Raw genomic sequence first — 288,358 nt, 5'->3', positions numbered from 1 at the left:
TATTCCATGTCACAGAGGTTTGTAATGCTAATTACATACCTTTCAGAGGTCATCAGAACCAAGATAAACAACAAGAAAACCTTGGTGATCTGGTTTCTAGCTCCTCCAGCATCTTCTGCTATGGAATCTTTCTTGTGTGCATGTTAATCCTCACCCGAGGATATTTTTTCCATTGATTTTTAGAGAGAGTAGGAGAGGGAAAGACAGAGAGAAACACTGATGTGAGAGAAACACATCGGTTGGTTGCCTCCTGCATGAGCCCTGACCAGACTTGGGGCCGGGCAGGAGCCTGCAACCAGGGTAAGTACCCTTGACCGGAATCGAACCTGGGACCCTTTTGTCTGTAGGCCAGCGTTCTAATCCACTGAGCCAAACCAGCTAGGGCCTGCTATGGAATCCTAACTGGAGCAACTTAAGAAGATATAACAACTTCTGCTATCAGTTGGTGCTCCTCACTCCCAGAAGCAATTTCAGTGCTTACTCTAAATTTGCCTCCTTTTCTCATATCACTGTTTCCTGCTTACTCTTCCAAATGCAAACCATGTACGTGATGGGATCTTGGATCAACTACAAGCATGGATTACACATCTGACTCTTGGCAACGCTTATTCTGACTTCCTATCTGATTCAAGCTCTGTGTGTCATAATCAATCCAGTTCCATCACTGTTCTGAAACTCAAATAAAGATTGGAGAGCTACCCAACACAGAAAATTGAAAGAATGCAAGGCTGACTTGAATTGACTCAAGGAACAAGTGCCTCAAATATTGAGTACGAATTCATTTTTCAAAAGGCTACGAAGGAGCTCCTAAGTGGCACATAAAACCCTGTCTGGAATTGGAGTCCTTAGGACTGTATTTAGCCCAGAACATTATCTCCTCCCATTTTACAGCTAGTTTCTGTCTGTTCTCTCTGGAATCGGGTTTTATCAGCTATCCAAGAAAATTATGGAAATGTCTCAAAGATGCTGCTAATATTTACCCTCACCATTGCTTCTACATTCCTAAAGATTCCAAGTGCCTCCGTCAGAGTTGGGTGATAGCAGATATGGGCCTTCTAGACACCCTGTGCCACAGCTGCTGACTGGTGGCGGCCCAGCCACGGTTTTCCAGATAAAAAGGAAAACCACTGTAAAGAGGAAGAAGTGCTCCCTTGGCAGAACAGGGCCTTGGAAACCCATGTGCTGCTCGCTGAGCTCTCAAGCTGTGGTTTCTGTAACAGCACAGACAAAACACTGATAGATCCAACTTGTTTGTAAAGGCTCTTAGAATATATAAACTTTTAAATAAATGTCACTGTGATATGATCTTCATTTTTGAAGTGCCTTTGTGAACACTGGCTTATTTTTCCTTTTTTTCTTGCTATACCAAAAGGGAGTTGTCCTGCCTGAACTCACGGCATGATTTGAGTCAGAACCACCCAAGGAGCAATACTTACAAGTGCCTTATTGTATGTCCCCCCCATAACTTTAAACAAAGAAATTCCAATATTTCTAGCTTTTTTTCTGATTTGAATTAGTCTCTTTCAACAAATTTCTTAAAAGTTTAATTTTTTAATTATTTCAAGTCAGTAACAAAAGAAATCTAAGTGTACTTAAGTGAACAAGATATTAATTTTTATGTTGTGTACCTCTTCAATTAAAGTAAATGCTTTCTTCCTCTTCATGTGGCTCATTTTCCTAAGTTGTCAGTGTGATATAACATTAAGTAATCAAAAAAAACAACAACAATCTCTTGAGTGTACTTTGAATAGGATGAAGTAGCCATTATTATTGTGTTTAAAATCACCTCACAATCGAGAATCAAAACTGGCATATGATTGAGCTAAAGGATGTTTAACAAGATGAATTTTTATCAGTGATGAGTTTAAACTGTATGCAACTCCTCTAAATTTAGATGAAACCTAATGGAAACGGATATTCCTGAATATTTCCATTATAATTTGAATCTGGTTTGGCCAAAAATGGGTATAAAACTTTTTCTTAATTCCTCTCTGTTTAGTTCAGAAAACATTAAAAATTAAATATTGTATAGTTCTGACTCAATAAACAAAAATTGATTACATGTACAAGACTTACATGTCCTATTCCTGCTAATATCTTGTAATGTTACATTGATATTTTTACATAATAAACATTATATTGTTGAATGGAATGTTGTGTCCTTAGTTATTTTTAATTAGTGGGGAAGGAGTTTGAAATAATCTTTATCCTCCCAACCACTCCTGTAATTGTATGTTTACAATTATAGGAAAATATTCTTAGAAATCAACATGAGTAAATGTTGGGGAGTTCTAATAACCTTTCACAACTTTTAAAAATGGAAATAATAATTAATTTACAGTAAATTATTTCTCTGAGAACAGAGCTATAGAAAAAAAAACAGGTTTGGAAAGTTTAAATAGCTCATGGAGGTTACTGTACAACCTTTGAAAAATATTACCTGTAGCTAGAATTTAGTGTTGTTTAATTTTTATCTAGGATATAAGCTACCAGTGGTGACTATGTGAGGCAACATGGTATATCAGAAAGAGCAACAGAATATGAGTGAGGGACATGGGAACATGACACGGGATCCTGCCATGAACAAGTTATAAAAGTTGGCTAGGTTACTTAACTACTCTGGGCCTTGTTTTCCCATGATTACCAAGATCTTCCCTGCTCCCACATTCTACAATTCCCTGTTTATTTGACATACCTTACTGAGAGTCTATTAAATGCAAATTTGCTTTGTAGAGATAATTTGTTACATTGCCCTCGTTTAAGATGGTGCCAATGCCAAATACTAGGTGCTGATGTAACACTTCATTGTTTACATCATCTCCTTTAATATAGCTGTGTTCGGCTATTCAGGTCAAGCATCGCCAAGCCCATTTTTGAATGAGTAAACTGAGCCACAGAACAACTAAGTGACTCACCCAGCACCAGCACAGCTGGTAACAGAATTAATTCAAGAATTCAAGTTTCCAGAGCCCAATGGAATAACCTCTCCACTTGAGCACTCTCTGCACAAATAAAAGAACCTGGTCATATTATTACCCTCTTGTTTCTTTCCAACAAGAATACCTTGCATCCGCTGCCCACAAAATTTAGGAGAGCAGCTGACAGTTATTTGCACAGGACTTGAGATCAAGGCTGTGGCTTGGTCCCAGCCTCTCTTCCAACATCCCAGGTGACTCTGAGCTAGTGATCCACCCATGGAATAAAGATCTACAGCCCAAGGACACTCTTGACATTAGGCTGTGTAACTGCATGGGTATGTTGTGAGGGAAAACGCCCGTGAAGTCCTTGAACCCATGAGGGAAGGGGCTGATAAAAGCAATAAACTTTATAAATAGGCTCCTACCAAAGTTTTTTCAAAAGAAAAAGTGAGGTTTCCAACCCTTGCTTTCTCAAAGCCATTTTTGACTAACATCTCTAAGTTGTCAAGGATACAATAAGGTCATTAAGACCGTCATCATGCTTATTTCCATATTATATTTCCCAAATGGCAGAGCTGGTGTCAGATTCCTGGAGATGTGGCGAGGAGGAGAATAACAGGAGACTTGCAAATGCGCACAGTGGCACTAAAATATTCTGTGTGCTTTTCATATATTGAAAATTTCAAACAAAAAAGAAATCTAACTTTTTCTTTAGCAAAACATTTCAACAGGGAAATTCTCTAGAATTTAAATTCAAGCTAAGGTTTATTAACCAGAACTCAACTCATACTTTCAGCTTATTTTGATCATGTTCTTTTTATGTCCCCTTCTTCGAGCCCAAGTGGGGAAACTGATCAAACGCATTCTGCACATACCACTGAGCCCACAGACTTAGCCTCCCAGCTGCAGCACTAACCTCACAAATTCACAGACCCTCTCCAGTTTCCAGAAGTAGAGCAGCCTTCTGGTCCAGAGGAACACCCCAGACACATCCACCATCCTCAGTTTGCTTAACTTTTGCATTTCTGATCATCACTGACACTATTTTCCTGTTGAATCAAACTCTTGGATAAAAGGGATTTCTCTTTAATACTAATAGAAAGAACTTCCCCCTTCAGCACTCTTTCATCTCCCTCCCTACATCACAATTTTTTCTCCATACTCATTACTGCATTACAACAGTTGCCTGATTTCTCTGTCAAGGTCCTGATAGTGATGAGACACCAGGACATCATCAGGCTTATGGTTGGGGGAAAAAAGAAAACTGGCCTTATGTCGTCTGTATGTGAGGAGTTTGGCAGATAAAGTTCAGAAATGCTGCCAATGAGTCAAGTGTTTAATCTTGGAGAAAGCCCTTCACACGAATGCAGTTGACGTAGAGGAAAGGAAACCACAAAAACAACAGGGGAATAACATTAAAGACTGGTTTACACACACCAAAAGAAAAGGAAATTCAGAGCTGGCTTCCACATCCCTTCTTATAATTCATCACAACAGAATGAAATATGCAAATGGCACTTCCTCTATGAGACTGGAAAAAGAGCAAAAATGTCGAAAGCAGATGAACATGAATGTAGTAAAATTTCTGGTAGTTCTTTGCACTTCAATAGTTATCTTCCATTTGAAGTTCTTATAATACTTTGCAACAATTAGTCTCCCCATTTGATAGTTGTGGAAAGTGAGATCCAGGCCAATAAAACAATTCCTTCAAACACACAGACATCAGAGCCACAAATTGAGTTGCAACTTTTTTTTTTTTACAACCTCCTATAAATGTTACTTACTTGGTAGCGTGCTTTTCTGAAAAAATAGTTGGTTTTCATTTAAAAGTATTCAATCTGTCAAAAAAAAATCTAGTATAAGATAGATTGTTGTACAGTATTCTGAAAAATATGTTTTAAACTAAATGTTATTTCATTTGTAGTAATTTGAAAATTATTTGATGATACTTCTTTCCCTTTCCCAACTCACCTTCTAGTTCCAATATTCAATGAATTTGCAAGGCATAATCATATCTAATTATTCTAAGAATAATTGTTTTATTTCTTTTTAGTGAGACAAAAAATCATAAAACATTGCCCTAAACCCCTAATACAGGAAACTAGCCTAAATATTTCAGAAAAAATTTGTATCTATTTAAGTAAGTTTTTGTATGTATGCATTGGAAGTTTCATTTGGTTGGTTCTAAGTAGTGTTTCAATTTCTACCTTGATAAATCCACCTCAAGATTCTTTCTGTCCCTTTTTCTATTAAATACATCATCACCAGAATCTAAATTTTCTGAATCAACCCACCAAAGTTATACTCATAAAAATTGTACTGAAGTCAGAGCTTCTAGGATCCAAGTCTAACTTGGAAGAGGTTTATCCAGAGTGGCTAGATGCATCATAACTAAAAGAGAACTTGGGTAATAATCAAGGAGGGAATCAAGAGCCTAGCCAAGAAACTGCCCAGGCTGACCTAAAGGGGCAAAGCAAAAGGAAAATGTGAAGTGAGGACAAAGGCAAGAGGAAGAGAAGGACAAGAAATTCTAGAAGAGCAGGAGGTAAACCCTCCACATGGGACAGGGCAAACCAGTGAAGAAGGGAGAATGAGGATGGGAATGATGAAAAGATGCTCCATTTCAGTGGAGCCAGATGGCTAAATGTGGCACAAAAGAACCAGTCATGCAGGGCCAAATAGGTCCAAACAAATAACACTGAAAGAAAGAAAGTCAGGTGGAGGTTAATAAAGGTTCACAAGAAACTTTAGAAATAAAATATTGCTGCTGATTCTCAATGCAGAATAAAGGTAAGATAAGGACGTTTTTAAAATAATAAGAAGAGTTTACCACCCACAGACATTCTTCAAAGGAATTCTGAAGGCAAAAGGAATTGATTCCAGATGAAAAGATACAGGAAGGAATAAAAAAATAGAGCATAAAAATGATATGTTGGTTAACCTAAATGATTATTGACTATATAAGAGAATAATGACAATGGTAGGGTTAAGCTCAAAAACTCAAAAAGCACAGGATGCAGGGAACAGGATAGAACCTAAGGAACTCTCAAGAAGGATGGCAAAGGGAGATCTCAAGATAATAGCTATCCTGGAAGGAGAAAGCAATTAGATTTGGACAATGTGACTCAAGTACAGGCCCATGATGAGGACTTTGCAATCATCTCTCTTTTATTATGAGTTGAGAATGCATAGGTGAGTCAACCCAGACTTTTATGTGTACTTGGCCTGTCTTGACTACCTGCTGATTAAATTACTGCTCTCCACTCCATGCCCTGAAGCCTAAATCAGCTGAGAATATTCAGTTCACCCCACAGAAGGGTTCTGCTTTGACCTACTTCTGAGAGTTGGAGGTAAGCCTAGAAGGTTATAACAGCATTCAGCTTAGAGCAAAAATTAAAGAGCAACTCATTCCCATATCATTTTTCTGCTAGACATCTAGACCCAGTCCACAGCACAGTCCACTTGCTGGCCCAACTCCAGTATGTCAGCCCAAAGTTCTCCCAAGATTCACTCATGATTTTGCCCCAAGACTTCTCCAGGTGAGGGGTCTTATAAACTTTCGGGGAAGCTGAAGCTGAATTGTGAGCATACATTTCTGTTCATTATCTTCTAGAAGCTTCTATCACACTGTGGCAGTATTACCTTTCTCTAGCTAGGTTTGTGCTTATACAGAGTTTTCCAAAACGAAGCAATGTATTGTGTTGGGATATCACTGGTATATGTATAAAGAAAAATAAGAGAATGTTCAAAGCTATGCAGGATTAATGGTTACCTTTGGGAGGCAGAAAAAAATGTATTGGTGCGGGGATCACAAAGGTGTTTACAGTACTAGGAATATTTTTATTTCTTAACCTGTGTGATGAATAGTCAAGTGTTCATCTTAGCATAAATCTTTAAATTCTATACATAATGAAAAATAAAAGAAGGAAAGTGACTTAGCTGTTGTGCACCTCCATTTCCCTCTCAGTAATCCAAACTAACAATATTCAGTATTTCCTTGTCCTTTTCTAGAACTCTGCTACCGCCATGGTCCTAAACAGCACCACCTCTTGCCTGGAATATTAAATAGTTGCCTGATTTGTCTCTCTGCTAGTACTCCTGTCTCCCTATGTTGTGTTTTCCACACAAAAGCCAGACTGATCCTTTTAAAGCCTAAGTTGGATCTTGTCACTGCTCTGTTCAAAACCTCCAAGGTTCCCACCAAACTCATAAGAAAATTGGGAGTTCTTGCCATGGGCTGCAAGGCCTTAACCTTTTGCACTCGGATGTCGAGATTAAAATTACTCTTTGAATGTATCAATAATTTGAAATATAAAAAAATCCAAATAAATAAGTTTGTATGAAAAGAAACTCCAGTTTTTTATTCTACTGCCGTGCTTTGTAAAATCTGGGGTATTTAAAAAATTAAATCCCAAGTAGAATAAAGGAATCGAGAAAAAAGCAAGCGAGTGCCTGGCCTCTTACCTCTGCTTTCACCTGCTGGTTCACCTCTTCCATCTCTAGCCAACTGGCCTCCCTGTTGCTCCTTGACTCCACCTAGCACACTCCTACCTCAAAGGCTTGCTTTTTCATCTCAAGATATCCATCGAGCTCACTTTTCACTTTATTCAGGTTTCAGATCAATGGCTTCTTATCAGAAAAGCCTTCCCTAATCATATATTCTGTTTAAATATTCTCCCCTTGAACTGCTTTATTTTTCTTCTTAGAACTTAAAAGACAGACGAATTTATTTGCTTACTTCTTTATTACCTTTCCCCTTTAACTAAAACATAAACTTTATATACCAGAAACCTTGTCAGTTTTGTTCATTGTTGAATGATCCCTGGCAACACAGTAGGCATCCTTTTAATATTTGTTGGACAAATGAAGGGTAATCCTTTATTAATCTATCTTTAATCTCAGCCAAATTCCCCAACAAGTCCTAAGTTTACTGGGCTTTTTTGTCCACTAAGGCTCTTACAAATGAACCCTGGAGGTATAATGATAGCATGTCAAATAAGTTACTTGGGCAAAAGTTGTGAGTTCATAAAAGCAAGGGAATAGAAAGACACTGGTGAACTTTGAAAATCCCAATTCTGGATTATGTGCTTAAGAATAAAAATAAGCAGAGCATAAAAAATATAATTGGAGAAAATAAATACAATTATGGGCCATGCATGAAATGTGTGACTTACTGTAGTTTAAATCCACACCTCTAAAGAAAGAGGACATTTAAATTACAGAATAGGAAAAGACACACTGTCAGCTGTACCAAACCAATAACTATATTTAAGTGATTATAAAAATAAACAGAGAGAAGGGTAGGGAAAGGTATTTGAGATCTAAATAATTACAAATTTTAATAGAAATCATGGACTACTGGAAACAAATAAAGTGAATTTTAAGAAAAGGATTCACAGTCACACTGGGAAAGAAAATCAAAGTTAATGCTACTTCAAAATGTACTGCTACATCAGAGTTCAACAAGGTTGCAGGATACAAGATCAATATAAAATAACTAGAGGCCTGGTGCACGAAATTCACACACTTGGGGGAGGAGGGGGCTTCAGCCGGGCCTGTGCCCTCTCACAGTCCGGAAGCCTTAGGGAGATGTCCAACTGTTGCAGAGGCAGGAGAGGCTCCCGCCACTGCCGCTGCGCTCACCAGCCGTGAGCCTGGATCAGGGCTTCTGGCTGAGTGGCGCTCCCCCTGTGGGAGTGCACTGACCACCAGAGGGCAGCTCCTGCATTGAGCGCCTGCCCCCTAGTGGTCAGTGTGCAACATAGCAACCAGTCGTTCTGCTGTTCGGTTCACTTGCAAATTAGCCTTTTATTATATAGGATTGTATTTCTATATACTTATAATAACCAATCCAAAAATAAAAGTAAGAAAATCATCTCATTTACAAAGGCATTGGAAAGAGTAAAATACTTAGGAGTAAATTTAACAAAAGAAGTACAAGACCTACACGTTGAAAAATACAAATATTATTGAAAAATTAAAGAATAGCTATGTAAATGGAAATACATCACATGTTCATGGATTGGAAGATTTAATATTGTTAAGATAACAATGCTCCTCAAGTTAATCTATAGATTCAACACATTCTTTAAATCCTAGTTGCCTTTTTTGCAGAAACTAACAGGCTAATCCCAGAATTCATGTGAAAATTCAAGAAACTCATAATAGTCAAAACAACCTTGAAAAAGTATAAGTTAGAGAACTTTCATTTCCCAATTTCAAAGTTACAGTACTCGCCATAAAGTTAGAGTAATGAAGACAGTGTGGAACTGGCATCGGATAGATATTCAGATCAATGGAACAGAATTAGAGAGTCCAGAAATAAACCTATACATTTATGATCAATTGATTTTGACAAGGGTGCCAGATTGTTCAATGGGAGAAACAATAGGCTTTTCAACAAATGGTGCTGGGAAAACTGGATATCCACATTCAAAAAATGAAGTTTGACCCTATCTCACACCATACATAAAAATTAACTCAAAGTGGATCAAAGACCAACACATATGAAAGGATTTAGGGGTAAAAGGGCATGAGGCCTCCAAGTTACTAAGTAATGGTCAAAAAATAATCAATAATGTGTGTGTGTGTGTGAGAGAGAGAGAGAGAGAGAGAGAGAGAGAGAGAGAGAGAGAGAGAAAGAGATAGAGAATAATAAACAAATGGGATAAAATGTTTAAAAATCAGTGAATTTGGTTAACGATTACATGGGAGTTCCTTGTACCTTGTCTGCAACCAACCCTTAAATAACCTTGAAGTTATGTAAATATAAATATAAAGCTTTGAGCCCTAGCTGGCTTGCTCAGTGGCTAGAGCATTGGTCCATAGACTGAAGGGTCCTGGGTTTGATTCTGATCAGGGGCACCTGGGTTGCAGATTTGATCCCCAGCCCAGATTGGGGCCCGTGTGGGAGGCAACCAATCGATGTGTCTCTCTCACATGGATGTTTGTCTCTGTCTATCCCCCTCCCTTCCACTCTCTAAAAAAAAATGGAAAAAAATATCCTCGAGTGAGGATTAACAACAACAATAAAAAAGCTTTGATAGAAACCTTTTTAAAAAATGAATCAAAGATTTAAATGTAAGAGCTAAAACTATCAAATTCTTTGAAGAAAATATGGGACTAAATCTTCATGATTTTGCAGTAAGTAATAATTTCCTAGATATGACACCAAAAGCATAAACAACCAAAGAAAATAATAGGCAAACTGGACTTCATAAAAATTAAAATATTTTTACATCAAAGAACACTATTAAAAAGTAAAAAGATAAATCACAAGATGGGAGAAAATATTTAGAAATCATATATCTGAAATATAGCTTCCAAAATATATAAAAAATTATAACTCAGCAATAAAAGATAATTAACCCAATTAATAAATAAGCAAAGGATTTGAATAGACATTTCTACAAAGAATTTATATAAATGACTAATAGGCAAAAGATGCCCAATATCTTTAGCTATTAAGAAAATGCAAATCAAAACCACAATGAGATACTACTTTATAACCACTAGAACAAGCATGTCAAACTCAAAGGCTAACATGGGCCAAATAAATGAGGCATGTGGCCCATGGGCCGTGAGTTTGACATGCTTGCACTATATGGTTATAATAAAAAAGATATATAATAAGGCGTGTTGAGAATGTGGGAAAATTGGACATTCATACACTACTGGTGGGAATGAATAATGGTGCAGCTACTTTAGAAAACAATTTGGCAGTCCCTCAAAAAGTTAAACATAGAGTTATCATATGACCTAGGCATATATACACAAGAGAACTGAAAACATATGTTCACACATAAACTTATACGTGAATGTTTATAACAGCATTATTTATCATAGCCAAAAAGTGTAAACAACACAAATGTCCATCAACTGATGAAAGGTTAAGCCAAATACGATATATCTATACAGTCATAAAAAGGAATGACATACTGATGTATTCTACAACATGGACGAACCTTTAAAGAAGCCAGTCACAAAAGGCCACAGATCATATAACTCCATTTATATAAAATGTCCATAACAGGCAAATCCTTGGTGACAGAAAGTAGATTAGTGGTTGTTTGGGCTGGGAAGGAAGAGATGTAGGAAATAACTACTAATGGTTATGGGATTTCTTTTCAGGATAATGAAAATGTCGTATAATTAGATAGTGATGATGGTTGTACAACCTTCTGAATATACTACAAATCACTGAATTGTACACCTTAAGAGGATGAATTTCATGATAGGCAATTTAAATCTCAATTTTAAAATTTCCCTGAATCTGGGAAGTAACAAGTTGTATAAAATGAACTATATTCTGGAGTTATATGCAGAGTGAGGGTAAAAGGAAAGATGAAAGGCAGAGGTACAGTGCTAGGAAAATGAACAAAATAAAAAATTTATTTTCCTTCAGGCAGAAATATCTAAGCACTGGCACCCTTGACAAGAAGGTTAGTGACTATTTCCAGAACTGATGCAGACTGTGAAAAATGAAGTGCCTAGTACTTAGGTATGTCATTCGTGCTTTTAAGACAAGAACTAGTGCAAGGTGTTTCAAATCCTAAATCACACTTTTTTATTAAGCAAACAAAAGTCACGGGAGAGTTATATTTAATTTAAAATCTATGCTCCTCTGCAATCAGCCCCTCTGGCCAAAGATGTGCTCTAACATTTTCCCCTGTTCCAGTTAGCGTGGTCTTTTGGGCAGAGAGAAAAGAGCATGCCACCAAAAAAGAAAAAGTTAAAAATGACTTTATATTTGAAAAATCTCTACTTTGACTTAAAAAAATAAACTTCTAATAGTTTTATACTTTTACAATAGAGAAAATACAAGTACATTTCATGATAGTAGTTATTTCTAGAGAACAAGGGAGAGAGAAGTAATGGGGGAGAGGAGGAAGGAGGAAGGGGGCTCTAACATTATGTTTTTATAAAGACAAAGAGCTAAAGCAAAGTATTTACATTTGTTTAATTTTAGTGACAGATATAGCATCTATTATTTTAGTTTGGGAACTATTCAATATGTTTGAAATGTTTCAAAATTTTAAAGCTATTTTTAAATTATTTGATAATTAAAATACGATATATTTGTCACTGTAATAATATTTTCTCAACATGAACACATTTTATGCTTTATTTTATTTTTTAAAAATTTCTGGTTGTAGTTAAAAAGCGTTGCTGTCAGCTGGTCGAAAGTTCTTAAAAATACATCCAATTAGTTATGAAGTGTTTATCCAGGACCTACCATGGCACCATGTGCCAAGAGCTAGGAAAGATGCTCATGAGACAAAGATATGAGACACAGTCTCTGTCCTGAAAGAGCTCTGTTGTCGTGAGTAATTCAGGCCACTGAATGGATAATCTCAATACAATTCAGTAAGTGCTATGAGAGGTACATACAGAGCATGGACTCAAAAAAGGGAGTGGGGGTGGGAAATCAGTCACACACACTCCCCAATTCTCCCTGAGGAGTTAGCAAACAGTGGCTACATTAACCCTGGGAGGAAGGGAAGGAGAAGACAGCAAGACCGTGTTTCTTTTATCTAGCCTAGTGACACCATCAAGAGTAGGACACAAAACTACGATTTTTTCCCTCTGTAGTTTTTAAAACTTTAATTTTATACAGTTATTTTAATCAAATGTACCTAGCTGATGATGACATCTCTGCATACTTGTACTAGGGAAAGCTTTATCACTAACATGTATTGTTTACTGCATGGAAGTCATTGGGCATGGATTACTTTATTTAATCTTCATGTCTCTGAGAGATAGGTGCTGTTACTATCCCCATTTTACAGGTGAGAAGACTGAGCCGTAGAGTAACTAGAAAATTTGTCCAAGTTTTCATTTTCAGCTAAACAGGCGCTTAACCATCTGTTCATGTATATCAATGTCAGTTATGTAAGGGGAACATAAAACACGCATTGAACCCTCATTAGCACAGAGAAGATTTTTATCATGATATTTGAAATTCCATCCAATTTTTAAGATTAAAAAAGCCCTTGAAATTATTTGGTTTATTATATCTTAATAACAGAATACTGGTGTGTTTAATCTTTAACTCTGCAATGTGTTTGAAGGGAAACCGGTCTAATAGCATCTGTCTTCCATGATCGAACAATTGGATTGGGTTCTGGTCAGTTACGATGGTCTGCCCAAGACTCAGCAGGATGGTGACTGATGTTAAGAAAGAGCCCTTATGAAGACCTACTGGCTGCTTTACAAAGAGAACTCACCACATCCTATTCCTCAGTGGTGTTTGGGCTCGAAGGACATAGTGCCATTGTCAATCGGCAGAGTGTTAGAAGGAAAAAAAGAAAGAAAAGGCATGTATCATTTAATAGAGATCAGCTGCTGAAGAGACACTTATCAGAATGCCTTTGTTCCCCAGGCAGGGAGACTTTGCCACAGACTCACCAAACAAGAGCACAAGCAGCGCTGCACAGATGAAAAACTCATCAGAAACTGCCCCGGAGTCCTGGAGGCGGGGGAGATAGAGCAGAGGATGATTGTCCCAACGGCCCTCCAACGTTGTGCCATGCCTGACTCCTGGGACAGCAGGGGCTTAAGCGTTAGTGCTGCCAAGAGACACAGAACTGTTGCCATGTAAACGAAGCCTGCAAAACAGGGCCGCCGTGCTGCGTTTTCATTCTTTTAATGGGTTTTAGCTCAGGTCTGGGCTAAGTGGGCTCCTGTGTCTCACAGTGACCCAGCCACCTGACGGGCCGCACGCCCACGGGGACCTTCTCCATCCCATTCAGTGTGAGAACAAATTTGGTTGATTCTCCTTCAGAGAGATCTTGGCAATCACACAGCGGGTTGTGCCTCCCACACAAAAGCGGTTCCTTGTATTCCAGTGACCTTTGCTTTGACCCCTGGCTCCCACCTCTACTTGCCTTCCTCAGACACGGTGTTACATGTGACATTGCTTTGTGGGCTCACGAGACTTCTTCCATTCTTTGTTATTTGACCAAGGCTATGGGTCACAATAATAACAGTGACGGCCCTTAAAGAGATCAGGCCGATGCTGAGGGGCCATCCAAGGCCCGTGCATGACGCAGGAATTCTCATTGGGTGTCCTGGCTTTGAAGCTTACTTAATGTCTTCTTTTCCCATTCTTATGAACACCAATTAAACAGATGGCTAATTTTGCTAGAGTTTCAGAAAACAACACTCAAATGGTAAATTTCCTAAACAAACTGACCTATTCATTCATAGAGAGAACTCTGGAATGATCAAAAGCCTAACAGCACGTTACATGAAAAGGCATACAACATTATAAGTTAAAAATTGAACTAAGTATTTAGTTTGAATTCTCTACTTAAAATTCTGAAACTTACCAGGGATAACTAAAGTCAGAATTTTTGGTTCTTTGTTTGTATGGTAAGGCCACAATTCAGAAAATGATGCTTTGTGTGTACCACAATCTCAGAGAAAATGGGGCCCCCAAATTTGAGGGTTTTTTAAAGACGGCTCTTCTGTATGGCTTAGGATTCCATGTGGTTGTGATATACCCAGAATGAAGGACTAAATCAATCCTGATGAAACTTTGAAAGATGCCACCAAGTCTAAATGTTTCAAAGCCAACACTTTGACTGCTAAATCATTCCCTCTGTTTTAAAGGAGTGATTATTTGACTGGCAACGGGATGGAGAGAATGCTTCACCAGTCATGCATGTGGGCACATCACCTCCATGATTGCATATGAAAAAGGATGGAATCCAGGGAAAACCTCCTGATTCATTCAGACACACAAATCATCCAAAGAAGGAGGTTGCCCCATTTTCTCTTGAACTCTAGTAGGAAATTTCCCATGCCATAATTGTATTTGTTATAGTGCAATGATCAAAGTCAATAAATTCTTCCATCCATTCCCATTCAGGGAAACCATATGGCCTTACTAGGAGTCACATAGCTTGTCATATACATGATCAAATACCCATGGGGGAAAGGAACACTGGGGAGAGCAAAAGCATTTAAAAGAAGAGACTAAAAATATGAACTCCAAGAGACACGTGGATATATTTCTACTTCTGTAAGATCTAAAGTGGTAGGTCTACATGGAAAACATACTGGGATATGATCTTGAAAGGAAAAGAAGACTGATTCCCAAGAACAATAGGTGATTTCGCTCGGCAGCTGTGCACATAGAACCAGCTAGGTCGTCATCACAAGTTAGGGGTTCTGGGAAGCAGATAAGTAGCTTTTTCACCTCATGGCACACATAAACTAATTACTAAAATTCTGCTGCACACCAAAAAATATGTTTTTTCCCAGTCTGACAAACAAATAGGCATCATTTTGATTCATTCACACCAGACAGCTATTGTGTTGGCTGCTGTCATTTTTTAAATTTGACAATCTAAGGGAAAAGAGGTCAGTGCCCCTGACTAAATAGTCCGGTATTCCAGGGTTTTTGTTTGTTTTTAATCCTCAGCCGAGGATATTTTTCCATTGATTTTTTTTTTTTTTTTTTTTTTAGAGAGTGAAAGTCAGAGGGAAAGACAGAGAAAAATACCAATGTGAGAGAAACATCAATGGGTTGCCTCCTGCAGGCGCCCTGATCAGCGGAGGAGCCTGTAACCAAGGCAGGTGCTTTTCACCGGAATCAAACCCAGGACCCTTGGGTATGCAGGCTGATGTCCTATCCACTGAGCCAAGCCAGATAGGACAGGTATTGCATGTTTTAAAATGTTTTGTGACACACCAATTGAAAACTGCTGAATTAGAGTAATTCATTCAATAGAAGAATATGCATCCAGTAAGAAAAAAAAAATAAGATAAATCTACCTATTTTCAATGTCTACGGTTTTGTTTTGTTTTTAAGTCATAGAATGAGTCCCCTATGTAGAAGGAAAGAAGGAGGGAAGGAATGAGAAAGGGAAGAGAGGGAAGGAAGGGAAAAAAAAGAAAAACTTTAAATGTTTATTTATAACTAACAATAGAAATAACATAGAAAAGTTCTGGAAATTTGCATGAGAAACTGTTCTTAGTAATATGCCCCAAGAATCAGGAATTTGAAGAAGAAATTATACTTTTCATTTTATACTCTTGTCTTGTTTATTTCTTTTAAATAAGCATGTAAAATAAAATTTTTAAAAGCTAACATAAAACATCATGTACAGCTCAAAGTTATTCCTTTTTTCTAATCAACCTTTAAGAGCAATACAATTCACTGACTTTATGTGAACAATTCAATGAGTTATGACAAATGTATATAAATGGTCATGTAACCATCATCATAATCATGGTAGAATACTTCCATCACCTTTAAAATTTGCTCCTACCCCTATCCTGACCCAAGCATGTCAAACTCAAAGGCTAACACAGGCCAAATAAACAAGTCATGTGGCCCACAGGCCATGAGTTTGACATGCTTGTTGTAACCCTATCCCCGGATCCCGGAAACCACTGATCTGCTCTGTATCACTAGTTTGCTTTTCCTAGAATGTCATATCATGTAATCATATAAAGTGAAATTTTGTGTATGGATTTTTTCACTTCGCATAATGCTTTTATGATTCATCTATGTTGTTGTATGTATCAGTAGCTTGTTCCTTTATACAGCTGAGTAATATTCTAATGTGAGGGTATACGACCATTTGTTAATCCATTCACCAAATGATAGACATTTGGGTTCATTCCAATTGACTATTATAAATAAAGCTGCTCTGAGAATGCAAATATAAGTCTTTCTGTGGGCATGTTTTAATTTTTCTTCAATAAGTACCTAGGAAAGAAATTATTATAAAATGTATTAATTTTCATTGGTTTTTTTCTCTATTTTTTCTTTTTCATTAATTTCTGCTCTAAACTTTATTAGTTCCTTCCTCTGTTTACTTAATATTTATTTTTATCTTCTTTTTCTAGTTTCTTAAGGAAGAGAATTAAATAATGGATTTCAGAACTTCCTGTGTCTCTAGTAGCAATTGATGCTTTAAATTTCCATCTAAGCATTGATTTCACTACACTGAGTGGCCAGATTATTATGATCTCTGAATGCATAATAATCTGGCCACTCAGTGTATATCCTATATAATAAGAGGCTAATATGCAAATTGTCCCCTCGACCAGGAGTTTGACCAGCAGGCAGGCCAGCCAACTGCCCATGTCCCCTCCCCTTGGCCAGGCTGGCCAGCCCCCACCCATGCACAAATTCATGCACCAGGCCTCTAATATTCCATCTAATAAAAGAGTAATATGCAAATTAACCATCACTCCGCTACACCCACAAGCCACGCCCACCAGCAAATCAGGAGCGAGTATACAAATTAACCCAACCAAGATGGCTGCGGCCATGGAGCAAGCAGGAGGCTTGGGTTTCCCAGGCAATGGAGGAAGCCAAGCTTTCTGCACACTCTGGCTCGCCCAGGCCTCCACTCAAGGCTACAAAGTTTCAATTATAGAAGATAAATAAATCCAAACAGAAATGGCGGCAGCCACGGAGCTGGAGAGAGCAGGAGGCTTGAGTTGCCCCCAGTGATGGAGGAAGCCAAGCTCCCTGCAGCCCTGGCCTGCCTTGGCCTCTGCTCAAGGCTACAAAGTTTCAATTATAGAAGATAAATAAATCCCAACAAAAATGGCTGCAGCCAAGGAGCAAGCAGGAGGCTTGGCTCTGCTCAAGGCTACAAAGTTTCAATTATAGAAGATAAATAAACCCCAAATACCAAGGCCTCCACTTGGGTCATCGGGGGGCATGGCCGGCCTGCAAACCACCACAGGCCCCTTGCCCAGGCCGCCCCACACCTCAAGGGAACCCTCACCCTGATCTAGGACACCCTTCAGGGCAAACCAGCTGGCCCCCACCCATGCACCAAGCCTCTATTCTATCTAATAAAAGAGTAATATGCAAATTGACCATCACTCAACACACAAGATGGCTGCCCCATGTGGTCAAAGATGGCCAGCAGGGGAGAGCTGTTGGGAGGGACCAGGACTGCAAAGGAGGGCAGTTGTGTGCGATCAAGCCTGCAGGGGAGAGCAGTTAGGGGTGACCAGGCTGGCAAAGGAGGGAAGTTGGGGGTGACTGGGCCTGCAGGGGAGGACAGTTAGAGGTGACCAGGCCTTCAGGGGAGGGCAGTTAGGGGCAAACAGGCTGGCAGGGGAGCAGTTAGGCATTAATCAAGCTGGCAGGGGAGTGGTTAGGGGGTGATCAGGCTGGCAAACAGAAGCAGTTAGGGGCAATCAGGAAGACAGGCAGGCAAGCAGTTGGGAGCCAGCAGTCCTGGATTGTGAGAGGGATGTCCAACTGCCCATTTAGGCCCGATACCGGGATCAGGCCTAAACAGGCAGCCGGATCCCTTGAGGGGTCCCAGATTGGAGAGGGTGCAGGCTAGGCTGAGGGAGACCCCCCCCCATGCACGAATTTCGTGCACTGGGCCTCTAGTATATATATATATATTATATATGAGGGTATTTTATATATATATATATATGAGGGTATTTTCCGGCGTATAAGATGACTTTTTAACCCAGGAAAATCTTCTATATACCCAGTCGTCTTATACGCCAGAAAATACGGTATATATATATATACATATATATATATATATATATATATATTGTATATATAGTGTGTGTGTGTGTGTGTGTATACACACACACACACATACACACACACACACTGAGTAGCCAGATTATTATGCGTTCAGAGATAATAATAATCTGGCCACTCAGTGTATATCCCAATATTTTGATGTGCTGTTTTTATTTTTAAATAAAAACAGCACATCAAAATATTCAGTTCAAAATAATTTCTAATTTTCTTTGGCCTATTTTTTTTAAATTTTGCTTATTTACTTTCAAATATTTGATGATTTTTCAAGCAGATATCTCTGCATTACTAATTTCTCATTTAAACTCCAGTGTCATTAGAGAATATGCTGTTTATAATTTCAAACAATTTCATTTTATTGGGATCTGGCCCAAAATTTGGTCAACTTTGGTGAATATTCCATGTGTATATGGAAGGAATATTTATTCTGCTGTTGTTGAGTGAATTGTTCTGTAAATGTGAATTAGGTCACTTTGGCTGATAGTATTGTTTAGTCTCCTTTCCTCACTGATTTTTCTGTCTACTGATACCATCAATGAGGAGTACTATTAAAACCCCCAACTATAATTGTGGGCTTGTCTAGTTCTTTCATTTCTATCAGATTCATTTCATATATATGTTAAAGTTCTCTAATTACATGGATTAATATTTAGGCTTGATAAGTCCTCTTAATGCATTTACTACTTCATCATTATATAATGTCCCTTTTTATTCTCGGTATATTCCTTATTCTGTAATTTACTTTGATATTAATGTAGCAATTCCAACTTTCCTTTGATAAGTGTTTGCATAAGATATCTTTTTACATCCTTTTATTGTTATATTATCTGTGTATTTATGTTTAAGGTGGCTTTCTTATAGATGACATATAAGTTGTCATACTTTTTAAATCCAATATGATTATGTTTGACTTGTAATTGAAATAGTTACACCTACACTGTATAATATGGTAGCCACAAGACACATGTGGCTATTGAGCACTTGAAATATGGCTACTATAAATGGAGATTGTTTTAAGTGCAAAATACAACAATATTTTGAAGACTTAGTTTTATATAAAAACAAAATAAAAATATCTCAATAATATTAACTGATTACATATTGAAGTGATGTTAGTTTAGATATTTGGGATTAAATAAAACCCCTTAGTGAGTCATTTGTTTTTTGCTGGGGGGGCCTCCATAACTTCAGCCACCCTATTAATGCCATACCTCTGAAATCATGAACTCAACATCCCAGTCTCTGACCACAACTCTCTGTTCCTTTTCTAATCTTGTGCTTGATCCTTCCCTCCGATGCTCCTCCCAATCTGTTAGCCTCTTTCTGGTTTTATTTTCTTTCCAATCCAGCCTAGATTCAATAATCATTCATGTCTTCATTAGGTTCCTCCTTTTTAATGATGCTTTCCATTTCCAAGAGTTCTGACTCCTCATCTTGGAGGTCAAATTTTTAAAATGTAGTAAGTCCTCATTTAATGTCATCAATAAGTTTTGCAACTTTAGGCAAAACAACGTAGTATAACAACATCAATTTTACCATAGGCTAATTGATATAAAGAAGAGTTAAGTTTCTACAGCATCTTAGCAACATAATAATAAAACAACATTATTCAAGGATGTGCTGTATTTCTTTGTCTATAAAATGAAGAGTTGGATAATATAATCTAAGTAGGATAATCATTGCCCAACCACATTGCTTTTGAGGGTAAATGGGGGAGCTATTCATCACTGCACCAGGTCACCAGGACAGTCCCAGTGAAATCGAGCATGTGACCATCTCTCTCTACAGCTTCTTCCAGCTCTAGAATGTAATGATTATATTATACATATTAAAACCAGAAAATAAATCTCAAGGTTTTTTTCTAGTCATCAGCTTACAGCTTACAATATATTCTGTTTAGTGAACACAGCAAAATATTTGGAAAATATAGAGATAAGAAATCAAAGACATAGAGGCGAGGGCTGTGGAGTGTGGAGATGTCTAAGAAAAGATCCACAAGAAAGCATTTCCTTCCAAATCTCAGGCTCATCAGACAGTTGCTCTCAAGGAAAGGCCCTGCTTTTTCTAATAAGCGTGTGGAACTGAACCCACAGAATAATCTACCCATTGGGTATGAATGAAAAATCTAATGCCCTCTTGCCTACTTGTCTCTTCTCTTCCATTTTCAGTTTTCAGTTTCAAACTCTACAGAAGCTGATGCTCTTCCCTGTGTGCTGCCTGCTATCCCACAACAAAAAGACTCTTCCGACTGAATAGGCATGGTCGCCATGGTAGCTGAGGGTCATAAACTCCTGAGCGGTGGGTCTTGGCACAATTCCATGCATTATCTGCATCCTGGTGCAAATCAGTCCCTTTATCTAATTAGTAGCCTTACAAATAGCCACCTGCCCCAGAGCTTAACCATTAAAGATGCAATATTACTGAATAGCTTGAGACAAGGGATGAGGATAACAGAAAGCTGAAAGCTGATCTTAGTGAGGCCCCTCTCCGCTGACTACAGACACCTGCAAGCCCTGGCCACCCACATAGCAGGAGTTCAAAAGGAGACTGAGAACAAATCATTTCTGTATTCCTTTCATGGCTCACCTTGACAGTCTCCTTATCCACTGGCCTCCCAGAGGCTGGGCCTGCTGACCTCTGCCTACCGGATTTGGTCCACCATTCCTGCTCAGGTGCCCAGCTGTTTCCTGCCTCAGAGCTCCCTAACTGAAACACCCAACCCTGTCCCCATCTCTAGAACTTGATCACTTGTCCTGGCCTGCTGTAACCCTGCTCTGGATACTTCTAAACTATCTCCTGGTTCACTTGAAAGACTGAATCCTTTCTAACTTGTTTAAATGCTAAAACTTTCTTGTGCTAATATATATTCCAGACTCCAAATATTCGGATGTTTGTCAGATTCATCTCTTTTCTTCCAATAAATAATTCTAAGAACAACAACAGAAACTATTTTTATTCAATAGTCACTATCCTGAGGCAAATATGTCCCTATATTCATTTTATAGATAATGATGAATCTAAACCTTTAAGAAGTTAAAACAATGCATTCCCAAAGTGTACAATATAGCGAATCTGCCTTTTGCATCCTACGCTGAATTTCAGAAATGATATCAAGTGCTGGGGATGGACGGGGATAGGTGGATAGCAGAGGAGTCCAGCTACAATATTACAGTTGATGCTGTGGTGCCACTTTTGAGTGTTTCTATCTGTTATTAAAGCCAAAGAGGACTCTAATGCATTATGTCCCCCATGAGCTTCTAGAATTGAAACAGACTGAAAACCCACCCAGTATTCTCCTTCATTCTGTGAAATATAGTTTTCCATGTGGCTGGGCAAGTACATACCTTACTGTAATTTTATTGTGATGTGATGATTTCAATTTTTTTTGTTTTTATTATTGTACTATGTGTTTATGAAACTAGATATCCAATAGAAACCCATTACACTAGGAAATGATTATCCTTCCTATGCTGAAAATGGTCAAGATGAAAACTACATTTAAAAACTAAGAGGTAGAAAATCCTGACTAAGTCTTTTCATCTATGCTTTTGTGATTTCTTTTGTGTTACTATCAGATCAGTCACTCCAGTTTGAAAAGGTATCAAGCAACAGGGCTTCCCATACTTCCTTGGGCATGCTATTCCAGAGGCTAGCAGATTTGACTGATACAAGCTTATTGATATTCAGATATAGTCCCTTTTCTTGAAGTGTCCATTGTTCTTATTTATTAATTTACATTTTAAATAAAATATCTTCATGGTTTCTGAAAAGAAGTCAGTGTTTTGAATCTGTGCAAGCAAAAATGAAGCCAGGCTGACATTCCCTGCCTGCTCAGGCCAGGAACAACCTGATTAAATGCTGTGCTCTGAACCAAAGCTGAAAGGCTATTTTTTAGGTTTCTTTTGAAAATAAAAATAAAACTACAGACTCACAAGCAAGAGCTATCTTTATAAAAATTCCCACTTTTCTTCTCCAACCTTCTTAGGTAAGGGTGGCCAACCAATTACCACTGTATTCAACACAGATTGAAATATTCAGTGTGCATTTATCTCTCTGGCCATTTTTAACAATTCTTACCGGATGTTCAATCGTAATCTTATTAAACAAAAGTGTTGGGTACTTAAGGAGGTAATGTCTTCCTGGTACATAACTTCCTATTTAATCTCTGATATCTGTGAATGGGTGTTTATAACAAGGAGAAAGTATGAGATGACCTCTTTGTTGTTTAGGAAGTATGAAGAAGAGTAAGTTAAAATCCTACGGCTTTAAAGACTTACAAGGTAGTATTTATATTCCCAGTAATCTCTTAATAATATAAATCATGTTATCATCAATTAACGAGGGAAAACTGTGTTTGGGCTTTTTTTAAAAATGGGAAAGATATGTTTGCTGAACCTGTGACTCTAAAAATTAAAAAAAAAAAAAATTCCCAAACAACCATTACATTGAAAGGATACCCAATTTGAAACTTGTTGAGTTATTCAAAGGAAGTTGCGTAAGCCTAAAATTCATTGTTCAGAAACACCTGAGATAATCTGCAATTTCTCACTTACATGGTCTTTAGGATATAGCCTTTGACTTAAAGATAACCTCCCCAACTTGGCAAATTTATTATTATAATTAATAAATAATCATTTTTCCCTCATCCTCCTCTGCAAATCCCACAGAGGACACAGTAGAGAGGGCAGGAATCCAAGGGAGGTCTGTGGTTTGGAAATGGCCCAAGACAAACCGAATTTTTCTGAATATATATTAAACTGTCAGAAAAGAGCACCCTGTCCCAGAGTTTGAACAAAGGGAAAAATCCCATAGCCCCCTGAAGTCACTGGTTCTGTGAGTTGTTTTAGGGAGAGGGCAGACAACCAGAGATTATTCACATGATTAAAATGTGTCCATCCAAGCCCTGATAAAACTGCCTCATGAGCAGACTGGAATTATTCCCTCTTCTCCACCCCTGATTAAGTGTGCACTCCCCTGAGCAGCTCATCTTTGAGAACACTGGCTGGACCTGTAAATACCCACATCTCCTCTAAGACTTGCAATATAAGGTCCTGCCCTCATCCCAAAGGAAGGTCCCAGGAAACTAACATTGAAGATCTGGGATTGCAAGATGGTTGGAACCTGAAGGTAAGCAATTGGCCCCAATTCTTCCTGAAGCACCTCATTACAGAGACATCCTAAGTAGTGGTGGGAGAATCCCTGGCAGAAGCATGGGAACAGGGAAGATACAGACAAAAACAGCTTTGTGCTAAAGACCGTCCCATTTCCTGTTATTCTGAGGTGAATAATGGGGAAAATAGAAGGTAAATGAAAAACATCTACCCTCACATATTTATTAAGCTCTTAAAGAATAATTCCATGGTGACTATATTGATTCGTGTACTTATACCCCTAGGAACATGAATGTCAAGATGGTATTATTGACACATAAAATAAAGAACAGACAAGAGCATAGAGTTAAACAACTTCAATCACCAGGGTTCTCGTGTCTGCTTAACTAGCTGTGTGAATATGAGCAATTTAATTAACTTCTGTAGGAACAATTCCTCCCTCTTCTAAATGAGGCAGATGCCAATGTTTCTAAGATTACTTCTGGCTTTACAATTAAATGGCTATCTGTCCCTCATAATGAATTTCTATGTATGCTATATGTAAGCCAAATAGGAAACATATGCTGTAGGATATTCAATAATAATAAAAAGAGAGTCATGAGGGATGGGAGTCAGCAAGAATTTGCTGCTCTTTTCCAGTCATCCTGGAGAAATTTATGAAAGAATGGGATATTTTAATGTGTAAGACTGTCTGCTGAGTTAAAGGGTACATGTTTCCTAGACATGTGTTATAGCCAAGGAAATAAAACTTAAGGATTGAGTATAAGCATTAAGAAATAAACAAATATGGGCAACAGGAGTGGTGAAAATGGACAGAAATAAACTCATTAGAAGCAAAGAGCAAAAGAGCTTTGAATAGAATGTGAGGATCCAGGCATGTTTCAGAAAATATGTCACGGCCAAAACAAAGGACGGAACAGATGATTCAAAACCACCATGATGGATATACAGAGATATATATATTGATGGTCAATGGTGGTAGCCAGGAATCCATTAGGATAAGGAGAGTAGTAATAATAGCTGCTATTTATTGAGCACTTACTAAGTGTTAGAACTCTTTGCTAGGAAATTTATAAATACCTGTCTAATTTCTAGAACTCTCTCCAAGGATTTTTTTTATATATATCCATCATACAGATAAGTAAAAAGTGACTTGCCAAGGGCACACCCAGGTCTACCTGTGCTATTTTGAATTCACCATAACTGTTTGTCCATGAACAGGAAAGCCCCTAATCTAGGGATTTCAGCAATCAAAATTATTAAGAAAAGTGACCAGAAGAAACCATTTATAGATCAAAAGCAACTATATCTCCTTGAGCAAAGGGAATGTGTCTTCTTTATCTACTTGTTCCCTGCACTTAGCCCAGGGTCTGGTACCATCCTATCTAATAAAAGAGTAATATACAGATTGACCATCACTCCAACACACAAGATGGCTGCCCCCATGTGGACACAAGATGGCCACCACAAGATGGCCGGCAGGGGAGGGCAGTTGTGGGCAATCAGGCCAGCAGGGGAGGGCAGTTGGGAGGGACTAAGCCTGCAAGGGAGGGCAGTTGGGGGCGATCAGGCCTTCAGGGGAGGACAGTTAGGGGTGACCAGGCCAGCAGGGGAGGGCAGTTGGGGGGACCAGGCCTGAAGGGGAGGAGAGTTGGGGGGGACCAGGACTGCAGGGGAGGCCAATTGGGGGTGACCAGGCCAGCAGGGGAGGGCAGTTGGGGGGGACCAGGACTGCAGGGGAGGCCAGTTGGGGAGAACCAGGCCTGCAGGGGAGGGCAGATGGAGGGAACCAGGCCTTCAGGGGAGAGCAGTTGGGGGGAACCAGGCCTGCAGGGGAGGGCATTTGGGGGCAACCAGGCCTGCAGAGGAGGGCAGTTTGGGGGAACCAGGCCTGCAGGGGAGAGCATTAGGGGTGACCAGGCCGGCAGGGGAGAGCAGTTAGGGGTGACCAGGCCAGAAGGGGAAGGCAGTTGGAGGCAACCAGGCCAGCGGGGGGGGGGGGGGGGCAGTTAGGGGTGACCAGGCCAGCAGGGGAGCAGTTAGACATCAATCAGGCTGGCAGGGGAGTGGTTAGGGGGTGATCAGGCTGGCAGGCTGAAGTGGTTAGGGGCAATCAGGAAGGCGGGCAGGCAAGCGGTTGGGAGCCAGCAGTCCTGGATTATGAGAGGGATACCAGATTGGAGAGGGTGCAGGCTGGGCTGAGGGACACCCCACCCCCCAATGCCCGAATTTCGTGCACTGAGCCTCTAGTCCTATCTATAATAATATAAGTGTAATATGCTAATTAGACCAAATGATGAATTAAAGACATCTTTATTATTCTTTCTGCTAAACTCAGGATGGAAGAGCTATGTCGGACACAGATGGATGGAATAGGGACTACTTAGTTTATCTTTTACAGCTCAACCATTCAGATGTTGAGCAAAGGGAAACCAACACAGAAGCACAAGGAACCATGGAGATCATTTAAAAGGAAACATGATTTCCTTATTTATGCTATGTTGGTGTTGCTTGCACATGAATTTTCAGTCTCAGATTTTTTTCACTCCTGTGTTGACAGAAAGATTCTATCATACTAGCAAAAAAGCTCAAGTTTTCCAGGGGGTCTATTTATCATCATCATCATCATCATCATCATCATCATCATCACCATCATCACTGCAACACACAAACATTATATACCCATTTTAAGTCTTTATGGTGTCAGGATCACCACTGTCACTCTCCAGGCTTACTCTTCCTTTGTATATCATTGTTTTGAATATGTCTTTAAGATGAAATGAAAACAGCACATCTACTTTCATATACAGTGATTCACCTTTCCTTGGTCAACTGAAGGATAATATCTTCTACAACCAAATAGCTAAATAACATTAAGTTGCTTCAAGATACTTTCAGTCTCTTTTTATAAATACCATGATCTATAGAAGCTTCTTATCTTTCCCTGAATGTCTCTCTTTTTAAGTGTGGCCTTCTAATCTGAAGATAGTTTTTCAAAATATAGTGCAATCTAATATAAAACCTATACAATTTATCTTATTAGAAAAGAGGTTGGTTATATTTTACTATTTTATGGGCCATTTTAATATCTTTGTTTGAAAAATTATTTATTCAGAAAATTGTATAGGCTTTATATTACACTGTCTTATCTAATGTAATTTTTTATATCTATACTATTGACCCAGTTCATGTATTTGTGCACATTGAAAGGAAATTAATTAGAAGGTGGCTGACAGGGTGGGACTGGGCAGGACTGGGAGAGACAGCTGGACATGCCCTGAAGCCAAGGCCTGCAGGGGAGAGCAGTTGGAGGGAACCAGGCCTGCAGGGGAGGGCATTTGGGGGCAACCAGGCCTCCCGCGGTCCCTCCCCAGCCTGCCGCACCTGGGGTGGCGCTGTGGCTCAAAGGGCATCTGTGGAGTAAGTGGGGTCCCTCCGGCAGGTGGGGTCCCTCGGCCTGCAGGAATCAGGCCGAAACCAGCTCTCTAACATCCCCCAAGGGGTCCCAGAACACGAGAGGGCACTCTGCAAAGTTGCTGTCCTACAGGGTGTGGAACAAAAACACAAGTGTGCAGTAAACCAGATTCGGGGCCCAACAGTGCCCCAGCAACAACATAACCCACGACTGAAGGTGAAATGGTACAGCCCCATGAGGAATTGGGCTCCCTCCTCTCTGGTTTTGGGGTGCGTCACCCGAGAACCGCCGCTGCCAAGCTGCCAAGTCACTGCAGCTTAGCAGCTCCTGCATTGAGCGTCTGCCCCCTGGTGGTCAGTGCATGTCATAGCAACTGGTTGGACAGTCGGACACTTAAGATATTAGCCTTTTATATATATAGATACAAATTGGAAAAAGAAAAAAATCATGGTAAAGTTTTGTGCACCCCTATAACAGCTCTCTGTTAGAACACTGGCTGGTGAGGCTGTCATCTTATTCATCCTTAAACTCTTGTTCAATTTCCTGAATGTATCCTCTACCATGACCATACTGTCACCAACCTCTGCCATTTCCTATCCAACCAATACTCCTTTTCACTAATGTACATTTTTGCTTCCCCCTCTGATACCAAGTTTTGAAAGATGGAAAAATTATTTCTTTCCTAACTCTGTACTCTTAATTAAAATGTCTTCCCTTTTCCCCTTGTTCTCATCCACTTACCACATCTCCAGCTCACCTCTGACCCCCACACCTCCCCAGTCATTTCATCACTAACTTGGCCTGAGTTAGAGGAATGATTCATGGAATCATAAAACCCAGGGTGGAAGAGACCTTAAAGGTCAGTTAATTCAACCACCCAACTAAGTGGAAAAACCAGCTCTTATTTTTATTCTTTCTTCCATGACTTCCCAAACTTGATTGCAAACATAAAAACACTGTCTCTAGTTGTTGTGAAAGTTTCTGTTTTGAGTATCTTTTTAACCATAGTTGATTCCTCTCTTTAAGATAGCTTAACACATTGCGGACGGACCACAAGAATTCTCGCTTCACATTATACAGTGTTTTACAAAGTATTATACTTTAAAAAGATATTAGCTTGTAAGAACATGTAATAAATAACTTCAAAATGCAATGAGTATTTAACTTTAAAGCGTGCCTTTAACATTTATGTAAAACGTTTTTTGTACTCGTTCCATAGAAACTTATCTGGCCACTGGGTAAAGCTAGCAAAAAAACTACTGGTCTGCAATGTGTTAAGTAGGTAGAGTCCTGTCAATGGTAGACAATGGATAACAGATGAAAAAAAATTATAATCCTCTGAGTATAGAGTTGGTTACTCTATCAAAAAGTGTTTAAAGGTGAGCATATTTATTTTACTTAATCCATTTATTTCATGGGACAACTAAGTATTGCTTCCAAGAATAAACAATTCTTCAAAAAAAGATATTAAAATGGTCCATAAAAATAGTAAAATATAACCAACCTCATTTCTAATAGGATAAATAAATGTTTATTAAAATTAAAGTAAGATAATATTTCTCATTTATCGCCTGGCAAATATTTAAAACAGGCCTTCTCATACATTACTGGTTGGTGTACACAAAACCTTTATGAACAGGGTTTTGCAATAGCTAACAAAACTACATATGCGTCTACCTTATGACTCATCCCACTTCTAGGAAATTACCCTAAAAATATACTTCCAAAAATATGAAAATATATCTATACAATATTACTCAGATTATTTATTATAGTATTGTTTATAATTTTTAAATATTGTAAACAACCTAAATGCCCATGTATAGGAGAGCAGTTGAGTAAACTATGGTGTAGCCACACAATGGAGTACCAGGCAGCTGTAAGAAAGAATAAGATAATGAACCAATAAGTGCTTTTGAGAATATATTGCTAAATTTTAAAAGAAAGGCATATCTATAGTAAGTTATTTTTGTGTAAGAAAGAAGAGAAATTTAGAAAATATACATGTATCTACTCATTTGTGCATAAAGAAACACGGGCAGGATAAAATAGAAACTAATGAGACTGGTGAAGAGAATAAAAGGAATAGTGGGAAATTACACCACTTTTTATACAATTCTGACTTGTGGAACCATGTGAATGCTTCATGTGCTCAAGATAACAAGAGTGGCTGGGCAGGCTGGACTAGAAATTGGAATAAAAACAGAAATAAACAAATGAACCTGAGGATATGGTCATTGATTTTAGAGAGAGAGGGAGGGAGAGAGGAACATCGTACACACCCAGACCAGGAATCAAACCCACAACCATTTGGTGTATGGGATGACACTCCAACCAACTGAGCCACCTGGCCAGGGCTCAAATAACTTTTAAGTGAAATAGTTGGACTATGTACTTTCAGGGTAAAAACAAATAGAAGTGTTAATTATTGAAGTCCACTCAGTAGGGTTTTTTTTCTCATAGACGTATAGGTTCACGATTCTGAAACTACTTTCTGTATGTTCTGAGATTAAGTAAATAAGTAAATATACTCTGGTTAGTGAAAGCCAGATTTCTCACTGACAAAGAAGAGTTCCAACTGTGGAAAGGAGGAAGGTCTATGATCCCTGTGGCTTTTCCCAGCTCTGTCTGCTGAAAGGCCTAGAAGCAATGACACCATTGTCCACTTACAAAACAAAACAATCTGTGGCAGGGACAGTACAACTTGAGTTTGAAATACCTTTTTGGTGCAGAAAAGAAGGAAGTTCTCAAAGCATGATGGGGAGATACAGATGTAGGACAAAGAAGCCAGCTTGAAGGCCTTCCCAGTAGACAAATCTTGGAAATTTGATTATCAAAATAATATGATAATAACTTATTATAACCCTTAGAAAAAATATAAGAATTTATGAGTCCGTAGTGTACATATATACAAAGATATGTACATACAACATACATGTATAGATACATACATATGAAGAGAAAGCTCTTCCTTACAGCACTAAGCCAATTAATAAATATAAAAGAAATGATGAACTTAGAAAGTCATCATTCAGCAACCGTCATTGAAATAATTGATTCAGGCAAGAATCATTAAGGAATGCTAAATTAGTAAGTATGAATTTGATGAGTAACAGGATATCTACACAGTCTCAAAGTTTCTCCCATAAGATATTGATTACAGTGGAAAAAAAATAGCGGAGAAATCTGGCAGATACCAAATGATCAAACATCACCAGTAATGGTATATATCCACACCCATGCCTCCTGGTATGATGGACTGAGAAGGACACAGCATCCCTCCTGTGGAATTTCTGACAAAAATGTGAAATTCCAAATCTAATCATAAGGAAACATCAGACAAATTTAAATTGAGGAACATTCTATAACTAGCAATACATTTCAAAAATGCCAGTGTCAGAAAATACAAAGTAAGATTAAAAAGAATGTTTCAAGTTAAAGGAGACTAAACTGAAAGTAATGTGAGAGATTGGGAGGTTTTACTTGTTGCTGTTGTTTTTGTTTATTTTCTATACAGAGAATTACCTATACAATTTGAAAAATCCATCTGTGTATTTGAAGAGTTATGTCTCAATGTCAATTATCTGATTTTAATGATTACACTTGATTATATTAAAGAATGTCCCTGATTTTAGTATATGCACTCAAAATATTTAGGAGTAAGTGGCATCACATCTGCAACTTTCAACTTTTATTTTTTTGAGAATCTAGGTGAAGGGTATATGGGAATCCTTTGAAATTCTGCAACTTCCCTGTCAGTCTATCTGTCAAAATAAAAACACATAAGAAAAAAATTATTATCTTCATGTGGTTGATCCCTCCATTACTTACTGGGCATGTATAATGTGCTATGTACTCTACTATATTTTGTGTTCCATTCTGTGGGGTCTTCCACCCACTCATCCTGGTTTAAAAAAAATGGAAAGTTCGGGTGGAGTAGGCAGCCTTTTGATTCTTCTAACTCTCAGATGTAAAAAGCAGACATATTTCCATTTTTGCTAAACATTTACCAAATCCATCCTTCACACACAACAGCAGTTGTTATAGGTACATATGCTGCTCTCATTATGTCATCCAGCAAAGGTGGCTGCAAGAATATGATGTGGGACATTTGGGCCAATTCCAACCCTTTCCTATAAATCTGTTCTAAAGCAGAAACACTTAGACACCTATACAGTTAGTTGGTCCAAAGAAGACTGGGAAATACTAAAATAGGTACATTTGTACTTTGTTAAAGTATCTATGTATTTGAAGGTGAGCTTGTGCGCACTATAATTGAGTGGTTGTTCAAATGTGTGTGATTCATTCATTCATTTATTCAGAAGGCCTTTTGGAAAAACTAGTAGTACTCTCCAAGTTTTATGGAAAATTTTATAGATTTCAAAGCTAAAGGAAATGTTTCTCTTTGGAATAGTATTTTCAAGAAAGAACAATATGGAAGTCCTGGGGGATAAGGGGTGGGAGCAGGGCAGAGGGTGTCAATGGGGAAAAGGGGGACCTCTGTAATACTTTCTACAATAAAGATAAATTTTAAAAATATAAAAGAAAAGAAAAAGAAAGAACAATATGGTAAGTGCTGTAATTGAATTATAGTCTAAATATTATAGAAACACAAAGGAGAGCACGACTAACTCCACACCCGTTGATGTTAAATCACAGAAGCAAGAGTCAGAAAGCCATAAGGACACCTCCACTACTTGCTATTGCCAGACTGACATCCTAAATCTGTGGTATTCCTAACCAGTGAGCACGAGGAGGGAGGAGGGACGTAATGTCAGCCCTATACCTTGGCACTGACACAGAGGTAGGGTGGGGAAAGGCAGGGCCCTGAGGAGGGGAGAGGGTTGACCAGAGCAGCCGAACTCCTAGCCTTTTCCCTCCAGCCATTCAGAGTGCCTGCACTTTATTTCTTTAAAATACAGACTTGCTAGATAACAATATTTCATTTGATAAAAAGATATTAGTGCTAAAAAAATGGAAATGATCATGAATTTTAGCACATGATTTCTCATATTGATATGAGGGCAGGGGATGGGGGGAAGAACTGAGGGGGGAGGTTCCAACTGGGATATAATTCTCTCAATACGTGACATCTAGGTACAGGAAAAGATTGTTCAAAGAGGCTGTGCTAACAATGGTTGGTTTATGTAAAAGGATAATTATTGCTGAGTATTCATAACAGTGAAACACTGATACAACTTCAACCTCCAGGGATTGATTAGACAAGTGCTACACTGAGCCAGCAATATTATAAAGGGATTTTTTTAAAGGAGGTAGATTTATATGTGCTCATATATAAGACTATTCCAGATATATTGCCAAGTATACATATAATTTTACTAGCGGACTGGTGCATAAATTCGTGCACCAATGGGGTCACTCAGCCTGGCCAAAACCAGCTCTCCAACTTCCCCCAAGGGGTCCCGAATTGCAAGAGGGCACAGGCCAGGCCGAGAAACCCCACCGGTGCATGATTGGGGCCAGGGAGGGACGCAGGAGGTTGGCCAGCCAGAGAGGGACCAGGGGAGGGCTGCAGGGCGTGTCCGCTGACTAGCCAACCGGATACTTAGCATATTAGGCTTTTATTATATAGGATTAGCATTACAATGTTAATGAAGAATGAATCTTTCTCTCTCTCTCTCTCTCTCTCTCTCTCTCTCTCTCTCTCTTTTTTTTTTTTTTTTTGGTTAATCCTCATCTGAGGGTATTTTTCCATTGATTTTTAGGGAGAGTGGAGGAGAGAGGGAAAGACAGAGAGAAATATCGATGTGAGAGAAATACATAGATTGGTTGCTTCCTATATGAGCCCCAACCTGAACCAAGGCCCAGGCCAGGAGGAGCCCGCAACCAAGGTACTTGCCCTTGACCAGAATCGAACCTGGGACCCTTTGGTCTCCAGACCAATGCTCTATCCACTGAGCTAAACTGGCTAAGGCTGAAGCATGAATCTTGATTTACAAACTCAAATATGCAAGAAATGTAACCTTTTTTAAAAAAAAAATTATTTTCTGTTTTAAGCTTATTTTTTTGTGGTAATAAAAATCCAATTCCTGATGTTGCGTTTGAGTTCCAGGAAGGCCTATCTAGGGTCAGGATGTGGATGAAAAGACCTCTCATCCTTGGTTTTATCCTCTATCGGCACTTGTGTCCTAGGATCCACTCTCACCGTCTTGTCACCCATCTTAGGATCATGCAAGTCATTTCTGCATCCTCCCCTTCCTGAGTCTGGCTCTCCCAGCTACTTCCATGCCCTTCCCAAGAGGCATTCCATTCTTGCTAGGCTATAGGAAATTCTGAGATATTAACATCCAGTTGGGCTAGACACACCCCATTGGCATTCCTTCTGTTCCAGGGGCCTCGCCACCACCCGCCTGATGGTCTACCAGGAAAGCAGGCACAACCCCTCTACCTTCCAATTCCCTAACCCCTTCTTGAGTCCCATCTCTCCACTGCCAAGTTCACCTGAACTGGAGAGACAGGACAGAGGACCTTCTTTCTTGGGAACCACCAGTGAACTTGAAATATCTATACAATATTACTCAGGGCAGTTGGGAGGGACTAGGCCTGCAAGGGAGGGCAGTTGGGGGCCATCAGGAGGTTGGCCAGCCAAAGAGGGACCGGGGGAGGGCTGCAGGGCGTGTCCGCTGACTAGCCAACCGGACACTTAGCATATTAGGCTTTTATTATATAGGATTAGCATTACAATGTTATGAGTCCCTTCTTGAGTCCCATCTCTCCACTGCCAAGTTCACCTGAACTGGAGAGACAGGACAGAGGACCTTCTTTCTTGGGAACCACCAGTGAAGGATGCCTCAGTGGTGTGGTTTGAACACTACCTAGAGATACTTATTTGGACATGAGAAGGGCTGAAATCTAAAAAGCTGAGACTTCTGCCCTGTGACGGATAAAGGAGGAGCCTTTGTCTTTGCCGAAGGTGTTGTCAGCTCTCTAAACCAGAGTCCCTAGAAAGGATCCACTCATCAAGGCACCTTACTGTAAATCATTCACCAAAACGTGGCCTTTTTCTAAATTTCAGAGAGAAGCAGCATAAGCTGTCCAAGGTCCTTTCTTCCTCTCTGAGCCTCTCTTTTCTCCCAAGAATTGAAATCTTTTTTTATCTAGTCCTCCAAGCTCTAAGGCATCTTCTGGCCTATCATATATTCTTCCAAATCTCTTTATTCCCACAAGGGCTAGAAACTCTAAAATTTGACACTCAACCGCTGTTGACTTCCTTTTTTAATGCATTCAGCTGGGTCATCTTTTCCCTGAGGCAATGAAGGCAGAATGTGCTAGCTGATGGGATGGGTGAAAGGCCAGGACCACCAGGAAATACAGTGGGGACCAAAAATACCTCAGTTAATATTTCAAAATGTCATCCTGCCGTTGTGTGTGCATAGAAGAGCTCTGGAAGGCCACGCACTTGTCTAAACTGTTAGCAGTAACCCCCGAAGGAGTGGAATTTGCAGATGAGACTTCTATTTTTTGCTATATAAAACTCCACATAGAAAACGTTTTTACACAGAGCTTGCATGACTTTGGCAAATTTTTTGAAAGACTAACTTTTTTTAAAACTGGGAGAAATTGCTCCAGTGAACTTTCAGCAGTGCTATTCGGAATAACTTGCTCGTTCTCCCTTCTCGTGAGTACTTTGGGGGAAACCTCTCTATGGTAGAGTTCAACTGTTTTTTAAGGTTTTGCTCATTGTTTAAATGACAGGAGTTGTGAAAATGGCAGCACTAACTAGTGGAAATAATAGGGATTTAATTGTACATAACTTGCATTAATGTGTTTACCCTTCCACAGATGTTCCCATACTGGAATGCTGATTCCCCACTTCCTTTTGCAGATGAAGAAGGACCAACATTTAACAGATAATAACAGTAAATCCCAGAGGGTGGCCCAAAGGAGCAGAGAGCCTACGAAAGCTCCAATTCTCTGGATCCCAGTCCAGTGTTCTTTCTAATACAGAACACACTGTCTCAGTTTGGTTTACTTCTCTGCCTTAGTGAATGTGGACAGAATGGTGAACACAGGTGGATTTGAGTGAATGAATTTAAGCTACAGGGGCCTCATTTGCACGGGCCTTCTCCAAGGCCCTCAGAGGGCTGCAGCATGGGGTGCACATGGGCACATGTAATACTTTTTTTACAGGAATTGAGTAAGGCCTCTGTCTCTTTCACTCCAGCTTTCCCTCATTCTAAGAAGCATTGGGTGGCCATGTGCCTTTTGAGGATATGAGTAAGGAGTGGTCGACAAAGTTGGGAATACATATAGTATCCATATGTTTTCACATACGGTAGTCCCCCCTTATCCACAGAGCATATGTTCCAAGACCCCCAGTGAGTACCTGAAGCTACAGGTAATACCAAGGCTTATATAAACTATGCTTTTTCCTGTACATACACAACTATGATAAAGTTTAATTTACACACCAGGCACAGTATGATGAACAATAACTAATAACAAAATAGAACAATTACAATAATCTATCTAATAATAGACAAATATGCAAATTGACCATACCTCCGACACACCCACAAGCCACGCCCACCATCCAATCAGAGCAAATATGCAAATTAACCCAAACCAAGATGGCTACAGCCACAGAGAGCAAGGTTTCCTAGGTAACAGAGGAAGCCAAGCTTTCCACCTGCCCTTGCCAGGCCTAAGCCTCCACTCAAGCTACAAAGTTTCAATTATAGAAGGTAAACAAATTCAAACAAATGGCAGCAGAATGGAGCTTGAGAGAGCAGGCCAGGGTTGCCAGCGGCAACAGAGGAAGCAAAGCTTTCTGCACACCCTGGCCGGGCCTACCCGCTTAAGGAAACAAAGTTTCAATTATAACCCCAACACAAATGGCTGCCGGCCTCGGAGGGAGACCCAGGCTTGGCTCCGCTCCAGGCTACAAAGTTTCAATTGTAGAAAGAAAATAAATGCCAGATACCAGGGCCTCTGCTTGGGTTGCCAGGGGGCGTGGCCGGCCTGCAAACCACCACAGGCCCCTCACTCAGGCAGCCCCACACCCCAAGGGAACCCCCACCTGATCTGGGACACCCTTCAGGACAAACCAGCTGGCCCCCACCCCTGTACCAGGCCTCTATCCTATCTAATAAAAGAGTAATATGCAGATTGATCATCACTGCAACACACAATATAGCTGCCCCCATGTGGTCAAAGATCTTGCCCCCATGTGGACACAAGATGGCCAGCAGGAGAGTGCAGTTGGGAGGCACCCTGCCTGCAAGGGAGGGCAGTTGAGAGGGACCAAGCCTGCAAAGGAGGGCAGTTGGAGGTGATCAACCCTGCAGGAGAGGGCAGTTAGGGGTGACCAGGCCGGCAGAGGAGGGAAGTTGGGGGCAAACAGGCTGGCAGCAGAGTGGTTAGGGGGTGATCAGGCTGGCAGGCAGAAGCAGTTAGGGGCAATCAGGAAGGCAGGCAGGCAAGCAGTTGGGAGCCAGCGGTCCTGGATTGTGAGAGGGATGTCCGACTTGCCCGTTTAGGCCCGATCCTGATGGGATCGGGCCTAATTGGGCAGTCGGACATCCCTCAAGGGGTCCCATATTGGAGAGGGTACAGGCTGGGCTGAGGGACAACCCCCCTCCGTGCACGAATTTCGTGCACCGGGCCTCTAGTATACTATAATAAAAATTATGTGAATGTATTCTCTTAAAATACCTTGTACTGTACTCACCTTTCTTCTTATGATGATATCTATAATAATAAAAGGGTAATATGCTAATTAGACCGGACGTCTTCCAGATGTCATTCCAGATGTCCTTCCTGACGAAGCCAGGGTGGGAGGGAAGCCGGCCCGGGTCCTAGGTGCCTGCGGGCGGCCGGAGGAGGGAAGCCCGGGTCCCAGTAGCCCGAGTCCCGGGTGCCAGAGGGAAGCCGGTGCTGGCAGCCGGGGGAAAGAAGGCCTACTCTTGCATGAATTTTCAGGCATCAGGCCTCTAGTGAGATGATAAAAGCCTTATTCAGTAGAGAATTCAGCTTTTCACTTAAATGAAGCACTTTACAGCTTCTCTTTGGCATATCTGAATTGCCAGCATCACTACTCTTGTGCTTTGGGGCCATTATTAAGTGCTATTTGAACACATGCACTGCGACACCAAGACAGTTGGTTCGGATAATCAAGGTGACTGCTACGTGACTAGTGAGCAGAAGCAGGAGTGTGTACAGTGTGCAGATTCCTGTCTCAGTTGGGCTAGAGCAAATGTTGTGAGATTTCATCACACGACTCAGATTGGCACACAATTTACAACTTAAGAATTGCTTGTTGGCCCGGATCTGTCTCTTGCTTCAACAGTGTTTGGACGGAACAGACCCAGGGACGCCCCTTCTTTCAGCCTCCGGCCACTCTCCTGCGTCTTATCCAGTCACCACCTTCAGAACCACCTCTGAGACCAGCCAACACAACGTGTTTGTTTTTGTTTTTCTACCTTAACTACTTATTGCCAAACAACCATGAGCTCCCAAATGTGTCAGAATTATTCCACCGAGGGGGAGGCTGCGGTCAACCGCCTGGCCAACCTGCCTCTGTGGGCCTCCCACACCCACCTCTCTCTGGGCTTCTATTTTGACCTTGACGATGTTGCTCTTGAGGGTGTGGGCCACTTCTTCCAAGCGTTGGTGGAGAAGAAGCTGAGGGCGCCGAGCATCTTAAAGATGCAAAACCAGCGCAGCAGCCGCATTCTCTTCCAGGACGAGCTGAAGCCTCCCCAAGAGGAGTGGGCAAAACTCAGGGCACCATGGGAGCCGCCCTGGCCTTGGAGAGGACCCTGAACCAGGCCCTTGTGGAGCTACAGGCTCTGGGTTCCACCTCAGCTCTAGGACTTCCTGGAGAACCACTTCCGGGGTGAGGAGGTGAAACTCATCAAGAAGATGGGTGACACCTGACTCACCTCCGCAGGCTGCCGGCCCCCAGGCTGGGCTGGGCGAGTATCTCTTCGAAAGGCTCACCCTGAAGCACAACTAGCAGCCTTTGGAGCCCGGAAGCCTTTGAGGAGCCCCTCTGCATCCCCCTGGTGTCTGGGCTTTACCTGAGCCTCTTCCCGGAACTACTAGCCATTCTTTTAACCACCCTGAAGCCCTCTCCCATGCATGTGCATTAGACCAAATGAAACAATAAAGTTTTTTGCAGCAAAAAAAAAAAAAAAAATTATTTGTTGCTGAAATCTTCCATATAATATTTTCAGACAGCAACTGCCCTTTGGGTAACTGAAACCATGGAAGGCAGAACTGTGGGTAAGAGGGACTACCACATTTATATGGTTCACATTTACTTCCGTGAAAATTATTGCTGCTATCCCAGTGTAGTGTAGATTGCAAAAATCCAATTACTGCCTACTGTCTCAGTTCCCTTAGTCTGCACAAAAGTGCAGGGCCAGAGGTTGGTTCCCCTGTGACTTGGTTCTGACAGCATGTGGGGATGCAGAGAGGAGGTTGAAATGTATGGAGCCAGGAGCTAATCTGTAGAAAATTCTTTCAATCATCAAGTGCGTAAAATTTTAACAGAGGATTTGGTTCTCATCAAGATCTAATCAAAACAGATGTTTTCTCCTGTCAGGAATATATTAGAGAATGCAGTACCACATACAATTATAAAAGCTCCAGACTTTTCAGTTTATAAGTCATTGTGTGAAACAGAATTCATCAGGATTGTTAGGTTTGAAGGCAACAAACCCATAACTACTAGACATTGAGAGCAGGTCTATATCAGTTCAACACCATAGTAAGAGGTTTTCCCAATTTGACAACCGCTGTAAAAATTTACATGACATCACTAATAATGATGGTGCTAAACTTTTCTAAACTATCAATACTTTTTTAAAAATATTTAATCAATGCTAGAGTAATTATCTTTCTATTCTCTTTACAGAACATAAAATTTATTTGTGGAAAGAAGCAAAGAGTATACAGCCAAAATAGTGTTAATTTTAAGTATTATAAAGATGTAGCAGACAATTAATTTAAAAATTACTCCTTCTAGATCTTCTTGGTATTTGAGGCTTTGTGAGCTTTTATAAATGTGTACTTTGTGTGATCTTTTTGTACCTTATTTTGTATTCTTATCTTAAAAGAGGGCCTCTCAAATTGCATAAGCTTCAGGAAGCCATTAAACCCAGATTCACCCCTGACAATGAGTATAGTTTTAGATTTTCATGTGATGCTCGCTTCTAGAAGATTAATCCCTGAATTTAACCAAATCCCCTTCCCACTGTCCCCTACTTCTTTGCTCCCTTATCCTTGAAGGTAACATACACAGAAGCCTTCGCAAGATCCCTAGTCAGAATTAATAATTCTTCCCCACACCCACCCCAATTTCCACAGTTGCATACTTATCAGAGTCTGCCCTGGATTGATTTACTTATCAAGTATGTATTGAGCACTAGTTATATGCAGGTTCTCAGTACCTTCTATGTTCCTGTGCTTTTGAAGGCCCTTCAGCCATGCCCTTCCAAAGGGACTGAGGGTCTTTGAGGCCAAGGGGGCATGTTCATCCAGAGCCCTGGTCTTCTTCCCTGGGGAACATTCTAGATACCTGGGACTCCAGAATTCCTTGCTTAAATCCATACTGAGTCTGCTTCTTTGTGGACCTCTTCCTCTCTCCTTCCTCCAGAGGGCTGATTTGCCTCTGGTGTGCTCCCTCCTAGGGAGAAGAAGAAGCTGTTACTGCAGTGGGAGAGAGAGGGTACAGGGTTTGGGTATAAAGGTTGGAGTGTCCACATACATGCATGTGACCCCACAAAGGTAGGAGCTGGAGTGGGGAAAGAAAGGAGCAGACTAGTGGCTCCATGTATATTCAGGTCTGAACCCTACAAGTGTCAATTATGGGCCTGCTAAGACTGTAGTTGGATATCTATGTCTTGTTTTTATTCCAGATAGTTCCAAAAATTTCTCTTTGTAATTTTTTTTTCATGACATTGCCAAGACAAAAGAAATGCCTAACAGTTACTCTTATTACATAACTAGTGGCCCGGTGCACAAAATTCGTGCATGGGGGGGGGAGGGGGGGGCGGCGTGTTCCTCAGCCTGGCCTGCACCCTTTCCAATCTGGGACCCCTTGAAGGATGTCCTACTGCTGGTTTACAGGGATCGGGCCTAAACCACAATCAGACATCCCTCTCACAATCCGGGACTGCTGGCTCCTAACCATTCACCTACCTGCCTGCCTGCTTGATTGCCTCTAACCACTCTGCCTGCCAGCCTACTCGCCCCCAATTGCCCCCTGCTGCCGGCCTGCTCGCCCCCAAATGCCCCCCCTGCCAGCCTGATCACCCCCAACTGCCCCCCTGCTGGCCTGCTCACTATAAACTGCCCCACCACTGTCCTGATCACCTCCAACTGACCCCCACTGATGGCCTGCTTGCCCCCAACTGGACCCCTGCTGGTCTGCTTACCCCCAACGGCCCCGCCCCCCACCAGCCTGATTACCCACAACTGCCCTCCTCTCTTGGCCTCTAACTGCCTCTACCTCTGCCCCGCCACCATGGCTTTGTCCAGAAGAACATCCGGAAGATCTCCTGGAAGGTCTCCCAGTCTAATTAGCATATTACCCTTTCATTAGTATAGATAGAGGCCTGGTGCACGGGTGGGGGCCAACTGGTTTGCCCTGAAGGGTGTCCCGGATCAGGGTGGGGGTTCCCTTGGGGTGTGGGGCGGCCTGGGTGAGGAGCCTGTGGTGGTTTGCAGGCCGGCCATGCCCCCATGGGGTGAGGGTCCCTGCTGGAGGGGCATGACCAGCCTGGGTGAGGGGCTGATGGCTGTTTGCAGGCTGGCCAAGACCCCCAGTGGGGACCCTCACCCCATGGGGGTGTGGCCAGCCTGGGTGAGAGGCTGAGGGCTGTTTTCAGGCTGGCCACACCCCCTTCAGGGTGGAGGTTCCTGCTGGGGTGCCTGGCCAGCCTGGGTGAGGGGCTGATGGCTGTTTGCAGGCTGGCCACGCCCCCCAGAGACCCAAGCTCCCAGCCCCTCCTTTTTTTCCTTTTTTTTTTTTCAGCGCCTCCTTGAGCGGAGGCCAGGGCCAGCTGGAAGCAAGTATCTGGGATTTATTTATCTTCTATAATTAAAACTTTGTAGCCTTGAGCAGAGGCCAGGGCCAGCCAGGGTGGGCGGAAAGCTTGGCTTCCCCATCGCCAGGGGTAACCCAAGCCTCCTGCTCACTCCAGCTCCATGGCCACCGCCATCTAGGTTGGGTTAATTTGCATACTTGCTCTGATTGGCTGGTGGGTGTAGTGGAGGTACAGTCAATTTGCATGTTTCTCTAGAAATTCACATGGTGTGTGACAGATGTCACACTGTTTCCCTTAAAAATGCAAAATATCCTGCAGCTACACTGTGAGTTTGCCACAAGGACCTGGTTTTATCCATTAGATTCTGAAAAAGATCATAGCAAACTGCATTTTCAAAAGATGGCCACATTTCTAGTCTCATGTGCTTTTCTAAAAACTTACCACTCCCTCAATGAGACATGAAATCTAATTCTCCTCCCCTTAAATTTGGAGGGACTGTTGACTCACTTGTAATCAATAGAATGCAGCATCAATGACACTGCATGACTTTCCAGGCTATGTCATAAAAGGTGCTATAGCTTCCACCTTGTTAGCCGGAACACTTACTTTGAGCTGCCACATAAGACTTCCAACTGCCCTGAGGCCACCATATTATAAGGAAGCCCAAACCAACCCACTTAAGGAGATCACAGGGATAGGCCCTGATGCTACCTGGAGGATGATAGCGTCTTTAGTTCCTTGAGCTCCATGCTTTCCCAGCTCCAACCACTATCTGAGTGCAACCATAGGGAACACTCCATGTTGTAACCACCCAATCCGAGCCCATTCTGAATTCCTGTTCACAGAACCTGTGATTATAATAAAATGACTACTGTTATTTTAAGCCAATAGTTTTAAAAGTGATTTCTTGGGCAGCAATAGTAACTGGAAAACTTTTTCTTTTAGCTCCTTGACAGTATTTCGAATATTTTGGAAGGTCCAATGACACTCATCAAATTGAATGGAAAATCTCAAAGTACTGGTTAGTAATCTAAACTTTAATAATGACTAAAAAACAGCATGACAACTGTATCACTTGAAAATATGTGAACTTAGATGTATAACGATGGCATAGCAAACCTTGGATACTAGAGTTTGAATTTTTTCAGAGTTTTAATAAATCGCTTAGATGAGTCTGTTTCCTTGCCTTTTGTTTTTGTCTCCTCATGACACAGGGCAGGAAAGGACTTCTGAATATTTATTCATTTGCAAGCTCCCTATATCATGAGGTCACCATAAGAGTCATATATGCTGAATTATCAATCCCAGCTAATTGAGGATTTTAATTAGTTTAGATTAAGCAAGGTACTATTATAATTGGTGGGTTCCAAGGCAGCCATCTGTTCCCTTTGTGCGTAGTAGTGTTATGTCACGTAGAGTTGAGCAAGGAGAAGAATTTGTCAAGTAGAACTTTTCTCAACGTTAGCAAAAGGTGGATGCTTAGGAAATAAAAGGGAACAGCTAGGGGAGCAAACAAACTAAAGGTAGGAGAAACGAAAAAGCCTAGGAAGAAAGGAAACAGTCCAATTATCTGCTGTGTTAAGAGAGTCAAGCTGAATATAACCTTAGACATCTGTTTGTGCCTGGTGTTGTTTTTCATTGGAGTGGAGGGAGGTAATTAAAATGCCATGTAGCGGCTTGCCTTGTATGCATTTCCAAGCACAATTCAAACTCTTATGAATCTGCCCTCTGAAAGAAATAGCTGATTATAGAAACAGAACAAAACCTCTTTGATCCCTCTTGTGATACAACTAGGTCATGAGAAGTAGAAATCCAAATGTATTCTCAGTCTTGGATGATTCTTCATGGAAAATCTGACTTAGGGAGATTTTGAAATGAACAATGATGGAAACCAAGGCAGAATATAAAGCAAAACATGAAAAAAAAACACCAACTCTGCAAAGGTTACCTAAATGGGACTTTTGTTAACATGATTTTTTTTTTTTTGTAACTTCCTTCATAATAGGATTTTTCCTAATGAAAAATGCCAAAAAGTGTTTGTAAAGATGGATGTACTAATTGTGCCATAATACCTTGGATACTCATGAAAATTTCTTAAAAGGGGAGTATTTGTGAGTTTATCATAAACTTCTGTTTCACTAGTGGCTTTGTTATCTAAAATACATAAATGTATCTTTGTCTTCTAGCCAGAGGAAAATGTTTGTGCTTTTGGAATTAGTTATACCTCTCTCTAAAAGCAACAACAAAATATTTTGTGGAGAAGCTAGCACTTTTTATTGTTTACATGTAAAGTAATAATATGATTAGAATAAGACTACATATCAAGTAAGATTTTTTTTTTTCATTATAAAAAGAGAGACAACCACATACAAACTAGTTTTGAAAACAAAAGCGTCCTGATGGCTCATAACAGTAAAGTTCAGAGTTAGGACTGGCTTCAGATGTAGCTCAGTTAGGGACCTGACTCTGTTTTTCTACAGTTTTCTTGGTTTTGTCCTTCTCCATAATGTCATCTTCAGGCTTTCTTCATGATTCCAAAGCAAGATTCTTGGGAAGATGGGTTTCATGTGTTCTCACTCACATCTCTCAGTCTGCTCACTGACTGAACTTCCCCTGCGCCAATCCCAGTGGCTTGGACTGACACACATGCATATGTGAGCCTATAGCAAGCAGAAGGGGAATGTCTCATTGGTTGATTTATATCAATTCAGGATCCGCCCTTCAACAGTAGTCAGTTCAATCCCACCCCAACTAATGGCTACTACACAGTGAGGAGGGTAGCTCTTCAAAGGAAAATCTCAGTACTGCAAGGAAGGAGAGAAACAGGCTCATGGATACTGAGAAGATAAGGTTCACTACAGGTCAGTCCCATTAACTGTCACAGCAGCTGCTATGTGTTCTCAGCAAGTGTAACTCTAAGATTTTTGCTAAAAAAAAAAAAATCCTTCCATTCTAAATTATGTTTTTAAAATGCAGAAATAATCAATGGGATTATGAGGAACAAATCAAGTAATCAGAGTAGCAAGGATCTCAACCAAGGGAGATGGTTTATGGCACTGGTTCTGATTCAATTAGCAAATATTAACTGAGTAACTTACATGTACCAGGTGCTGGGCTAGGTTTGGACACCAACGATCTCTTTTTTGTTTTTCTACATTAATTCTACATTGCAAAAAATTTTACCTATCAAAGAAACTATAAAAATATTAACTTGTTTTCCTATTTTATAGAGTAATCAAAGATATAAATTATAAACAATTCCACTGGTAAAAATGGCCAATGCTGAAACTTTGAAAACAGTTGACATGTTTATTAGTCTATTCTGTATCATTGTGCTATAAGTAAATAGATATATTATTTCTGGTAGCCTAACAAGCATTATCAAAGATTTAAATAAATAATATGATTTCTTTTAAGATTTCATAAATAATGTTTTTTTCCTCTCAAAATTAGTCATTACTACTGTTGTGAATCACCAGTGATGCAAGGACCCCAGATTAGGATCAATGACAAAAAGTGTGGACACTAAATATATTTATAAATCATATAAATCCTATATACTCTTGCTATTAACTTTAAAGCTGAATTCTCCACTAAATCATTATCTAGCAATAAGATATACTCTGTTCAGGGACTCGCAAATGTCTTCTTATTCACCATATAATTACCTATAGGAGGAGTCAGATGGAGCCACACAACTCAATCTGAGCTCAGCCTGGGGTTGTTTCTACATCATATGACACAGAGCAACTAAACCCCAAATTTCAGGGTGCCATTGGGTAAGCAGTATGCAGAGTTAACCTTGAGACTCAATAACTTTAGTATTCAAGTAGCTCATACCACTCACAAATTTCTTTCTAACAAAGAATAGCCTGTATCATATACAAAAACCTAGCAGAAATGTACACAGGGCCAGCCAAGCACACAGCTGACTTCGTATCAGCAATGAATGCAGGCTACGCACCCACTTCCCACTTTTCATATTTCCATCCTGCCCCCACACAGCCAACCTCTGTTTAGATTATCATTTTTTACTAAACACTTCACCTCCCACAAAGCAATAGTGTGTAAGATTTATGTAATTAATGTTTGCAAGGGACCGTTAGAGCCTTGTCTGAAAGATGTCTTTTGAAGAGGAAAGAATTGTTGATGCTATGATGTCCTGGATTTCTTATACTCATCAAGACTGCTTCTATGAGGAAAAGCTACCGAAATGATAGATGGGACCACTTTTATTCAGCACCGTTACAGGTGGCAAAACACTGCTGCAGGACTCAGGCAAGAATACGTCCCTGGCGACATCAACTGTATAAACATGTATCCTGTCAATCACTAAGAATGCAGGTACAATACTTTATAGGCCAAGGATAATGTTAATTCCATCCTGCTTACAGTATGCTTTGTACTGAAAAAGTTCAAGGCACTTTGCAAGAACCATAATTTAGCAAATCATGAAATGAAAGCTACACAGAGGAAAATTGAGGCATTTAAAAAAAATTAAGACATTAATTTTATTCAGCCATTAGCCAAGAGGGTCCAACATTCAGTGCTACAGTCGCTTTCCCCCACACAGACTACTTTTGCTTTTAGGAAAGGAAGGGAAAGGAAATTGACCTTTTAATTGAGAATATACAATGGATTATATATTGCTAGAAGGTTCATATTATTTATCTCATTTACTCTTTAAAACAACTCAGTGAGGTATATTTTACAGTTGATAAAACTAAGGCTTAGAGGAACAGTTAATATGACTGAGAGAACATAGGCTATTAAGTGACTGAACCAGGAACTTAAGCCAGGTCTGCATGATTCCAAAGCCATTGCTCTTTCCACTGCACATGTAACAATAAAGGAATAAACAGCACTAGTCTAGAAGTTTCTTTCTTCTAGGAGCCTGTCCTTACCTTTGCAAAAAAAGAAAAGAAATAACTTTTTCAAATAAATTATTCTTGGAATACCCATGAAGCTGTCTTATACCATGCCAGCCCTTGTTTCTCTTTTCCATCCCTAAACTCTGGACTAGAATACACAGTTTAGCATTTGATTGTCTACAGGAAGTCTCTATTTTAAAACAGTACCTGATTTACAACTACCCACTGCCAATCAGACACATGAACCATCTCCAACACTTCCACCCTCACTGGAGATAGCAATGCCATCACTGGGGTAGGAATTCCAAAAGGAAAGAAAATTAATGGGTTCATCAGTGCAAACAGAAAATACATGACAAAACAAGAATGCCTTAAGGTAGCTTGTATGGGCAAGCAGACTCAAGAAACTGGCCCTCAACTAAAAAAAAAAAAAAAAAAAAAAAAAAAAAAAATGCTACCATCCTATCAGGTGGGCAACTATCAATCTAGTATTGTTGATTCTACAGGGAAATGAGTATTCTCACATACTGCTGACACAGATATAACTTAGTCCAATTTATAGAAGGTAATTTTGCAGGAAACATCAAAAGTGTTTATAATGTGAATATCATTTAGTCACCTGATTCCATTTCTAATACTTTAGACTGGAAATAAATAAAAACATGCACACATTTTTTTGCCTACAAGGTTGTTTATTTCAGCATTGTTCATAATAGAAAAAAAATTGTAAAGATTTAAATGCTCAAAGTAAGGTATAGTTAAGTAAATTTTTTACTAATTTTCCTGCAATGAACATATATTGCTACTATAATATAAGAGCAATAAAAGATAGTTTTCATTTTAATAAAGAAATAAAAATATAACAAGGAAGTTGATCCCCTGTTCTCAGGACCCATGATTAGTTCATCAGCCATAATATCTGTCTCTTTCCATCTGTCAAAAATGTTACTCAGCATTTAACAGCATTATTCTATTTTATACTTACCCTTTTATCAGGTATCATTAACCCCATGGATAAGGCCCTGGTTTCAGAAAAAGGAGTGTACGCAAAACCATGCACCAAGTGACAGAGCTGGGATTCACACACACTATGGCTGAAGCGAAAATATATGTTCTTTACCACAAACTTTTTGGGGGCTTCTTGTGGAGTAATTAGGCGTTTCGAGGGTAAACCAAAAAAACTAACCACCACATATAATAACACAGTTTTGGCAACACACTCACAAATGGTCTTTAGGAAACATTTTCTTTTTTAAACTTGTGGACTCTGAGAAAAGAGATACCTACTAAGAAGGGCTCCTAGGAGCTAACTGGGATAAAATTTAAAAAACAAAACCTAGCAGTCATTTCTACACAGGGGCCTCTCAGGCAAACTGCACCTCATAGAGAAGCCTGCACTGAACTACCTTTCGCTGCACTGAACTGCCTGCCTGCACTGTGTTCCTGCCACTGGAGCCCTTCTAACGGAGTTCCTGGAACCCTCTTTCAACCAAGAGGACTAAGGCTTTCCCCATCGATTTGGAGCTGTGCAGTTATATCTCCATCAACATCTTCACCAACCAATCAGAGCAGCTCCCTTTTAATCAATCAGGAAAGTGCCTTTTGGACCAATCAAGCTTGGAGGATTTGGAGTCCTCATTTGCATGAGGACAGACCAATCAGGGCCTAGGGGTAGGGACTTTTCTCTATATAAGCCAGCTCCCCTCTGGCTCTGGGAGTGGACTTTCCCTTTTCACAAAAGACTGAAGATTGCAGTCCCACTGAGAAAACATCTAGAGCAGCTCAGGCTAGAGCAGAGCAGACCCGTGAGAACAGAGTCCAGCTGTCTCTAGGCCAAGAGGGGCCTGGACCCAGGACTGCCTCACAGCTAAGCTGTTTTGCACTGAATAAAGTTTCCTTCTTCGCTGCACATCAAATCTGGGATTCCTGTTGGCATTTAATTGACACCAATGACCACTGGCTTACAAACTGTCCATTGCTTCTATCTGTTTACACTGTCTGTGTCTGTCACATGCATCCTTCTTGGAGGTAATATCCAGTAATGGGTCAGAGCACCGTCCCAGAATTACATTTCCTGGGTCAAATCTGACTACCCCTTAAAAACCAGGGGCACCAATAAAATTAAGATTTGTCCTACCTCAAGAAGTCCCAGTGAGGATTACATGAACTAATCCGCACAGTGCTTTGTTAGCTAAATGCCTGACACGTAGCAAGCATTTGATAAATCATGAAAGTGTTCCCATCATTTAAGTATTTTCTGGACAGTAAATTTCCCAAGGGCAAAAATCACCTGTTACATAGCTTTTGCATTCCCTAAAGAACTCACGTGATGATGGATCGATGGATTGAAGCTGGACGGAAAGTAGTATCTGATGGAAGTCTCAGCAGTGCATGTCTTCCGCTCTGATTCAACAAGAGCCCTAACCCTGTTAACCTTGTTCCCTGATAGGAACCTTGTTTTATTCTTACCAGCCATGCAGTGACGAAAAGAAAATCACTGCTTTAAGGCTGTCTTGCATTTCTTTATTAATCATTACTGTTCTTTACTGATCCCACATTCGATATTTAAATGCAAGTTACTTCAGGGAAGCATATAACTTTACCAGTCTAGAAAGAGTTAAATAACACCTGAATTGAAACATCCTTGAGTGTTTATTTATGGCACCCTGTAAGAAAGTAACCATAACCTATTTCTCCCTTTTAGCAAGAAAGTCGCAGGAAAGACTCACGGCTCAATCTTTCACTGCAAGCATTTCATCTGGATAAATCTGAGATGGCTAGCAGTGTTCATATACTATGTGTCACTTTGAAGTCAATGAAGCCGAAAATCTCGCTTTAGAAAATTCTTCTAATCCTTGAGAGTATAGCAGTGTGATTTTAATTATGGCAGGTTTTAAAACAGATCTATAAATATTGATGTGCAAGTCCTGGCATAATTCTGCGAATATGCAGCAAGACAGGCAGTGAGCATGTACTTTTGTCTAAACCAGGCCACACTAAATTAACCCAAGGAACCCAATTAAAAGCTGTGAGTTTCCTAAGGGCTGAGTCATCAGTCCTACCCGACAATGCTCTTCTGGTGGTTACATGACTTACACTGAGAAACAAAAGAATATCCAAAATTGGATTTATAAAATAAATTTGTCCTGGGATTTTTCTTCTCCTACAATGTTTTCAATGCAAAGTAGTGATGACAACTAAAACAAGGAAAACACTTGACTGTATCAATCTAATGAATTACAGCTCTGAACATGTCCCTTCTCTTAGAAACATCCAGTGACTCCCAAACGACTTCAGGAAGACTCCAGCTGGGCACACACGCTCCACCATGATTTGGCTACAGCCTAATTCATTTTCCCAGGACAGGTCTCTCCCTTGCACCCCACTTCCTTCCCTCCACATCCTTCACTCCAGCTAAGGATCACCCATCTTTCCCTCAAAATCACCTGCACGCTCTAGCTTCCCAGTGGCTTTACAAATGCTGATCTCTCTCCAAGAGAGCATTTTTAAGATTGTAGCCACTAGGGATATTCCCTCAAGACTTTGCTCAAAGGCCACTTCCCCCTTAATACCGAGATTGCACCAGGGGGATTCGCCACCTCCCCCTTCTCGCACTGTTTATCAGCAATACAAAGACATCACAGTAAACATAACATCTACATTAAAATGGTGTGCTTGTCACAGAAACAGAAATAGAAAAGAAAAATCCTTGGGCCACCCCCACCCTTCCAACGGGATTGCTGCCAGCGATGAGATCGCCCTTTTTAAATGGATCTTCTTTCCCTCTGTGCCCATAGCATGCAGTTTTTCTTTTACTTTGGCCTTGAATGCATCCCATCTTGTGTAACAGTTGTTTATGCTCGGACTCCTATAATATTTCCCCAGCTGTTTCCTGAGAGCAGGAATTGAGGTGTACTCGCCAGGTACCACCCACACTGCTTAACAGAGAGCGTTACCCAAAATAGGTGTTCCATACTTCGGTGGCCTGGCAATGAGAACAGACAAATTGAAAGAGGCACGGTCTGGAAAATCGGGCCATGATTACTTTCAAGTGCACACGCTAACCGTTCTGTCAGCGGTGATCTCTGTCTATCATCTCCTTGGTTTCATTTTTAGATCATTTCCCCCCAGAGTTCTGTTTATTCAGTTCCCACTGTGATTTTCTTAACATATCAGTTCTCAAACTACATTTTTGAATGAGAACAAAGTGTTTCGTGGTTAAAATTATACTATGGCCATTCTTCTCTCAATTCACACTCAAAACAAAACTATGACTAGAATTTTTCAATTGTAAATTTTGCTCAAATCTTTGTTATCTCAATTAGAATTTATACACACAAGCATATAATTAATGTATCAATATTTCATGGGGTCATGTAAAAAGAACATGATTTTTTAGGTGTTCACCTGAACACCAGAATCACTCTTCCAACCCCTTAATATTCCCATTGCATCAAGAGGTTCAAAATAGTCAAGTCTGTTTTTCTAAGGGGTGACATTTTAAAAATTGTATTAAAAAACTGATTTTAAAATATAGATATACAGAAGCCAGGTGCACGTATTCACGCACAGGTGGGGTCCCCCGGCCTGGCCTGTGCCCTCTCGCAATCCGGAACCCCTCGGGGGATGTTGGACTGCTGGTTTCGGCCCGATCCCCGCAGGCCAGTCCAAGGCACCCCACCGGTACACGAATCCGTGGACCACCGGGCCTCTAGTATGCATATAAGATCTTTGGTTAATCTCTTCCTGCCCTCCCCCTTCCCTCTGAGATTCATCAGTCTGTTCCATGTTTCCATGCCTGTACATTGAGCATCTGCCCTCTGGTGGTCAGTGTGCATCATAGCTACTGGTCAAATGGTCAAATGGTCGCTTAGGCTTTTAGATAGATAGATAGATGATGATAGATAGATAGATAGATAGATAGATAGATAGATAGATAGATAATAGAAAAAAGATAAGGTATTTTAGTATCTAAAATAAAATAAATTGACATACAGTAACTCCAATTTTCACAATAATAGAGAAAACACACAAAAAATATAAATTTTGTTAATTCCATTTTACAAATGGTTTAATACAAAATGCAGCATTTTCCTCTCTGACTTGAGCTACTGCTCTGTGCCAGATATTACTATAGACTTTTATATACTAACAATCAAGTCAGGTCAATTAAAAATACTTTTTATTTTGCCATGGCCAGTGTGACTCAGTTGGGTTTGATTCCGGTCAGGGCACATGCCTGCATTGTGGGCTCGATCCCTAGTAGGGGGCATGCAGGAGGCAGCCAACTGATGTTTCTCTCCCTTCCTCTCTCTCTAAAATCAATAAAAACATATTTTTAAAAAAAGCACACCTTTACTTTGTGTTTCTTAATATCTATCCACATATAGATACATCTATATGTAAAAAAAAAGCACACCTTTACTTTGTGTTTCTTAATATCTATCCACATATAGATACATCTATTTGTCGATAGATAGGTATACACATATATACCCATATACATCATTATTAATATTGTTTGTGCTTTTCCATTTGCTGTGAGTTTGGATTCGTGATTCAATCATGCCCCAGGCAAAAGTGCTAAGGAAACACACAGTGCACCTTTCTTACATATTCAAAGTACAATGCATAGCCTTTCTCCACCCTGCAACTGCTAAGCACCATGACATTTTGTTTTCAAAGAGATTGCATTGATGAATATTACAATTCCAAAAAGAATTATTCTTTTCTTTAAAGTATTTATTTCCCAGAAATTGAATGGACTATTTCTTAAGACCCAATTTATCTCTAAAGACTTTTAGTTCAATGTTCCCAATACATTATTATATTATGAAATTATTATGAAGACTAATGCCAGAAAAAACAAATTTCTGGGCTGTGCCTTTCAACCAATAGATACCAAGAATGTTCAACTCTTATCTGCTAGAAACAAAACAGCCCTGTCTAGGAAAAAGAAACTTGCTATTTTTCTGTTTCTCCTAAAGTACGTACTTCAATAGGGTTTGCAAAGCATGATGGTCCAATAATAGTCTGTATTTTTTTCCAGAGAAAGTCTAAAATTGGAAACTTCTTATTTACAATCTGTGAGGGGTCTTTAGAAAATCATCTATCAATTTAAAAACAAAGGCCTAAGTGTGCACATATCCAAAAAGAAGTTCTAATAAAAGTGATAAGAAAATTGAGATGTTCATTTCCATTCCTTTCTTTTAGTCTTAAAATCTTCCATAGCACATGATATTTCAGAAACCTTTCACTTTCATCAAGTACTGCCAACCAACCAGATCCAGGAATCGTTGATTTAAATTTTTTTCAACTCAAAGCAAAATATTTCTTAGTGAAAATCCACATTTTTGTAGCTCTGTGAGGCCCTGTTCTATTAATCTCAAGTAATCTTGAGACTTCAACTGTTAGAAGATAAACTATTGTCTTCATTTCTGCATAATATAAATGTTATTATTTATGTTATAATTACTATGCATACATGGGAAATAATTTTAGACAAAGAAAATAAATGTTTAAATATAATAAAAATTGTAAGGTCTATGAATAAGGCAGTTCTTTTAGAATTCAGCAACTGGATAAAGTTTCTCTTTTGAAAAGCAATGTGCTGGATGAGGACACATATGTGATACCTTAATCAATAAAGAATTTTTAAAAAAAGAAAAGCAATGTGCTTCATCTTTTCTGAATACAAGAATTAGAAAATGCACTAATAGTGTTTCTCTTTCTCACTTGGCTCCCAGGAAGCTCAGGGCTGAACTAAGAGTTCATTCATAATAAATGCTTTCCTGCTCATACTTAAGCATATTCTCTTCATTTTTACATGATTTTTTTTAGTTCATGGTTATTTATTTCGATTTTAAATATTCCAATATATCTAAATTTACATATATATATATATATATATATATATATATATATATGGAAAGATACAGTGAGCTCATTAATTTCAACAAGAAATTCATTCCAAACCATTTATTGTGCATCCACTATATGTCATTCCCTTCTAGAAGATGGGGATGTAGTTCATTTTATTTATTTTTAAAATATATTTTTATTGATTTCAGAGAGAAGGGAGAGGGAGAGAGAGATAGAAACATCAATTATGAGAGGGAATCATTGATCGGCTTCCTCCTTCAAGCCCCCTACTGGGGACGGAACCCACAACCTGGGCATGTGCCCTTGACCAGAATTGAACCCGGAACCCTTGAGTCCACAGGCCGACACTCTATCCACTGAGCAAAACTGGCCAGGGCTGTAGTTCATTTTTAAAGATGATTTTCATGAGAGAAGTGGATAGATCTAACTGTATCCTTGTGGGAGGGGGATTGTCAATCAAACCAACGTGAAGAAAATGGAAGTTTTTGTTTTTTTTTAATTCCTTAAAAGAAAAGCCTGCAAACATCAATTTAACCCTCACAAGGAGGAAGTTAAAATAGTGAGTGTTTTGACTGCTGCTTATAGGGAAACTGGTTACTTAAGTATGCAATCTTCTTCTCAAGTTCCTGCAATAAAAGCAGCTTCATCCTTGGGCCTGCGCTGAGCACTAAGAACACCACTCGTGAAATAAAAGCTCTTACATAAATTGCCCCCTAATAACAGAGATCGATTTAAACATTCTAACCTTCCAGAAAGGGGGCTTTGGGTCTTAGATTTCCTACCTTGCAACTTCTGATGGAACAAAGAAGTAGCACCTATTGGAGCAAGCCAGGAAATATGCTGCACTTTGTGTGGCTGACCAGGCAAGAATAATTGTTATCTGGTAACGCAGTTCCCTTTCATAGATGACTTCAAGGTTGGAGGGCCTAAATGTGCCCTTGTCTTCAGCTCTGTTTTTGCTCTACTGGCTTGAAAATATGTGTCACACAGTGACCTTAGGTTGGCCTGCCTGATGCCAGCCTGATGCTGAGGAAGGTATTGAAATTTACAAGGATTTTGCCCTGGGCCTCCACTCTCAGGGTGCAGTATGCTCATACACACTTGAATGTGTTGCCAGCTCACAACAGCCTCGTGGTTAGGGAAGCGGCCCAACAAGGCTGCCTACAGATGCATGGTGCGTGCCCTCTGCCCCAGCAATTGAAAATAGACTAGTACATCTCAGGGCAACCTTCTTGTCTTCCCTTTGCACCAGAAACTGTGTAGCAATTATAATATTTCAGATAGGGCAAACTATGGGACTGCATAGGAAGTATGTGCATTTAGGCTTCTTAGACTAACCAATTTCTTAAAATAACAGAGCTGCCTGTGTTTCACTGAGGAACTAACCTAAGACTTTTTTAAAGTGGTGTCATGCCTTGGTGACTTCCTAAGAGAACCCAAACACTGGAGTGACCAGAAACTTTTTAAGTAATTGGAAGCTGCGCCTCAAAGGATTCAGAGAAGCCACAAATGAAATGTGACCATTGATCTTGAAAAATCAGAGTGCTCTAATGAAGAAAAAAGCAGATCAGGGAGAATGTTAAAAAGACCCCACGTTTGTTCCCAAAATGCTGCAAGGGGAATTTTAGGACTGCAGTAATCACATCGTTAATTTGTGCAACAGAACTCAGATTTGTGGGACAAGATCGCTGAACGTAAGAATACAGGTGCAAAAACCGTAACTTTATTGTATTAAACGGTAGGGGGAAGAGCCATTGAGAGTCAGATGTTTCCAGATCTTGGCACTCGACACCTCACTCTCACGCCCTTGAGTTAAATCGCATTAAACACAAAACACCCGCGCGATGACCAATTTCGGGAAGGCGCCCAAGCCTCCCCTCCTCCATTCCCTTTTGGGTCCCTAATCCTGGGCTTTCTTTTAATGGCATTTCGTTTCTAGAAAAGTCCCTCGTATCTTTCGGTCTAACGATCTCACTGTACAAATCTTTGAAGAGGAAAGAAGTGGGTTTGCTCTCGGCGCGGACGTCTTTTCTCCTGCCCGGGCTCTTAGGAAGCCTCGTCCACCTTTCGCTGAAAAGGATGTCGCTCAGGGGCGCTGAGGCTGGAAACCCCTCGGCTCTCCCGTCTTCCTTGTTCTTTCTGTCCGCTTACACCAGCCCTGCACGCCCTCTCTCAGCCCCCTTCCACCCACGGCCGTTCTCACCACTCGTCTGCCGGGCGCTTTCACGTTTCCTCCCTCTGCTTCTCCCTCTGACCCGGGAGGCACTTGCAGTGGGAGGCAGAGCAGACAGGGAGTCTTACCCGGGGACAGGCGGATGGAACGCTTCAGGGGAATAAAAAACCTGATTGATAAATTTCGCGCTGCCTAGTCGCGGTTAAGTATTTTGTGGATAAGCGAGCATATTCATCATTTCGTGGTGTTCGAAGCACCGATGTCTTTTGCCCTATGCGTTCGTCTATGTAACAGACTTACATTTCGCTTACCATGTACCAACCAAGAACGGTCCTAAACGCTTGTAGAATATGACCCGCTTTGCTTATAAAACATTTTAAGCGACATCAAATCCACGTGTACTTTTCGAACGTCCCTGATATATATATTAACACGGTTAAAGCAGTTAAGACTACCAAGAAAAATATGGGAAAACTATACCCAGTTGATACTTTATTGCAAGTAAACCTTTTTCCTATTTGCCATTTTTCTCAGTTGTTGCAATTAAATACACCAGTATGGTGGTGGTGGTTGGGGAGGGGGAGGGGGAAAAACCTCTTTTTCTTTTCTTTTTCTTTCTTTCTTTTTTTTTTTTTTTTTTTTTCAGCGACGGTCTCAAGTTTTGACCCTGACGTGGGGAAGCGGCCGCTAATTTGCTCCCGCGGAGAGCGTTCACTGCACCTGTAGGCATTCGCTTTCAGGAAAAGAAGCGGCTGGAAGCTGTGAAGGTCGAGTGCGCGCGTTCCGCGGTGGCCCGTGCGAAGTGGCCACGGGCCCATCCTCCCGCGAGGTGGGGCGGCGGACCCGCGAGCGGGGGCCCCGCTCTGCGCCCGGGGGGCTGCGAGGGCCGGGAACCGGGTGGCGTCGTGGGAGGTCGCAGCGGGCGGGGTGCGGCCGGCTCAGCTCGGCGCCGCGCGCTCGGGACTTGGGTGCTGAGCCGAGCAGAGGCCCGGAGGCCCGCGCCGGCCGGAACCCGCCCTGAAACCCACAGCCCAGCTGGGGGGGCGGGGTGGAGGGGGTGTCGCCGCCCCTGGCGGCCCCGCAGTCCTGAGCTGACCCGGTCCGGCCCCGCCAGGCCTCGCCGGGTCCCCGCCGACTGTGCGCTTGGCCCGGGGTTCAGTTTCAGAAGTCAGGATGGAACGTTTCGGGTTTCTGTTCACACGGTGGCTGCAGGCACCGCGGTGGGGATGCAGAGAAGGAGGGGGGGGGGCGGGGGGTGTGGGGAAGGGGTTTTGTGTTTTAATGAGAGCTTAACACGCCGGCTGCAAGTCCTCCCCGCGCTCTCCCTGCCCAGCTCTCCCCCACCCCCGCCGGGCCCGGTCCCTCCATCGCGTCCTTTCCTCCTCTCCTCCCCGCCCGGCGCGGGTCTGTGGAGGGAGGGGATGGACGGTCCAAGGGACGCCCCGAGCAGATCCCCAGGAAAAAAATGACTCGGTCCGCGGCGAGAGGTGGTGGGGGCTGATAGATGCCCCTTTCTCGGAGGCTTTTATCCACCGAGCACGGAGCTGTCCCGGCGCAACGAGTGGAGTCTCCCGGCTGGACCCCCACCAACCCGCGCCCGCCTCCCGGTCCCGCGGCTCCCGGGCGAGCAAACCGACCCCGGCTGCCCTCGCGGAGGCGCATCCGCGGAGACGCACCGGGTTCAAAAATCAGAGCATGGAAAGAGACGCTTGAAAACATGTTTTGAAAGCACATCCTCAGAGATTTTACCACCCGCGGTGTCCAATGCACTGAAAAACTGGACACGAATGCGAACTTTAGAAAACAAATCCCGTTTCCAGATCGATTTTTTCATGTCCGGGAACCTAATTAAATCTACCGCTGCGACCGCACCTTAGCAGGGAGAGTGGAGAATGACAGTTTATCTGAATAATCCAAGCCCGAAAAACTCGAACTTGGAAAAACGACTCAAATTGTGTCCTGAAACACCCGCATTTTTTTGCCCTGCTCCTTCCGGCCACCAAAGTAAACACAACTGCAGGCACGGTTTACTCAGCGGGATCAACTACCCACAGTCCCAGCGGCGGGGGAAATGGAAATAACTGATTTACAGCAAATCGGAAATCGTGTGGGGGCCAACCTCGGACCCTCCGACCGTCAGGGGTCCGGTACCTCGTGGGGGAAACTCACGTCCTTATCTGTCCACAGCCCCAGAGGCCGCAGAAGTAGCCTCGGGAGTTGCCGGGGAGAAAAAAAATAACTTTAAGGTTTTCAAAAACCCCCAGAGGGCAAATGTGACCGCCAGGGTCAGCCCGTCGGCAGTTTGGGTCCTGACCGGGGACAGCCGAGTGGGGCGGCGGCTGGGTGCAGCCGCGGCGCCTCCCGACGGCACCCGCGCTCGCTCACACTCGGCCACGCGCTGGGGTTCCTCTTTCAACCCAGGACCGAAACTTCACCGGCGGACGGCGGGGGCGAGGAGGAGGGCCGAGGCCCGCGCTCCGCGAGCCCGCCCCGCCCCGGCCCGCCCTGGCGGCGCCCGCGGCGTCCGGGCCCGCGCGCTTCCCCAGCGAGCGACTGCAACCTGGCGCTCCCGCCCGGCGCGGCCCGCGCCCTGCCGCGCGCAGCTCCCGGGCCCCAGGTGTGAAGTCGGGTTCCCACGCTTCGGCCCCAGCCTGGCGGCGGGCGGGGGCTCGGGCGGCCCCACCTCTCCACCCCAGCCAATCGCGGGCCACGCCGAGCCCGAGGAGGCGGTGCCCGCCGGGGCGCCGGGGGGGGGCCTGCGGGAGGGAGGTGTGCGCGTTGGCCCCGCCCGCCGGGGGGGCGTGTCCGGCGCCGGTCTTGCCGCGGAGCTGGGCTGCGGCGTGGGAAACAGCCCGGAGGAGCCGACAGCGCCGCCGCGGGAGTCGCGCCTGCCGGGCCCAGGGAGGGGGTGCGGAGGCCGGCAGGCAGGGAGGTCGCTGGGCCGCGCTTGGCATCCGTGTCTCCGGCCGGGCTGCGCCCCGCGCCGTTTCCGCCGCGATGAAGCGCCCTTGCGAGGAGACGACCTCGGAGAGCGACCTGGACGAGACCATCGACGTGGGAAGCGAGAACAATTACTCGGGGTGAGCGCGCGCTCGGCGGGAGCCGCCCGGAGCCCCGAGGCGTCGGGGAGCTTTGTGTAGGACGGCTCCTGGGAAACCTCGAGGCTCCTTTCCGTGGCGTCCTAACGAAGAGGGGGAAGTTTGGCCGGAGAGAAACTTGGAGTGGTGGGCGCTCGGGAACGTGCGTGGAGTGGGGCGAGGGATGTCGGTTTTCACTCTGGGGGTGGAGCGCAGCGGACGGGGACGCCGCTGGAAGTGCGGGAGTTGGCCAGGGATGTTGCCCGGCTGTCAGCACCGGGCCGGCCGACAAACAGGTCCCGGCCACGGGCGACGCCCCCGCCACTGAAACTGTCGAAATGGGCCAAGAGCAAAGAAAAAAAAATGATGTTTTTTAAAGAGACTAAAAAGATAAGTTGCTTTATGGAGAAATGAAAGCAACTTGCCATGTCCCGGCTAAGTAGGTTGCGCTCTCCAGGTTGACCATGTGTGTCTTGGCTGACAGGAGAGTGAGTGACAGATGTCAGGATCGGTTCGGGCGTTATTTCTTTGACTACTGGTTCTTAAGTCTGGAAAAGATCGGGGTCGTGATCACAGAAGCCAGACCTCCACTTTCCAGTGACAGGGGGAGATTACCGAGGCATTTTAGTGCCAGGCGGGTCAAATGATAATTGCTTCTAATTGGCATCCCCAGAAGCACCTTAATTATTTATCTGCAACTGTCACTCAAAGAGCAAAATTCTTCCTATCTTTTGGAAAACTTTCAATACTGTTTTTTTTTTCTTTCAATGCTGTTCTTCTAATACATACAAACCAAAGCCTGATTATCAGCAAGAGCAAAGATATTTACATGAAACATTGTTTACAAAGTATTTTCCAATGATTAAAGTGTTGGTCATCTTTAAAAAAATAAGAACAGAAAAACAGAAGATGTCATGTGAAAGGCGAAGCCAGTTGAGAATGGGTGGGAATGAGGAAGACAGTTAATTCAGAAATAAGATCCAGACGTGAGAAGATGAAGTAATAACAACCTGATCTGTGCAACATTTCTAAAATGGAAGAACAAATAACAGGAACCCTGGAAAATCTGAGAACATAAGGAATTATAGAATCCATGAATTATGAAGATTAACAGATACAAACTAGAAAGGATGGCAAAAATTCTAAGTGGCAAAATAATGATTTGATTGAACTCTCAGTATAAAATATCTTTTCATTAGGAAACTCAAGACGAGTTGCAGCTCCTAGAGGTTTAAGCTTAGGTTGAAGGCACAAAGGTACAAGTTTCATTTTCAAAGTAAAACCTTTACCTGGTAGTTGATCTGATTTTAATTTTCCTATCAGTGGCATTTTTACTTTGGAGCGTTCTTTTGGAAGATTAGTATACAAAACATTAAATTTGTCATTTTTTCCCCCGTTGTGAGATATGACTAATTGAAATAGTAAGATAACTTGTGTTAATTTTAAAGATTGCATCTAGAGACAACAGTGTGACATGTGATGATTGTATATCTGTTTGGTAATGGTGCTAAACATGTCCTTTATTTTAAAATAGCTTTGCTTTGTTCAGTATGTCTGACCGGAAAGAGGAGGAGGATGCTGCTAGAGATGAGTTGAGTTTTAAGAAACATTTATGAGTGGCACTAGGAAGTACTAATATTTAATTTCTCACCCTGACTGCCCATAATTATTTTACTAGGAGACTTAATAGAAGTTTAGGGATGTTTTTGCCAATGGATTTGGCATCTAAATTACTCATTAAAACTTTTCTTTTTTAAGCCACCATTCATTCCTGCCTGAAAAGAGATATAGGCTGAAAGCAAAGTATGTTAAGAGTAAAGCAAGAATTAAGAATAAAGTAGCACAGACCTCAACTGCGAAATCACTCTCAATATTTAATGGGTGGCATCAAGTACTCTGAAGAAACTATTGTTATGTTAATGAAGCACCTGACACACTCTTCCTATTTCATAGGCAAAGTTCTAGCTCTGTGATTAGATCGAATTCTCCAACAACAACATCTCAGATTATGGCAAGAAAGAAAAGGAGAGGGGTATGTGATTTTTTTTTTAATTTTTATTTCATGTTATGCAGCCTAATGTGTAACAGTTGTGTTTTTTCATTCTGAGTCATTTTATCATTTGTGTATTCATAAACGTTTGTTTTGCTTTCTTTGGGATAGATAATAGAGAAAAGGCGTCGAGATCGGATAAATAACAGCTTATCCGAGTTGAGGCGACTGGTGCCAACTGCTTTTGAAAAACAAGTAAGCTATCCTCACCCCTGACCACCCCAACCAAAAAGCTCAAAAAATCCGATTCTCTCCTCTGGGAATGTGGGTTCCTGTTAAAGCTTATTAAAATAATGGTGTATGTGCCCTGATCTGGCACAGAGCAGTGATTTCAATAAAATGCTTTGTTGTGGCAAAACTATTAAAAACATAATCCATCGTGAAGTTGAAAAACATTTCCATTCTTGAGCTTATTTTCCCCTTAAGGGTAACAGTGTTCATGCTTCCTCTGTTCTTTCTATGAGGACCAGTGGTGGTTTTGTTTAAAACCAAGATGTATGTGGTATTCTTTAAAAAAAAAAAAGAAGAAGAAGAAGAAGAAGAAGAAGAAGAAGGATATCATGTGTGAAATTTCATTTTTGTTTCAAACAGTTTAAGAAAAATAAGCTTTTTAATTTAAAAATTACCAAAGCCCAGGAAGTAACATCTCCAGCTCTATTTTCTAAATAATTTATACTAATGTAATTCATTTACCAACCCACATGGTTTCATTTTTAATCCCTGGGTTAACAGAAAAATGCTCGATTTGGAGCATCTTTTGGGAAGTTTGGTAAAAATCAAACTAGCCATATGCCCTTTTCAGAATTCAAGTATTCCTTTACCAAAAAAAAAAAAAAAAAAAAATAGATTTTTCACACTTAATCGAGTAGGAAGGCAAATATGTAAATCTTTCTTTGTCGTTTTAGAAAAGTTTCTCCTCCTGCCACCATGGCTAATGGCACAGATTTCTAAGAGCATCTTTCAAAGAATGTGGCATCATAACCTTGTTGAAAATACTTTCAATTTAATTTAAATAAGAGTATAAGACAGCAGCTGTTTGTTTACTTCATTTTGTTGTTTATTTCATGAACCAGACAAACATTACAAAGCCCTCGGAAATTATCCAGAAACTGCAATTTTGTTATTAGTCACGTTCACTGAGACTACTGTATATCTTCATGGAAAAATTGAGCACTGACAGAAGTCCAAGATGTAATATGCTATTGATTATACAATTTTAAGAGAAACACAGGCACCCATTCTATATGCTGAAACTGCCTTTGATTAGGTAAATGTAATGTGAAAACTGTAGTTTTGATTAGTAGCAGTAGGCTGAAAATGAAAATATTATTTAGAGAGATTTTTACTTTGAGTACTGAAATATCTAGCTATGAGGAGCCATCAGTTTGGTGTGGTTTTTGTTGTTCTTTTTCTTTCTTTCTTTTCTTAAATATCAACTGAAAACAATCTTAAAAGCAAACCTCAATTGTTTGGCAACTAGTTACCATAAACACAGACTTTCCCATTTGCAGAGCTTGGCTATCAACCCGTAGTGAGCTGGCCCTGTCACAATATGATTAGAAGGGTATTTATTCAAGCAGTTTAAATAACTGGCATTGAGCTGGTAATTTTCACGAAACAAGTAATGCATAGGAACCTGAAATAAACTTCTATTTCCTTTTCTGAAAAAGACATATTGATTTAATTATTTAGCTCTTCCAGGAAATTAGAAGCCACCCACAGCACTCTGAGACAGTTTGAGGTGGCACTTTTTTCAATTCGTTTCCAGAAGTTGCCTTATTTTAAAAAGTGGGGACATAGAAATACATTTCAAAGACAATTTTATTAAGAACTATTTTAAAGGGTTTAAATATCCTTACACGTTGCTGATGCTTACTAGATAAGTAGTAAATTATGCTTTCTTATTTATGATCTTGGAATTCACAGTGACACCTGCTGGTAATGATTGGAAAACATATTAAAAGTCTTCCTTTTTTTATTTTTGGTTCTGCTTACCCATGGTCTAGTATGAATTAAAGACTTATTAGAATTTTTATTTTATTTTTCTAGCTGAAAAGTCAAAATATTTTATTTTAAAATGTTAGAAGAGCATTAAAAGAGATATGTCCATTATATAACCAAGAATATTAAATATTTGGAAACTGTTAATCTTCTAAAATGTGGCAGGCACTTTCAGAGAGTTAAATATTGCAAATTATCCTACCATATGTCTTCTTTAATACCAATAATATTTGGTATGATGAAAAATACCAAGACCAACTAATTATTCAATCAAAGCCACCATGTCAGGGTTCAACAATAATTTGAGATTTTATTTCCTTATCCTCCAGAGTTGTATTCAACTGATCTAGACCTTAGCATTATATAGGACTATTGGATGTTTTATATAATTAGGTAATGAAATTAAACATACTTTCATTAACCAAGCAAAGTAAAAATATCAAGTATATATTAATCAAGGAACTGATTGGATGCAAAGTTTGAGATTTTCACAATTGTAATTTTGGTGGAGTAATATTGGGGAGTATAGTTACTCTTATGATAAAAATATTTATTATGCCTTTTAACCTTTAAAAGTTGAAATGGCAACTATCTGTCATTGGGTGTGACATAGTAATTAGAGTTTTCATTTAAAGTTTGGAAGGGATTCAGATTTTTCTGTGAAAAAAAATTAAATTTAGAATTTTCTAGTGAGAAGGAAAATTGAAAATCCAGTATAAAATGTCCCAAATTTGTTTCCATAGAACTTATAAGACTTTATGACTTGTTTATGCAGGGATCTGCAAAGTTAGAAAAAGCTGAAATATTACAAATGACAGTGGATCATTTGAAGATGCTTCAGGCAACAGGGGGTAAAGGTAAGTAGGTGACTTCATTTTCCCCACCCCTTTCCACCTTCCTTTTTCCACCCCTTCTCCCCTCCCCTCCCCAAGATTGTAAGGAAGTCATAGTTGAACGGTTCTTTAACAAGCTGAGGTAGGAGGTCCCAGATTAAAGCCGTGGAAATCAATGCTAATGGCAGGATTGAACTCGTGGGAAAGAACTTTGGGAACAAAAGAAGCACTTGACCCCGGGCTTGTGTTTGCTTTCATAATACTGTGGGAGTAAAGCTTCATTCACAGCAGCCTGGTCAGAGATTTGTTTGGGACTTCAGAAGCACATGCTGGAATCGGTACAGAAAGACAAAACAAACACACAAACATAAACAGGGGGTTAAAGGCAATCTTTTCTCTTTTTCTTCTTTCTCTTTCCCCAAAGCCCCCATTAAATCAGAGCTAGAACTCAGTATAATGCAGCTATTCCAAAGGAAGTGACTCTAGAATTACTCTCATTGTTGTTTTCAGATTTTGGTTGGTTTTGGATTCAGACCAGACAGAGCATTTGAAGTGCAGGTAGTGAATCTCTACTGGAAACCGTTAATGGAACAGTCATTCCTAACCAGAGCAAACAGGAGGAGGTTCCCTGGAGAGATGTCCTCTGTATTCCATAGTGATTTGGGGAATAACTGTTTAGTGGGTCAGGGACAGACCCTTACTTCATGCTAAAAGTACACTTGAGATGGGAAAGCTGTAATGTTCATTCAGATTTCATCATCCCAGTTCTCACTTAGACTGGATCTCACCCTTTTGTATCTTTTTCACCCTTCAAACAAACCTTTGGTATTCATCTTAGCCAAGGGTGATATCTATATATATATAAAAGGCTAATATGCTAAGTGTCCGACCGTCCGACCAGTTGCTATGATGCACACTGACCACCAGGGGGCAGACGCTCAACACAGGAGCTGCTGAGCTGCAGTGACTGGGCAGCAGCGGTTCTCAGATGATGCACCCCGAAACCAGAGAGGAGGGAGCCCGATTCCTCATAGGGCCACACGATTCCACCTTCGGCCATGGGTTATGTTGTTGCTGGGGCACTGTTGGGCCCTGAATCTGGTTTACTGCACACTTGCTTTTGCATTCCACACTCTGTAGGACAGCAACTCTGCAGAGTGCCCTCTTGCACTCCGGGACCCCTCGAGGGATGTCAGAGAGCTGGTTTCGGCCTGATCCCCACAGGCCAGGCTGCGGGACCCCACCTGCTAGAGGGACCCGCTCACTCTGAAGACGCCGGGGAGGGACCGCGTGGGTTGGCTCCAGGGCGTGTCCGGCCCATCTCGCCCAGGTCCCACCCTGCCGGCCACCTTCTAATTAATTTCCTTTCAATGTGCACGAATTCGTGCACCGGGTCACTAGTTTAATATATTTGACAACTGGATAAGTACAAGACACCACAAGGGGCTAAGTGCTGCTGCACCTTTACTCTGGAAGCTTCTCGGTGCTTTTTATCAGCCTTTTACTATGTAGTGTCATAGTTTGCCCTAGATGAAGGCAGGAAAAGGGCATTGGAGACAAGTAACTGTTTACCAGTTGGTATGGAAGTAGTTCAGTATTTAACTCCACTATGGCCATACTGATGAGGACCTGTGGAACACAGCCCTGGCCATCACCTCTAAATCTAAGACCAACCAAAATCTGAAAACAACATGAGAGTAATTCTAGAGCCACTTCCTTTGGATTAGCTACATTATACTGAGTTCTAGCTCTTATTTAATGGAGGTTTGGGGGAAGGGAAAGAAGAACAAAAGGAAAAGATTGCCTCTAACCTCCTGGTTTTGTTTCAATATTTGTGTGTCAGGGAGGTGGATCATTGTACAGGGAAGCCCATGTGGTGTGACTTACCCTTGGTTGCACCTTCTCAAGGAACCATCCTGAATGAATGGGCATGGGTTTTTAAGTTTCTGTTCATTAAAATGTAACCCTAAGTATGGGATGCAAACATTCTTACCTAATGGAGAAGAGAATGGATGAAATCTTAAGAGCCAAGGATCCAGCCCAGGTTGGCCACTGCCTCACCTGTGACCAGACACAGAACAGTGCACTGTTGCACTATGAGGCCTGCACTAGTGCTCTGAGCTCAAGGCCCCTCCAGCCCCCGTTTCCATCTGCACCGATTGAGTTGGTGGTGGTGCAAGAAAAGTTGTTTGTTTGCTCTGCCTCCCCGGGCATCGTTAACCACAAGACTGAGAATTCTTATCAACATTTCCAATATTTGGCCTGAGCTACATACTTGTAAAGAATAATATTGTTCTTATGCCTTACTATCAAAACTAAGTTCTGTCTTGGTTGCTATTCTTGGCTACCTGAACAGTCCTAAAATTCAAACCAGAATAGTGTATGAACACACATTTCCAAGCAAGCGCATACAAGTGGCCTGACTGCCAGGTCATTAACCCTTTGCACTCGCTTGCTTTTTTCTTGATTCCTTTATTCTACTTGGGATTTAATTTTTTTAATACCCCAGATTTTACAAAGCGCGGCAGTAGAATAAAAAACTGGAGTTTCTTTTCATACGAACTTATTTATTTGGATTTTCTTATATTTCAAATTATTGATACATTCAAAGAGTAATTTTAATCTCGACATCCGAGTGCAAAAGGTTAAACAGGTCACCAAGCTGGAGAATATGTGGGCCTTGAAGAAGGCGGGGCTGGCTGTGTGGGCTTACATCGCCCAAGGCTCACAACCGTGTCAGGGCCTCATAGTGTGCTGATGTCTTAGAGCATGGACTCTGTAGTTGGGCTGTTTTCAAATCCTGGCACTGTCGTGTAGTTGCTCTGTGATGCTTGGTAAATTACTAACCCTCTCTGAGCCCCATTTTCCTCATCTGTAAAGTGAGAACAGTGCTAGTGTCCACTTCACAAGGTTGTGAGTCTGTTCACTTAAAGCTGTAGAGCAGTGGTGGCACAGGTGATGTGGTTATAGACCTATGTACTGTGCTGTAATTTTTGGCCCAAGATTCATTCATAGGAGACAGCTGCTCATCGTCATTTCCCTCTGTATTCACCAACAGAATAGGAATTAGCATAATTTCCATTCCTTAAGATGCAACAGAGAACTCCGTGATATACAGCAACATGTAGCTGGCAAACCACAAATTTCAAATTTTTTCATGCCTGTTCATGAAAATTCTTGGAAGCTCTGAGGGTTACAATCCTGTTGGTTCATTTTTTTTACAGTCTACCTTGATCTTGCCACAGTTTCTAGAGAGGATTTAGTGGAGTAACCTAAATTTCTAAATCCCTCTGGATTTCTGAACTCGGTCTACACTGATGATCATCTCCCTCCTCTTCTCTCATGGGAGACAGAATTTGCAAAGGCCCACAGAGAACCCTGAGGACGCTCCCGTGAAATCTTTTCCAGGGAGGTGGCTTCTTTAGCGAGAGCTTTTCCTTCTAATCCCAGGGACTTTGTTGCTAACTCTGCCTAAGTCCTCATCTTCCACATTTCATGATGCAGTCTTATATCAGCTTTGTGCTGTTGTTACTGTTTCAATAGGGTATATTTTTGTTCCAGATGGTTTTTTGGGACTTCCAAATTTCAGTTCGAATTCTAGCTTTAGGACTTTTGAATATTATGACTACTATTTTCCAAAGTGCTTGAGATACAGAATAAGATAGTCTAATAATGAATAGATGATAAATGAAACATTTTGTTTTTATTGGATTTTTTCCTACCGAGTAATGACAACATGATTTAAAAAAAAGCCACTGAGAGTCAAGAAGCATTTTTTTTTTTTTAATTTAAGATACAGGAAGTGATGGTGCAAGAAAAGTCCTTTATTCGAAAGTCCCCAAGCCGCTAAAATGCATTCTACCTCTCTGTTTACCGCCAAGAGAGAGTACAGATGTTTCAGAAAAGCCCTTTACTCTACAGCTCATGTGACAGAGACAGAGCCTGGAACTCTGTATCACCGTGAAAAATTCGACTAGGGAATTTCACTAGTCCACAATACAGAAGGAGAAACACCACTTTTTTCCCCTGCAAGTATTTGAAACATGCATGTTCTTAATCTCGTCCCCCACTTCCCCATACACACACACTGTGAAGTTTCATTGCAAGAACAACTGTAGCACCTAGCAATGCCAGAGTTGTCACACCTGTGAACTGCAGACTGTACTTTCTGCGCTCTCTTGACTTCTGCACAAATTGCAGCTATAACTAGCTGGCACCGTTGTCAGAAAGGATCGTGGTTCCGCTTCAATCTTCTGCAGGACAGAGTGGAACCTGGTTGGTAGGCCTCTTTAGTAACTGGATCCTTTTCTCCTCTCTCTCTCTCTCCTGGCCCCCACTTTGCTCAAACCTCCTCTTAGGCTACTTCGATGCCCATGCGCTGGCCATGGACTTCATGAGCATTGGATTCCGAGAGTGCCTGACGGAGGTGGCCAGGTACCTGAGCTCCGTGGAAGGCCTGGACTCCGCGGACCCGCTGCGGGTGCGGCTGGTCTCCCACCTCAGCACGTGCGCCTCGCAGCGCGAGGCGGCGGCCATGACCTCCTCCCTGGCCCACCACCACCACCACCACCCCCACCACCCGCTGCACCCGCACCACTGGGCGGCCGCCTTCCACCACCTGCCCGCCGCCCTGCTCCAACCCAACGGACTCCACGCGCCGGAGTCCACGCCCTGCCGCCTCTCCGCGGCCTCAGACGCGCCTCCGGCCCACGGCTCCGCGCTCCTCACCGCCACGTTTGCCCACGCGGATTCTGCCCTTCGGATGCCATCGACGGGCAGCGTGGCCCCCTGCGTGCCGCCCCTCTCCACTTCGCTCCTGTCCCTCTCCGCCACCGTCCACGCGGCCGCCGCGGCCGCCACCGCCGCGGCGCACAGCTTCCCCCTGTCCTTCGCGGGGGCCTTCCCCGTGCTCCCCCCGAACGCCGCCGCCGCCGCCGCCGCCGTGGCGGCCGCCACCGCCATCAGCCCGCCCCTGTCGGTGTCCGCCACGTCCAGTCCGCAGCAGACGGGCAGCGGGACAAACAGTAAACCTTACCGGCCCTGGGGGACAGAAGTGGGCGCCTTTTAGGTTGTCTCGGGACTTCCTGCGATGGGAACGGAACGCCCTGCATCTCAGCGGCTGCGCCCCGACGGTGGCCCCCACACAGCTGTCCACAGATGCACCCAGGAACAATGAAGCTGTTGGAGACGCACACACCTCCCAGGGGGCAATGCGACATCCTCCGTTTGCTTTCTTTCTTGTGGTCGTCTAAGGCAGCTTTTGAGAACTTCACACTTGCCTTCCACGTAGAATGTTCCCGGAAAGGGAAAAGACTGTACCCTCCAGCCTTGCATCGGTGTCTCTAAGTTGGAGAAGAAAGAGGCCCTGACTGAATTCTCTTGAAACTAGATGGGGAGGAAAAAAAAAAAATAGCCGTGTTTCACAAGTGCCTGAGCTAGTGAAGTTTTGTTCTGAGCGCGGAACGTTGCACGAGGGACGGGGGTGGAAGTGAGGTTAAGAAGGGAAAGGACAGCAGCCTTGCCTTAGGCTGCAGACGTACAACGCCAGAGAAGAGTACCCTGTTGAAAGCAACAGGTTTTTATCGGCCAAAAGGACTGCTGGAAATGATTTTCAAGTTGAAAGACCTAGTTTTATCTTTAGTTTGCTTTCTCTGTACAGACTTGCCAAGTGGTGACGTTCGGCAATACACTGGTATGAGCAGTTACTCCATCAGTGCTCAGGTTAGCAAGCATTCTGCCTTGTCTGCAAACCCCCAGGCACCTGTTTCTTTCATGGCTCAGAATATGGTGCTTCTTGTAGAAACCATGCGTTTATGGAGTACACCCAGGAGCAGTTACCTACTGTGTGCCCGCCAGAGGCTGAGTTGATTCATGCCAACTTGAAAACTCCAAGTTTGTAAAAGTTTTAGCATAATTTATTCCGTTTCATTTGGACTATTTTCTCATATGTATCCTCTTCATTTTGTCCTGATGACGTGTACTGTCCTTGTCATCCTTTTGGGAGAAGTAGCATTTCTGGAGGGGATGAGACAGGGAGATAGATAGATAGCATTTGGAACAGAAAAGCCACGATTTTTAAATGCTCGTTGTCAAGCTCAAGATGGCGTTTGACCCCAAATCAAGATGAATGTATGCAGTGGGATGTACATAAATTAGTTTGTCCATGCCTAGACTAGTGCTGCATAATGGTGTTTTGGTTTCGTTTTGTTTAATGACAAAATAATCTTTTACTACATTGAAATTGAGCACATGAGATTTTATGTTTGAAAGATAAAGACACAGCATGTATTATTATGCACTTCATTTCTCTGCTGTGTGGAGAAAGCAATAAAGAAGAATGTTAAACATTATGCAAAATTATACTTTTAAATATTTGTTTTAAAATTACTGTACCTAGTCTTTTTTGCATTACTTTGTAACCTTTTTCTATGCAAAAGTCTACATATCACTAATTAAATGAAGTCCTTTTTGACTGTTTTCATGTGGATGAGTTGCTTTGCAGAATGTAAAGTTGATATGAATTTCAAGCAAGGCCTTCCTTCACTAACAAATTAAGCCAGGGCTTTTCTTTTGCTCTTTCACAGCTTTCTTGAAATTAGTTTTCACCTGAGCTTGTAAATCAATTAAGCATAGGTGGGTAAGACATTATTTGGAGGCAGGAAGTAATCAGTTCCCTCTGCCTTTTATTCTTAACCATGGTTCTTGGAAAAGTGCAAATACAAGAACTCTAAATCAGGGGTCCTCAAACTTTTTAAACAGGGCGCCAGTTCACTGTCCCTCAGACCGTTGGAGGGCCGGACTATAGTTTAAAAAAAACTATGAACAAATTCCTATGCACACTGCACATATCTTATTTTGAAGTAAAAAAACAAAATGGCAAAAACACCCGCATGTGGCCCGCGGGCCGTGGTTTGAGGACGCCTGCTCTAAATAATACTAGTAGTATACCGGACATAGGGTAATACGCTAGCATGTGTCATACATTTTATCACTCAAAAACATTTGTAGTGTTTTTTAAAACCACATGCATACATGAAGGGCGTATATATGCCTCCTGATGATGAATTCTCTCTATCTACCTCAATGCCAATTTCTTTTGATGCTGTAGGGATTATGCAGATATCCCCCCTTCAATGAAGCCTGAAAGAGACCATTTCAGAGTTCCCAAAGCTACTGGGCCAAACATATGGAAAATTAAGAAAGAATGGTCTTATTATGCATTTCACTTATGCTCAAAGCTAAAGGAACAAGTGGGAGGCTTTTAGTTTTAAAAAATCAAGCGTATAGTTTATCTAATTTCTTCTGTCTGGAAGTGGGTAAAAAAATGAGCAAAAACAGATCACCATGTTCCTCCTCTGTGAGGCTCTCTGGTTATTAAATTTTCTGTTAGCTCTGATGGAATTAGGTAGCAAATAAGAAAATGGATTTAGTAGTATTTGAAGTTTGCTTTTTAATCACGATTTGTGGGCCGCTGGCATAGAAATGATTTTTATTATCTAATAGTTGATTCTGTGCCTATTGTAATTCAGCATTTAAAGAATTCTTTTCCTATTTTGGAATGTAAAGTGTTTTAGAGAGCAGGATTTTTTTTTTCTAAAAAAATTTTGGATTAAATATTTTAAGATAAATCCCCTTCCTTCCTCCTTTCTTCTCTTTCTTTTCCTCTTTTTTTTTTCTTACATTTTTTTTCTTCCCCGTTTCATAAGGGTTATTATTTTTCAATTTAATTGATTGAAATATTTGCAAACCAACTTGCCACCTAGTTGCTAAGGGTTATCAGTGTTCCTAAAGAAAATCATTATCAGTAATTTTAGTAATTTATTAATTGGTTCTTGATCAGTGTTTCACATCGTCAGCTTTTAACATTACATTTCACTCATTTCTATTAACTTTACCATTGAGTTTTCCATCTCTGATCAAATGTGTTTTTTTTAAGTATGTTGTTATTGATTTTTAGAGAGAGAGGAACAGAGAGATAAAATATCGACGAGAAAGGAACATCATTGACCGGCATGAACATCATGGCCCTTACTGGGCATAGAGCCGCAACCAGGGCCTGTACCCTGACCTGGAATCAAACTGGAGACCTATTGGTTCCTCGGTCAGCCACTGAGCCACACCGACTGGGTAGATCAAATGTTTTTTGAAAGTGGTGTGCTACCTTTAGGTGTGGTGATTTTCGTGTTTGCTACCAAAATGGAAAAAAACCAACAAACAGAAAACAAAAAAAAACACCACTTTTTATATTTCAAGGGGAAAAGAACGTTTAAGGATTTGATTTATTGGTGGCTTTTATTTGTGTAAAAGTTAGTCCCAAAATTAACTCACAGGATTTTTGGTAGGAAAAAGGGGGGGAAAGGAGAGAAAAGGAAAAGGGAACATTTTTAGAAAATTGAGTTTTCCCAATGTTAAAAGCTGTGTGTATGCCTAACTAGAACAGTTTTGTATTTCACATCAGTGCGCCAGAAGAGGTTTATTGAATAACTGCTGTGTACCCAGCACTGTGCTGTATGTATGTCAGGTTTTGAATGGTGTGTTGTACCACATGATAATGACAGGTATGGCTGCCACCCTAGCTTTTACAGGGACCCTCAAAAGAAAGAGGTGCCCTAAGAGTGAGGAAAGGGGTTTCTGGAAACTGGCTGGGGAGGCTTTTTCTCTCCTTGGAATCTTGTTATTACAAATATGGTATTTCCTATCATATTTGAGGAAATCTGTGGTACTTTTAAAGCAATGTTGAAACATTAAAAAGACCAGCTATTAACTAGATTGATGGCTGTTTGACCTACAAATACATGTGTTCCAAAAATCTTAATGAAGCCTTTGGATTATCTTCCGTATATATTAAACTTGTTTCTTTTATCAATAATTGAGTTACCACAAAGTAAGAGCAATGCCACCTTAGGTAATATCAACACAAAGCAAGATGATTTTTGAACTCCATATTTTCCTAGGTCGAAGATTCCATCACTCTAAAGATCTTCTGTTGGTTTAGGGTCAGTTTTTATGGAAAAGAACCACCACAACATAACTTTACACATTAATCATAAGGTATCCCAATTTCCAGAGTGGAAAAATGAAAAAAAAAACAACACAAAAACAAAAAATACAAGCATTTTGGATTTGAGGCAATACTCTCACTTAATATTGTATTTGAATGCAAATTGAAAAATCTGTGGCTAAGATATGAAGAGATTAAAATGCTGCTGATTTAGCTTACTTTAAATATATCAGGATAGGGTCCTAGTCAAATCAAAGAATCTGGATTGACTTTGTAAATTTAATCATCTAAAGATAGATGTGGTTTTCAAACTTTTCATGTTTTTATTGCACAATGGGACTAATCCTAGTTCTGCATTTTACTGGAGAATGGAATTTGACTTCCCTTGTAATTGTTTTAAGATCTAAGCAATAACAGAGGCTGTGAACATTTCAGCAACTACAACAAAGCATTACAGCAAATATGACATCATAAACGGTGACTATTGCTCATATTCTTTGGAAGGAGAAGCCTTTGAACTCAGTGGGAGATCCTAAAAAAAAAGAAAAGAGAAAAGTCCCTTAGCTGCCACAGACACTTGTATGAGGCGTCAGAGGCATATGAGAAATGGTTCCCTAGGGATGAGGTGGCACTTTCTCCCTCATTTCTAACTTCAAAGGAATAGACAGGAGTGGGGTTGGTCAGAGAATCGGGCCTTCTGCTGTAACTGACAGGACCCACTGCAAGTCGCAGGTCCAAAAAAAAGAAAAGAAAATGTCATACTGTTAATACTGTTTGGTTGTTCTCTGTGCGAAGCTCCATGCTAAGTGCCTGAAATCTGTTATTTAAAACCATAACTGTCCTATGGCATAGATAGCATTATTATCTTTGCATTACATATTAACTATTGGAGAATAAGAGGTTAACTGTCCACGATTATACCTATCAGTTTGAGCAATGACCCAAACCAAACCTGTCCGATTCTTAAGTCCATCCCTTTTACCTTAGACAGTGCTTTTTTTGGACTCCGATTCATTCAGACTAACCAAAAATATTTCAGCTTGCCTGGGATCACTTTGAACTAATGACAGGAGTAAATCTGTCTATGGTTTTAGCATAAAAATTTCCACCATATCACCCTTTTATGAAAGGATAAGAAAAGAATAACTCCATTCTATCACATAACATAAAAGAAAAATTAGTTTGTCAGTTCCTTAATTTTAACTTTCAACTTTGAAGCCAGTCACACCTACCTTAATTTGTGAACTTACTGTAAATATGAGGCAAAATGGTGAAGTGTTAAGACTAGATCTCTGAGTAACTTGAGGTTCAAAAAAACCCTATCTTTCACTGGGTGTAAAAGATAAGAGAATGCTGAATTACACTGAATGTTTATACATTCCCAGTCCATCATATCATAAAATAACATTATTCCTTTGGCCTATGAAGACCTGCCCAGTAACCCATTCACTTTAATAATTCCCATTATCAGGAAGGGCTTTTCAACTAACTAAAACTCCAGTCTACAGTTAAGCATATTTTCTATAGCAGTTAACAGCTTACTATGTGTATTATTTTTCAAAAACCTTATAATCAGACGCATTTGTATGTGCCTCTAACTTCTTAGTCTTCTGAGAACTGAATTTTCTGTTTCCTTAACCTCTGTTGTCATTCTACTAGTCTGTGGGACTCAAGAAATTTATGCGTATAAAATGGTATATGCATGTAATAGAATGTCTTATAAACTTTTCTTTAAGGGAGAGAAAGAGGTTGAATATCTTTGGCAAGTTAACCTAAAGTTTCTTGCACTTAAGTTGGCTTTGTAATAGTTTTGAGTTTTCATTGCAGCAAAAACAAAGTCACATTTTCTCATGTGTGTGAATATTTTGCAAAGAATGGCTATTTTCATAACGTTCTACTTGTACAAGTCAGGTGATAAATTTAAAATTGCTCATAAACTCCTAAAACAACTGAGTAATGGAGTTAACCCATCTTCCCTAATTACAAACTATCAAACTGAAGATTATTTATCATAGTATAAAACTCTGCTTCCTAGATCTTTCACCACTTCTTTTCAAACCGTTTTCCTTAATTACAGAGAACCTAAAGACCTTTTTTTTTTTTTTTTTTTTTTTCACGAAAACAATACGACTGGAGCTGTGTGTAGCTAAGCTTGTGTAGATTTTCCTGTGGGCCAGCAGTGGCTGGCCTCTGCCCTGTCCGGGCCAGTCAGTCCCAGTCCAGCTGCTGTAAATAGGCTTCCCTGGGGATCTGGCAAGATGATGGAGATGTGTTTGCAGTCAGGAGGGCAAAGCACACAGGCACACAGACCATATTTCACTTTCGTTATATCTGTCACAGTCACAAGCCACCCCCTAAACAGGAACTAAACCAGTCCCCCCCCCCCCCTTTTTTTCTTTTTCTTTTTTTGTCTCAAAGCAGCCACTTAGATTTATTTTATTATTATTTTATTATTTCTAAGAGCAGAAGTATATGTGTAGAATACTACAAATGATCAGGTGTGGTATCATCATCAAAACCTTTTTACAGCCTGGTGACTACCAGAGGAGGGTACTGCCACGCTCAGGGGCAAGTGTTGCCTTGGCAACAAACATCCTTGACTGCCACAGTAAAGGAGACCTGAGGCCATCGTGCCCTCTTTCAAGGTTCAGTAAGCCACCTCCCCTCCAAGGAAGATATTCATGAGTCCATCACTGCTGAGTCTTTAACAAGCTTGAGGCATATGTGTTGCACCAAGAGAACAGACTTAAACACCAAGGGTCTCCTGACCATAATTATCATGGGAATGGATCTCAGTAATACCCATGATTTATCTGACCCTTGCTGACCAATTCTTACAACAGAGCTACTCCTTTGATGTGACCATCAAGCCCCAAGCACAGGAACCACAGACAAAACAACACAGGAGCAGTAACTCAATATAAATCCATTTAGCCGCTTCTGCAAACACCAAGTCTGGAGGCAGCTTCCTTGCTCTGGGTATCAGGAGCTTGAGGCAAAAGGAGAAACAGTTCACCATTGCTTGTCTTCAGGATATGACATAGTGAGAGAAGCAGTGAGCGTCATTTGTCTGATTGTTCTTTTAAATGTATTAGCCTAGGAGTTAGAATTCTGTAAGTGTATGGAAGGGGACCAAATGTCTGCCATTGCAAAACTGTGACTTTTGGGATATTGATTTTAAGCTGGTTATTAAGAAACAAAGAACTCAGAAAGAAACCTTTGCCCTAACCAATTTGGCTCAATGGATAGAGCGTTGGCCTGCAGACTGAAGGATCCCAGGTTCGATTCCGGTCAAGGGCATGTACCTTGGTTGCGGGCACATCCCCAGTAGGGGGTGTGTAGGAGGCAGCTGATGGATGTTTCTCTCTCATCGATGTTTCTAACTCTCTATCCCTCTCCCTTCCTCTCTGTAAAAAACATCAATAAAATATATTTTTTTAAAAAGAAAAAGAAACCTTTGACCCTCATCCTTTCCTTTCTAACTGAATCAGATGGAAAGACCTGCTCCGGGAAGAGAATCCTATATAATAAAGAGGTAATATGCAAATTGACCATCACGCCCTCCCACAAGACGGCCAGCAGGGGAGGGCAGTTGTGAGCGATCAGGCTGGCAGGGAAGGGCAATTGGGGGGGGACCGGGCCTGCAGGGGAGGGCAGTTGGGGACAACCAGGCCGGCAGGGGAGGGCAGTTGGGGGCAATCAGGCTGGCAGGGGAGCAGTTAGGCATTGATCAGGTTGGCAGGGGAATGGTTAGGGGGTGATTAGGCTGGCAGGCAGAAGTGGTTAGGGGCAATCAGAAAGGCAGGCAGGCGAGCAGTTGGTAACCAGCAGTCCAGGATTGTGAGAGGGATGTCCAACTGCTGGTCCCAGATTGGAGAGGGTGCAGGCTGGGCTGAGGGACACCCCCCCCCCACACCCCAGTGCATGAATTTCGTGCACTGGGCCTCTAGTCTTAACATATTCACCTTAGCATTAGAGAGAAAGGTTCTAGGCCCACCCCAGACCCCTGTTCATTTCTCCTTTGTCCATAATGGCATATAAACCTCAACTACCCAATGTGTTCCATCATATCTTATGACACCCCAGCATGTACATCCATAGTAAACTTTGTAGAATTTTTCCCACAAATTTGATAATTAGCCCAGGTAGAAGAATTTAGAAGGTGAGAGGAAAATTATCTATTTTAGCCCCCACATTATTCTCTCTCTCTCTCTCTCTCTCTCTCTCTCTCTCTCTCTCTCTCCATTCCTCTCCCTCTCTCTTTTATTTTTATTTTTTTCTCTCTCTTTTAAAGATACCATGCTTTATGTTTCTTGTTTTCAAAAGCAATGATTTTTAGTCTGATTCAAAATATATACAATGGAGTCATGTTTCTTTAAAAGAAAATCATAAATCTAATTAATATGGCTGAGATTGAAATTATATTATTGAATTTAAATAATGTCCTTCACCATAAAAAAAAAAAAAACAAAACACTAATCACACATAGGTGAGCAGAGCTGTGTCACTACCGAGCACTTAGGGCAGAATCTTTCGTGTATACTAATGAAGCTATTGACTCATCAGTGACCCGGCATGGGCTTTGAGATGCTGCTGTACCCACCCTCCTTTCTGGGGCTCCCTCATGCTCTCCATATGAAGACAAATCCTTCACCTCAAGCTACAAGGCTATATAAGATCAGTCCCTGGGCCACTTCTTAGGCTCCTCTTCACCTTTCTTTGCTATCTCTGACTTCCCATCCAACCATCCTGGCTTTCTTTCAGTCCCTGGTAGTCTTTCCTGCTACAAAGTATTGCACATGTTTCTTCTATTTAGAATGCTCGTTTCTCTCCTTTATACCTAGGTAACTCATCTTCATTTTTCAGATCTCTACAGATCTGACAACACCAACTAGTTCAAAATCTTATTGTGGAATTACCCGAACCACATACATCTCCTTCACAGAAGAATTTTTCAATTGCAACTTAAATGTGTTATTATATGACTACCATCTGAGTCTCCATCACTACACTGAAGCAAATGATAATGATTAGGTTTTGCTCACCATTAATGTCCAGGGCCTCTTTGCCTTTGTCTCAACTAATTTTAGTGGATATTGCTTAAGTGAACGAATACCTGAATGCATGACTGACTGATGAGGAATGAATGAATAAATGTCATTTGCTGGACCTGTGTACTAGTTGCATTGAATTGATTTGAATTTTTTTCCCCCAAATTTAATCTGATAGCACAGTATATACACAAGTCAAATCAAGCATGATTGATGAAGTGAGAAGAAAGAGGCTTAGAGAGAAAAAAAATCTGCTGCTGCTATTTATGACTACAATAAACTGGATTTTAACTCTACCCAACATTTACAAAGTAAGTATGGGTGATTTGGATTAAGTGTGTTTGAATGAGACACATGAGGCTACAATGCCACCTTGTGGTTTATTTTTACATTTATTATTTCTAACCTGACAAGCACCATTATAAATTATTCAATAGACAAGAGTAGAATTTTGCTCAACTAAATATTGCTTGCATGCCATTATCCCAGACAGTTTATTCAAACATTATCATTCATTTCTTTTTGTTTTTATTTTAATTAAATAATGAATTGGTAGAGAAAATAGTGTAACCCATATATAAATTATGACTAATCAAAGAGAATTAACACTTATGTACCCACCACCCAGATTAGTACTACTGGTACTTTAAAAGACACCTTTATGCTTCTTGCAAATTCTTTCTCCATGTTCTCCATTAACCAGGAATAACTACTATCTTGTTTTCATTTATAGTTTAATATCTGTGATATGTCAAGAAATAATCATTTTAATTTAGCATTTTAAAACTTCATATAAAATGGGATTATCCTGTTCCGATTTTCTTTTTATTTTTTAGATATATTTTTATTGTGGATAGTATTACAGATATCTCATATTCCCCGCCCCCATTTATTCCCCTCCTCCCAGCCCATGATGCAAAATAGGTATAATCCTTCCTAAAATAATTTTCCTCCTGTTATTAGTGAAACATAGCTCAAGATTAAACAAAAACTTTAAAAAATTAATCCAGATTGTCTTCAAAAGCTGGAAAATGCAGTTTTAGAAGTGGTTTAACATGTTTTTGGACAAATGTATTTAGAGTACTTTAGAATCCCGGAAAAGAGCAGGAAGTATGATACAGTGGGCAAGAGCCTGGACTCCAGAGTAGAATCAGGGATCTTCATGGTATTTATTCTAATGTAAATAGTGCCTGTACATAGGTGTGATATATTTTAAACCTTAGAGTAAATAACGCTTAAAAATTAATTGAACTTTTGTGATTAATAAAAATAGCAACGAGTATAGAAAAAAGAGGATCTTCCCTGACCGGGAATCGAACCCGGGCCGCGGCGGTGAGAGCGCCGAATCCTAACCACTAGACCACCAGGGAACCTGCTAGCCTGGTTTCCAAAATCACACTTGGTGCTTTAACATGTAAACCTGCCCAATAGAAAACAAGAGTGTTGTCTTCAGGCTCCGCCCCACTTCCGTCCTGTTCTAGGTTTCAGTCGCCTAAACTGGGGCATATTCTCCGCCCCAGCGGAGCTCCGCAGAGGCTCCTAAATAATAATAATAATTATTATTATAATAAACGGACCTTCCAAATCTCTTCCGAGGCTGGAAAAGACGTGCTGAAATTGCTTTCCAATTACGTAACATGTAAATATCTGCATCTACACGAATGTTCAAGTAGGGCTCAGAACCTTGTTTTCTTAAATCATCTTCTTGCTCTTTCTAAATGTAACCTCTATGTGTCTTTCTCTCTACAGCAGATATTAAGTCCCACTAATCAGTTTACTAAGTCTGACGATAGAAAGCCACCGGCGGAGAACATTGCACGCTGTAGAGCTGGGTGCGGTACCGCACACATCCTTGGCACAATGCATAGGCTCTGCTCTGTAAATGTGGCTGATAAAGGGCCATGTGGCCTTATAGACACGTGATTATATATATATATATTTGGGAGTCAGCTAAGAGACCTGTGGATGTTGCCTGGTGCAGAACCAGGGTATCTGCAACCGAATTCAAATAAACCCTCCAAACCCATTGTTTCCATTACCCTCCTATTTTGCAAACAGTGTTATTATTTGGGCCACTGCGTCGCCTCTCCGCGTTTTGTACCAAACTCGGCCAGGAAATGATGTAATTGCCAAATGAGTCAAGAAATCTTACATCCCACCCTAGATTCAGAAACGCTCCTGAAATACGAGCAGAAGGCAATAGGATGTAACTCAGCTTTGAAAGTGCCAACCGTTACAGTCAAATGTAACCCAAGAGACCCTGCTGCTCTGCAAGATGCAAGGAGGCTTAAGTAAAACAGACATAAATTTGTAATGAACTTGCTCACAACATCCGGCGCCAGTGTAAATAGCTGCCATCCATCACCATAGAAGTTAGGTGAGGCTGTGCTTGCCTATTGTCTCCTGTTTTCAGCAACTCAGAGATGCTTGATAAAATTTATTTAAAATTATTTAATAGCATGGAAACAGGAAGATTAACAGGACTTATTAGTACTAATAAATAAAGATGGTAAAATTGGGAGAAATTTCTAAACTTTATTATATTTTATATGAGACACACATCCTCTATCCCACAAGGAAGTTTTAGGAAATCGAGTTCAGTAGATGGAGCCCTTACCTCTCAGTTAAGAGTCACCAGAATTTAACATCAGTTTCTGTGTTTAAAACAAAACAAAACAAAAAATGATGGGGTGGGGGGGGGAAACCCCTGAGGTAACATTTATTTGAAAGGGTGGGGTCTCTTGGCCCTGCGGCAATTGAGGCCTGTGTGTGTGTGTGTGTGTGTGTGTGTGTGTGGTGGTGTGGTGGGGGGAGGGACTCTGGGAGGTTGGCTGTGGGAGTGCACTGACCACCAGGGGAGCTCCTACATTGAGCGTCTGTCCCCTGGTGGTCAGTGCAAGTCATAGCAACTGGTGGATCAGTCTTTCCAGTCATTCAGTCATAATGGTTGCTTAGGCTTTTATATATATAGATTACATTAAGTTTCAGGTGTAAAACATTATAATTCAATATCTGTATACACTATAGTATATCTAGTCTTGAATAAAAAGATAAAATAGATATTACATTTAGATTAGTTTTTAATAGGTTTAGTTACAATATTGTACAAAAGGCATAAAAGGCTACAGTGAAAACTACCATCCCTCTCTTATCCCCAATCATTCCTCAGTTTTCCTTCCCAGAGGTAACCAGTGTTAACACTTTCTTCTGTATCCTCCTAGACATAGTCCATGCCTATACAATATCTATTTCCCTTTTGCTCTTTTTATCTTAAAACATTTCATACCTATAGAAAATTATAAGTATAGGACAATGAACACACATATACCCTTCATCTAGACCTGTACTATCCAATTTAGTAGCACCAGAGACACTGCATTGAAATGTGACTAGGACAAATTTATATTCTATAAGTGTTGAATGCATAGTGGCCTTATTTTGGAAAAAGGGTAAAATATCTTAATATTTTTACCTTGATTACATTTTAAAATAATGTAATATATTGAGTTAAAATATTATTACAATTAATTTAATTATTTTTACTTTTTAAAATGTAGCTACTAGAATACAATATTTAAAATTACATATGTGGCTTGCATTATATTTCTATTTTACAGTACTGATATAGTCGCCAATTGTTACTATTTTGCCATATTTGTTTTCTCTGTATCTTTTTTTCTGAAGCAATTGAGGTTAGTTGCAGATATCATGATATTTTACCTCTAAATACTTTATTATATATTTTCTAAAAACAATATGTTTATAACTTAGGAAATTTAAACTTGGTATACTATTATTATACAGTTAATCAAATTTTCCCCTTGTCCTGATAACACTTTTTATGCTTTTTCTTTTTATTCAGGATCCACTCAAGGATCATATATTGCATTTTTAAAATTTATATCTTTATTGATTTCAGAGAGGAAGGGAGAAGGAAAGAGAGATAGAAATATCAATGATGAGAGAGAATCATTAACCGGCTGCCTTCTGCACGCCCCATACTGGGGATCAAGCCTGCAACCCAGGCATGTGCCCTAACTGGGAATGGAATAGTGATCTCCTGGTTCATAGGTCAGCACTCAGCCACTGAGCCACACCAGCCGGGCATATATTGCATTTGGTTGTCATGTTTCTGTAGTCTCCTTCCTTTAACCTGAAATAACTCGCCAATCTTCTTCCTTTTTAAAACAACAACAACAACATTGACCTTTTTGAATAGTGAAGGACAGTTGTTTCAGAAATTACATCAGTGCATTCCATCAAAATGCACATAATGCTGGTGGATGGTATTATCTGTGATGTAAACGTGGTAGGGAGAAAAATGGTGCCCATGGAGGTGTCCCTGTCCTCCCAAATGCAAGTGTGTTACTTCACCTGGCAGTACAAATTTCACAGATGTGATTAAATTAAGGATTTTGAGACAGAGGAGATTATCCTGCATTATCTGGATGGGCCCCAAGTCATCACATGAGTCCTTCTCAGTGAAGGAGGGAGGCAGAAGAGTCAGAGTCCCAGTGATGGGATCTGAGGAAGACTCAGCCTGCCTTCACTGGCTTTGAGGATGGAGGGAAGGGACCACGAGCCAAGGACTGTATGTAGGTGCTCTCTAGAAGCTGGAAAATGCAAGGAAAGCAGAGTCTCGCCTGGAGTTTCCAGAAAGAAACCAGCCCTGCCAACACCTACTAGTAGATTTTAGCCTGGTGAGATGTGTCAGATTTCTGGACTACGGAACTGTAAGATAATAAATTTGTTGTTTTAAGTCTCTAAGTTTGTGGTAATTTTTCACAACAGCAATAGGAAACTAATACAGGAAGTTTGATCATTTGATTAAGGTGTCTATCATAGTTCTCCACTGTAAAGTTACCATTTATACCTATAATTAATAAACATTTTAAAAAGCAAATGCCACCCAGGGAAGTAATACTTTTGAAAATGTATGAATCTTTTCTGTTCCTAAGCAAACTTTCACGCAATGGTTTTCACATCCACTGATGATCTTGGCCTGAATCAATTATTACTATGGTGATTACAAAATGGTGATATTTTAATTTCATCATTCCATGTAAAGAACTTTCTTTTCTCTCCTTCCTTTTTTATTCTCTACTTAAGTTTTAAATATCAGTTTGGACTCATATTCTTTTTCTGTTTTGTGTCAGAGAGGAAGAGAGAGGGAGAGAGATGGAAACATTAATGATGGGAGAGAATCATTGAACGGCTGCCTCCTGCATGCCCTACACTGGGGATGGAGCCCCACAATCTGGCATGTGCCCTGACCTCCTGACTCATGAGTCAATGCTCAACCACTGAGTCACTCCAGCTGGGCTTTGTGGGTTTTTTTATTCATTGTATTATAATCTATTGCTATCATTACTCATAATACTTAAATTATCCCCAATTTGGCCAGGATTCCCTTTAAGCTGTCTCCTGTATTTTTTTGACACGTCCCTATAAATTTTGAGTACTTCTTTAATTTGTGGCATAAGATGGTCCAGGCACACCCTGTACTTTACTGATTGAATTAGGGAAAATTAAAATCTTTATACATATACCTTTTATTTTTAAATTTCCTTTATTTTCCCACAAAGAATGGTATACTCTACATACTCTTCTATAACCTTTTATTATTATCTTTGGAAGCATGTCCATTCTTTTCATAGTTTTCTCATTATTTTTTATAACTGTGTGCTATTTCATTGTATAAATATTTTATTAAAGCAGTTTTTTTTAAATCATTGGTCATTTAGATTATTTCCAATCTTTTGCTATTATCAAAGTAGTACAATGAATAACCTTGAACTGACATAATTTAACAATTAGTCTTTATTAATTTGTCCACAAGTGACTCACATTATAGAGTGCCAATACCTGATTTGAAAATGTCATTATATACTGGAGGAAAAACCATGACATCCAATTCAATTTTAGTTATAATTTATTGACAATTTTATTTTCAGTATGATTTCAACCTGACTTACCTATTCTTCTGTTCATTAATTTGTTCATTCACTGAATAAATATTTATTGACTATCTAATATGTATTAGGTACTATGTTAGGCACCAAAGACATCGAGATGAACAAAATAAGATCCCTGACCTTGAAGTTTCGTCTGGTGGGGTTCAATTAAACAAGCAATTACAGTAGAGTAGTGGGTAGTAAAAGAAATGTGTGTATGGTAAAAGGCTATACTCTAATAAGTTTGTTTACTAGATTAAAAACTCATCACTCATCACGCATACTTTGCTGACGGGAATGTAAAAGGGTTCAGCCACTCTGGAAAGTAGTTTGGCAGTTTCTTATAAAACTAAACATGCTGGGACCATATGACCCAGCAATCCTATTCTTGGGCATTTATCCCAGAGAAATGAAAACTTATGTTCACACAAAAATCTGCACTTGAATGTGTATAGCAGCTTTATCCATAATATCCCCAAACTGGAAACAATCAAAATGTCCTTCAGTGGGTGCATAAATTGTGGGACATCCATACCATAAATATTTATCCAAAACAGGAACAAACTATTAATATACATAACAACTTGGATGCATTCCATGGGAATTATGCTGAGTGGGGGAAAATAGCCAATCTAAGAGGTTACATACTGGATGATTCCATTTATACAGCATTTTTGAAATTATAGAGATGGGAATAGATAGGTGATTGACAGGAATTAGATGTATTGGGCGGCGGATGGATGTGACTGTAAAGGGTTAGGTTGTGGGTGCTTTGCAGTGACAGACAGTGCTGCATCTTTTTATTTTTATTTTTAATTTTTTTAAAATATATATTTTATTGATTTTTTACATAGAGGAAGGGAGAGGATAGAGAGTTAGAAACATCGATCAACTGCCTCCTGCATACCTCCCACTGGGGATGTGCCTGCAACCAAGGTACATGCCCTTGACCGGAATCGAACCTGGGACCTTTCAGTCCGCAGGCTGACGCTCTATCCACTGAGCCAAACCAGCCAGGGCCAGTGCTGCATCTTATTGTGGTGGTGGGAGAAGACTATACGAATGAGAAGATTACATAGAAAACATATGCGTGCGCACACACACACAATATATGTGCAGAACTGGTGACATCTGAATATGCTCTAAAGATTGTACAGGTGTCACTTTTCTGGTTTTGACATTGTACTGTAGTGATGCAAGATTTTACCGTTGGGAGACAACCAGAGCAGTGGGGGTGGGGAAAAAACTCAGGACTTCCCTATATATTTTTTGCAACTTTTTGTGAATTTCTAATTATTTCCTTCAAAAAACTTCCTTTTCAGTTTATTGCACTATAAATTTCTTTCACCCAATCCAAACCATCACTTCCTAATGTCACTTGGAGTTTAGGATTCGTTTCAGAATTTTAAATTATATTTTAGCACCAATGTCTTAGCACCAGCTTATTTGAATAAGTTTTTCAGAAAACGTAAAAAATATGTGATGAATTCTCAAGCTACTGAACAAACTATTCTCAGCAGAAAAAAGACAGCAGAAACTGTCCAAGAACACACATTTTAAATTTATTGTAAATAAGAGAAAAGGGCCAATTTATTGGGCTTAATCCAAATAATCTGCCATAAATTCTGTGTGCTGACAGGCCATTTCTATGTACATCAGTATTTCTTTCTCAATACACTCTGGTAGGCTCCTCCTTTCCAGTGATAAGGAATTTTCTATTTCTTCTTTGGACTTTATAACAAGCCAAGAGAAGCACCAAACCTTGGCCCATTCACCAAAGAACCTATTTACATTATACTGAAAACTATGATGTGCTGGATCTGTAGTGTACTAAGACTTCCCAAATTATTTTATGCATTATATCTTATCTCCCAATTAAAATTTCACCTCTATTTAGAACAGTACTATCGGAAGAATTGTCTGCAATAATATGTTCTATTTTGTTCTGTCCAAAAGAACAGTCATGAGCCATGTGTGGTTCTTCAGCACTTGAAATATGGCTACTGGCATAAAAAACATATTTAATTTAAATTTAAATAGCCACATGTGACTAGTAAGCACCATATTGAGCGGCACAGATCTAGAAGGAAATGAAATGGCTTTATTTCTTCTGATTTCTGTATAAAGGCAAGGCATAGACAAATCAATAAGTGTTGAGTCAATGAAATAGAATGAGTGAAGAATCTTTAAGAAGGACTTCCCCCACTATCTAAGCTAGGGAGCAGAAATCTTTATTTCACTGGCACTTTCACTGTAATAAAATCCTATATAATAAAAGACTGATATGCAAATTGACCAAACAGTGGAACGACCTGCAGAACAACCTGCGGAACGACTGGTCACTATGATGCGCACTGACTACCAGGGGGCAGATGTTCAATGCAGGCGCTGCCCCCCTGGTGGTCAGTGTGCTCCCACAGGGGGAGCACTGCTCAGCCAGAAGCCAGGCTCAAGGCTGGAGAGTGCAGCGGCGGTGGCGGGAGCCTCTCCTGCCTCCGTGGCAGCGCTAAGGAGCAGTGAGACGGCTGGTGGTAAGGAGCGAGGGGTCCCGGACTGTGAGAAGGATGTCCGACTGCCCGCTTAGGGGTCCCAAACTGCTAGAGGATGCATGTTGGAGACTGGGTGTAAGCTGACAGAGTCCTTGCACCTGAAGGGACTGATAAGATTCAGTCCCCTGCCCACACAGTGTCCCCTGACTTGTTTTGATGGCACTTCGCAGTCAGTGTTTGTGTATGAAAGGCATTGCGCAGTTAATAAAGCTGCTGCAGTCTGTCGATGGCTTGCAGTCCTCCCGATCCCGCTTTCCTGTCTTTCTTTTTTTCTCAATTCCCACCTCCCTACCTCAGTCCGGTTCACCTGTCAGGCTGGCCCTGACAGACGCAGGCCGGGCTGAGGGACCATCCCCCCTCCAGTGCACGAATTTCATGCACTGGGCCTCTAGTGTTATAATAAACATATGATACAGCATGCAGTCCTAGAGGTGTTCATGAAGATAGTAAAGAGGATCCTTAACTTACATGCAATGTTTTGGAAAGGCTGACAAACATTTTATAACTGATGGTTACTTCTACTAAAATACAGGGGTGGGCAAAAGTAGTTGCACTGTGACATTCTTTTGAGTTAATAAAACTATTGTAATAATCATAACTTGTATGTCTTTTCCATACAAACCACTGTAAACCTACTTTTGCCCAACTCTGTGGATACTCAGTTATATCTTTGGCTAATAAAAAATCACTACTTGACTTGTTTCTTGACAGAACATTGGGTCCATAGGGAGAAAAACAAAAGGGAACTCTTGGTGGGGAAAGGATGGAGTCTAGAATTGCAACTCCATGAACATTTCCTGCAGAAACTATGTTCTAAGGCAGATGTCTTTACAAATATTGTTAAACAACTGCCAAATTCTCACTAAGTGACTTTAGTATATACACACACATCCCTATTACCCAGTTATTCTGATTTGAGGGCAAAACATAATTAATAATAGGTATCTCTTAAAAAATAAACGGGGCTCTAGATCAATTGGAGTCCCTGGAAGTGGCCCAGTCATGGGCTCATGTTTCCTGAACCCAGAGGGGTGGCCTCCCCTGCTCAGCCCAGGCCCACCACTTTGCTTAAAGGAACGCACCTCAAAAAGTCTTAGGGATTTTATCACCATTTGTACTGCTATGGAACATGTCTTTTCTTTTGCCTTTTAACATTTTTTATTTAAAACCACTGGGCACAGCCCTGGCCGGTTTGGCTCAGTGGATAGAGCGTCGGCCTGCGGACTGAAGGGTTCCAGGTTCGATTCCGGTCAAGGGCATGTACCTTGGTTGCGGGCACATCCCCAGTGGGAGGTGTGCAGGAGGCAGCTGATCGATGTTTCTCTCTCATTGATGTTTCTAACTCTCTATGCTTCTCCCTTCCTCTCTGTAAAAAATCAATAAATTTAAAAAAAATAAAAAAAAATAAAAAATAAAACCACAAGCCACAGTAAATTCAGCCTTCTGTCCTTCCCAGCCTTTGCATTTCACAAAGCGGCCCATCAGCTCTTCCCCCTCCTGCTCCTGTCCCCGGCACAGCATCCTGGATGCTGCCAACTTATAATCATTACAGCAATTGGGCCCGCCAGGCTGACTCTAGGCAGAGCCGGGAGAGAGCCTGGGCTGGGAAGATTTGCATCCGCAGCTGTGAGCTTCCCATCCCCACTTGGGTGCTGTTCCCTCTGTGGTCCCACGACCAGCGCTGCAAGTTGATTTTAGATTTTAAAATCATAAAAGCACTCATCAAAGAACTGTGAGAGCAGGTCAGTTTCTCTGGACATCTCAAACCATGATCTTTTGATTCCAAAAAAAATCAGCTCTTTTTTTAGGAGCTTAATTTCCCCTTGAAAATAATTTGCAAATAACACGTTACCTACAGTAAAAAGAGGGGAAAAAACACTTAATTTTTCATATCGAAACCGTGAAGATGTAAACGTGAGGTCCACTTTTATACGAGCTGAGTGCAGAATTGGGCCATTGTTCCATAGTTTGCAAGATAGTATAACGACCATTTGTAACTGAAATTCCAAAGCCACCACTGTTCATTGCTTTGCATCAACAGCGTCAGCAACCCCAAGGAGGCCACTATCTGGTGTGTCTGCTGTGCGGCCTCTGACACCCCAGTATTATCAGACCGGCCGCAGGCTGTGCTCTGAGGGTTTTTCCTTTGAGTAAGGGTAAACCCCGCGGCCAAACCCTCCTAGTCATCTGGCAGCGCTGGTCATGGGACCACAGAGGGAACAGCAAGCGGGGATGCGAGGCTCCCAGGTACTGCCCAGCTGCTGATGCAAATCTTCCCGGCCCGGGCTCTCTCCCGGCGCTCTCGGGTCTCTGCCAAGAGTCGGCCTGGAGGGTCCAATTGCTGTAATGATTGCAACTTGGCAGCATCCGGGATGCTGGACCGGGGACGGGAGCAGGCGGGGGAGGAGATGGTGGGCCCCTTTGCAAAACGCAACGCCGGAAAGGACTGAAGGCTGAATCGACTGGTTCCCGAGCTGGAAGGAAACCCTAGGCTTTCGAGCTTGAGGGGACTCTCTCACTGCAGCTCTGCTCTCCAAGCCTGGTGGCCACGGCAGCCCCGCCGGAGGGGACGCAGCCCGCGGCGAGGTAAGAAGATCCTCCCAGGCTCCGCCGCTAAGCGTCGGGCCACGGGGCGGCGCCGAGCTCGCTCTCGAGAGGCGTCACAATGGGCCGAGGCCCGCGGAGGCCGCGCGCGCAGCTCTGCGAGGCGGAGCCGCGGGGCCCGAGCTGGGGCCGTGCGTGGGCAGCGGGGGCGGCCGCGGCCGCGGGGGGCGGGGGTCCCCAGGCTCCTCGCTCGGAGGTCGCCGGGCGAGGAGGATGCTGCAGCTGCAGCCGGAGCCGCCGAGCTCGGTGTCGGAGCTCCCGGGCCCCCGCCGCTGCGGAGGGGCGCAGAGCGTGGCGCGGGCCGGGCGGAGCTAGAGGCGCGCGTCTCCCGCGTCGCGCCGCCCGCAGCTCCCCGCCCCCGGCCAGGCCCGCGAGCCCGTGGCGGCGGATGCCCTGACCGCGGGCTCAGCTGCAGGGTTGGCCGGGCGCCGCCGCTCGGGGCAAGAGGCCCGCGTTGTCCCGGGGACGGCCGCGTCCACCGGCTCCTGACGCCGGTCCCCGGGGTCGTGCGCCTCGGCGCTCCGCCCTCCTGGCCCAGCTCCTCCTCGGCGCACGTCCCCCCCCCCCCCCACGACCCCTCCTCCCATCCACCCTGGAGGATGCGCTCCCCCGCGCGGAGCAGCGGAGGCCACGGTTCCCAGAAATGCGTGCGCCTGATCCCCTGCGCCCGGACCCGACGTGCCGGCGCCCCCGCCCTGTAGGTAGGTGCGCCCGATCCCCTTCCTTCTCCGGGACCGAGGAGTCCTCGCCGCCTTCGGCTGCTGATGCTGCCGCTGGGGAGAGGTGGGGGTGGGGGCCAGGGCCCGGGACCCGCCAAACTTGCCTCCCGCCTGGCTCGGTGGGGCGCTCCGAGGTGTGCTGATGACCCTGGCGCAGCCCCTGGGGAACTTGACCACCTCGGCTGGAGCCCGGGTGGCCGAGAGGAGTTCGACCCTTCCCCGCCCACCCCTCGGCCCAGCGCGCTGCGGGCGGGGGCGGGGAGGACACACTGGCGTGCGGCTGTTTTGGGGGGCAGGAGCGGGGGTGGGGGGAGGGAGACGGTTGGATTTTCAGCAGCTCAGGTAAAAATATGTCATCGTATTTTTTTTCGGCTGCAGGAGCAGATGCGGTTTTTCTGTTCCAGCCGAACGTGTAGACAGGGAAAGCGTTGTCATTGGCATAGAGAAGTCGCTGTGGATTTTTGTGGATTTCAGAGCTGGCTGGCTGTTACATAAAACAGGTGGCTCAAACCCTTACAGCCAACATGTTAGGGCTAGCCAGAAAAGGTGCTTCTAGAAGTCAGATTTATTCCGGGGACACAGGAGGCTGGGGGTTCCCGTGCCGCTTCCCGGGGAGCCCCCTGCTCGGGTGCAGGGATGTGTGTTAAGTGGCAAGTTTGTTACAGGTGTCGGGACGCGTGCACCGAGTCGCCAGCAGAGGCAGCCTCGGGAGCAGCCTGGCTTCCAACGAGGTGTTACGGTTTGTGTTTCTGAGGAACTGGTTATGCATTCTAACAGGTTATTATTGTTTTTATTTTAAATAATAAGGTTTACAGTTTTGGAAAGTGAGTCATGGTAAGGTCCAGTTGTATATGAACGTATTGAGGTTTAGAAGCTTTGCAAAACGAACCGGTGTAAACTCCAGGAGGGCTAAGCCTTGTTCAACCCCGTAATCCCTTGCATCTAATCTTAGGGTGCGCTTATTAGTTATTTGTAAGAACTGTTTCAAGCTTCATCTAAAGACAATTTAGTGTCAGAATGTACTAGTATTTGTCGATCCTGTGGCCGTTGAAGTTTAACTGGATTTTTCAAACTCCTTCTTTGTGTGAATCGTCAAACTCGGTTAACACCTAAGTTTGAATTTTGCCATTTTTAAGACCCTATGGGTAATTCTCCCCAACTCTTAATATAAACTTATTTCATGTCCAAGCGTGCAAATTTTCCAGTCCCACTGGTAATCACACTTATTTCAGTTAAACTCTGACACGCAATTTTTAAAAGTACGTTTCATGTTTAAAAGAAAATTCTGAGTTACTCCAGAGGTGATAGTGGCTTTGGTTAATAAGTGACATATTAACTCGCTTCAAAGTTGAGTTGTTATGGTTGATCTAATTATAATGTATTTTGTTACAGGGAAAGGTAAAAATAAAGCATGTAGGAGTGTCTAGGATTCTTAAATGATTCCAAATATATGTTATAGTTACACATTTTTAACTCTGTGGGTTTTCCTCAGTATATAACAATATCAATATGTAAGAATGTAAGTTTGACAGCCAGGGTGGTTGTGAAATCAGGGGCTTGGAAGAGGCAGTGCCTTTCTGCTTTTAAATGTAATGTTTTCTTGAAAGAAATCAAGGATAACTGCATCACATTTTATTTACTTTATTTTTTTTGCACTATGATATTGCCTGTTCTTATTTTTATTTTTTGATATGTAAGTTTTCTGAGTCAGTATTAACCTCTTTTCAATCGCTTTGTTTAACAAAATTATATGGGTGTGGTTCAGTCATTTGCTTGCTTTCTCCTTTCCTCCTTTTTTTTTTTTTTTTTGTCATTTTAATACCTCTTCACCATCCTCACTACATATTACCCAAAAGACTTATTTTCACAAAACTACAGTAAGCTGGAGTTTATTCTTAATGCTTCTCTAGCCTACTTGGATTCTTTCTAGATGGGGAGGAAATAATACTTTTAAGCAAAAGCTGCTAAGGTTGGGGGAACCTACAGTGGGAGGGCACTTAATGAAAAATAAGATTCCTTGAAATAAAGCAAAAATTTCCCTCAAGAAATACAGATAATTACGTTCTACACATCTTAAACTTGTAATCGAGGATAACGAGCAGTTAATTTACGTTGTTCTTCCTTGCACACTTTAAACTTCTCAGAAGAGCCCTCCCATATGGTTTCAGTAAACTCATTTTACTTTGTTGTAGATAATAAACACTTATTTGTTCTTTTGACACATAGAAGTTGAACCTTTAAATTGTGCTGGTACACTTGGCCTTGAGATAAATGAAGTATGAGCCGGTTCCTGATCTCAGAACGGAAGAGGCATTTTTCTGTGTGTACCCTGCATGTAAATGTGCTATGCCTCTGTGAATCCATGGCTCACTGCCTGTCTGGTGAGCCCCCAGAGCCCCTCTCCAAACGCACTACTGGAATGCAATTCTAAGACCTGGATTTACTCTTAAATCTCATTTTTCTGTATCTTTCTTAAGTTTTTATTGCAGAAACCTCTGTCCCTTCCTTGCTAAATGTTATTTGCTGTCCTTTTTATCCTGGCATAATTTTTTTATTCCAGTCCATTTCACCCAGCCCATATATTTGTTGTTGTTTACATCCAGTAGGATTCACTCAATTCATATATGTTGAAACCAAAATTGTTACGGTTGCAGAAAAAAGTATAGAAAATTTGTATAGCCTTGAATTTCAAATGTGGGGAACTGGTGATTAAAGAGTAACTGTTGTGCATTAATCTCCCCTCAACAGTGGTGTAGAATGCCTTTGTTTCTGCACAAACCAGAGAATATGAGTTCTCTGCTCATAAATTTGACCAGAAGCTTAATCGAGAGAAACAATGTTTATAGAGGGTTGGCTGAACAAAGGCCATGACATCCACCTTTTCCCCTACAATTCTGGGTATTAGACCAGGAGTTTAGCCTGACCTTCAGAAACGACATACTTTGGGACACACTTTGCTTATTTTTTTGCATCCTTTGCAGCACCCCTTCCCCCGCCACTGCCCGCCCCCCTCCCCCCCGCAGTGTTCACACGGAGGGATTCTACTAATAAAGACAGTTACAAGAAACTTACTGTTATGTTAGGAGATGAGGTTATTAAAATCATGGTCCCTTCTGTAGCTCCTGTTTGAAGACCAATGCATGAAATTCCATTTAGTTCTAAATGCCAAAGAAAAGCTTTATTTTCCCTGAACAATTAGTGTGTCTACTCTTCATCATGCAGAACTAGTATCATTTCCCTTTCTGATTTGACAATGAGGAAGCAAGGAGTCAAATTTGCAACTCAGTTTTAATAACCCTTTAAAAACCTGTGACCTTATTATTGATATTCTAACTTTCCCTTTGATCTTGAGCTTCTGTTCTACCTTGTTTTTGTTGATTCGGATTTTTATCTAATTATATTTTCCCATTTTAAGCCGATTCACATCCTTTGTGGGACAAGGCAAAATATAAAACATAAAACCAAATAAATGAAAACACTTGCAAAATTGATCTCTGGACACAGTATGTTTTTGATGAACAGTTTAATCAGTTCCATTAAATCTGCTTTGAACAAGTATTGCAAGTTTAGTATGAATGAGCTTATATAGCCAAATGGGAGACAAGGTTATATAGTTTTGCAAAACTAAATTGCACTTATTTTTTAACTTAAATTTATGTCCACTTATCACTAATTTAGAATTGGTAAAAGCATTCAATTTAAGTCAAGGGCACGTACCTGGGTTGCAGGTTCATCCCTGGCTCAGTTGGGGCATGTGTGGGAGGCTGCCAGCGATGTGTGTCTGGGTGTTCCTTCCTCTCTCTCTCTCTCTTTCCCACCCCTCCTCCTCCCTCCCTCCCACTCTCTCTAAAAATCAATGGGAAAAAATGTCCTCAAGTGAGGATTCATGAAAAAAAGAAATAGAAACTATGAAATGTTGACCCTGATTGATGATCTGACCCACCTGGAGAGAGTGGTCCTTAGCATGGAATGAGGTATTTTTAATTCCAAGTCAAGTAACCAGACAGTGTCCACAGTGCTCAGCTTTATTGCAGAGGGCCTGTCATGAGGTAATTTGCTGTTGACTGATTAACAGAGGATTCACAGACTCGGAATTTAATAGTGTTTGTTCCCGTGGAATCCTCCGGTGGATGACTCTGATCACTAACCTGCTATGTTGTGCAGAATAGGAAACACGTGAGATGACGCCATAGGTGAGAGAAACCTCAAGATCTTTCATTTTCTTTCTGTAATTCCGACCTCACTGAGCAAACCAGGCATGTTGGTACCAGGAATTGAGGGTGCCCTGAGTAGCCATAGTGGATATTCTAGCCATTGGGTGAGTACAGCCCCTGCTGTACAGTATAAAGCACAGTTTCAGGCTATTAGTCTGTTGGGACAGCCTGCTCAGTCCTTATGGTTCCAGGTGCTTACAGCTGAGCCCTCCGCCGAGGTCCTGGTGATTACCCCCAAGGTACTGCCTTGCCTATAGGGTCCCACTGAAACAGCTCCTTAGCAACCCTCTGTTATCTTGAATCGCAGCACCTTCCAAAATAGTTCCAATTTAACAAGCATTCGAGGAAGAATTTAGTCCAGTTGGGCTGCGATAGCAAAATACCGCAGACGGAGTAGCCTGTAAGCAGCAGAAATTCATTGCTGACGGTTCTGGAGTCTGGACGTCCGAGATCAGGGAGCCAGCCTGGTCGAGTGTGGTGAGGGCCCTCTTCCGGGATGCAGACTGCTGGCTTCTTTCTCTTTGTGGTCTCACATGGAGGACGGAGCCAGTTACCTCTTGGGGCCTCTTTTATGAGGGCTGTAATCGCATTCGTGAAGGGACTGCCCTCATGACCTAATCACCTCCCAAGGCCCCACCTTATAGCATCACCGTGAGCATTAGGTTTTCAAAATATGAATGGGAGAGGGAGGTGCACAAGCATTCGTCTATACCAGGAATAGAGAATTCACAAAATAGGAACTACAAATTGCCAAGACATGAAAAAAAAAACCCACAAAAAAACAACTTCATCGCATCAGAGAAATGCAAATTATAATTCGATTTTTAAAGTTCATAACAATGCTGGCAAGGTTTAGGTTGGGTCACATTCCCTTTCAGTGGGTGGTGAGAGGGTGTGTTGGTAGACTATGGATGGAGAGCAGTTTAGCTCACGGAATCCCTTGGCACCAGTGATTCTATTCTAAGAGTACATCCTAAGGAAATCAGAGATGTGGTTGAATTTCAGTGATGCGAGGCAGGTGGTATGGTAGACAATGTTAAGAGCAGGGACTCTGAGCCAGTTGCCTGGATTGGAGTCCTGTTGCACCGTTTACCAGCTTTGTGACCTTAGGCAAGTGAATTTCTCCTTGATTTTCTTGGCTGTGAAATAAAGATAATAGTATCCATCTCCCACAATGTATTGAGAATTAGATAAGTAAATATCCGTAAAGAACTTGGAACCCTGTGTGCCACAGAGTAAGCTATTTTATACGTATTAGTTATCATCAAGGTTGATATTGTGAACATTTGAGACAAGTCCAACAATGGAGACTTTTTTTTAATGATAGTATACCCAACTGTATGTACAAAAAGATCCTGATTTGATTTTAAACTGCACCTGCATGGAAGAAAGACAGGAAAGTCACAAAATGTTAAAGCTCCCCCTTCCCCCCCCCCCCCCGCCCCCCGCCGCCTCCGCCCCATGGAATCATAGAAATGAAGGGATCATTTTCATTTTTCACATTTTTATTTGTTATCCATATGTATTGCAGTGATACTCGTTAGAAATTATTAAGATGATAGGCTTCTTGCATTCTGTGCTTTTCTTTACCAAATGCATATTCATTTTGACATATTTTACTTTCTCTTCCTCCTTTCAAAGCTACTCATATTTCACTTCCCCATCGTCTTCACCCACATGCCGTCTGCTTGGTATTTTGTTGTGTTCAGCTCCATTGCTTTGTGTCTAGATCAGCCCCAGGCTAGTTCTTCAAGAATAAGTAGACCAAGAGAAATGATTCATGAGATTTTGTGGGTGGTGGCTTCCTTCCTCTTGGAAGTTTAATCCAGAGAATGCTGCTTAGGTCATCATGGAATTGTGTCCTCTTCACATTTCAGGCACTCAGCCTCGCCTTCCACTCTCCCCCTGCATGAACTCAGCACTCCAGGAGGGGCAGAATCCTCAGGACCCTTACATACTCTTCTGGTGGAGTGCAGAAACTTGCCAGGCCTCTTAGTTGAATCAGGTACACTGTTAATCCTTAGTCTGTTGGTCAAAACAAGCCACTTGGTGAAGTGAGGGAAGATATACACTCTTCGTACTAGTGCAAAGCACCACAAAGTGGCGTAGCCATTGTATTATTATCTTTCAGGGATGGAATTCACAATTGAGCAATCCAATCTAGCAAAGGGCCATTTTTCTTTTGAATTCTACAAGAACTTTAAAAATATATATATTTTATTGATTTCAGAGAGGAAGGAAAAGGGAAGAGAGATAGAAACATCAATGATGTGAGAGAATCATTGATCGGACGCCCCCCACCGAGGATTGAGCCTGCAACCCAGGCGCATGTGCCCTGACCCAGAATCGAATTGTGACCTCCTGGTCCATAGGTCAACGCTCAACCACTGAGCCATGCCGGCCGGCTACAAGAACTTTTATATCAATCAACTTAATAAACCTTTAAAAGAAAGGCACTTAAACTGGTTTCTTAACCCAGTCTCTGGGAAAATTCTAGTTGAAACTCATACGCATAATTTGTTTTCAAGAAGAGGTCATAGTATTTCACAGTGCTGACTTCATTTCCTGCTGGGCAGGGCTCCTTGCCCCCTAGACACTTCATTATGCTGGTCCTGAACCCACATTTGTGTATTTACCACATTTTAGACTATACCTGTACTAACCAAAGCACTACTTGCCTCTCTCTCCATCTTTACCTGACATGTGAGGCAGAAGCCGATAGAATTGCTGTCCTCTGGAGCATGCTCTGGGAGAACATTTGCATTAAGGATAAAGCTGTTTCTGGTGTACAGATGATTGTTGGTTGTGTAGCACTGTTGAAATGTAACCACGAGTGGTTGCTTTGGGTGCCATCCCACTTCAAACACCTTTCCTAACAACACTGGCCTATGTGACCTTGGCCCTTTTCTTTCCCTTAGTACCTCTCTGTGCGTAACACATTTTATTTGACATTAAATTTTATTATACCTTTTTTCCTGGTTGCTTTATTTATGTAAACTTTATCTCCCTTGTTAATAATGGAAGTTTCCTTGGAGAATATTGAGTTTTGGAATTACGTCCTAAAGGAAAACTGGCCAGGACTTTTGAGTGGTGGGTAGTTGAAAATTCTATGCCAGTAACGTAGCCTAGCGCTAGAGGCTGTTATTAGTGGTTCTGATGCTGGTATAGGACAAAACTGACCATTGTGGCTTTAACTCATGGCTCTTTGACCTTGAACACGTTCTTTAACCTTTCTAAACTTCACATTTTTTATCTGAAAAGGGTCAAGAATATTGACACCTTCATGCAGTCATAAAGATTCTTCTGTGTGGAACAGCACTGACCCAAACATGTGGTGCATATGGTTAATGTTCAGTAAATGTTTAATGTTGCTGCTTGTTGTCATCATTATAGTCACTAGAACTGCCCGGCTTGAGTTGGTTCACTATATGATTTTAATGTTTAGGGCAGATTTGAATCCAATGCGACAGGTGTTGTTGAAGGTAGGAATCATTTTCATAAACACTTGAACATTTGGGTTGATTGGCATCTCAGTGGGTAGAATTCTCTGTTCCATGGACACATTTAATCGCTATTACAGCCCTTTGACAGGTAAAGAAATTTTACAGAATTTCCTTATCTGTAAAAGGGCTGGAGAAATTGAGTAACTTGCCCCTGGCTACATATCTTGGAAATACTAGTCTGCCGTCCAGCCAAGCCTGCCCGGCTGTACAGGTGCTGTGCTGCCTTACCAACATGGGTCACGGGGGTCAGTCAGGTGAGGCACAGAGCATATAGAAAACAGGCAACTTCTCACGTGCAGTGTCTATAAAACATCAGCCTCAAAGGAAATAAAATGTTTCTAATTAAAAAATCATTTAAAATATTAGTTTCCCCAGAGAACTGAACTTTCTTCTGGAATAGTTCTCAGTGAGGGCAGTAGCCCCCACCAAGATGCAGTTGGGTTGGCGTGATTATTGGGGGAGCACTACTGGCAATGAGATGGGGGGAAGCAGAGCTGCCAAGCGCCCTGCAATGAAGGGGCGATAGTCTTAGACAAAGGAGAATTGTCCCTGTATTTGGAAATTTTCTATCTTCTATAGGACTTACGTGAATGTTTAGTGGGACATTCTAAAGAAAATGAAGATTACATCTAAATTGCCATGCATAGAAATATCACTCTGCTTATTATAGCTCTAGTTTTTATTCTAATGTTCCATGCACACACACACACCCCATTACCCATCCTCTCCTTCTCCTTACTTCTGCTCTTTCATTTTCCTGTACTTCTCTATATAGTGAAATAGTTCCTGATCTCATTTCTCCTATAGCTAAATGTGTCCCATGTGAATAGGTGTAGGCATCCAAGTGTTTCATTATGTCTTCTAATGAACTTGTGCTTGAAAGTTTACGAATTGAAATCCTGTTATAAATTACTTTTCTTTTTGGCATTACATAGATATTTTTTTTAACTTGAAAATTTACATTTTGAAGTACCTGTTACCAGTTGCTTTTCTTTGGGCATTATATTGATTTCATAAAATGAAGTGTATATGTATGTTATATTATCTGTGAACTTCATTTCAATATTACAAAAGGAGTATTAGACAATATTTACATATTTATTTAGATGAGGGGTGTTGATTTTGATAAGGTTGCGAACTGCTGGTCTATAGCAATCTCATGACGGGGTCATTCTGCTTGTGCTCAATCACTTTTGGTGATTCGGAAGCCACTCTGTCTGGAGGCAGCTGTCTGCATCTGTCTGTAAGACAGTTCTTCCTTACTTGAGCCAAAACCCCTCTCCCTCCATATCGAATGCCTGGTTCTAGGTATAGTCCTTGAAAGTCTATTGTACAAGCCTAAATCCTCTACCAGATAAGATCCTTAAAATATTTGAAAATAGCTGTCATTTCATCCCTGCTCTTTCTAGGGTAAACCAGACCAGCACTTTGACTAATATACAGTATATAAGTATGTTTTTTTATTGATTTTTTTTTTTAGAGAAGGAGGGGGGTCGAGAGAGAGAGAGAGAGAGAGAGAGAACGAGAGAGAAACATTGATGTGTGAGAGAAACACACCAATTGGTTGCTTCCTGTACACACCCTACCAGGGATCAAACCTGCAGCCTAGGTCTGTGCCCTGCTTGGACATTGAACCTGCAACCTTTTTGGTGTTCCAGATGATGCTCCAACTTACTGAGCCACCCGACCAGGGCCTGCCTTTGTTATTTTAAATGACAGCATGGCTTTGAGAAAGTCTGAACACCCATTCTATTTCTTTATGTGTATTTTCTAAAAGGGAATGTCTGCATAGAAAGAAACATTTTGGTCTGTTCCTTAAATGGCCAAACGCAGTGTGACCAAGCCTCAAAGTATGTGCTTGTCATTTTTTTCATTTGTATAATAAGAAACATGTTTTGGGGAAAACAGTTGATGGACATCATGAGTATACTGTTTTTTCCCCAGTCTGGACTGGTTATATCTGAATGTGTTAGCTATGAAGCCAGAGGCCACCTGGATGGTTGGGTAGAGTTAGGAAGTCCCCGATAGCTCTGTGCTTGAATTCCTTCTGCGTAGCAGCACCTGGTCTCAAACAGGGAGCACTTTGCTGGCAACCCAGACGTACTTTGTCTTCGACACGCTCTTATGCGGTAAGGATGGTGGATGTGCCATTTTTATTTGAATAATGAACTAGACTTCGGTTTAAATGGCCTATCCTGATTTAAGATCACAAAAGTAAATATTTAGATAGAAGTGCTTCCTCATAAAATTCTCTTTGGTCTGTAATACACCGTAAATGCAAGATACTCTTGTAATTCAGTGCTTGAATGAGTCGAGAGTTTATTGATGTGAGGAAAAGTCAACATTAGGTGGAAGAGGGGCTTTTAAGAAGCCCATTATAACCACTTGTAATGGAAAATGTCGTTCGCATTAGAGATGGATTTAAGGACCTCTGGTTCTTCACTGAAGCATGAGGACTGCCGTGTGGTGCTCTGTGCAAATCATGTTTATAGCATCCTTTGCTGATCTCTTTCTGGTTAATCTGTTGGTGTCTAGAGGTGAAAGGGCTGCATCTGTCTTGTTTAAGGAATATAAAAATTCCCTGAAATTGAAAAGAAATCAACGATTAGCATAGTTTAAATTTATCGAATAGAATATATTAGAGAAAAAAGAAGGCTTTGCCAGTTCTAGAGAGATACAGCAGCACCAGATGTCAGTTCTTGGATCATGTAATCATTTTTCTCTTGCGCATATTTTTGTCAATATTTTTCCACTGGAACTAAATATGCGTTTCTGGCTCGGCTTGCAATATAAAAATTTTCCAATTAGATTGTTATGACTTCATTTTTATTCATGAGGGGAAATCTAATAAAGAGAAATCATCGCATATGGCGGTGTGCAGGCGAGGAACTTTAAAATAAACCACCTGGCCCAGGCCCGGGCGGACAGCTGGCGTTCTGATGCTTTCTGGAGTCCAGGAGAGGCTGGCGTGAGCCTCCATCCCCCGGCCCCAAGTAATTCTGAGTTTGGGAGGAATCCTTGGATTTATATCAGTTTGCCATATCAGTGAGGTTGCCATATAATTGACCTTACCCCAAGTCTAGATTATTTACTTGCGTGGCTTTTATGTGGATTTTCTTCTTCATTCTCTGTTACCTAGTCCGTATAAAAGTATAAAGAAAATATGAAACACTGTGGTTTTTGACTTGAAGGAACTTTCGGTTTGTTTGCAGCTGGGGAGGAGGCTAAGTGCGGTAGCCTTGTCCGTTGTCGCCCAGTGTAATGAAGTGCCCCCCAGTAAGAGATAAGGGGCATGCGAAACAAGCTTAATGGAGAGAGAGAAGGGCACACAAGTGGTCAGGGAAGGCTTCAGAGCAGAAGCGGGCCTTGTGCTAGATCTGGTCAGAAGGAAGACGGTAGCAAAGTTGCTTCAGAGTTGGGGAAAGAGTAAAAGATGAAGGTTGCGAGCTGGGTAATTCATGCAGGCGTGGCTTTTCCCCACCGATGTGGTCCTGTCAGAGGTCTCAGTGGCCCACTCCCGCAGTGCCAGCTGCATTTGTCTTAACCTGCAGCATTTATGCTGAGAGCATGGACGCTGCTGATTCCAGATTTCTTTTCTAGCTCTATCCACATGCTTTCTGGCTCCGCGGTTACTCACAGGCATTGAAGTGTACACCAAACTGGATTTGTGCCGATTCCATTGCTGCTGTTGAACTAAGGAAACTAGTACGTCTCAGCCTCATTTTAATGGATACCGAACTCATAATGTGGTTGTAAGGATTGAAAGAGATAACGTAGATAATATGTTAAAGTAAATGACTTACAGTAGGCAGGCGTCATGACTTGTTTGCTTTTCCTACCTGGTAGCCACCCTGTTGTCCTTGCCTGAATGTGTCTTGCCCTGTTCACATCCTTACCTGTGCGCAGGTGTGTTCCCTTTTTCTGGAATGCTATCTCTTTGACCTCCTTACCTATTAAAATCGTCACTGCCCTGAAAGATTTACTTTAACATCTCAATCAAAATGGAACGTTGGGTCGTTTGGATTCCCAGTAGTAGTCTTTGGGACAGCTCCAAGTTACTAACCCTACATTTTCGTTATTTTTGCACAACTCTCATTTTCCCTACAGGTTGGTAAACTTGAGGGTGGAGCCCATGTCAGGGGCGAGGAGATAAAGAGTGCAGGCGGTGTCCCCTGATGTGTTTCCATACAGGGACTTGTGCATAGTTGTCGTGGTTGCAGGATATTCTCATCATCATGTTGGCCCCCCCTCCTTAACCACAGCCATATGCTGATAATTTCTAAATCTTTTTCTTTAGCCCGAACTGCATTCTTGTGCTGTAGATGTAATCACACATCGTGTGAAGATCTCTAGCTGACTAGCCTATGGGCCCCTCCAAAACAACATGTCCAGAACCTTCTTTCATCTGTTTATGCTCCCCTGTCTGACCCCTTCATGTAAATTGTATCATATCTGTGATACCACCGTCTACGCAGACCCTGAAGCAACAACCAGGACATTCTTCATTTCTTCCTTTCCCATGTTGTCTACATTGAATGACTCATCAAATCTCAACTAATCTGCCTCCTAAATATTTTTTGAATTTATTCCTCCTCTTTCTGTGTTAAATATTGCTACTTAAATGTGGGCCTTCTCTCTCAAGTAGTTTTACTGTAATTTCTTTCTAATAGATCTGCGTCACCCTATGCTTCATTCTTTATTTTTTAAAAAAAATTTAATTGATTTTGAGAGAGAGAGGGAAGGAGAGGGAGGGAAGGAGAAACGGAGGGACGGAGGGAGGGAGGAAGGGAGAGAGAGAGAGGGAGAGGGAGAGACATCCACATGTGAGTGAAACATTGATTGGCTGCCACCTGCACACAAGAGAGAGAGACAGAGAGACAGACATCCACATGTGAGTGAAACATTGATTGGCTGCCACCTGCACATGCCCCAATCAGGGATCAAACCTCCAACCTGGGCATGTGCCCTGACTGGGAGTTGAACCAGTGATCTTTTGGTGCATGGGACAATGCTCAACCAACTGAGCCACACCGTCCAGAGCTATGTTGTATTCTTTTCAGTCCATTTTCTACAGTCTGCATATATATATCTCCCTCATGTAAAACCCCATGGTGGCTTCCTTTCATACACATCAGAGATATTTAATCTTGTAAACCATCCCTGGTCAATTTGGTGATGTCTTCTGCAAGGGCTGCCATTGGGTTCAGTGTGACTGCTTGGTGTAGTGAAGGGGGTGGGCAGCACATAATGCATAGCTATGAAGCTCAAGCTTTTTAGTGTGGCCTAAAGGGTCTTCCATGACCTAGTGTTGGCCATGTCTTCATCCTCAGCTCCCACGGTTGCTCTGCTTCACATTGAATCCTGCCATAGGAGGGGAATATTGTCCTCTTGCTTTTGTTCAAGCTGGACCTGCTTCCCTGTACCCTTTAACTAGGACACCCCTCCTCATCCTTCGGGTCTTGGTGTGTGTGAGGAGTGCATAAGGCTGAGTGTTCTTCCTCTCGGCTCCAGTGGCACCTGTGCCTTCTCCATAGCCGCCCATTGACCGGGAATCCTAGGTGTTTCCCTTGCAAGACAGTACTTTGCATTAGGGCAGATACCATGTTATATTTATCTGTGGTCTCTGTTATATAACAAATATCATGTTATGTTTATCTGTGGTATCAGTACTTATTCCAGCACCTTTCATGTAATATGCATTGTGCATTGTTTATTGAGTTGAAATGAATTAGTAAATAATTTGATTGCTCAACACTCTGCTTTTACTTTGATGCCCCCTGAGGGTGTAAAGACAGATTTAGGGAAGGTTGGTGCTCTGCAGAAAAGTCAGGTCTGTGAATCAGGCAGTAAGTAGACACTGGGAACTTTTGAGCAGGGCTGTGGGGATGAAAGTGGTATTTAAGGAAGATTGATCTGGAGACAACCTTGCATTATAGGTTGAAAGTGCTCCTGGGAAGCGTAGGTGCAGGGAGCAGGGGTGGAGAGGCAGAGGCAGAGAGGCAAGTGGATGAAGCCACTGGGAACAGCTTCCAGAGGCTTCGCACTTTCATTTCCACGTTTGCTCAAGTGGGATGGTCTCGCTGGCGAGTTTCCGAAAACAAAATAGAACAGTGATGTGAATTTTATTTTTAAAGAAAACATTCTTGTGAAACACCTAGCTGATCCCTTTTCCATATGTATGAGACATAGTCATTATTAATTACTTGAAAAGAGTGATTGTGAGTTTAAATTAAAAAAAAAATAATAATAGCTTCTGATAGCTGCCCTAAACTCTTCCAAAGCCTGTGGTTTCCATTTCAGCACATTTTGAAATAATTGTTAATTATGAGGAAAACACTTCAGTTTCTTTTTCTAGCCGCCTTTTATTTTTTAGTTTTGTTAAAATTAGTCCCCATGGGCGTTTGTACTTCATATGACTCATGTGGTTGTGTTGACTGGTAAAGCTTATCTTCCATTTATTATGGGCCATGTAGCTCCACTCTGCCTTATTCTTTTTTTTTTAAATCCTTACCTGAGGATATGTTCCCTCTGCCTTATTCTTAATATTGGCAATTGTAAGTGTCTTAATTTATAGTTGTTTTGTTGCTTTTTTTATTACAGGGTTATGACTCATTGATTAAAAAGAAGAACTTCCCCAAATACTTTGCACTTTTAACTTCATATTATGGATACCAAGGAAGAGAAGAAAGAACGGAAACAAAGTTATTTTGCTCGGTAAGCATTTGCTCTGCAAAGTTATATCAGTACTTAAAAAAATTTTTTTTTGAGGGGACTTTGTCTGTATTCTTGGCATTTTGTGGCTTCTGATTGTTCATAAACAGATTAGATAACCTATAGAAGTTAAATATACTTTGTTTCCTGTTCTGTAGCTTAATTGGTTGAGCTATAACTAAAAATCTATGGCATATTTAAAGTCTAATACCTTGGGTGTGGGGTATCGATTACTTAAAAAGTATTTTTGCTTGGGGGCTGAGTGGAAAGGCAAAGGAATTAAGCAATGAGAACTCACAGGCACAGAAAAATAAATAGTATTTTTGTAGGAGGTTGGAATGGATGAAAATTCTATCAATAGTATCCATGTAATTTTTAAACATTTTTTATTGATTGATTTTAGAGAGGAAAGAAGAGAGAGAGATATCAATTTGTTGTTCCACTTATTTATGCATTCATTATTTGATTCTTATATGTGCCCTGACCTAGGATGGGACCCACAACTTTGGCGTATCGGGACGACTCTCTAACCAACTGAGCTACTGGGCCAGGGGCTTTGTGTCCATGTCATTTTTAAGGCTTGAACTCATCCAACATATATACATTTGTTAGTATCTGGGAGAAGTAATCTAGTATATTATCAGTTACTATTTACAGATTTAAACATCTATATGGCAGCCACTCACTAATCATAATAAAATGAATAAGCTAAAACATTTGTAAATCAGATCATTTTGCTAATTAGAAAGTTTTGAAAATCGGAGTGAGAAGATAAGCTTAAAAGGATCATTATTGTCTCCTAAACTGAAATATTACTTAAGAACTGAATTCAGGCTCACCACATTCCCAAACCCCAATTTATGCTCATTAAAAATGCACTTCCTGCCTGGCAGGTGTGGCTCAGTGGTTGAGTATTGACCCATGCACCAAAAGGTCACCAGTTCAATTCCTAGTCAGGGCACATGCCCGGGTTGTGGGCTCAATCCCCAGGAGGGGGTGTGCAGGAGCAGCCCATCGATGTTTCTCTCTCATCAATGTTTCTATCTCTCTCTTCCTCTCCCTTCCTCTCTCTAAAAAAAAAAAAAAAATCAGTAAAGACATATTAAAAAATGCATTTTTTGTTTTCTAAATATAAGCCTTGGAAACTAACAGCCAAAGTTATTTGTTGATGTTTTTATCCAGAAATTAAGCTAGGTTTTGGATTATTAATGGAAAAAGGAAGGAAATGAATATTTAAGGAGCTGCTTACTGTGTGCCAAGTACTTATACTATTTTTAAAATCTTTAAAATAAACTTATGTCTTAGGTTTTCCCCCTGTTTTACCAATAAGGTAATTAAGAAAGTAAGTATTTTGTCCATTTCATGCCAGGTAAGAGTCTGTATTCAAATATAGGGTTGTTTTCAAAGGGTGTGTTACAATTAGTAATAGTAAACCATGAACGAGAGGTTTTGGAAAGCAAGAGTTAAACTACTAATTGTAGTGAATTGAAATGTTTTTCACTATTAGGACTATAGAAAGTAACAAGATTGTTTGGGCAAGGAAGACATCAGGCATCAAATGGGTGAAACATTAGAAAGGTAGGACACTGAGAATAAATAAGAACTGTATAGTGATTTTTTTTAAATGCTTTATTTTGAGATAATTATAGATTCATATGTAGTTGTAAGAAATAATACAGGGGTATCCTATATTTTTCATCCAGTTTCCCACAATGGTAAAACCTTACGTGACTATCCTATAATATCACACCTAGAAAACTGACACTGATACAGTTCACTGACCTAATTCAGACTTCACCAGGTTTCATAAGCACTCATTTGTGTTTGTGTGTGGTTTGTTTTTTTTTTTAATATATTTTTATTGATTTCAGAGAGAGAGGGAGAGGGAAAGAGAGATAGAAACATCAATGATAAGAGACTCATTGATTGACTGCCTCCTGCACACCCCTACTGGGGATCAAGCCCACAGCCTGGCATGTGGCCTTGGCCAGAATCGAACCCAGGACCCTTCAGTCCGTAGGCTAACGCTTTATCCACTGAGCCAAACCAGCCAGGGCCTTGGGTGTGTTTTTATGTGTACTTGGTTCTGTGCAGTTTTATCACATGTGTAGATTTGTATGGCCACCATCACAATCAAGATGAGCAATTCTGTCAAAAAGATCCACCTACCATCCTTTTGTATTCACTTCCTTTCCTCTACCTTCCACCCCTCACAACCACTAATCTGTTTTGTTTTTATTACTTATTTCAGAAAGGAAGAGAAAGAGAGATAGAAACATCAATGATGAGAGAGAATCATTGATCGGCTGCCTCCTGCATGCCCCACACTGAGAGGATCGAGCCCACAACCCAGCCATGTGCTCTGACCTCCTGGTCCATAGATCGATGCTCAACCACTGAGCCATGCTGGCCAGGCCACTAATCTGTTTTCAATCCCTATAATTTGTGATCTAAAAAATATTATTAAATGGGATCGTGTAGTATAAAACCTTTTGAGATTAGATTTTTTTTTCACCCAGTGTAATTCTCTTGCTATCTCACTTTATTCACTCTGCTGTAACAAACTATCACAGACTGAGTGTGGCCTTTAAACAACAGAAATTTATTTCTCACGCTTCTAGAGGCTGTCTGTCTGAGGTCTGGGTCCCAGCATGATCAGGTTCTGTGTCTGGTAAGAGCCCACTTCTCAGTTCATATTGTTACCGTTGGGGAGACCTCCGTGTCCCCACCTGTTGCCAGTGGAAGTGGGCTTCTTGCGATGTCATGAGAATAGGGATTTTCTGAGACTCGCACAGGAGAATGAGTGATACTTATTTGTGTGGAATTGGACCCCTGAGTTTCCAAGGTCCCCTTTCCCTCCATCCCACCTTGGGAGAAGTCCAGCTGTGTCTTCAGTAGAGCTGGGGTTAAAGCCACCGCCCAGAGCCTCTGTTCCATTTTTGCACAGTCCGGTCCTACATCAGGCGAGCTTAGCTTGTGTTCCCAGCTGGAGTCCATTGTGTGGGGGTTCCATATGGCCATGGGCTATGCAGCTTCTAGGGCCGCATGGCTAGGGAGGGAACATGGGTGTGTGCAAGGAAGCAGGAGCCAGGCCAGAAGAACAAGAGAGAGAATTGCTTTGGGGATTTTATCCTAAGATTCCATGTGCTTGCAGTGCCTGTACCCCCTCAAGCCAATCCATGGCTCCCCAGGCTAGACTGACAGGCAAGTGTCTTCCCTATGTCACCCCGACTTCACTGTGCATGCGTCCATCTTCCATTTGTCCACTCCCCTCCCCGAGTGATCTGCAGGGAGTGGATCCGTGGTTCCTTGTGGGGAATGTTAAGTGGCAGCTTCCTGGCGAGGCTGCCTGGGTGACCATGAGTGTCTGGCCTTCCTGGCTTTCTTCCTGTTGTTAATGTTAGCTAGCTCATTAGAACAGGGACAGGATAAGGTGGTCCTCTTGTTCTGACCACACATGATGGAAGGGGCAAGGAGCTTTTTTACAAGTGCACCAATCCCGTTCATGAGGGGTCTACCCTCATGACCTAATAACCTCCCAGAGGCCCCCACCTCCTAATGCTACCACATTGGGCATTAAGTTTCAACGTTTATTAGTTTTTTCCTTTTATGGATTCTGCTTTCGATGTCAAGTCTAGCAACTCTCTGCCCTGCCATAGGCCTTGAAGGTTTTTTTTCTTCTTAAAGTTTAATAATACTAATTTATATTAAGTTAGTAACCAGCTTGAGTTAATTTTTATAGAAGATGTGAATTTAGGTCAGGATTTTTTTTTTTTATTTTTTTTTTGCCTGTGGGTACCCTAAATAGTGATTTCAAAAGCTATAGTGCCTGCCCTGGCCGATGGGCTCAGTGGTTAGAACCTCAGCCTGTGTACCGAAGTGTCTCAGGTTCGATTCCCAGTCAAGGGCACGTACCTGGGTTGCAGGTTCAATCTCGGCTTTGTTTGGGGCACGTGTGGGAGGCAACCAATCAATGTCTCTCTTACATTGAGGTTTCTCTCTCTCTCTTATTCTACCCCTCCCTCCCTTCCACTCTCTCTAAATATCAATGGAAAAAATATCCTTGGGTGAGGATTACCACGACAACAAAACAAACAAACAACAAACAAAAGCAAAAGTTACAGTGCCTTCTCAGTCTGAATCCAAATTGATTCCAGTAGTAAGGGTGACTGGTGGGTCATGAACAACCTACTCAAAGTTAACCACTTCTTGTTCCTAAGATGTAGAGTTAGGGAAGTCCCTTAAACTGAGAATGCAAGATGATATGAAAAACAATAGTGTTTTCAACTCAGAAATGTCAAGTTATTGTTATGTTTGCTTTGATCTCTTGTGAAAACTATTCTAACAATACTTTAAGAAAAGCATGTAAAAAAATGAAGTGTGACCTTAGAAGCATAGAGATAGAACAAGAACAAAAATCAGTGGTGCTATTAAGAGAGTATGTCAACATGATTATTTACTAGGAATTGAGAGAGAGAAAGAAAGACAGACAGACAAACCCATAGTTTAGCCATTATAATGCAAAATTGGTCAACTTATTAAAAACAAAAAGCAAACAACAACAAAAAAACCTTTCATTATCAGAAAAGAGGCAGCCAAAGTTATAAATCTTTTCAAATACCTTCTGACTAAAACTGTGGCATTTCATAAAATCAGTTACTGATAAGGCCAGTTTCTGACAACACGGGGCTGATTTCTCTGGAGCCGTGTGCATAAGGGCAGTCCAAGCAGGATCTCCAGAGAAGAATGTCAAGTCTGGCAAAGGGCAAGACCAAACTGATGCAATCACCAGTCTGTGGGAGTGTGCAGGGAAGATCAAGAGGAAGATCTCTCCTGATTTCTGCCTGCCACCACCCGCAGCATTGCTTTTAAACTCTGCTCACCCTCCCCGATCCCTTTTCCCTTAAGAGTAATTATGTAGCCTATTTTCTTTTCTTTTCTTTTTTTTTAAAATATTTTTTTATTGCCTTCAGAGAGGAAGGGAGACAAGAGAGAGAGAGAAACATCAATGATGAAAGAGAATCACGGATCTGCTGCCTCCTACATGCCCCCTACTGGGGATCGAGCCCACAACCCAGGCTTGTGCCCTGACCGGGAATTGAACCTGGGACCCTTCAGTCCGCAGGCCGATGCTCTATCCACTGAGCCAAACTGGTTAGGGCAAGAAGCCAGTTTTCTTGGTGCACTGTTTTACTATGTGTTTTCATAAACACCATGTGATTATGTTTGCTAAATAATCCTTTATTTACCTCTTTTGCTGACATTTCTCTGAATTTAGCATCAAAGAAAGAAAAGCTTTAAAAGACTCTCTTTTAAAAATTTTGGTTTGAAATTAGCAATTTGAGGATCACTCAACACTTCCTTTCTTATAATTTATCTTGAAATATACTTTTGTAACTCTAAATGCAGAGAGTGAATTAGCATCACTACTAGATAAGTTTATTCTGGATAAACCCTAAGGAGTTTGAGGCTCTCCTGGCCCTCGCCCACCTGGTTTTCAGGATTCTCAGTGTTGTTTTGTACGGGTTGTTTATTCCAGATCTAACAACTCATGAGACATTTTCCCATGCATCTCCAAAGAATTTGTATATACAAAATTACTATGTCATATATCTGTGTATCAATCCTTGCTACATGACAGGTCTTGAAACCAAATGAAAAACTGAATTATTAAAGCAAATTATACTCCCTGTCCTACCCTCTGGAGTGATCCTTATATATCACTGTTGCCCCTGTGGCCTTTTCCATCCCCTCTTCCACACTCATTTTGACATTATATGGCTTTGGTAGAACTTAGAACCCATGTAGTGATTTTTCTGTAGGTCCCTTCATGCTCTTTGTATGTGTGTTTGAAAATTCTTTAAGAACATAATTTTCAGGATGGAGGATTCATTTAGGATATCAAAAGTGTATTTTTAGTGAACCCTGTGCAGTGTTTCCCCCGCTCTGATCAGGTCTGAGAGGGCCTGTGAGTAGAAGGCGAGTGGTAGAAACCCCCCAGGAGACTGTGTTCACTTTGGTTCCTCTCCCTGCACTTGCAGGACCTCCCCCTCTTTCTTGGTTATCAGGAAAAGCAGAACTGCCCGTTTCCCATTCTCTCTGCTCACTCACCCCCTGCAGAGCCAGTGGCAAGCAGCAAAAAGGGAGATGGCTGCTCTTTTTTCCGCCTCACCCCCACCCCCAAGGATGCAGAGCATAGAGCACATCTTAGCGCCCAGCCCCGCTCCCTGGACATCTCCCACTTCTGTCTCCAGCCTTTGCCCTGCCAGTTCGTTCTTCAGCTAATGTTTGAAAATCACTTCAGTGTATAATCTTGGCCAAGTTTTCTAAACTCCTTCATGCTGTATTGTTAAATGTGGCTAATAATAACCCACTAACAAGAAGTCTTCAAAGAAGGAAGCATCCCAGCCGAACCAGGAGAAGAAGCCCAAATGGACACAGCAAAAGGGGACCGAACCAGTTCTGTCCCTTGTCCACACTGATAGAGGGTTGACCTCTTCTTCAGGGAGGAGGATCTGATATTGGACTATTTTTTATTATTCCATGTACTACATAGTAAGCTGTGTAGCTCTCTTGTTCAAACAAAAGCAAACCAAGATGGCTGTGAAGATTGGTGTAACATACAGAGTGCCTGGCACAGGGAGTTCACTCCTGTAAAAACAAATCATGACCTTAACGTCTGTGCCTACCTACACCTTCACCTTCACCCCGAAGAATCCTCATCTTAATACCCCACTCCCATCCCGTGAGCTGCTCCCATTGTTCAGATGAGGGGGGCAGGAGCAGTTACAACAATGCCAAGTGGAATCGTAGTTTCCCAAAGGCACGTTGTTATGAGCACAGCTAGGTTCTGGACTATCATGAAGTCTAATTGTAAAGTCTGAAGGGCTTTCAGAAATCTGAGTCACCCTTAACAGTTGGACCTTAAGCCCATGAGGGGAAATGGTTAATGCTGTGTTGGCCCCATACCAGGGTACTTTATATATATCAGTTTCACAACGCTTACTGATTCACATATATATATGTGAATTAGCAGTTTATATATATATGACAGATAAGCTGCTAATCAGAGCCTCACCACTGGTGTTGCTTGTCATAACCTCATGACTCAGGTAGTTGTTCCAGATACCCTGACCCCTTAGTCCTCAGATGGCCAGAGACACAGGCTGGTACCTGTAGCCAGGAGCAGCATCTTACTCCAGGGTGCAGTATAAGTATTGCCTTCTTCTGTGCATGCTTTGATGTGATAAAGTTTGGGAGAAGTGGTCCAAATTATCTTCATACCAAGGCTCGGATATATAAAAGTTTTCATCTCCAATTATGTCTTGGCATATTTGGCTCTTTTAGTCCCGGCAGCGTAACATTAATTTATACCAATGTAAATTAATTTGCAGAAATGCATCCTGTGAGACCTAACTTATAAGCAACCTTTTGTAAAATAATGTGTTTATAACATGAAGACATCCCATATGACGTGTCTTGTCAACTTTATCCACCCATGACATAGTTGATGTCAGAGTATTAACCCACCAAAGCAGTAAGAAGCCTGCAGTCTGTATACACCACCTGTGTAAGTCAGGGTTTTGATCCACTTTACTCTCTAGGCTTGTGTCTTGTCTAAAAATACTTGTTGCCTAGCCCGGCTGGCGTGGCTCAGTGATTGAGCATCGACCTTCCACCTATGAACCAGGAGGTCGGGGTTTGATTCCCAGTAAGGGCACATGCTCAGGTTTCAGGCTTGATTTCTAGTAGGGGGCATGCATGAGGCAGCCGATCAATGATTCTCTCTCATCATTGATGTTTCTATCTCTCCCTCCCTTACTCTCTGAAATCAATAAGATAAATACATAACAAGACTTGTTGCCTATAATGGAAATGATTGCACAAATACATTTGGACAGAAAATCTCAGCTTGTCCTCTTGGTCAAGTATAGAGTCTAAGATTCAATGGCAGAAGTCACCTGCATGGGTGTGGCTGGTTGATCTGCACCGAGGCTGAGGGCACACAGAGTGCTCCCCCTTTCCAGCCCCACAGAGGCAGTCTTTGAACCCTGGGAAGGAGCCATCTCTTTGTGGTATGTCTTGCTAACAATTAATACACCACATATTCAAGAAGAACCTTAGTATGTCCAAGATTTGAGGAGAAACTTTATTATTACCAGTTGTTGGATTAGATGTTCAGTCAGATTGCAGGTTTCAACTGAGTCATTGCATGAAAAGCAAATAGAACCATTTGCAGTGCTTAGCAGTTGTTAACTCTCAATATTTGATTAATACTTTATTTTCTCAGTTTCACAATGCCAACTGATTCTACTAAAACTTAGTAATAGCATTTGTTAGTACTTTATTGTGTGCTTTCACATGCTTTCTGTCCCTTTGTCCCCACAGTGATCTTATGAGTAGACATCAATGCAGATGATGAATAAATAGTTCAGGGGGTTAAATAACTTGCCTCAAATCACTTAGTCTTTAAATGGAGTGTCTGAGCCCTGAATCCCAATCCACTTTGTCAGTATCTCTGATTATTTTTTTTCATTCCATTTCATTTCAGTTTAAATTGCATTAAGCATTAATTTTTACTTAGTCAGAGAGGGGGGATTAGTACATGATGTTAGCATCATAGTGTGATAAGTAGAAAACACTGAACCTGGGTCTGGAAGTAGAATGTTTTAGTTGCCTTTATTGGAAACCATGTTTGATTTCGATTTCTGAGAAGCATCCCAGAGGTCTCCGGTTGCTACTAGGGACACACACTTCAGTGACTGCAGCACTGCCCAGCACACTTTCCTGTCTCATTGTCCTCGCTCTTGTTTGTTTACATGTTCACAGATGGGCCATCCGGAGGGCGGAGACCCTGTAATAGTTCAGTAACTCCTTCCTGTGCCTTGTTAAATGTGGTTGGCATGTAATGTGTTACATTGTTTTTTGCTAACTGACAGACTGAGAATATCTAAAACAGCTTCTTTAATGTAGAATATAGATGGTCTGTGAGCCTTCATGTTTATCACTGCAGACTTTTCAGGATTCAGCAGTATTATTAATCTTAACAAAGATTAAGAATATTTTAAAACCATTTCCTGTGAAAAAGCTGTTTGTGCCTCATTAGAAAATATTACCAATTAAACTCTTGAATGAGCTATAATGTTGTTAAGGTTGATGTTTCCTATTTTCTTGATTGAGTTCAGATTAGGCAGCTCTTCAGGAAACATTTACATATTGTTGTCATACGTTTATGGGAAAAACATCCATGAATAAGTTTGATCTGATAACGTTTTCAGGAAATCATTAACTTTTTTCTACAGATTAAAAAAAGACTTATAAACATTTACACAGTCTTAGTCGAACTCATACTTTTTGCTACACTTTTAATGAACAGGAAGAGTTACTTGATTTAATTCATGTAGAATACTACTTATCAATCTGTAGATTACAAACTCATTGGAGCATCATGAAATCAATTGAATGGGTAGGAACCAGCACTTTTTTCAGTGGAATGGAACAGAAGAGATTACTCTGGGTTAAGCTAGACAGATTAGAAAATATCAGAGTGTGTTGTAAGTAGTCACATGAAATTTCTGTTTTAAATACTTACATTTAAATATGATAAGAAAATGACTCATTGATTTAGAGCAGTCTTTGGTGGTTAGTACACTGGAAGTGAGGTGATTTCTCACTTGAAAATGAAATTCTTTGAAAATTGGCGCTCTAATACACGTTAACCAGTGGTTCAAAGATAGCTGTACTTAAAGTACCGCTTATCTACACTAATAAAAGAGAAACATGCAAATTGACCGTACTTCTGCTACACCCACAAGCCACGCCCACCAGCCAATCAGGATTGAGTAGGCAAATTAACCCAACCAAGATGGCTGTGGCCACGGAGCCAGCAGGAGGCTTGGGTTTCCCCAGCGGTGGAGGAAGCCAAGCTTCCTGGCCTGCCCTGGCCTCCACTCAAGGCTACAAAGTTTCAGTTATAGAAGATAAATAAATCCCAGATACCAGGGCCTCTGCGTGGGTCACTTGGGGGCGTGGCCGGCCTGCAAACCACCACAGGCCCCTCACCCAGGCTGCCCCACACCCCAAGGGAACCCCCTCCCTGATCCGGGACATCCTTCAGGGCAAACCAGCCGGCCCCCACCCATGCACCAGGCCTCTGTCCTATCTAAATTTCGTGCACCGGGCCTCTAGTATAAATATACTTTCCAACAGTGCAGGGTATTGGGACCTTACAAAATGAATTTCAAGTGATAAATCAATGCCAGTGATAAGCATGTCTTCATTTAACCTGAAATCCCAGGCTGATCTGGACTGTCCCGGAGACATCCAATGAGACTGACACCTAATAAATGGAACTATTGTGGTCACAAAGCGTGGGCAGCTTTTGTTTGGGTGTGTCCTGCAGGTTTCTCTTCTGTAGAACTACTTCCTAACTGTGGGGCCTGGGTTACAGTCTTCATGTCTCTAAAATGAGAATAATAACAGTGCCTACCTTATCTGGTTGTTGAGAGGACTGACAATCAAAATACATGAAGTCTTTAGAATTGGCACTAATGAAAATTAACTATAAGGAATTCCAGTGTAAAAGCATGCTGCCTAAATGAGGAACACAAGAATAAATGGGGAAAAGTAAGAATAAATAGATAGGCACAAATTTTATGTAAATTTTCAGGGAGTGTATTTTTCCCTTGAAATACGTCCATAGACATGTTCTAGTCACAAGCCTGCAGTGAAAGACCCAAGACTCCAGACTCCATACACAGAAAGGATCAGAACCCATGAAAAGTAAATGACTTAAGCTGTCCTCCTCCTTTTTAATGTTGTTGCTGACAGTGGAGGAAGGCTTCAGCTGAATTGACTCCTGAATTTGGACTTACATTTGGCATTGTCAGCTTGAGATATTTTTGTTACATGCATTTGAAACTTTTCATTATTGCTGGTACAACGGCTCTTCAGCAAGAGAAAACTGAGTTCTGAAACAGAAAATGCTTTGTGCACACAGATCTAGAAACTACAGCTCATGCTTGTAGTCCAGCTGTTGGTGCTTTTAGTAGAAATCCTCCCCCCGAAAATTCATATCTGAAAATTCCCCCTCTGCCATCATAAGTCAAATGCTAATTGCATATCCTCCCACTTATCTTCCCATATTAGTCTTCCTGAGCCTCAGTTCAAATATGTCACTTCTGCACCCCAAATTCTTCTCTCAAAGTTAAGGTCCTGCATTTCTACCTCTCTGTCTTTATCTCCTCCTTTGACTTTCTGTAACTGTCTTACGCCCCCTCAGAACTTTGCTTTCATTATACAGAGAACTGCTCTTCACGGTCCTGTCCTTATAAACCATGTCAAACCCATCACTCTGGCAAAGCCATCTTCAATTGTGACACTGTCTCCTTGAGGCCTTTCCTATTTCATTTAATCCTTCATATATACCCAGTAACAACACTCGCATCTTCTCCGCATTATTTGATGCTTGTTGTTTACTAGTATTGTTAGTTCTTTTTCATTGTTCTATTCCTCATAAGGTCTAGCTAGCTTCATGCCCTGCAATAACAGTCATTTACAATGAGTAGTAGCTTCCATTGTTTGAATGTTTACCATGCAACAGAGGCTGATTTGCATACTCAATCTCATTATTTCCTCATGAGGTAGGTAGGTCCTGTTAGCATCCTAACTACAAATAAAGATGCTAAGCCTTATGGTGGATGATAGGGCTTTGTCCAGGGTCACACAGTATGAAGTGCAAGGTCCAGGACTCAGCCGCAATATGCCTGATCTCACAGCCCATGTTCTTAATTATTGTGAACGTTGAGTTGAGTTTTATAGAACCTTATTAGTTATTTATACAAGGATAAGTGAGACTCCCTGATCTAAATGACGAAATGTTTTAAAGTACTAACCATGTTTTCTGATTTTCAGTGTAAAAGTGTCCTAAGGAACTTTAGAACAAACTAGGGAATTGCTGCTCTTTCAAGGAAACTTTGAATGTCTCTACATACCATCAAAAATGTCATTCATCTCCTGACCTTTGTCTATATTTTTTGGATGTGGCAAGAATTCCCCTAATATTTCCTTCCTAGATTCAGAGTTGGAGGTTCTAAGTGCTGAAATTTTCTTAGCTTTGACACTTCTGTCATAAAGGTGATGACCTGGTGCTTGGGCCAAAGGGCATAGTTTCATGCATTTACCCTCCCCCCCTTCTTTTCATTTACTATTCCAAATAAAGTTTGCAGGTACAAAATGGTTAATGTCCCATTTTTTCCTGTACTCATTTTATGGTATATGACATCGGGGAAAGTGTAGCAGCCCTGCCTACTTGTTTTAGCTTTTTGCTTCTTCACACATCAAAAAGGGAGTGAGAAGGATAACAGGCCAGGTTGAAGAAGACTGAGCAATACACAGGGTAGCCTGTGGTTTGCAAATGTGATTCAGTGCCAAATAAAGCCACTGATGTATCAGTACCTTAGAGCATGAATCTGAGGGGCAAGAAGTAAGATGAGTAAATTGGATTTAGGGCCCCTGGGTCTCTTTCCAAAGCATGACAGGATCTAACATCTGCTGAGGCAGAGGGTGGTGGGTAGCAAGGAGGTCTTCCCTCAAAAATTCTGTGCAAGTGAGTTCATGTGAAGAAACATCAAAGATGACTGTGAGGTGGGGATATCATGTACTGAAATGAGAAATACAACTCGATGGTTGTGAGCTAAGAATTGTTTAGGTATGAATGGAGAGTATGAAGGAAATTTAAATGTAGACAAACCAGAGAAGAAAACTTTTAAATGGTACTAGCATATTTAGGAAACAGTTAAATTAGAGGCCAATTATTCATGCTTTAAATATTAATTTCTACATTAAATAAATGAAACCTAATTGTATTTCTACATCATTCTGTGGCATTTAAAACTCCAGCTTGCGTATATATTTTTAATAACACATCTGTTGTACAAATCACTGTGTGGATGATTTGAATTAAGTTATTAATCATTTCATTTGTTTTTTTCTCTGCATGTCAGACTATGTTATTGTTGATTATGGTACATGTTCTTCACACTTTACAACTAGAAGAGCTTTTGGTTTTAGAAGTTGCATAATTTAAAGCAGATGAAGTTTGATATTTCAGATTAATTTTGTTAGCACAGCAGAAAGCTGAACAGTAATTTGGTTATTTCATTTTCAGAAGGTAATTGAAGCAGATGCTGGTGGTGAGGTCATTGGGGATGGAGTCATCCCCATTTCAATGGCTGTGTTACTATTTTTTAAGTGGGAGGCAGGTATTACCTTTTACTCTGCTAAATCAACTGCTTTTACTTGATAATGAAAGAAATTTTAAAAATTTTAACTGCAACTCTGAGCTTATACAGTCAGAATTTTGGGGTTTCTTTCTTTTTCTTTTTTCATAAACATAGATGTATTTTAAATGGAAAAAAATGAGTTATTTGCACATACACAAATATATGCAAATATGTAATAAACTAGTAGCCCATTTGCAGGAAGAATCCTGCAAGCGGCCGCTGTGGCCTCATGTGCTGCCGCTGCCACCGCCATTATGGCCACCGCGCCTGCACCCTCGCCTGCACCCTCGTGCCGCTGCCGCCCGCCCGGCTCCGCCCTGCCCCGCCCTCCCCTCTGGCAGCCACCTTGCTTTCCACTTTTCCTCCTTCTTCCTTCTAAGTTGTCTTCAGTCTTCACTCCTTCCTCCCTCAGCGTATGCAAATTAACCGCCATCTTTTTGGGTAATTTGCATACTCACCCTGATTGGCTGGTGGGCGTGGCTTGGGACCAGCCAGGGGGAGGGGCTGTGGGTGGTTGGCTGGCTGGCCCCGCCCCCGATTGGGGCCAGCCAGGGGGGCGACTGGGAGTGGGGCCTGCTGGGAGGAGGGTCTGCGGGCAGTTGTCTGGTTGGCCCTGCCCCCTGGTTGAATGCCCAGTTGAACTCCCAGTCAAACTCCCCATTGAGGGGACAATTTGCATATTAGCCTTTTATTATATAGGATAATTTTTCTTTTAAAAGAGTGTGGATTTTTAAATAATAAAAATTAGATATACACACACATATCTTTTATCTTTAAGTGCAATTTGTACTTTAACAAGTTGTTAAAAACTTAAAATTATAAAATAACTGACTTATGAACCTAATATACATAATGTTTGTCTTTTCCTGTTTATTTTTAATGCAGAGGAAAATTTACCTCTAATTTTGAATAAATGACCACTTTGGTTTTTATATTATCTGATGCAAGTAGATACTTAGGACATCTCCAGTTTTTTTACTTAACCAAATGTGAGACTATTAGAGTCCTATAATGTTTGTCCTTGGATTTGAAGTAAATTACTGTGTTATGGGAATAAACGTATACATTGCTTATATCACAGACAGACCTTCTGTGCCTGTACCTGTTAAGCCCAGATGGTAGAGTAGTAAACACTACAAATATGGGCCTTGCTCTTATGGAGATTACGTTTCACAAAGACATTAAACAAGTAAACTCATCAATGCATATGTCTTTAGAAATTGTGGTGCTTGTTATGAGGGAAAATAACAGGATGTTATGAAATAATTGCAAGGGTAGTATCCACTCTAGATAGGAGTGATGTTCAAGGAAAAGTGACACTTAAGCTGATCTTGGGTAGGAGCAGGAGTTTGCCAGATGACATATGTGTTTAAGAGAAGGGCTGGGAGAAAGGATAGGCAGGGACTGTTCTAAGCAGGGGAGACACTTAGACGGAAAGATTTTAAAGTGGGGAAAAAATCTGGGCAGGTTCCTAGAGCTGCAAGTAGGCCAGTGTGGCTGGAACAGGGTGCTTTTAGGGAGGATAGCACAGAAGGGTGGAGAGGTCGTCTGGGGTAGGGCAGTGGTCGGCAAACTCCTTAGTTAACAGAGCGGCAAACCGCGGCTCGAGAGCCGCAGTTTGCCGACCACTGCCCTAGAGGGTTAAATCCTCATGTACCCAGAACTCCAGATGCCCAGATTGCAGATTAAAGCAGCAATGCCAAGAAGGCCTGAAAAATAGAGGCAACATTTAGCCCTGGCCAGGGAAACTTTTATATGCTGCTTTCAGGAAAAATCTCCAAGAATAAGTAGCTTGTAGTCCAGAGCTTGCAGAATATAAATAGAGTTACTTCTCTCAATTGGGGTACACACACAGACACACCTTATATACATACACACATACACGCAGAAAGCAGTACAGGGTCTAATATCTCCCTTGACCTGTGATGAAGATGGTGGTATTCACACTTTTTCATTTTTGCTGAAGAACCACATATATTTCTTTGTGCAGAGAAACTCATTTGAACCAGTCCAGTGGTCGGCAAACTCATTGGTCAACAGAGCGGTAAACCGCGGGTAGGGCATGCAGGGCCTTGCTGACCATTGTTTAGGAATTTGGATTAAGCAACTAGAGGAATAGAGGTCCATTAAATGAAATAGGAAAACTAGAAATTAACAATTTTGAGAAGGAATTTCAAGAATTTCAGTTTGGATGTGTTGAATTTGAGATGCATATGAGACATCCCAGTGGATGTCTGCACAGCTGGGTATGTGAATCTGGAGTGATAACAGGGTGGTCTGGGCTGAGATAGAAATTGAAGAATTGTTGGGCCAGCCAATGGGAATGGATGAGATCATATAGGGAAAGAGTGTTAACTGAAAAGAGACCAGGACAAAGGAATGGGAGCACAATTGGGCAACTCCAACATTTAATGTTCTAGTAGGATGAAATCCAGAAGTGGTAGACTCACAGCAGCCAAGAGGAGAGAGAATTTCAAGGAGGAGAGAATGACCAGCAATTTTCATAGCAGTGAGAGGTAAGTTAAGATGAGGACAGAAAAGTATCCATGAAGTGTGACCAGTGGACATCACTGATAATTGAATAAAAGCTGTTTCAGTGCAGTGGTAGGAGCAGCCAGTTTAGTGTAAATGTGAAGTAAAGGAATGGAGACAGAGCTTTTGGTAGTTCTTCTGGGAACCTGGCTGGGAGGGGAAGCCAAAACTTAGGGCCATGATAGGAAGGAGATGTGGAGGTCAAGGAAGGGTAGGTTTTTAAAGAGGAAGGCAAAAGGGGAGGTATTAGAGCGTGTTTGTTAGCTGATGCAGATGATCCATCAGAGGTGGGTCCACAGAGAGGTCAGCTTCAAGACTGACCCTTATAAAAAGTCAAGAGGACATCAACAAGGTGATAAAGCAGAAGATAGGAGATGAAACACACTAGGTTGCCTGCACTCTGACCACCCAGGGCCTAGAACACATTATAAAATGTTACCTGTGTATATTTATGGTACCATATTATCTATTAAAAAATATATTTGTTATTGATTTCACAGAGGAAGAAAGAGGGCGAGAGAGATAGAAACATCAATGATGAGAGAGAATCATTGATTGGCTGCCTCCTGCACACCCCACACTGGGAATCAAACCTACTACCCAGGCATGTGCCCTGACTGGGAATTGAACCGTGACCTCCTGGTTCATAGGTCAGTGCTCAACCAGTGAGCCACACTGGCGGGGCTATTCTCTTTTTATGATTGCTTACTCTGTGCCAGGTGCTTTATAAATTTGACCTCATTTAATCCTCAGAACAACCCATAAGGTAGGTGGTGGTATCTTCCTCATTTTGACAGGCAAGGAAACAGGGTTGGAGTCGTTTAGTAACTTCTCAAGTTATACAACTGGCAAGTAATGGTGTCAGGATTTCTCCCTATTTGTGGCTAACCCCAAAGCCTTTATTCTAAACTACCTCCATAGTATCCTCCAAAGACATATCAAGTTAATTAGAATAAATCTGTTCCATAGTAGAATTTTCTAGTTTTACGATCTTCATTGAAAACTAGAAATTTTAAATAAATTTTATAACCATTAGTAAAAAAATTTATTATAATGTGCCCTCTCTGTAATATGTATCTAATGGTAGTTGGAGAGTTTCCAATTGTTTTTTACTGAGTAGAACTTTTGCATATTGTTTTAAGAAACAGATGTACAGTGCTAGGAATTAGAGTACCTTGTTGGTATTAACTATTTTCCTTACTGGTATGAACTTTTTAATTAAACTGTAAGTGACTGGATTTTTTTATTTTTTATTTTTTTTTACATCTAACTGGCATATAACATTATATTCAACATAATGATTTATGTATATATTATGAACTGATCCATGACTTGCTAGCTGTTTTAGCAAATTACTTGAACCCGAACGGGGTGTGGGAAACTGGCTTATAGCCAGTTGGTCAGAAGAACTGTTAGCAACCTAGACTTGCAGTTGGCATTCTGAGTTGGAGGGGGTTCGTTGGAAACTCTTGTCGATAGGCAATCAGCCAGAAGCTCAGGGCTTGCTTTTGGCTCTGAAATGTTGTTTGGAGGAGTGGGGAGAGGGGGCAGAATTGTAGGGGAAAAAAACTTCAAAGAGTAGGCATGACACTAAGAATGGACTTGGGGTTCATATATCAACTCCATCTCTCGACTCTGTTTCCCCTTCATTCTCCGGCCCCATAGCTGGCTCCTGGGGTGGCTCTAGACTCTCATTGTGTGGAGACAAGAAGATGGGTGCAGCCTCAGCCTCATATTTTCCCAGGTAGGAAAAACCAGAGTGTTATCTGGTAGCTCATTCAGTCCAACTCAGAGTCACCCTCATCGGACTACAGTGAAAACTCTGATTTGGGAAAAGGAGCTCCGAGAAGCACAACCTGGCCAGTGGTCAGCTGCACTTACCCGGATATGGCTGACCAGGACCGCAAGGTTTCCCTGCTCTGGCTATGGAGTGGTTCCCTGGCCAGCTTTGTGGCAGCCACCAGTGCTGCTCAGAGTGCCTTGCTCTCGTCCATTGTCCTGGCAACATCGAGGAGGAGCCCTTCTGGGTGCTGACTTCTCTAGCAGCCCATTTTCTGATGGCGTAGATTTGGGGACCTAGTGATGATGTTTGGAGTTGAGGGATTAAAAGTATATTTTATTTGACAAATCAGAGGGCTCTCTGGCAATACAATCCCATTTTAAAATTTTGCAGACTGTCATTCTGTTTTCATTGGCCAAACACCACGAGCTAGTAGCAAGAACATAGATTTGACTGAGTCATGGTCTTTGGATGGAGATAGAATTTTGCTTGGGAACTTTGGTCTCTCAGCAGTGGACTGGTGCTCAGCCCATCCCCTGGCCTTCTGAGTAGTACTACCCTCTGTGTCTCTGCATCAGGGCAGTAAGAACTAGTGCAGTGAGATGGGGAGACACTATTTATTTGCTTCTTAGGAGCCCTGGACTGATTTGGCATCAGTACAGTGGTGCCATTATTCTATGAGTCTGGCAGGAGGAATAACTGGAGGTGTGTTTTTTTTTTTTGGGGGGGGGGCAGGGGAGTCTGAAGAAGGTCAAGTCTTCATGCTCCTCACCTGTGTACAGTAACGTTCCATACTTTCCCTGAACTACTTTAGTTTTGGGCAAATACTTTGGCTTTTCCACCTCTGTAAGACTCCAGGTCACCAGACTCTCAGCTGTGGAAAGCCACAAACAAAGGTTCTCTTCCAGCAGAGCTTGTCTGTTTTTTGTAAGACCTTATGGAAGGCTAAACAAAAATGCTTTAGGATTTCCAGAATTCCCCCAAATTCTCTTAAGTCCCCTGATAATACAGTACTGATACACACATGATCTAGTTTTAAGATCAGCAATCATCCATTTTATTGTCACATAATAACGATGGCTAACTTTCCAGCTGCCATCCAACCCCAGTTCAGCCAGTCTGCATTTTGTGGTCATACACATACACATTTCCATAATAGGCAGGGCTCTCTTTCCCCCTTGGGAGAAGAGGGGGGCGGGTACCAAGTAACAGGAAACAGATCAAACTAGCTTAGGGGGGAAATGGAGTTTGGGATTTATTGGAACACATAAGTTAAAAGGCCCGGGTTAGATTTAGATTTCACTAGAGAAATGATTTGGGCCCGAATAATGTCATCATGACTCAGTTTTTCTGTATCTAAGCTCTTTCATTCTTTTGTATTCCTCCTTAGATTTTACTAAACTGCCAACACAGGAACGCCTTGTGCAACAGCAGGCAAAGCGAGTATGTTCACAAGCCATTAATTGATACAGTCCTGAGATTCACCCTGATTGGACCAGCTTAGAACATGTGCCAGTTCTTGGCATAATCACTGCAGTTGGGCAGCTGTCCAGAAGGGCTTCAGTGCTTTGATTGGACAGTCTGGGTCAAGGATTTCATTCCTAGAGATGGGGTGGAGTCCTTCCCAGATGTGCTATTAAAAGTTGGAGAAGGGTCCTTGATGTCAGATCAAGGAGTAAAAGATTGTAGGGAGGCCAACCAAAGCCTATTCCAGTTATCTGGAGTGTGTCAGATTTTGAACTAGGCACTGGAGTTAGCATGTTAAAAAGAAGAATGATGTATGTTGAGTTTCAGTGAGTTTCTAGAAAGATCGGCAAATATAATAGTTAATTCCATCATTGGATGACTCCATGAGATGATTTTTGTTGTTGTTGTTGTTGACTGATGCTAATTTTATTTATTTTTTTTTCCAATTTTTTTTATTAAGGTATTATATGTGTATATATCTTACCATTGCCATGAGATGATTTTTAAGGAGTTTTCCTACCTGGGATTTTATGATGTATGCTTCTTGGAAAACAAAATGGAAAAGAAATTTTTATTAGCTTAGGTAATTATTATATCATCTTAAATTATTTTATCATTTTAGAATTTTTGATATTGTAACAACTTTATGTAGAATTCTGAAAACTCAATTCAGTGCTCTCTTTAACACCACATGTCCCTCAAAACAATACCTGAAAGTAGAAAAATTAATATATTGATGAAGAGCACCTTATTTTTTGTGTGTATAGTAGTCTTACTAAGGATATAATAGTTGATAAATGCTGAATTTTAGATTTTACCTATGCAAATTATAATGTATACATAGGTTCCATATTGACTGGATCTTCTTTGTCCTAACCCATATAAACAGCAATGGAACTTTTTAAATTTGACTTTCATTTGAACTGTAGTTATTATACTCGCTGCAGAGAGTCTCAGTAATAGTTAAAAACATATTTATTTTCCCTCATCTTATGAAATATTATAATCATTACATTTTGTTTTTCTTCAGAAGCCTTCTTTAATCTCAGCCAAAATAAAGTCCAGCTGAGTTTTCCTGTGGATTAAAGTGGGGACATGGAAATCCACAGGAAATTTGGAAGACTATTATTCCAGCATTGTAAAGGTTTGAAAGAGTCTCATAATGCGTATGAAAATTGAAAAGAATTTCGGAGACCAGAACATTTAAAACTAGACAAACAAATATTTATGAGAAATTACCTTGCCTTTTATCAACAACTATTGAAACATCAGGAAGAAAGTACAGTAGGGTCCAAGTGAAAGTTTCTCGGTAAAGAGTGCTGTTGGAGAGGGTGGTCTAATCACTCTGTTTATGGCATGTAATGTACTTTGTTAACCTCAGTGTGCCAAGTGAGGTATTAGTTAGGAAGAAGAGTTAATGAACCCAAAGTCCAGTATTTTGTTTTTTTTTTCTGGGGGACATGGGCAGGTGTTCAAGTGGTAGGGGAATTGTTAGGTCTCAGGGTAATTAACTGTTCATCTAAAAAACCTTATATTATTATTTATATTAGTAGATTGGTGTTGGGTGGAGTTTGATTTCTACTATTGGAAGGGTGTAGAACAACTTTACTTGCGATATTGGTCCCTTTGAGTCTATGTGACATGGTCAGATTCAAGGTTTTTATTAATTGCAAAATTTGACATAGATAACTCAACTTATAATTAGCCTGCTTTATTATTCCAGGGCCGAAGTTTATTTGATTCTTGTTTATATGTTCATTCACTCATTCATTCATTCACACCCTACCTTATTCCACAACATTGGAGGCATTATATAAAAACTACACATTTGGCCCAGCTGGTGTGGCTCAGTGGTTGAGTGTCAATCCATGAACTGAGTTCGATTCCTAGTCAGGGCACATGCCCAGGTTGGGGACTCAATCCCTAGTGGGGGCTGTGCAGGAGGCAGCCGATCGAAATTTTTATCCCTCTACCTTCCTCTCTCTAATATCAATGAAAACACATTTTACAAAACTACACATATGTCGCCCATGTATACCCAGCCTGGTTTTGGTTCATTCCCAGCATTGAGTCAAAAATAAGTATGACAGAAAATAATCCTATCTAATAAAGACGGAATATGCAAATTGACCGTCACTTCGCAACAAAGATGGTGGCACCCACAGCCAATAAGGAGGGAATATGCAAATTGACACAACAGAGATGCCGGCGGCCGGGCTGGGACGCTTGCATTGTTGCCATGACAACGACGCAGGTGTTCCACCCCACCCCGGCCGCTCAGGGACTCTGGGCAACGTGCGAAGGCAGAAGGTGGCTCTGGGCCGGAGTGAAGGCCCAGGTCCCAGGTGCTGGCAGCCAGGGGAAGGAAGTCCTATTGCACGAATCTTCGTGCATCGGGTCTCTAGTTGAAAATAATTCAAATATTAGCTTCACCTCTCAGAAAATATCCAAGAGGAGAGCAAATGTGTTATATACATATAGTAGAACTTAAAAAAAAAAAATCCTCTTTTCCCATCTCTCTTACTGTTTACACACTGTCAGCTATTTGCCCAAACTCAGTCTCCTTCTTCTTGAAAATTATACACAAGCTGTTCCCAAATCTAGGCAGCCGTTTCCTTTACCCTTCTTTCCCCCATCTTTATAAGGTATTTTTTCTTGTATTTCCTCTCTTACTATATGTCCTTTCCCACTTCCCTCTTAATTAGTTTCTCACATTTGCGTTAATAAGCCCAGAAGAAGGGAAAAGGAAAAAAGCTGAGAATCAAACCCAGAGTTTCCCTTAGGAGGTCACACAGGAACAAGACTGCAATTATCCATTTATAAAAATACTCTCTCTTCGTTGCCCTTATGAAAAAATTATACAATGCTAATTAAAAATCGGAAGTCCAGACCGGGGAACATGTAAATTGGGATGAAAAGTAGGACACCAAGCTGCATGCTACTAGTTAGGTAGTTGACTCAGAATTACTTCATGGTCAGTGATAAATTAAAAGGACTCCTTTCCATAGTTCTCCCCCTTCATGAGAACAGCACGTGACAGTTCCCCGGGTGACAAAGCCTTTCCTGGCCCTTACCTCTAAAATTATCACGTCCTTTGTAAAAGAACACTAAAAAATGGAGTGGTAGCGAATTTAACAACATCAATGAAAGCAATTTATTGCGGTGACATAAGAGGACATGGTGCCAATGTAATACTCAGTAGAAGACATTGGGCAGTGGGCCAGCACAGTGTGGTCCAAGACTGCAGCTTTCTGATGATCTGAACTGACCCAAGAATAAAACTTTATGCTTCTGGAGCAAAAAATGCAAACAGTGACGTTAAGGGACCAAAGCAGTGATGTAAAAGAATGACTAAGGTGTACTAGTAACGGCCAGCCTCGGGCGCCGGGTCAGTGTAGGGAAAGACAAGGTGGGACTGGACCACCCATGCCCTTTGGGAGGAGGGCACTGGACCACCAATGCCCTTTGCTCATCTCCATCCTGCTCTGCCATGGGCAGTTCTAGAGCATGCTGTTCGGTCTTCTGATTCTTCAAGGTGAGCCTCAAGTCCAGTTTTATGTGGAATGTCCCCACTTAAACGTTCATCCTTCAGTCATTTGGATTTTTAAGAAGTGCTTGTGGGCCAAGCAGAACATACCTGCAGGCATTCAGTCATCCATCTCTGAGCAGAGAAAAGGTTAGCTGGCGTGTGTTTTGTAAAAGTATCAGTCTCACTTCCATCTTCTCTGCTGTACTCCAGATTGGTCCTCTGGCAAAGTCTAGAATCTGGTGTTCTCTGATTCCCCACAACCAACGGTGTGTCCAACCATTCAACTCAGTTCTGACACCAACTGGCTCAACCTCCACAGGTTTAAAGGCTCAGTCCCTTAAGACTGCCCTCACTTTCAGACGCCAGTCATAATTTCCAGGTCCCCAGTTAACCCATTTTTCTGTCTGATTTGGCTACAAATTTGGAAGCTCCCATGACTCCCTCCTCAGGTTGAAATTCACTGTGAGTCCCAGGACTCAGGAAAACACCACTTCGGTGTACCATGTTTTGTGAAGGTTATACCTGAGGACAGCCCGATGAAAGAGACGCATAGGTCCAAGTGTGGGGGTGGGAGTGTACAGAGCTTCCATGTTCTCTCTGGGCACTTCACCCGCCTGTACCTCAATGTGTTCACCAATCCAGAAGCCCTCCACACCTTGTCATGTAAGGGTTTTTATGAAGGTTTTATTATATAGGCATGATGAATTCATTGGCCATTTGTGATTGAACTAAATCTCCAGCCTCTCTCCATACCTCTTTCAAGATATGGGGGAAGGGCTGAAAGTTCTAAACTTATAATCAAGACTTGACCCCAATAAATTAAATTTTAAGAAATTGACCATTTTCACCCCTATACATCTAATTAAAAAAAAAAAAAAGACTTGAGTGCTAGCCAGCTTGGTTCAGTGGATAGAGGTTCAGTGGCTAGAGCATCGGCCTTCGGATTGAAGGGTCCTGGGTTCGATTCTGGTCAAGCACACATATATTGGTTGCAAGCTCCTGGCCCTTGTCGGAGGCCTGCGGGAGGCAACCAATCGATGTGTGTCTCTCACCTCGGGGTTTCTGTCTCTCCCTCTCCCTTCCACTCTCTCTAAAAATCAATGGGGAAAAAAAACATCCTTGGGTGAGGATTAAAAAAAAAAAAAAGACTTGGTGTTTCTGATAATCAGCCCCTATCCTGAAGTTATCTGTCTCCCTCCACACCCAAAGGTACTGGGAGTCACCTTATTAGCATACAAAAGACAATCCTATCATTTCGGAGAGGAACAGTGTTCCAGGAACTCTGCCAGGAACCAGGGAGGGACCAAGATAAAATTTATACTTTTTATTACACCACAGTCGTCCTTTTTGGTTGGTGAGGCGCAAACTAACATACTTGCGCACTGGTCACTGATGAGGCTTTTTGTAGAGCCCGACCGAGACTGCCCTGTGGTTGGGTGGTCATCACCCTAGAGATGGGCCCTCAGACATATGAAAGCAAGGCCAGGGATTTTCCTTCAAAAATCTATTTTGGTGCACCCTTACACGTGAGTGAATCCCCCCAGAATTCTACAGTGATTTAAAAGGGAAAATTTTCAAGGTAGGTATCACCAGTCTCCCATCCCCTGAATCCTGTTTTTGAGCAATGTCACTTCCCAAGGATACAGCCAGGATATATCACTTGGAAAAATACCTCTAAGAAATTGAATGGACATATTGGATGTAAACCAACTAAATTGTGGGCATCTGCCAAAATAATTTTTAAAATTTTATACCAGATGTTAGATTCTTCTTTCTGAAAGTGCCCGTAATGACAGGACAAGTTATGAAGCCACTTCTAACTTATGACATTGAAATAACATGATCATAAAAGGATAAGTATACTGTATGTCTAAAATTGTTCAAAAGCAGTTACAAATTATTAGACTATATTTTAAAAGTGGGAAGGAGGGAGATAAGTTGAGTTAGAACATACTCTAATTTTATGCCAGTCATCATTGTTTTCTGTCAAGAGGCCATTTATGCTGGTCGCCCATGTTATGTTTCACTACACTTTCAGGAGAATATTTATTTACATACTAAACTGATTATTTTCAGGATTGTTTTTGTGTGTTTTTTTTTAGCCATTATTTTTCTCCATTCTTCTATAGGTTAAGCAGTTAACAAGGAATTAGGTAAAAATCTGAGAATAGAATCCCTGACATTAGTGTATTTATGCTGGAAAAATTTTAAGGTAGCTATGCTTTAATTTGCTAAAATGGCTTCAAGAAATCAAAATCTTTCTGTTTCTCCAGAAGAATTGTGTCCCTGAAGTATATTGCTGTGGTGCTGTGATACTAATGTCATTTTGAAATAATTCCCATACTGTTTTCTCTAATGGTCATTGGGGAGTCTGAGCATATGATTCCTTTTGAGTAAAACATATGTGTGTTTTTTTTAAATTAACTGACAAAAAGATTTCTAGGCACATTAATCAGCTCCAATAAAAGAAAAAATATTTGGAAGATTTCCTTGGCTTCATAAGTGATTGCAGACAGTGAATGACAGATTTAAGGGAAGAGTGAAGTAATCAGATATAAAAACGATATATAACCTTTTAGAAATCCTATTAAAAATTCTTACACTATCCCTACTCCCAAGAGGCTGATTTGGAGTCACCCAACATAAAATGAAAGCAGAGTATCTATAATATTGCACCTTGAGATTTTAGGAGAGTCCTGATTAAATTTTGGGGGGCTTTTCCTTAGAATTATGTGCTAACTCCAGTCACTGCCAGCAGTGAACTTCTTAAAGTAACACAAAGCGTTGAGGAGACGTAGTAATGATTTGGACATGGAGGACTAAGATCCTACAGTAATAGGATGCTCAGTTTACAATTATGTATAACTCAAAAGCTAATTTTCTCAGTGTGGTAGACTGAATAATGGCCCTCTGAGATAGCCAGACCCGAATTCCTGGGCCTGCGAATGCTACCTTATATGGCAAAAGAGAACTTGGAAATATGATTAAGTTAAGGATCTTAAAATGAGATTATCTCAGATCTTCCATGTGGGCCTCTAAATGCAACGTCGGAGGCCGTTTAAGGAGGCAGAGGCAGATGTGACTACCGAGAAGACAGTGTCACATCGAAGACAGACACTGCGTTGCTGACTTTCAAGGTGGAGGAAGGGACCACAAGGAATGCAGCTCTGGGAGCTGGAAAAGGCAAGAAAAGAGCCTTTTCTGTGGGTGGTGTGGACTTGCAACTGATTTCAGACGACTGACCTCCAGACTAAGAGAATAAATGCGTGTTGTTTTAAGCGTTTTGTTTATATTAAGTTAAATAAACCACATACAGAAAAACGTTGTAAAGCAAAATAGAATTTAAAAACTCCCAAATACGTTTTCACCTCTTAACATTACTATTGGCAGATTTTTTTTTAATGAACTTCTGTGTGGCTAGCTTATCAGTTTGTTCTTGGTTGATAAAATTCCTGCTATTTAAATGCCGTATTTACCGGACTTGGCTCCTTCGTCTTAGGACAACACAATTCTGTTATCACCGGGAGCAAGTTCCCCGTTCTGGCTCCCTTCCTCAGTTTATAGGGAGGTATGTGTGATCTTTGTCTGTGCCCCAGACTTCTCTATAGCGTTTTCAGGCTGAGGCTCAGCATCCTGGTTTTTAGAAAAGGCGACCAGATTCCCTCCCACACAGGCAATCTGTATACGCAACAAAGGCCTGTCTTGTTTCATAAACACAAGGCAAATGTTCTATACACTCTGCCACTCTGCATCCTTTCGGTGACAGTGCCATCGTCATCCCGGTGCTGGGGGGGGGGGGGGGGGGGGGGAGGGGGAAGGCGGGGCGGGGGGGAGGCCTGTAAGGTTCTCTGGATGTTCTTTATGAACCCACCCAAGGCTCCCCTGAAAGGGTGACAGTTTGCACCCATTCCTGGCACCTGCCCTTTGATGAACAGAGTATCTACGATTGCTGACCCCATCACTGTCTTAATAGCGCAAAGAACTCCTTAAAAAGGGAAATTTTTGGCCCTTGCTGGGTGGCTCCATTGGTTGGAGCATCGTCCCATGCACCCGAGGGTTGTGGGTTCTATTCCAGGTCAGGGCACATTCCTGGGTTGTGGTTAGATCCGGGCAGGTGGGAGGTGGGCAGCCGATCAATGGGGCAGCCTATCAATGTTTCTCTGTCTTCCTCTCTCTCCAAAAATCATTAATAACTCTGTTTCTCTCTCTCTCTCTCTCTCTCTCTCTCTCTCTCTCTCTCTCTCACACACTCACTCTCTTTCACACACACACACACACTCACTCAAGCATGTTCCTGGGATGAGGATTTTTAAAATGGGAATTTTTGTGGTTTGTCCCTGATCATATTGTATTTAGGGGTCTTTGTTAGAAGGCATTGTTTCCTGAGGTCAGGGGAAGTTCTATTATGTGTATCTTTGTTCACCTGGATGGATATATCGCTAGTTATTGAACCTGAAGCCAAAGGATCTCTTATTCTAACTGCATTGGTTCTTTGGAACCAGGGTGTTTCCAGTTTAACTGATGAATTCTCTTGGGGGTGGGGGATCTTATCAAAGTTAGACAAAGTGGGGAAAAAGGATGCACAAAGGGTGGCCCTAGAATCAGGAGCATCTGAAGATTTTTTCAATGATTACTCCTAAACTGTTTGGTTTTATTTGGTCATACTTTCAAGAGAGAATTTTCAAGCGTGATTTACCTTTGAAAAATGATTTTTCCACCTCGGGCGTTAAGGGTGATTTTATTTGGCATATATCACACTTGGGGATTTGCACTGGAGACTGCAAGCTGACCTTCTGTTTGTGAAATCACAAAGTGAAGTGGAATACTAGAAGTGATGTTCTGTTATAAATAATCAATGACTTTGGTCTGGCCAGGGTTGCTCAGTGGTTGAGCATTGACCTATGAACCAGAAGGTCACAGGTTCGATTCCCGGTCAGGGCATGTGCCTGGGGTGCAGGTGACTCTCTCTCATCATTGATGTTCCTATCTCTCTCTGCCTCTCCCTTCCTCTCTGAAGGCAATAAAAAATAATAAATGGCTTTGTACTGGTGACTAAATTCCTAGCAGAGTTAAATAAAATTATTTATATATACTGAGAAAAATAATGTGAACACATAATTTTAACATCTAGAATTTATCAAATACCTTCTTTGTTGTGTTCTTACTGCTTTATGTGCTACTTCATTTACTTAGATGCTGAGAAATTCCCAAGTAATGACAGCAGCTGCAGGACAACAGAGTCATAACTTCTGGTTATTGGGCTGAGCTCTTTCGAGAACCAGGCACAGATTGTTGTTGGTAGTAAAAGTCAGCTTTCTGTGTGCTGTTTAGTTTAGTCATCACAAGCCATTATTTTCCTTTCAAGGATAGGAACTTGAGGCTTAGATTTAGTAACTTGCCCAAGGATGCATACCTACAAAGGAACCATGAGGTCCCTGGCTATGGCTGCGCCTCATTTCGGTGAATCCCGAAATGGCAAGAGTCACTTTTAGGCAACCAGGAAAAAACCAGCCTACACCCTGAAGGTCAGAACAGTCCGTTGACAAGGTTGCAGCGGAACAGGCATGAGCAAGAACCTAGTAAAGGTCCCCTGAGGGAGACAGACCAGCGCCGCCCGATAAGGAAGGAAGCGGGGCTGCAGTTCAGGAATTCACTGCGATAGCTGGACTGGGGAGAATAAATACAGAGATTTACAGACATGTTGCCATAGCTGCAGATATTTAACTTTTACACACGTATTGATGTTATGGTTTCAAAAGGAATTTATGCTTGCTGTGCAAAATATTCAACAATAACAAATTATATAAATTTAAATAAAATTGCCCCCTTCCCTACTGACCATTCAGCCATTTTTCCATAGCTGTACAGGGGTGGCCCAAAGTAGGTTTTATTTTCCTCCATTCATTAACATACTCTCCAGAGTTACACAGATCAGATCTCTCCTCTTCAGCTGTAATAATAAAATGAGACACCATAGTGGTTGGCATGCTTAAGGAAATTAAAAAACAAAAAACGGAGCCTGGCAGGTGTGGCTCAGTGGTTGAGCATTGACCTCTGAACCAAGAAGTCACAGATTCGATTCCCAGTCTGGGCACATGTTCAGGTTGAGGGGCTTGATCCCCGCAGGAGGCAGCTGATCAATGTTACTCTGTCATATCCCTCTCTCTTCCTCTCTCTCTAAAAAAAGTCAGTAAAAACATTTCAAAATGAAATACAAAAAACTGAAACCAACAAAATACTATATTGCCCTCAGGGTTGGTCATTTTTGACATTTTCTACTTTTATTCACGGGCCATTAGCTCCAAATCAAAGAGCAAAGCTTTTTATTTTTTTTACTAGAGGCCCAGTGCACGACATTCATGCACTGGGGGCGGGGAGGGGGGATCCCTCAGCCCGGCCTGGGCCCTCTTGCAGTCTGACATCCCCCAAGGGGTCCTTCGCGCTGCCGTGGAGGCAGGAGAGGCTCCTGTCACTGCCTCTGCACATGCAGGACCTGAAATGGAAAAAATACAGAAAGCAACAGCAAACCACAAAAAGTAAAGGAAGGAAAATTATAACGAATAGCTCAATCCCGCAAAAGCCTTCCCATTGCTTTGTCTTGGAGATGGTCTCGTTGACTTGCTGAGTGTCGTTTTCTGTCAGCTGAGAATTGTCAGAAAGGTTAAAACAACATAATCCTTTGAAGTGATCACACCGACGATTATGTCGTAGTCGTATGTAGTCACGTGCCGCTCGGTGTTTTAGGTCTGCCTCCCCAGCCTGACCTAGTTCTAGGTTTAGGGCACTTACAGCCCCGCCGGTGGTGTTAAGGGCCTTGACGATGCTGCAAGCCAGCCGACCTTTTTCTACTTGGGGAGGAGTGACCATGACCGACGTGACGAAAACGGTAAAAGAAACATACTCAGCAGGGCTCCACCCATGAAGGTTGTCACTGCAGGCTGCAGGCAGGGTCAGCGACAGGTATTGTTCATCTCGGGTGATGGGGTGTTGCTGAGGCATAGGAACAGTCAGTCGCCCTAAAGAGCACGGCCCCCCTGTGCTGTTAGCGGGGATATAGGTGTAAACAGTGAGACCACATATGAGGAACCAACTGGCGGGCAATCTGGTATGTCCACTTCCGTAAGAGATAGATGAATTATCGGAACAGCCCATGTTATAATTATGAAACAAGGAGAGACAGTACCTAGTACACCCAGTGAAATACAGACATTCACCGCTGGGGACGACTGCTGCAATCTCCAGAGAAAACATGTCCTTGTCTTTTTGTTGGACACTTGGTCCTACCGCATAAAGGTCCCAATAGGTTATCTCTTTTCTAAAATGCCTAAAATGAGTATAGTTTTTTATATTAGCAATCGGTGCCCCAACTCCGATTAGGCCGGCCGTGAAAGTCTGTTCTACAGAAATTCCACCCGGAAGGCAAAAGTCAGAGACATTAAGAACATTCCTTGCCAAATAGACCCAGAGATTCTCATCTCTCTTCACAGGGGGTCTCTCTCCTGATGCTGGGATGGTAAGATGCAAAACCAGGATTAGGACAAGGGCTGTCTTTGGAGGACAACTTTTAGGTCCTCCTTGGGTTTGACGGTCCACTCTTCCTCTGGTGCCCTTTTGACTCTCGTGTGATGGATGTAGGCTTTTTTTCCCGCCAGCTTCCAAGCAGTTGGGGTGGTGAGGAGGACATCCCCTGGCCTGGTCCATCTTTCTTCCAGTGGATCTTCTGGTGATCCAGTTTTCCATGTCTTGAGTAAGACGTTGTCTCTTCCTTCAAAGGGCTGCAGTGGGCCTGTGACAGAAAGATCTCTAGTACATGCCAAATCATCAGTTATAGTTAATGTTTGAATAAGATGTTGGGCATAATTTTTATTTTTAACCTTCATATCATGATCTATATATACACCTCCTGTTGCTATAGTGGCCTGAAAGGGTCACCCGTATATTATTTCGTAGGGACTTAAGCCAATCCCGCTTCAGGGAGCTACTCACATCCTGAGCAGGGCAGTTGGCAAACACCTGACCCCAATGCAGGTGAGATTCTTGACACAGCTGTATTTTTCTTTAAGGCATGGTTCATCTTCTCAACTATTCCTGTGGCCTGTGGCCTCCGTGCAGTATGTAATTTACAAGTTAAACCGAGGAATTTACTGACCTTCTGTGTTAACTTGAGAAACAAGGGCAGGTCCGTTATCACTTGGCAGGATGTTAGGGACTCCAAATCGAGGAATAATCTCCTTCCGAAGGGCTTTGACCCTGAAAATGTGTCAATAGAAACAAGTAAGTATCTTCAACCCCCAGACTGTGGCATCTAGGTAAAGTCTCTCTGCCAGTCCTCGAAGGGACTGCTTTGGGACTGCCCCCCCTTCCTTCCTTTGATGGGGATCTGTCTTGAGATTATTTGTCTGGCATGGGAGGCACCTGCCTGTGACTCGACAAACTGCCTGAGCAATTCCTGGACTTGTGACCCAGGGTTTGATCTAGGCAGACAAGATATCTCTTCCATAATAGGTTGCCTCCTGAATATGCTTCAGGTCATATGCTTCTCTTAACCGTTCAGGCGGAAGGATAACCCCTTGTTCATTTATTTTCCAGTCATCGTTAATTTCCTTGAACTTCTATTTCTCGGCTCTTTTCTGATCTGAAATTGAATATTCTGGCTGAAACTTGAATAAATCTAATGTGGGTATTAGTGGCAGTAAATATTCTCATTTTGCTGCTTCCTTTGCCATTTTTTACCTGGTTTCAGTCCGTTATCACTTGGCAGGCTGTTAGGGAATCCAAATTGAGGAATAATCTCCTTCCGAGATGACTAGTAAATGGGCTTCCTTTGCCAATTTCCTTTTGCTTCTCTGTTTTCTCTCTCTCTCTCTCTCTCTCTCTCTCTCTCTTTTTTATTTTTTATTGATTAAGGTATTACAAATGTGTGGTTATCCCCCCATTGACCCTCCCACCCCCCACCCCCAATCCTGCCCTCACTCTCACCCTCTGTTGTCTGTGTCCATTGGTTTTGCTTATATGCATGCACACAAGTCTCTTGGTTGATCACTCCCCCTTACCCCCTGTTGTCTCCTTTTGATGTCTAGGGCAGTGCTTTACCGCCACTTGGGTAGGGCCGAGAATGGCTTGTACCACGTCCAAAATTTCTGGCACATGTTTCATGTCCTTTCTGTTGGCCATTAACAGCCGCCTCTCTCTTCACATAGTACCATGCATATTCAGGACTACGAAGGCATATTTAGAGTCAGCGTACATGTTTACACCTTTTCCTTTAGGTAATTCTAGTGCCCTAGTAAGAGCAATGAACTCAGCTTTCTGTGCTGAAGTTCCTGGAGCCAGTGCCTTAGCCTCAATTGTTTTGTCAAGCATGATGACTGCATATCCCCACCTCCCTCCCCTTGCTCTACATAGCTCCTCCTATCTTTGAATGAAGTCCAATCAGCCCCTTCTAGTGGATAGTCCTGGAGCTCTGACCAGCTAGAATACACCTTGTCCATGGTCTCCACACAGTCATGAGACAAAGTGGTACTGTCAGGGTAGGGAGCAGTGTGGCAGGAGTAAGAGTACTCACAGTTTTGAGAGAGACATTGGGGTTGTCTAGTAGGAGTACCATCGGGTATCTTCCCATCCTTCCTGCTGTCAGCCAGCAATTTCCTGGCTGTTCAGTAGACTAAGACTTGGTGAGGCACAAAGTGTAGTAACTGGTTGACCAAGAGAGAATTTTTCTGCTTCTTGTAGGTGCTCACAGGTGGCCACTACCGCTCTTAAGCATGTTGGCCAACCTTGAACAGTATGGTCCAATTTCACAGACAAGTAAGCAACTGGCATGGGGTGGCCCCCAAGAGTCTATGAGTGAGGACCCCAATTCCAACTCCTTTCCTTTCATGCTCCAAAGCTGGAAAAGCTTCAACAGATTTGGGAGTCCCAGAGCAGATGCCACTGACAGTCGGGCCTTCAAAGTCTCAAAGACCCATTCACATTCTTTGTCTCATTCAAGGGGGCTGTCCTCTGGCCCTTCCAGGGTCTAATCCAGAGTCCAAAGTTGGGAATCCCAATCTGACAGTACCCAGCCATTCCCCCAAATTCTCTCAATTGTATCTTTGTTTTAGGGGGCTGTATTTGAATAATTGTTTCCCTGTGGTCCCCAATAAACTCCGTTTCCCAGATTCTAGGAGGAGTCCCAGAAACGTAACAGCTTGGGTACAAATCTGGGCTTTTGAAGCTGAAACTTTATAGCCACAGTCTGCTAAATGATTGAGGGCATCAGTGGTATTCTTCAAACAGTCCTCATACATGGGTCCACCGATGAGGAGAGCCCACATATTGTAACAGTGTGCCTTTCCGGAGCTGTAGCTCATCCAGGTCCTGGCTTAGTGTTTCCCAGAAAACAGTGGGGGAATTCTTAAACCCCTGGGGGAGGACTGTCCAGCAGTACTGAGTCTTGACCAGAGTCTCTGGGTCTTGCCATTCAGAGGCAAAAAGTGGTTGAGTCTGGGTTAACCAGCACACAGAAGAAAGCATCTTTAACCATTCACTGTCCCCAGGTATCCCATTAATCCAAGTATAGGGTTGGGTACAGTGGGATGTATGTCCTGGGGAAATTCATTTATGGCCCATAAGTCCTGGACAAACCGGTACTCCTCTGTTTTAAGGTTTCTTTACTGGCAACATAGGGATGTTGTATGGGGAGCAATGGTCAAATCAAACCAAATTTAAGAAATTTCCGAATAAGGAGCCAAATCCCCTCAAGTGCCTCCTTCAAGGGTATTGCTTTTTGTGGGGAATCTTTGTCCCCGGTTTCCAGTCAGTCTTGACTGGTAAAGCCCGTTTTGCCCTCCCCAGTTCTCCTGAACCCATTCGAATGGTTGTGCCTGGGTCTCTAGTCCAGCTGGCTCTGGGGCAGGTTCTGGCTTTCCTTGATCCTGTACAAGACATTGCCAGACATGCTCCTGTGGGGCCTGTAGATGGAGCTGTTGCTCATCCGGGAGAAAGGTGATCTAGGTCCCGCCCTACAAGAGGGATGGGGCACTGGGGGGATGCATAGAGATGTATGAGTTAGACATGTGTCACCAGTGGCACATTCCAACAGGTTCAAAAAGGCTTGTTGTTCCGGAGTTGCAGAGATTCCAGTTACCGCCACTGTTTGAGATGAAGGTTTAGTTAGAGGGGCATCGAGGACAGAATAGGTGGCTCCTGTATCAATCCGAGAATCTCCTTTTTGGTTCCCCGCCCTTCCCCCCCCCCCACACACACACACACTAGTTTTGCCCGAGGCTCCTGGGGGAGGATAGAGATCAGCAGCTGAAGCCACTGAGCCTCTGGGCCTGTCTGACTGCCTCAGAGTCCATTCCCTTGTTTCACATCCCGGTGAGCACCTTTTGCCCTTTCCTTTCGGTCCTCCTTCCTTTTTTGGGCATTCATTTTCCCAGTGGCCTTTACCCTTGTAGTTCGCACATTGATCTGGGCCTAAGGGGTTTCTTCTTTTTTCCCCCTTTCCTGTTGGCCCTTTGGTTTCTAGCCATCTGGGCCTTTTTACTTTACCTGTTATAATAGATGTAAAAGGCAATGTCAGCTAGTTGAGAAGGATTCATCTCCAAAAGCCTCTTCAACTTTCTGTAGCTTTTTCCTAGTATCTGGAGCACTTTGGCTAATAAAAGCCCAGTTTACAATGCAAACGTTTTTTGGTTGGGGAAGGAGGGGGGGGGGGGGTCTGTGTGTGTGTATATTTCCAGGAGGCCTGACAGAGTTCTTCCTGAAGAGCAGAAGGATCCTCATCCATTTTTTGTTGGACTGCTTGTACCATATTCAAGCTCTTCTGTTTGGGCACCCCTTTCCTGAACCCTCCTATAATGCATCTCTGATGATGCTCGAGCCGGGGCAGTCCCCAGTCATTAGGATCCCAGTTGGGTTTGACCAATGGGAGAGCTCCTGCCGGCACTGGAGCATGGCGGGATCTTCCTGACAGAGCCCGTGTGCTTCCTCTCTAGCTCTGTCATAAACTATCCCCTCTTACTCCCAGTTAAAAGGACGTTAAACAGAGCCTGGATATCAGCCCAACTGGGATTATGAGTAGCAAAGTAGAAACTGTCAGGTCCGTAACTTGGATGGGAACCTTCTGATCAGAGGGATTGGAATTCTTCCAGTGAAGCAAATCTGAGGTAGAGAAGGGGTGAGGGCCCAGTAGAGTCTTCTGGGTTGTCCAGTTTCAGTGGCTCCTGATGGCAAAGTGGAAATTGCCCTTCCAGGGAAATAGCTTTATACTCTCCAAATTGAGTGCCTTGTTTCGTCCTCGATGGAGATGGGGCAAGCGTCTCAAGACTATTTCCCCTAAGAGTCCAGGGTGGGGGGAAGCTCTTATGTTATTGGAGCACTCGGAGAAGGTGCCTTAATAGTAGACCGCAAGGCAGCCTCTTGCTCATCCCTCTCCTTCCATTCCTGATCCTTACTTTCCTGATCCTTACGGTATCCTCTCTCTGAGGCATTAACTTGGTCCCTTCTTCATTTTCATCAGAATCAGAATTATGCAGTGACATAAAAGCCTTTACATATGGTATCTCTCCCCACTTTCCCAATCTTTGACCAAACAATTCCAGTTGTAATATGTTATAATAATTCAAAGAGCCATTCAACGGCCACCTCTCTCCAGGATCTAAATTATGCATAGGCCAAGCAGTATTCCAGTAAAATACCATTTTCCCTTTTGTCATAGGTAGACATGGATTAGTCCTAGTGGGCTGTCCTTTGGGACTGAACCACTGCACCCCATTTTCCAAGCAAATTAAACCAAACAGTGAAAAAAAGACATCAACAAACAACAAAAACACTTCTCTATACAATAATTACACTATGCACAACCGACAGACAAAGGCTTTCCCTTTTGTCTGTACAGCCAGAAGGGTGCCCTGTAACTCGGAGCCATTCAGGCTCAAGAAGAAACCAAGAACCTTGTCTCTATGACCACCCAGAGCCCGTCGGGTGCAGAGACCAGGCAAGGACCATTGAAGCCGCTTGCAACCAGGAACTGACCAGGCTCAATCCAGCTGGGAGGCATCAGATGCCTCCCCTGAAAACACAGGAGGTTGCAGGCGCTGAAGGTGGAAAATTCCTGGCCTTGGTTTCAGCCCCACGAACCCCCTGGGCCGGCAGCCAGTGGAACCTCTGGTACTTACCCAAGAAAAGGTGCTACTCACAGTCCCAGCAGATTTTGAAACTGGACACTACTGGGCCAATAAGCAGAGGCAGGCTTGAGTCTTTTATGTTCATTTATTCAATTTGCTGGCCATCGGAGAGAGCAGCAGGTATGATAACCTTGAAAAACTGCTCTTAACATCTCCTGCCAGTTGGCCCGAATATAAGGAGTAGGGGAAAGGAGGCTGCGTGCAGCTGAGGAATGCAGCAGGGGAGGGGAAGAGGGTTTGTGCTTAGCGCATCTTTCCCAGGATCTTCAAGTACGATGTCACAACAGCCATCCTGTTCCTGGAATTGGAAAAAGGACAGCGTTCCTGAGGCAAACTCCCGGAGGGCTCAGCATCTGGGCCCAGTGACCAGGTCAAAGTGTAATCTTGGGAGGATCAGAGATGATTTAGAATAGCTGTGAAATTACTAGTGCCCTACCCTGTTCCCACCCTGCCCGATCAGGTACTCTCTAGTCCAAAAAGATGTAGCTGATTGTAAAATTAGTGAAGTATTAACTTATAGCCTGGGGCGGGGGTGGACTAGAGGGGGTCACGGGAAAAAGGGGAACATATATAATAGTTTCAACAATAAAGAATTATTTTTTTAAGAACTAAATTGTACTCTATTTTCTGTTAAATAAGTTTGGTATTGTTGTTCTCTAGCATTTCCCCCCCCCTGAAATAATGATATTTGGCTATATGCATTGACGATAATGGTCTGTGTGGAAAAGAGAGAAAATGAATAAAATGTGTCTCATTTTCTTATTTCCAAGTGTGAAATTCAGTCCCTAATGAGATGTCCTCAAACAGTGCTGCTGATCATCAAAATATATGCCCTAGATATGAGTGAGGACAGTGAAGTGAGGACATTTAAATCAACGTAAAGTGGAAAAAATTCAGAAGATTAAAAGGCAACATATCTCAGGCCACATGGAACTAATTTTTGATGTCTCTTTCCTCTCTTCCTATAAGGAATAACTTTTGGAAGTGGGCAGTAAGGTTCATCTCGCGCATTTAAAAAATTTTTATTTTTAATTACAGTTACATTCAATACTATTTTGTATTAGTGTCAGGTGTAAAGCATAGTGGTTAGATAATCATATATTTTACAAAGTGTTCCCCCCGATATTTCCAGTACCCACCTGGCACCATCCATAGGTAATAAAATTCAGCTTGTTTGATAAGCTGATATATCAGAACAAGATCAGTACATCCTTTTGGATACAGAGATCAGTTCTGCTTAGCTCCTAAGCAAAGAGCTGATCTTTGATCTGTATGTCTAAGTTATTGCATATTAACTTCAACTCATACAGAAATCTTGATGAGAGAGAAATTGTTTTATTAGGAGTGATATCTGACTCGATTTTGCAAAGACCCATCTACTGTTTTAGCAGAAAAAGAACAGTTTAAAATCCTAGGAAAGAAAATAAAATGTGTTTATTGAATGTAATTCCTTTCTACGAGTCTACAATTTTGTCTGATTTGTGGTTTTGTTTGTTTTGTTTTTAAAGAAGTAAACATAAAAATATAGCTAAATTAGAGATGGGAAATATATTCACCCATGATTCCCCCCCCCCCACACACACACAGCTTTCCTTTCTCCTAGGCCAGTGGTTCTCAACCTTATTAATGCCACAGCCCTTTAATACAGTTCCTCATGTTGTGGTGACCCCCAACCATAAAATTATTTTCGTTGCTACTTCATAACTGTAATTTTGCTACTGTTATGAATCGTAATGTAAATATCTGTGTTTTCCGATGGTCTTAGGCGACCCTGCTAGCAGTTCTCAACCTGTGGGTCGCAACCTACAGGTTGTGAACTGCTGCTGTAGAGCCTGTAATGTCACTATCTGTGTTTTCCGATGGTCTTAGGCGACCCTGCTAGCGGTTCTCAACCTGTGGGTCGTGACTCACAGGTTGAGAACCGCTGCTGTAGAGCCTAAGACCATCGGAAAACACAGATATTTACATTACGATTCATTAACAGTAGCAAAATTACAGTTATGAAGTAGCAACGAAAATAATTTTATGGTTGGGGTCACCACAACATGAGGAACTGTATTAAAGGGTCACTGCATTAGGAAGGTTGAGAACCACTGTTATAGGCTATAATTTCATTTATTAGCCAATGAAAGTGTAAGGACTTGGCTGCTCAGTGTTCCATGAATAACAGCCTAATTGAAATATTTTGTTAGAATATGAGACCTTTATCTCAGAGGCTGAATTTGTTATATACCATACCATGCTTAGTTCTCATCCTATCTAATAAGAGGTAATGTGCAAATTGACCATCACTCCAACACACAAGATGGCTGCCCCCATGTGGTCAAAGATGGCTGCCACAAGATGGCCAGCAAGGGAGGGCAGTTGTGGGCGATCAGGCCAGCAGAGGAGGACAGTTTGGGGGGACCCAGGTCTGAAAGGGAGGGCAGTTGGGGGCAATCAGGCCTGCAGGGGAGGGCAGTTGGTGGTGATCAGGCCTGCAGGGGAGGACAGTTTGGGGGGACCCAGGCCTGTAGGGGAGGGCAGTTGGGGGCGACCAGTCCGGCAGGGGAGGGCAGTTAGAGGCGACCAGGCCGGCAGGGGAGGGCAGTTAGGGGCAATCGGGCCAGCAGGGGAGGGCAGTTAGGGGCGACCAGGCTGGCAAGGGAGGGCAGTTAGGGGTGACTGGGCCAGCAGGGGAGGGCAGTAGGGGGTGACCAGGCCTGCAGGGGAGGGTAGTTAGGGGCAATCAGGCTGGCAGGGGAGCAGTTAGGCATCGGTCAGGCTGGCAGGGGAGTGGTTAGGGGGTGATCAGGCTGGCAGGCAGAAGCGGTTAGGGGCAATCAGGCAGGCGAGCAGTTGGGAGCCAGCAGTCCTGGATTGTGAGAGGGATGTCTGACTGCCCGTTTAAGCCCGATCCTGTTTAGGCAGTCGGACATCCCTCAAGGGGTCTCAGATTGGAGAGGTTTCAGGCTGGGCTGAGGGACACCCCTCACCCCCATGCATGAATTTCGTGCACTGGACCTCTAGTGTTATATGATTGTGTTAGGAGACATTTTACTCTTTCTGTTTGTGTTATATGTTGACACATATTTCAGTTGATTCTAATAAAAGACCCTGTTCAATAGCTGTGCCTCATCAGGGGGGCCTCTCCAGACTGTTAAATGGATTTGCCCAATATCACAGAGCAAAGCAGCATAAAATCAAACCTTAGCTCCTGTTTTATCCTACAGTTGTTTTTCTCCCCAAACATTTCCTTATCCATGTCCAACATCAAATGGTACGGATGCTCAAGAGAGCAAAGGAAATAGACATGTGTAAGAGAAAGCTGACTATGCCTGAGCTGTACATCTGTGACTCAGGAGCATGGAATTGAAAACATCAAATATGCTAATTAATGTGTCAGCTGTTAGTAATCATAATGATAACTGTATATTGTCAGTATGGCATTTTCTTTCTCAGGAAATGCAGCTCTTTCTTTAGTACACTATTATAGGTATCAAGGAAAAGAATTATTAGCCCTAAACCTGCTTGACCCTGCCAAATCTTTATACTCAGCGTGTGAGCTGATTATAAAGGGATATTTTTATAGATGTGCTTGCCTATTAGTCCATTGAAAACCAGAAACACTTTAAAAAATGTAACACTGCAAATGTGGCAATATATTTGGGTAATTGTGTATCTTGACAAAAAATACTCACCATTTAATAGCTTGTTGAATAATCTAGTTTTTTCTCAGGTCTGGAGCACTTTCCATTAATTTTCTGAGACATTAATATTAAAGATATAAAATTGAGAAAAGGCCATGAGTCTCTATGTAAGAATTTTTAAGTGTTTAGGAATGGAAAAATATAACCAGAATGTGTAATTAACAATTACATAAATGTTTTCTATATCAATTAGTTTCTCAAATCCCAACAGCATGAAATTAATATAATTCCTCCTAACAAATCGTTCTCCAATGTTTTCCCACTTATTTTTCCCTAGATTGAAAAAGAAAAAACAAGCCAAACAAAATGCAGAGACAGCCTCAACTTTGGCTACAAGGACTCATACTGGGAAAGAAGATGTTAATACAGCCATTTTAGAGCAAGACAAGTGCAACATTGCTGTGGAAGAGGAATATATCACTGACGAGAAAAAAAAGAGAAAAAATAATCAGTTAAAAGAGATGAGGCGTACAGAACTAAAGAGGTATTACAGTACTGGTGAGTATTGGTGGCAATATTGCAGAATTTTTATTTTAAAAATATGTAGTAATTTTTAAGACTCTAATTTGTAAGTGATTATAATAATAGTAACAGTTTATTGAGCAGCTACTATGTGCCAATGGCCCTTGCTTTCTATACGTAACCTTTTGTAAAGGGATGAGAATGAAATAACGTTTCTGTGTCTCCTTCAACTTTGTGTTCCCATTATCTAGCTCAGTGCCTAGCAGATAGTGTGTGCTAATAAATATTTGTCAAATGAATGGTCACTTCCCCTGTATGAGAAATATTTTTCATTTTATATATATATATCCCCTATATAATAAAGAGCTAATATGCTAATTAGACCGCACAGCAGAACGACCGTCCGGACAACCTTCCGGACAAAGCTGGTGCTGCGAGGGCCGGCCAAGGCTGTGAGGGGCTGCAAGGGCTGGCCGAGGCTGTGAGGGGCTGCAAGGGCCAGCCGGGGCTGCGAGGGCCGAGCCCCTTGCACGAATTTCGTGCATCGGGCCTCTAGTATATATATATATACACACATAGCCATAAAAGTGTTGGTAGAAATGGGTGCACCTTTGACATCAGCTTGGCAACAGAAAATAGATGGAGACGTGGCTTAGCATCTGTCAGTTTAAAAACAAAAACAAAAAAGAATTGGGAGTTTTAGTTAAGGGGAATCACAGTGTTCAACAGTTTCTCGGAATAGCCGTTGCATCTGAAACTGCATTAGGAAAAGTGGCATATCCGGCATGCTGAAAGTGGTAATCCTGCTTTCCTTGGATCATCCATCTCATGCCTACTAGCACTGCCACTGTCACATGCAGGCCTGGAGTATGTTCAAAAGAGAACGCAAAGGAAGGGAACCCTGAGTCCAAACCTGTTGTGGCATACAAATTGCAGCACTCAAGATTGCGGGATGGAGAGAAGACAGGGGTCTCTGAGAGCCTGTTGCAGTACAGTATGGGAAACATGGTCTTAGAGCAGAGACCTATTCCAGAGGGCCTCAAAGTGGGGTCATGGTTAATGCCACCGTGACCAGGAGGCAGGTCTTGTCTCCTTGCTTAATGCAACTTTCTAGTGGTGCTCATCAAAGATAAAATGGGCCGCCTCTGGGTTGTGAGTAAGTGAGGCTGTGCTGACATTGCTCCAACAGAGGCAGATGAGGTATCTAGAGCAGAAAGCCTGTGGTCTCCAGCATTCCGGTGGCTAATGTGAGATTATATCATGTATTACACAGCTTAAAGGATGCTCTTAATCTCAAGCCTTTCAGAACTTACTAAAAAACTGTAACTGCCAACCTACTGAAAGACACTTGTGTGTGATTAGTAAACGTCCTCTTAAAATTTAAAGTGTTGAATATTATCCCTTATTTCCAAAAAGAGGAAGGGGATTAAGGAAAATTTCATTTCACATCTTCATTTACATATGATTTACACATTGGACATTTGTGATTTTTATAATTGCGCAGTTTAAAATACAGGGGTGGACAAAAGTAGGTTTATAGTTGTTCGTATGGAAATTAATGCAACAACTAATAAATAACAGTACAAAAACAAACTGTGTTTTGAGTACTTACAACTGTGTACTTACAACTGTTAACCTACTTTTGCTCACCCTGTGTGATCTTTTTCTATCCTTACTTTAAATGCTGTGGTTTAAGAGGTAAAGTGGAGACATCTAGCTCTGTAGGGTTTCCCTGAAGGAGGCTGATAGTCCTCCCCATTGAGGTTTCTTTTTAGTGATGATACTAGTCTAACTGTGGATGCTGCATTAGATAGCTTTTCAATGTGGTGCCTTCTGTTGCATGTGAAACTCTGTGAGTCTGAAACAATATACTTCACTCTACCTAACTAACTCCACTTGACTTCACAAAATTAGCTTAGTCATCATTTCTCCCAGGAAGTCCTCCCTGCTTCTGTTCAGGTTAGACTTCCCGCCTATGGATTTATTTATCTGCTTCCCTATTTATAGGCAGCCATGACTCAGACCCTGTATTCTTTGCTTTGTGCAGTATCTGAGGTATCATAGGTGGTCTTTAAATGTGCATGAGTGAGTGGATGAATTAATCGGTAGATGTATGAATACTCTTTTTGATTTGCTTGAGTTTCGATGAAAATTCTGGAGGGGTATCTATCCAGACAATATATTCAGTACAATAGTTGGGTCAGAATTATTCTGTGATCTTATTTGGTAGCAATAAGTAGAGATGCCATTGTAGTTTTTCATCTGTTCTCAGGAATGGCGGTGGTAACAGTGCTTGGAGGCTGGGGCATTTTCATAGGAGAATCCAGTGCTTAGATGAAACTACTAGGTGGGCTTTTGAATTCCAGGCTGCCTGTTCCTTTTCATGTCTGACTCTAGCTGACTAACCCATCTTGGCAGGTTTGCTTGATCTTGCAGGCCTGACCTGCATGTTCCCTAGATCCCTATCCCAGGATGTGTTTCTGTACCACTAGGTGGAGCGTGAGGCTGCAAATGAATGGTGATCCCAGTTCCAGGTCATTGCTTTCAGTGGCTCTAGTCTGAGAAGTCCCTAAAATGGGAGGATCTTGTCTGTCACACTAAGGATTTGGACTTTATTCCTTGGAGCAACTCCATCAACTCTTTGTTTTGAGATGACAAATCTAAGGGTAATGGTGGAAGTGAGCTGACCAGGTTGTGGGAGACTGGGTCAGATAAGATAGGCACCCTGAAGAGAGATTTTGCTCTTAGAAGCAGCGGTATTTGGTTATTAATATAGTGTGTGAGAGAATAAAAGAACAGTCAAGAATTTTCAAACTAGAAAACTCAGGAAGAAGGAAAAGAAGATAATAAATGGAAGAATACTTTGGCAACATAATTGAAAGGTTAACATGGGTAGTGCACTCGGGCAGACTAAATAGCCATCTCAGACTGTGGATAAAGAAAAATTGAATTCATTTAGGGGAAGGGGGTAGGGAATGGGATATCCAAAGGGAAGGGCTACACAGAGAAAAGGGGACAGGTTAGCCCAGGACGAGCTGCTGCTGCCCATTGCTCCCCTGGTTGCAAGTCTCATGGGGTCCCTTAGAGGTTGGGGGATACGTGCCTGTTGGGAATGGCACAGGCGTGCTTCTCGGAGGGAGAGCACTCACTGGGTCCTTTGTCCTGAGTGTATTTCTCTCTCTCTTGCTGGTGGAAATCTTAGGGCAGGTCTCAGGGGAGGGTCTTAATAGAATATTCATCAGCTTCCCAGGTGTGCTCTTTCAGGGTCCTGGTCTCACTGATTGGTTGGTGCTAGGTCAGGGGGTCATTAGTAAATGTCCTGAGACAACCACAGGGTCACTTGTCTGGTTTTGCTACTTTTCTGGAGCTGAAATACAACTGAGGCCTAGATGTTATGTTTAGGGAAGAAAAGGTCAGGAGGTCTAAACCTCCTGACCAGCGATACGAAAGATCCAGGGTTCAAACTGCATGACCAGGGATATGCCAGGGGAGGATAGGTTACCCTGGGGGTGAAGTTCTTGTTTTCCCAGTTTTGCCCCTTGCTAGGCATCCGGAGCTTTCTGCCCTGGTGAGTTTCTGTACCTGGCCTATCCATCATCCTTGCTCTGGGGGGGCAGGGGGGGGCTGTATCTAACAATAATATTTTTACTTTTTAAATTAGGTTTATCTGTGCCTTATGTAAGCCTTGAATTTATTTAAGGGAAGAGGGTAGGGAATGGGATATCCCCCACTCATTGCTACTTCCTAACACATTGGAGAATAGAACAGTTAAAATACTGATAAAATGTTATGGAAAGATGGTGTCATCACTATAATTGCCTTTTATAACTAGAGGCCCGGTGCACAAAAATTCATGCACTGGAGGGGGGTCCCTCAGCCCGGCCTGCCCCCTCTCACAGTCTGGAAGCCCTCAGGGGATGTCCTACTGATGGCTTAGGCCCACTCCCCAGGCCTAAGTCGCAGTCTGGCCTCCCACTGTGGGAGGCGACCGGGCCGATCAGGGGAAGGTGCTGCCCCTATCACCCTGCTGCTGCTACCACTGCCGGCTGCCATGCCTGCTGGCCCTCCTCTGCCCTCGCAACTGCTGTGGCTTTGTCCAGAAGGATGTCCGGAAGATGTCCAGTCTATCTGGTCTAATTAGCATATTACCCTTTTATTAGTATAGATCAGTGGTCGGCAAACTGCAGCTCTCGAGCCACGGTTTGCCGCTCTGTTGACTAATGAGTTTGCCGACCACTGACCTAGACTCTCGATTCCAATAATTACAGGCTGTTGTTGTTCCTTGTGATTAAGTCCCTATCCCAGTGGTCAGCAAACTCATTAGTCAACAGAGAGGCAAACCGCGGCTCGTGAGCCGCATGTGGCTGGCAAGCCGCAGTTTGCCAACCACTGGTATAGATGATGCCAATTCTAAAAATTTGTGACCAACTAGCTATAAATCAGAGGTTCCCACCCCATCTCCTTGAGTTCAATTCATTTGCTGAAATAGTTCATAGAACTCAGAGAAATATGTTACTAGGTCACGGGTTTATTATAAAAAGAACAGCCAGGTGGAAGTGATGCACAGGGCAAGGTACACAGAGCTTCCATGCCCTCTCCAAGCCATCACTCTCCCATTTCCTGGTGTTCACCAGCCTGGGAGCTCTCTGAACCCCAACCTCTTGGTGTTTATGGAGGGTCATGATTGACTAAATCATTGGCCATTGGGGATTGACTCAACCTCTAACTCCTTTCCCCTCCCTGAAAATCAGGAGCTGGGACTTGGAAGTTCAACCCTCTACTCACAGATTGGTTCCACTGACTACCATCTCTAGGTACTTTCTGAAGGTCACATCATTAACATGACAAATGGCAGCTTTACTTTCAACACTTAGGAAATTCCAAAGGTTTTGGGAGCTGTGAGTCAGAAGTTATGGCCGAAGACCAAATATGTATTTATTATAAATCACAAAATTGCAACTCCCTATCATTTTCTTTGTTTCACGTAGCAAGTTCAGAAAGCCAAAGCTTTGTTATCTTGAAAAATTAACTCCCAAACGTATAAGCAGGTCAGGCTGTTGCAGGCAACCCAGAGGCCCCTGAAAAGGTGCTATAGGACAGTCTCCCTGAGTTGGAGAGAGAGGGCTGTCCCCTCCCCGGTTCTTGTTTTTCACAGAAATGAATTTAAATGAGTGACCCTAATTGCATTGTGATAAAGCTAATTTATTAAAGCAATTAAAGCAAGCACATTTATTAAAGAAGCAAGGCAAGCGAATCTCTTCCATCCAGCCAGAGTGCATATGGGTTTTCCCAGCTAGTGCCAAGAAAGTGAGTGTGGTGGGGGTTTGAGGAGTTATATACCCTTCTGTCTATTGGTTTCAAAATTCCTCTGCTGAATATTTTAGTAAAGATGAATTCCCAGGGTCCCTTTTACTTTGTTGTGGCCTCCTAGAATTCATGAGAAGCACCTGGCAACTGTATCTTGCCAAGCCTTGAGATTGCTGGCTTTCTGTTTAGGGAGTAAAAGAAAATAAAACTGTCTTTTTTTTTTTTTTTTTACTCCCCCACCCCCTTTCTGTTGTCTTTTAGCAGCTCTAGGGTGATTTATGCTATGTATTCTTTGGTTGCATTGAGAATCCTCCTCTCCTCCCCTATCCTTTCCCCTCCTTCCTGCATATTTCTTTATTAGTTGGGAGAGGGGTATTAGCCATTTGCTCTCAAGTGTCCTTGGTTGGGAAAGATAAAGGGCTTGCAGTTTACTATCTGGCTGCAAATTGCCTACACTCTTTGGCCTTGTTTGATCTTCTTGTTTCAGTTTTCCTATTCCACTTGCTCTGGAATTTTCGTAGCTTTTCACTGTCCTATAACAAAGCCACAGACATATAATAGTACTGTTCTTCTATTAAAAAATAATGATCATTCTGGTACTTTAGACCTCTAATCACAGAATACAGGATTAAAATGGACTCATGGAAAGAGAATATCAAGAATCCACTTTACTAGTATATATATACTAGAGGCCCGGTGCATGGGACTCATGCACTGGTGGTGGGGCGTGGCCTACGGGTATAGGCCCGCTGCGGGAGCAGCTGCTCATCATGGTCAGCCGAGTGGCTGTGGACCCACCGTCTTGCGTTGAGTGTCTGCCCCCTGGTGGTCAGTGCTCTTCATAGCAACTGGTAGACCAATCGTTCTGGTCATTCTGCCATTCAGTTGCTAGGCTTTTATTATATAGCATATATACATATATAGACAGTCCTCAGGTTACGTCGGACTTGATGTACGTCATTTTGTGGTTACGTCGCCATCTCCCATTTATTTATAAAAATAAAAAGTTCTGGCTTGGCTCAGTGGATAGAGCGTCGGCCTGTGGACTAAAAGGTCCCAGGTTCGATTCTGGCCAAGGGCACATGCCTGGGTTTTGGGCTCGATCCCCTGTAGGGGGCATGCAGGAGGTCGCCGATCAGTGATTCTCTCTCATCATTGATGTTTCTACCTCTCTCTTCCTCTCTGAAATCAATAAAGAAATATATAAAATAAAAATAAAAATAAAAATAAATTAAAAAATAAAATAAAAAGTTCTGACATTTCGACGTATGTACATATGTGCTTTATGTTTTTTATTATTTACCACAAGTAAAGGTCAGGAATTGTTATCTTTCTTTTAAATTGTTGTTACTGTTTCACTTCATTACTGCTGTGTGTGTGCTCCATGTGAGTGATGTAGGTGCTTATGTAGGTGGGTTCCAACTTACAGAGAAAGTCGCATTACGTCACACTGTAGGAACGGATCTCTGACGTAACCCGAGGACCTACTGTATATATGTATATATAGGCATATCCTATATAATAAAAGGCTAATATGCAAATCGACCGAACGGTAGAACGACTGGTCACTATGACGTGCACTGACCACCAGGGGACAGATGCTCAATGCAGGAGATGCCCCCTGGTGGTCAGTGTGCTCCCACAGGGGGAGCACCGCTCAGCCAGAAACCGGGCTCACAGCTGGCGAGCGCAGCGGCGGTGGCGGGAGCCTCTCCTGCCTTCACAGTTGTGCAAAGGATCCCTTAGGGGGTGTCCAACTGTCGGCTTAGGCAGTTGGACATCCCCCAAGGGGTCCCAGACTGCAAGAGGGTGCAGGCTGGGCTGAGGGACACTCCCCCTGCCCCCCGCCCCCCAGTGTACGAATGTTGTGCACCAGGCCTCTAGTAGATAGATACAGATATAGATATATATATAAATATATTTTTATTGATTTCAGAGAGAAAGGGAGAAAGAGAGATAGAAACATCAATGATGAAAGAGAATCATTGATCAGCTGCCTCCTGCACACCCCCCTTGGGGATTGAGCCCACAACCTGGGCATGTGCCTTGACTGGGAATCAAACTTCGACCTCCTGGTTCATAGATTGATACCCTATGAGCCACACTGGCCAGGCATTAATATATATTTTAATCAAATAGGATCTAAAGAGTTGAGGGACTTGGGTATAAAATAAATTGAAATTACTAGGATGGAAATAATTAGGCTTATGCTTCTTGGGGCCATCTAGGAAGTCAGAGTAATGTTTAAGTGAAGTCATTCTGTGAAAATCTAGGTGGTAACTAGGACAAATTTGGTGAGACAGGATGTACAGGAATGTTGCAGAAGGAATGCAGTTGATAAGGGAGAAGATGACAGATATGGGAGCTTGTTTGAAGAGTCTACCATCAGAGGTGTTCTTGGTGAACAGGTCAAAACAATGGGAATGGAAGCAGCAATCAAACATAATATAAGAAGAATGCTTTCATGAGCTGAATGAAGCTCATACCTGACTTTACAAATCAAAAGAGCTCACATCACATTTAGACTGCATTAAGGGGGGAAATTCAGCACTTCGATAAACTGGGGCAAATGTTTACAGGTCATGCATAAGTGGTAAAAAAAAAAAAAGAAAGTCTTACCTGCGAAGGAGCAAAGAAGGCATTTTGAATGAGCTGTGAGACTGGGAGAGAGAGCAGGAAAAAGGAGAAGCAATGTCAGGCCTGAGGAAGAAGAGAAAGATCCTATTTTGGATGAGTGTCTCCTGTGGGCTAGTTGCACTGTTTCATTATTTGATTGACTGCTCACCGTGATGCACAGTGGGAAAGTAGTAGCCTTTTTACAAATGAAAAAACCTAGAAGCCCAGTGACTCAGGAAGGCGTCACTGCTGGTCAGCATGGTCAGTGAGCCCCACTCTCTGGCACCGCAGCCCCCGGGGAACCTTGTACATCATGCTTTCTGGGTATCAACTGGAGAGAAAAATAAGGCAAAAGTTAGATAAAAAAATGTTAGTGTCTGCCCCAGGAACATTGTTGTTTCTTAGGGAGAAAAAGGTGATCATACATGGTGTTTCATTTCACCTGAGCTATGATTTAAATGATGATAAGGTTGACATTTATCTCTAGGCTTAACTACTTGACCTGGTCATAGATGTTGTTACATTTAAAGCTCTCACTAGTTTTATACAAATACTAGAGGCCCAGTGCACAGATTCGTGCACCGGTGGGGTCCCTCGGCCTGGCCGGGGGTGATCGGGCTGAAATCAGCTCTTAGACATCCCCCAAGGGGTCCCAGATTGCGAGAGGGCACAGTCCAGGCTGAGGGATGCCACCAGTGCATAATTGGGGCCAGGGAGGGACTGAGGGAGGGCTCCAGGGTGTGTCTGGCCCGTCTCGCCCAGTCCCTATCAGCCAGACCCCAGCAGCAAGCTAACCTACCGGTCAGAGCACCTACCCCCTGCTGGTCAGTGTGTGTCATACTGACTGGTTGAACCATTGGACACTTAGCATATTAGGCTTTTATTATATAGGATAAGTCAGAGGCATACAGAACAGATAAGATAATCTGTTTCCTCAGATACAGAGTGAGAAGAGTTCATTTATTTCACAAATGCTGGAGGGCTTGCTCAGAGCTGAGGGCATTACTAAGCTCTGAGGTAAAGCAACCAATGGGAGGCAACTCCCTGCCCTTCTCAAATCTAGATTTTACTTCAGTGTGACTCATTTTAGTCACTATGTTGCCTATGATGTGCTTGAAGAAAGGCCAATTTGCTGCATTCCTTTTGTGTCAACAGATGATAAAACATGGAGTTCATATAGAGTACAGCGTTAATTCTTCTCCATGTCCCTGCCCTCTCCACACTCAGGGGAGGAAGGATCCTCATGACACACTTAAAAAAAATTTATTGTGCCCTGGCTGGGTGTAGCTCAGTGGTTAGAGCATTGGCCTGTGCACTGGAGGGCATGGGTTCAATTCCCGGCCAAGGGCACGTACCTGGGTTGCAGGTTCAATCCCTAGCCCGTTTTGGGCATGTGCAGGAGGAAACCAATTGATGGGTCTCTCTCACAACGATATTTCTCTCTCCTTTTTCTCTCCCTCCCCCCTCCCTTCCACTGTCTCTAGAAATCAGTGGAGCTGGCTAGTGTAACTCAGTGGTTGAGCATTGACCTATGAACCAGGAGGTCATGATTTGATTCCCGGTCAAGACACATGCCTGGGTTGTGGACTGGATCCCCAGTAGGGAGTGGTCTATTTCATTTTTTTGGGGGGGTGGTCTATTACTTTTATTTAATTTTATATAAAAAATATATATAAATAATAAAAATAAAAATCAATGGAAAAAAGATCCTCACTCCTTGGGTGTTGGAGTCGGACCTCCGTTACCACCATTTGTCCACCATCCAGAGCTGAGGGGTCAGTGCTGACATGTACACATAAGGAACTACTGGACATCGAAATTGGGTCTCAAAAGAACTGTTGGTCCAGGGGGAAGCTCGCTACAGATTGATTCATTTGCCTGTCAGCATAAATATTATTGCTCGTCTCACATTCAGTTCTTATTAGTATATATCTAGTGACATATGATCTCGTTCATCTAGAGGATTAAAACTATATATATATTTATATATATCCTTTAAAAAACAATCTCTTCCAAACAGAATTGTCTCAAAATCAAATAAAAAGAACATTAAAAAAATTTTATTGTAACATTTTATGATTCCAATATTCCAGAAGTTACCCTTAAAATGCTAAATAATACCATTGGATATTTTTAAAATATATTTTTATTGATTTCAGAGAGGAAGGGAGAGGGAGAGACAGAAACATCAATGATGAGAAAGAATCATTGATCTGCTGCCTCCTTCATGCCCCCTGCTGGAGATTGAGCCCACAACCTGGGCATGTGCCCTGACTGGGAATCGAACTGTGACCTCCTGGTTCATAGGCCAATGCTCAACCACTGAGCCACACCTTTGGGCTAACATTGAATATTTTGATTGCAAAATCAGACCAGTAATTTGAGATGTGTGCCTCACCAATAAAGAAGATGGTATTTCTTTAAGGAAATACAAGTCCAATATTTTCTTTTTAAAAAAAATATATTTTGTTGATTTTTTACAGAGAGGAAGGGAGAGGGATAGAGAGTTAGAAACATCGATGAGAGAGAAACATTGATCAGCTGCCTCCTGCACACTCCCTACTGGGGATGTGCCTGCAACCAAGGTACATGACCTTGACCGGAATCGAACCTGGGACCCTTCAGTCTGCAGGTTGACGCTTTATCCACTGAGCCAAACTGGTTAGGGCAAGTCCAATATTTTCTTTCTTTTATTTTTAATCTTTTTTTTAAATTTAATAAATCTTTATTGTTCAGATTATTACAATTGTTTCTCCTTTTTTTCCCCCATAGCTCCCCTCCACCCGGTTCCCACCCCACCCTCTGCCCTTACCTCCCCCCGACTGTCCTCATCCATAGGTGTACGATTTTTGTCCAGTCTCTTCCCGTACCCCCCACACAGACACCCCTTCCCCCCTGAGAATTATCAATCCACTCCCATTCTATGCCTCTGATTCTATTATATTCACCAGTTTATTCTGTTCCTCAGATTTTTAATTCACTTGACTTTTAGATTCACTTGTTGATAGATATGTATTTGTTGTTCATAATTTTTATCTTTACTTTTTTCTTCTTCTTCCTCTTCTTAAGGAATACCTTTCAGCATTTCATATAATACTGGTTTGATGGTGATGAACTCCTTTAGCTTTTTCTTATCTGTGAAGCTCTTTATCTGCCCCTCAACTCTGAATGATAACTTTGCTGGGTAGAGTAATCTTGGTTGTAGGTTCTTGCTATTCATCACTTTGAATATTTCTTGCCATTCCTGTTTGGCCTGCATAGTTTCTGTTGAGAAATCAGCTGATAATCGTATGGGTGCTCCCTTGTAGGTAACTAACTGTTTTTCTCTTGCTGCTTGTAAGATTCTCTCTTTGTCTTTTGCCCTTGGCATTTTAATTATGATGTGTCTTGGTGTGGTCCTCTTTGGATTCCTTTTGTTTGGGGTTCTGTGCGCTTCCTGGACTTGTAAGTCTATTTCTTTTACCAGGTGGGGGAAGTTTTCGGTCATTATTTCTTCAAATAGGTTTTCAGTATCTTGCTCTCTCTCTTCTTCTGGCACCCCCATAATTCGGATGCTGGTACGCTTGAAGTTGTCCCAGAGGCTTCTTACACTATCTTCAACTTTCTGGATTCTCTTCTCTTCTTGCTTCTCTGGAGGAGTGTCCTTTGCCTCTTTGTATTCCAAATCTTTGACTTGATTCTTGCGTTCCTCTAGTCTGCTGTTGGGTCTCTGCATAATATTTTTTATTTCAGGCAGTGTATGTTTAATTTCTAGTTGGTCCTTTTTCATATTCTCGAGGGTCTCATTAAATTTATCGGCCTTTTCTAGGAAATTCTTGAAAAACCTAATAACCGTGGTTTTGAACTCTATATCCAGTCGTTTGTTCTCCTCCATTTCTTTCATTTGTGATCTGTTTCCTTGTCTCCTCATTTTTGCTGCTTCCCTGAGTTGGTAGGGTGGCTTTGTGTGCTTAGGTGTCCTATATGGTTCAATGGGTCACCCTCCCAGTTACCTGAGTGGACACTCTTGGTGCACCCCTTTGTGGACTGTGTGCACAGTCTTGTTGTAGTTAAGCCTTGATTGTTGTTGGTGTCACTGGGAGGAATTGACCTCCAGGCCAATTGGCTGTGAGGACCTGCTGTGTCTATAACGGAAGAATTGCTGTGGTGGAGACACGTTTATGGGGCAGGACTTGTTTCAGTAGGGCTTTGGTGCTCACTGAGTCTGCCTCTTGAATGAGTCCCTTATGAGAGTAGTTGAAATCTGGTGTCATCTCACACAGACCACTAGATACACTAGTTTCTGGATCTCCAATGGGGTGCAGGTCAGCTACTGTCTGAGGCCACCCAGCAGGAACAACAGCAAGAACTACAGTTTTCTCCTCTTTGCTTGGGATTTGGAGGTTTTGGAGCTGTCTGACTCGAGCTGCAGTTTATTTGGTTAAGCTTCGACAGGGCAGGCCATTTATATGCAAAAGCCACTGCGCAGAGCTTGGGTGTGTTTGTAGACTGTGTGGGGCGGGGTCTCAGGGTGTCACTAGGCTAGGGCGTGGCAAACAGCTATGGCTGCTAGTCTGTCTTCTCTGCCTTTCCACATTTCCAAGTCCCCACATACTGCGCTCCAGCACAGTAAACAATGATTGCTGCAAGAAAGTCACCTTCACTTTCCGACCCGATGGCTGACAGTCCAGCTTCTCCCCATAGGCGTCTGGGTCCCCCGCGTCTCCCCAGAAACTGGATTTCAGAGTAATCGATCGGGAGCTTGTTTCCCTTCGGGTTGAAAAAAAGCAGCGCGCCCAGTCGCCCGCCACCAGCCTGATTCACGTGCCTCCGTACCTCAGCTTTTCAGCACTTGTGCTCTTTTCTCTTTCCTTTTAGTTGTAGAACTTCCACTCAGCCAGCTTTCATGTGGTTCTGGGTGATAGACGTTTTGTCTTTTAGTTGTAGTTTTGAAATTGTTGTGCGAGGCGGCAGTTTAGGAGTTTACCTTTGCCGCCATCTTGGTTTCTCCTCAAGCCTATATCAAGTCCAATATTTTCTTCGAAGACATTATTGACTCTGTTTTTTACCATCTGTGCTGATTTGAGAGTGATCTAGATTTTTCTCCAGATCTTAACAATGTTTACCCAACTTCATTTAATAATAATCCTTAAGGTTTCCTGAGCCCTTAGTTCTCACATTGTGGAGTGGCCTACTTGAAAAGAATTGCCTTATGTAATCCTTACAGTATCTCTTTGGGAGTGCATTTGGCATCCCCATTTTACACACTGGGAAACTGTTCTTGAAAAAGTAAATTTTCTTGTCCAATGTCACGCAGTGAGTCAGGGGCAGCCCAGGACTCTTCATTTAGTTTGTCTGATGCCCTCTAACATGAAGCTACAAGACATTTATGGAAAACGCCAGCCTTTTCTTACAGGTTTATTAAGGCATTTTTATTTTACGCTAAATTTCTTCAGTTCTGATATTTAGTTATTTTACCACAGTATTTTAATTGCTATGCCTCTGTCTTGTGTTTTAAAGTCCATACAGTGTTCCTACCCTCATTTCTCTTTTAAAAATAATTTGTGGATACTTTTATGTATTTATGTTTCTAGATAAGCCTGGTTACTAGTTTGGCATTTTTCCCTTTTCCAAATGTTTTTAATCATTTGGATTTAAATTGCATTTAATTTAAACAGTATTTGAAAAGAAAGTGAAATATTTATAAAAAATGAAATATCCTATTTAGGAACATTATATGTACCTCCTTTTATTCAAGCTTCCATTTATATACTTAAATAAAACTTTAAAATTTTCTTTATATGTATCTTGCCATTATCTTGCTATATTTATTCTTAGATATTTTCTTTTTGTGTGTGTGTGTGTGTCATCTTTGCACATGGGCCATGCTAATCTTCTCTGTATTGTTTCAACTTTAGTATATATGTGCTGCCAAAGTGAGCACTCTAGATATTTTCTAGTTTGACAACACTATACCTGGGACTCTTTCAAATACATCCTATCTAATAAAAGAGTAATATGCAGATTGACCATCACTCCAACACACAATATAGCTGCCCCCATGTGGTCAAAGATCCTGCCCCCATGTGGACACAAGATGGCCACCACAAGATGGCCAGCAGGGGAGGGCAGTTGGGAGGCACCAGGCCTGCAAGGGAGGGCAGTTGGAAGCAATCAAGCCTGCAGGGCAGGGCAGTTAGGGGTGACCAGGCCGGCAGAGGAGGGAAGTTGGGGGCAAACAGGCTGGCAGGGGAGCAGTTAGGCATCAATCAGGCTGGCAGGGGAGTGGTTAGGGGGTGATCAGGCTGGCAGGCAGAAGTGGTTAGGGGCAATGAGGAAGGCAGGCAGGCGAGCAGTTGGGAGCCAGCAGTCCTGGATTGTGAGAGGGATCCCAGATTAGAGAGGGTGCAGGCTGGGCTGAGGGACACCTCCCCCTCCGTGCACGAATTTTGTGCACCGGGCCTCTAGTTTATATCATAAGTGTAAAAGATTGTTATATCTAGCCATCTTACTGAATGAACAATGTTACTTCCGTATTTTTTATGATATTGGTTCTTCAGGTAGATAGTTCACCTGCTAATAATCAAATTTTCATTCCATTTAAAATTTTTTTCTTCTTCTTTTTAAAATACAGCTTTTACTTATTTACTTATTTTCAGTATCATTTTTTAAAAATCTTCACCTGAGGATATTTTTACATTGATTTTTAGAGAGAGTGGAAAAGAGAGGGAAAGACAGGGAGAGAAATGTCAGTGTGAGAGAAACACATTGACTGGTTGCCTCCTGCTGGAGCCCCGACCAAGGCCCGGGTCGGGGAGGAGCCTGCCACCAAGTACGTGCCCTTAACTGGAATCGAACCTGGGACTCTTTGTTCTGCAGGCTAGCGCCAAACCAGCTAGGGCTATTTTAAACTTCTTTATCCATTGCTTTGACTACAGATTCTAGAACAAAGTTGACTGTAAACCGCAATAGTAGGAATTCTTGTATTTATATTGGTTAGTGTTTCACTTTTAATATTTGCTTTTGGTTTCTAAAATAAGGACTCATCTCAGTGTATACAGGTATGCTTTAGGAGAGTTTAGAGTAGTACTTCATTTCTAAAGAGACCATTGATGAACAGGTGGCTACCTGGAGTACATTCTGCCCATTGTTGCCTTGCCCTGCTATGACAGTTGGCCTCCAATGAATGGCAGGGATTTCCTCTTCATGCTCGGGGTTTCCAAACTGTTTCCATTATCTTTGTTGTGTTTTTGCTCTCAACTCCACTTTGGAGTTTATTTTTATGACCTTAAGTACTTATGGTTTAGCCTTGCATCACATTCGATTAGCTTCTTTGTTGTCATTCAGTGGAGTGGAAGATATTATGCTCAGAAGCCTTAAGAGCTTTGCTGGCATTGCTCTCAGGCACTTGTCTTCCACAGAAGTAGGAACGAAGGGACTGGGGTGGAGCTTGTACAGTGCCTGTGGGTATCTCCTCCCCCCCCACCCCGCCCACACACACACCCGGCCATCTTTCTTCTGTAAAGCTGGGTGAGGGCCTCACTAGGGCCTTAATTCAGGCTGCATTTTGGTAATTAATGAGCTACTGCACCCATGGAAGTGATATCATGAAGTCATTCTGTTTTCATTCTTGTGGTAAATTGCTTTCCATACCCTTTAGGGTTCCATTACCTTTTTTTTTTTTTTTTTTAGTTTGTTTCTTTTTTTGTGGGGGGGTCTATTTTATTTCTTTTTTTTTTCACTTAAATTTTTATTCATTGCTATATGTCTCTCTGGTTTTCAGTATCTGGGTTGATTATGTTAAGACTTATTTAATCATAACATTGAGGTTGATTAAGCTGATAGGTTGGCCACTTCTGATCTATAAAAACAGCAAAATCTATGATCCAACTTAATATATTATTGGACAGATAGGTCTTTCCAAGTTTTCATTATCCTATATAATAAAGATGTAATATACAAATGGTCGTTACGCCATGAAGCGTAATGACCGACCATAACAACCAGATCACGGATCAGCAGGAGGTGGGGCAGCGAGCTACAAGTGGGCAGCAGAGAGCTACAGGAGTGCAGGGCAGCAGGCGGAGAGCTACAGGAAGGTGGCAGCGAGCTACTGGCTACAAGAGGGCAATGGAGAGCTACAGGAGGGGGCAGGGCAGCAAGCTATGAGGGGGGAAGGGGGCAGCGGGTGGAGAGCTACTGGAGGGCAGCAGCGAGCTACTGGCGAGCTACTGGTGCATGGATTTGTACGCAGGGCTACTAGTTCGAAAAAATATTGCAGTAACCATATACTGTGACATACAGCATTTTTCTTCCTTTGAATTTTTCCTTAGGATAAATTCGTAAGGGAAGGAATGTCAAAGAATGGACATTTTTATGACTATTGTTACATGTTGGACAAATCACTTTCTAAAAGGGCTGTACTTGTTTACATTATATATCACTATACATTACCATGACTGTACTAGTTTTACTCTAACTTCACCATTAGACATTATCATTTAAACCAAGTAATAGTTTAAACCAGTGGTCGGCAAACCGCGGCTCGCAAGCCACGGTTTGCTGCTCTGTTGACTAACAAGTTTGCCGACCACTGATTTAAACTATTTAATAACAATAAAACATTTGCTTGTTATTTGTGCCATTTTATTACAGTTAACAATCATTTATTCAAGTGTTCATTGATGAATGGTATGTTTTTTTAGAAGTGTGGTCTATCTGCACTCTTGGCCCATTTTATTTTGGTGTCATTTTTTTAAATAGTCAATTTGAAAGTGATTTTAATATACTATACATTACCCTACTTTCTATTCCCTAGATTAAATTCTTCATTTACATACATTTTATTCTTCAGATGACAATCAAAACAAAACACATGATAAAAAAGAGAAGAAGATGGTGGTTCAGAAGCCCCATGGTACTGTGGAGTACACTGTAAGTATGAACAGGAAGTATGAATGTTTAATACTACTAGATTTATTTTTTTTTCCAAATATATTTTTATTGATTTCAGAGAGGAACGGAGAGGGAGGGAGAGATAGAAACATCAATGATGATAGAGAATCATTGATTGGCTGCCTCCTGCACGCCCTACTGGGGATTGAGCCCGAAACTTAGTCATGTGCCCTTGACCGGAATCAAACCCGGGACCCTTCAGTCCGCAGCTCAGCACTCTATCCACTGAGCCAAACCAGCGAGGGCAAACAATGAAGCTTCTTAAGACCTGTTCTAAGTCATTCTCTTCTCTCCATATTTTCTCCCTGGACAATCTCATGTAAACCTGTGACTTGAATTTCCTGTGATATGCCAATGACAGCCAATTTTAGGACTCCTTCCTGGACATGCTTTCTGAGTTCTAGAACCGTAGATTCAGTTGACTTCTCAACATATCTACTTAGACCTTCATGCTGGGTCTTTTTTTTAAAGCAGCAATGTCTCCATCATCCATACCTTTCTACAAGCTAGAACCTTATCCTTGACATTTTCCCATTGCTCTCCATGTTTATTCTTGCTTTTTGTAATCACCCAGCAAGTCTAGGCCAGATCTCTCTTCATTTTATTCTCTCATAGAATCATGTTCTTCTACATAGTTTATCTCACTTTAACATTATTGGTTCACAAGTGTGATTATCATTTTAATGTCTATCTTGTGCCTTAATTCATATATCCACTAGACACTAGGGGATAGACACGAGACCCCTTTTTGGCCACCATTGTATTGCTGCTGCTTGCAGGGTGCAGACCTCCGTACTGCTGCATCAGTCGCTGAATAGTGCTGTGCATGTGTTCATTACTGCGCCTCCACGTTATGTGGCGCATACTCATCGCTCTCCCTGCACCATGAGCTCCTGGAAGCCGGAAGCTGTTTCTGTTTATCCTAGGCCTGGCATAATGTGAGCCACTGAATTATAGATCTGTCTTAATTCACATGGAAGTAGCATTGTTGAGGAGTGTGCTGACTCTAAGTAGAAATTAAGTGCTATTGCCATTGTCTGGTTGTATTTTCATCGTGTTTATTTAGTTTCCACCGATTATTTGTGTGCATGCCAGGCTCAATATAAAGCAAGCAGCAGGACCAGATCCCTCCCTGGTGGTTCTTTGGGAGTGGTACATCTTCTCCAAGCTTCCACAGAGTCACAGAGAAGAGCCCTGGCACAGGCATTTCTTGCTCAGTGCTCTGTGAACATCTCTAAACACCTTTCTGTGGTTTACAGGCTTAGTCCTTTCCAGGAAGGATTTGGGGTGATTATAGAGCTCGCATTACCACTGTGTTTACAATATGTCATTGATCCCATAACACCTAGCACAGTGCTCAAGGAGTGCTGGGGTATTTGTCATTGATAACAATTGTCTAAAGCCGTCTGTGCATCCGCAGGCCCCTCCACAGAAATGATAAGTGTTGTTTGCTAGGAGATGCTTCACATAGCATCACTGAACAATGCAGTGAGAGTCCAGATAAACTCCCAATTAATTCATATCAACAGGTGGTCGAATTAGTAATGCAGAAATGCCTACCTGTTTGGTTTATGTTATGGATATTAGTTTTACTTGGCAAGTTATTTTGTGTACTTTATTGGAACTAAAAATCCATTTATAACTTCGTATTTAGAGAACCATGCTAGTTCTTACTAGATTGCTTATATTGCTCTTGAGCTGTAGATATTCAAGCATTCCGGTAAGTTTCAAATATTTAATGATAATCAGAATCCCTGCAAGGTTCTGTGACTTGGTTCTCTATGTATGTTTTATCCCTATGTCATAACTCTAGATTGTTAAAGTCTCCCCTTTCCTTAATTCTCTATACACAGTATCTTCTACAAGTTTTTTCATAAAAATATGAAGTGCTGTCAAGCAGAAATTATGATTATCTCTATTTTTGGTGGATGAAGAACCTGAGACCCAGAGAGGTTAAGCAAATGACCCAAGGCCACACAGCTGGCACGTGGACGATCTGGAATTCAGGGCCAACAGTTTGGGCTGTAGTCTGCATCCTCAGTCTGTGACTTGTATTGACTCTAAATTCTGAAAATCCCTGGATTTACATGTACAGGGGTGGGCAAAAGTAGGTTTCCAGTTGTAAGACAAATAAATAATACAATCTATAATAATAAGAGGGTAATATGCTAATTAGATTGAACATCCTTCCGGGCATCCTTCTGGACGAAGGCAGGGCCGGAGCAAAGCCCAGGTCCCAGGTGCCTGACAGCAGCAGCCGGAGGGAAGCAGCCCAGGTCCCAGGTGCCTGGCAGCGGTGGCCAGAGCGAAGCAGCCAGGGTCCCGGGTGCTGGAGGGAAGCCAGTGCTGGCAGCCGGGGGAAGAAAGGCCTACTCTTGCACAAATTGTCGTGCATTGAGCCTCTAGTTAATAATTAATAATACAAAAATAAACTCACATACAACTATAAACTACTTTTGCCTACCCTGAATTATATAAATATCTAATATTGGGAAAATATATCTAGTTAAACTTTTTTTTTTCATTTTTAGTATAGATAATTTTGCTCAGGGTAGAAGTTAGAGCATATATTGTTAAGTTTTCAGTGATTTAAAAATATGCATTTATATCCTAACTTTTTCTAGGAATGCTTTCAAGTAATTTTAGTGTCACCTGTAAGTATGAATTTGATTGGCCTGAGACAGTTTATCTGGTTGGTGGGGTTTTGATGGAGGGCAGTGGTGAGTTTAATTCTTTGCATCAGTTCACCATCTCCTGCAGCCTTATCAGATCACCACCTAACCCAGGGCTCCCCTGGTGGAGACAGCTCTGCGCACGGTGCTGTAGGTGGGAGCGTCTCCGTGATGGTCCCCGGAGTGACCTCCCACTAACAAGGTCCGTCCCATGGTCCGGGAAGGGATACTGAACTGACCAGAGGCAGCGCCTTCCTTTTCTTGGGCGGGGCTTTTTTTACTGTGAAGTTTCACATCTTATCACTGCCCTCTTTATTCCTATTCTCTCTGTGTTAGAGAGAAAAGAACACCATCTATCACCGTTTATAGATTTATGGATTAACACCAATTTGTCTGACGGGGAAGTTGTCTGTCATTTTCAATGACAGTGAACAGTTATTGGAAGCTAACCTAGATTTCTTTCAGCTTTTGCCTGTATTCTTGCGTCAAATGTCTGAGTACCTTTTACGTGTCAGGCACTGTGGGGCGGGGAATGGCCATTAACAGGCCACCATGCAGTAGCCTATAATACAGGGAAGAGACCGGCAAGTGGTCAGAAAACCGAGAAAGTAAGTAGTCCCATTTCCCCGATGGGTGGTACTGTGTGCATGTTTTATTTCCTTTCTTCTTCCAGTTTTGTATTGTACCTCCTGGACCTCTGCTCCATACACCAGAGTTGTGCCACAGTAAGTTTAGATATCTTTCAGTGAACAGTGCAACTGAAGATAAAGGAGCCCAGAAATGAATAACATATAAAACATTTTTCCTTAAGACTTGAGAATGAGCCCTAGCTAGTTTGCTCAGTGGTTAGAGCATCAGCCCGCAGACCGAAGGGTTGTGGGTTTGATTCTGGTCAAGGGCACATACCTCAGCTGTAGGTTCAATCCCCAGCCCCGGTGGGGGTGCATACGGGAGGCAACCAACCAATGTGTCTCTTTCACATCGATGTTTCTCTCTCTGTGTCTCTCCCCCTCCCTTCTACTCTCTAAAATTCAGTGGAAAAAATATCCTTGGGTGAGGATTAAGAAAGAGAAAGAGAGAGAGAGAGACAGAGAGAGAGAGAGAGAGATGAGAATGTATTCATTCTTTTTCTTAATATGTCTAGATGTATTTATTAATTTTTATTCATTCTTATCACAAATAGATTGTTGTCTATCAAAAGGAAGGTTATTTTTGTTCTGTTTTGCTGTATATATTGAATCTTGTCTGTTGGATTATTCTAGGCTGGAAGCCAGGACACCCTAAACTCCATAGCACTGAAATTTAACATCACTCCCAATAAACTAGTGGAAATGAATAAACTTTTCACACATACTATTGTTCCAGGCCAGGTAATGATTTTCTTGTTGCATATTACTTTCAAAATGTTACATTTATCTTTTATTGCCATTTTTAATGCCTGCCTATTAGTGTCACAGGGTTATCATCAATGATAATGTGCATTGGGTTGAGTCTTTCCTTTAGGGCCAAGAATTCTGAAAGCAGTACTTATGAACTGTTCAGAGACGAATGCTTTGCAAAAAATTAACACAGTTTCCTTAACTATTACTAGTTTATATTATAGATTTTTTCACCCCCTAGGGCATCAAAAAAAGTTTTTCCTATAGAATATCACACAGATATTCTTAGAATGTTTAATTTAGAATTGAAAGTTTTAGTTCAGTCCACTCCTGGGATATATTATGGCCATCATTTTATTTTAAATTAGGCATAATTTTTGTCGTTTTTGTTTTGATTTAATACCCTTTTGACAAAAATATTCAATTTAGCCAAAGGCAGAGACATTCGTTCAGCAGGACCATCAAGAAAAGGCCACAGAAACTTTTTTCAGAATGTTAGTACTCTCTTTGTTAAACTGGATGAAACTGACAAATTGTACAATTGTGCCATTCTTGATAAATCCAGCAAAATTTTAAAAATATTTTCTATGTGATAAGATATTCTTGTATTTCTATTTGAAAACTCTATTTAGACAGTAAATGTAATTGACCCAGTCGTTGGCAGATCTGAGCTGAGGCCAGGTTTTCAGTCCCATCCATAGACCTGCTTGGTTGCCATGAGCACATTCTGGTTTCATTGCTGACTTACTAGAGCATCTTCCTGCATCTCTTCGTTATAGTGACATTTCTTTCTTTCGGGACAGATGCTGCTACTTTAAGTAGAACTTCATTCAGGCGATGGCGATACTGTTACTTGCATTTTTTTCAAGGGAAGCACATGAAGTCAACAGGTCATCGTTGGCCAATTTGTACTGTTGTGCTTTTGGTATTTATGTCCTTGTCAAAGGGAAATTAGGATACTGCCAGTACCAGCTAGTTGAGGGGAAATATGCATTAGAACTTTTAAAAATTAATAAATTTTCACCTTTAGGAAAATTAATGGGGTATTGCTGCATAATGTGTACATTATTGTAGTTTATAAGAATGACCAAATATATATTTATTTCTCATATATACGGGGAGGAGGGGTGGCAAAAGTAGATTTGCATTTGTGTTTACTTTTTTATTATTTATTTATTATTGTATTTTTTAAATTATTATTATCATTATTAACCTACTTTTGCCCACCTCTGTATTTGGTCTTCCACAATTCCTGGTTCACAGCTCCTAAAATCCTTGGAATTTCCCAAGTGTTTTGAGTGATGAGGGTGTCTTTTGTTTTGAGGTGACTTTTGGAAGCCCCTAAGGATGGCAGCTGGTTGTTAGGAGACAATCATGTTATTAGAGGGTTGAAACTTTCAATTGATTGTTCCTCCCATATCCCCACGCCTACCTCCAGGGAGAGGAGAGGTGCTGGCCATTGAATCAATCACCAGTGGACAGTGATCTGGTCAATCATGAATGACGGTGTAATGAAGCCTCCATAGCAACCCAAGATGACAGGCTTAGGAGAGCTTTCAGGGTGATGAACATGTGGAGATTTGGGGAGAGTCGTGAGCCTATAGAGGGCATGGACGCTCCCTGCCCTTCCCCGCTACCTTGCCCTATGCATCTCTTCCAGGTGGCTGTTCCCGAGTTACAGCTTCCATGAGTTGTCTCCTTAAACTAGTGACCTAGTAAGTTACATGTTTCTGTGAGTTCTGTGAGCTGTTTTGGCAGAATAATCGAACCCAAGGAGGGGTTGTAGGAACCTCTGATTTATAGCCAGCTGCTCAGAAGTATAGATGACAACCTGGATTTGCAATTGGCATCCTGAGTCGGGGGGTCTCATTGGAACCTCCAGTTGGTCAGAAGCATGCGGCTGGTATCTGAAGTGTGTGTGTGAGGAAGGCGTGCAGTCTTGTAGGGCTGAACCCGTAACCTGATGCTATTTCTGGGTAGATAGTGTCAGAATTGAGTTGAATTCTTGGAACTCTGATGGTGTCTGAAAATTGTTGGTGGGGACCCCTGCCCTCCACATTGGAAATGGGTCCAGGAACCCTTTTCCTTATATAACTGACCCATAGGAGAGACCCTCGGGGCATGTATTTACTAATTCAAGGCTAGAATTTACTAGAGCACAGTAAAAAACTCAGGCTGATTCACTATTCTTTTACTCTGTCCATAAACAGATAGTTTATTGGTACTTGATTAAGGTCCAGTAGGCAACAAGAGGTATAAGGACTATTGAAATATGCCTACTGTAAGGATGACAGTACCAGAAATAGGCACTCTACTAGTATTAACCCACCCGCCATATTCACCAGACCTTGCTCCTTCAGATTACCACTTGTTCTGATCGATGGCACATGCACTTTCTGAGCAAACATAGGAAGAAGTGGAAAATTGGTTCTCTGAATGGTTTGCTTCAAAACAAGAAAAGTTCTATTGGGACAGTATCCACAAATTACCTGAAAGATGGGGGAAATGTGTAGCTAGCGATGGACATTACTTTGAATAAAGCACTTTTGATGTTTCTCTTGAAATTATCGTGTTTTCATTGATTACAAAATCCACATTATTAACCGGTACACCTGGTAGACCAAAAGGTACCATGTCTCATTAAAAGAGTGTTGAATGACAAGATCATAATAACATTTCGGAACCAGATTTTTATTTTTGTTTCTAGGTAATCGAGACAGTGATGGAAGGGAAAGTTTTGAGATTATTGATAATACATTGTATAGTTTATCATAAAAGGACCTCCCTACATTATCACTCAGGGCCTGCTTGGAGTTAGCAAGCCTGGATCTGTTGTCATCTCTTCCTAACACAGGTGTTATGTTTAGAAGCATACCGTGTACTGCTATGTACTGTGTTTTCCAGGCTTCACTGGACCCACCTGCTTCACATGGCTTGTGCAGAATACTCACCCATCTCGCTCTCCACTTTGTGAGCTTCTGTAGTGTCTGTAGGTGTGTTCGGTACTCTTTGCACTGCACACGTTCATATTGCTGCATACTGTTTCACAGATTAGTAGGAAGACCTCAAGTTGCTTATGAGTTCGGTGAAAGCCAGCTAGGTCTTAGTCGTGCACTTCACATGATACTGTGTGGAGAGTAACTGCTCTAAACATTGCCTAGGGTTTGCCTGATTCTCGGTACTCACCTTGGTTTTCTTTCCCATTCTCAGGTTCTTTTTGTGCCAGATGCCAACTTTCCCTCTAGTACCTTAAAGTTATCATCATCCAGTCCTGGTGCTACTATCTCTCCTTCATCATCAGATGCAGAATATGACAAACTACCTGTATGTATGTCATTCATGTACTGAAGTGCATATTTGTGTATGAACTTATAAATATAGACTATACAGGGTGTCCCCAAAAATGTACACACACTTTGAATGATTATAAAGTCAGTGTTTATTAACATACAGCTCATTTTCAAAATTTAAAAGAATCTGCAGAAATGAATACTTTATTTTGTCAATGCCTGTTTTCAAACTGAAGACCGTTCTGGTCCACGCACTGCTGATAACGCGAAGCAATGGAATTGCAAATATCAAGAATCATTTCGTTCGGTATTTGTGCACCTGCAATTTATTGACTGTTGCTGGTTTTGTGCCGTAAACTTTAATTTTCATGTGTCCCCATAAAAAAAAAGTCTAGTGGCACTTTAGGATAAATTTTCTTGGTTCAAAGCTTAGTCGGGCTTCACCCATTATTTCAAATAATTTAAACCTGAAAAGGAGCGAAAATGAAGTGAGTTAGCAGCCATTAAAGAGTGTATACATTTTGGGGGGACACCCTATATGTTCCATGTTCTTCTTCTCAAGATTTCAACTTAAATTTTCCCCAGAGGAGCGGAGTTAAGTGTAACTTGTTCTTAATTGAGAGAATGCATTTTATCCAGAAGAAACCTGTTCACATTTAAAGTCTCAAAGGCAAAACACATGCCTTGTTTACATAGTTATGAAGTTAAAGTCTCACCAAAACCAGTAGTTTGTTTGTACTACTTTTATTCCTTTTTCTAAAGAAATTGAACCATGAGTCAAATGTGAATTATTTTATTTAGGTTATTTTCTAAGATATTGTACGAGCCATTTTTTATGGGTTCACAGATAAGCACTTTTTACACATTTTCAGTTTGATTTACATACTTGTTATATATATGTAATATTTTTGAATGACAAAAGACATTTGCCTTATTCATGTTTAAGTTAAATAGAAGCAGGTTACTTACAGGGAACTTATGTTGATTTATATAAGCAATCTGTTTCGAGAAATTGCTTCTATTTGATTTTGGAAATTTTTGCTTTCTAAAGGATGCTGACTTAGCAAGAAAGGCCATAAAACCCATTGAAAGAGTCTTATCTTCTACTTCTGAAGAAGATGAGCCTGGTGTGGTAAAGTTTTTAAAAATGAATTGTCGATACTTCACCGATGGGAAGGTATGTGGCACTGTAATTTGTTTCCTTTTCTTGGAATCTATGGAAAACTAAGCTAGCTTTTAAATTACTGAAGGCAGGCTACCTTAAACTATCTCACCCCGTTTCAGCATAAGATTTCACAAATGCCCATTAGTTTTCCCCAGTTGAATGCCTGGCATTTTACTTGTTGAGGGAAATGTGATCAGTGAATGGAAATATGCTTCTTTGTTACCCTGGACTCAGCATTTTATTTTTAGTTCTTGGCCTATGGATTGTTAGGGAGATAGTGTAGTATATGTTTAACAGCAAATGGTGGAGTCAGACCCATTGAATTTAAGTTCCAACTCTGCCACTCATTAGCTCTGAGACAATGGGCATGGTGTTTAAATTTCCTGAGCTTCCATTTTCCTCATCTATAAAACAGGAACAGTAATAAAATTTAATTAGTGGGGTATTGCAATTAAAAGGGAAAATTCATGTGAAGAGTTTAATATCTAACCTGGAAAATGGTGAGTTCTCCACCCTTCTGCTGGAGATGCTGGTATTAAAATGTCTGCTGTCGTGTGTTTAGTTTTTTGGTGGTTGGTGTTTTTTTTTTTACAAAGAGCAAATCCAACTTTAGTAAGCCTCTGAAGAAATGGTTATGTTGATAAAATGGAATTCTTATCCTCATATTAGAGATGTTATGGTAGGTTCCAAACAACAGGAAAATGTGGTATTGATATAGACTTATAACCTTTTCAATCAAGAACAAGTAATGCTTGAGATGCACAACTTTTTGCAAAGATTATTACTGGAGTCATTAAGAGTACAAATAAATTATTTACCTAAAGGGAGTCATCTGTATCTTTCTCTCTTTGGTGGATAATATCCCTGTGGCCATCCAGGTCTATAATATAAACTGATGAAGCTTCAGACTTTTAAGTTCCCACAAAACTGTTGGGTTTTGCTTTGAATTTCCATAGTTCAGCTATATGCACTTCTGCAAAAATTTGATATTCCTGTTTGTGTCAAATTTTCATGGATGTAGGCTTTCTAAACATTTTAGAGAGAAATACTAGGACTGTTCTTGGCACCACGACTCGGAGACAGCTGCTCCCTTAGCACAGTACCATACACTTGTTGGACACATGGCGAATACGTGCTGAGTGAATTGTAAAGCACCCGGTTCCCCATCGGGAACGATCTGGGACAGCCCCTCTCATTTTACAGACAGGAATTGGGGAACCTGAAACTTATATGTGTAACCCAAGATCCCACCACAGTTATACTACTGTAGCAGCTGCACCAGAACCAGGCTCGGTTGATTGTCACAGATTTTCTCTGCCTCACCACACAGGACCCAACACTGCATTTCTCCAGCCTGTTTCTCCAGCCCTCTTAAAGGGGACATGATTGTCATGTAGGATTCTGTGGTTCACCAAAGTCAATAGAAAGACAGCATGAGTTCATTAAAGCTCCTGTGACGGTTGCATTTCTGCCTGTAATGATTCTGTCCTGTTCATTTGTCCTGCAGGGTGTGGTCGGAGGTGTCATGATTGTCACTCCTAACAACATCATGTTTGATCCTCACAAGTCCGACCCCCTGGTCATTGAAAATGGGTGTGAGGAGTATGGCCTCATTTGCCCCATGGAAGAGGTGGTTTCCATTGCCCTCTACAATGACATTTCCCACATGAAGATCAAAGATGCCTTGCCATCGTAAGAGATATTTCTTGTTTATCAGGAAAAAAAGGGGGGGGGGGGGCAGAGGTTCTTGGGAAAATTAAATGCAATTAAAAGGTGAGAGTGTTGTCAGGAGCAAGAGATTGTGTGGAGGTGAATTTGAAGGTGGAGATTTGTGCACTAATAATAGAAAGGGAAGGTACATCGTTACAGAAAGATTTCTCTCCTTGTGAGATTGTGTTTGATGATCCAGGATACAGGGCTAATGCCATAGCTGGGGAGAGAGAAGAGTTAAGAATTGACTGCTAATGTGCTGAAATTATTTCCGAGTTGTACATTGATTCCTGCCTTGGAGGCAGATATATAAAGACATTTCAGTCTAATGAACAGTGAGCAAAATAGGTTGTATGAGTGGAATCAGTGTGAAATGAACTTAGTATTATTGGCTCAGAATCCCATCACTTGTTTAAAAGTCTAAAATAGCTTAAAATTTTATTATTACTAAATATTGTCTGGTAAAACAACTATAAATTAGCTGCAGTGTGCAAATAGTTTTTAAGTGTGTGTGTGTAAAATCTCTCCATCTTCACCTTTAGGGCTTTGTATTTTTTGTGTAGGACATTTTGCAACTCCAGCTGCCACAGAAAATAGGAAGGGAACAACTGAAAGGATTATTGATCATCATTAGGTTCCTGGCTGAGTCTGGAAAACATTAATCAAAAGCAGATTTGGTTGACACAGCTATGTACTTTGCCCCAGCAGTGCTTGGCAGTTGCAATGCAAAAAACAAACAACAACAACAACAAAAAACAACAACAACAAACACAGATGACTAAGTTAATCTCAGCTTGGAATAGGTAGAACAAGAAGGGAGGGGTAGACAAAGAAGGCTGATAAGAGTGCAGTCAAATGTACTCTTTCTGGGGGTCAAGCTAGGTAAATAAGGAAGCGATGAGAAAGCGGTTTGGATGATAATAGAAGAAAGTTTGTGAAGAGGTGGGTTTCTTTGTTGCAGGACTTCCTGTAGCCTTTAATATGAAAAATTAAATTTTGGGCCTAATATGGAAAGGATACCACATTACACATTTGTTTGGCTCCAGGATTGAAGCATCTTTAACATCTGAGTGCTAGTGTTGGGCGGCACATTTCTGTGTATGCAGGTTCCTGCGGAACAGACATTGTCAGTCATTTTTTAGCATGTGGCACTTAGGGACTCAGCGAGTGCTTATTGAACTGAAGTGAATTGTGAATTAAAGAGGTTCTTTAAAGCATTCGTCAGAGTCTAGCAATTATGTAGGCTCTTATTTTCTATTGGAAGAAGCATGGATGTTCCGTGCAAGTGATTTATTAAATAACTGGGGAGACAGTCTTGTAACTTGAGAACTTCGTGGTCCTTTGTTGTTTTATTGTCATAATTATTTCAAAGCCAGAATAATAAAGTATTACCTGAATATGATCTAGCCTTTTTAGAAAATAAAATGACTTCCGAAATCTGAAAATGTTATTTTTAGAAAAGGTTTTTATATCTCTGTGTTTTAACACTAAGGTAAGTGAAAACCTACTTGAGACACAGGTTACTCAATATATTTCGAGTCATAGATTAACATATGTGGGTGTTTTTTTTTAAACAATTATTTTAAATTTTGGAAAACACGTTTAATCAATATTTTTGTATAACTCAAACTGGGTAGTAAGGAAAAATAAATGGATTGCAGCCCAGGACAGTAAGTTTCAGCTCATAAACCAACTGCCCATTACCATAAAATAAGATGATAACTGTTATAAAATAAAAGAGTTAAGAAATTCAAGCTTAGCTAAGAAATGTAAACTAAGTATTCTAAGTAAGAGTTTATTTGGTTTATTTACTTTTCTATAAATTGTTAAGTTATAAAATGGAACAGGTACTATATGTTCACACTAATAGTGGAAGCTTCCTCTTGTTCCCTTGGGAATAGAAGGATGTCTGTTTTTGGAAGCATTAGATCCTAAGGCATGAAACCCAAAATTGGGGTTCAGGGTCAGCCACTTTATCAGATGGTTAAATGTATAGCTACTCAAGGAGCCATTCAGAATTAAAATAGTTGGTTTACGTACTATTTTATAAAAAGGAAAAGTTTTAAATATTAAGGTCGTTTAATCATAGTACTAAAACCTTTCCTCTCCTTCATGAAAATCAGAAGCATTATTTCACCATTGGAAGTCTGGTGGGAGACATCTCCATGCTCATTATTGACTTCCAAAACCCTCCATGTCTTCTGGCAGGATGTGCAGCTTCCATGGTTCTTTGTTTTGCCACTTCTTATGTTCCATTTTGAAGTTAATTTTTAAATTTCATTTTCTTATTCTGAAATCATTTAAACATATTTTAAGTTGCGGTCTATTTATGTTTTGGTTTTCAGCTGGGTTTTGTTTTGGTTTTTGCTTTTCCTCCATTTTGTTTTTGTTTTGCTTTTAACATTCCATGTGCACCCACCATTTTTCCCTCAACAGTGACCTACCTCAGGATCTTTGTCCTCTGTACAGGCCTGGAGAATGGGAAGACCTGGCTTCGGAAAAGGATATCAACCCCTTTAGTAAGTTTAAATCCCTCAGCAAGGAAAAACGGCCGCACAGTGGAGAGAGAACCGTCACTTCAGATTCCAAACCCACAAGGCCTTTGGAGAAACCGACAGAATACACACACACGAAGCCCTCGGACAGCTCTGGGTCAGGACAGCTAAAGAACCTGGAATCCTCCGTGGAGGCAACCAAGGGATCTCCCACAGCGACTCAAGTCAGCAAGCAGCCTCCTGACCCTCCTACTGGATTTAAGTCTACCGCCCAAGAAAATCCCCCTTTAGGAGAAGAAGATGACTTCGTTGACTTGGATGAACTGCCTTCGCAAAATGATAGCGGGATGGACAAAAGAGATACCCCAAAGGAGTGCCTTTCTCTCGACCCAGAGGAGCAAAGGAAGGCTGAGTCACAGGTCATCAGCTCTGCTACGGACACGCAGGCGCAGTCAGCCCTGAGCTTTTCAAGAACAGAGAGTGATGCTGAACTGAAGGGGGCCCTAGATTTAGAAACCTGTGAGAAGCAAGATAAAATGCCCGAGGTGGACAAGCAGTCTGGTTCTCCCGAAAGCCAGGTGGAGAACGCATTGAACATACATGAAGACCTAGATAAAGTTAAACTCATCGAGTACTACCTTAATAAGAACAAAGAAGGGTCACCTGATAACTTGCAGAAGGTAGAGCTAAGTGATGGCAAAAGGACTGAGCCAGGGGGAATAGACATCACTCTCAGTAGTTCCCTTCCCCAGGCCGGTGAGCCCCCAACGGAGGGCAATAAAGAGCCAGATAAAAACTGGGTGAAGGAGAGAGCGCCCCATCCCCTACAGCTGGGCTCTTCTACAGAAGACAATATGAGTAAAGAGTCTCTAGGCAACGCTTTGGAATCTACCCTGGACAGAAGCTGCCAGGGCGCGCAGATGGATAATAAGTCTGAAATCCAGTTATGGCTGTTAAAGAGGATTCAGGTTCCTATTGAAGGTAAGCCACTTCTGTTTGCTGTCTTTCTGTTCTGCTGTGGAGTCGGCCTTTCTTAAACAGGCACGTGCACAAGTAGTACAATCGCTTGAGAGCAGTGTTTTCTCAATAGAACCTATCTTTACTGATAAATTAATACTTGGGAAAATCAGCAATATATGCTATCTAATTTGGAACTTTAAATAGGGCAGATTTCTATTTCAAAAGTAGTTTGCTTTTTTTTTTTTTTTTTTAATCTTTCAAGTAAATTTCCTTCTTGACATTGGATTTCTGAATCTAAAGGAGTTTAAAATATTTTTGAAGGTAGTTCTAAACTGTTGCATTATGGTGTGACTGGGTCCTCAGTATCATTCTTGCATTTCTGCCCGGCCGGCATGGCTCAGTGGTTGAGTGACGAACTGTGAACCAGGAGGTCACAGTTCGATTCCCGTTCAGGGCACAAGCCCGGGTTGCGGGCTGTGGGCTCGATCTCCAGTGGGGGGCATGCAGGAGGCAGCCAGTCCATGGTTCTCTCTCATCATTGAAGTTTCTATCTCTTCCTCCCCTCTCCTTTCCTCTCTGAAATCAGTAAGAAATATATATTAAAGAAAAGTATTATTGTGTCTTGTCACAGCTGTTCACTGGTTGGTGTTACGTTGGTTTTTACGCTTATTCACAGTACATAGCATCTCCAGTGATGTAGACCACGCTGAAACGTCCAAAGCTTTCTCTTTTCGTGCTCAAGAAGCTCCTTTCGTGCTCTGAAAATTTTAAATTAGTCCCAATGTGATGATGATGTGTGATGTTTCCGCCATACGTTTTGAGTTTTCATCCCTGTGAGGGGATTAAACGCTATTCTTTGTAAGTTGAAAGGTTTTGCTGCCACCAGTGTTGTCAGTATTGAGGAAGGTATTTTGCATGTGTGATTCAGATATACTTCCTTCAAAAGAAGAGAAAAGCAAGACTCCACCCATGTTTCTGTGCATTAAAGTGGGGAAACCGATGAGGAAATCTTTTGCCACACACACGGCAGCCATGGTCCAGCAGTACGGCAAGCGAAGGAAGCAGCCGGAGTACTGGTTCGCTGTTCCTCGGGAGAGGTGAGTGTGGGCCAGCGTGGAGAATCTGCTGGTTGGTTACATCCTAATTGCATCGTAAGGTGTTGTTTTTTTTGTTTTTGTTTTTTAACTTAATCTTAAAATACTTCATTTTATTCTTAAATAAGAGATCTCTCTTGTACATTTTAGCATTTCCAGAAGAATATTATTTGAGTGTAGCTTTCTGCTACAGGCCTTCATAGAACTGCGTGCGGAACCACTTTCCTAACTTTCTAAGCAGCTGAATTTTAAATGAAGGAAGAGTTACCAGTAGATATTCTCAAGTGCTGGTAATTGGAAGCCTTCTTCCGTTGAGAAGAAAGGCATTCCTTGGAGCAGATCCACATCCCTCTAAGTGCCGTAGAGAGGCCTGAGTGTAATTTTTAAAGTGCTCATTATTCTGGGGAACTGAGGATTGCTCTGGCGTGTCTGTGACTCGGCAGCTGGAGAAATGTGACATGAGATCGCGTGGATGGGTCGGGGGAATGCACACCTCCAGAGAGATTTATAGTATAAATTGTCAAAGAAGAAACGTTATTGGTTGTGTCACAGCCCGGGATGGCAGGTAGTGGCATAGGAATTCTTCAGCGGTGCATCACCGAACACATTTTTATAATAAAAACAGGAAACATTATTTTTAGAAAAAAACGATTCTCCCTTTGTATATGTGGTAGACTAAAAATGTCTTTATAAAGGCCTTGCAGTTGGTGTTTAAAATTGTTAAACCCGCACATATTTCTTTTTCCTAACTATTCATCCAACCTCATCATCTGGGCGGACATTTTGGCACACACCTGCCAAGAACACATATATTCGGCAGGCTTCCTTGAGCATGAATTGCTCATAAAACAAAATTAATTTCCAAGCACGGGTACACTTTGGGGCTGATTAGAACTCAGAATGAGAATTCTCATCAGGGAATTGCCTCATTTTAATAAATTATAATTTAATCTGGAAAATAAATAGGATTAAAGTGTTTTGGGGGGGAAATTGATAGGATTTGAATTAATGAATTCACGAATATCTTTTTGCTGTCTTTGACACAAACCCAGGTTAACATGAATATAAAACAATTTTTTTTGTATTTATATAATATACTCCTCTACCTATGCCTGCAATCCCCACAGTATCCCCTTGAAACTATTAAACAGGGATACTGTGGAGATAAAAAGAAAATGTGTCCTTTGTTGTTACTTTAAAATGTTTCAACAGAAGCAGTGTAAATTTGTGAAGCCCTGTTTAAATCAGTGTTTGAAAGTCAAGTGTCACAGCTAGATAGTACCTTAGAGATTTAAGCCAATTCCTGATTTTTTAGATCTAGAAAACAGAGCACGGAAACTCTCAGCCACGTGAACTTCCGGGGTCTATCAGAAAAACTACGTATCTTACATGCCACTTTTTCTCTGGGAAAATATATTATAGGAAGTAATATAATTAGGCCTTGCAGTTGGTTTTTAAAATTGTTAAACTCGCACATATTTCTTTTTCCTAACTATTCATCTAGAATAATTAGAGCAATCTCACATATGTAGTTAATCCTGTGGTCATTCTTTAACCCAGAAGAAGTCTGTAATGCTGAAGTAGTATATCTCTTTGACCTTTCATGCAAGTGGTTTTGGTGAGCTTTTTAAAGTAGGTCACTTGTTAAATTCTATTATACCGTATTTTACTGTGTCCTTGGCTAGCAAATTACTTGGCAACACTTCGTTTTCTTTCTTGAAGCAACTATTAATTAACCAAAGATTATCTGGGGGGCATTATATCTCACTGTGTTAATGATGGGTTCTTTGTGTAGATGTTTGGAAATTTTTGTTTTAATTGCTCCTTTATGCATTTCCAATTCTACCTACCCTAAAGGAAGCCACATTGTAATTTAAGACTGGAAAAGATGGAGAAATCCTGTAGTTAATTCCCACCCAGAACTCCAAGTACATAAGAAGTTTATTTTTATTTTCGATTTATGAACTTCTTCAGGACTTAAGACTCAACAAAGTCCTTAAGGAGCCAAGAAGTGGCATGAAGTGATTTTCTTACTCTGATGATGATTTCTGGATTCCCTTGCTACTTAAAACTGAGTGTTTCTACTTGCCTTCCTACTTAATGGACCCTTGCACGCACTGGAGTGTTAGTAGCAGAGTGAAGAAGAATCATCTTAACCCTTTGCACTCGCTTGCTTTTTTCTCGATTCCTTTATTCTAATGCTAACCGTGTCGAGTCACACTCGACATCCGAGTGCAAAAGGCTAGTAGTGGCTCCGGAGAAAGCCCTTATATTGGCTGTGAAACAGCTCCAGGTGTTGGACATGGGTTCTGCAACCTCAGTACTTGGGTTCTGGCTAAGAAATAATTCAGAGCCAAGACTCAAACTATAAGAGAAAGTTTATTTAGAAAGTCATAGAGGCAGAAGAAGTAAGCCATAGAAGAAATGGGCTCAGGAAATGAGTTATAGAGGCAAAAGAAGAGTCCTTGGAGCTTGCTTGGGGGGGCGGGGAGGGGAGAGAGAGAGAAAGAAGAAGAAGGAAGAGGAGGAGGAAGTGAGGAAGGAGGAGGAGGGGAGGGAGGGAAAGAGAGAATGTGTAGGATCCCTGTCTTAAGGGCTTTTATCTGGATACATTTTGGGGGGATACCCTGTATATATTTAATTCTTAAAAATTCTAAAATGCCATGTTTCTCTAATCACCTTCTAATTAAGATCATCAAGCCTTGATTTATAAAGGAAAGTTATATTTTATACCTGCCCACATTGAGAATAAGCTCATTATATATGTTAAATGTATTGTTTTAGCAAGCATGATATTTCCTTACATGTCAAGAATAATTGAAGTTGCCAAGCACTTTTAAATAGTTGGGTTGTTTTTTTTTTATGCTTTCAAAATTAAAATGAGTAATGTACCCATGAGCCCACAGGTATCTGTCCTTTTGAAAGGTGCTGTCCATATTGTATGTATACAGGGGTAGGCAAAAGTAGGTTTACAGTTGTACAATAATAAATCATACAAGAATACATTGTTTAGTGTATTCACACGGTAAACCTCTTTTTTTGCCAAACCCTGTATTTTTCAGATCCAGTTGTGAGCAGTAGCAGTACTTCCTGCAGTGTGTAGGAGCAGGCAGTTGAAGCTGTTAATTACACGTTTTATTTAGGCTGACAGATCACTGAAATGGAGTAGGAAAGGGATTCTTCATACACTCAAAGTCATTTTCTTGGTTAATGAGGGAATGGAAATTTGCAGCATCCCCAAATTTATTCATCTCCTTGGATTTTTCTCGCTAAGTGTGTGTCAGGGATTATGGGCAGAGGAAGTGACTGACATTTGATGGGTGACACCCCATGTATGCTCATTAACTGAATGGAGAGTGATCTACTCAGAATTGTATGGAAACAAAGAGCTTGGCTAAAATGTCCTTTTTCTGATAGTAGATGTTTTAACTTAGTTGCAGGCTGGTTCTAGCCTGGGCTCATTACTAGAATGAACTTTTATGTGCTACAGTGGTTATCTGGCCAAAATTTTGTTTTCTGGAGCTAGTATGACAGGATCCAGTTACCTTATTTTACATGACTCTTATGAACACAGCACCATGTACCTTAACTGCAGTTTCCTATTCATTAGTTCCTCCACTTAAAATCTGTTTTGTACCTCATGGGCGAAAAAATCTTGTAGAAAGGTATTTTGATCTTGTCACAATTGCCGCAAAAAAATATCTTCAGGCTTCAGGATTAAAGTTTAAACCCCTCGTTTGCTCTTACAGCCCTTTGCACACTGGCCTACATTTCTAGCCTTTTCTTGATTTGCCTGAATCTGCAGTTTTATAGAGATTGGTCACTTTATGAGTTTTACCCAACAAGTAAGTCTAGGACCTTTGTAGACTGGCACATTTTTCAAATACTATTTCCTAAACTCCAGTGGTTCCTCTCTCTTCTCTACCGGTGTAGATTCTTGCTTCCCAAAACAATACACTCTACAACGATCTCTCCCTACACCGGCAATTACAGTCCTCTCCCAACTTGTCTGGTGAGCAGCCACAGGCACAGAGGCACTGGGGGGAGGCGTCAAAGTCTGGCACTTTCCCCCCTCACAGTCCCAATCGATCTCAGTTTCTAAATTCTGAAATGTGTGGACTGACGCCTGTGGAGAAATGTATTCTGTTTCACAAATATGAAAATGTATGGAGTTAACAAAGAATTCATGGCTTAAATCAATGGATGACAAACGTAGCTTTGTAATCAAGTCATATAGGAGCGGGTAAACATACAGAGTCCTCAGGTCCTTCAAACATCCTGCTGCTTTGGATGTGGGTTATAACCTCTTAGTCATTCTCCATAAGGTGATACACAAAGGGGCATTATTTTGTTCTTGTTTTACGTGAACCCTCTGTAGCATTTGACATCATTGACCATCCCCCAATTGACATCCTCTTTCCTTCTAACATCCCTTCCCTGTCTTTTCTTCCTCTGTTTCCTCATTAAACGTTACCCTTTAACTGGCCCTCTCTCTTTCTCAATATACACAGTTGCCTGCACCTAATTAATTCTTATATGCCCATTATTTAAAGCTATCTTAGAACTTTGTACTGTGCTCCAAAAACATATATACCTAGTAGTCTTCAATTTGGGGGATCATCCACGGATGGAACAAACGCAAGACAGATCATGCCCCAAATTGGGTTTCTAATTCCCATCTCTGTCCCTGCCACTGGCCCCAGAACTCCTGCCTCCTGTGTTCTCCGTCATGGGAACTGGTACCACCAGCCATTCAGTCCCCGGGCCCAGAATGGGGGCATGAGCTTGCTTCGCAGTCATCTCCCCACATCGGTCATTCACCTCATCTAGCTAATTTTCACCTCATCTAGCTAATTTTATCCAGTTAACATCTCTAGATCTCTTGCTCCCATGTTGGCCCTTCTGTGGATAACTAGCTATGTGTCCACGTAAAGAAATGTGAATCAGACTTATTGATGTTTGCTTGGAATGCCTGACTCCCCTCTTTCCCCACCTCACTTAATGGCACATGTTCAAATGTCTCCTCCAAGGAGCTTTCCCAGTCTGGGTTAGATGTCCCTCTACCACCTCTGTCATGGCACTTACTACACTCTTTTACAGTGTGGACTTCTTGTGACTTTTTCCTACTGAACCTTAACCTTCTGAGGGCAGGGACCAAGTCCTAGGACATTTGTGTCCTAGAAACAGCATAGGGTCTACTGTGTAATATACTCTTAAATGTTAGTTGGATGGATGCATGAATAAATTAGCCTATAGTCCAAAAAAAAAAAAAAAAAGATGTTTAAATAACTTAGCCTTATAATTAAAATAACGCATAGACTTTATATAATATTTAGAAAAATTACAGAAAAGAAAAAGGGAAATTTAAAAGCTCATACTTTTGTTACTCAAAGCTAACTATATTTTTATTTTTGTAGCCTCTTGGCCTTTTTCTATGTATGGATTAATGCAATAGTTAAGCATACATACATATACACTGTTTTATAAATTTCTTTTAGTTAAGAGTGTCTTTCTCTGTCATTATTCTATCTGCATGCATTTAGTGAGCATATATTACTTTTGTAACGGGAAGTAAAAAAGAAAATTGATTATCCTGTGAAACTCACTTTACAGTCAGCAGATATCTGAGTCTTAAGGATCCTCATAAAGACTAAGCAAAATGCTCTTAAGAATATTATCCTTAGAGAGAAAAAGTGAATTAAAGGTATCACAAAGTGGTCTAGTTTCCTACTATGAAAAATTTAACCATAGTTAATTCTAAATTTGCTGATCAAAAGTCACCTAACTTTTAATGGGATCAGGACTAAGTTGAAATCTTTGATGACTGTCATTGCTGAGAAGACCATAGTGTTTAATAGTCTTTAAAACAGAATACTTTTTAGTCCAGCTGGTGTGGCTCAGTGGTTGAACTCAGCATCAACATATGAACCAGGCAGTCATGGTTCGATTCCCAGTCGGGGCACATGCCGGGGTTGCGGGCTTCATCCCCAGTAGGCAGCGTGCAGGAGGCAGCTGATTAATGATTCTCTCTCATCATTGATGTCTCTCTCTCTCCCACTCCCTTTCTCTCTGAAATAAATGAAAATATATTTAAAAAAACAAATAAAATAAACCCCAAACTAATATACTTTCTGGAATAACGAAGGCCTAATTAGCCAAACCTGGTATACCTCAGAATACAAACTGTATTCTGAAAAACTATTTTTAAGTGTCACACAACGTTATGTCATGCTATAATTTTATAATGATACTAGAGGCCCTGTGCACGAAATTCATGCACGGAGGGGGGTTGTCTTTCAGCCCAGCCTGTACCCTCGCCAATATGGGATCCCTCTCACAATCCAGGACTGCTGGCTCCCAACTGCTTGCCTGCCTGCCTTCCTGATTGCCCCTAACCGCTTCTGCCTGCCAGCCTGATCACCCCCTAACCACTCTGCTGCCAGCCTGCTTGCCCCCAACTTCCCTCCTCTGCCGGCCTGGTCACCCCTAACTGCCTTCTCCTACAGGGTTGATCACCTCCAACTGCCCTCCCTTGCAGGCTTGGTCCCTCTCAACTGCCCTCCCTTGCAGGCCGGGTGCCTCCCAACTGCCCTCTCCTGCTGGCCATCTTGTGGTGGCCATCTTGTGTCCACATGGGGGCAGGATCTTTGACCACATGGGGGCAGCGATATTGTGTGTTGCAGTGATGATCAATCTGCAGATTACTCTTTTATTAGATAGGGTAGAGGCCTGGTACAGGGGTGGGGGCCAGCTGGTTTGCCCTGAAGGGTGTCCCAGATCAGGTGGGGGTTCCCTTGGGGTGTGAGGTGGCCTGAGCAAGGGGCCTGTGGTGGTTTGCAGGCCGGCCACGCCCCCTGGCAACCCAGGCGGAGGCCCTGGTATCTGGAATTTATTTACATTCTACAATTGAAAGTTTGTAGCCTGGAGCGGAGCCAAGCCTGGGGCTCCCTCCGAGACCGGCAGCCATTTGTGTTGGGGTTATAATTGAAACTTTGTTGCCTTAAGCGGGTGGGCCCGGCCAGGGTGTGCAGAAAGCTTTGCTTCCCCTGTTGCCGGCGGCAACCCTGGCCTGCTCTCTCAAGCTCCATTCTGCCGCCATTTGTTTGAATTTGTTTACCTTCTATAATTGAAACTTTGTAGCTTGAGTGGAGGCTTAGGCCTGGCCAGGGCAGGCAGAAAGCTTGGCTTCTTCTGTTACCTAGGAAACCTTGCTCTCTGTGGCTGTAGCCATCTTGGTTTGGGTTAATTTGCATACTCGCTCTGATTGTATGGTGGGCGTGGCTTGTGGGCGTGGCTTGTGGGTGTGTGTGGGTATGGTCAATTTGCATATTTGTCTATTATTAGATAGGATTGTAAGGCATGTCACTAAAAAAAGGAAAAAATAAAACAAAAAGGCCTTCAAAGCAACCCCTAAAGGAATTATCTTTCTGTCCTTGTATTTAACATAACTTACAAGCTTTGGAAAACTACTGAACAAATATAAAGTATAGGATTATTAGTCGCTTATATGTAAATATCCACACTTCTTTTTTATTTAAATACTTTAAAACGTTTTGAAGTGATTTTGCTTTCTTTCATGCTTTTCCTGGTCATTTTACATTTTTCCCATCAACTTAAAGTTCTAGAAATTCATCGTTACCTTCCAGAAGGACCTCATTAGGCAGCCACTCTTCCGTAACTTTCACTAACCAGCGTTGGCAGGTGCCCTGAGTTAATCAGTGACTCTGTGACTGGAGGGACCTCAACTCATGAAAAAACCACCCTTTATAAGTGAGCTCTTCGCTGTGGTGGCTGTGCTTCCGATGGAGGAGTGAGCGCCAGCACTTGTCAACCTTTCCTAGAGCAGGACCGTTCACCCCGGCCAATGGGTGCTGCACACAGCGTTTGGGAGTGAGTATGCAGAAACAGTGCTTTCTGAAAGCCTAGATGCCTGCGGGAGCCAGACAAGGACTGGAGGGAGGGAAGCTCCGAGGCCAGTGTTCATTACGGGCTCTGGGCAACAGCTGCTGAGAACCTCTGAGCTATCTCCAGCCGATGGTTGCTAGGTGGGAAGGTGAGCCTGGTGTTGCTAGGTCTTCTCATCTTTTTTTTTTTTTTTAAAAAGCTAAAATATGAATTATGTGTGTCAAATCTCCCCAATTTTTAAGTAGTATTCAGTCCAAAAAAGAATGCATCTGCTGCTGAGCCCAAGCTATGGGCTACCAGCCAAAGGGTCTCCGGTGTCGGTGTTAAATAAAAAGGTTTAGTTTTCACTTACTTTTGAGTGAGCCTTTTTATAACTGTAACTGGTGGTTTTGATCAGTGATTCTCAAAGAACTTTCCAGTTATTTTTGGTGAACCGGATGAAGAAGCATATTTAGTTAGTTCTATGTAAATAAAGCTTTCTTTTATAGGCACACTGAGCCCCTTTAAGAATGGAAATTATAGCTGGGCATCACTACCAACCATTGGTTTCATTTGGAGTTGCAGAATATTGCATTCAGAAGGGACTTTACAGGGCAAGGAAAGTGACCTTTTTCATAAAAGGATTTCGGGTCAGGCCATGGAGGTGGGTTTTAAAAGCTGGTAGTTTTCTAGTAACAACCTCAGTAGTGAAGAGTGCTTTGCCCTGTTGGGCTTCTGTGTCTGTGTTCAGAATGGAGCCTGAGGAGGCTTTGGACTGGAATGCATGGAACTACCTTTAATGTATAATCAACAAAACAAGTGACACTGGGGCTGCATACATATATATGCCAGCACTCGCCAGGTCGTTTCCTTCCTTCTGCTCTTGCTTCATTATTTCTCATTCTCTGTGCCATAGTGTATTCTGAAGTTTTTTGTTTTTTTAATGTAATAGCTGATGGATTAATTAATGGTTCCTGCTCATACTTTCTACATCAGGTGGGTGGTTTGGAGGTTATCTCTTGCTCTGTGTAGATAGCCGCAATTGTTTTCTTACCAATCCAGTGACTTTTGATGAAACAAGCATTGCTTTCTGAGTCATTTTGGTCAAGTTTGTTGGTTCGTATGGTATTAAGTTTTAGATCATCTCACACAGAAGGGACTTTCTAAAGGATCTGTGTGAAAGTATATACATTTGATGCTTCAGACGCCTATATATGTTTGTTTTCTCATCTTCATTTCAGAAGCTCAGAGAGATTAACTATTAGTTACTGCAAGCCTGAATGCCTGCAGGAGCAGACGGAGGAATGGAGGGAGGGCAGCTCTGAGGCTAGTGTTAACTAACTGCTCGAAGGAACAGCTGCTGAGAGCCCTGCGCTGCCTCCAGCCAAATGATCCCAGGCCCTCCCGCTAGTAGCAAGTGGAACCAATTTGGGAATTCAGGTCTTTAACTTAGAAATGTGTACTTTTTAAAAAAACTTTACCTAATAGCTAGAATTAAAAAAAAAAAAGTAAAAAAGCAACAGTAAATTAAATACTACCATAATTGGTAGTCTTGTTTGATAAGATAGATTGTCATTATACCTAAAGCTCATACACCTGAAGTATGAACAGTAGAATAATGTTTTGTTCCAAGCATCAACTCAGATTTTTTTTTTTTAACCAGGTTTTATATCCCACAACCCTACAGCTTTGTCATCGACCTGCTTTTCTTAACTAGTGGAACCAGGACAGTGGGACTCGCCATAAAGGAAGTGGTGAAGCGGGTTGAGACCATGAGCTGATCTGAGGTTGAGGCCGGGTTCACCTTTCACATAACATACTGTGTGGCCTTGGGCAGGTTAACCTGTGTGAGCACCTGTGTCTCCCTCTATTGCATAGGCACGGCCATTGGCGTGGCCACCTCGTGGGGTTACTGTGGAGGAATGCACTTGCCCAGGCACCGAATGAAGTTAGTTGCTGCTGCTGCTATGACCTCTCCCACAATCGGCAGGGCTTTGCTGCCTTGCAAGAACCTTCTTTGCATTTCTTTTTTCAGAGATGACAGCTTCATCTGGTAAACAGAGATCTGTAACTTGAACTAGGAGTTTCTCTTGGGGTGAATCCTGAGACGGGCCTGTGTTGATGATAAAGACCTTTGAGTTTAGGAAGCAGTCTGATTCAGCCCAAATGTATAATCTGACGGAAAATGTGCACAGAGAAAGCCCGAGTGCCAGGTGTCGCTAGTACTGGTAACTGTCGCTAGGTGGGTTCGAACTAATTCTGTGCCTGGAGGAGTATGTACGGCAAGCTTCTCCACCGTGTCCCCTGCACGCCTGCGCTCTGTCCTTGATCCTCTCCTGGCTGGATCACTGTTGTAGCCTTCTCAACACAGCCTGTGTTTCTAGTCAGTCTTATCGTCCCCGGACCTTCCCTGCGTGGCTCCACAGCAGTCTTTCTAAACCACAGATCTGGCCAGGCCTCCTCCCTGCGGGAGCCCTGGCTGTCGCCTCCCCAGTGCTGCTCAGGCTTCGGGCATTCACACTCTTCCTTTACAGATATCCCCATGTCTGCCCTGTCTGTACTGCTCTTCACTCCACAGCTGTCTTTAAATCGACTGAAATTGTTCTTTAAAGGATTTAAATCGTTCTCTTTTTTTTCTCAGCCTTTTCCTGAGTAGTAATATCTGTGAAATCAGAAGTACAATATGCCCGTTGTATGTACTGCTGATACTCTTTAAATAAGTATGTACCTATCTAAATATGTTCCTCTGTGTATCCTCCGAAGTCATTGGAGCTGCCCCGGCCACATTTTGGGAAACAGTAGCCTCAGGGTAAGGTCCACGCCTTTGGTCTCGTGCCAGGACTCTCTGTGACTCAGGGACCCAGCCCCTCTGGCTTCTTCTTTCTCATCTCCTGCCACTCCATTACGTAAAGAATAAATCTGGCCCTTTCATTCCTCCTCTTAGGAATTCCTCCCCTGCCTGATGTGTTCTGTTCAACACAGTCAGCTCAGGTGCCCACTGGCTTCGGTCGGGTGTCGCTGGAATTATGTAAGGAGGTTTTGTTTATGCCCCTCAACCTGAGGACTGGGGCTTCCCATCTTTGCTGTCTGTCAGAAGTCGCCAGTGCCCTGTTGCATTACCCTTCTCCCTCTCCGCCATGTCCAGGGTGACCTCCTCCAGCATCACCCTGCTGTAACATGCCATGTCTGTTTGCACATGTTCCCTGCGGCGGAATGCCGTTTCCCCTTCTTCCTGTAACTGACTTGTCCTCCGTCAACACCCAGCTTAACCATGACCCCTGGGGAACCTTACCGGGCCCTAGGATGATTCTCCCCCGGGCTTAACCTTTGTCATCACTCTTCTTAAAAAAATAAAGAAAGAAACCCCAGCTGGTTTGGCTCAGTGGATAAAGTGTCAGCCTGCGGACTGAAAGGTTCCGGGTTCGATTCCGGTCAAGGGCACACGCCCAGGTTGTGGGCTCAATCCCCAGTAGGAGGTGTGCAGGAGGCAGTCAATCAATGATCCTCTCTCATCATTGATGTTTCTCTCTCCCTCCCTCTCCCTTCCTCTCTGAAATCAATAAAAATCTATTTTTAAAAAATAAGAAAGAAAAGAAAGGGAGTAAGGAGAAAAAGAAGAAAAGAAAAGAGAAGAAAAGGAAGCAGTTTGGGCACAGGGGTCAGAATGGATGTTGGAGCAAACATATAATAGCACGTGGCAGGAACCAGGAGTACATTGGGGATCAACACAGAACAAAGCTCGCTGGCAGCACCAAGGAGTTTGCATGTATCATAAACCTATGGGGAGTCCTTAAAGGATTGTACATAGCTGGGTGAAGTGATCAGACTTGCATTTTATAAAATCGCTTCTGCTTCTCTGCCATTTCTTCCTGGCTTCCTTCCAGGACCACTTCTGCCGCTTCCTCCTCAAACATTAGCACTTGTCAGGACCCAGTTCTTGACCCATTTTCCTGCTCACGTGTTGTTACCACATCCACAGCTTAATGACCAGTGGAGTGGCAATTACGGGTAGTGTCCTGAGCTAACAGGCTGAGAAATATGCTCGATGATGCATCGAGACCACAGGATGAGTCGCTGAGTGAGCTTCGAAAAAGCCATCAACAGGTCAAGACAAACGATGCCCAAGATACTGTTGGGTTTGATAATAGGTCACTTGGAGACAAGGAGCTTCACTTAAGCAGTGAGGGAGGGAACAAGATTTAAAAATGTTTACCTCTTTTCAGACAGTATCTGAAGCAGATTTAACACAGAGCATATACGAAAAGGTTAATAAAATCAGAATGGAAAAAATTCAGGAATGAAAAGAAGGTGGAAAATAGGCTAAGCCAAATGTTAATGATGAACTCTAAAGGAAAGATGAGTTATGGGAAGGGAGCTTTAGAGAAAAACAAAATTTAGAGGCTTTTATATTTTTAGAATGGGGACATGCAAGCAGGTTTGTGGATTAAGATGAAGGAGCTAAAGGGATGGAGAGGACCGAGAGGTGAGGTGGAAGACACGGAGGAAATTCACCAGGGAGGGGCCTGTTGGAAATACCGAGGGGAGGGTTAAAGCTGGAGAGGAGTTCATTCTTCTGGAGAGAAGGATCGCTAAGAGGGACAGTGGAGGGGAGGGCATCATGAGGATGGTATAATGGAGGGAACTGTGCTCAGAGAGGGAGGCGGGTACGAGGTTGAGGGTGAGAGCTTGAGAAGGCAGAGGTCTGGAGTAGCTGTGTGTGGAGTAGCCAAGGAAGAGAGCTGGAGGGAGGGTTTTCCTACCCAAGGTTAGCAGCCTTTGATTTATAGTGGATTCCTGAAGCATGAACAAGCAAACCCAGCAGTCTCCATGGAAAGGGAGGAGTTAGAAAGATGAGTGTTTCTCTCTCTGTGGCAGGTGTTTGGAAGGGCAGGTGCTGTGGAAGGCGCAGTGGAGCGCCTCTAGGGGACAGCAGCGAGGGGGGGACGGAAAGATTGTCCTGGAAGTATGTGCACCCAGGAGGGTCTAAGGGCTGGGGAAAGAGGAAGGATGGGGGTCACGGTGAGAGTCTAACTGATACAGTCTTGAGGGAAGGAGTGGGTGAGGGGGCGGCACAGGGCCAGGAGGGGAATTTTCAGAACTTGAGGCCTGTTTCCAGAGGGGAGGCTTGAGTTCTGGGAACTCACCACCAGGAAAACCCAGTGAGCCAAAAAGAGCCATTCCAAGAATTAGGTTAAATAAACTTCAATAAATTTCTACTCTAATCTGGAAAGAAAAATGATGAAGTCATATCCTTTTCCTCTCCTCCCCAATTAATTAGTAAAAATAACATAAACAAAGGATGGAGAATTGAGCAAAAGTGGAGCTGGGGAGAGGGACATGGATTCTTCCATTTGGTTTCCAGGGGCCTAAGAATTAAGTAGTCAGTTTGGTCCCAAATGAACTCTAATTTTCTCCTGTGGAACAGGCCTCGCTAATTCCCCATTCCCCTGCTTTTCCATCAGACGCTTGGTATGAGGGCCCTCTCTACATGAGAGAACGAGGGAATGTTCTGAGCAAGGCTATTATTGAGGGAAATCAGGGTGTGACAGTGTCCTGAATGTCTGAGAAGAGACATGAACCTTTCCCCTTGGGGTGCCCCATTGCCGAACATACTTTTAAGATTTCTCATCTCATATTACCTGGGGCCTCCCAGGCCAGGATGACTGTTGGCTGCAAGGTAGAACCCACCAACTGAGAGAAGAGGGAGGCCATTCAGGGCTGCTGCCCTCCCTGCCACAGCCAGTGGGGAACAATCCCCATGAACGTGCGTGGAGGTGAGGCGGCTGCCCCAGGATGCTCTCCCCAGGAACAGAGCACAGAGCCTGCCGTGCTGTGAGCCTGTTGATGAAGGTGGAGGAGGAGGGACTGGAAGTAGGCAGCCCTAAGGGCCGCCCAGGGCTTCTCACTAATTGTACTTATGCTTCATTAATAAAACCAAAGCCAAAGAAGTAGTTGCCCATACTGTGAAACGTCTGAATGGACAGGTACAGAAATGTACTTATTCCCCTTGGAGTTCAGCATTCATAAAAGAAGAGCCAGTTCGCTTAGATTGGCTGGGACACTTTCAGGGATGGGGAGTTTGGGCACATTATTAAGTCTACTGAACCTCAGTTTTTTAATGTTTAAACTGGGCGTAGTAACACTTGCCTCTTAGAGCTATTGTGCAACGTAAGGTCCCTGAGTCAGGGAATCACATCTTTTCTTTTTAGGTGGCAGGTATATTTCATCAGCATTGATAAAAACTGTAAGGTTGCTTCTGTGTTTAATATTAAAAATGTTTATGGCCCAACTGGCTTGGCTCAGTGGTTGAGCTTCGACCTATGAACCAGGAGGTCACGGTTTGATTCCTGGTCAGGGCACATGCCTGGGTTGAGGACTTGGTCCCCAGTAGGGGGCGTGCTGGAGGCAGCTGATGGATGACTCTCTGTCATCATTGATGTTTCTATCTCTCTCCCTCTCCTTTCCTCTCTGAAATCAAGAAAATATATTTAAAAATGTTTATGTCTCTGATATTTTGAGAATGCCTTTTCCCTCCTTTCTAGAAACTTCCTCCTGTGGTAAGTCTAAGAAGCCCAGTGCTTACTAGGTATAAAGGGCTGGCCCTGACTGCTGCAGAAGAGGCCACTCACTCCAGTGACAAACCTAGCAGACCCAAGAGGAGAGGCTTGGGAGAAGCCCACTTACCTGGTCACCCCAGGTTCCTACTCAGGTTGAGGTATTTCTTATAGAGAGAATGGCATATGCAAGCAATAATGTTTTATACCAAAATTGACACCAGCGCGCGCACACACACACACACACACACACACACACACACACTATTGCAGGTGCTGGGACTGAGCTCTCATTCTCTGCTGGGAAACCAGCCATCTTTCTATTGATTAAGCCTGGAGAGATGCTTCAGAACCTTCAGATGTTAAATCTGTATGTGAGAACAGAGAAATTGGAAGCAAATGACATTCCCATGTCCATATAATTAGCTGTTTCTAATATTAAACAATATCTAGTATTATACACTCTGTAGTTATTAAGGGTGTTTCATTAAAATTATAATAGTGCTTCACTCTACAAAAAGACCCATTAGAGTGTTTATCTTGGTTCCCTTCTTAAGCTTCAGATTAATTTTTTCCCAGTGAATACAGGTGTACAATAAATGAAGACCCAGTGAGGAAAACATTGATATGTTTCATTGTGTTGTTTATTCCTATATCCCATCGCTTGATCTTTCCCTCAGATTGAAAGAGTTCCTCCATGTCTGTGGACTTCTGCTTTCATTTGTTGACTTATTTTCTGAATTTGGAATGCACTAATAGAGATAATCTTCACAGTGAGAGATTTCCCAATTAGCGAAGTGGCTTTGCCAAGCAGGAACAAGATGGTTGTACGTGCCAAAGTCCCTGCCAGTGCCTGCCAGGAAAGTGGATTTGGTGTTAATTCCTATGATGAACGTGTTTTTCAGGGTGGACCACTTGTACACATTCTTTGTTCAGTGGTCTCCTGACGTCTATGGGAAGGATGCCAAAGAGCAAGGCTTTGTGGTGGTGGAAAAGGAAGAACTGAATATGATCGACAACTTCTTCAGCGAGCCGACCACCAAGAGCTGGGAGGTGAGCACTCAAGTAGGAGCTAGACTGCCGTGGTCCTTAAACTGCAGTGTTCCGTCAGAATGTTCTTGTGTCCAGATTCCCAGAGCTTCTTGGCTTAATAAGAAGTTAAGTTCCCTGTGCAGTTTTGAAGTTACAGTGGGATATAACCTTATTCCTGCTTGAAGCTAGTTATACAGAAAGACGCCCATCATCACCACCACCACCACTACTGGGTCATTTCACTTTTCCTTTAAAATTTTTCTGCTGTGTCCCTTTTACATACAGGTTGAAATTCAAGCTCCTTAACTTGGCTTGAAAAGCCCTTCATCGTTTTTTTGAGCACTGACCAAACCTTTCCCCTGTTAGGGGCACAGCGGGTGAGATAAGTAGAAGTTAGCATTAAAGAGTAGAGATAAATCATGACATTATGACAAGATAATTGTCATTGTAGATGAAGTGCCAAGCTCTACAGCAGGCTGTAGCCAGCCATCTGAAAGGAGCTAGGGGAGCAGAGAAAGCTGCCCAGAAGAAGTGATCGGAACTGAGATCAGAAGTGGGAATACAGGCAGATGTGGTGGGACTGGGATATGGAACATGGTCTGGACAGAGAGAAAAGTCTGTGCAGAGGAGTGACCCAGGGGAGAAAGAAAGAGCGTTTGGTGAGGTAACAGAAGTTCAGTGTGGCTGGAGCATAGAGTGCAAAGCTGCGGGGATAGCAGGAAAGGAAGCTGGAGAAGTAAGCAAGGGCAGATCACAAAGGATCCATGTACGATGGGTCGGAATTTGGTTATTTTCCCAAGGGCAGGAGGAAGGCGTTGAGCTGTTTTGAGCCTGGAGAAGTATACACAGATAAGCCTTTTGGAGAGCTCTCTGGCTGACAGATGTTCAGTAGACTGGAGATGAGCAACCCTTGAGGCTTGAAGACCCAAATAAGGGATCAAGCAAGTGATCCCAAGCATGGTCTATACATCCATGCTTAAAGCACCGAATGGTTCTCTGTTGCCTGTAGTAATCATTACCCACCTGGCCAATCTTCCAAACCACCACTTGGCAAATTTTTTTTTTTTTTTTACCTGAATCCTAGACCCTCATCACCAGAGACATTAATTCAGTGGGTCTGGGGGAGGAACGTTGGAATCTGTGTTTTTAAAAGCTCCTGGATGATTTTTGAAGAACAGCCAGTTTTTAGAAATACTACCCGATAAGTTCCAAGTCCCTTCATGGCGTCAAGATTCTTCTTTTCTTCATTTCTGCTCCCTCCCCAGCCTCCTCCCTACTTCCCTTGCTCTCTGTCCTCAAGCCGTAGTGAACACAGGACACAGCTGTGTGTTCCTGCTGTGCCCTTTACCTGGACATCTCCCCCTACCCCACCTCTGCTCTCAGAACTCTCTAGATGGCTCCAACCTCCTTTGGAGCTGCTGTTTAGCATTCGGATCACATGGAACGGCATTCATGTATTTGTAAATGTCTCTCTACTGTCTCCTCACCCACTGGAGACTGTGCCTGACAAAGCACCTGGCACTCGCCAGCAGGTAGAAAGCACTCAGTCAAAGTTAACTGTCATGAAGTGCCCGGTACTTTCAGGAATGCCATCTCCCTGGCACAGAATCCTAGTGCCTCTGCCCCAGATTGTGCCTAGGCTCTGGCGAACCTGGGACTGATCACAGGTACCTGCCAGGGTCCTCAGTAGAACCGACCCCAGAATGAGCTACGCAAGAGCACGCCCATCCCCTCAGCAGGACCAGAAGGCCGTTTGGGATCTGGAACAGGCACAGAGAGATCGCTGAAAACTGATCCAGGGTGTTCTGCATTTCTTTCCACGCCCCTGACCTCAGATCTGAGGAGGAGAGCACGTCTCATCATGCTTCTTAGTCATTAGGATTAATATCCTAAGTATGTGGTAAACACACAAGGCCATATACAGCGGATGTATTCTAGAACTGTACTCTTGTAACTATATACCTTTATTAAACAACGTCACCCCAATCAATTTAATACATGTTTCCAAAAAAGATTAATATCCTAAAAAGTAAAAAGTTTTACCTTTTTAAAAATTACTTCACCAGCTGTTCTGAAAAGCGGAATCTAAAGTGACATTCTCACACAAAGCAGATGTTTTCCCATTCTTTTAAGCTGCGCACACTTGACACACACGGAACTGAAGTGAAAATGCCATTGTTCTAAGTACAGTGACCCTCGCTCGGGTAAAGGCTGCCTTTCATCCTTCCCCTGAGGTTCAAGCTGATGTCAGGGAAATTACGTCAAGTTTAAAATGGAGGTTTAGCTTTAGAGAAGGTGCTGGAAAAAGCCTGGGAAGGCGGGGTCAGGAAAGCTGGCTTAGCCAAAGGACGATTAGGAAAACGCGTATAAGAAGAAAGAGAAAAAAGAAAAAAAAAACAATGCGGTTTGTTGTACCACCGTTAGGAAACCACCGTTTCAAAGGTGAAAGTGTCATTTTACAGCCTCACAGCTCTGCCTGACAGGAAGTGTGTGTTTGTTCTCGATCCTAATTTGGGTGTGTTCCTGAAGAAATGTTGAACCCTCTCCTAAGGGAAACAGAAACCCAATCATGCAGGAAACGAGATACTGCAAAAACAGTTGTAGCTCAGCGTGGTTACAAGGAACCCTGGCGTGGAGGCAGACAGAGAAAAAACCTGTTCCTCCTTAGAAAGCAAGCAGGCAGTTCTCACCCTCAGGATGAGGGTCCGAAGATTGCCCTTGGACATTCAGATTTTCTATTGTGCCAGACCCAACCAAGAACCTTTTGTGAAGGTATGTTGGACTCCCCGAGAGCTAATGAGGTGCCTGTGGATCCTCAGAGGTCTGCCACGCTGGGTTTTGAAATGCTTCCTTGATTAGAAAGCATTTGTGCAGGCATTTCAACCCCAGCAGATACTGTATTCATTTTAAAGATGGGTGATGGTGTGGTTTGCCCCCCTCTTTGGAGTAAAAATGTTCATATTTGATTTTTGCTTTCCACAGCTTCATTTTGAACCCATGTTAAATGTAGATTTCACAAAAAAATACATGCTTCATTTAATGCATTGAAAATGCTGGGTTTGTGGTTCTTTGATAGTGTTTCCTTTAAGAATGTCCCCTTGAGAAGATGGTAGCCTGTGTAAGCTAATTTTCTTACCTGTAAATCTGGCTCAGGCAACGGCAGGTGCTTTATATCCATAACCATGCATTTTGGAAATCAAGTAGTGCATTATCTGACAACTTTTACTATATATAACTTAAATGTTTTTCTCTGTAATGCAAAAGTTATTAATATTGGTACCCAGGAATTTTAGTGAATTAGTCACTTTATATCTTTAATTTAAAAATAATTCAGTGATTTATCCAGACTTTAGGAGGGGCAAAAAAAAAAAAAATAGATCTTAAGGTGAAATTGATTTTGGTAGTTCATAAGCATAGTTATAATGGAATAATGTTGTGTGCATCACCTTTCTCAGTTTTGAAGGAGAGACTACTTTTATAGCTCCTGAACTGTACATAAAGAATCATAACCTAATTGTCATTTAGACTAAACTTGTGTTTCTTTGGATTGTTGCTCTGGTAGCTGTTACCATTTGTCATTTCTATCAGGGTTGGTTGTTATGTGCACAATCTTAAGAGAAAACATTAGGAGTCTTAATTTTAAAGAAGTATCTTCCCAATATCCCTATTATAGAAGACTTACTCATAGAATGATCTCTGATTGGTTCCTTAATTCAAATTTAGATGCAAGTCAAAGGAGAATAATTAGGGGCATTTCAAGGGCATAAGTTGCTGGTGGAGTTACACATAATTCTTGTTCAAGGACTGAGCAATTGACAGCAATAATAAAAGGGAAAACTTGCAACTTTAATTTGTACATATTAAGTGCCTCAGCTGTACCCTGTTAAATTCTGCATTTGTTCTGAAATTGAAAAATTAGCCATTTCCCAAAGTCCCGGTTCAATTTCTGTCCTGCTGCTAAAACTCCACATGTTGCGGGATATTGTGTACCTGAGGTTGATTTTAGCTGGCTAAGAAAAAGCAGACATCAGGGCTTTTTGTGTGTGTGTTTTTTTTTAACTTGTCTTCTGCATTTCAGATCATCACTGTCGAGGAGGCGAAGCGCAGGAAGAGCACGTGCAGCTACTATGAGGACGATGACGAGACAGCCCTGCCGATTCTGCAGCCCCAGAGCGCGCTCCTGGAGAACATGCACATCGAGCAGGTGGTCCTCCCTGGGGGCTTAGGATGGGGGGCTTCCAGCCTTAAGAAGCATTTCGCAACCCTGACCACCTTGCTCTCCTTCCGGGTGAAGGATGAGCCAGGTTTTAAATGAAGACCAGCAGCTTAACCACGGCCAGTGTCCCCTTCTCTGCTTCCGAAAGGTTATGGCAGCCTTCCCTGCTGCCTTCTCAGGAGTGTGTGGTCTTGGCCAGCCACTACAGCCATCTCTCAAACCTGAACAAAGTGCCATTTCTTGTTTTCAAAACAATTTTTAATTGATTTTAGAGAGAGAGAGAGGAAGGGGAGAGAAAAAGAGAGAGTGAGATATTGATTTGTTGTTTCACTTACGCATTTATTGGTTGATTCTTCATGTACCCTGCCCAGGACCGAGCCCACAGCCTTGATGTAGTGGGACAATGCTCTAAACAACTGAGCTACCCGGGCAGGGCCTCAAACCAATATTTAAAGTGTTCTAAACTAACACACCTAGGATCCAAATTTATCCCAGTGATTACTGCAGAGTTCCAGTGTTTGTTTTTAATTTATCGGACTCAATAAAGATCATTTAGCAAATATATTTCATTTGCTTTATGAAAACTACCTACCCCTAGGAAAAATTTTCCTTTTTCTGTAGTTTTACTTGTGTACTTTGTTTTCTGAAAATGCTACTTCCTTTTTATGAAATGCTATATAATGTGCTTGCCTTTGACCTTTAGTCAGGAACCTCTTCCACTTCCCCCGTCCGTCAGCAGAGACCTGAATCTCAGAGACCTTAATGAATCCTTAAGTGTAGCTCCCTCAATTTACAAATGAGTCTGCAAAGGCCCAGGAAAGCCAAGAGATTTGACCAAGCAGTTGCAGAAATGGGGTTTGTGCTGATACTAGAATGATGTGCAGCATTCTGAAGACTTCAGCACTTCATAGCCTCCTTCGTTGGGATTTTTGAAGAGAGGTGCACCATCGGTATTCATGGCCGTCAGGTTGAAGTGAAATGTTAATGTAGTGAAAGATTCGGATGGATTGAGGACAGACTGCATCTGACTGCTGTCATAAAACAGTTTTCTTGCTGTCACTTCTGTGGGAAACTGCCGTTGTCAGTAGCAGCTCTGAGCCCGAGAGGGTTTACTAGGAGAAAGAACAGTGGAGAAACATGAGCTGTTGGATGAAAGCCAGGCTGAAGAGTAAGACGGAGAGCATACGTCTAATAACTCATGCTTCGCTCTCAAGCTAGGTGCTCTGCCTCCCAGTGTATGGCCTAGTGACCCCACAGCCGGGCCCCGGAGAGAAGTAGTGTGCTCTGGGAGGCGTCCTGTCAAGGTCAACGCCACCAACGAATAACTTCCCCTTCTCTCCCCTGGTTTAGGGTGGCAAGTATTTGCCCAGAGTAAAGGGGAACAGTATGTAAATCAGTGTAATTTTTTAAGTTTGGTCCACAGGCATATCCTTTGTGCCTCAGGCTCATGAGTGGTTTGTGGGTGAATTGTCTATTGACATGTCCATCTTTGGATTCGTAGCTGGCCCGCCGCCTTCCAGCCAGGGTACAAGGGTATCCATGGAGACTCGCATATAGCACATTGGAGCACGGGACCAGCTTGAAAACTCTCTATCGGAAATCAGCATCGCTAGACAGTCCTGTCCTGCTGGTTATCAAAGACATGGATAATCAGGTGAGGCTTGTTTCTCTCTCAGAAAACATTTTTTTAAATAAAGATTTTCAAACCTACACAACGGTAGAGACGAGTACCAGGAACTCCCATCACCCAGATCCCACAAGTTAGCAGGATTTTGCCACATAAGCTTCATCTGCCTTTTCTTTATTGGTTTTTCTTTGCTGGAGTGTTTTGGAGTAAATCCCAATTATTATGTCACACTTCAAAATGCATCTCTAAAAAAAAAAAGAAAATGGAGCATATCTCCAAATACAGTCACATTCTGCGGAGTTTTTGTATGTACTTACCACACAGTAGAAAACTATAATGACATTCTACAACCTAAAGCTGGAGAAGTTGGAGAAAGTCAAGTCTGGATTTGGTGGTAACTGCAGAAAGAAATTCTAGTGCCTTACCAGAACTTTCTCAAGGTGGCTGAAGTAGTAGCCACAAACCTTGCCTGTATGGTTGCTGAGATGGAGAGCTAGACAAGGCCGTGGTGTGTTGTACCGGAAGAGCCCAATTGTTATGAAACGGCAGGGAGAATGCTCTACTGTGGCTCATGGCACTTTTACCTCTGTTGTGGTCGGTCTTGGAGGCACTGGTGAAACCCAGATATTTCCCATCTACCTGACACTAGTACTCCTCGCTTGGCATGCAAGTAGAATCTTCCCTGGAATCCTTTATATACCACCCAGTCAAGCTCCTGCTTCACAAAAGGAAGGATTTTGCCACATAAGCTTCATCTGCCTTTTCTTTATTGGTTTTTCTTTGCTGGAGTGTTCAAGTCTGTTCTTTCTTTATTTCTGTTTTGTGTGTATTGTACCAAGAAGAAATTCCTTTACATTTTTTAGGCTATAGATGCTATTCTTTTCTCTTTCTGGTATTGAAGCAGGTTTTACTCAATAGCCATTCATTCACTCATTCATTCATTCAGAAAATGTATAATGAATGCCTATTACATGTGGGACACGATTAAGCATTGAAGAGCTTGCTGTGAAGCCATATAATTGTGATCATTTTAGAGGAAATAGATCTTAACTGTCATAATTTGCCTTGGGGAAAATTAACAGAAAAATGGGGTATTGAGGCATTCTTTCTCAACTGGCTTTGTTCCTGTGACTCTTGCAGCTTAAGAGTTCTGGAGGAGTTTAGATGTTATCATTGTTACTATCATTGTTTCCTGACTAATACATTTAACCATGATCCAGCTGAATAGTGGGTAGAGTCAAGTCAAAAAGTAAAATAGTAAAAACAGGTTTAAAGTAGAATTACTTAGGGATTTAGTGAAATGTTTGAGAAGTTGGGTGCAATGTTTTAGATGTGATATGGCTAGATGGTTTTAGACTACATACATAAATCCTCACCATAAGATAACATACTTGTTGGGGAATGTCTCGGCTGCCTAGGGCAAGCATTGATGAATCACATCTCCACCCAGCTTTCTCTCCACCCAGCTTCCTGTTAGCAGATATATAAAGAAGGCCTCTACCCGAAGGTTGCACTGCTTGTCATGGGTGGATCTTAAAGAATCTGGTACTCTCAAGCCACTGGTACTGTTTGAAGACACCTAAACACTAACGTTCTTACCCCATCCCATCTACCCCCAAGGCAAGATTGTGGCTTTGCTGTGTTTGAGGACATGGTAGAACAATAGTTATAAGTTTCTCTGGAAATGAAAAATTTAATATAAAAATATTACCTATGCAGAATGGCAGCAGGAAGGAGCTCCCAGGTTCCATCCCCAGTGAAACAACCATACTGGTGGAAATTACAAAAATCGTCATCACATAAAGTCTCTGGAAATTGTACTAAGGGCATACAGGTGAAGAAACATTCATTCAAGCAAACATATTAAGTTTTGGTAATAGTGGTGAGATTCTGTGGCACTTGAAGCACAGCCTGCTCCCTCCACTCACCCCCAGTTCAGACTGACAGACAAGAAGATGGGGCTCCCTCTCCCAGGCCAGAGTTATGATACACATTCTCTAGGGGCAGGTCCCTAGCGCTTCTCGACATCTGCCCGAGATCACTGTTTCAGGAGCTAAATTCCATACCTGTGTGGCCTAGAGGTAAAGGGCTCTCTTCATCCACCCGCCTCTACTCATAGGACAGATGCTCTACCTGGGGCATGGCAGGCTGAGAACACAGGGGTTTCTCCTGCCTTTGTCCCAGCCTGTGGGGCAGACGTGTCATGCCAGGTGAGGTGAGCCAAGACCAGCTTCTACCTGCCCAGCATCCTGCTCGTAAAACAAGATCATTTGTCTAGCCCCCAGCTCTGCAGAGCCCCAAGCTCCACCTCCAGGGGAAGAGACAGACCAGACCCTAAGACACAGAGCTCTGAAGCTCTCCTCAAGGGAGCTGCCTTTGTTAGGAGAGTCAGGGGAAGTTCAAGCCCAAGGGCACTCTAGAAACAGTGCGCATGTTGGTGATAAACAATGATGGGGCCGGTAGCCCCAGAAAGGCAGCAAGCTAACCTTAGACCAGCTGGTGTCCCGGAGAGAAGCAGGTAAGGAGACTGCTAAGGAGAGCCTTTCTGGAGTCACGATAGACGGACCTAAGGAACTACCCTGCAAAGGGGCCCAGATTTAATCGAATCAGACTGTAGAGTAATTTATACCACAAGGCGTTGTGGAAAAGGACAGAGCAATTACCATGCAATCAATAGTCTGATTTATACTAACTTAACTCCAGTGAGGTATAAAATGTTAATCCTATATTGCTCTATTATATCATTCTACTTCCTGGGGTAATTTTTATACATATTACACTGATATATATCACAAACCCATCAATAAATTGTTATGATGACTACTTTATATAATTTTTGTATCTACTAAAGAAACTGAAAGAAAGAAGGAAAGCAAATACACATTTATCAGTTTTGTTATATTAACCTTCCTTTTACCACGTCTGGCTGTCTTCAGTTTTTCTCATGGATTCCTTTGTTCTGACATTGCTTAATATATTTTTATGTGTTATAGATCCAACAATACTATTATGTGCATATTATCTTATATAATTTTCTAAAAAGTTAATAGAAAAAATAAAATGGACATTTTCTTATATAACCACAATGCTTTATACTAGTACCTAACAAAATCAATAATAATTCCCTTGTATCATCCAATCCTGGTCCTTACACAGATTTCTATGTTGCTAAGAAAATTTTAGCAAAGAAAGAATCTAATTATTTAGACTCTTGTGGAGGTTAAAAGAGTAAAGATGCCTTTTTCTGTTCATTGATCAGGAGGGGGCCCACTTTCTTCCATGTATGGCCATTGCCCTTCTTGTTATATTTTAGCACATGCTTTTAAAAATAGATGCCTAGCTCAATTGAATTTTTACTCTTTTACTGGAAGATCCCCAGAAGAAGGGAAATGGATTTTTGACCTTTTTGTTAGTTTTGCTTTCGTTTATTCTTTTTTTTTTTCTTTCTTTCGTTTATTCTTAGCAGCAATATGGGAAGGTTTGGTAACAGGAAGTATGAGGAACATTGGTTGGAAAGGGTTTCTAGACTTCTACCTAATTTTTAGCATTTCAAGGAGCCAGGAACTGAGATTCCACAATGATTATAATTCAATTAAAATAATTTTGAAAAATTACGTTCTCCAGATAACCCCCATTTAAGGCAGCATTTCTCAATAAGGGTCTGGAATAGAAGCTATAGCAGAATGACCTACATTTTTGCAAACACTAGGCTCACTCTTGCCAACCCTCACTCCTGCGCTACTGACCAGGATCCGAGCACTCGCAGAGGATGTTGAGGCTGCGGACATGCTTATTCTGAAAACGCTGCTCCTTCCAACCCCCAACAAGAAGAAATAGAAGAAGCATTGATTCCAACACATCAAAATCACCTTTAAAGCCCATAGTGTATGGAGCTGTTTGCTTTTTCTTAAAAGCCAATTTGAACCAAGATATATTGGATCAGTCATGTTAAGGATAGAGTTTTAATAAGCATGTTGAGAACTCGTTTTTACAAATCAAAAGAGAAAAATTGATTTTCTCTGGGAAAATGTCTGGCTACAGTTCCACTTGTAAAACAACAAAGAAGATTTGACTTTGTTCTCTCAACCACTCATTTCTGTGTGCAAGATGCTTCTTGTTGTTTAATGTTCCCATTGTGTTGTCTGCAGTCACTAAAGGAAACTTGTCTCCCTGGTGCACTTTGGAAGTCTTTTTAACATGGAAACAATTGTTGGCCTTTGACAAATAAGTTCTCACAGCCCCTTGGAGTCTAGTTAGAGCTGGGGACATTTGCTGTATCTCTTTGTTGGTGGTCCTTCTTATTTAAGAGCTCCAATTTAATAATGATCTTTGCCGAAAGAGGTATATGAGACCTCAGGATTGTGTTAAAACATTTTGGAAAGTCTTTCTTTGGGAGGTTTAGGTTTGAAAGTAGATAACCTTTCTTTTTTTTTCTTTTTTTAACAGATTTTCGGAGCATATGCCACTCATCCTTTCAAGTTCAGTGACCACTATTACGGCACAGGCGAAACTTTTCTCTACACATTTAGCCCCAATTTCAAGGTACCTAGATAGGAGAATATCTGATTTCCCAGTGTCACGGTGTCAGGGGTGTGGGTGAGGTTGGAGCAGCAGCTGTCCCGGGACCCCATCTGGACTCCCTCCAGCCTGGGTCAACAGGATGACTGTAGAACACAAACTGCTCAGGGTCCCTCCAGGGACCTTGGGAACTGCTCTTCTGCCTGGTCTGGAGTCTAGGGAGGGATTGCAGGTCAGAGTGAACATGGGCCTGGGAGATCTCTGGAGGTCTCAGCCTGGCAATCAGGTGCTTCTTCAGCCAATGGGTAGTCCAGAGGAAATAGTCTGGTTTTTTTTGTTTGTTTGTTTGTTTTTGCTAAGACTCAGATTAAAATGTCTGTTCTCTGTCTTGTGTTTCTATCCTAAGGTCTTTAAGTGGAGTGGAGAAAACTCATACTTTATCAATGGAGACATAAGTTCCTTAGAACTTGGTGGTGGAGGGTAAGGTTTTTATTGTTGTACTAATTTACCACCTGACTCGAGTGGGTCTCTTCTGACCCAGGTAACCAAAACCTTGGTGCCAGCTGATGTTAGCTAGTCCCTGTGCTCACATTAATTAGCCATGACATTAAGAATGCGAGGTGAAATGGTTTATTTATATGTCTAAATGAGGCCCTGCTACCACTTGCTCTTTAGGAAAGACAGATCACTTCAATGAAATAAAGGAAATGTACCCTTTGTTTCACAAGCAGTTTAGGGTTTTTGTCTCTCTGTAGCATAAATGAAAGAAGAACGGGGCAGGGGAGGACAGAAAGTGTGCCACCTAAGATTGAAATGGGTTGACCCCCTCCTTTTTTTTTTAACCTTTTCAGGGGACGATTTGGTTTATGGCTAGATGCTGATTTATACCATGGCCGAAGCAATTCCTGTAGCACTTTCAACAATGATATTCTTTCCAAAAAGGAAGACTTCATAGTTCAGGACCTCGAGGTATGGACATTCGAGTGAAATTCAGGCTGCCTTAAAATTTAACATTAAAAGGAATGGGTTTGGACAGCTCTCCTAAAGCTGGCTGGAAGACAAGCCCCAGCCCAGACTGCCTCCTCCCACCACCATGCTTTCTTTCTGCCATCATCTCAGAGCATGATCACATTGCAGAGCGATCCTGGGAGGTGCATGTGGAGGGCAGGCACTGATGAGAGAGATTGGAAGGCCAGATTATTGAAAGACTTGTACTCCCACTTTCATCAAATCCATACAGTGAGGAATCAGAGTATTTATAGATGTATGAGTTGAATGCAATTTTTATTTTTGGTAACTGTGAAAAAAAAAAGATACTGTGGAAATATATACATGCCTTGTGTATTTATCAACATAATTTTCATTACCAAAATGTACAGCATACTATTGTTTGCCATGGGAAAGGTTAGTCTCATTTAGAAAAATTGAAAGTGTACAGCACTTCAAGGGAATTTGTATATGATTTTTTTAAAAGAAACTTTTATTTATTATTTCTAGTATATTGTCTGAAATGTGTTGCCAGTTTATTTCTTTTAATGTGTCAAATCTTGAAATAAAGAAAAGTGCTATGTTTTGGTCACAATTCTACTTGATTTATATAGTTTTATATTGAGCTTTTTTTGCCCTGATTGTTTAGGGTGATAGATCTTAAACAGTATATACATGGATATAAATGCTTAATTGTGAACTTTCAAAAACTCATCACCAATGTTCATTGATTTGACTGTTATAGGCCAGCTTTCCATGTAGTCATTAAAAGGTATATTTTTAGTTACTTACTCTGAACATAGTGTAAAGAAGAATAAGCCATTTCTCACAGGTATGACTTGATATTTACAGGAGTGGATACCTTTATGAACCTAGAATAGAACAAACCCTGCTTTTGAATAGAAAATGGTTTGTTTCTTATAAAATCATTTGTGGCTAGTAACAAAAACTTTGTTTTCATAGTGTTTTCACATAATTTCCCCCAAGTTTTTACACTAACAAACAGACCTCTGTTTTTAAAGGGACTGTTTTAATTTCTGCATATTTTATATCAAATGAAAAATATCAAATTAGCCCAATTGTCTTGGTCTCTAGACTCTTTTGTTTAAGAAAAAACAATGCAAAGAAATGCATTCATACCAAAATTGGAACAAAAAGTAAAACCTATTTTTTAACATCAACCCATTTTTAACATCATAAAACACTGTTTTGTTAACTGTAATAATAAAACCTTGTTAAAGTTTAACCAATATTATTGATTGCCAGACTTTTACGAAAGCCAAAGACTGCTAATGTAAAACATTTTCAAATAATAGCCAAAGCTGAGAAGTGGTCTGTCATAAATTACATCCGAATAATCTCGGAAAGAAAAAATTAATAACAAAAGTAGTATTTGAATAACTGCATTTAGAAAAATAAAACAGTTCTTAGAATGTAAGCCTTAAGTTGGCAGAATATTTCCTTTAGATTATTCTCTTATTTTAGACTATTTATAAAAGAGAACAAATTGCCAAGTGGCCTCTTGTCAGATCAACAGTTACTTAACTCCACTTACATTCCATACAAGTTTAAATGAATGCTGTAAAATCTTAAGTCTGTAGCCTGGGTGTGCTTTCTCCTGAGTTCTTCTATTGAGAATTCTTGATGAAAAACATACTGGCAGTTTAACCTTAATCTGCTCATTAAATAATGTGTTGGTGTGAGATATCAGGAATGTCTCATCATGATCACGTTTGCCATTTATGCCATTTGCAACCATATGCTATTAACAAACAAAACAGTCATTTTGCATATAGTTCACTCTTACCTAGTTTAGTCCATGATATTACACGTACTTGTGAGAGCATATCCAGATGCTGTGTTCTCTACTTAAAACAGTGTTGCCCAATCAGAAATGTGTGGCCCTTCCATTTATGAATATTGAATATATGTAATGCAGTGCTAGCCCAATATTTTCAATAAAGGAATTTATGCATTCAGTCTGATTTCTTTTGCAAGGATTCATTCAACCGGTACTTATTGGACACTAGAGTTTTTACTTGTATGAGAGGATGATGAAATAGCCAAGACTAAATAAGGTCCAATACTCATGTTTTTATTTTTATTTTTATTTGTAATGCCACCCTGCAAATAACCTCTTCATTCCCTGTAGCCATCCTCCTCTTCTCTCACCAATTCATGAAAACTGCCTCTGTTGTAGTTACTAGGGACAATCTTGGCTCAAAATCCACCACTTTCCCTGTTTTTTATCCTTCTAGCTGTTCTTTGAATAGTTTTCTTCTCCTTTTAACATTCTCTTTTGACCTACTTTCTAATTTCAGTGGACACGTTATCCTCTGATCAGCTTTCCTTGGCATCCTGTCCGCCACCCCGAAAGATGAAGACCTCGGGAAGTCATTGATTCTCACTTCCTCAGTTTATTAGTCTACATCCAAAGACTTGGGTGGGAGAGGGCAATCAAACATCTCACCAGACTCTGTTGAAAAAGATTTAGATATATTCCCATGCTACAAGCCACTGGGGATACCCTGAACTATGTGAGAAGTATTATTGCCCTTCATTTGACTCCCCTTGCCTTAATTCCGTCTAAAGTTTAGAGGCATGTGAAACAAGACTAATAAAACAACTACTTGCCCCTTGAGAAAGGCATTGAGAATCTCGTAAACCAGAAATGGAAGCTAAGATGTGTGTTCTTAAGACGCCTAACTGATTTTTACCAATATAATCAGATAAAGAAAGGTAAGGAGGCCAGAAACCAAAGCAAGTTCCAGAAACAAGGTCAGCCGTATGTGCCCCTTGTGTAAGTATCAGAAGTACCTTTAACCACTTCCTTCTGCCTAATCAGGTCACACACTCCTTTTCATTCAGAGAAAATCCTAACCTCAAAGCATTCATCCTCCGCTCCCTCCTTCTCTATAACCATTTTCCATAGTGATCCCCTGAAAGAAGATGCCTTCACTGAGTAAATTAGGCTTTATAATTCACACCAAAATCTAAATTCTTATTGTCATCCCTTCTATTTAAAACCTGCAGTGGTTGAAAATAAAAACTAGATAGGGCCTCTCTGGTGTGGTCAATTGAGACATCAAAATGGTGTTTCTTGATAGAATACCTTTGATGACATATTGTTTATCTTCTAGATCAATGCTGCTCAATAGAACATTCTACAATAACTAGAGGCCCGGTGCACGAAATTCGTGCACGGCGGGGGTGGGGGGTGTCCCTCAGGCCAGCCTGCACCCTCTCCAATCTGGGACCCCTTGAGGGATGTCTGACTGCCCGTTTAGGCCCGGTCACCCCCAACTTCCCTCCTCTGCCAGCCTGGTCACCCCTAACTGCCCTCCCCTGAGGGCTTGATTGCCCCCAACTGCCCTCCCTTGCAGGCCTGGTCCCTCCCAACTGCCCTCCCCTGCTGGCCTGATAGCCCACAACTGCCCTCCCTTGCAGGCCTGGTCCCTCCCAGCTGGCCATCTTGTGCCGGCCATCTTGTGTTCACATGGGAGCAGGATCTTTGTCCACATGGGGGCAGCCATCTTGTGTGTTGGAGTGATGGTCAATCTGCATATTACTCTTTTATTAGATAGGATAGAGGCCTGGTGCATGGGTGGGGGGGCCAGCTGGTTTGCCCTGAAAGGTATCCCGGATCAGGGTGGGGGTTTCCTTGGGGTGTGGGGCGGCCTGGGTGAAGGGCCTGTGGTAGTTTGCAGGCTGGCCACGCCCCCTGATGACCCAAGTGGAGGCCCTGGTATCTGGGGTTTATTTACCTTCTACAATTGAAACTTTGTAGCCTGGAGCGGAGCCAAGCCTCCTGCTCACTCCATGGCCGGCAGCCATTTCTTTAGGGATTTATGTATCTCCTATAATTGAAACTTTGTAGCCTGGAGCGGAGGCCTAGGCCAGCCAGGGCTGCAGAAGCTTTGCTTCCTCCATTGCTGGGGGAAACCCTTGCCTCCTACTCTTTTCAGCTCTGTAGCTGCCGCCATTTCTGTTTGGATTTGTTTACCTTCTATAATTGAAACTTGGTAGTCTTGAGTGGAGGCTTAGGCCGGTAAGGGCAGACGGAAAGCTTGGCTTCCTCTGTTGCTGGGGAAACCCAAGCCTCCCTCCTGCTCTCTGTGGCTGTAGCCATCTTGGTTGGGTTTATTTGCATATTTTCTCCTGATTGGCTGGTGGGTGTGGCTGGTGGGTGTAGCAGAGTTAGGGTCAATTTGCATATTACTCTTTTATTAGGTAGGATGGAAATGTTACAGAATTTGCACTGTCCTTTATGGTAGCAACTAGCTCCCATATTAGTCTTGAACACTTGAAACGGGACCTGGGTGATTGAGGAGCTGAATTTTTTATTTATTTCACTTTAATTCATTTAAATTTAGCTGCCTGTGGCCAGTGGCTGCTGTATTGAACAGCACAGCTCTAGATCAAGATCAAGAGATGGCTCAGCCAAATCATATGTCATCAGCAATGAACTTAGACTGTTACTCCCTCACCAAAAGAGAACCTTTAGTTCTGAGTACTTTGATTTGTCTCTGTTATTATGGATCTTCACACCACCTAACATAATGGTGTGTGTCTCACTTTTTACGTAGTCAGTTAAAGCTACCAGAAGGCTACATTCCCTGAGAGTCTTTTCAAACAGAAAACTTGGCTCTCTATAGGATTACTGATTCTCATCACTAACCAACGGTAATATAAACCTCTCCCAGTGCCCAGGCCTTGTCTCAAAAATTTCATGCCTTGGCCCTTGGCATGTGTTTCGTTCTTACACTGAACAGTTTACTGCCCATGGCAGCCCTGTAGGATGTCATATCCCTCAGTAGGCACAACCCATCCACAATGCATGAGGGACCACAGAAGATGAAACAATCTAATTCCTGGCATAGAATTGTGCATCCAGTCTCGGAACCACCAAGAATGCCTCAGACAACAGTTCTGCACACCCAGACAACCTGCTTCCATGTGGAGAAGGTTCAACATCAACCTGTTAGAATGAAGGGTGATCAAAAGGCATAAGAGAAGAGAACCTGGTTAAGTAATTGAACCTCTATGTGCCTTATTTTCCTTCTCTACAATGTGGGGATAAGAATAATAGCAACCACCCATGACTGTATGATGATTAAAACACTTAAAATAGTACCTGGCATAAAATAAGCACTACTAATTATTAGATAAAATAATGGATAAATTCCTTCTTCAAATTGAGGAAGCAACTAATAATGTGGAAGTTGCAAAGAAAAGTTCATCTTCTAAGACAGCAATATAGTTTCTAACAACTTGTTTTCAGACATATTGCAATGGCTCCCATTTGCTCTTTAGATATTTTTAACTGAAGCTTTCTTTTTAAAATTATAGAACTAATACATGTTCATGGTAGTTTTCAAACAGTACAGAAGGGAATTTAATGAAAAGCAAACATTTCCCTCCTTACATTGCCAGAGGTAACAACCACAAGAAGTTCCTTGTATTTCCTTTTAGAGTATTTTATGCAAATATACTTACCTATCTTCTTCATATAAACAAGCATACTGTACATACTGCTCTTCAGTTTGCCTTTTTAATTTAACAATATATTGTGAACAATATTTTTTATCAGTATTTGTAGATGTATCCCATTCTTTTTTTTCCTCATTTTTTTTTGTATCCCATTCTTTATTGCATTGGACATCATTGTTGAAATAGTTCTTCATTAATGGACTTTGTTTTTTGCTATTACAAAGTATTCTTCATGAACACTTGTATATGAAGCTTTGTGCTTTTATGATTGTATTTTTCTGAGATAACCTTTAGCAGTGAGTCAAAGAGTGCAATTTTTATTTCAAAAGATACTATTAGTTATTCCTCCATAAAAGTTATACTAGTTTATACCAACAGTGTATGAGTATGTCAGTTAGTTACCTCACAGCCTCACCAAATACTGGTTATATTAATATCTTTTTAATTTTTGCCAAAATGATATCTGATTTTAATTTTCTAATTATGAAAATTATGAATGATGTTGAACATCTTTCCATGTGTTGGCTATGTTTAATCTCTTTTCCTAAAAATTCTGTCCAAGTTCTTTGTCCATTTTCCTACCGAGTTATTATTTTACTGATTTGTAAGCTTTCTTTATATAGTCACAAAATTAGCCATGTCATATGTGTGTGTAATTTGCACTATATATATATATATATTAATTCTCACCCAAGGATATGTTTCCTTATTGATTTTGAGAAAGAGAGAGAGAGAGAGAGAGAGAGAGAGAGAAACATTGGTAAGCTGCCTCCTCCACATGCCCTGACAGGATATCAAACATGCAACCTTTTGGTGTTTGGGGCGATGCTCCAACCAGTTGAGCCACTTGGCCAGGGCTGCTTAGCTTATATTTTTAAATACATGCAACAAACAAAGACAAGTCTCTACTATCTATTAACATCTTTGAATATGTTTCTTAGCCATTCACGTTTTCTTGTCTGGAGATGTCTATTCATGTCTTCTGCCTGTTTCTCCTAGTCTGCCTTCTGGGAAGAGGTCACATGAAATGCTTGCTGTTCCTGCTTTAAGAATAATAGACATTAGTCAGTCTGTTAATCCTATCTACTTCTGATGAGGAGGACAAATAGTTAACATGATGATAATCACAGGGTCTGAGGCCCTACAAAGGTATTTTCTAAAGAGTCGTCCTTAAATTGGCAGTATCTAGAGAGAGCGGTGAAAAGGGAAGATGTTTGTTGGTTTGTGTCTTGTTTTATAGATTTGGGCATGTGTTGGTACTAATTTGGTTATGTGATTTTTTTTTTAATAGAAGCAGCATCAAGCAGTTCAGTTGTAATAACAGTAGACATTTATTGAACACTTGTGTGCTAGGTACTCTTCTCAGCCTTTGACATACATTATCTCAGTTAAGCTTCATAATAACCTGTGATGATCATGAGATAGGCACAACCATTATTATTTCCAAATCGAAGAAATGGAGGACCTGAGAAATTAATGACTTGTTCAAGGTGTAATCACTGCTAAATAGTAGAAATGGGCTTCACATTGAGGGAGCCTGACTCCCCAGCTCATGGCAAGGTGACAAAAAATGGAAGAAAGATCCAGAACAGATAGTGCTAAGAAGTTGGGAGAGTTTGAAAGTTGCTGGGATGAGTGCTTGCAGAGGTTTGTAAGAGACATTGAAGTTCAGGTTTTCAGGGAGTCTGGGTAAACCTAAAGTTAGGATTTTGCCACAGGAATGAGCTCTGTTAAAGAGGAATGGAGGCAAAGGGCGCTGGAACCCAGGTGCTTGAGAAGCTGTGACTCGGGGATGCCGAGGCTGTTGCCCGAGATAACAGCTGGAGTTTGGCAGCATCTGTGGGTCAGGGGCTGAAGCTTTCTGTGCTTCAGAGGCAGTGGCCTAGAAACCAGTGGATGATGGTGATTATGCTTCATGCTATAGCATGCAATTCAAAAGGGGGCAGAGAGTGGGAAGTTGCATAGTGGTAGAAATGGAGCCACCGGGAACTGGCAGTTAGAAGCCCAGAGAATGCCAACAGTGTTTCCAAATCTCTTAGCATGTTGGAAGGTGGGAAGAAAAGACATTTTTGTTTGTCAGGTCTCAAGGGAAGTGACGTCCTTGGTGGAATGCCAGGGTTCCGTGAAAAGAGGTGAAGGTAGGGTTCAGTGAAAAGGTTGAGGTTATAGATTTAGAATGCTTACAGTGAAATTGTGCCTTTACAGTGGAAAGATTTTCAAAGATGCAGTGGTGGAAAAAAGTCGAGGGGAAAGTAGCATAGGATAGTTTGGGTATGAGTAAAGAGATTTTTTTGTTTTCTTTGAAGGTAGCTAATAAGGACCAGAATGAATGGTGTCGATGTGATTTATTGGCTTTGAGATTATGAAGAAATACAGGTGTGAATTTGACAAGAAAATTGACATTAATTTGAAGATGGTGGAGGTGTACTCATTTGCACCGTAGCTGTGTTCTGTTGATTTCGGGGAAACAGGACGTGCCTCTGATGCTCCTAAAAGGGCTGCAAGATGGACCCCTCTATCATCCACCAACTGAAATGATCCTGAGTAGGCTGATCCATCTTCCTGTGTCCCATGTTCTCCATTTCTAAAATAGGGTTAATAATATCTACTACCTGAGACGTCAAGAGAATAAAATGCATGGATATGGAAGTGCCCTCAAAAACTGTAAAAGCCAGACAAAGGTAAGTTAGGACTATTATGGTGTTAGTCATACCAAACTTAGTTTTGCTGAATTCTTTATCAGAAACGCAAAGTCCAAGTGTAACCTTGTTCTTGATTAAAAAGTAGGAATTGCCTTCAATGATTTGTTTGAAAACATGGCCTTTAGGAAAGCATTATGAAAAAAAAACACACACAGAAGTGTCTGCATTATATTCTGTAGACAAGTAAAATCATTTGTCAGGGAAATAACAGGAATAAGAAAGTCGTTATAAGGGAAGGGTTTTTTTTCTTTTGTCATTCTTTCCATTACAAATGATTTACCGTTTCCATTTAACAACAATAGACTTCCCTTAAAGTCCTTTAGCAAAGTTCAAACAGCCACAAGTTGGGACTCTGGGCTACTTGCCAGTATTTGTTCAAAGAGAGCTCTAAGAAAGGCAGTTTAATAATCAGAAACTGGAAAGTTCTCCCCTCTCCTACACACAGACACTCTCTTCTCTTCTTCCCTTGCCCAGATGGTTCACTTGTTCCAATAGTGGAGGCCAGCATACATGCAATAGTTAGTAGCTGGCAACAGCCTCGATAGCCTTAAGTATTTCCTTTTATACTATTTTTCTTAAGGAGGGAGAAATGTGGACAGTTTGTTTTTCTTTTGCCTTCAGAAAAACTAACATTCTTGAGACACTGGTGAAATAGCAAACACTTGTTTCTATTAACTCAGTATAAGCCAGGGGAGGTCTTTGTAATTATGTTCAGAACATTTCTATTTAGGATGTGGAAAGAGGGTGTCCAAATGTTGAGATGATACTTTACGAGATTAAGACAAACCCAACAACGTGCTTCCTATAACCTCACTGTAAAATGGAAACACTACACTGTGTCAACATGTGGTTATAGCAGCTCTATAGTTCGTCTCAGCCAGGGATGTCAAGAAATCTGCCTGAGAATGCCCTGTGAAGTTCTGACATCAGGGTTGAACAACTAAAAAATTTATGGAAGGGAGGGCGGGACGAGATTAGCCAATGAATTTATATGCATACTAGTAGCCCATTTGCAGGAAGAATCCTGCAAGCGGCCGTTGCAGCCTTGTGCGTTGCCGCTGCCGCCTTTGCAGCCGCCGCGCCTGCACCCACTCACCACTGCTGCCTGCCCCGTTCCGCCCCATTCCACCCTGCTCCGCCCTGCCTGGGCTTTCCCTCTGGCAGCCACCTTGCTTTCCGCTTTTCCTCCCTCTTCCTTCTAAGTTGTCTTCAGTCTTCACTCCTCCCTCCCTCAGCATATGCAAATTAACCGCCATCTTTGTTGGGTAATTTGCATACTCATCCTGATTGGCTGGTGGGCGTGGCTTGGGCGTAGTGAAGGTGCGGTCAATTTGCATATTGCTATTTTATTAGGTAGGATATACATAGCCCATGGACAGACAATAGGAAGGCCTGGGGAGGGGACAGGAGTGGGGGAGAGGGGGTCAATGGTGGAAAAAAAAGAAGACATCTGCAATACTTCCAACAAGTAAAATTATTTCAACACTAAAGATAAATTTTTAAAAAATTATAGAATGAGATTATTTATGACACAGAGAATGATCAAAGGAAATTAAATCCATCTGGAATCCTGAATTTTAAAAAAAAATTGTTAGGATGTTTTCCTTATGACAAATGTAATATATTTTCATTATTGTAGATGTATCATATACCTATAAATAAGAAAAAAACAATCCTTAATTTATGGATCCAGAGATCATATTGCAAATATATTTGGTACACATCCTCTTAGGCATTTTCTTACAAATCCAGATGTATATTTAACAAACATGGACTGCTCTGCCCTGACCAGGTAGCTCAGTTGATTAGAGCATAGTTCTGATATGCTAAGGTTGTAGGTTCGATCCCTGGTCAGGGCACATACAAGAAGATCCAGTGAATGCATAGGTAAGTGGAACAACAAAATCAATATTTCTCAATCTCTCTCTCTCTAAAAATCAATTTAAAAAAAGACTGTTCTAGCCATATCCTTGTGCAACCTTGCCAAAGCACCATAGTTAAGAGTACAGGTTCCATCAGGCTGCTTGAGTTTGGGTAGCAGCTTTGTAAATGACTAGTAGGATGGCTCTGGGCAAGTTTCTCCTGCTGATGGGAATGGAGGTTTTGAGCAGAATGGAGGTCTTGACAGGATCTAGTCCTGGATGGCTTAGGTTGCCATCAGCCAAGATCAGAAGTCTGTGAATAAAAGGGATTTGTAGTGAGGAGATCAGCAGTTCAATCTATTGGACAGCTGAGTGGGAATATCCATTATGCAATTGGATTTTGATTTGGAGAAAGGTATGAATACATTTAGAAATGTGGGAGTCCTAGGCATATACATATTTAGAGCTTTGAGACTGGATGAGATCAAGGGAGTAAATGTAGATAAGAAGAGCGAGGAGTAAGCCCTGGGGTACTCTAACACTAAGAGTTTAGAGAAGAGATACAAGGAAAGGGAATTTAAAATGTGATAAAGGGCCCTAGCTGGTTTGGTACAGTGGATAGAGCATCAGCCTGCAGACTGAAGGGTCCCAGGTTCAATTCCGATCAAGAGCATACTACGCTGCTATAAAAAAGAAGGAATTCTTACCATTTGCAGCAGCATGGATGGAACTGGAAAGCATTACGCTAAGCGAAATAAGCCAGTCAATGAAAGAAAAATACCACATGATCTCACTCATTTATGAAAATAAAGAACATTATAACCTGATGAACAAAAAGATAGATACAGAGGCAGAGAAGCATCAAACAGACTGTCAAATTACAGCGGGAAGGTTGGGGCGGGGGGAGGAGGGAAGAGATCAAACGAAGGACTTGTATGCATGCATATAAGCATAACCAATGGACACAAGACACTGGGGAGTGAGGGCATGTATGGGAGTAGGGTCGGGGGGGGCAATGGGGAGATAAGGAAACATGTAATACTTTAATCAATTAAAAAAAAAAAGAGCATATGCCTGGCTTGTGGGCTCGATCCCCAGTAGGGGGCGTGCAAGAGGCAGCCAATCAATGATTCTCATTGATGTTTCTATCTCCCTCTTGCTTCCTCTCTGAAATCAATACAAATATATTTATAAAAAAATAAATGTGACAAAGGTGGTGTTAATTCGTGTAGAAGGTAAGATGAGTTAATGCAGCTTCCTCACGTTGGGAGGAACAGAGACACCAGAGTAGATGAACTTGAATGACACATGTTTACTTGGGGTTGGCAGCAGTCATTCTGCTCCTAGGCTCAGAAATTCCAGTATCTCTGCCTCTCCTGATCTTTATCAGTGTGGCTTATGGTTTCCGGTATTCTTTGTGTGTGTACCTCCTTTTTTCCTGTGAAGAATGTTTGCTCTGTTCAGACTTGCTGCCTTTAATGTATTTATTGCCATTCTCTCTTAAACCCACTAGAAAGACTCAGGCTTCTTCCCAACTCCAACAGTAAAAGCACGTTTATCAGCTTTATCAGTGATCTCCACTCAATTCTCAGGTCTCTTCTTCTCATCCTGTCAGCAGCCTTTGACAGATGGCTCCCTCCTACCTGAAACAACCTTTGCTTTTCCTCCAGCCCACCACTTTCTCCTGTTCTCCTGGTTCTAACACGCCACTTTTTCTTCAGTTGTTTAACCATTTCTCGTTTTTCTAATTTCTAGATGCTAGGGTGCCCCAAACTCAGTCTTTAGAACTCTCCTCTTTTCTATCTATACTTACTCCAGTGGTGATCTCTTTTAATTTCATGAATGTAAATGCTATATTCTGAAGCTTGCTTTCTTGAACTTCAGGCTCATATATCTAACTACCTAATGACATTGCCACCTACGTGTCAAATTGGCATCTGTAGTGTATTGTATTATCATTGTTCAAAATATTTTTTGCCTTTTCTAGACCTAGGATTACATTTAATCCTCTGTTGATGTCAGGATTGGCATGTGTCTTGCTTTGGTCAATGACATGTGATTTGAAGTGGCATGTGCCAATTCTGAGAAGCCTTAAGGGTCATCATGTGGCTCTATGTGCTCTCTCTTCCCTCTGTTTTCACACCAGAAACATCCTGATCCTTCAGCCTGAGTCATGGGATGAAGTCTGCATGGCCAAAGCCAACTTGCTATGGATACAAATATGAGCAAGAAATAACCCTTTTGTTTCAAAGTATTAAGATTTTTGGAGTTGCCCTAGCTAGGTCGGCAAACTGCGGCTCGAGAGCCACATGCGGCTCTTTGGCCCCTTGAGTGTGGCTCTTCCACAAAATACCACGGCCTGGGCAAGTCTATTTTGAAGAAATGGTGTTAGAAGAAGTTTAAGTTTAAAGAATTTGGCTCTCAAAAGAAATTTCAATCATTGTAATGTTGATATTTGGCTCTGTTGACTAATGAGTTTGCTGACCACTGCCCTAGCCGGTTTGGCTCGGTAGATAGAGCATCAGCCTGTGGACTGAAGGATCCTGGGTTCGATTCCTGTCAAGGGTACATGCCTGGGTTGTGGGCTTGATCTTCGGTGTGGGGCGTGCAGAGGGAAGCCGATCAATGATTCTCTCTCATCATTGATGTTTCTATCTCTCTCTTCCTATCCCTTCCTCTCTGAAATAAATAAAAATATATTTCAAAAAAAGATTTTTCGAGTTATTACTGCAAAAATACTTGGTCTAAACAGACTTATATAGCATCTCAATTTAATATACCCACAACTAAATGCCTGGTCCTCCCTGCCCCAAGCCTCCTCTTTCAGGAGTTCCCCATTGTAGCAAACATTAGCTTCAACCTTCCAATTTTCAGACCAAGAATCTTTGCATTGCTCTTGATTATATTCAGTATCTCACACTACATGAACGAATAATAGACAAAAGTGATGAAAATTTCTGTTGAGATTACAGTCAGTGAGGATGAAACAGACAATAATCATAGTAAGTTAAATATTAAGCATTTTTAAATACTTATATATAATACTATTACTATATAATATTTACATTTAAATATCTAGAAGGCAATGGGTACAATGGAGATAACAAAACAAAGGAAAGGGGAGAGTTGAGGGTACAAGTAAACAGGTAGGTTGCCGGGGGGGGGGGGGTCAGAGTTGATCCCATTGGGGAACAACATTTGGGTAAAGACTTGATGGATGTGAGAGGCATAATCTCCATGACTTAGCAGAAAGTGTGTTCCAGGCAGAGGGACAGCCAGTGCGGAGCCCCAAATGTGGGACCATGCCTGGCTGGCACAAGTACCAACAAGGAGTCTAGTGTGGCTGGAGCAAAGAAAGGGATGAAAATATTGGTGGTAGCTGATGTCAAAATGTACGGAGATGGCATATAATGTAGAAACTTCTGGATCCTCATAGGTAAGTACTTGACCTTTTACTCTCAGTGAGATAAGGAACCAATGGAGAATGTTGAGCAGAGGAGAGACACTGTTTGACTTACATTTTAAAAGCATCCCTCTGGTTGTCGAGTTGAGACTAGCCAGTATTGAGAGTGGGAGGAAGGCTGGAAGTAGAGAGAGCAGTTAGGTTATGGAATAATTCGCATGAGAGCTAATGGTGACTCAGTCAAGATTGATAGTAGTGATAGCATCAGATTCTGGATGTACTCTATAGAATTCCCTGAAGGGCTGGATATGGAGTTAAAGAAAAGCATCAAATGTGATTTCATTTTTTTTTTTTTTTTGAGTAGATGGCACAATGGAGTTTCCCTCAACTAAGCTGGTAGCAAATTTTTAAAGGAAAAGAGGAGCTCTTCCCATAAGAGCCATAAGAGCTGTTTCAGACATGTTTTTAACATATTTATGGGGTGGTTTAATAGGCATTTGATATTCAAGTCTGGAGTTCAATGAAGATGTCTATTCTAGAGATTTATATTTGGGAGTCATTGGCATGTACAGGCATTCCTCAAAGATATTCTGGGTTCAGTTCCAGGCCCCCTCAATAAAGCGAATATTGCAATAAAGTGAGTCACAGAATTTTGTATTTCCCAGTGCATTTGAAATTATGTTTATACTATAATGTAATCTATTAAGTGTGCAATAGCATTATGTCTGAAAATGTATATACCTAAAAATACTTTACTACTAAAAAATGTTAACCATCAACAGAGCCTTCAGTGAGTTGTAATCTTTTTGCTGGTGGAGGGTCTTATCTTCGATTTGTAAAAAACGAATTGTTTGTGACATACAATAAAGCAAATGCAATAAAACAAGGTATCACGTATATGGTGTTTAAAACCTGTGAGATCACCAAGGGATTGAGTGTAGCTAAAGAGAAGAGTCTCATCAAGTTGTATATATTAAACTAGAGGCCTGGTGCATGAAATTCATGCACGGGGTTGGCGGGGGGGGGGGGGGGGTCCCCCTCAGCCCAGCCTGCATCCTCTCCAATCTAGGACCCCCTTGGGGAATCCCTGGGATCAGGCCTAAACCGGCAGTCGGACATCCCTCTCACAATCCAGGACCACTGGCTCCTAACTGCTCATCTGCCTGCCTGCCTGATTGCCCCTAATTGCCCCCCCTGCCAGCCTGGTCACCCCTAACTTCCCCCCCTCCCCGCTGACCTGGTCACCCCTTACTCCCCCCCCCCCCTGCTGGTCTGGTTGCCCCCAACTGCCCCCCTCTGCTGGCCTAGTTGCTCCTAACTGCCCCACTGCCAGCCTGGTCGCCCCTAACTGCCCCCCCTGCTGGCCTGGTCGCCCCCAACTACCCCCCTCTGTCAGCCTAGTCGCCCCTAACTACACCCCCTCCACCAACCTGATTGCCCCTTACTTCCCCCCCTGCTGGCCTTGTCATCCCCAACTGCCCCCCTCTGCTGGCCTGGTTGCCCTAACTGCCCCTCTCCCCGCCAGCCTGGTTGCCCCATGCAGCCTGCTGTTCAGTTGTTTGGTTGTCCCTCACTAACCCCCCTGCCGGCCTTGTAACCCCACACAACCTGCTGTTCAGTCGTTACTGTTACTATGATGGTGTCCTGGACAATTTGCATATTCTTCTATTATTAGTATAGGTATGCACAGCTTTTTGTATTAGAGAGAGAGAGAGAGAGAGAGAGAGAGAGAGAGAGAGAGAGAGAAGAATATTAGTAATGAGGGAGGTTTGGAAGAAGAGGAGTCAGCCAAGGAGACTAAGAAGGAAAGCCGAAGAAGTGTGGTGTCCTGGACCAAGAGAATAAAAGTTTATCAAGGGGAGAGGATGATCGACTTACTGAAAGGATAACCACTGAGAAGTGACCATTAGATTTGGCAACATAGAGGTCAGAATAGTTGGGTGGAATGGTGGCAGTGAAAGCCTGTTAGGAGAGTGTGAGAGGAGAGACAGGGAGGGGTTGTAAAGAGTATAGACAACTATTTGGGGGAATCAGGTTGCAAAGGAGAACAGAGAAATGGTCAGTAAGTGATGGGGAAAGCAAGGATGAATGAAGCTTTAATTATGGTATGATGTTTAAAGGTGGCTCTTAATAAATGCTTGCTATTGAAAATGGTAATGTGATTTACATCCATATCCTAAATTGTTTTTAAATAAGATGATATCCTGATGCATCAGAGTACATGAAACATATTCGTGTTTTTCTCCAGTCGTGTTTTTAATAAAAAAAAGTAGCCAAAGAAATTAGAATGATGGTTAAAACCCCCATTAATTACGCTTATAAGTTGTTCATAGTAACTATGTAGTAAATACTAGCAAATAAGAAACTTGACCTCTAAAATTGAAAACATTATTTTCTAACATAATAACCAGATCATTAACTGCTTCATATTTATTCTGGTTGGCATCCTACAGGATAAATGTCATTACAAAAGCACAATCCAGCCCAGCTGGTGTTGCTCAGTGGTTGAGCGTCAACCTATGAACCAGGAGGTCATGGTTCAATTCCTGGTGAGGGCACATCCCTGAGGTATGGGCTCAATCCCCAGTGTGAGGTGTGCAGGAGGCAGCTGATCAATGATTCTCTCTCATCATTGATGTTTCTCTCTCCTTTTTCCTTCCTCTATGAAATCAACATATATATTTAAAGCACAACCCAGTCTCTGTCTTAGGAACATTAAAGCTCTGTATTTAAATGAAAGTGAACCATCGGATCACTTAAATTGTTTTACATACTATCACTACTCATTGGTAATAATCATTAAAATTTATTGAAAGCTTTGTGCTAGGCTTCCAGGCTTTAGTTCTCACAACAGTGTTTGCATTAAGCATTATTATTATTTTATAGATGAAGAAACAGAAATTCTCAGCACAGAAAGAGAAATAACTTAGTTCAAGTCTCCACAGATGGTAAGTTGTAGAGTTCTCTGATTCCATAACCTGCTCTGAAGCAGGGCTGCTGCCGGCCCATAGGGTGCTCTTATCCTATCTAATAAAAGAGTAATATGCAAATTGACCATACCTTGCCACACCCACAAGCCACGCCCACCAGCCAATCAGGAGGGAGCATGCAAATTAACCCAACCAAGATGGCTACAGCCACCGAGAGAGCAGAAGGCTTGGGTTGCCCCCGGCAATGGAGGAAGCCAAGCTTTCCGCCCGCCCTGGCAGGCCCAGGCCTCCGCTCAAGACTACAAAGTTTCAATTATAGAAGATAAATAAATCCCAACAAAAATGGCTGCGGCCACAGAGTGAGCAGGAGGCTTGGCTCCGCTCAAGGCTACAAAGTTTCAGTTATAGAAGATAAATAAATCCCAGATACCAGGGCCTCCGCTTGGGTTGCCAGCCTGCAAACCACCATAGGCCCCTCTCCCAGGCTGCCCCACGCCCCAAGGAAACCCCCTCCCTGATCCGGGACATCCTTCAGGGCAAACCAGCCGGCCCCCACCTGTGCACCAGGCCTCTATTCTATCTAATCCTATCTAATAAAAGGATAATATGCAAATTGACCATCACTCCAACACACAAGATGGCTGCCCCCATGTGGTCAAAGATGACTGCCCCCATATGGACACAAGATGGCTGACACAAGATGGCCAACAGGGGAGGGTAGTTGGGAGGGACCAGGCCTGCAAGGGAGGGCAGTTGGGGGCGACCAGGCTGGCAGAGGAGGGAAGTTGGGGGCAACTGGTCATGCAGGGAAGGGCAGTTGGGGGGGACCCAGGCCTGCAGAGGAGAGCAGTTGGGGGGGACCAGACCTGCAGAGGAGAGCAGTTGGGGGGGACCAGGCCTGCAAGGGAGGGCAGTTAGGGGTGACCAGGTTGGCAGAGGAGTGGTTAGGGTGTGATCAGGCTGGCAGGCAGAAGCGGTTAGGGACAATCAGGAAGGCAGGCAGGCGAGCAGTTGGGAGCCAGCAGTCCTGGATTGTGAGAGGGTGCAGAGGATGCAGGGGTCCCAGATTGGAGAGGGTGCAGGCTGGGCTGAGAGACACACACCCCTGTGCACGAATTTTGTGCACTGGGCCTCTAGTACAATTAGAAAACAGCACTCCATTTTGCAAGTAAAATTTAATTTGTTGTCACGCAACCTGAGTGAGTGGCTGTTTCCCAGCAGAGCTATCCGGAGCACCACTTGTGGCAGCTCTGTCTGTGCGAACACAGCTGCCTATAATTTTGCCTTTTCCCACATACTCCAGACAATGTCCAAATACTTTGTGTTGCTCCTCCCACTGCATGGTAGGCAATTATATCAATTTCAACGTTGGGGCATGGGAAGCAAGTCTTTGAATGTGCCCAGTGAGTGAGAGAAGCAATTGTAGGTTTCCTAAGAAATGAAGTCAGGACAGGTATAACTTGTGTAGGTGTGTGTGACAGGATGTAGGTGAATATTCTCCTGAGTGTGTGTGTGTGTGTGTGTGTGTGTGTGTGTGTGTGGCCATATATATCTAAGGTGGGATTTTGTAGGAGTCAGCTCATCCCTTCTCCAGAACTTGACCAGGAGGCTGGAATCTCCAGGCTTGTTTGTGCTTTTATAAAAGTTAATGTTTGCCAGTGATGTCAAGTAGCACATTCTTATATGTGCTGTTCTTGTACAGTGTGCAAACTGAACACTCCTATGCAGTAACCTTATTCCTAATCATTCTTTTGTTCATTAGAGAATGGTTAAGTGTCTACCTCCATGCAAAGCTCTGTACCAGTGTCTTTGAATCTCTTTATGGGAGATTCAAAGACACTTGTTCTTTTCATTAAGAAACATAACTTACAATAGGAAAATATGTACATAAATAGTTTGTAATACAAAATGATAAGTTCTACCAGACAAGTATTAAAAATTGCTGTGTGAATTCATAAGAGGAAGTATTTTTTTTCAGTTTGGATAAAGAAAACTTCAGGAAGGAGGTAGCATTTGAGGAGTGGCTTTGAAGGTGGAATTTAGATGTACAGAGATGGAAACAATATCTCAAACTGAGGGAACAGCATGGATAAAATCACGAGTGAAGGTGTACTCCATGCATGGAAATAGTGAACACTTACATTGAGCAAAGTAATGCACCGATTCTGAACCCTGCCTTGGGCTCCTGAGGGGCTATGAAGTTATGATTGTTGTCCCCCAAACCACTGGCAAACTGCAAAAGGAATGAAATTGTCTTGAACCTACAACTACTTTCAATATGTAAGTGCTTCTGATTAATACAACATTCATTCATTCAGCAAGCAACATTGCTAAATTTACTAATAGGACTTTATTTTCTAAATCAACAAATCCCCAGGGAAAACTACTATAATGATCTAGCCTAAGAAAAAACTTCAGTGTTAAAAAAAGAAAGTTGTGTTCAGAAAGCCTGGTGGGTTCTGGGGTGGGATAAACCTTTATTTGAACCCTGTCACTGGCAATGACTAGCTGCGTTTAGTGTTGGACAACTCTGAGCTCGTTTCTTCATCTCTGTAGTGCGAATGATAAAGCCAACCTTGCTTGTTTTAAGGATTAGAGAGATACACGCCACACTTCAGGTGTTCAGCAAAAAGCCAAGTATTATGAAATTAAAAGTTGAGGTCAAATCGGATCCACCTTGAATACCAAGCTAAGGAATTCATACTTTTTTGGGGGGTGCGATATTTAGCGAAGGGTTTTTGTTTAACAGGAGACTCATGGAGAGAAACTATGATTTCGGAAGGCTATTGCAGTGGTCGAGGCGAGGCATCATGAGGCATCGGCAGTGAGTTTCTGACATTTCAGACGATAAGCTACAGGACTCTGCATTACCCGTGTATGAGGAATGTGAGACTGGACCGCTCTTTGAGTTAGCGGGTGCTGGTAACAATAAACGAAAGGAAAGAGGTGAAGTCCTGTTTCGGACAGTTTCCTTTTAAGCTAAGGTGACCAGAGGTCCCACTTTTGGCGGGACAGTCCCGATTTTTAACAATTTGTCCTGCATCCCGCGGCGTTTTAAAAAAGTCCCGATTTTTGGAAGGAATGCACGACAAGCTAGGGAACGGCGGGAGAACGGGAAGGGAATATACGGTTTTCGGCGGCCATGTGGCTATTTAGCCAGGATAAATAATGCACTAAAAATTGTGGAATACGCGCTGTCCTTACCAGGAACTAATGCTGCGACTGAACGCGTTTTTTTCTACGGTAAATAAAGTGTGGACATCAGAAAAATCACAATTAAGTGTTGAGACTTTGAAAGCCATTTTATGTGTGAAATATAATTTAACAAATTCTTGTGAAAAATTTCATGACCTTTTAAACACCGACAGCAATCTACTAAAAAAAAATTCACTCAAATGAGAAATATGCCAAAGAATAAAATAATACCATACATAATTTTTATTTATTATATTTGTAAATTGTACTTATGTTGAAATTAAAAAAATATATTACAATACTATTTTTGCGTTATATGAAAAATTTTGTTGCTCCATATAGACCAAATTTTTAATCAAGAACCGCCCCCCCCCCCCCCCCCGCCCCGTCAATGGTGTCCTGCTTTACCAATGTTAAAATCTGGTCACCTTAGCTTAAGCACCTAAAATGACTGGGCTGAACATGCATGCAAAAGCATCAAACGTGATCTGCGTTGAAAAGACAGCTCTAGGGATTTTGTTCATCCTCTCAAGACCTACGGGTTTTTGAAAGCCTTTGTTTTTAAGACAGGGTAATACACTCGGGGTCTTTTCCTGGAGAGGGTTTGCGGAAAGAAGGTCTAGGACACCGAACAGGTCTCATTGGGCGGGGCATTAGGACGCGCTGGGGAGTCACCACGACGCGAGGCGGGCTCCTGCGTCTGGGCGGGCGTCGTGCGTCATTACCAAGGAGACGCAGGGGGCGGGGCCACTCCCGCCGTCGCCGCCGCCGGCTCCTCCCAGTAGAGCCCTGGTCATACTCGCGCGCCCTCTCGTGGCCCCGGCTTCGAGGCCCCGCACCGGGCCGCCCTCCCGCTGGCGTCCGCCGGGATCGGCGCGTGCGCCCAACGCAGCTCCGCCCAGCGCCAGGCCAGAGGCGACGCCTGGAGGTGAAACCGAGCAGGTGCCGGAGGCGGGTTCGGTCGAGACCCCCGTGGTCCCGGAGAAGGCGAGGCGCTGGGCCGCGGGGGGGCAGGTGCGATGGCCGACGCGCCAAGTGGCTCCAGCGGTGAGACAGGGGCCGCCGCAGAACCTACGGGGTCGACCTCGGCGACCTCAAAGTCATCGGACTCCCACAGCCAGTGCGTGTTCTGCCGGATCGTGGGGGAGGAGGAACCGGGCACCGAACTCCTGTATTGTGAGGTGGGCGGCGACGAGCGGCCGGCGTGGGTGGGGGCCGCCCTGGGAGCGGCGGGAGCGGCGGGAGCGGGGCCTCGGGCCGTGGGCCTGGCGCCGGGGCCCTGGGGGCCCTGGTGCTGAGGACAGCCTTGCTCCTCGGAGGGCGGGGAGTTTCTTCGTTGGCCTCCTGGCTGTTCGGGGGAGGGAGGTGATAGAGGCCCGAGCTTGGGCCTGTCTCTGCGGGGACCGAAGGATTGGGCAGAAAATCGCATTTATGGCCTCTGCTCCAGGCCCCCCCGCCTTTCTAAACACCGCTTTTAAGTTCTGCACACTCTTCCTACGGATCCCGAGGCCAGGACGAGTCCGCCACGGGCCACAGTAACCGCGGAGAGTTTGTTGTTGTTGTTGGATGGACTGGCAGTAGGCTGGGGTCGGAGGTCACACCGCCGCGGGAGCGCGATGGGGTGGAAGGTGTGCACAGGGAAGAGCACTCGTGTCTGCCCAGGTCTTTCCAAACAGGTGTCTGGTACCCACTTCTGTCTGCGCTGCCTGCCTTTAATGCACTCGGATGTCGAGTGTGACTCGACACGGTGAGCATGGGGAGCAGCTCGTATGTATTTGAAATATAAAAAAATCCAAATAAATAAGTTTGTATGAAAAGAAACTCCAGTTTTTTTATTCTACTGCCGCGCTTTGTAAAATCTGGGGTATTTAAAAAATTAAATCCCGAGTAGAATAAAAGGAATCGAGAAAAAAGCAAGCGAGTGCAAAGGGTTAATTAAAGAGACAACCTTTTGAAAGTCCAAAAGAGGATCCAAAGATTGTGGGTGTGTGTGTGTGTGTGTGGTTTTTTTTTTTTGTAGTTATTTATACATTCACTTGTTAAAGTGAAATTGAATTCCTTCCAAGTGCTTAGTGTTGGAGATCAGTGTGGCGAGAGAAAGGACGGTTCCTGTCCAGATGACACCCTGCAGGGTGGGCTGCGTGCGGCTGATGGAGGGGACCTGCTGGTTGCAGGCTGGTTTCCATGCCGGAGCTGAGCGGGAGGACTCCGCCACCCGCTGGACTTGGCAAGCCTGTGGGGGGCACCTCGCCCAGATTGGGAGGCCCTGGGCATTGCTTTCCAGAGGGAGTGAGGAGAAATAAGTAGGAGTTGGCCAGGTGAGCAAGTGAGGCCGGGAGAACCCCGGAGGTTCGCGTGGTGCCCTGGGAGAACTACCAGAAACCCAGGCTAAGGAGAGGATGGCGTTTGAGGTGGAAGATGAGGCCGGCGAGGTTCACAGGGGCCTCGATGGTTAGGGGTGTTGTGGTGCCTTTTAAGCGGTTTTATGTTCATGTGAACAGGGGCGGGAAGCTCCGCATTGTTTAATATACTGGGTTGGAGGGCGGGGTTGAGGAGTTAACCCCAAGCAGTTTGACCTTTGAAAGGTCATTCTGGCACCGGTCTGGAGGCAGGGAGACCTGCGAGGAGGCTCTTGGAGGAAGCCAGCCCGATGATGGCCTGAGATGAGAATGCGGTCGTGGGGATGAAGAAAAGTGGACCAAATTTAAGGATATTTAGGAGGTAAAACAGGCAGGACTTGTTGATGGATGGAGATCAGTGGTTCTTAACTCTGGGCTATTGGTGGGGGGCGGGGGTTAACTCTGGGCTATTGGTGGGGGGCGGGGGTTAACTCTGGGCTATTGGTCGGGGTAGTGGGGCGGGGGGGGGGCTTTTGGCAATGCCTTGCGACACTTTTTGTAGTGGGGTCAGGGCGGACTATTGGCACCTAATGGGTAGAGGCCAAGGTTGCTAATTTTTAATTTATTTAATAAATCTTTATTGTTCAGATTATTACAATTGTATCTCCCTTTTTTCCCCCCTCCACCCGGTTCCCACTCCACCCTCTGCCCTTACCTCCCCCCCCTGTCCTCATCCATAGGTGTACGATTTTTGTCCAGTCTCTTTCCGTACCCCCCCACACCCCTTTCCACCTGAGACTTATCAATCCCCTCCCATTCTATGCCCCTGATTCTATTATATTCACCAGTTTGTTCCTCAGATTTTTAATTCACTTGATTTTTAGATTCACTTGTTGATAGATATGTATTTGTTGTTCATAATTTTTATCTTTACTTTCTTCTTCTTCTTCCTCTTCTTAAAAAATACCTTTCAGCATTTCATATAATACTGGTTTGGTGGTGATGAACTCCTTTAGCTTTTTCTTATTTGTGAAGCTCTTTATCTGACCTTCAATTCTGAATGATAACTTTGCTGGGTAATCTTGGTTGTAGGTTCTTGCTATTCATCACTTTGAATATTTCTTGCCTCTCCCGTCTGGCCTGCATAGTTTCTGTTGAGAAATCAGCTGACAGTCGTATGGGTGCTCCCTTGTAGGTAATTAACTGTTTTTCTCTTGCTGCTTTTAAGATTCTTTGTCTTTTGCCCTTGGCATTTTAATTATGATGTGTCTTGGTGTGGTCCTCTTTGGATTCCTTTTGTTTGGGGTTCTGTGCGCTTCCTGGAATTGTAAGTCTATTTCTTTCACCAGGTGGGGGAAGTTTTCGGTCATTATTTCTTCAAATAGGTTTTCAGCGTCTTGCTCTAGAGCTTCTTCTGGCACCCCCATAATTCTGATGTTGGTACTCTTGAAGTTGTCCTGGAGGCTCCTTACACTATCTTCAACTTTTTGGATTCTTTTTTCTTTATGCTTTTCCGGTTGATTGTTCTTTGCTTCTTTGTATTTCAAGTCTTTGACTGGATTCTTGTGTTCCTCTAGTCTGCTGTTGGGTCTCTGCATAATATTTTTTATTTCAGTCAGTGTATGTTTAATTTCTAGTTGGTCCTTTTTCATATCCTCAAGGGTCTCGTTAAATTTATCGGCCTTTTCTAGGAAATTCTTAAAAAACCTTATAACCGTGGTTTTGAACTCTATATCCAGTCGTTTGCTCTCCTCCATTTCTTTTGTTTGTGATCTGTTTCCTTGTCTCCTCATTTTCACTGCTTCCCTGAGTTTGGTAGGGTGGCTTTGTGTGCTAGGTGTCCTATATGGTTCAATGGGTCAGCCTCCCAGTTACCTGAGTGGACACTCTTGGTGCACCCCTTTGTGGACTGTGTGCACAGTCTTGTTGTAGTTAAGCCTTGATTGTTGTTGGTGTCACTGAGAGGAAGTGACCTCCAGGCCAACTGGCTGTGAGGTCCTGCTTTGTCTATAACGGAAGAATTGCTGTGCTGGAGACATGTTTATGGGGCAGGACTTGTTCCAGTGGGGCTTTGGTGCTCACTGAGTCTGCCTCTTGAATGTGTCCCTTATGAGAGTAGTTGAAATCTGGTGTCGTCTCACACAGACCACTAGATACACTAGTTTCTGGATCTCCAATGGGGTGCAGGTCAGATACTGGCTGAGGCCACCCAGCAGGAGCTACAGCAAGAACTACAGATTTCTCCTCTTTGCTTGGGGTTTGGAGGTTTTGGAGCTGTCTGACTGGAGCTGTAGTTTATTTGGTTATGCTGCAACAGGGCAGGCCATTTATATGCAAAAGCTGCTGCGCGGAGCTTGGGTGTGTTTGTAGATTGTGCAGGGAGGGGTCTCAGGGCGTCACTAGGCTAGCGTGGCAAACAGCGATGGCTGCCAGTCAGCCTTCTCTGCCTTTCTGCGTTTCCACGTCCCCGCATCCCATGCTCCAGCGCAGTAAATAATGATTGCTGGGCGCACCTCTCAGCTTTTCAGCGCTTGTGCTCTTTTCTCTTTCCTTCTAGTTGTAGAACTTCCACTCAGCCAACTTTTCCATGGTTCTGGATGATAGACGTTTTGTCTTTTAGTTGTAGTTTTGAAATTGTTGTGCAAGGCAGCAGTTTAGGTGTTTACCTTTGCCGCCATCTTGGTTTCTCAAGGTTGCTAATATTATACAATGCACAGGACAGCTCTCTGCAACAAAGAATTATCTAGCCTCGAAACAGCAACAGAGCCTAGGTTAATAAACCCTGATTTTGATGTGGGAAAATGAGGAAGGGGGAAGTCAAGGATCATTTCCAGATTTCTGGCCAGGGTACTCTGGTAGCGCTGGTACCATGTCCTTAAGATTAGCAATACAGGAGGAGAGCAGATGGCCAGGAGCGTGGTGGGAAGTATCGAAGTGATGAGATCGGTTTGGAATTGTGGAGTTTGAGGTGAGTGTGAGGCATCTAAGTAGAGTTGTGCAGTAAGTGGTTAGTCTGGTATTGTGGAGAGATCTGGATTTCTAGCCCAGATTATAGGAACTGCCAGTTTATAGGTGGACATTGAAAAGAGGGGGAATGAGGAGATGACTTAGGAAGTGTATGTGGAGTAAGAAATGAGGGGGGCCTACAGAGAGTCTAAAGATAACTGATATCATACAGGAAAAGCAGAGGAAAAGGGCCTGAAATGGGGACAGAGAAGGAGCCGTCAAAGAAACAGAAGGAAAACTAGGAAAGCTCAGAAAAGGGAGTATGTCAAGAGGAAAGAATTGGCAGCAGTATCAGCCTTCCCCGATCCTCAAGTCTGGGTTAGGTGACTCTCCTACTTGCTTGTGGAGAGGTCAAGTTACATCAGAACTGGTTTTGCCCCCAAAATGAATTCACCTGTAGGAGCCCAGTTGCAGCAGAGGGGTGCAGCAGAAGACAGACTGTAGTGGACTGAGAGGAATCGGGATGAAAAATTGAAGAGAGCAAATATAGACAACATTTGACGGAAGTTTGGCGATCTTGAGGAGGAGGGAAAGGAAGTGGTGCCTTGGGGGGATTGGGGGTTGAGAGAATGCTTCTGAAAGCAGTGAAGACTTTGGAGAGTTCAAATCCTGATGGGAAGATTCCAATGGCCCAGGGAGTTAGAACTTTGTCCGTGGGAAAGAGGGAACTCATTCACTTATTCATCACTCAGTATTTGAGTGCCTTCTCTACTCCAGGTACTGTTGGAGGCAGAAAACAAAACATACAAAAATTCCTGTCTTCATGAGCATAGGCAATAAACAAGAAGCAAAATATTAAGTAAAATACATGGTTTATTAGGTGGTGAAAAATAAAAGAGGAAGAGGATGAAAAAAAGCTGCACTAAGAATGTGTCTATTGAGTGAAAGCTTGAAGGAGGTGAAGGAGCAAACTACCTGGTTATTTAGAAGTAAAAAGTTTGAAGCTTCTCTGGAGGCCAGGAAAGAGGATCAAGGAAACAGAAAGATTGTTGTGTAGTGATGAGGGTCAGCTGAGGTTGAGGACATTCAGTTTTAACAGTGGCTTAGCTTTGTGATTCCCCCGCCCACCTCCAGCAGCAGCCCGAGTTTGTTTCACATAATGTGAGCAGTTGTACTGACCCAGCGTTGGGGTCTGGCCATGTGGGTGGGTTTGGGAAGTGCAGTGGGACAAAGATAAGAATTTTTTCTTGAGAGATTGGCTAAAGTGATAGACTAGGCCCTAGGGCAGTGGTTCTCAACCTTTCTAGTGCCATGACCCTTTATTACAGTTCCTCATGTTGTGGTGACCCCCAACCATAAAATTATTTTCGTTGCTACTTCATAACTGTAATTTTGCTACTGTTATGAATCGTAATGTAAATATCTGTGTTTTCCGATGGTCTTAGGCTCTACAATAGAGAGATCCTAACTCTAAATCCTAACTCTACCACTCCCTAGGCTCAACCTGTGGGTTGAGAACCGCTAGCAGGGTCCTAAGACCATCGGAAAACACAGATATTTACATTACGATTCATAACAGTAGCAAAATTACAGTTATGAAGTAGCAACGAAAATAATTTTATGGTTGGGGGTCACCACAACATGAGGAACTGTAATAAAGGGTCATGGCACTAGAAAGGTTGAGAACCACTGCGCCTAAGGGAAGGAAGAGGCAGGGAGCAACAGACAGGGAGAAAGAATAAGTTGTCTCCCTGCAAAGTAGGGGTAAAAAAAATAGAGTCAGAAGGGACCCAGCTCTACCTTTTCATCCATTCTTTATTGTACTAAATATAAAATTATGTTAGCAAGAGGTAAAGTGAATTTCTTAACTTTGCAGAATTCAATATTTCTTATTTTTAATCCTCACCTGAGGATATGTTTTTATTGATTTTTGAGAGGAAGGGAGAGAGGGAGAGAAACATTGATGTGATAGTTGGAACTTAAGTACCATTTTCCTATTAGACTGAGATTTATGATGTTTAAGACATGCCAGAACATTAATAGGTCATTCTTTTTTTTAAAACCCCCATTCAAGGATATTTTTCCAATGATGTTTAGAGAGAGTGGAAGGGGAGAGAGGGAGGGAGAGAGAGAGAGAGAGAGAGAGAGAGAGAGAGAGAGAGAGGCACACAGTGATTAGTTGCCTCCTGACTGGGACTGGGGATTGAACCTGCAAACCAGTATGTGTCCTTGACTGGGAATCGGACCCATGACCCTTCAGTGACTAACCACTGTCCCACACTCGCCAGGACACATTAGTTAATTCTTTTAAAAAACTCACTAGCAAATTATATGTTTTTGCTTTAGGATGAAGACCTAGTTTGCTTTAAAGATGTCAAACCAGCAGCATCTCATCATTACCTTGTGGTGCCAAAGCAGCATATTGGAAACTGCAGGGATCTAAAGAAAGAGCAAATAGGACTTGGTAAGATGATGGCAGTATTCTTCATGATTCTATAATCGTGATCCCTCTATTACCACTTTGCTGAGAGTTTTTATCAAAGATGGGTGCTGGATTTTGTCCAATGCTTTTTCTGCATCTATTGATATGGACATGTGATTTTTGTCTTACAATCTGTTAATGTGCTGTATTATATTTATTGATTTGCAGATATTGTACCAGTCTTGCACACTTAGAATTAATCCCACCCCCCTGGAATAAGTAAATTTGACTAGAACCCCAAAGTTAAGATTAATAACATTTTAGTGAACTTAATGTCTTCTATAAATATAATGTGGTTTCTTTCCTGTTTTATAGTTGAGAGCATGGTTACTGCTGGAAAAACCATTCTTAAAAAGAATAATTTCACTGACTTCACAAATGTGAGGTATGTATACTGCCATATAGAAACCAAGATTCACAGTTGGTTTTTCTGAAATGTTATTTCCTCATGGGAAAGGAAAGCAGCGCCGGCTGAGTTTATAATTTAAATGCAGTTTTCCTGAAAGTGAATGTATAGTTCATTGATAATGTAAATTTAATGAAAAAAAACTTCTTCCTCTCATGTCTCAACATCTTCTAATAATCACCACTTGTAGTTTGGACAGACAAGTATATTCAATCAGTGGGTAGGTAGAATAGTTACGAGTCCACTTTTCTTTGTTCAATATGTGCATTTCTATAAAATTGTGTATAAATCGAATTTCCTTAGAAAATATTTTATGTGGTTTAAAAATAATTATACTTTTAGCATGAAATTAACTTGAATTCATTGCCTGCTGAACTCTGGCATTTGTCAAAGTTTGAGCAAAAGCACAAAATGTTCAATTTGGCAACTGTTTTTGTTTTGTTTTTTTAAATATTTCTGACTTTTCCTGTGTGACCAAAGCAGTACCAAGGTGTGTATAGTGGAGATGGCCTCTGACACCTCTGAACTGGAATTCAGAGAGACCTGAATTCTAATGCTACCCATGATGCTTTCTGTGTACTGAGCTTGTACTGGCTGTGTCATTTTAGACAAGTCTTTTAATCTTGTTCTGCCTACTTGTAGGCTCAGGTGAGACTGTGTGTGAAAATCCTCTGAAAATGGTTAAGCAATACCCAAGAATGATAATGACAAAGAACAAATGGTATTTGATGTCCTTTGGCCAAAATCAGTACATTCCCTTCCTAGTCACAGGAGTGCTTGCTTGTTATAGGAACAGACAAGCTTTAATTCTCCTAAGATATGCCTCTTCAATGAAGATAAATAAAAAAATACAGGACATTCAAGTATGGTTCCATTATTCCAAGATGGCAATTAGTTGATGGCAACTAATCAATCTCTCTCTCTCTCTCTCTCTCTCCCTCTCTCCTCCCTCCCTTCCACTCTCTCTAAACATCATTGGAAAAATATCCTTGAATGGGGGTTTTAAAAAAAAGAATGACCTATTAATGTTCTGGCATGTCTTAAACATCATAAATCTTAGTCTAATAGGAAAATGGTACTTATGTTCCAACTATCACATCAATGTTTCTCTCCCTCCCTCCATCTCGAAAATCAATAAAAACATATCCTCAGGTGAGGATTAAAAATAAGAAATATTGAATTCTGCAAAGTTAAGAAACTCACTTTACCTCTTGCTAACGTAATTTTATATTTAGTACAATAAAGAGTGGATGAAAAGGTAGAGCTGGGTCCCTTCTTACTCTATTTTAGTTAGGAGTCTAAATCCTAACTCTACCACTCCCTAACACTGTGATTTTAGGAAGTTTATTAAACTTTTTGGATCTTAGCTTCCCCATATTTAAAATAAAAAGGCCGAGTCTCCTCTGGCTTTTAGATTACTTGATTCTACATTGTATAACTTGTATTCCACAGAGAGAAAACCTAGTCTCCTTTTCTAGGTAGTAGTGAAAGCTTTTCAATATGTGTTGCATATCTGACTTACATTGTCCTATATTGATACAATATAGCACGTCTCTTGTGCCTTCTTCCACTTAGAATAAGTGGACTTGCAAAACTGTAAATTAATTTTTAAAAGGTTAAATCATATTTAAAAAATTTTTATTAGTCAAAAGAATTATGTATTTTAAAACAAATGAATATGAATAATTGTCGTCTAAATTTTTATTGTTAAACAAGAAATAAGTGATGATAAGTTTTTTTAAATGATAATTAATTTCACTACTAAAATCCTGGTTCATAAGGAAATGATTTACCACTTTTATTAAAGGAGAACGCTCGCCATCTACTGGCTGTGTCTTGGAATAATGGAACCATACTTGAGTGTCCTGTATTTATTTATTTATTTATCTTCATTGAAGAGAAATATCTTAGGAGAATTAAAGCTTAATATGATAAAGGCTGAAAGTGATAGGATGGAATGCCATCTCCGAATACATGAAGGTTATACTAAGGCATGATATACTGTAAGACCTTCTTGATGAAGAGTTTATGTTACTGTGCATTTAAACATGAAAAGAAGAGGAACTTTGTGAATACTCTAAAGTGTATAAAGAAAAACAGTAAAAGAGATGTTTGAGTGAAGATCTACCTTAGGTAACCTGTGTTGGATCTGTTTGACATTTATGCGTTTTAACATGAAAAAATAGCTTTAAACTATTGTAGAACTGATTTGTCAATTATCTCTTACCTTTCTGTTTTAGAATGGGTTTCCATATGCCACCATTCTGTTCCATTTCCCACTTGCACCTTCATGTCATAGCACCAGTCGATCAGTTTGGCTACATATCAAAATTGGTTTATAGACCGAATTCCTATTGGTTCATCACAGTAAGTGTTATTGTTATACTAGCAGCATACCAAAGTATATAAAATATTTCTCCTTTTTTTATGTAGCTTTTCTTTTCTTGGAGACAGCTTTTATAGGCTTGATCATCTGTTTCAACATACTGCTTGCACATATACAAAATAATATTTTTAATTTGGGGGATTTTCCAGGTCATCAGATCTGTAGGAAGAGAAGCTAAGGCTGAGTCTCTCCATCGCAGATAGAGGATGTGATATAGAAGAATCATGGCATTTATAGTTCAGAATCCAGAATCAAATCTGGATTCAAATTCTGGCTTCATTAATTACTTGAGGGACCCTGTGCAAGTTACTTAAGAGTTTTAAGGTCCAAGTTCTTTATTACCTGCATATAGGTAATAGTACCTATTTCTGTAGAATTTATAAAATAATTTACATGTAAAGCACTTAAAACTGTACCTTACAAATAGTAAGTACTCAATAAATGTTACATGCATCCTCTGTCTTCATTAGCAACATTATTGTAGAAATTGAGATTTTGTAATTTTTGATATTTAAACTCCTTAAAAAAGGGCTGTAGTAGTAGCATCAACTACCAGATGTGAGGTTGAAGCTTTGAGCCTAAAAAAATTGCAAAATTCTGCTTTGCTAGGACAAAAGTAGAATAGAATTCAGCTGCTTATAGACCTGTGGCCTGACAGTCAAGGTTAAAAAATGACTCGATCCTTCCAAGGGCCACTTGACTAGTAATTTACCAGTCTCTTATTTTATGTGTCCATGATGACAAGGTGACCTACAGTTGCTATATCTGAGTAATTATAAAATTGTAAATTAAATAATTACCATTAATTAATGCATATTATTATTAGTCATAGTAAATAAGAAATTCAAAAGCGCCTGATTTCTAGAAACTTCATATTTCAAACTTATTTTTCCTTTCTTCAACTTGCTTAAATGATTTTATTTAATTAAAATATATTTAAGGAATGTGTGTGTATTTGAAATGAAATAGTGTGATATTCTGCAGGATAGTTGGTGTGGTCTCTAAAATATCAGTGTAATTCAAAACAAGATTCTTTTTTCTTGTATTTGTATTTCTAATTTTCTACATGAGCCATGCTTCCATAATAAAAACTAATTAAAAATACATTTTTTGTAAAATAGTCATGGGGATGTAAAGTACAGTATAAGGAATATAGTCAATAATATTATAATAACTATGTATGGTGTCAGAAAGTTACCAGACTTACTGGGGTGAACACTTCCTAAGGTATATAAATATCTAATCACTATATTGTACACTTGAAACTAATATTATATGTCCACTGTATTTAAAAAATGATTTTTTTTTACAGGAAGGGAATTCTGACCCATGCTATAGCATGGATAAACCATGAGGACATTATGCTCAGGGAAATAAACCAAATAGTATATGATTCCACTTATGTTTAGGTTTTTTGTAAGATATTTTTAGGAAGAGAATATGTATTATCCAGATAGTCTGCTGTGGTTTATTATAATAGGGATGCCAGTAGAATTTTTCACACCAGCTACCATATTTGTAATAAAAAATATGTTGTGTTTTTAAAATTACAGGCTGACTCTTTGATTGAAAAACTAAGAACATGAAAATGACAGCAGTGGAAGATTTTCGTATTCTTGGCTCAACAGAAACTAATATTTTGGTCCCTTTTAAATCAAATTACAATGGTAAGGTTTGTTGGGTTTCATAAGAGTCTATTACTGGGTAGCCTTAAGTCTTTTCTGAATGTCTGTTTCCTGAGATCTGTAATATAGTTATGAATACTCTGGCATTGACTTCTTTATTTTAATGGTTACTTGTCTAAGGTATAAGATACTATAGATAAAATTGCATTAAAACAAATTCTGTTAATCAAGAAGGGCTCTGTATTTTTTAAAAGTTCAAGTATTTTCATTTCTCATTATTGTCAGTTATAATAGTGATTTATTATGAAGAATGAACGGGTATAGAAAGTACTTTGTTGGAGTTTTATTATTATGAAAGAGAAAAAGAAATTAACTATCTCTTGACAGTTTCATAATTTTGTACATAATATTTCAAAGTAAAGACTACTGTATTACACAGTGATCTCTGATCTTGATAGAAAGAATTCATATATATGTCACTTTTTACTCAGATTTCAGATGCTGGCTTTTACTTCTTGAAGCCTAGCATTTGTGTAATAAATTAGTCCTGAAATCTGTGTAATATCTACACTAATAAAAGAGAAACATGCAAATTGATCGTCCCTCTGCTACGCCCACCAGCCAATCAGAGTGAGTATGTAAATTAACCCAACAAAGATGGTGGTTAATTTGCATACACAGGCACAGAGCGAAGACTGAAGACAGCGTAGAAGGAAGCCAAGCACTGCAGAAAGGAGTGAAGCTGCAGAGAAGCAAGCGGGGTGGCAGAGACGGGAGGGAAGCAAGCGGGGTGGCGGAGATGGGAGCAAAGCCCTCCCTTCTCTGCTTCGCTCCGGCCGCAGGAAGCCCTATTCTTGCAGGAATAGGCCCGAGGAAGCCCTATTCTTGCAGGAATCTTCCTGCAACGGGCCTCTAGTCCTATCTAATAAAAGGGTAATATGCAAATTGACCAAAAGGCAGAACAACTGGTCACTGTTATGTACACTGACCACCAGGGGGCAGACGCTCAATGCAGGAGCTGCCCCCTGGTGGTCAGTGCGCTCCCACAGGGGGAGCGCAGTTCAGCCAGAAGCTACTGGGTTCATGGCTGGTGAGCGCAGCGAGGGTGGCAGGAGCCTCTCCTGCTTCTGCAGCAGTGCTAAGGATGTCCAACTGACGGACATCCCCCAAGGGCTCCCAGACTGCAAGAGGGCGCAGGCCAGGCTGAGGAACAACCCTCCTCCCCCCCTTGCAAGTACATGAATTTCATGCATTGGGACTCTAGTATATAATAATTTCTAACAGTGACTTTGCAATAACAATTTGGCTATCTGAGAGAATTCACTGTCATGTAATTTTACCTGTAAGAACATATGTGGGAAATAAACATAAAATAGTTAATTTATTAAAACTGGAAGAAACTGCTGTTTTATGGTTTGTTTGCTATACCAAATGAAAATTAGAATTAAAAAGTGATTAGATCTAGTTTTTATCAGGAAAACATCCTGGTTTGAAAGTAGAGATAGACAGTCTCAGATGAGAAAATGTATGTTAATAACACAATGTTAATTTTATTGATGTATTATTTTATGAGATATTTCTTTATGAACTGCCTTTTGTTGCTAATCTAGATTAATTAATAATATCACTATGTGAATGAAGAATAGTAGGTACCGAAAGCTAATCCTACATTGTGCCAGTGTATATTAGTACTATGTACTTGAATATAAGTGAACATAGGATTAAAGTATTGATGTTAGGAATGTAAGGATTAAAGTATTGAAATTGAAAATGGCTAAGATGACTAGTTTTCTCATTTTTTTGCATGATATTAAACATATTTTTAAGTGATGAATACTATGTTCAGTTACAATGCCTGAAATCAATATTGTTTAGTTCACTCATTTATTCATTCAGCAAACATTTACTGAGCATTTAATGTGTATCAGCCATTGCCAGGATCAGGAAATATAAAAGTGAGAAAGAACTGCCTTTAATTGCTAATACAAGGGTCAGTTAAACCAGTGATTACAACTAAATGTGTTAAGTGCTATAATGTCTACAGAAGAGGCTGTGGAGAGGGAAACACTTTTGAGAGCAGGTGGCTCAATGTTAGGCAGGAAGACAGTGGAACTTTAGGTGGAGACCCAAATGTACTTTTTCTTGTGTTCTGCTTCCATTATAATTTACTTTAAAATGGACATGAATGCCCAAATTCCATTTTAATTCACCAGAGCTGGAGAGAGGAATTCAGGAGTAGGGGTTGGTTATGGACTCTCAAAATTAGAGTAACAAGTTTTTGAGCACTGATTTGTTAAGTAGCTTGTTGAGCACCTACACAGATTAGCAGCTACAGGTTTATATAAATCAGTTCAAATATGACCAGACACAGAAAAGGAATATTCAGCATGTGCTTTATGTTGTACTATGTGAACTTGCAATGACATAATTGACAATATTATGATAATAACATGTAGTACTTAAGGAATTTTCAATGACTTATGAACCTTTTAAAAAATGTATGCCTGGCTGGTGTGGCTTAGGGGTTGAGCATCGACCCATGAACCAGGTGGTCATGGTTCGATTCCTGGTCAGGGCACATGCCTGGGTTGTGGGCTCGATCCCTAGTTGGGGACATGCAGGAGGCATCCGATTGATGATTCTCACCATTGATGTTTCTATCTCTCTCTCTGAAATCAATAAAAACATATTTTTAAAAAATGTAATTAGCCAGTTGGTTTAATTCATGTAAGTTTATACTCTCTCACAGTACGCTTTTTTTCTTTGTTGGAAAACACTTAGAACCTCACACTTTTAGGTCAGTTTTCTTTTACTTGTAAAGATTAATAATGAAATAATTGCAATTCAAACTTACACAGCCTTTTCAATAGTTTAAGAATTTGATAACTCTCTAGCTATCTATAACGTTAGCTCAATACAAAGCTATTTCAAAACTTGGTTTAAGATGTTTTAAGTAGTATCGAACTTAAAATAGTTATTTAAAAAAGCGTGCTAATTTTTATGAATTAGTTTTTTTTCTAGCAATATAAATACAGGATGGGACAAAAGTAGGTTGACAGTTGTTCATATGGAAAATAGTACAATGATTAATAAATAATATAAGAATAAACTGTGTTTCATGTACTCACAACTATAAACCTACTTTTGCCCCACCCTGTATAAAAAAACATCTCTGATTCAGCTTAAATAAACTTGTTATCTTGCAATCTCAGTCTCATTGTAAACAAAAGAATCAAATTAAGTCAAATTAATGACTGGCCCAAAGAGGAAAGGCATCCCTAATTTTGGCAGGCCCTAGGTTAGGCTTCTTTTGGGAAACTTTCTTTTTCAGCCAGTAGCTGGACAGTTCTCCTAGCCTCACTCAATCAGGCTGAATCTTACATTTGCCTGGAAATGTATGGCCCTTGATTATTTGAATTGTGGCAGCACTAGAGTTTAAAGATGACTATGAGAGAAGACTGAATCTCCAGCCCATTGTCATTCACATTTTTTTCTGTGCTCGGAACCTGTTTCACAGGTAACAAATTAGTGGGCTGAAATTGCAATTAGGGCTTCAGATTTGCTCTGGAGAGTCTTTTGACCAGAGGACAAGATCTACTTTGCTCCACTTCTGGCTATCTTGCTAGTTGGGAATTTAACCTCAAGGAGCCGAGTCATGCTTAAATCAACTGCAGCTGCTTAAGTTTGAGTTGGTGCCTCAGAGTCCCAGCTTGTTCAGGTCTGCTTCCAGAGAGCACCTGGTGTTCTCTCTTCTTCTTCCTGAATCATCTCCATTAAGCTTGACGATGCAGGAGACTCTTCTGTTCCATAATTTCTTCCAATAAAATTTTATTCTCTGAACTGTTCAAAAGCCCCCTTGTTTTTTACTCATTGCAAAAATCTATTTTAATAACTAATACAAAGATACATTTTCTCCCTCTCAGTGGCGCACAAATCCCCATGGTTCTCTGTGATACCCAATCCCTTTTCAGGTGTGAGATGCTCCATCTGATACAGATGCCTGAGCAGTTTTGACATTACACATGACACCTGCTGTTGGAAACTGGTCATCTCCTTTCTTCACCAACTGTGTGTGCTAGTCTCAGCACTGTAGTGGTTTGTTATAACCATAACACGACACACTTCTCCAATTCCTGGTCCTTACTTCCCAGCAACGTCTCTGGTTTTTTAAATAATGAACAGCCTGTATCAGAGGCTTCAATGCTTGTACAACAGTAATTCTCATGGGAGGAGCCAAGTCTCAGAGTTCTGCCCTGGAAGATGAACCAGGGATAGAGCTTTGGGTAAGTTCCCAGAAGACAGACAATGAACCTCCTTGCCTCATTCAGTACAAATAATAATAATAAAAAAAAATTGGAAGTTTCTAGATTCTAGTTTGAACACCAGCTTCCATAGTCCATACTCTTACGTGGTTCCTTAACTACTCTAATAAACTCAAGAAACACTGAACAGGTCTGGCTATGAGTCCCTCAAAAGTAGTTTAATTGATCTTAGATTAGTTTCACACTAACCCTAATGGCCTGCCTGTGCAGGATTAATTTTTTTTTTTAAGAGAAGAAAAATACCCTTAAATGCCATTTATCAACCCCATACAATATGCCAGGTATTATATTAAACACTTTATGTACATTATTAGTACTTTGCTTGGTCCTAACAATCCCTTGAAGGAGGCAGTATTTTTACATTTTAGATAAGAGAGGCTAGGAAATCTGTTTACAAACATATAGTTGGTAAATAGTGGAACCGAGGTTTGGACCTAAGATTAACACCACAGCTTATGTTCTTAATCACTACCGCTAAGCATCAGCTACATTCTTGGCACATGATGCTCAGATGTAGGATACCTACTTTTTTGTACTTTGCACATTATCACAGTGGAGTGCAAAATAGCTCTCAATAAAGGATTCAGTACTCTCAAAAGCAACAACACATATACATATAACATGCAAATTATTACAGTTTATGATATGTACTTACTGCTATGGCATCTGTGCTAGAGTGAACAGTTAGAAGCAGCTTCCATCATTGTTTTAATATACAGTTGGCTGTGGTTATGGCGGTCTCACATCACAACCTCGTAGTTATTGGTACTAACACTGAGGAGGACATTGTTTTGTTTGCTCTGAGGAACAGGATGAACCATAAGAAATGTTCTCGGCCCTCAAGAGTTTATTATAATTGGCTTACAAAGCATGTATCCTTAAAAGGTTATTGCAAAAATGAAAAAAAAAGTATACGAAATGTTAAATAGGTGGTTCAGGTAAGTCAGTCCCCAAAGCCTGGAGTGGTCAGAGAAGTCTGCACGAAAAGGGGACATTTCAGGGCAGTTTCCAAGAACTGGGGTTTGAAAAAGCAAGTTGGTGGTACCTCCGAGGTGGGAGGGCCCGGGGCACTGCCTGCCTCACCGTGACCAGCTCCAGAACGCAACGCGCCCTCCCCTGGCTCCTCCCGCGTGCGGACCGCCACCTGACAGCGCCCAGCAGCAGCCACAGCCCCTCCCGGAGCCGCGGGCTCGAACTCGCGGGGGAGGATTCCCGGGACTGCGCCCGCCTCTCCGAGTTTCCGTTTCCGGCCCTCCAAGCCCCGATCCAGCGGAAACGACTGTGGCGGGGGGAGGAAGGGAGAAGGGGGAACACCGCGCGGGGCTGCGCATGCGCACCACTGGCGGCCGCAATGGCGCTGCCGTGCTCCCTGAATAGGTATCTGCTGCTCATGGCGCAAGAGCACCTGGAGTTCCGCCTGCCGGTGAGCCTGCGGGACCCTCCACAACTCCCGACCCGAGAGGACGGCGCGGTGGGGGGCGGTGTGCGGGGGGCGGTAAGCCGCGCAGCCCGAGCACGCGGGGACCCGGGGGGCGTGCTAGTCGGGGCATCTCGCCTCCCGGGTCCCGCGGTGCAGGGTGTGCGGGAGAGAGAAGTCCGAGGCAGACTTTCCCGGCCTCGCTAGCATTTCCATTCCTTCCTCTCCCCGGTGCCAGGGACCGGAGGTGGACAGGTGAACACGACGGGTCCTCTGACTCCGGGAGCTCTCCGTCCGGCGGAGGATGGCCAGCCGACAGCGGAGCCCAGGGCGGCGCCTTAGTGTCAGAGGTGCCGCTCACTCTGTGGGCCAGAGGGCGGTGGCGGTGCGGGGTAAAGCTTAGTTGATGGAGAAGTTGGGGAAAGTGTTTTATTTAGTCATTCAAGAAACACGTTCAGAGTACCTGTAACTGAAGATGCAGGGCGCTGGGGATGTAATGGGGACAAAGATAGTTTCCATCTGCAAGGAGATTACTGTTTAGGTCAAGGGCTGAGCAGGTGCATCAACATAGTATTTTGAAGTAACGTTTGTAAGTGCAGTGCCAGAGAGATGCGCAGGGAAATAGATGAAAACACACAGAAAGAGAATCTCATCCACCTGAGGCGGGGGTGGGGGTGGGGGGTGGGGTGGGGGTTGGCCTTTGAGATGGTTTCCATGAATAGCAACTTAGGGACGATGAGCAGTTAACCAGGGCAAGAAGAGAAATAAGTAAATTAGAATTACAAGCTATTCTTATTACTGGATTACAGAATATGCAACCGAGAGTGGTAAGGAGAGGACAGGAGCGGTAGGAAGGGACTAGAGACGCAAAGCCTTCAATATTCGGGAGCTTGGAAGGGGAATTTATTGAAGAACGTTAAGTAAGGAAGTGAGAGAATCAGATTTTTCTTTCAAAGGCACTTTGGCAGCAACGCAGAGGATAGGTCTGAGGGGATTAAGTCTAGAATCAGACCAGTTAGGAGTCTGTGGTAATAGTCCTGTTAATAGAGTAAGAAGGCCTGAACTAGGGCAAGGGGTAAGCGGATGGAATAGACTGGCAACATAGGGGATAAACTGATCAGGGCTTGATAGTCAATTGAATAGGGGTGAGGGTGGGGGGGAGGAAGGATCAATCAAGGATGAGTCTTGGGGTGGATACAAGGGTGTCTTTATTTAAAATAGAGAGCATAGCCAGATGTAAGCTTTAAATTCTGGCTGTGCTGAATTTAATGTGCTTGTATAACATCAAGTGAAGATGACCAGAAGGCAGTGAATACATATATGAGTATGCACAGAGCATGATAGAATGGTCTGGACTGGTAATAAATATTTGGGAGTCTTCTGCATAGGAATACTAGGAGAGAAAATGAAATTTTTCAGAGAAAGCATAGCGTCAGAAGAATGGTGAGCCAAATACAGGTGCTTGGAAATACTGATATTAAGGAGAAGTGAGAAGAGAAGGCCATGAAGATAGGCAAGTGTCATAACAGGAAGGGTGTGAGGCCACAGAAAACTGGAGGGTAAAGTTTTAGGAATTTTGCTCTAGCCGTTGGGTAGAGTTTATTTTGGGGGGTGGGGTGGGGCTAGATTGCTTGGTTTAATGGTCACGAAAGAGGAGGAAGGGAAGATAGAATAGTGCTCTTAACTAGAGCATGAGAGAGCATAAGAAGGAAAGTAAGATTGGTTAATAGTTTGAGGGACCTTGGGTCCCCCAGAGATTGGCTTGTTAATAGGCTGAAGAGATGGGGAAATGGATGTAAAGTCACAGGTGGAGGAGGTGTTGGTCTTTCCATGGAAATGAAGAGTGGGCAAAGGATGGGGATGGGGTAGCTGCCCCAAGTCCTGTTTTCCAGGTAATGAGTGAGTCAAGGTTATTTACTTGAGAGATGGGGAACAAAGCAGTTTTATGGAGAAATTGAGAAAAATAGTAAACTTCGAAATAATCTTTGAGAGCAAAACAGGGAGCTGACAAGTTAAACAATTGAGTAGAGAAGAATACCGGTGTCAGAGCAGTGCTGACAACTCAGCTGAGGGCGAAGATCCTGTACTTGTAATTTTGCCAGATTCTGTGATTTTCTTCATTTGTGCTCAACTTACTAGCCTTAGGACTTACAAAGACAGATTGTGTCATTCAGAATTAATGTCCCATGGGAGCATATGTAGGTGAGATTGGGGTGCAAGGGCATAGAATTTCATTGAGGGAGTAATACTTTACAGGCAGTCTTCGGATTACGTTGCCATCTCCCATTTATTTATAAAGTAAAAAAAGTTCTGTCATTTCGACGTATGTACATATGTGCTTTATGTTTTTTATTATTATTTACCACAAGTAAAGGTCAGGAATTGTTATCTTTCTTTTAAATATTTTTTACTGTTTCACTTCATTACTGCTGTGGATGAGCTCCATGTGAGTGACGTATGTGCTTATGTAGGGGGGTTCTGACTTACGGCGAAAATTGCGTTACGTCGAGCCATAGGAACGGATCTCCGACGTAACCCGAGGACCTACTGTAATTAGATCTTAATTGATAAAGGAGATGTTCTGTGGGTGAAGAGAACTGGAAAGCCCACTTCAGTGAGAGACAATAGCAAGTATGCAGACGCAGGATAGTGGATTATGGTGACCTGGCATGTGGGAGGTGTGGGGAGGGAGGATGAAGCAGTAGGCAATGAGGATAGAGATGAGAGTAGCAACCGGATTTTGGAGTGTTTTGTAACCATTGGATTTAATTTTAAGTTAAATGGGAGTCATTGACTCTTTTTTCCTTTTTAAGTCAGGAAGTGACAAAGTGTTTTTTTCTTTTTAAACCAGGAATTGACTAGTAATTATCCTAATATATAAAAACCCAGGGTCCGTAACGTCCAAAAGGACCAAAGGCTCAAATGACTGGAAGTCAGTCCTGCAGTCAGTGCTGGGTTGCTGTGGTGACCCAGCACTGACTGCCGAGGGGGCTGCGGATCAGGCCCGGAGAGAGGCCTGAAGAGAGAAGCAGGGTCTGATCCGTAGCCTCCATGGCAGCTGTTGATCAGCCCTTGCCTCTCTTTTTCTCTCCAGGCCTGGCCAGCAGCTGCGCCTCTCTTTCTCTCCGGGCCTCTGTGGGGGTTGCTGATCAGCCCTGCCACTCTGATCAGGCCCGGAGATAGGCCCAGAGACGCTGACTGGCATAGAAACTGACCAATCAGAACCAAATCTGGGTGAACTGTGAGGAGCCAATGACTGCATAGGAGACGGAGCTTTTGACGCTGACTGGCATAGAAACCGACCAATCAGAACCTAATCTGGGTGAACTTCGAAGGCAGAACCTAAGGTGAGGGCTGAGGAGGGATTTTAAGGGGAACAGCTGTTTGGTGTAAGGCAGTGGTCGGCAAACTGCGGCTTGTGAGCCTCGGTTTGCCGCTCTGTTGACTAATGAGTTTGCCGACCACTGAACAGGTGTAAGAAAGCAGTTTAATTTTTTAATGACTGGTTTGGCAGTATAGTGCATATGGCTGGTTATCAGTCCAGATATGTATTTTTGTCTGCCAAGAGCATCTCCTCCTGCTGAAAAAGGCATTCCCCCCTGGTTTAAGCATTCCTATCCTATATAATCTATCTATACAAATAAAAGGGTAATATGCTAATTAGACCGGGTTGACCGGCCATCTTCAACATAGAAAGTACAATTCTGTTAAAGTGTGTGACTGCCAAAAGGGGTCCTGTAGGCCTGTTTCTGTTATGTATGGGTTTTTCCCCCTGGGTTCTTTTTTATACGTGTACTGGGTTATTTTTTAAATATGTGCCAAATGTTGTATCTGTAAACTTATTTGAAGAAATAAAATATGAGGCCTAGGATGATGTAAGACCCACACAGGGTCATAACAGTCTAGGATCACTTGAGCTCCTTTTCAGGCGTTAAATTTTGTTTCTGTTCTGATTAACATGTACTCCTGGGATTTGTAGGTTTTGGGATTCCAGTTTAAACAGGGTGGTTTATTAGCTTCCTTTCCTCCCCATTGGGGGGCCCTATTCTCTTTTTGTCCCTCTATCTTCATTAAGCTGTCAAAAGGGCTACCTACCTTCGTCCTCTCTGGGATCTTGGTTTGACAATTCTTGTAATCTTACCATGTCTCTAGCAGATGCCAGGTTTTTCTAGTTCTCAGCAGAAGACTTAATCTGAATTACCCAGTTTTCCATCATGGGAAGTCAGCCACCATTGAAACTTTTCTTCTAAAACCGAAGTAATCTTTTCCTCCCTTGTACTCTAATATAACTTATATATATGTTTTGCTTTGCTTCGTTAAGAACCCTCAATGTTTACACCTCACTTTTCAGTTACTAGGTTAAATAGTAACTTACCATAATTTGGGCTTAATAAATTCACAGTGATGCTCCCTAGTTAATGATTTATTTCTTTTTCTTAATTCAACATATATATATTCATCTAATTAACTGATCAAGACAGCAAAGTTAATTTGCAGTGGGACTCTTGTCACTCTTGCCTGTTATTTGGTAAAATTGTTGGTCTTTTAACCACAAATTAATACATCACTAGTTATTTTAGTTTCTAGAGAAAGTATGGTTCCAAATATGCTTGTAAACAAATACTATGCTAGTAATAAAAAAATTAAAAGTACCTTTTTTTTAATCAATTGACAAAGTAATGGTACAACAGCCAGTTGAGAAGTAGTGAAGAGAAATCAATACTTTCTTACCTTATAATTTAGGCCAACCCTTTAAGAAAGTATTTTGGCCATATAAACTGTAAGAAGCCATAAAAATGTCATCTCTCTGGATATAATAACCCTACTTATTGTGACTCATAAAGAAACCCAAAATATGGAAAAAGCCATTCATAAAATGTATATGTTAGCCTTATTTTAAACTGATAGAATTGAAAACCACCTAAATACTCAGCCTAAAGTATATTGTTTCCTACTGAAAAGTTTGCAATACTGATGCCAAGGAGGAAAATCTTTATGATATTACGATTCAAAGAGAAGAAAAGAGAATCTTAAACATGCTTGCAAACATGTTATTTCTTTTCTGGACATTCTAAAATTATCTATGTAATTTATTTTTATTGCTCTAGTATCAGATTTACTAATCTATAGTTCTTGTAATCTGTGCTTTTTTTTCTCTTCAAAATTAGGACATTTTCTGATCAAATCTTTTAGCAATTCTATTGTATAAAATTTCTCAGAAATTAATATTTGTGACAATTTCTTTTAGAACCTGGAGATATAATTTGTGTGGTATTGAATTTTAAATGCTTTAGGTAGGTCTTCAACCCACTCTTTTCATTTTTATTTTTTAAATCCTCACCTGAGAATATTTTTTCCATTGATTTCTAGAGAGAGTGGAAGGGAGGGAGGAAGGGGGAGAGAGAGAGAGAGAGAGAAACATCCACATGAGGGAGACACATTGATTGGTTGCCTCCCACATTCACCACTACTCGGGCTGAGGAACCTGCAACCAAGATACCTACCCTTGCCTGGGAATTAATCTCATGATCCTTCCATTTGAGGGCCGATACTAACCACTGAGCAAACCAGCCAGGGCCCCCTCTTTTCATTTTTAATTGTATTATACCTATGTCTTTTAATACACTTTTGCATTCTCTGTATTAAAATGTGTCCTCTCTGTAATATTTTCAATATAGGAAATACAGTCTTTGCTTTCACTTTTTGGAGGTCAGTTCACCAATAATCAGGAAACTTATGGAAAGGTAAGTTGAATTTATATTTTTCAGTAAATCATATATAATATAAATAGAACCTTGTACTTGAATACAAGAACTGCAAATGTTAAAGTTATAAAATTAAAAAAATTTCAAGGTTGTACTTCGGGATTTTATATGCATTAATTAATTTGGTCAAACTACATAAGAGAGCAACTACAAAATTAATCTGAAGTTTAAATAACCTTAAATTTGCTAGTATTGTCATTTGTAGAGTCACTTATAAAAGTATTCTTGTTATCGGTAGAAGGAGGATTTCCCTTTCTCCACTAGGGGTGGAATCCTTATGATATCTTGAGAAAAAGAATTTTCTGAGACTTGCACGAGAGGATGAATGAATTTTATTTGCGTGGAATTACATCTCTTTGTTCCCCAGGTCCCATTTCCCTTAGTGTAGCTGGGGATTCAGTAGAGCTAAAAGCAAAGCCAATGTCTAGAGTTTCTTTTCCATGTTGTAGTCGGGTGCAGTTTAGCATCAGGCTGGTTGCAGTCCATTAGTCCATTGTGTGTGGGGTCCACACGGGCCATGGGCGCAAATACAAGAAGCAGGATATGAGAGCGTCCCACAAGTTAGGAGTTAACCAAGAGAGCAAACTCCTTTGTTTAGGGGATTAAATATCTCAGAAATCTTCCTAAGTTTACGGTGGCCACACCTACTCTGGTCAATGACCTGTCCCAGGTTTGACTGACAGGCAAGTACCTTCCTAATGCCTCCGCAGGCACCTATTCTCCCGCCTGTCCACTTCCTTCCCCCGCAATCTGTGGGGAATAGACTGGTGGCTCCCTGAGGAGTGTTAAACTGCAGCTTCCGGGCAGAGCTGCCCAAATGACATGCCTATAATATTTGGCCTTCCCTTTTGCTCCTTTCCTGTTATTAATAACTAGGTTAATTATAACAGTATCATTCTGATATTATGCAATAATCTTTTATTAAAATAATTTACTTTTTTTTACTATTAAAACAATTTTAATTTTGGTTAGAGTCAGATCACATATTGTCTAAAAGTAGCAAATAGGAATATCTCCTTATTGACGTCTTGAATAAAAGCATTATGAGACCATAAAGCCTATTTGAAGTAAGTTGCATGTTGTTTTTTTCTTTCAGTCTCCTTTTTGGATTCTTACTATTCCTTCTGAAGATATTGCCAGAAACTTAATGAAACGGACAGTGTGTGCCAAGTAAGAAAAACTTACAATGTTCTTCTGCATCAGTGTATACAATACTTCTTGTAATTACTCTGTCCTATTTTTTGCTATATTGGCAGAAAGTAGAAGGGGTTGGTGGTTGGGGAGGTCAATTTAGCCTGCAGTTACCGGAATTTGCCACTGGATGGGGTTGGGGGACAGGAGAGTTACCTGCTGAAACAGTGAATCTCAGTGTAAAATACAGAAATACTTATTTCAGAATAATTTTTTAAAACTTCTATGTTAAGCAGAAGTATGGTATAAGATGTAAATGCTATGCTGTTATATAGGATAAATGCCACAGTTAATTATAACCAAAAATCTAAACTGTTTTTCTTGTAGATGGTTTTTAGTTGGATGAGCAGATTGGTGAATGTAAGATGACAAAAAGTGAGGTCTGCCATGAAATAAGTTTTTCTGTTTTAGTTTTTAGAGGAGTTCTGATTATCGTAATTTGGTATGAATTAATGTAATTACGTTGTTCACTGTTTATGCTACTTGAGTGTTTTCTAGAATTTATCATGGGCGTTTTCTGTTTTTCCCTTTTTCTTTTTTTATTACTGGAAAATTTTCTATTTTGGGGTTTGAAAGTTAAACTGTATTTTCAACATTCATCTTAAAATTGGACCAACTTATGTTTGAGTTGCTTTGTTTTCTGAACATTTTGGCAGATTACTGAATGCCTTCTTTCCTTAAAAATAACATTTAATAATGCAGTGCAAATATGAATTTACGTATACCTAGTTTTATTAACATGGTTGGCAATATTGAGTACACTATAAACCAATATTCAGTTAATTTCATCTTATTAAAACTATCACAGTACTACATCTAATCTCTTAAACTGAAGCTTGTTAATGGGTCTAATGTATTTAATAAAAATGACTAGACAATGGAAGCATAACTAAGAAACACATCCTTAATTAATTCTTTAGATAAGCATATTATAAGTTACAGCTCTCAAAGGTGTTTGATTTCCAAAGATGTGGTTTATTAGGTTTAAAGTAGCTGCTTGAGGACCAAGAACTTGTACACTTCCTTAAAAGCTCATGTCTTCTGATGCATATATTTGATAAATGGTACAATTAACAATTGTGTAATGATTATATAATAGTATATAATAATTTCCATGGCTGTTTTTTATTTTCTGTGTGTTTTGTATAGCTGAGGTCAGTCCTTAAGTGATAGCTGTGTAAGTGTAGAATTACTGTAGAGGCCCTCTTTCTATAAATTCAATACAAAGGAAAGGAGGAATTCATTTTCAAAAGATAATCTCAATTTTAATGGCATTGTTAATTACAGTGATAAAGTAGTTTAAATTTAGATGCACAGAACTGTGCTAATATGTAGATTGAGTTCTATTTCAACTAATTCTAAGAACTATTTCACTGGTTGCAATGAAAGCTTGCTTGTAATTGTTTAAATGTTTCTAGAAATATATGGAAGCTTGAGTATATTTTTTAATGTAAGAATTTCTGTAATAGCTATAAAAGTAATTGTTAGTTACTAAATGTTACTAAGTAATAGCTAAATATTAATAGTAACATTTTTATCTGATTATTTTTCTTTTTTTTTTTATGGAGAAAGCACTGGGAAAAATTGGATTTCCTGCAGCTTTTCACCCATTTACTAAAATAACTTAAGTGATTTTACTACATCATTTGTGATTTATGATCAATTTATCCCGTTATGTGTAAAGTTCAGTTCCTATGTGTGATTTGGACATAAGCTATATTTGTTTCCAGGATACATATTTCTTATTTATAGCTTAGAAAACATAGGCAATACTTGTTTTAGTGGAATGAGCATAAAGAACTAGTGAAATCATCGTGACACATTACTGTGTGAACTGATTTCTTAACTGAGGTTAGTACTGATCATTTATTTCCTAGGTCCATATTTGAACTATGGGGTCATGGGAAATCTCCAGAAGAGCTGTATAGTTCTCTCAGAAACTACCCTGTGGAGAAGATGGTGCGTAGTGAAGTGTGGTTTCATGTAGTATGTCTGCAGATACTGTGGAATTACTAAGCCTAAAGAACTTATCTGCTTTTATTTTAGGTTCCATTTCTACATTCAGATTCTACATATAAAATAAAGATTCACACATTCAACAAAACATTGACACAAGAAGAAAAAGTCAAACGAATAGATGTAAGTGAATTTAGCAAAGCCAAAAAACCTGTGAGATTAATATAGTCTAACCCCTGTTGATATATAATAATTCCAATGTTTGTTAAGTGTTTATTTTGTAGCACAGTGTGTGCTAAGTATGTTTCATGTTTTGTCTAATTAAATCCTAATACCAAACTTATAAGATAGGCATTATTAAATAAGCACTATTTTTCCTTTTAAATTTTTATAGGACATTGGAATTACTTTTATTTTGTAGGCTCTTGAGTTTCTGCCATTTGAAGGAAAAGTAAATTTAAAGAAGCCACAGCATATATTCTCTGTTTTGGAGGATTATGGTTTGGACCCCAACTGCATTCCTGAGAATCCACATAATATTTATTTTGGTAGATGGGTAAGGAAATGTTCTTTTTACCTATTTAAGTTTATTTTCTTTCACTGCTATATTCTGGGCCTTTTTATTTAACTCTAGATGTGGAACTTGATAGCAGCTGAAGAGTCAGAACTGTATGAATTAAAGTCAGTGAAAAGTATGTGGTTATGTGATTTTTTTTTTCTTGGTTTGTTTGTTTTTCTAGAGCTTTAGGGCCTACGTGGGAGACAGTGTACCTGAAAACATTAACACAAGACGTGTCAGGAAGTCTGACCTGCTTTTTCAGTATAACTGAGCCAGGGCTGAGTGCTCTGGTAGCCGAGGGACCTCATTTGCGGAGGTCTTCAGTCTAGGTTTCCATTCTGAAAAGAAATGAAATTACTGTAGAGTAGTTCTGTCCACTTCCCTGAGCCTCTAGGTGGGTGAGTGGAAGCTGTGGCTTATGTTACAAAATATTATTTAGAAGAAAAAAAAGATGGATAAAGCTTACCACAAGCCCCTGCAATAATTGCATTCAAATTCAATTCAGATTTGGTTTGAAAAGTCAAAGTAAGTGACAACACACTAAGAACTAAAGGTATTTGTCCACATTTTTTTTAAAGGAACAAGTTTAGAGCAGTAGTAAGTGGAAAGAAGTTTTCATCATCGAGATATATGGTGGTTTTATTGTGAATGATTAGCTTAAATCTGTTCTGTACAGTTATACTAATTTGAAAAACATCTCTGATCTAGATTGCAGATGGACAAAGAGAGCTTATAGAGTCATACAGTGTCAAAAAGAGACACTACATTGGAAATACAAGCATGGATGCTGGTTTATCATTCATCATGGCCAACCATGGAAAAGTAAAGAAAAATGATATTGTCTTTGATCCATTTGTGGGAACAGGTATTTTGATTTAACTGTTAAAGCTAGCATAGAGACGTTGCTTGTTTATATAAATCAGAGTCATAGTAATATATCTTTTTCATAGTAATATTTTTGCTAAAAGGTTAAATGGACAGAATAATCTTTTAATTATTAATTAGTGCCTAAGAGATAACCACATATTTGTGTAATGGCCCGTATTTAACACTTCTGCCACTTCAAAGATGAATTTGTGTATTTTTTCCCAAGTAAACCACTAGGGGGAAGCAATTCCACAATTGCAATATCACACATTGTGGAAATGTTATGAAGCTATCTAGTTTATTTAAATAGGAAAAGTCTTGAGGGGGGAAGAAAGACTTAAGTGACCAAAAAATGTGTCCATCTCTTAAAATTGACAACCATATACTTTCCCATCCCTTGTAAGTAACCACCTATTTTTTGTTTGCTAGTTGATTCTTCCCGTGTTGTTGTTTCTATTTTTACTTTTGGTAGTGATTAGCAGATATATGTACATTTTATTTCTACTTCTTACATAAAAGATAGTATACTATATATGTTGTTTTTAAATTTTCTTTTTTTAGTACTTAACAGTATTTCCTGGAAATCACTTTCTATTTGTTCATAGAGATTTTCTTCATTCTTTTTTCCCCTTCCCATCTACACCTTCCCCTTTCCAACCATCAGTTTGTTCTCTGTATCTTTCATTCTTTTTTATAATTGTACTTCACGGGTGTATATACTGTAATTTAGTCAGATAGTTTCCTATATTTGGGTGTGGGTAGTTTCCAGTATTTTGCAGTTACAAATAAGGTTTGCAATGAATAATTTTGTACACATATATCTTCATAATGTTATACACACACACACACACACACACACACACACACACACACATGCATACTAGTATATCTAGGGTAAATTCTTAAAAGCTGGATTGCTGGGTTGAAGAGCGTATGCATATGTAGTTTTGTTAAATGTTACCAAATTCCTCTCAGTTATATCATTTTACATTCTTGACAGAAATATGTAAGAGTCCCTGTTCCCCTACAGCTTCACCAGCGGAGTGTATTATGAAGCTTTTGGAATTTTGCTATTCCATTGGATGAAAAATCTATCTTAATGTAGTGTCAATTTGTATTTCTCTTATTATGAGTGAAGTGTAATAAGTTTTTATATTTTAAGTGTCATTTTTAGAACTTTTATTGAATTATCTTTCATGTCTTTTGCCCATTTTTCTGTAGATTTTTTGGTCTCCTCAGTTTTAAAAGTACTTTTCATGTTAGGGATTTTAGCCTCCTCTTTCCCCATACATGTATATAAAATATTTTCTCCCAGTTTTCCATTTATCTTTTGATTTAGCATAGATTAGCTTTTTACCATGCAAAAATTTTCCCTACATCCAATTTATAGAGGAATTAAACTATGCATTTGGCTGGTACTTTGGTAGTCTTAATTTTTTCCTTTTAGATCTCTGGTCCATTTTGAATTTATTTTCTTATACGATGTGAAGAATGAATGTAATTTATCTTTTTTCCAAATGCTAAGTCCTTTATTAATCCCTAAACTTGTTCTTAGACGTTAAAACATTTTTTTTCTGTGAAGTGAGAATAATTCTTTGAGATACATACATGTATATAAAGCTTAATATGCACACACACACACACACACACACACACACACACACACACACAAATAGACCAGACCATGAAGTTTAAAAATAGAGTTACCAGTAGAGGTAAAACTTTCTTCTTTTCATGCAGATTAGGGTGGGCATATTATGAAATGCTTACTTCCACAGCAAATGAGGTTTTCACTACTTTTATTTTGGTAAGGAGTGGGGAGACCTGCCCCTAAGTTACTTTATGGCAGCTCCTGAAAGTGGGTAGCATAGCTTGGTCATTTTATTGTTTATGTATATATGGTACAGTTAATGGAAAATTGCAAGAAGCTCTTTACAAAGATGTTGCTTAAGTATCCTATATAATAAAAGCCTATATGCAAATCGACTGAATGGCAGAACCATCAGTCGGCGGGGGGGTGGGGCCGGTGAGCAGGCAGCGCCAGGCCAGCCAAGGTGGGTGCCAGTGGGCAGAGGGAGTGGACGGCAATTGAGGGGTGGTGGTGGCAACTGGTGGTGTTGGGGCGATGAGGGGCGGGGCTGGCTGGTGCCGTCCCTCCATTGGCCTGCTGGTCACCTCCCTCAGAGGGAGGCCATCAGTGGCAGCGATGGGGGGCGGGGCCAGCCACTTGCTGGCTGGTGCCATTCCTGATCAGCCCACCAGTCGCCTCCTGCAGAGGGAGGCCAGACTGCCATCAGTTGGACATCCCCCGAGGGCTCCCGGACTGTGAGAGGGCGCAGGCCGGGCTGAGTGACCACCCCCAAGTGCACTGGGCCTCTAGTATTTTGTAGTTTGTGTTTGTAATTTAAGCGTAGAATTAGGACTTTAGCTAGTTTTGTTGCTTTTGTTTTGAAACTGGTAATAGCCAATAGTTGTGATTAGACACAGTTCTTAAGCACAACCTGTCCTCTTTCTAGGCCCTTTTGTCTCATTGATGGGTAGTACCTTCTGAAGGAGTGGAGAAATAAGAAGCTCTGTGCCCTCCTCCATGGCCATATGCTTTTCTCGGGGTTATAGACTAGGGGAGAAAGCTTCTGGGAGACTGAAAGGAGAGATGTAATCTTTTCCTGCCAAATACCGTTCCTTTTTCTCTGAGGTAGTCTGCTACATTATCTAAAAGGACATGAGCTCTAGGAACCCACTTTTCTTTCCATCTTAGCAAATACATTGATTCTCATGTTAGTAAGATTTTTTAAAAGGTGTGTATCTCTTTTCCTCAGGGGGAAGACACATGTCACCGGGTCAATTCTCAATAGTTAGGAAGCACTACTGTTCTAATATGAGCATGGCTCACGGAGTGATCAGCATGAGTGTGTTGAATACATACAGTGGCCCAGGCCTGCCTATTGTATAAGACTTGTGAGTGGTATACAGCTCTTACTGAGTGTGCAGCTTTACTTAATTTAACTTATTTTGTTTAAAAACAAACTTTACTTTTGTTTTTCTAATTGGTAAGCTAACGTATATTTACCTCAGTTGCTGTTGATCCCAGAGGGGACAGTATGGCACAGACTACCGTAGGAGCAAGTGGAGTTAGTTTTAAACCCTTACTCTGGCAGTTACTGTGCGACCTTGGGCAACATTCTTAACTTGTCTGGGCCTCACTGCCCTCATTTGTAATATGGTAATAAGTAATATGTTGTGAGGATTAAGTGAGGTAATGTATGTCTATGAAATTCTTAGGAAGTTGCATGATGCATGGTAGACATTTAGTGAACTGTATTATCATTATTATTTTAAATTATTACTTTATTAAGAACTTAAATGCCTTTTTGGTGAAAGATGTTAAATATAGCCAATATGGAATGGTGATGATGAACAATTGGGCCATGAACTTATTTTATAGTCTCTTCTTTGGCTAATTTTTCAAAATATTCATAATTTGCAACCATTGGCAAATTATATCAGCAAGCAGGGAAATTGAGGATTAAAATGTAAGCTTTCATTCTCTGAAAGTGATGAAAATAATTGGCCCCAGTGTCTGCCAGTGTAGGTCGCTGTGGTGTGATTTTATGATGGACTCTGCAGCTGTAGCTCTGATCCTTCTCACCTTCCCTCACAAGGGAATCGGCTCCTCTGGCCGCTGAGAAGACTCCCGGGAGACTGCTGTGTTCCTTTGGCTTCTGCCTTCAGATGGCCCAGAGGTGTAAGGGAAGGAGTGTGGCTCCTTTTGAAATGTTATTGCGAAATGATAGGCACAGCTGTTGGGAACTGACTGTCGTGGTTCTGGGGGGACCAAGAAGGTGAGGAGAGAGGTGATTGATCTCTGTGGTTCTGGGAATGGTCTCTGCTTCCTGTTGTGTCCACAGTTCTCGTAGTTTCCTTTTCCCGAGTTTTGTAGTTTATCTATGAAAATGTCTCTGTTCTAGCAATCTCCTTTTCCTTAGGCTGCTAGTTTAATTTATTTGAGGTTTTTTAAAGGATAAAATAGATTTAATAGTATCTCCACTTTTCTCCTTTTTCCTTTTCTTTCAGCAAAACCAAAGCCAGTCTCTCATTTTCACACTTTGTGAAGCTTTCCACATAAATCTCTAAAGATGAAAATCAGGCACTAATTTCTTTGTCATAAGTAAATTTCATTTATTGGGTCCTTTTGTTTATATGATATTACCCTAACCTTAAAGTGGTTGCTATTTAAGTAATGAGAAATCAAAACACTGAGTCTGTGGTATTTTTACACTTGAAAGCATGTAATAAGATATCAGGTGAGTCATATTACCTGCCCCCTCAACACTTCATCCCTGCATTTTATCACCCCTTCGTCCACCAGAAAGCTTCCAGGAAACTCCAACTGAGGTATAGCTAAATGCAAAAAATGCTTCAACTTAACGGAAAAAAACAACTAGATGACTGACAGTGGTTATTCAGTGACTAGATCAGAGAAGCTACTTTACAATGATTTTATTTAAAACTTTAAAAGCTTAAAGGGCACAGAGTTAACTAACAGATTATTCATCTCCTTGCAGCAGTGTACTCTAAATTGGGTCTGCTCAAAACTCACTAAGCAAATGGATAAGGTTCTGTTTAAGGAAGCACAGGAAAGCTTTTCTGTTCCCTTGACAACTAGCTCTTCTAGGTGAGTATCTGCCTTAATTGGCAGACTTGTAGTAATTCCTCATAATTTGGGTGAAGTGATTTTGTGAGTATTCCACGTCATCACATACAGTAACTTTCCCAAATAGGGACTGTTCCATTTATAGAGTAAGAGTTATGAGGTCCTACTTACCTTACCTCTCACACAAATTCTTTTGTAGTTAGTATGAAGGGACCTAGGTTTTGGCTTGTGCTGTGCTTTTAGTCCTTCATTTCTCTTCTTCAGAGACTCCAATAGGAAGTAACCAGTTACAATATTTTTCATGGGAAAAGTATTTGTAAGTACATGCTACCAGACTGTGTTTTAAATGGCTATGGGGGAACACTATTCATTTATAGATCTTGACCCTCTGGAGGCACTACCCATCTTGATTTTAGAGATTACATTTCAAAGTATATTAAGGAAATAGCCTAGTTATTTTCCCTTGGCCAAGTCTGTGCACAGTCTAGAATGTACTTCTGTTTTCAGTTTGACTGACCTTTCTATAGAATAGTAAACAGAAAAATTGTATTAATTGTGTGTTTCATAGTAGTTATTTGGAACTTAATATTTATACTTTTAAAATGAGATCATTGCTTTACTAGTTATAGAAATAACTATTTCTTATCCTAATATTTTAATTATTGCAAGGATTAATGTCTTACATATTAATTATGTCCTCTTGAGTTATTTGAAACTGACTTCAGTGCAATTGAGCCCAGTGGTCAGAATTTATTTATTGCCAGCTCTTTGTGTAGCAGTCATCCACTCATTTGTAAAAAAGGAGCAAGATGCTTTGCATGGATCTCTCAGAATGAGATGAAAATAATGTCTAAATATACCTTATTTTGAACCCCCCCCAAAATATAATTTTCTATAAGTATTGCTGTTTAAAGTAATGATGCCAAGTCATACATTAATTACCTGCTTTGTGGCCACTGTAGTAAGCATAGCTTAGGGGTTTGTTTCTTTTGGTTTGGAGGCCAGGACCATTGTCCTTCTAGGATACTCTGCCTGCAGCTAGTTTGTAAGAATCTGGGTCAGATTAAAAAGTGGAAGAAATAAGAGTCTGGGACTTTCTGGTTAACAGATCATAACTGTGGTTTTTTTCAGGTGGCCTTCTGATAGCATCTGCTCATTTTGGAGCGTATGTATACGGGACAGACATAGACTACAACACAGTTCATGGCTTGGGTGAGTATGGTTCTAGACAGTCTTGCAGTCTTTGCTCTTGTACCAAATGTGCCTTGAAAATAAATATTTTTATATGGTATTATACATCTACTTTTAATGTTAAAAATGAAGAGTTGTGGTATAGTATAGTTTTACTTATTTTTACAACAGTAACACTTCCTTGGGTATCTGCTTTTTACGAAGTGATCCTGGGGGAACACAGTGATGAATAAGAAAAAGCCCTCCCTCAGAGGTATTGTGGTCTTAGTAAGAGAGATTTTTTAAAAGGAGGCGAACTATAAGGTAGTGAACTTTAGGGTTGGGAGAGAAGAAGTAGGAGAGAGCCATTTTGTAATCAGCATGTCTGTGTTAATAAAACATACAGTTTTTATTTGAAGATTGCTTGCTTTTGAGGGGATTTTGGAAAGTAGTTTAAAATCTGGAAGCTTTGCTGATGATGTATTATTCAATGAAATTGAATCAAACTGAAAAAGTAATTCCTTGTAGCTGAATGGTATTAGAAATGTCAGATTTCATTGATGATTTTAAAGTTGTTTGTATATACTAGTTAAATTATTGCAGCTAGAATCAGCCCTTAAAATACTCTTTTCCTTTTTACTATTCAGTGTAAATTATTATATAGGTGAAAATTTATTATACGTTCTTTTCTTTTGCTGAAGCAATTTAATATATTGTACTTGATGACCTCTCTTTTTTCCTGTCTTGACTAGAAGGAATTTAGTAATATTTATCATAAGAAAAATGAGTTGTATTTAATCAAGTTCACCTAAGTAAGCTAACAAGAAAAAATATTCTTTGTCTGCAATATGTTAGAATAGACAAAGTACTAAGCAGAATTGTTTCAGTTTGCTTTTAGTAGAAGTGGTATGTTTGCTTTAAGGAAATTGTCATATGTAATTTATTTGAATTTTTATTTATGAAAGTTGTGTTTAAAACTCGTTACGACCTTTCAGTCTACTTGGGTAGAATTCTGATGGACATAGCATTTCCTCAGAGCTCATCCAAGATGCTGTTAGATATGTCCATTCTGATCTCTTACTGGACTCAAATATCCTCAAATTTCTCCTATTTTTAAAAACACAAAACCTTTTCTGTCAATCCTGTAGACACCTTCTAGCTGCCATTTTGTTTTCCTCTTATTTTGCCAAAGTACTTCTTGAAAAACTAGTATTTACTTGCTATCTTCCCCTTCTTCATCTCTCATTCTCTGGTGCCCATTATTTGTCAGCTTTCATGCCTACCGAAAACTCTAAGGCCACAGATTTACAGCATTCAGCAGTGTTGACATTTATAAAGCCTCCTTTGGTTCCCGAGACAGAAGTCTCAGCAGGTCGTACTTTTATGTCCTTGACTTCCTTTGCAGCCCCCGTAAGGCCCTGCAGTTTTCTTTGTTCTGTGTTTACACATTGCTTTTCTCCGGCATCTCTCTGCCCCCTTCTCCTGTCTACACTACATTGTGCAGTCATGTCATTCTCCTTTTGACATTTAAGTTTTGTTTTTATTGTGATCATTATACAGAAGAGTATATAAAAATAGAATAAATATAAAACAAACACATATGTAACTGCCACCTAGGTTAATAATGTCATTCATTCTTATGGATTTAAGTTAAGTTTATATACTGGTGACTCCTATGTGTATATATTCTGACCGCCGACTACCTGCTGAATAGCTCTTCCTGAATGTTGTGTAGGTAGCTCACAAGCAAGATTGATGTATCTGAAGTGAGTCGCATCTTTTTTCCTCTTGGTTTCTCTCATCTTAATTGATGGTATCCCATCATCCACTTTTTTCTCCTAAACTAGTACTTTTGAACAACTTCAATCCTGCTGTAACTTTTCATCTGTAATGTCTCCATTTTGCACTCCCCCACCCCCCCTTCATGATCACATGCATTTCCCAAATTAGCTTTCTTAGTTTCTGTTTCATTGATCTGATTCATCACTATTTCTACATCGGACTGTTTGCTGCTAGAGGAAAGGAACCATATTTTATTCAACTCTGTATCTTACTAGTATATGCTTTGAACTCAGTAAGTACTGAATTAGTGTTTTAAGACAGTTTTACTTGAAAAGTGACAGAACAATACCAGGCATCAGTACATTTTACTGTTCAAAATATATTTTTATAATAAGTTGAAATAAACGTTTATTTGTATAATAAAATGAAGATTTTTTAAGTGAAAGCAAGTTGTATTTGAATAAATGTAGGTTTAGATGAGTTAAAAGTTAAATATTTAGATGAGTTAAATATTAGTACTTCCTGTCTTCCTTTTTCTCTCACCTCAGGAAAGGCTAGTAGGAAAAACCAGAAATGGAGAGGACCAGATGAAAACATTAGGGCAAATCTCCGTCAGTATGGGTTAGAGAAGTATTACCTTGATGTTCTGGTTTCTGATGCATCCAAACCTTCCTGGAAGAAGGGCACATATTTTGATGCAATCATCACTGATCGTAAGTTTGCTTTTATACAAAAGTAGGAGTAGGATTCGTTTCCTGAAGTCATTCACTTTTAAAATACAGACTTCACACACACACACACACACACACACACACACACACACACACACACACACACACACACACACACGATGCCAACTTGTACTGGTATTCTCCCCACCCCCATGTTCACATAGTGAGAAGGAAAAAAAATTTGTGAATATAGGTAGGGTACCCATTTAACTAAGTAGTAAAGAGTTTACTGTTTAGTTTTCTTAAACTATGTATATTAACTTGTCATCCCTTTATTTCTTCAGCTTATTTTTTGAGGCATATGTTTGTTTTCATGTTTGTTTTATATTTGGCTATAGTTGATCATTAGTGTACCCACTGGATCCAAAATGTCATTTGCAATTATGGTATCAGATTTCGAAGAAGAGAGTTTCATATATCACACATTTTTCCATGTGTAAGTTTTTGTGTTTTTTTGTAGTGCCTGTTTGCACTGACATCTCCTTTCTAGAGTTACAAGAAATTCTGTGGACACTGGGCTTGTGAACGCACTGAGCTTCAGGAATACACAGGAGAACTGTGTTCTGTGCCTCATGAGTTCTTGGGCTTTTCTGGCATTCTATATAAGAACAGATCTGCCTTTTCTAAAGTATTTGGCAGTAAATCTGTAAATAGTGGCAAGTGTATCTCAACCCTTCCATCTCAGCTCACTTTAGTTCTTTGGTAATAATCTAACAAAAGAAAAATTATCAAGGCATTATAATGTCAGCCTGAAGATACTTTATGAAAACTGGGTAACTTTTTAACAATCTACTTTATTGTTGCTTTCAATATATATTTACATAAAATATAGTTTTTTCTCTGATGAATTGAGAATAAATAGTATATATTGTGGCCCTTTACCCCTGTACTTCAGTGTGTCATTTCCTAAGAATAGGGATAGACTCTTAGATAGCAAAAGTACAGCTACACACCGGAGTATGTAACATTAAATTATTAAACTATAACATTAAATGCAATAGTTTAATCTACAGTTTGCCATCAATTTTGTCAAATGACCCAGTATCATTTATAGCATATTTCCCCCTCTAGTATAGTATCTATTCTAGTGTTAGGTATTGCATTAGTAATCATATCTTTTAAGCTTCCTTTAATTTGTAACACTTTCAAAGCCTTTCTCTGTCTTTATGACACTGACATTTTTGAAGAACACATGTCCTGCCTGTCCTCCCAAATCTTTTAAATCAAATGTTCTTTGTGTTACACATTCTCAGCTGGAATATTGCAGAGGTGACGTGTACCCTTCTCGGTGTCACAACTGGAGGCACATGAGTCCATCTGCCCCTCATTGGGGACTAGGTGACTTTTGACTACCTGTGTTACCTGTGTTTTCTGTCTAGCTCCATATGGTATCAGAGAATCGACAAGAAGAACAGGTTCACAGAAGGAAATCCAGAAGGGGATAGAAAAATGGTAAGTGAAAGCTAAATAAATATGATATGTTACTACTTTGAGAACAAGCATGTTGCTTCTTGCTAATTAACTCAGTTTTTAACAGCCTTAAAGATTTTTACTCATTTTGATTTTTTTTTTGTCTAGTCCAGAAAGCCATGTTCCTGTTTCCTTGAATTATCATCTGAGTGATATGTTTTTTGACCTGTTAAACTTTGCAGCTGAGACCCTCACATTAGGTGGAAGACTAGTCTATTGGTTACCAGTATACACACCAGAGTATGTAACATTAAATTATTTCATTTTTAATTTTCTATGATGTTTGTGTATATAGCATATTTTTTCACTATCTAATTGTCTTTAGGATAAATATCTTTCTACATAATATATATGGTAGTCTTTGTTTACCTACATATGTGTATAAAATTGGCCCCTTTCTCTTATTGATGGAATTACTTTGACCTTTTTATTTTATGTCAAGGGTTAATAAACTATGGCCAGTGGGCCAAATATGGTCCTTAGCCTACTTCTGTAAGGTTTTTGAGCTAAGACTGGTTTTATATTTTTAAAGGGTTAAAAAAAAAACAAAAAGAGCAATATGTGACAGAAACATACATGGCCCACAAAGGCTAAACTATTTACTCTCTAGTCCTTTAGAGAAAAAGTTTGCCAATTCCTGTTGTACCCACACTTGGCTCAGCGCCTGATATAGCTGCTGTTCAGTGGCTGTTTTTCCAGGCCACAAAGAGGTTAAAAACAAATTTAATGCTGTAGCCGGTTTGACTCAGTGGATGGAGCGTCGGCCTGCCAACTGAGGGGTCCCGGGTTCGATTCCAGTCAAGGGCATGTACCTTGGTTGTGGGCACATCCCCAGTAGGAGGTGTGCAGGAGGCAGCTGATCGATGTTTCTCTATTATCGATGTTTCTAACTCTCTATCCATCTCCCTTCCTCTCTGTAAAAAATCAATAAAATGTATTTTAAAAACCCACAAATTTAATGATAACGATGACGCAAATGATGTACCTTCCTGCTTAAACTTACAGATCAAGTCAGAAAGAGAATCTAAAACATGTAAATATTTTTTTCTACTCTTAAGCCAAACACTGCTGACTTTGTTTTAGCAATTTACCATCAGTGATGTCTTAAGTATTAATTAAAATTGTATTGGTTTTGTACTTCTGGTTTGATTTATAAATTTATTTTTTATTTTATAATTATATAGGGGATATAAGCATAAGGAATTTATCTCTAATTTATGTTTGTGTATATTTAAGTAATGTTTTAATAAAAATACTTTGTCAACTCCACCAGGAAATAAAATATATATTTTTTCCTTTGAAAAGGGTGCATTACTAAGTTTGACAGACAGTATTAGACATCTGTAAATCCTGCTGTTCTCAAGTGTAAGGTCAAGGCTCTCTCTTCTCTCTCATCACTTTTTATTTTAATCTGTCAATCATGGTGCTGAAGGTATTCCTTCATATCATAAATGCTTTGTATGAAGACTCCAAATTGATTTTAACTAATGTTGTAGAAGTACAACATTTCTAACAACGTAGTATACGTTAGAGAATTATTAGATGAGGTAAAATCTGAAATGGTCATTATTAGTTGGGAGGCCTTAGGGAAGTAGTCAGAGAAAGACTTCAAGAGAATTCCTCCCACTGATAATAAAATGAAGTGCATTATAGATGTTGCTTGGTAAGTGGGTGATGAAGGTTTTGAGCATGTGGCTGAGGTAATGGGGAGAGCGCCTTGAAGGTCAGAGAGACCTAGAGAAGTCAGAAAAGAGGGGTGGTGAAGACGATGGTGACGCGTTAGAACAGGCTAGCTGAGAGGCCAGTCCTTTAAGTGAAGTGCAGTCAGCTTCTTCCCCATTTGGGATCAGAGCTTTAAATGTTCCCATTGATAAGTGTTTCCAGAGACTATCTAGAAAGGTATAAAGACTTACAAAGGAAAAGTAAAAACTGGCAATCACAGTGCTATTAATGGTACCCATACCTAGTGAACCCCTTCCCCCATTGTTCTGCATTCTGCTCTATAGCTGTTTTCCCCACGTCTGTCACCTGCTTTTTCTGCCAATATTGATACCAGTAACCTGTCCGATGTCAGGTTCTGAACTCCTGCAGCCTGACTGTCCTGTTTTCTAGGTGTTGTCATCTCCATTCACATGGTTTCTGTGCTGCACAGTGGCAGTTACCACTGCTCACTATCGTGGCTCCCTTCAGTTTTATTCCATGGTTAAGGTGGCCAGAGAGCTGGTGTCATCTGCAGTGTTTATTTTAGTGGTAGCCTATTTGAATTACCTTCTAAATAACTTTAGCCTGGCATTTTTACAAAGTTCATGGAGGTCCCAGGATGCCATTAAAATTTTGCAGGGGCAAAATTTTATTAGGGAAAGTATATGCCGTAGTGGACTTTATACTTTAGGAAATTATAAATCTCCTGATGAATCAGTCTCATGAATGTCAAGTTGTAGAATGTATTTGTCTGTTTTAGGTGTTCTTGTGGGATCCTTTAGGGTAGAGTAGTTGTCTTGTATTTTTGTGGTTTAATTTCTTGTAATTCTTCAATAAAACATACTTGTATTCTCTTTTTCCCATTCTACAGGTAAAACAAACTACTTTTCTCAGATGTGGTAATATTAAAATACCTAGATTGTTTATGGGTTATGTAAGCAGTGAATATGAGATAAAATGGTACCACATCGCTGTAGTGGGAGGGGGCTCATACACACTGGGTAACCCCAGTGACCATCCCGTGTGGGGTGTACATGCGAAGTGTTTGTAACCGTCAGTGTTCCTCCTTCAGATACACTGAAGAGATGGTACCCTGGCATCCTTGCCTGAAACTTATTAGCAACTGTGAGCAGAAGCTTTCTAGTCATACAGCAAGGCGCTTGATAACAATGGAAAAGGTGAAGAAATTTGAGGTAAGTTATCCTAATACATTTGGCATAAATTCTGGAAGGATCACAAGTTGATTTTTTTAGTTTTCCTCTAATGGAGTTTGGAAATGTTAGTCCTTGATAAAAAAAAAAAATTATTGATGAATTCAGAAAAAAATATTATCAGTGAATTCAGGAAAAGTCGGAAGGTGAAGAGGTATGTGGCATTTGGTGGGGTTAGCAGGGGTGGGGAGCATCTGGCCGGTGGGCCATATAAGGCCTGGGAAAATCATTTGGTCAGGCCCTGCCAAAGCATTAGGGGTGAGTTAGTTAGATTAACCAAATATAGCAGGCCAGTTTTGTTTTTTTTAAAATATATTTTATTGATTTTTTATAGAGAGGAAGGGAGAGGGATAGAGAGCTAGAAACATCGATGAGAGAGAAACATCGACCAGCTGCCTCCTGCACACCCCCCACTGGGGATGTGCCCACAACCAATGTACATGCCCTTGACCGGAATCGAACCTGGGACCCTTCAGTCCGCAGACCGCGCTCTATCCACTGAGCCAAACCGGTTTCGGCAATAGCAGGCCAGTTTTTAAGTTGATAATCTTATGTGGCCTGTGAATGGTGTTGCAGATATTCAAATGGCTCTTGGCAGGTTCCCCACCCCTGGGTTAGTTGACCTTAACTTCTCAGACTTTATTTGACATCCTTGTTGCTAACTCGGTTATAAAACAGCACTCTTAATATAGCTCTCACTTAATTAGCAAACTGCTGGTTACCATTTTTCTCCAAAAGCATAACCTACTTGATTGTAGACTATACTGAAGAGGAAATATCACTTTGTATAAGGGAGAAAGTAGTCTTTTAGGGCCCAACACATCTTCTTCTCTCCTCCTCTACTCCCCCCAACACACTTATGCTTGAGAAGAAAGAACAAAACATCTGTCTAGATCATAACAGAATTGATATGAGTAACGCCTTATAATGGAGCTTGACTAAATGCAAAGAATGCTCTTTGGACTGTACTTAACCTGGTTTGACAAAGGAAGCCCTCCCAAATTTACTGGAAACTTGGGCAAGCCTCATCTTTGCTTTGGATCTATAGAGTGAACAGAAAAGAAGAGTGTTACTGCCTTAGAAGTTAGCGACATGGGCATCTTTTCATGTGCCTGTTGACCATCTACCTATATGTTTTCTTTGGAAAAATTTTTATTTAGATCCTCTTCCCATTTTTTAATCAGATTTTTTTTTTTTTTTTTTTGGCTATTGAGTTGTAGGTGTACCTTATATATTTTGTATATTAACCCTGTATCTGACATAGGGTTTTTCCTTGTGATGTCTTTGTCTAGTTTTAGTATCAGGGTAATGCTGACCTTTGAGTTTAATTCTTCTTTGAATGGTTGTTAAACTCACCAATGAAGCCATCTGGTCCTGGGAGGTTTTTGATTACCGATTTAATCTCCTTACTAGTAATCTGCCTATTCAGATTTTCTGTTTTCTTCTTTTTTTTTTAAATATTTTATTTTTTAATATATTTTATTGATTTTTTATAGAGAGGAAGGGAGAGGGATAGAGAGCTAGAAACATCGATGAGAGAGAAACATCGACCAGCTGCCTCCTGCACACCCCCTACCGGGGATGTGCCTGCAACCAATGTACATGCCCTTGACCGGAATCGAACCTGGGACCTTTCAGTCCGCAGACTGATGCTCTATCCACTGAGCCAAACCGGTTTTCGGCTCTGTTTTCTTCATGACTCAATCTTAGAAGGTCGTATGTTTCTAGGAATTTATTTATTTCTACTACGTTGCCCAGGTTGTTGGTGTATAATTGTTTAAAGTAGTCTCTTACAGTCTTTGTATTTCTGTGGTATCATTTATAATGCCTCCTTTTTCTTCTGATTTTATTTCATTTCTATTTTAATTGTGGACAATTTCACATTTTCATTCCCTTGAGTTTAATTTAAGAAAGTCTAGTATTTTTTCCAGATTTATAATATTTTTCTAAACAAATTAATTTGATACTGAGAAGAACTAGGTTATGATATAAGGATGCTTCTGAGAATTTTTCTTCTGCATGAAAATGATAAGGGCACTCACCTTAGATATTTTTAAAGCTTTAATAGCAGTACTAATTTTCGTTTGGTTGTTTTTTTTATCATTTTCCTTTTAAAATTTATTTTTTTAAAGGATAAAGACTAATGCTTAAGTAATTTTTGAGATGTCTTTATAAGATCAAATTTGATCAGTGAGTTTTAACTAGTATGGGATTTACTATAACTTTAAAATACTGTCTTGTTAAATTCATCATGTTTGGTTTTCGATTAATTACTTCATTTCTACCTTCTGTTTGTATGGCGAGAAGTGTTTATAATTGCAGTAAGATCCCAGTCCTTTATAATGCAAGTGATGACATAAAATTGTCAAACAGTTCTCACACGCGTCTAACAAATTATTCTTGGACTTGTTCAGTGTTGTTGATTTTGGCAATGGAAGACTATTAATTTTAGATTTTTACACTTTTGTATACGTATCTCTTCATTTTTGATTTGTCACTTGTTAGGTTTAACTTCAGTATAACTTTTGGCCCACTTGCTAGGTTGTTATAAAGTGTTCTTCCTTTCCCCCTTTTAAAATGTAAACAAATGCAAGAACTGTCTAAAGAATGTAGATTTTTCATAAAATTTTGTATCTTTAGATTATTGTCAATAGTTTTTAGATTTATTGAACAGTAGTAGTAAAGAAGAACATTCTTGCCAACCATGTTGAAATTTTGAAGATGCCTGATAAGAAAAGCTAGTTTTTTGGTCAGTATTCCATGCTTTTATAGCCTGAAAGCTAGGTGAATGATAAATAACACTTTAATAATGCTTTGTTGTTTACAAAGCTTTTAGATCCATTGACCTTATTATTTTGTACATTTTAGAGACTAGGAAGTGGCTGAGTTGAGACCAAAACTCTTCTTTGTACTTGAAATCCTGTACCCTTTTTTAGGCGTCATGTCGCCTCTTTACCTAAACACATTTCTAGCTTTAGAATATGCCAAGATTAAAAGGCAGATATTCTTGAGGGGCATATTACTAGTTTCTTTTAAAGATAGTCTTTCCTCATCACTCATGGGACCATGGTAGAATGTGATTTGTTTTACCAGGACTCATTTCTCCTGTTGATGCAACATGTAGCTGATGCTGCTATATATAGTTTTGGTCAGAGTGGTTACTCCTATAGAGTATTTTTCTCTTATGAAAATCATAGGAGAGAAATGCTGATCTCCAGAGTTGTGCATAACAGATTGGAATATGAGTGTAATAGTTACGTCTCCAGTGAAAGTCACCTAAAACAATACTCTCTCAACCTTTTCTACCGGTATACTTGGACAGATGAAAAAGGTCCCATAGTAGCCATTTTCAAGACTTCCTTGAAGTCTTTTTTTATACGTCTGTGCCACTATTACACTCTGTAGTACTTGTTTAAATATAAAAATTTATTTAAAACTGTCATTGCACTAAATGGGCCATCCTGTGTGCTCTTTGTTTTGTGGCTTGTTTACCTGACTTGCTAGCTTATACTCCTAGTTATTTTGAGAAGGACTAAAGTGTTGGTAAGTTTTATTCTAGGTATTATATGGACATTAATTTAGATCAGTGTTATAATATTGTGTAGATTAGTTGTCATTATTTTTTATAGCTAGCCAGAGTAGTTCAGATTATCCTATATAATAAAAGCATAGTATGCAAATTGTCCCCTCGACCAGGAGGTTGTCTGGGAGTTCGACCAGGGGGCGGGGCCAGCCGAGGGAAGGGAGGGAGGCCCCCGCAGCAGCAGGCGGCTGGGGGAAGGGAGGGAGTACCTGGCCAGCAGCCACTAGGGACCCTACCAGTGCATGAATTTCGTGCACTGGGCCTCTAGTTTAAAATAAAGAATAGTGGACGATCACAGTGGCAGGTGATGAAAGTTAATGTAATTTTTTATTTTGAACTGAATGAAAGTGTTTAGTAACATGAAGCAATGAATTCTTCATTAATCAGAATACAAGGTGGCCAAAACTGAGGGCTTTGACTAAAGGACTGAAAGATTTTGAAGCTGTGGAGAGAGAAAGAACAATTAGCATTATAACATGTTTTAAATGAGGAAGGGAGAGAAGAGACACTGAGGTCACTTGTTTTGAGTCAATGACTTATTGATGGCTTGAAGTGGAAGAAATTTGTCTTTGTGATAGGTAGTTTATATAGTAGAATGGTAGTAAAGTTATATTGCTAATCATAAACTGGTGTTTTGCTGAAATAATGCTAGTTCCTGATTCCATTATGCATTATTCTTTCTTAGTAGAATTAATATCAGTAGTTGTTTATTCTTTAGCAGCAGTTTGAATTAAAGGTGTTTCCTTCTGGTTGTCTTTTTTGCTGAAATATTTTTGTTTTTTGCCTGTCCATTCATTATATGATGGTGGACAATTTCCTTATGGTTAGAGCTATGAAAGATTAGAGATTAGGTATGACTTATTTTAATCATACAGCATGCTAGTAGGAAATAGATGCTACTTCATTTATCAGTAAGAAAAATAAGATAAGTAAGAACATTGGTAATTGGATATGAACTTAGTCTAGGTCTTAATACAGTACCATATTCATTATCATCAAAGTGTGAAAATGTGTGTGTGTGTGTATGTGTATGAGAGAGAGGACCTTTCTAAAATTTATTTTGCAAAACAGGTCAGAAGGAAAGTCCTTGCATTATCTATAAACCATACATTGAGATGTTTGAGAAAGGCTTATAAAAGCAGGATCCTGGTGGTGCTGCCTATTGTGTTGCCGAATTCAGTTTAAGGGATCATGCCACCTACTTCTGAATGAATTGCTTTGCTGTTAAAGGTACTTTTCCTTGAATTTAAATTTTAGAAGATTATAATTTTACTTTTTTTTTTTTTATACTTCTGCAACTAAATAATCTTGCCAAACAAACTGGATTTTTTGTTAAGTTAATGGTCTTTTAATAGTTTTTAGTTATTGTTTCTGGCAAATCAAGAAGAAGCAAAATCTGTCCCCTCCCTCCAGGAAGGCAATTATTTAAGATCTCTGGTGCCACTTATGGTGCTCTTTGGATATGACTCTTTATTTGGACAAAGCTTGGGGCAAAGCTGTTCCCTCAAGGCAGAGCACCTGTTTTTATGTTCCGGCTCTAATGCTCATATTTTCAAGCTTGACAGTAAAATAGTCTTTAATATACTGAAGCTGTAGAGTCTTAGGCAGATGTCAGTTGCAAAATATAAAGTACAATCTGGGAGTCCAAGGTATGACTGGTTTAGATAAATGGAAGTTTATGTGTTCAATTAGCATAATCCCCTGGAGCTTCCTTGAATAATTCTCATCTGACAAAATTTCTACTTTGTATTTTTTTCTTATTTATCATGTCATTTAACTTAGAATGATCTTTCTAGTGCTCTTCAAATTCAAACATGAACTTGTGTCTTCTTCCCTTTCCATAACCCACCAAGAATGCAACCCTGAGATTTTAACTCATATTTTTTTGTCCACAACGTAAGTGCACAGTTTAATGAATAGTTAGTTATAAAGTGAACATCTGTGTAACCACCACCATGGTCAAGATTACTGAGTCACGCAGCACCCTAGAAGCACCCCTGTTGTGGCTATTTCTGATCATAAACACCTCTCTTAGCAGGTGTAACCACTAATCTGACTATTATGGTAATTACTTTCTTGTTTTCCTTGTAATATTGAAATTGTAATATTTTCACTACCGAATTCATCCCTAAGCAAAGTAATTTTGCTTGTTTTTGCTCTTTATATAAATATATTTGTGTTTTATTAATTTTTTAATGAATTGTGACAGTTTTAAAAAGTTGCCTAGGAGATAAAGTTTCCAAATTAAAGCGAGAGAGTATGTATATGTGCGCCTGCACATGTTTTGGCCTATTACTCATCTTTTGCTGCGTATTTAGGGTCAGTACAGTTCTTCTTAATTTTAATTAAATATTAGATGTAATAACTAATAAGTTGTCATTACATTTTCATCTGGTATGTTGAACCTGTATTCTTTTAATAATTGAGGTTTTAAGTTTTGAGTTTTATAAAGGTACAGATTTTAGTGGAGAGCATGTAGAAAATACTCATGTTCTAGTTCATCATGATAGCATGACTATCCATGATGTTCTTTTTACAGTTAGAAAGAAATTATGTGCTGAGTGCCAGATGTCAAAGTTCAGTTGTTAAATGTCAACTCATTTTCAGAACTCTAGATAGGAAGGTTTTAATATAAAAATATTTTAGTAGACTTTAAGTAATTTAATATCTTGAAGAGTAATGGCATTTTTTAAAAGGTACAAACCATATGAAAATACCTAATTTTGGGATGAAGATTTTCAGCCTTACCTTGTTCCCATTAAGCATAGTGCTAGAGGTTTCTCTTAATAGTATTAGACGCCAGACTTCTGACCTCCTTGTCCTTGGTTTGGAAATGGCCGAGTGCTGTTTATAGTTGTATAACTTTAGCACAAGTGGTTTCTATAGCTACTGTCCAGTACCAGATGTAGAACAGTGGGAAGCTTTGATAAGGGGAGCCGGATTTTTAAACAAAAGCAGGACGTGGGTAATTACCCTGAAGCTGAACTGAGGCCCATTATATTCAGCACTGTCATTTACATTTCATTTCACTCTCTGCTGATTACAAGAAAGAAAAGCTACGCACTATTTTTCTCTTCCATCTCTTTGCCTTCTTTCTCTGACCTTATTTAAGACTAGATATCATAGCTTTAATATTTCATGAATCCAAAGTCTTTCTTGACACAATTCGATGAGCATTGCCTGTTTGGTGGCTTTTACTGTGATGACAGCATCATTGGTTTTCACTTATCATAGAATAAGTTTCCTAAGCCATTTGTATTCAAGTGTTTGCAATGAAACTGCTGTTCTATATAAACCATTGTCACTTTGAGAATATGAATGACTTAAGGTCAGGACTAGTGAGGTAGAAGAAATCATTATCTCATTATCAGGAACTGTCAGTAAGTAACAGGACAATTTAAACCTGACCTATAGTTAATGTAGAAGCCATTTGGTTTTCTTCTTCATCCCCAAAGTGACACCTTTCTAGGGAAAATCTCTTGTTTTTAAACAGTAATTTTAGTTAAACTGATGATTATCCTTAAGTATTTTCACCGAAGTTTAGGGGAATTATATAAAAGTAACTCCCGGCTGTAAAGGGACACGAGAGAGCATTTTGACTTTAGTCAGAATGTGAGTGGGGACTGGGGTGAGAGAGGAGGCCGTAGAGGTAAGCAAGGGATCCAGCTTGTAGTAGAGGATGGGGTGGCAGCAAGGAAGATGAGTCCTTTTCTTTTCTGTAAAAACGGAGGTAAGATTTTGCTGGGAGGGAATAAATGGTTATTAATATAAGGTCTTCCGGGCAGATGAAATTTTGGAAAAGATGCTATGAAAAATGAGAAAGAAAAATTTCTAATAATTTTTACATTGAAGTATTTTTCATATTTTTGTGTGTTTTCTTTCCCTGCCTTGATCACTTGTTCCCTGAGGGAAAAGCCATGGCTTGCATCACTCAGCATTTATGGAACCATTTGTGTGAGTTGTTGAGGCTAAACAGACTGATAAGGTGTAGTCTTTATCCTTAGAAAACTTGCCCAGTGAGAGAAATGGTCACCCAGCCCATTTCACCTTACTGTGCTGAGGCCTGTAGTGACCTGTGCAAGGTGTATAAGCACCAGAGAGCACCTACCTGAGGGGATGGTGCCTGAGTCAAGGGAGGAAGCCAGTATTTTAAGCAAAGGTGCCGAGACTGAGAGGGGTTGTGGTGCATTCAGGGAACCCTAGACATTTTAGCATGCGTGAAATCCTATGTATTTGGGGGAGGAATGGATGGAGATGAAGTGGAAAACCAAAGGAATTCCTAGAGTTGCATGAAGGTCTTTACAGACTGAAGAGTTCCAAGTTGATCCTGTTGGTGATGGCAGGCCCATGAGGGATGTTACTTAGGAGAGGGGCAGAAGTTTTATGAAGGTCACCGAAGCCTTAATATGCAGGCAGGCTTGAGTTGTGGCAAGATAACCGGTGATACCAGCGCCGAGGCTCCTGGCATGGTCATTCAGTGATGAGGCTGTAACCTAAGAAAGGTAGGGTTGGAGGTTGTAGAGGATAACAGACTTGGCAGGCTTGATGACTGATTGGATACTTAGGTGAGGGAGACAGGAGTTAAGGATAACTTTGAGAGTCTGGCTGGGGATAACAGAGTGGATGGTAGTTTTGCATATATTTTTATCCACCCCCTGCCCTTAAGGACATGGCACAGTGCTGCTTCCCTGGGCTGGTGCAATAGTCTTCCAGCTCATTCCCCTGCTTCTGCGATTGATTCTTATACAGTAGCCAGAGTATCTTTGAGCATGTAAATAAGTACTGAAATTCCTCTGCTTAAAAGTAATCAATGACTTTCTATGGGATTTAGAATAAAATTTAAAATCCTTCAGTTAACCTTCAAAGCTAACTCAATCTACTCCTGACGCGTCTCTCCGATTTCATTTTGTGCCACTTTCCCTTTTGTTTACCAAGCCTTAGCCACACTGGTGTGCTTTTAGTTCCCAGAATGTCCTCACCTCGTTCTAGTCTCAGTCTTCTCCATTGTGATTCCTCTCTCACTGCTTCCTGGAATGTTCTTTACCCTCTCATTCTGTGAGTGAGTTTAATCCATCCTTTAGGTCTCAGATAAACACCACTTCCTTAGGGAAGCCTTTCTTGTCCATTCTCTCCACTCCATCTAACTAGGTGTGTCCTTATATTCGTACTGGAGGCCCAGGACACGGATTCATAAAGGGGGGTGTTTTCCCTCAGCCTGGACTCTCGCAATCTGGGACCCCTTGGGGGATGTAGCAGTGCACTAAGCAGCAGGCAGCCAGGGAGGAGCCTGAGCCAGTGCCGCACCGCTCGTGCTCATCCCGGCCCGCTGTGCCTGCCGCTGCTGCTCGGTAGTGCTGCTGCAGAGTCATTGCTGCTTCAGAGTCGTGAGAGGCTCTCGCCACGGCAGCTGCGCTAACCAGCCGTGAGCCGGGCTTCTGGCTGAGCAGCACTCCCCCTGTGGGAGCTCACTGACCACTAAGGGGCAGCTCCTGTGTTGAGCGTCTGCCCCCTGGTGGTCAGTGCGCATCACAGCGACTGGTCGACCCGTCGTCCAGTCATAACATTCTCTTAGGCTTTTATATATGTAGACTAGGGGCCTGGTGCACGAATTTTTGCACAGGTGGGGTCCCTCTGGGTGGCCTGCAGGGATCGGACTGAAACCCACAGTCCAACGCTGCCTGCAGCTCCTGCCTGCTGCTTCTGCTCATCCCAGCCCCACTGTGCCTGCCGCGGGCTCGCACCCAATCAGTCCCGATTGGGATAGGCTCACGCTGCCGCAGCAGCGCTTGCCAGCCATAAGCCCTGTGTCTGGCGCCCTCCCAAGGGGAGTGGCCTGCAGGATTGGGCTGAAACCGACATCCCCTGAGGGGTCCCGGATTGTGAGAGGGTGCAGGGCAGGCTGAGGAACCCCACCGGTGCACAATCGGGCTGGGGAGGGGCCGCGGGAGGGCTCGAGGGTGTTTCCAGCCCATCTCGCTCAGTCCTGATAGGCCGGACCGCAGCAAGCTAACCTACCGGTTGGAGTATCTGCCCCCGGGTGGTCAGTGCACATCACAGCAACTGGCCGACCGATCTACTGTCTGCCCCCTGGTGGTCAGTGTATGTCATAGCAAGCTGTTGAGCAGCCTTAGCATATCATTAGAATATTATGCTTTGGTTGTTCGATTGTTCTGCAGTTTGGTGTATTTGTATATTACCCTTTTATTATATAGGACTAGAGGCCCGGTGCACAAAAATTTGTGCACTCGCGGGGGGGGGGGGTCCCTCACCCGGCCTGCACCCTTCTTGCAGTCTGGGACCCTTTGTGGGATGTCCACCTGCCGGCTTAGTCCCACTCCCAGGGGGATCAGGCCTAAGCTGGCAGTCAGAAATCCCTCTGGCAGCCCGGGAGCCCTCGGGGGATGTCCGACTAATGGCTTAGGCCTGCTGGGAGTGGGGCCTATGCCGTTAGTTGGACATCCTTAGCGCTACTGCAGAGGTGGGAGAGGCTCCTGCCACCACCGCTGCGCTGGCCAGCCATGAGCTGGCTTCTGGTTGAGCAGCGCTCCCCCTGTGGAAGTGCACTGACCACCAGGGGGAGCTCCTGCATTGAGCGTCTGCCCCCTGGTGGTCAGTGCGCATCATAGCAACCCATTGTTCCCGGTCTTTCTGCCATTAGGGTCAATTTGCATATTACCCTTTTATTATATAGGATAGTGCCCTTTCTTCTCACTGTTTAATCACAGTTTGCAAGTATATATTTGGGGATACATTGTTGAACGTTTGTCTCCTACTAGTATATAAGCTCTCAACTCACAGACCTTGACTGTTTTGCCCACCACTCAGTAAATGTTTAGGAAATGAATAGTAACTGTTCACTGATTATTTTGGACCTTTCCTGAATAAAAAGACAATCAAATTTAACAGTATTTAAACTACCCATTTGAAGGAAGTGTGGGAACAGATAGTTATAGCTAGCTAAAATTTTCTGTTTGAAAATGTACTGAATTTTATTATTCTGACAGCACTTTTCAAAAATAAGCATTACAGCCTTAGCTGGTTTGGCTCAGTGGATAGAGGGGTCCCAGGTTCAATTCCAGTCAAGGGCACATGCCCATGTTGCGGGCCCAATCCCCAGTGGGGGCATGCAGGAGGCAACCGATCAATGATTCTCTCTCATCTTTGATGTTTCTATCTCTCTCTCCCTCTCCCTTTCTCTCTGAAATCAATAAAAATACATATTTCTTAAAAATCAGCATTACAAAACATTCTAATCCTGTGGTACCTAAACCTCATTTCTCATGAGAAGCAAACCAGAACGCAGCTGAATCACCATACTGTGGAAAATCCTAAAACCTTTCCTCTATTCAAGGAGACGATGATAACAAAGAATGGCAAATTTCTGGGAGAAGGCAGTAATTGGAAGGATCGCTTTACTGAAGTGGAGTTCTCAATGTAGTCGTCTTGAGTGATCTATGACACTCCATTTGGGAAACACTCTTACATACTTATCTCATAGTATAGTCCATTGTCATTAGTTCCATTTAAAGTGTCAGTTTCAAATGTTACTACAGCACATATAGTTTCTTTCTTGAGAATTTGTTTCCCTTTAGATTATTAAGTTATAAGTGGCTGAAGTGCTTTCCTTTTAATGTCTTATTTTGGTTTTTGTGATGCTCTATTTTGATGTATAGCTGTAAATATAATTATGTAAGTTGTAAAAATAATTAAGGAATAGCTTGAATAAGTTCTAGTTTATGTACTCTTTATTATTTTAGAGAATACTTTGTAATTCTAGGTTGGACATAGATGACAATTTTATACTTTGGAGTCACCAAGGTGAATATGTAATGTGTATTTCCACATCATTCTTTTAAAAATGGAATGCTGATGCTCCCTGGAGAAAAGTAGCCATCCTGGTCATGTTGGTTCTCTATAACTAGTTGTTTATAGTAGTCAGGACTCATACAGAGAGGGAAAGCTCCTGTCTGAGGAATGGTCAGCTGTTTCCAACTATCTTTATCCACAGCAGGAAATCCTATCTGCTTCTGCCAGCAGAGGGCAGTGTACACATATAGGTATACTACAATTTGTAAGGCTTTGGTTTCTTTGGCAAGTGTGTTAAAATTCCTCGAGTGGTTTATGTTTAGAATTAGCAGTACTGATAGGACAGGAAATTGGCTGGGTGGGACAGTGGTTAAAGGGGTTCTGTCTAAAAGTTTAGATCTGAAATATGTGCTACCATAATGTTGCTGTTCAGTGAGGAATGTCCTCTAAATGTCAAACTCCATTTTGAACTACTCACTAGTCTACCATGTGGGAAGCTGACTCTTTAACCATTGTTTTGATGTAATTTCTACTAAAAAAAAGAAAAAAGAAGTGTTGGGAAAAGTATTAGCTTTGAAGTCTCATCTAGGCTACAGTTCTGCCAGTGCTACTCAAGTAGCTGTGTAACCAGTGGCAGATTATTTAAACTCCTTTAGTCTCCCTTTCCTTAGCTGAAAAATTTAGATGATAACCTGCTGTGAAAAGATGCAGAAAATTTAATAGTGGATTTATATAAAACACATAGTTGTAAATATATACTTACTGTTTTCTTGACTCAGAACTTGTATATTCCTTGTCATATTTACAATTGCTGTTTGTCTTACAAGGTTAAGTGATAGGTCTGAAAGCTGTATATTTCCATTAGGAAGCCATCTGTAGCTAGCACAGACTTTCCTACAGAAACACTTAATTTCTGGTTATAAAAAGATGATAAACAATAGACAGTGTAATCAACAACCTTAATATTTTATTCACATCTCTTTAACTCCTACCATGCTCCAAAATTTAACCAGTAGTTAATGAAATTTGAGAAAGGTGGTCTGTAATTTTTCAGTGCCAGAGTTTTCTTTTTTGGCATTTCCCAATTCTCTCTATGTGTTTTTATTTTTCATGAAGTATTTCTTGTTTATTAAAAATTGGTAGAACTCAAGGATTATGACACATAGATATACGGGGAGACAGATTGGGAAGTGTTAGGAAGACCAGAAGTTAAACACTGGGACTGGGACGAGCTCTAGTTAATGGAGACATCAAGGGTTGTGTTGCCTGAGGATACTCTTGTCCTTTTAAGTAAACACTTTGGCCTTTGAGATAGTGAGCTGGAAAAAAAAATCTGCAGATATTCTTGTTTGAGATGGGCAGGGAATTCAAATAGAGAAGAGGCATGAAAAGGTGGTGAAAAATATGTGCAGTTGACTATCATCATCTCAAGTGTGAGCCCTGGTAAACTGAACTAAAGATAGGATGAGAGGGAAAAAAAGTGTGCCATCTTCTTTGGCATTGAGGTAACATAAATTCTGAGTGTTGCAAATACTGTATTTCCTATAGGCCAGGTTATATTTGAAATGTTCATTGTTCATAGGTATATGATATTGACGTGAATATATGTGATAATATGTGTTAGCCCATTAATATACTGGATGTTTCATGTAGAACATTTTAGGAACCAGGACTTTCCATTTAGATGAAAATGGTAGCCAAAGTCCCTGGAGTGTCTGGCTTACCCGGAAGCAGGACTTACGCTGCTAAGTAATAATAGAATGGCTCTTGCCAGATCCCTGGCTACATACATAGGGGATTTGGAGATACTGGGTTATCCAGTAGTTTTTGTTATAATGACTTATTTTATATTCAGGGGCAGTCAGTCTTGCAGAAAGAATCTTTCCAGCATATATCTCATGGGATTTTTCTTTACTCCCTGGGAAAGAGAAAAGAGGTCCCCCCCTCCGCCGCCTACCTGAGGTTGCATTTCTAAGGTTGCTAGTCTTTCCAACTTTCCCAGTTTCTCTGTGTGTTTCTCTGCCACTGGATCCCCGTAGAACTCAACCCATGGTCTATTAGGGCATTAGGGGCTTTTTTTGCTTTTACTTTATTCTGAGGGATTCTTGAATCTAAACTGTTCAGACAAAGAATGTCATAGGTAGTCCCTACATGTTGTCTAGATAGCTATTAATTAGCACATGTTTTAAAAATTACTTTTGGGTTTTCCATGCTTCTTCTGTTTATTCCCTGTCTCTGACTCTAATCTTCATAATTCTCTGTTCTTTATTATCAGTTTGCCCCATTTATATCCTCCTGGTCAAAAGCAAGCTGTTTTGTTAAGTGTTCTCTTTGGCCCAAGAGGAAACCTATCTTCCATTGTGCTTCAACTTGCCTTCTGCCTCCTCAGGTGAGCTGCACAATTGGCAGCTTTTGCAAGCACCTGACCCCGAGTCAGTTCCCAGCCTGTCCTTCATGCCTCTGCCTTCTAAGCTTGTAGCTGCTGGAGTTGCACATTCCTGTCCTGTCTTACCCTCCTCACCACTGCAGCTCCAGGACAGTCCACAGGATTTCCCGTGTGGTGATTTTGCATAGCCTGGGGGAGTCACAGGGAGACAGTACAGAATGGCAGAGCGGGGGCGGACTTCATTGCTGGACAGTGTGCTGATCCCTCTTATCCAGGAGAGGAAAGTGGGAGGACATCCAGCCACCTGATGTGCAATTGAATCTACCTCCCAAACATTAAGGGAAAGCCTCAGAATTGGGGAAAGTTTAAACCCATTTGGATCTTAGCCAGAAATGCTGGCATATTAGATTTGCATTTAGTAAGTTGAGTTCGGTCTCAATATGAGTAATAGACTGTAGCAGGAGCATGGAAGAGAGGGCCACTGACCATTTTGGGGAAAAAACAAGGAGTGGTGGGGGAGGCTTAAACTACAGAACTGGAGTTATGGTGAAGAGGACACTTAGGATGCAGAGTCTAAGGGTTTAAGATGGACTGAATGAATCCTGTCTAGTGTGCTCAGTGGTCAGCTGCATTCCAAAGGGTTGCAGGTTCAATTCCCAGTCAAGGGCATGTACCTGGGTTACAGGTTCGATCCTGGCCCCGGTTGGGGCATGTGCAGGAGGCAACCAATCGATGTGTCTCTCTCCCATTGATGTTTCTTTCTCTTCCCATCCCTCCCTTCCACTCTCTCTAAAAATCAATGGAAAAAAATATTCTCAGGTGAGGATTAACAAAAGAAAAAGAAAAGACTGTGAATGTGAGAAGAAAAGGGACAGGGATTTGGCCCAGGTTTCTGACTTTACTGGCGAGGTGGAGAATGAGGGAGAGAGCTTTTAAGTATAACCAAGTGAAGATATTTCTTCGAAGAGTAGTTCAGGAAGTTACCATGTGTAGTTTATTTTATTAACTGAATATAGATGTACCCGCAAACAGTTTGATTTATCTGTATGACATTATACAAATGCAGTAATTCGTTGTTAGATGCCATTGGAGTAGACGCTTCCTTGTTTGATAATTTTTGTAGTCATAGATGATTTCAGTTGATGCTGAACTAGGAACCAGAAGATGCACGTCATTGGCTCAACTTATGTTGCCTGGGATGATTCTCTTTGCCCTCTCTGGTCTCTGTGCAGAGAGGATTATTTGGATCAAATGAGGTAAAGTAGGTGAAAACACTGGATACCTAAGCAAGTATAAAGTGGGTGATATGTTTTTCATTCAGGTAATAAAAAAACAATAGGAAAGCAGATATGCATCACAGAGGGAGATTTTGCTTACAGTAGAGGACTGCTTTGGTTACAAGCTAACTAAAGAAATTAACTCAAACTCTTTATTTTCTGTATTTACCAACCAACCAGAACCAGGACCATTATTCACATCTGCTAAGTGATCAGTTTCTGCCATACCAAGGTCATAATTCCTTCCGTGAGAAATATTTCAGTGGGATAACAAAAAGAACTGCCAAAGAAGAAAAATCTAGCCAGGAGTGAAAATTAAGATTTTGACAATGAAGAAAGAATAAGGATTTCATAAAAAGGACATCTGGATGTGAACTTACATGTGTGATTCAGAAAACATGCACTGTTTTAAATAATTTTATATAACAAAAAAATGCTACAAAGTAAATTGAACAATTCTTTTAAAATCAGCCTTGTTTTATGGACTATTTTCTTGTATGTGGTCTTTTGAACGTTATTTAATTTATATTTGTACTTTCAAGTATTATGGAAATTAAAAACAGTTATATTTTTGGTAATTAATTTACAACGGGAACTACTATTGTTGATTTTTTAAATAGTTATCTTCAGACTATATTATAGGCAGTTAATAGTGGTTGAGAGTTTAGTCATTAGAGTTGTTTTTTTTTATTGTAATTGATTTACATTGCCACTAATAAACCTTACTGAGGATTTCTAAAATTGTAGTATTCAGTGCTTTTAAGGGGGAATATGATGAAGGAAATGAAAAATTTTTTATCAGTGCCAGACAAATAGGTCATAACAGTGATAGTAGTGATGATGAGAAAGGCTAGGACCTGACAACCTAAAAAGCTTACAAACTCCTTGAGGCCTGTCCACATCTGAAGCTCCTCCATACCTTGGATTTGCTCCTGCAATCCTAAACCTTGACCTAGGGTTAGGGTTAGGGCACAAGGTTAGGATTATGGCTAAGGCTAGGTTACGGTTAGGGTTAGGGCACAAGGTTAGGGCTAGGGCTAACCCGATCCCTAGCCCTAGCCGGAAGACTAGCTATAGCCCTAACCCAGCCCTAGCCCAAATCTTAACGCCAACCCTAACCCTAGACCTAACACTAACCCTAGCACTAGCCCTAACCCTAAGACTAGCTATAGCCCTAAACCTAACACTAACCCTAGACCTAACACTAACCCTAAGACTAGCTATAGCCCTAAACCTAACACTAACCTGAATTCTAGCTCTAGCCCAAGTCTTAACCCTAACTCCAGCCTAGGCCTAAATGTAAGGCTAAACCTAACCCTAACCCAAGGCAAATCTTAACCCTAGCCCTAGCCCTAACCCTAACCCTAACCTTAAGACTAGCTCTAGCCCTAGACATAATCCTAATGCTCACCCTCGCTGTAGCCCTAAAACTGACCATAACCCTAACCCTAGCCCAAATCTTAACCCTAGCCTTAACCTTAGCCCTAACCCTAACTCTAAATCTAACTCTCCAGGTGATTCTAACAGGCAGTGAAGGAACCAGATCCTAACCCTAACCTTACACTAATCATTACTCTAAATCTCCAGGTGATTCCAATGTGCATCCAAGGACCCACACTAACTCTAACCTAGCACTAGCCCTAGCTCTAAACACTAACACTAAACTTAGCCCTAATTTTAATAACAATAAGCATAATCATATCCCTAACACTATCCCTAACTGTAACCCTAAAACTAGCCATAGCCCTAAACATAACACTAAACCTAACCCTAAACCTATTTGTATCCCTAACCCAAACCATAACACTAATCGTAACCCTAGCCCTAGGACTAGATCTAGCCCTAAACTTAATCCTAAGCTTAACTGTAACCCTAACCCTAACCCTAGCTCTAGCCTAAATCTTAACCCTAAACCTAATCCTAACCCCACTTCTTACCCTAACTATAACCTTCACCCTAACCCTAGCCCTAGCCCTACCCAAATCTTAACCCTAACCCTAATCCTTACACTAACCCTAGCCTTAGCCCTAACCATAACCCTAACACTAACCTTAACTCTCCAGGTGATTCTAATATGCAGCCAAGCACACAAACTCTAACCCTAAACCTAGCCCTAACTCTAACCCTTACCTTAAATCTCCAGGTGATTCCAGCCTGCATCCAAGGACCCAGAGGCTAAACCTAACCCTAACTCAAGCCCTAGCCCTAATCTTAACCTTAACTCTAACCCTAACCCTGGCCCTAATCCTAACCCTAAACCTAAACTTAACCCTACCCCTAACTATAACACTAACCCTAAACCTAACTCTAGACCTATCCCTAATCTTAACCCTAACCCTACAGTTTCCCTAGCCCTAACCCTAACCTTGTGCCCTAAGCCTAGCCCTAACCCCAATCCTAACCCTAACCCTAGCCCTAGCCCTAACACTAGCCCTAACCCTAATCCTAGCTGAGCCTGGCCTGTGGGATCTGGTCCCCACCTGGTGCGTTGGCTCCATGCTCACCTCCGGAAGATCAGTTGTGGTGCCCTAGAAAGTGCATTTTAAACACCTACCCAGGTAGTTTTGAGGTAGGTGAAGAGCAGATCACAGGGAGGCTGGGACCTGAGAGGTGAGGCAGACTGTCCTTCTTAGAGCCCAGGGAATCCTTTCCGTCCTCGTTAGAACCTTGAGGGCTAGGCTGTCAGGGGAGAGGAGGATGAGACTGAGGCATGTGGGTGGCTGCTTTGGGCTTTGGGCAGAGGACAGAGGGTTAGGGTTTGAGGTAGGGTTAGGGTTAGGGCACAAGGTTAGGTTTAGGGTTAGGGCTAGGATTAGGGTTAGGGTTAGGTTTAGGATTAGGGCTAGGGCTAGGATTAGGGTTAGGGCTCAGGTTAGGGTACAAGGTTAGGGTTAGGGCTAGGGCCAGGGCTAGGTTTAGGGTTAGGGCTAGAGCGAGGGCTAGGTTAGGGCTAGGCTTAGGTTAGGGCTAGGGCTAGTGGTAGTGTTAGGGTTAGGTTTAGTCTATTATACCTTTTATTGCAAAAGCCACTCAACCATGGGCTGATAGTCAAGGTATTTGATAGACTTCATGCTCCATACCACCCACAGGCATTTGGCATTTTTGAGCTTTGGGAATATTTTCTCCATTTGTTGTGTATTTTCTCTCGCTGTCCTTTACCAAGTCTTGTCAGAGGCTCAGAACATTGCTCCAAAGTTAGCTCTGATTGGTGCAGCGTTTTGTCCTTTGTCAGACACCTGAGTCCTTTCATGAGTTTGCTTCATTAATTCCTTGAGCCTCAAGCTGGGAATATTTTCTAAAACCAGAACTAACAAGGGTGCTGTGACAATTTAGACCAAAAAGACTCCTCTACCTGGTATGCTTTATTACCAATGTTGAAGCAGGGCTAGAGCTAGGCTTAGGGCTAGGGTTTGGACTAGGATTAGGGCTAGGGCTAGAGGTAAGTTTAGGGTTAGGGCTAGGGCTAGGGTTAGAGTTAGAGGTAGGGTTAGGGTTAGGGTTAGGGCTAGGGCTAGGGTTAGAGTTAAGAGGTAGGGTTAGGGTTAGGGTTAGGGCTAGGGCTAGGATTAGAGTTAAGAGGTAGGGTTAGGGTTAGGGCTAGGGCTAGGGTTAGAGTTAGAGGTAGGGTTAGGGTTAGGGTTAGGGCTAGGGCTAGGGCTAGGGTTAGAGTTAAGAGGTAGGGTTAGGGTTAGGGCTAGGGCTAGAGGTAAGTTTAGGGTTAGGGTTAGGGCTAGGGCTAGGGTTAGAGTTAAGAGGTAGGGTTAGGGTTAGGGTTAGGGCTAGGGCTAGGGTTAGAGTTAAGAGGTAGGGTTAGGGTTAGGGCTAGGGCTAGGGTTAGAGTTAAGAGGTAGGGTTAGGGTTAGGGTTAGGGCTAGGGCTAGGGCTAGGACAGTCTGTCTCACTTCTCAGGTCCCATGCTCCCTTGGCCTGAGTCAACATTCACCCACATTCCAGTGCCCTGGTGGAGGTGACCTGGAGCCTGCCCCAGCTGCTCCAGCCTTCCCAGGTCCCAGTGTTTTCAGTGATTCCCGGTGACATCCTCCTCACCTACCTCCAAACCACCTGGGTAGGTATTAAAAACGCACTTTCTAGGGTACCACCCCGCATCTTCTGGAGGTCATAATGCAGCCCGACCACCAGGTGGGGACCAGATCCCCCAGGCCAGGCTCAGCTGACCCCAGTCCTGCACCCCCTCAAAACAGCTACAGCCTTCACCCTCTTTACCAGTATCTTCCATGCCGGGTCATCTCTGTGCTCCTCTGCCAGGAGGCTTGTGCCTTAACCATCCCGCTAATCGTAACCCAAGCCCTCGGGTTAGGGCTGGGGCTAGGGTTAGGGCACCAGTTTAAGGTTAGGATTAGGGCTAGAGTTAGGGTTACGACTAGGTTTAGGGCGTCAAGAGCTATCTCAGAACTTCAGTGGGAACGTGATATTATCGGGCTTGGTCCATCACCAGCTAAAATGCTAGTCAGAAGGTTAGAGATGTCAGAGTGACAACCAGAGCAGTGGTAGTAGAGATTGATTGGAGAATATTTAGAAGATAAGCAGGTCCTGGTAATTGACTGGGAACAGGGATGAGGGAGGAGTATGGGATGATGTCTGGGGTTCCAATTGGGTGACTGGGTGGATGGCATGACACAAGCTCGAATAGAAAGTTGGGAAGAAGATTTGTTTAGGGTTGGACATGCTGAACATGAGGCATCTATGGAATGGCCACGGAGAACTGCGTAGCAGCTTGTTGAGTATGCAAGACCAAAGCTGGACAGGGACTGCGTAGGTGGGGAGCAGAGATCTCTGTATGGGACACATAACCACTGAATTAAGACACACTGTACAGCTCTGAGGTTCATTCTGTCGAATTTCTCTCCTTCACCATATGTGTGTTTAGCAAAGAGACTTGGCACAACCTAATGCTCATGAGATTGGGTCAGGCAATTACACATTTTTATTACAAGAAATTTATACTTCAATTACTAACGAGATGAAATTACTTTTGAGCTACTTGGAGCTACAGAGAATAACTCTGGCTCTGGGCCTCTGGGCCTCTGACTGAAGTGGGTGGGTGTGCTCCATTTGTTGTATGAGTTCGTGTAATACACCATGGAGATTGACTTAAGCTGATAAGCTGTTGTTAGTGTCTCTAAGAAAAACCTGCTAAAGAAACCCACAGGCCACCCCAGCTTGGACTCAAGACGTGGAAAAAGAAACACTCAGAGAACTTTTTTTCTCTTCTCCTTATCCTTTAAAATTAAAAATGCTTCCTTTCCTTTCTCTTATTTAAGTAACTACATAATAGCTTTTGGGCAGAGACATAAAAATTATGGGTAGGCAAGAATATGGGGAAAATTTTAATTAAATCGGGGTTTAATTTGCTTTTTTTCATTTATTAAAAAATGTTGGGCCAAAAATCCCAGTTTTCCCCACCTCCTTTTTAAATATCCTATGCATTTGGCAGAATGCATGACAAAACCTCTTTCCAGCTGTGGACCAGCCAAAACCCTTTTCTGAAGCTCCTACTCATTTGGATTAGACTGGTTGACAGCATCACAGAGAAATCCCGTCAGGAAATGTCCTGAGGTCCCTTGACAGTTCTACAAATAGTCTTATCTTTTGGAGCAAAATAAATGAATAAAAGTCTATTCTTTTATGTTGCCTTTGTTAGCTTGTTTTCTTTCTTAGTTTTGGAGAAGCAGATCAGGAACCTGAAAACAACCAAACTTTTGGCCTCCAGCCTGGCTTTCTGAACCCCAGGAAAAAGGAAATTTAACAATGCTAAGTGGGTTCCCCAAGAAAGAAGGGCATGCTGGTGCTGTGTGATGAACAAGGCTCCTGTGAAGACACGACCCATTTCCACCAGCTGTAAGTGGTCCAGAAGACTCAATCCTACAGATGATGGAGCTTAGTGTATCAGAACCAAGTGCCATGCCTAGAAGCCTGTCGAGTTGGTCTCTGAGTACCTGGTTGCCATTATCAGCAATGAAAAAAACACAGCCCTGTTCTCAATGAGCTTTTAGTCAGTCTGGGGCTGGGGATGGTGTTAAACAAAGAGGTAAATAGTAAGCCCGGCTGGTGTTGCTCAGTGGTTGAGCATCGACCTATGAACCAGGAGGTCATGGTTTGATTCCCGGTCAGGGCACTTGCCTGGGTTGTGGGCTCGATCCCCAGTGTGGGGTGTGCAGGAGGCAGCGGACCAATGATTCTCATCATTGATGTTTCTATCTCTCTCTTCCTCTTCCTTCCTCTTGGAAATCAATAAAAATATATTTAAAAAAAAAAAAGATGTAAGTAGTCGATTAAATTAATGGTCAGTCTTTCCAGAGGGTAAGCCCAGGGTAAGTGTAAAAGGAGCACATAGCCATTTCTAACAGTGGTGGGGATATTACCAGGTATTTCTTGTATTTTGACATTTGGGGCCTTGCTGACTCTGGAGAGACAGCTTCTCCCAGGGTCAACGGATTCCTAGAGGTGGTAAAAGACTCATCTGCAAGGGTAGGTTTCCTATATGCAAACTATGTGGTCCAGAGCCCACAGGTGCCACTACCCTCTCTCTGGCTTTAGCGCTTTGGGCCCCTATTCCCCTGTCTGATCCCTCCAGGGCCTGCCCCAGGCAACTAGGGAGGAACGCTGCATCCCAGAGCCCACTGAAACTATTCACACTACCAGTGGTTTGCCGCTCTGTTGATTAATGAGTTTGCCGACCACTGACCTAGACTCTCCATTCCAATAATTACAGGCTGTTGTTGTTCCTTGTGATTAAGCCCCTATTCCAGTGGTCGGCAAACTCATTAGTCAACAGAGCTGCAGTTTGCCGACCACTGCACTAGCCCATCCCAAACCTGCTTACCCAGCCTTACTTGTTCCTTCCCATCAGACCCCAACAAAGAATGTTGTCCACATTCCCTGTTTCTCTCATTCCCTCTGCCTCCTGATACCCCTGTGAGCCCTGCGTGGCTCAGCATGCCCTCTTCTCTTGGGAACTGCAAGGAGTAAACTACCTTTTCACTGGCAATTGTCCTCTGGCCTGTTGGTCTCGTGAAACCTGAATAATCATAAAATACACATTTTGAAACATAGGGGTTGGAGGAGATTGGGGCCAGGGAAACTTCAGAGATGTGGTGAGATCTAAGCAGACTCCTGAAGGAATGGAAGCTGCCAGGTGATGTCAGGTGGTGAGGAGGGAGGGGGATTCCAGCACAAGGTTCAGCATCTGGAAAAGCTGATTTGGACAACAATTCAAGTACTAGTTGCCGTGCCTGGAGCTAAACTAAATGTGTTGTTGGATGAAGGGAGGAAATGAAGCTGGAGCAGAAATGAGGGCCAGGTCAGAAAGGATTTTCACGCCTTGCTACCCAGTCTGGACTTGATCCTGGTGGAAGCTCCCTCCTGCGATGTTCGCTCTGATGATGGTGTCAGGCTCTGCGGGAAGTTTTAGCTTCTTATAAAACGGTGCCCTGACTTCCCTGACAAAGGGGTCCTTGCTGTAGTAGGTCTGTGGCTTTGCCACTGCTCCAGGGGCTATTTCTCCCTTGGTTCTGGGTCTCAGGTAATGACGTCTGCGTTGGGCTGCCTGAAGTGTTACCTCGGAGCCTCAGTCTCTTCATCTAAGCCGTGTTGGGTTCCCAGTTCCACCGTGTAAGAGATTCCTCAAATAAGTGCAGCAGGAACCTCCCTGACCCTGGCTGACAGATACTTGCTCCAGAGCCAAGAAACAGTCTCGAGTTGGCCTCCTGCAAGGAGGGAGACGCCTTTTATTGATTCTGCTCTTCACGCAGTGCTGACGGGGTAGGCCTGTGGAAGAGCGAGCTGATGAAAATCAAGGTGGTGGGCTGCCAGCTCATGTGTGTCCTCAGCTCCGAGGACAATCACAAGCCCTGTCTCCGGGAGCTTCCTCTCTGCCCCAAGACAGATGAGCTGTTGAAGTGTCATGGTTTTGAAATCCTAGCAACACACAGAAAGGACATTTTTCTGACCAACCTCAAGGAATCTGTCATAAATAAAAAACAGTTCATGATTCAAGCACTGTTGCTTATTTCAGAATCTTTCCTTGGGGTCCATTGTTCTGTCCTCTAACATACGGTGTGTTCCCTGAAGGAAGATGGCTCAGAAGCCCCAGCAATTCTCTTTCTCATCTCATTGAAAGCAGCCAACCAAGGACATCTACCCTTATTATTATTATTTTTAGTCATTTTATTTGTTTGTTTGTTTGTTTGTTTATTTATTTATCTATCTATATGTTTACTATCGGCCCGATGCATGAAATTCGTGCAAGGGGCTCGGCCCTCACAGCCCGGCTTCATCCGGAAGGTTGTTCGGCTTTCCAGTCTAATTAGCATATTGTGCTTTTATTATTATAGATTGTTTTAAGAGAGGAAGGGAGAGGGATAGAGAGATAGAAACATTAATATGAGACAGACTCATTGATTGGCTGCCTCCTGCACACCCCACACCAGGGATGGAGCTGCAACTTGGGTGTGTGCCTTAACCGGGAATTGAACCATGACCTCCTGGTTCATATATGGAGGCTCAACCACTGAGCCATGCTGGCTGGGCCATTATATTCTCTTAAAAACCTCTCCGTGAGAGTGAGAGGGAGAGCAGGATGGAAAGCCCCCAAGCCCTTGTTTGTCATCCTTTCCTTTCTGGTCCCTTCCCTGTCATTCCCTGCTGGCTGCTCCTTCAGCCTTGACGTGTGCTTGAAACCAAACACTCGGGACACAAAGATGATAAAAGGTGTGTTTCTTAGGCTAAAAAGCTATACATAGTCTTTGGTTAAGCTAATTTTTATTAAATTATTAAAACATCATATTTACTCTGAGTCCCACACTCTGGTACTTAAAAAAAAAAAAAAAAGACAAGCAAAAATACCAAACAAAAACAAGACTGTACCACTTTCCATATACTATTCTCTGGTGAGGTACCAGGGAGGTTGGGAATAGTGGGGAGGTAGGGTGGCTGGGAGGATATATTCAATCGTAAAGCAATTGAACATTTTTCTCATTTAGTGTATATATTTCTTTTGATGTTTTAACCATTGTCTTTACATGCTCATATTTGCTCCTCTATAAAGTTCTACAGTCAGCTTTTCCATGCTTCCTCAGTGTTCTAGAAAGTTCTACAGTTATTTATTTTTTTTAAATTAAAATTTTGTGAATAGGCAATACATTTACACAGTTTAAAATTCAAAACTATCCAAAAAGCTATACCCAATAAGAAGTTCCCCCCTCCCTCTCTTTCCCTCCCAGTGGGTCCCTCAGCCATTCAGCTCCAAGCCCTGGAGACAACCACTGTTCACTGATGGCTTAGCTCAATATCCAACAACATAGGATAGCCATAACTGCAACACCCATGTGGAGCAGTGGCAAGAACAGAGAATTAGGAGCTAGGGGGTTTATCCCAGCCCTATCAGGACAGCTTTAATTCATCTATTTCTCATTGTTGACATAAAAATAATAATAACGTTGCCTTAGCTATCTCCCTTGGACTGAGAATCTATTGAGATGATGTGTTTGAATGCATTTTGAAAAATTGTTCTATAAGGGAAGAGAAAGCCCAGAGTCTAAAGCTAAACCCATCAGTCATGTCCTTTCATAGGAAGGAGTTGACTTGTCCAGGATATTGCCCAAGAAACTCTTTTATTTGCTTCCAATGTAGAGATGTGGAGAGGCTATTGGGCCCAATCGGGAAGGACAAAAGGTAGATTTATTTCCTGTCAGTTTTCAAATCCTCTCTTGAGTTCTCCCATCACCTACGGGAAGGGGTGGCCTCTCTTAGATGCTTAACTAAGCAAAGAATGCAACTCCTTTTGTAGCTGCCGCCGTTGGGGTCAGCTGAGGCTTATTTCCTGGGCTGCTTGATTCCTTTCTGGTTTGTAGAGTGGTTTTCAATCAAAGAGCGCTATGGGCAAGGCTACTTTGAAAAATGTGTGATTTGGGAGAGAATACAGACTGCTGTAGGGCTATTACTTCAGGATTGATACCATTTCCTCCCCGAGGCAAAGCTTGCCATGGACTTCAGAGGAAGTTGTACTTGGGATAGGAATGCAGACTCTGCTGTCCCATGAAATGTGCCTGTGTGCAGGGGAACTGGCCTGATAATCTGGGGCTGGAGCCCTTGTTTATCCACAGAAGATAGGAAGCAAGGAGGGGAGATAAGGCGGGCTTTCACTTGTGTGTCCCTGCACCTGGCCCCGGAAAGCCTGTGTCTAGTGCAGATAGGAGCCCTGGGTCAGCCCTCTGAGTCTTGTGTGGTGTCAACTAGAGAGAGAAGGACCGGTGTCCTCTGGCCGGTGAACTCGGGTGCAGTTTTATCAAAGGAACCCTACGCTGATGCCCTCTGTAGGTTTATTTCTTTTTTAAGAGACAATGATGGATGTTCAGAGACTGAATAAATGATAAGCTTCTTTTGAGCATTGCTTTGCCTTTACAAAGCAGCCCAAGCAAAGCCCCAGGATGCCTGGAGAATATCCAAGGTTGGCAAGTCTTGGCTGCCTCCTCTCTCCCTCTGTCTTCTTCTCCATTCCTCTGCAGCCAGAAGGAAAGGTTACTCCACAGGTAACGGATGGTGTCGGTGGTAGTCTTGGCTTTCTGATGCTGGGAACTGCAGTGCTATGTCTTAGGTTATATTTGAAGTTACTTATCTTCCATGCATTAGGAAAAAATCAGATACTTTAAAACAGGGTGTTTTGGTGAATTATGTTGGAATGTCTGGGTGGAGACACACACACACACACACACACACACACACACACATATATATCTAATCTAATAATAGACAAATATGCAAATTGACCACACCTTCGCTACACATAAGCCACGCCCACCAGCCAAGCCACACCCACCAACCAATCAGGACGACTATGCAAATTATCCCAACAAAGATGGCAGCTAATTTGCATATCAAGACAGCGTAGAAAGAAGCCAAGAGCTGCAGAAGGGAGTAAAGCTTCGAAGAAGCAAGCAAGCCGGGGGGGAGGAGAAGGGAGGAGCGAAGTCAGGGCCAGGGGCGAAGGGAAAAGCAGGCGGGCTGGCGGAGAAGGCGGGGCGGGCGACAAGGGAGGAGCGGAGGAGCGGAGGCGGGGTAGAGTGCAGCAGGAAATCCTATTGCAGGATTTTTCCTGCAACGGGAACGCTAGTATATATATATATATATATATATATATATATATATATATTGATTTCAGAGAGGAAGGGAGAAG

At 41.5% G+C, this 288,358-nt stretch overlaps 4 protein-coding genes and 2 non-coding genes across 9 annotated transcripts; 4 read left to right on the top strand and 2 right to left on the bottom strand.

The window, feature by feature from the left end:
• Nucleotides 1-57,794: 57,794 nt before the first annotated feature.
• On the top strand, nucleotides 57,795-69,397 carry HEY2 (hes related family bHLH transcription factor with YRPW motif 2). Its single transcript, XM_008138628.3, has 5 exons — nucleotides 57,795-58,009; nucleotides 59,960-60,038; nucleotides 60,168-60,251; nucleotides 62,833-62,914; nucleotides 67,249-69,397. Exons 1-5 carry the CDS (start codon nucleotides 57,927-57,929, stop codon nucleotides 67,956-67,958), a joined length of 1,038 nt encoding a protein of 345 aa, XP_008136850.2. The 5' UTR covers nucleotides 57,795-57,926; the 3' UTR covers nucleotides 67,959-69,397.
• Nucleotides 69,398-78,240: 8,843 nt separating this feature from the next.
• On the bottom strand, nucleotides 78,241-78,312 carry TRNAE-CUC (transfer RNA glutamic acid (anticodon CUC)). Its single transcript has one exon. It is a non-coding gene; the product is annotated as a tRNA-Glu (tRNA).
• Nucleotides 78,313-88,616: 10,304 nt separating this feature from the next.
• NCOA7 (nuclear receptor coactivator 7) lies at nucleotides 88,617-203,530 on the top strand. 2 transcript variants are annotated; one of them, XM_054722565.1, is made up of 17 exons: nucleotides 88,617-88,750; nucleotides 103,086-103,199; nucleotides 118,903-118,995; nucleotides 142,926-143,146; nucleotides 159,867-159,946; nucleotides 163,902-164,009; nucleotides 167,229-167,342; nucleotides 168,360-168,485; nucleotides 169,981-170,165; nucleotides 172,653-173,659; nucleotides 174,567-174,735; nucleotides 190,076-190,223; nucleotides 194,281-194,406; nucleotides 195,920-196,072; nucleotides 200,492-200,587; nucleotides 200,970-201,043; nucleotides 201,415-203,530. In XM_054722565.1, exons 2-17 carry the CDS (start codon nucleotides 103,150-103,152, stop codon nucleotides 201,548-201,550), a joined length of 2,886 nt encoding a protein of 961 aa, XP_054578540.1. In that variant the 5' UTR covers nucleotides 88,617-88,750; nucleotides 103,086-103,149; the 3' UTR covers nucleotides 201,551-203,530. The 2 variants fall into 2 exon arrangements, with proteins under 2 accessions (XP_054578540.1, XP_027998616.1); XM_028142815.2 differs by lacking the exons at nucleotides 88,617-88,750; nucleotides 103,086-103,199; nucleotides 118,903-118,995; ... (7 more) ...; nucleotides 174,567-174,735; nucleotides 190,076-190,223 and adding an exon at nucleotides 191,901-192,974.
• LOC129150651 (U6 spliceosomal RNA) lies at nucleotides 156,847-156,956 on the bottom strand. Its single transcript, XR_008557367.1, has one exon. It is a non-coding gene; the product is annotated as a U6 spliceosomal RNA (small nuclear RNA).
• Nucleotides 203,531-221,948: 18,418 nt separating the features above from the next.
• HINT3 (histidine triad nucleotide binding protein 3) lies at nucleotides 221,949-233,459 on the top strand. The gene is made up of 5 exons (XM_008140564.3): nucleotides 221,949-222,313; nucleotides 228,764-228,881; nucleotides 229,215-229,284; nucleotides 231,546-231,672; nucleotides 233,245-233,459. The coding sequence occupies exons 1-5, from the start codon at nucleotides 222,152-222,154 to the stop codon at nucleotides 233,275-233,277; spliced, it is 510 nt and encodes a 169-aa protein (XP_008138786.1). The 5' UTR covers nucleotides 221,949-222,151; the 3' UTR covers nucleotides 233,278-233,459.
• A 5,496-nt stretch (nucleotides 233,460-238,955) lies between these two features.
• Nucleotides 238,956-277,634, top strand: TRMT11 (tRNA methyltransferase 11 homolog). 3 transcript variants are annotated; one of them, XM_008138593.3, is made up of 13 exons: nucleotides 238,956-239,061; nucleotides 244,734-244,799; nucleotides 245,917-245,990; nucleotides 247,889-247,970; nucleotides 248,058-248,150; nucleotides 248,389-248,523; nucleotides 249,235-249,391; nucleotides 255,179-255,259; nucleotides 257,548-257,712; nucleotides 259,110-259,182; nucleotides 259,309-259,440; nucleotides 261,974-262,094; nucleotides 277,345-277,634. In XM_008138593.3, exons 1-13 carry the CDS (start codon nucleotides 238,990-238,992, stop codon nucleotides 277,474-277,476), a joined length of 1,383 nt encoding a protein of 460 aa, XP_008136815.1. In that variant the 5' UTR covers nucleotides 238,956-238,989; the 3' UTR covers nucleotides 277,477-277,634. The 3 variants fall into 3 exon arrangements, with proteins under 3 accessions (XP_008136815.1, XP_054578461.1, XP_054578460.1); XM_054722486.1 differs by lacking the exon at nucleotides 238,956-239,061 and adding an exon at nucleotides 239,301-239,405; XM_054722485.1 differs by lacking the exons at nucleotides 238,956-239,061; nucleotides 244,734-244,799; nucleotides 245,917-245,990; nucleotides 247,889-247,970; nucleotides 248,058-248,150 and having other exon boundaries at nucleotides 248,445-248,523; nucleotides 249,235-249,348.
• The last annotated feature ends 10,724 nt before the right edge of the window (nucleotides 277,635-288,358 follow it).

This window comes from Eptesicus fuscus, chromosome 10, assembly GCF_027574615.1.
Source record: "Eptesicus fuscus isolate TK198812 chromosome 10, DD_ASM_mEF_20220401, whole genome shotgun sequence".
Classification (NCBI taxonomy): Eukaryota; Metazoa; Chordata; class Mammalia; order Chiroptera; family Vespertilionidae; genus Eptesicus; species Eptesicus fuscus.
The sequence above is the reverse complement of the archived record's forward strand: the minus strand, read 5'-3'. Positions and strand labels throughout refer to the sequence as shown.

What these genes read in the sequence shown, in the direction of transcription:
- HEY2 (XM_008138628.3), top strand. Translation starts at nt 57,927, where the DNA reads ATGAAGCGCCCTTGCGAGGAGACGACCTCGGAGAGCGACCTGGACGAG. An exon ending in CAAGAAAGAAAAGGAGAGGG is followed by an intron (nt 60,039 to 60,167) that starts GTATGTGATTTT and finishes TCTTTGGGATAG; the next exon opens with ATAATAGAGAAAAGGCGTCG. An exon ending in CAACTGCTTTTGAAAAACAA is followed by an intron (nt 60,252 to 62,832) that starts GTAAGCTATCCT and finishes TTGTTTATGCAG; the next exon opens with GGATCTGCAAAGTTAGAAAA.
- HINT3 (XM_008140564.3), top strand. Translation starts at nt 222,152, where the DNA reads ATGGCCGACGCGCCAAGTGGCTCCAGCGGTGAGACAGGGGCCGCCGCA. An exon ending in CCGAACTCCTGTATTGTGAG is followed by an intron (nt 222,314 to 228,763) that starts GTGGGCGGCGAC and finishes TTTTTGCTTTAG; the next exon opens with GATGAAGACCTAGTTTGCTT. An exon ending in ACTGACTTCACAAATGTGAG is followed by an intron (nt 229,285 to 231,545) that starts GTATGTATACTG and finishes TTTCTGTTTTAG; the next exon opens with AATGGGTTTCCATATGCCAC.
- NCOA7 (XM_054722565.1), top strand. Translation starts at nt 103,150, where the DNA reads ATGGATACCAAGGAAGAGAAGAAAGAACGGAAACAAAGTTATTTTGCT. An exon ending in AAAGAGGTATTACAGTACTG is followed by an intron (nt 143,147 to 159,866) that starts GTGAGTATTGGT and finishes TTTATTCTTCAG; the next exon opens with ATGACAATCAAAACAAAACA. An exon ending in ATACTATTGTTCCAGGCCAG is followed by an intron (nt 164,010 to 167,228) that starts GTAATGATTTTC and finishes TCCCATTCTCAG; the next exon opens with GTTCTTTTTGTGCCAGATGC.
- TRMT11 (XM_008138593.3), top strand. Translation starts at nt 238,990, where the DNA reads ATGGCGCTGCCGTGCTCCCTGAATAGGTATCTGCTGCTCATGGCGCAA. An exon ending in TGATGCAATCATCACTGATC is followed by an intron (nt 257,713 to 259,109) that starts GTAAGTTTGCTT and finishes TTTTCTGTCTAG; the next exon opens with CTCCATATGGTATCAGAGAA. An exon ending in TTACCAGTATACACACCAGA is followed by an intron (nt 259,441 to 261,973) that starts GTATGTAACATT and finishes TTCCTCCTTCAG; the next exon opens with ATACACTGAAGAGATGGTAC.